This window comes from Lithobates pipiens, unplaced genomic scaffold, assembly GCF_037356315.1.
Source record: "Lithobates pipiens isolate NorthernLeopardFrog02 unplaced genomic scaffold, aLitPip1_a1.2 Scaffold_19, whole genome shotgun sequence".
NCBI lineage: Eukaryota > Metazoa > Chordata > Amphibia > Anura > Ranidae > Lithobates > Lithobates pipiens.
Window position 1 is genome coordinate 317,927,302 of NW_027507764.1, and position 288,358 is coordinate 318,215,659.

A 288,358-nucleotide genomic window follows, 5' to 3' on the forward strand; every position below is an offset into this window, starting at 1 on the left:
TTGCGGCTAAATTGTCGGGTCTCCGTAATACAGAGAACACTCAATGAGTGTTCTCTGTATTAGCCGACAATTCATTCATTCATTGATTAAAAAAAAAAAAAAAAAAAAGCGTGGAGGTTCCCCTAAATTCAATTACCAGGCCCTTCAAGTCTGACATGGATATTAAGGGGAACCCCGTGTCAAATTAAAAAAAAATTGACGTGGGGGTCCCCCCAAATATCCATACCAGACCCTTCAGGTCTGATATGGATATTAAGGGGAACCCCGCATCAAATGAAAAAAAAAAATTGACGTGGGGGTCCCCCTAAAAATCCATATCAGACCCTTTATCCGAGCACGCAACCTGGCAGGCCGCAGGAAAAGAGGGGGGGACGAGAGAGCGCCCCCCCTCCCTCCTGAACTGTACCAGGCCACATACCCTCAACATTGGGAGGATGCTTTGGGGGTCTGTGACCCCTCAAAGCACCTTGTCCCCATGTTGATAAGGACAAGGGCCTCATCCTCACAACCCTGGCCGTTGGTTGTGAGGGTCTGCGGGCGGGGGGCTTATCAGAATCTGGAAGCCCCCTTTAACAAGGGGACCCCCAGATCCCGCCCCCCCCCTGTTTGAAATGGTAAGGGGGTACAAAAGTACCCCTACCATTTCACAAAGAAAGTGTCAAAATGGTTAAATAAGACAAACACACTTTTGAAAAATCCCTTTATTAAAAATGAAAAAAATAAAAAAAAGATTCCAGCGGTGCTAATCCACTCTTGCTATCCAGCGACGGGTCTCCGGGGTCCAGCGATGGATGATCATATCCAGCGACGGGGGATCTCTCAGTCCAGCGCTGTCCATACATCCTTCTTCTGTCTCCACTCCGGAGACACTGCAGAGATCCCAGCGCTGACGTTTCTTATATTAGGAGGGCGGGGCCACCCGTCACCTGACCCTGCCCCCTCTGACGCTGGTGAAAGGAGCCAGGGGTTCCCCAGTGACGTGTGGGTGACCCCGCCCCCTCTGATGTAATGTAACAGAAACCTGCGTTACATCAGAGGGGGCGGGGTCACCCACACGTCACTGGGGAACCCCTGGCTTCCCTCTCCAGCGTCAGAGGGGCGGGGTCAGGTGACGGGTGGCCCCGCCCTCCTAATATAAGAAACGTTAGCGCTGGGCTCTCTGCAGTGTCTCCGGAGTGGAGACAGAAGAAGGATGTATGGACAGCGCTGGACTGAGAGATCCCCCGTCGCTGGATATGATCATCCATCGCTGGACCCCGGAGACCCGTCGCTGGATAGCAAGAGTGGATTAGCACCGCTGGAATCTTTTTTTTATTTTTTTCATTTTTAATAAAGGAATTTTTCAAAAGTGTGTTTGTCTTATTTAACCATTTTGACACTTTCTTTGTGAAATGGTAGGGGTAGTTTTGTACCCCCTTACCATTAAACAGGGAGGGGGGGCGGTATCTGGGGGTCCCCTTGTTAAAGGGGGCTTCCAGATTCTGATAAGCCCCCCGCCCGCAGACCCTCACAACCAACGGCCAGGGTTGTGAGGATGAGGCCCTTGTCCTTATCAACATGGGGACAAGGTGCTTTGAGGGGTCACAGACCCCCAAAGCATCCTCCCAATGTTGAGGGTATGTGGCCTGGTACGGTTCAGGAGGGAGGGGGGGCCGCTCTATCTCCCCCCCCCTCTTTTCCTGCGGCCTGCCAGGTTGCGTGCTCGGATAAAGGGTCTGATATGGATTTTTAGGGGGACCCCACGTAAATTTTTTTTTTAAATTTGATGCGGGGTTCCCCTTAATATCCATATCAGACCTGAAGGGTCTGGTTTGGATATTTGGGGGGACCCCCACGTCAATTTTTTTTTTAATTTGACACGGGGTTCCCCTTAATATCCATGTCAGACCTGAAGGGCCTGGTAATTGAATTTAGGGGAACCCCCACGCTTTTTTTTTTTTTTTTTAATCAATGAATGAATGAATTGTCGGCTAATACAGAGAACACTCATTGAGTGTTCTCTGTATTACGGAGACCCGACAATTTAGCCGCAAGTGATTTTAAAAGACTTTTTTTCCTGCACAAATGACACTTTGTGCAGGGACAGTTCTAAGCACCAGAAACATGCGCCCCTTCATAGGCATACTATAGATACCCCCCAGCTATGAAATTTAAAGGAATATTACACTTTTATTGTTTCACTTTAATCATTATTAAAAGCACTGCTCCTGAAAAAACGGCCGTTTTTAAAACTTCTTTTTGCATTGATCCATGTCCCCTGGGGCAGGACCCAGGTCCCCAAACACTTTTTAGGACAGTAACTTGCTTATTACCCTTTAAAATGAGCACTTTAGATTGTGAACGTTCGAGTTCCATAGACTTTAATAGGGTTCTAAAGTTCACACGAAGTTTAGGTCTGTTCGCAGGTTCTGGTGCGAACCGAACAGGGGGTGTTCGGCTCATCCCTAATGTCCACTCAGTTTATACAGAGCGGCCACGGATCAAGCCAACTCTGCTCTATGAACAGTCAGGTTTAAATGGATTCCACTGTCTGTTTACACCCAACTACCCTCCAATCTGCCTAGAGGAAGAGTGGATGGGGTTAGTTAGTTCTGATGTGTTTAGCTGGTGCTGGACTTCAAATCTTTCAGAGAAGGCTATGGCAGCAAAGCTAGTGCAGTGGGCTACCTTTGGCATTACTGATGCCCTGCATCACTGGGGAGTGGAGACCCTCATAATGAGCACAGCAGATGTACAGACCCAAGTACTCAGCACAGGGATTTTGGGAACCCCTCATAATGGGCACAGCAGGTGCACAGACATGGGAACTCAGCACAGGGATGCTGGGAACCCCTTATAATGGCAACATCAGGTGTACAGACCTGGGGAATCAGCACAGGGATGGTGGGGACCCCTCATAATGGACACAGCGGGTGTACAGTCCCGAGATCTCAGCATAGGGTCAGTGGGAACCCCTCATAATTGGCACAGCGGCCAGCAGGTGTATAGACCCAGGTACTCAGCACAGGGATGGTGGGAACCCCTCATAATAGGTATAGCTGGTATACAGTTCCAGGAACTCTGCACAGGGATGGAAAGAACCTCTCGTAATGGGCACAGTGGGTGCACAGGCCCAGGAACTCTGCACAGGAATGGTGGGAACCCCTCATAATGGGCATAGTGAGGCTGCAATTTATGGGCACAGTGATGCTGCATATGATGGGCATAGTTTTATCTAGCAGTAATGATACATAATCACCTAATAAACAGCTATTTCCAGCCCGGCATTACTAACCGTTTAATTTTTCAATTTGTTTAACCACTTCAGCCCCGGACCAATAAACACCTTAAGGACCAGAGGTCTTTTTCCAATTTCGCACTGCACTGCTTTAACTGGTAATTGCGCGGTCATGCAATATTGCACCCAAACGAAATTTGCGACCTTTTCTTCCCACAAATAGAGCTTTCTTTTGATGGTATTTGATTGCCTCTGCGATTTTTATTTTTTGCGATATAAATGGAAAAAGAGCGAAAATTTTGAAAAAAAAAGATATTTTCTTCTTTTTGTTATAAGAAAAATCGAATAAACTAAATTTTAGTCATACATTGAGGGCAAAATGTATTCAGCCACATGTCTTTAGTAAAAAAAAGTCAATAAGCGTATATTTTTTGGTTTGCGCAAAAGTTATAGCGTCTACAAACTAGAGTACATTTTCTGGAATTTACACAGCTTTTAATTTATGACTGCCTATCTCATTTCTTGAGGTGCTAAAATGGCAGGGCAGTACAAACCCCCCCCCCCCCAAATGACCCTATTTTGGAAAGTAAGCACCCCAAGGAAATTGCTGATGGGTATGTTGAGCCCATTGAATATTTATTTTTTTTGTCCTAAGGGATTGAATAATGACAAAAAAAAAAAAAAAAATTACAAAAAGTTGTCACTAAATGATATATTGCTCACACATGCCATGGTTATATGTGGAATTGCACCCCAAAATATATTCCGCTACTTCTCCTGAGTATGGGGATACCACATGTGTGGGACTTTTTGGGAGTCTAGTCGTGCACGGCACCCCCAAAACCAATCACCACCTTCAGGATTTCTAAGGGTGCAAATTTTTGATTTCACTCCTCACTACCTATCACAGTTTCGAGGCCATAAAAATGACAAAATAGCACAAAACCCCCCAAAATGACCCCATTTTGAAAAGTAGACACCCAAAGCTATTTACTGAGAGGCATGTTGAGTCCATGGAATATTTTATATTTTGCCACAAGTTGCGGGAATATTACAAACTTTTTTTTTTTGCACAAAGTTGTCACTAAATGATATATTGCTCACACATGCTATGGGCATAAGTCAAATTACACCACAAAATAAAACTAGCATCACCAGTGACACTTATACTGTGATCGCTGGTGAAAGGGTTAACTAGGGGCAATTAGGGGGTTAAAACCATTATTGGGTAGTATATGGGGGTACCTAACGCTATAAAAACCTGGCGGTGAACCTAAAAAAATAACTAGCTACCTAACGACACTAGTGACACTAATGCAGCGATCAGAAAAACGATCGCTTAGTGACACTGGCAAAAGGGGGTGAAAGGGTTAACTAGGGGCAATCAGGGGGTTAAAACCATTATTGGGTAGTATATTGGGGTACCTAGCGATATAAAAACCTGGCGGTGAACCTAAAAAAATAACTAGCTACCTAGCGACAGTAGCGACACTAATGTAGCAATCAGAAAAATGATCGCTTAATGACACTGGCAAAAGGGGGTGAAAGGGTTAACTAGGGGCAATTAGGGGGTTAAAACCATTATTGGGTAGTATATCGGGGTACCTAGCGATATAAAAACCTGGTGGTGAACCTAAAAAAATAACTAGCTACCTAGCGACAGTAGCGACACTAATGCAGCGATCAGAAAAATGATTGCTTAGTGACACTGGCAAAAGGGGGTGAAAGGGTTAACTCTAGGGGCAATCAGGGGGTTAAACCTTTATTGGGGGGTGATAGGGGGCTACCCTGGACCTAACACTAACTGCCCTGACAGTTTTTACTGTTACAACTGACACTGAATGCAGTGATCTGTAAATAAATGATCAATGCAATCAGTGACACTGTGACTGGGGGGGGATCGGGGGGCGATCGGGGGGGGGGGGGGGGGGTGGGGGGGTTTGTGTACCTATGTGTACCTATGTGTTAGAGTAGTGTTTTGGTGCACTTACTTTTTGTCTTCTCCTCGTAGTCCGGTCAAAAAGACCGCCCCGAGGAGAATGACATCACTTCCTCCTTCCTGTGTATACAATACACAGTGGGAGGAAGCTTCTCATTGGCCAGGAGCGATCCAGAGGGGGTGGCCAGAAACCAATGGCCATCCCCTCATCATGGATCGCTCCTGAAGCGAAAAGGACCACCGTATCCAGCGGGAGGGGGTCCGATCGGATCCCCCACCCACTGGAAGGCAGGCACGTACATGTACGTGCTTGTGCCTGCGTGTGCCATTGCGATGACGTACAATGGCAATACGGCGGTCCTTAAGTGGTTAAGACCACCAATAAAAATTTGGAGCACCAGCGGACACTGATATATATATATATATATATATATATATATATATATATATATATATATATATATATATATATATACATACACAGTATCTCACAAAAGTGAGTACAACCTTTTGTAAATATTTTATTATATCTTTTCATGCCACAACACTGAAGAATTGACACCTCGCTACAATGTAAAGTAGTGTGTGTAGCCTTTATAACAGGGTAAATTTGCTGTCTGCTAAAAATAACGCAACACACAGTCATTAATGTATAAACCGCTGACAACAAAAGTGAGTACACCCCTAAGTGAAAAATGTCCAAATTGGGCCCAAAGTGTCAATATTTTGTGTGGCCACCATTATTTTCCAGCACTGCCTTAACCCTCTTGGGCATGGAGTTCACCAGAGCTTCACAGGTTGCCACTGGGGTCCTCTTTCACTCCTCCACGACGACATCACAGAGATGGTGGATGTTAGAGACCTTTGCGCTCCTACACCCTGCATTTGAGGATGCCCCAAAGATGCTCAATAGGGTTTAGGTCTGGAGATATGCTTGGCCAGTCCATCACCTTTACCCTCAGCTTCTCTAGCAAGGCAGTGGTAGTTTTGGAGGTGTGCTTGGGGTCATTATAATGTTGGAATACTGCCCTGCGTCCCAGTCTCCAGTGGGAGGGGGATCATGCTCTGCTTCAGTATGTCACAGTACATGTTGGCATTCATGATTCCCTCAGTGAACAATACAATTCCCAGTGCCAACAGCACTCATGTAACCCTAGACCATGACACTCCCACCACCATGCTTGACTGTAGGCAATACACACTTGTCTTTGTACTCCTCACCTGGTTGCCATGACACACGCTTGACACCATCTGAACCAAATACATTTTATCTTGGTCTCATCAGACCAATATCCATTTCCTTAGTCTGCTTGTCTTCAGAAAACAGTTTGCAGGCTTTCTTGTGCATCAACGTTAGAAGAGGTTTCCTTCTGGGATGACAGCCATGCAAACCAATTTGATGCAGTGTGCGGCATATGGTCTGAGCACTGACATGCTGACCTCCCTACTCAACTTCTTTGATCGACCATGGCGAGGCCTGTTCTGAGTGGAACCTGTCCTGTTAAACCGCTGTATTGTCTTGGCCACCATGCTGCAGCTCAGTTTCAGGGTCTTGGCAATCTTCTTATAGCTTAGGCCATCTTTATGTAGAACAACAATTCTTTTTTTCATGTCCTCAGAGAGTTCTTTGCCATGAGATGCCATGTTGAACTTCCAGTGACCAGTATGAGAGAGTGATAACACCAAATTTAACACACCTGCTCCTCATTCACATCTGAGACCTTGTAACACTAACAAGTCACATTACACCAGGGAGGGAGAATGGCTAATTGGGCACAATTTGGACATTTTCACTTAGGGGTGTACTCAATTTTGTTGCCAGCGGTTTAGACAATAATGACTGTGTGTTGAGTTATTTTGAGAGGACAGCAAATGTATACTGTTATATAAGCTATACACTCACTACTTTACATTATAGCAAAGTGTAATTTCTTCAGTGTTGTTACATGAAAATATATAATAAAATATTTCCAAACATGTGAGGGGTGAGGTACTGTATACATCTATTTCCTGCTGTGTAGAAAATATAGTGTTTAGATGGCTATCTTAGTGTTATCAAATTACTTAAAATTTATAGCCGATTTTAACAAAAAGTATAATAGTGTTTCACGTGAATAAAAAAATCTGTGAAGCAGTCAGTCACAAATCAAAACAGCTCAGCTGTGTTCTTTTAGTGATGCCGACATCAACCACTAAATGGTAAGCAAAACTTACCAAAGGAAAGAGACCTTTTAATTACAGAAGGTCAGCAGCACTCAAGATAAAAACCTAGCAACCACTAGATGAATTGCTACCATCCAGATGTCCTCTTACAGTCTAGGGAGAATTAAAACGGTTCACAATCTACAGTAAGCACAGATAGATAACACAGAAGCAAATACTATAGTGCAACATTGTTTAATAAAAACATTATAGAAAAGCTAAAAAGACTCTTGCAATTTCACTGTAGCTATTTTGATACAGCTTACAAAAAAAATATATATGCCCACAAGTTCTGCTCCTTCAGCTGTGCTAGTACTGTGACTGCCCTATAACTCGCAGGCATCCCTGAGGAAGTCAAGGAAATGATTCATAATTTCTTGCAAATGTGAATCTTGGAGCCGTCTTTGGCTTCTGAACACTGTGAGTTAAACAGAGACTTTCAGAGTGCAACGTTTTTATTCTTTCTGGACTGTGAGAGATATAGATGGTCGTAATTCTTTAAATGATTGCCAGATTATTATTTTGAGTGCCGCTGACCTTCTATAACTAAATGATCTCTTTTCTCTGTGAGTTTTGCTTACCATTTAGTGGGGGATATTAGCATCACTAAAAGAACACCATGGCGCTGTGTTTTAAGTGTCTACATGAAGAAGGAACCCTATTTTGTTTTGGGACTGTTTTGGCTGCTGTTAGAAATTTTGGGGCCATATACAGCCCAACTGACAGCCCCTACCTCCAAATATCAAACAATATTTTCACAAAAAATACATTAACATTTTCATTAGCGAACACAGACACAGCATAACTTACAACATTTCTGCTAAATCTAATAGATAAAACTTAATTGAGCTGATAAATAAAGTTCTGTGTGTGAATAGGGTTCTAGGGCATTCAAATGCGTGCTGTGGCCTATAAAGTGGGAATCAGCTTTTTTTTAAATCTGTTTTATTATCTCCCTGACATTAGGAACAACAATTGTTTTCCATTTGAGCATTATTGCTGAGCGAGAGGCCATAATTATCTGCAAAGCTATAAATCTAACTGAAACACGGAAAGACATATTGATGGCTAGAATGGCTTGTTCAATGTTAGATTTTGTAAAGAAGCCCATGACCTTGCATATTAGTTAAAAAAATTTAGCCCAGAAGCTAAGAAGATGCAGGCAAGATTACACCATATGTGTAGTGCCACGTACACACAAACTGACTTTTCGGCAGACTAGGTCTGACGGACTTCCCGACAGACTTTCGGTGGAGTTCCGACGGACTTTCAGAATGAACATACTTGCCCACACATGGACTAAAGTCCATTCATTTTGAACGTGACTTCAGGTACGAAGGAGAAAGGGAAGTCAATCTTGCAGCTTTAATGGACGAGATTGACTCATTGTGAGCCCAGTCGCCTGGTAGGGATTTTAAGGGGAATCCCCATGCCAAAAAAGCCTTTGTGGGGGTCCCCCCAAAGTCCATACCAGACCCTTATCTGAGCACGCAGCCCGGCCGGTCAGGAAAGGGGGTGGGGACAAGCGAGCACCCCTCCCACCTGAAACATACCAGGCCGCATGCCCTCAACATGGGGGGGTGGGTACTTTAGGGAAGGGAGGGCACGCTGTAAAATGAGCATGCATTGAACATATTCAAGGTTTCACACACTGTAGCCAGGTAAGAAGCCAGTTGCGTTAGGGTGAGAATTATGTCATCCCCAATTTGAATACCTGAAATAGAGGTGTTGTCAGATTTTTTGAGCTAAAAGGTCCACCATTAAAGTGAAAATAATAGCGGAGAGGGGGCATCCTTGCCTTGTGCCATTCGTGACAGCAAAAACACTGTCTGAGAGTATTTGGACAGTGGGTGTAGAGTATAGGCTAGTATAGCTGAGAGGATGTTGTCTTGGAACACAGCTCATACGGCCACTCTGTCCCCATAGAGTAACAGATGGCTCCAGCCAATTTTAGATAGATAGATAGATAGATAGATAGATAGATAGATAGATAGATAGATAGATAGATAGATCTATCTAACAGTGCCTTGAAAAAGTATTTATACCCCTTGACATTTTCAACATTTTGTCATGTTACAATGAAAAATGTAAATGTATCTTATTGTAAGTGATAGACCAGCACGAAGTGGCACATAATTGTGAAATATAAGGAAATGATAAATGTTTTTCAAAATTGTTTACAAATAAATATCTGAAAAGTGTGGCATGCATTTGTGTTCAGCCCCCATGAGTCAATACTTTGTAGGACCATCTTTCTCTGCAATTACAGCTGCAAGTCTTCTTGGGGATTTCTCTACCAGCTTTGTTCATCTAGAGCAGGGGTGTCCAACCGTTTAAAGAGCAAGGGCCACTTAAACGACTTAGTAACCAGTCACGGGCCACAATAAGTGGAGCAACCGGATGACAGGTCCATGTCCACCCTGCATATGCAGAGCAGACACGGACATGGCTCACTCTACTCTATGGGCTTTCCAATCTGATCTGCCATGATGGAATGGGACAGGATCCCCCTTCTGTTTGTTTGTAGTGGACCGGATTGGAGTTAGGTGTGTGTATACGGCCACAAGTTCGTTTACATCTGTGGCTTAATAGAGGTGAATGGAGGGTCCGATTGGGTCGGACCGATCATGCCAAAGGGGCCTAATGCTGTTATCACACTGACGTGCTGTGGGCTACCTGTACTGCAAGTGCAGTGCAGTACACCTATGGCTTTCCTGTGGGTTAGCTGCACTTTACCTTAGACGTCTATTATATCCTGCAGGTGTGATGCACTTTCTGAAAGCTCCCCACCCCTACAGGTAATAACAGAAGTCTATGGCTCAGTGCAGGTAACCCACAGGTGTTCTGCGCTGCACCTGCGGATCAGTTTGAAAGCAGCCCAGCAACCAGTGCAGAAGAAGAGATATGCTCATATATACACTGTGATTTTAGTAATAAACTTACCTTTAATAACAGTCTTCCATTCAGGTATTGCCAGCTGTTGATGTCCCAGGCAGAGTGCATTTGGTATCACTCTGCCTGTACCAGGAGGCGGTGCTATATAGGAAGCATCAGTTTATGCAGCTCTGTAGCCACTTGCTTTCTCTACCACCGGCTCCATTAACAACACTGATGCTCTTGGATGGTGGGTCAGCAACCCACAATCTGGGCTTGCCAAGCAGCCATCAGAGAGCAGGAAGTCATAGGCCACATCAGAGGGCTCTGCGGGCCACTGGTTGGACACCCCTGATCTAGAGAGTGAAATGTTTGCCCATTCTTTTCAAAATAACTCAAGCTCTGTCAGATTGGATAGAGAAAATCTGTGAACAGCAATTTTCAAGTCGTGCCAAAGATGCTCAATTGGATTTAGATCTTGACCTTGACTGGGCCATTCTAACACATGAATATACTTTGATCTAAACCATTACATTGTAGCTCTCGCTGTTATGTTTAGGGTTGTTGTCCTGCTGGAAGGTGAACCTCCGCCCCAGTCTTTTGCGGACTCTAAAGCCCCATACACACTATCAGATTTTATGCAGATTTTTTCCTTCAGATTTACCAAAACCATATAATATGAGGTCAAACCTTAGGAGTTTCAATTTGTATGCAATCAGGCAGGCCCTTGCACTACATGGTTTTGGTAAATCTGAAGGAAAAAAATTAGCAGAAAATCTGATAGTGAGTATAGGGCTTTACAGGTTTTCTTTTAAAATAGCCCTGTATTTGACTCCATCCATCTTCCCATCAGCTCTGACCAGCTTCCTTGTCCCTGCTGAAGGGAAGCAACCCCACAACATGATTCTGCCAAAATCATGTTTAACAATGGGGATGGTGTGTTCAGGGTGATGTGCAGTTTTAGGTTTCTGCCACACATAGTGTTTTGCTTTTAGTTCAATTTTGGTTTCATCTGAGCAGAGCACCTTCTTCCACATGTTTACTGCGTCCCCCCACGTTGCTTCTCGCAAACTGCAAACAAGACTTCTTATGGCTTTCTTTCAATAATGACTTGCATAAAAGCGAGATTTGTGGAGTGCACGACTAATAGTTCTCCTGTGGACAAATTCTCCCACCTGAGCTGTGGATCTCTGGAGCTCCTCCAGAGTTACCATGGAACGCTTGGCTGCTTATCTGATTAATTCCTTGCACGGCCTGTCAGTTTAGGTGGATGGCCATGTCTTGGTAGGTTTGCAGTTGTGCCATACTCTCCATTTTTGAATGATGGATTAAACAGGGCTTTGTGAGATGTTAAATGCTTGGGATATTTTTTTTAAAACCTAACCCTTCTTTAAACTTCTCCACAACTTTATCCCTGACCTGTCTGAAGTATTTCTTGGCCTTCATGATGCTTTTTTTTCACTAAGGTTCTATAGCAAACCTCTGAGAGCTTCATAAAACAGCTGTATTTATACTGGAATTAAATTGCACACAGGTGTACTCTTTGTTTACTAATTAAGTGACTTCTGAAGGCAACTGGTTCCACTAGATTTTAGTTATGCCGCGTACACACGACCGGACTTTTTGACAGCAAAAGTCTGACGGAATGATTCCGTCTGACAATTCAATTGTGTGTGGGCTCCATCGGACCTTTGCTTGCCAAAAATCCAGCGGACTTTAGAAATAGAACATGTTTTACATTTTTCCACCGGAACTCCTCCGGACCGAGAAATTTGTTCGTGTGTGTGCTAGTCCGATGGACAAAAACCGACACTAGGGCAGCTACTGGCTACTGGCTATGAACTTCCTTATTCTAGTCCGGTCGTACGTCATCACGCTCAATCCGTCGGACTTTGGTGTGCTTGTGTGTGGCCAAGTCCGTTCATTCGGAAAGTCCTTAGGAACTCCGCCAAAAATCCGTCAGAAAGACCGTCGGACCTAGTCCCTCGAAAAGTCTGTGTGTACGCGGCATTAGTGGTATCAGAGTAAAGGGAGCTGAATACAAATGCACGCCACACTTTTCAGATATTTATTTTGAAAAAAAATTAAAGCCATTTATCATTTTCCTTCCATTTCACAATTATGTGTCACTTTGTGTTGATCTAACACATAAATTCCCAATAAAATACATTTACATTTTTTGGCTGTAACATGACTGATGAATGAACAGGAGGCATTCTATGCAGAGGTTCCTGTTCATTCACAAACTGAAGCATATAAAACACAGTCGGCAGTAGCTAGCGGTAGAGAGAGGAAGGAAGCCAGCAGCACTGCAGGGAAAGGGGCACACAGGAGGGTCCAGACAGCAGGGGGAATAGTGAATATGAGGGGGTAATTGATGCGACAGGAGGCAATTAAAGGAATCAAACCCCTGTATGGCTCTCCCTGCTGCAGATGAAAGCTGGTAGGAGGGAGAGGCGAAGAAGACAGATTTTTAGCTTCGGCAGGGAGAGCCATGCAGGGGATGTGTTCCCATAATTGCCCCCCCCCACCACACCTCTCACCCTCTCCTGTCCACTATTTTATTCCCCCTGCTGCCCATCCCATCCTGCTGAACTGATGGGGCCCAGGTCTCATACAGGAGGTTCAGTGGTACCCCCTAATCAGTTTTATCTTGGACTACATGTTTTCTTAGTGTCTATGTTGTAAAAATGAATAGAATAGGATGGTTTGAGTAGTTTAGCAAAACAACTAAGCAGGACTGACATCAGCCAGTCCACATAAATGTTGTGTTGACACCCCAAAACAGGATTTAGAATTTGAATACAGCTGTGTTCTCCCAGGCTGTCTGTTTCATTCCCCCTTGATTGGCTACAGGAGAGGGAGTTGGATCGTCTACCATTACCACCTGGATGGTGGTGATATTATTTGTTGAATAAATTGTTTTGGCTGATGGTTGGAGTTAATTTGCTACCTTATAAGATTGGGGACTGGAAGCCTTTTACATTTACCTTTGATTTTTGTTTTGTGCATCATATCTTTCTCCTTTCAGATTGTCTGAACTCTTTTATTACAGCCACAGGTTTATTTGAACTTTTTTTTTTCCACCATCATGACAACTCACTGGACAATGTATCCCCACCACACTCAAGTCACTAAATGATAGACCCTCATCTGCAAAAATGTAGACAAAATATCCCGTGTGAAGTCATTGACCATATCTGGTCATTACCAATTATGATAGATTATGTCACCAAAAGATCCTCAGGGCCGTGATTACATTATCACAGCACCTGGGGTAAGTCATTTAGTTATGGAAGTACAGCCAGAGAAACATCACAGTGAATGGCGTGTCCTCATGGCAGCTAAAAAATTGTATTCTTCAGAGGGCTATTTTGTTTTGCAATGGATTTATATCACTGGACAACATAACTGATGATGGATTTACATAAGGGGACACTGTTTGCATAATAAATGACATTTTTATGGTGTCTGTGTTTATTTTACCTTTGACTTTTCTTTTGGAATGAGATATAAGGGCTACAGATGTACCCTGTATCCATTACCTTGGGAAAGCTAGATATCTGGCAAGACCCCCATCCAATGTTTAAAGTAACATAATATAACTTTTAAAAAAGTCACAATGAAACAATCTCTGACACAGCGGTAATATTAAAAAAAATTAAATTGTATCTTGGATTATATTGTTGGTCAGTGGCTTTGCCTAGGGTGTTTGGCTACTTGGATTGGGGTATGCGTACTCACCAGTAATGGCCAGTTTTTTCAGTGGTTTCCCAACCATGAACAGACTTGGTTCAGATCAGTTTTCATTCTTAACTAACACCATTTAATGATAAAAATCTTGTTCAGTTTTTTCTAATATGGGAAGAAGGTCAAAGACCTTGGCAATCTCCCTGTGGCACCACAACCTTTTAATGACCTGCCAGTGATTTAGACAAAGAAAACACAATTTCAAATTACTATTGAAATCAGATACTTGGCATTAACCGAATTCACACAGGCAGATATATACAGAGACTATAACACATGAATCCTCACCACTCCACCTATCCAGATCAAAGTCTAATATTTATGAGACTTTTAATGGATAAAAGCACCAAAAGCCGCTAGCATCTTGTTGTGCTTTTATCTATGAAATTGTCTATTTTGGCCTTTTATCTTGGCATGTGGAGTGCAGAGGATTCATATGTTTCATTGTTACTTGAATGAGACCTGTCCACTGTTTTTCAGTAGTATGTTTGAATATTGGCAGGTGAGTTTTTTTTTTTTTCCTGCTTCAAACTACACATAGACATAGTCTCATCTATACAAAACAGATTTCAAAGATAAAACAAATTCTGTGAAGTTGACACTACTATAACAAAATATACTGAATAGAAAATACAATATATACATGCTGTATATTAGAAAAAGATTAAAAAATATCTAATAGCCGGTACTATTTATATGGTGTATCGTCTTCTCAATGAGTTAGATCTTCCTGCAAAGTCTCAATGCTTGGTTGGGAGACAGAAACAGGCCTGGAAATAGCTCCAGATGTGTGGTTGGATATGATATTAAATATGAGAAAATGCACAAAATCCCTGGAAGTTAGGGAAACTGTTATAAAACTCCACACTAGGTGGTATTATACCCCCTCAAGATTGAACAAATGTAATCCTTTGATCCCGGGGGCTGTTTCCGGGGGTGTCTGGATGGGGGTACCCTCCTCCATACTTTTTGGAGTTTTGGAGTTGCAGGGTCCTCCTGCCCATATGGCAAAAAGTAGCTGATAAATTGGCCCAAATCACGGAATACAAGAAACAATTACCCACCAGATGGGCCTTCTGTTTGCGGACCTCCGGGGGTGGCCCCCGACTCAGAAGTTGGCCTATAAGCTCTTCAGTGCGGTGCACTGGAAAATTGCCCTGCACTGGTGATCACCGACGGTCCCTTGGGACCAGATAATTAGACACATGGAGGCGATCAGGCTTATGGAGAGAATACACCACACCTTAATGGATACTATGCCAATATTTGAAAGGAAATGGGCCTCCTGGTCATCCTTTGATCAGTAAGACCCAAGGTCAAATGGCTGTTTATATAAATAGCACCCACCCGTTGCTGCGCCAGAGCACACCCTGATTCACCCCTCTTATCCCTTTTCTCTCTTTTTTTATCTGTTGTTTTCCCCTTCTTAGTTAGGTGTGTAGCATCAAGTTAGAGATGCCCCTAAAGATATTCTTAATTCAGTTATGATGGAAGGTTTGATTTCAGACTTTTGGGCAGTCAAATTAACACTGATAATGTCATTTTTACTAACTGTAACCATTTACGCTTGATATATATGTATTACTGGACTATATCACAATGGTGTATATTTACAATGTCTATGACTTTGCATTGTAACTTGATGGTTTTCATTTTTATATTCAATAAAATCGTTGGTAAATAAAAACAAAAAATATCTAATAGCAAGCTGGACTCTAGTACGAATACTTTTAAAGCAAAAAATAATGGTACTTAGGCCACAGGAAACAGTATTTCAGAATGGTTTTATAAAATAATAGACAGCCAGGTATACCACAAATAAGTAAAATTAAGCAGTGAACAATAATTAGTGTTTAATTGCATTTTAAAGCCTTTATACTTTTATTGCTAAGGCTCACATATATGCATATGTCAGCATTTAAAGTAGTTCTAAAGCTTTAAGGTTTTTCACCTTAATGCATTAAGGTGTAAAACCTTCTCTGCTGCAGCTGCCCCCTCAGAACTCCCCTTTTCCTAACCTGAGCCCATCCGATCCAGAGATGTGCATGAGCCCAGTGGCTCCCTCAGCTGTCTCTCTCCTCATTGGACAGATTTATAGCAGTGGGAGTGATTGACTCCTGCTGTTAATCAAACAGTGCCCCAGGGAAATTAAGGGTTTAAAAAAAACATGAAGCTTTACAACCACTTTAAAGTTGTGTTAACTGAGGTCTACATGGCAGTCTTCTCTCCCTGGCCACAGCAACTGGTTTAGGCCAATGGCCCACAACAACTTTCATAAGGACATCATTTTCTGAAAGTTACCATGTTAACCCTTTCATTCTCAGATCTCATTATTGCCTAAATGTAAAAAAAAAAAAAAAAAAAATCCATGTCTTTACTTTTATGTATTTATTTATTTATTTTTAAAATGCTGTTATACAAATACAGCATTAACCACTTTAAGACTGGCCTGTTAAACCTCCTATTTGCCCAGGCCATTTTTTAGTTTTCAGCACTATCACAGTTTAAGTGACAATTACTCATGCAACACTATACCCACATTAATTTTATATTATGACAGGTAAAGCTTCCTTTTGTTTGTTTTTTCAGCCATATAAAGGAAAAATTACTTAAAGTATTGAAAAAAAAAACTTAGTTTTTGTTATAAAACTTTGCAAATAAAATGTTTTTTTTTTTTTTCATAAATTTAGGTCAAAATGCATTTTTCTACGTTTTCTGCAAGATGAAGCCTTTGTTTAAAAGCATGATTTCATTGGCCCTAAAATGTTGCTCTATATAAAGATGGCCTAGTCTTTGGATTGCCAAGACCGTAAAACTAAGCTGCAGCACAGAGACCAAGACCATACAGTGGTTTAATAGGACAGTTTCCACTCAGAACAGGCCTTGTAATGGTCAACCAAAGAAGTTGAGTGCATGTGCTCAGCATCATATCCAGAGGTTGTCTTTGGGAAATAAACGTATGAGTGCTGCCAGCATTGCTGCAGAGGTTTAAGGAGTGGGAGGTCAGCCTGTCAGTGCTCAGACCACACTAGCACACTGCGTCAAATTGGTCTGCATGGCTGTCGTCCCAGAAGGAAGCCTCTTCTAAAGATGATGCACAAGAAAGCCTGCAAACCTGCAAACACTTTGCTGTAGACAAGCAGACTGAGAACATGGATTACTGAAACCATGGCCTGTGGTCTGATGAGACCAATGTAAACTTATTAGGTTCAGATGGTGTCAAGCGTGTGGCGGCAACCAGGTGAGGAGTACAAAGAGTGTCTTGCCTACAGTCAAGCATGGTGGTGGGTCTATCATGGTTGTCATAAATGCCAACATGTACTGTGACATACTGAAGCAGAGCATGATCCCCCTCATTTAGGAGACTGGGCCGCAGGGCAGTATTCCAACATGATAATGACCCCAAAAACACCTCCAAGATGACCACTGCCTTGCTAAATAAGCTAAAGGTAAAGGTGATGGACTGGACAAGCATGTCTCCAGACCTAAACCCTATTGATCATCTGTGGGGCATCCTCAAACAGAAGGTGGAGGAGCGCAAGGTCTCTAACATCCACCAGCTCCGTGATGTCATCATGGAGGAGTGGAAGAGGACTCCCGTGGCAACCTGTGGTGAACTATTTTAAAATAAGCAAAAACACTGCGCTATCCAAACAGAAAAAAAAGCAGCAAACACACTAAATTGGATAAATTCAGTTCAACAAATCAGTGTACAAAAAGTGTTGCGCTAAAAAATATAATGTGAAGGTGTGTTAATGATAACTAGATATCACACTCATTTATATTTAGGAATAATAAACATCTAGAACAATGCTTTTTAAAAATAAACTATAAACAAAAAGAGAAAAAACAAGAAAGTCCTTTTGCTAAAAAATCATGGTTGTGCTCGCCCTTGGTGCAGACAAAAAAATGTGAAAATGTTCATTTCATCCGTGGTATGTTTAATCCAAAGAAAACATCCTGGTGCTGACACCACCACACACAGAAGAAAGATGTGAGCTTACCGACTCCCAATGACCCCTACGAGCGTACACTCCAGGGGTCAAAAACGCTTTTCAATTATATCGATAGGAGATCCTCAGGTCAGGAAAGATGAACTTTAAATATTGATGGTAACTTATCTCTCATTCAAGCTGAGTTGGACACGGAGACAATACTCCCAGAAAGATCGCACCCTCATTCACGGAACCATATGGGACAAGAAAAATTGGGCCATACAATAAACAAATTTATTAAAGTAAAATCACACTTACATTAAAGCAGTGAAACAAGCGCTTTGCAAATAAAAAGGCAGCAGTAGAGTCCTTCCGACGCGTTTCATCTCATTAGACATCGTCTGGGGTGTCACTCTACTGCTGCACCACTTACTTTTATAGTCATGATGATTGAAATCCCCCTCCCGGTGTCACTACAGGCCACTTCTGGTTTCGATCCTAAAATGGCCGCCCCGCGTGTGTTTCAAGCCTCATATTCAACTCCAGGAAGTAAATAGCTCAGATGGTAAAAAAATCTAATCATGGGCTCAAACGTAAAGTGAAAAAAAAAAAGGAAAGAGAGGGCCATTGATAGTTGTGTGACTTATATGTTGTGAGGGTCACATAGCGCCATTCATCTTCTAAATAGTACATTAGCTTACTGTACGAAGTGAGGAACAAAAAAATATTTACATTGCTGTTGCTAAAATGACCCGGAAGTGACGCGGGCAATAGTCCATCGTCACTTCCGTTTGGTACAATCAGAGAGTACCAGCATGCTGCAATGTAAACACATGTGTGTGCAGCATCACAGCGTCATTTCCGCTTCTGGTTTCTTGGAGCGCAAACAGTCCGCCGTGAAACGCGACATGACCCAGGAAGTAGAACTTCAACAAGATCAAAAAAAGAAAAAGAAGGAAACATCTTATGGGCGTATTGGCATCGTTTCCGCTCAGCGTTCGCCTGAAGCGCAACCATGTAACCCGGGCAGGCAAAATTAAACCAACCCGCGTCACCTCATCTCTAATCATGGGATACAACACACAATACATAGTCAGAGATGTGGCCATGCATTGTGGGATAGAATTGTGGGATTTCCATGTGGGATGAAAAGTGGGAGTATATATGCTCACACACATCCACATATACATATGAACATGAGACTTCCCACAACTATATCAATTTGAGATAGGGATAAATCATATCTCAAATTTCAATGCACCCAAATAGAAAAAGTTTGTAAAAATTATAAAAATTATAAAAGATCCACCCGATCTTTATTCATAAAATCGCATAAACGGCAACTTAAAAATCGCACCTATATTGGTGTTATATATATATAACCATTCTTTTAAAAACGAAAAAAGAAACCTGTGGTGAACTCCATGCTCAAGAGGGTTAAGGCAGTGCTGGAAAAGAATGGTGGTCACACAAAATATTGACACTTTGGACCCAATTTGGACATTTTCACTTAGGGGTGTACTTACTTTTGTTGCCAGCAGTTTAGACATTTATGGCTGTGTGTAGAGTTATTTTGAGAGGACAGAAAATTTACACTGTTATACAAGCTGTACACTAACTACTTTACATTGTAGCAAAGTGTAATTTCTCCAGTGTTGTCACATGAAAAGATATAATAAAATATTTACAAAAATGTGAGTGCTGTACTCTATGTACTATATGTACTATATATAGTAGCAGGGTGGCACCCTGCTAGGGTCTAATTAAAGATTATAACACACAATTCTCAACCAAGTAGGTTGAGGAGTACCAGGGGGTTTACTTAATGCAGAGAAAACTGGCTTTTCAGTTTCCTCAGTGTTTTCTAAAGTCTGTGGTTGCGTTGTTCCTTTTTTCTTTTATTATTTATTTATTTATTTATTTATTTTTACAGACAAAATAGCTTTGAGATGCAGGGAAATAGATTGGGGAGGAAGGGGTTGGACAATAAGTATGAAGGCACTGGAAGAAAAGAAAATGATGAGGGGAAAAAAAGAGCTTCTTAAAGTAGTTTGGGTTCTTTGCAGCACAAGGTTAATGAGAAATCATTTTGGTTATATATTTTTGATATTTTATTTTTAGGTATCTTGGATAAGTGAAGCAGTATCTGTTTATTCCTGGAATGTGAGGGGGCTGGGGGATCAGCTAAGAAAATCTCTATATATCTCTATATCTAAGACTGTCTCCAGTTTCTGTGCCTGCAGGTGATGCACCATATTAAGGAAACAGTGACAAGATTGAAGCATAAGGGATTTCCCTGTCAGTATCACTCAGCATTCACATCTTACTCTCGAGGAACGACCATTTCAGTACACAGGTTGGTGCCATTCTCCTGTAGATAGGTTAGGATTGATAGTGGAGGACGGTGTATATTTATATATTGTTTATTAGCAGGTACTCCATCCATGATGTATATATTAATTCCCCTTTTTAAGATGGAGGTAATTAGATGTATAGTAGAATTTATAGTGGACAAGCCGAGATTTCCAGTCCTGGTGGTAGGGGATTTTAACATGGTGATGGATGTACAGTTGGATAAATTCTCTCTGGGGAAGAGAGTTGGACAGGAGATGCATACCCCATTACATAAAGTACTTATAGAGGCAGGGCTGAGGAATATGTGACGTGAACAAAATCCAGTAGATCACATTTTTTCATGTTACTCTGGTACTCACTCTACAAACTCTGGAATAGACCTGGCACTGGGGAATGAAAGTCGTATACCCTTATTAAAGGATATATCGTATATGGCTAGGGGGTTGCCAGATCATTTTCCCCTTGTCCTGACAATGGGGTTGGAGAGGGAGCCAACAACAAGGGGAGTGGAAGGTGAATGCTAGTTGGTTACAGTTGATAATGGCAGCCAAGGCCTACTTCAGGGGATTTATAATTCAACCAATTTCTAAATTTAAAAATCTACTAAGGACTGGGAGTTGTCAGTAAGGAAAAGGGTGACTGAGGCTGAAAAAACTATATAGATGATCTATTCCAAAGAAACTTAGCTAGGTGGACCAATATGCAGCAGATATACTGTACAGTAACCCTGACAAAGGCTGAAAAAAAATAATAATTTTATGAAGCAGTGTTGGAAGGAGGAGGGGGAAAGAATGAGACAGATGCTGGCCCTCCTGGCTAGGACTCAAATGAACTTGCGTCCAATAAAACATCTATAGTGTCTGGAGTTGGAAGGGTCACTATGGGGGTTATTTACAAAAGGCAAATCCACTTTGCACTACAAGTGCACTGCAAGTGCACTTGAAAGTGCACTTGCAGTGCACTTGGAAGTGCAGTCACTGTAAATCTGAGGGGTAGATCTGAAACAAGGGTAAGCTCTGCCTATTTTATCATCCAATCATGTGCAAGCCAAAATGCTGTTTTTTTATTTCCCTTGCATGTCCCCCTCAGATTTACAGCGACTGCACTTCCAAATGCACCTTCAGTGCACTTTCCATTGCTGTTGCAGTGCACTTGTATTGCAAAGTGGATTTGCCTTTCGTAAATAACCCCCTATATGTCACGCTGAGATAATAGATGTTTTTTAAAAATATTGTTCAGACTTGTATTTCTAAAATAGGGGATGTGAAGAGGGAAATTAGAAACCTTTTTCATGGGTTGGTAATCCCATGTCTCTCAGAGTAGGACAGGGATATTTTAGAAGCACCCATTACTATTAAAGCACTTTGGTGCACAGTAAAACCCTTTGCCAATTATACAGCACCAGGACAAGATGGGTTTCCAACTGAAATATACAAACGTTATTTTATATATATAATGTATATAAGAAAGTGAACCAGTAATAAATCACGTGTCCTCTTTCCCTCAGCGCTCTTGAGAAAGTGACCAAAGAAGGTAGAAGATGCTTAACTGTGATATCTTTTGTCTACAGGAGACACACTTTGCCTCCCAAAATCCTCCTACTTTTAAACACAAAACCTTTCCTCATATATTCCAAGCTAGTGCATCTTCAAAAAAGAGAGGAGTATTAACATCAGTTAAATATTTGGTTGCTTTCACCTATATCTCAAATACACAAATCTGACATGCAGGGGAAATACTTAGTCCTGGTATGCAAGATAAATAATGTTACCCATTATTAACATATTATAGGTATTGAACAGGAGTATCCACTGACTCAACTATTAGTGTGCATGCACCTGTCCCCAGCGCTCATGTATGTGACCAAAATTCCCACCTGGGGTAAATGCTCAATAATTCAGCAGCTATTATTAAAATAAAAACTATATCATATGAATCAATGTGGTTGACCTGATAGCATCAAGGCAAACACTAACAGCGCTTGTACTGCTTACTGGTGGAACTACCAGTCTCCTGTTCCCACCATGCAGTTTAATTAGGTTAAATAAAATATTATTTTCCAAATAATCATTAATAACCAATATAAAAACTTTAAGAACTTGCAAGCATATAAAGGAAAAAATATATATAGATGAAACACAGTCCCATAATGATAAGTCCAACACCAAACAGTGACGGAGTCCTTTGCACCTTTCTGCGTGATTGCAGCACATATCATAGAGTCTGTCTTCCCATGTGTGTGGATATACGTAAGAGGAATCCTACACCTTCACCAGATTTTCACCTCTATGTGCGTCCACTCAAATGGCCGCTTACCAGACGTTAGTAGTTTTTGAGCCTATCTCTGCTGCATAGGATCCCGCTGTGTGTTCCTGTGTCCTCCGTTTAAATCACACTCATTGTATGCGGACATGTAAGAAATGCAAGGGGTCTAATATAGCGTAGTATCCTTTATTAGTAATACCCGTCTTCCCCCTTACAAAATGCGCTAACTTTAAAATTTCAATTAAAAGCATGTACAACATGGAAGTCAGCTATACTGGACAATCTTCTCACCACGAGGCTGGTACCCTCGTCCGTCGCAGCCTGTGTGTAGAGACCCGGGTCCTCATTCGTTGCTGTTCACCCTCACTACTCGCGTGACCACACCCTGACGCGTTTCGTGATTACATCTGACGCCCTCTGAAGACCACAATTACCAAAGCGCTCAAGAACCATAGGATCAACTACAGATGGGGGTTCCCTACAAAAATCACAATTACCAAAGAAGGTCATACTTTCATCATAGAGTCCCTGGAAAAAGGTCTGTCGCTGCTTAAGGAATGGCAGATACATCCAGAGACTGACAGCTGGCCTGGCTCCCCTGGGAGGGTTCCCCATGCAGATTCTGGATGGCAAAAGGTTACAGCTAAAAATGCTAAAAGGCACTGACTACCTGGAAAGCTAATACGCATTATTCTTTGTCTTTGATAATACTTGAGCAGGTTTGAGATATCCATACTTGAATCACATTGTTCACTTGAAAAGTTCAAACATGTTATTCGAAGTTCAAGTTTCTATGTTTACAGTCGGTTTTATCTTTCTTCTTGTTATATTTTCCCACCACAGTCAGAACTTACAGCTTATTTACAGTTCTCAGAGGGTGCCTCTACTGTTTCTTCCAGATCAACACCTCCAAAGAGACTTCACCAGCACAGCCGGTCAAGAAAGATCCCTGCACTTCTAACTGTGAGTACAACAAATCTCTGGTCTGCACTAGTACCTAACAAAAGAACATATACCAGCTCTGACCACTTGATGGCACTCTCCACCCATAAAAGAATATATATGAACACAAAATTTCAAGCATTTAAATCCACTTTATCCACATGGGGGTGACATTTTTTTCTATAAATACCAAAGAACTTAACCATCCTGTCAAACGTAAGTCATTATGGAAGGAAGCTCAACGATTTAAAAGCGATCTCCTGTGTGCTCAGGAAACACACTTTAATAGTCTGCCCCCCCCCCCCCCCCCAATGCACAAATAAGCAGTTTCCTCATATCTTTACTGCTAATGCAGATTCAAAAAAATGAGGAGTCCTTATTGCAATAAGGGACACTGTCTCATTTCAACTCCATGAAATGACTGCAGACCCACAAGCACGGTTCATAATATTAGTTTGCGATATCAACTCCTCAACATACACTATTGTGAACCTTTATGCCAAGAATACCTACCAAATATGCTTTCTTAACAGAAGATTTTTCTTCGGAAGATAAGGGCCCACCAAAAGGGAGCTCTAGTGATCTGTGGAGACTTCAACCTTATCCCAGACTCACAACTCGATTCCACTTCTACCCCCACTAGGAGAACCCAAACGCAAAATGTATTCAATGCCTGGAGATGCCTTCACGCAGGGGAAAAAGACTTAACCTTTTTTTCTTCACCACATAGGTCATACTCACAAATTGATCTATTCCTAGTACACCAATGGACCTTGTCTAGAACTGTAGCAACATCCATAAATGATATTACTTGGTCAGATCAAGCATCTGTGATGCTGACAATCAGTGGCTCATTCTCCTCAAACCCTGTTCCCATCTGGAAAGCTAACCCACTTATTTTACAGGAAAAAAACATACTAAAACTATATTGGAACAACATTTAATGCAATATTTTATCGATAATGTAAATTCTGTGGATGATTAGTTTACATTGTGGAATACCCATAAGGTGTTCATGAGGAGTATTTTTATTAAACTGGGGCAAGGAGGAAGAGGCAGCACCAACAGAAAATACAAGATCTCAAAAACAAAATTCACAGCTTAGAAATCAGCAACAAACAAAAATCTACACCCTCAATTTCTAAACAATTACCCCAATACTATTATGAGCTTCGATTGCTGTCATTAGGGAAATTTGAAAAGTCTACCAGATGTATAAATATGAACTATTATGTAAACGGTAACAGGGCAGGAAACCTCCTAGCACAACCCTTATGGGGCTACAGGTACAAAACCAAGATACAGCACATCCAACATCTGATTAGTAAAGAAAGATAAGCACCAATACCCACAAAAAATTGTCGACACATTTAGCCATTATTATGGATCTCTATACAACTTAATAGATGATTCAAATACCATTCAACCAACTCCTGAGGCTATAGAGGCCTCTGAGGAAAGTGTCTCTTCCACAATTAACTCCAACACAACTACAGCACCTTAATTCCCCCTTCACAATCCAGGAAATATCTCAAGCTATAGATACACTACCACTAAACAAGTCCCCAGATACATAGCAGAATACTTCAAAACATTCAAGAACATCCTCTCACCCCACCTAACCAATATTTTCAACGCTGCAGCTGCCTCTTCCTTCTTCACATCAGAAATGTTGAGGGCACTTGTAATCACCTTGCCTAAACCAGGGAAGGAACCATCTCTTCCACAGAATTTTAGGCCAATATCATTACTTAATAACGACCTGAAACTTTATGGCAAACTGATTGCACTAAGACTGATTAATATACTTCCACAGCAAATACATATGGACCAATGTGGATTTACAAAAGGACATCAAAGCACAAGACGCTTAATTAATATTATCCACCATGCAAATTTGAAGGGAACGCCTTCACTGCTCCTAGCCTTGGATGCACAGAAGGCCTTTGATCGGATACATTGGGGTTCTCTTGCCAAAGTGTTGGAGAAGTTTGGATTCCAAGGCACTATATTTTCTGCAATCATGGCATTATATTCCAGGCCCTCTGCCCAGGTTTACACATCAGGGGCACTCGCCCCTCCATTTAACATTACAAATGGTACTCGCCCTGTTTCACCATTAATTTTTAACCTTCTTATGGAACCCCTGGTGGGTTATATACACAACCACCCTCAAATCACAGGACATAGATTTAGCAACTCAACACAACACACACCATCAGTTTATTTGCTGACGATGTTATACTCATGATCACAGACATAGAGACCTCATTAGCCCCAATACATCAAACACTTAAAATGTTTAACAGTATATCCTCCTACAAAGTAAATGACACTAAGTCACACATCCTCGGCATTAATATACCTCCTAAAACTAAATACAGAATGGAACAATTATACTCATACACGTGGACGGACTCCACTGGTATAAATTATTTAGGCATCATCTTAACACCAAGACAGAAGATCTGTTCAAAGCAAATTATTCCATATTTTTGGACAAACTACGCTCCAAACTCCAAGATCAAACAAAAACAGAATTATCCTGGTCCGGGAGACTTGCAGCCTTTAAAATGGTACTGCTATCACAATTTTTATAAATTGTTAGAACCATCCCTATCCCAGTACCTAACATCTTCTTTATTAAAGCCCAATCTATGATTAACAGATATCTCTGGCACTGAAGGAGGGCGAGGTGTGCATTCTCCAAACTAATCAATACTAGGAGGGCAGGGGGAGTGGGATTGGTGGTGATTAAAGACTACTACATTGCCTCAATACTGGAGCAACTTAAAACATGGTTCCCCCAAAGCTCTAATACCAGATGGAAAGAATTGGAAAATATACAACTTAAAGGTGGCAATATTTATCATTTTCTTCTTACTAGCCAACAATACACCCCTAGATATGCATCACTTTCTCCCACCATCACAGCTTCACTTTATGCTTGGAGAGCTTTGTTAAATACTCCATCTCAGGGCTCCATGACCTCCACACTATCTATGCCCTCCTATAGCCTAACACACATAATACCTGACTTAAACATCTCAAGCTGGGTGGAAAAAGGGATAAAAAAATTGAAGATATAATGAATAGTCCTACTCCAAAAACCTTCAGGTCTTTACAGATAGAATACAACCTAGCTAATTCAGAATATTACACATATCATAGAATCACACATCTATTATGCTCTAACCTTAAAACAAATATTGAGACGCCATGGAGAGTATTACAATACTATACAAACCCTACCACTAAGATTAAGGGTATATCGTTGTTCTATAACCACTTTCAGACCGGACCATTTTGCTGGTAAATGACCAGAGGTCTTTTTACACTTTGGCACTGCGCTGCTTTAACTGGTAATTGCACGGTCATGCAATGTTGTACCCAAACAAAATTTACGTCCTTTTCTTCCCACAAATAGAGCTTTCTTTTGATGGTATTTGATTGCCTCTGCGATTTTTATTTTTTGCGATATAAACGTAAAAAGACCGCAAATTTTGAAAAAAAATGATATTTTCTACTTTTTGTTATTAGAAAAATCCAATAAACTCAATTTTAGTCATACATTTAGGCCAAAATGTATTCAGCCACATGTCTTTGGTAAAAAAAAAGTCAATAATTGTATATTTATTGGTTTGCGCAAAAGTTGTCACATCTACAAACTAAGGTAAGTTTTCTGGAATTTACGCAGCTTTAAGTTTACGACTGCCTATCTCATTTCTTGAGGTGCTAAAATGGCAGGGCAGTACAAAACCCCCCCAAATAACCCCATTTTGGAAAGTAGACCCCCTAAGGAAATTGATAAGAGGCATGTTGAGCCCATTGAATATTTTATTTTTTTGCCTCAAGCGATTGAATAATGACAAAAAAAAAATTTTTTTTTTTTTTTACACAAAGTTGTCACTAAATGATATATTGCTCACACATGCTATGGGCATATGTGAAATGACACCCCAAAATAAATTCTGCTGCTTCTCCTGAGTACGGGGATACCACATATGTGGGACTTTTTGGGAGTCTAGTCGCGTACGGGGCCCCGAAAACCAAGCACCGCCTTCAGGCTTTCTAAGGGCGTAAATTTTTGAGTTCACTTCTCACTACCTATTACAGTTTTGAAGGCCATAAAATGCCAAGATGGCACAAAACCCCCACAAATGACCCCATTTTAGAAAGTAGACACCCCAAGCTATTTGCTGAGAGGCATGTTGAGTTCATGGAATATTTTATATTTTGCCACAAGTTGCGGGAAAATTACAAACTTTTTTTTTTTTTTCACAAAGTTGTCACTAAATGATATATTGCTCATGCATGCCATGGGCATATGTGAAATGACACCCCAAAATAAATTCTGCTGCTTCTCCTGAGTACGGGGATACCACATATGTGGGACTTTTTGGGAGCCTAGCCGCGTACGGGGCCCCGAAAACCAAGCACCGCCTTCAGGCTTTCTAAGGGCGTAAATTTTTGAGTTCACTTCTCACTACCTATTACAGTTTTGAAGGCCATAAAATGCCAAGATGGCACAAAACCCCCACAAATGACCCCATTTTAGAAAGTAGACACCCCAAGCTATTTGCTGAGAGGCATGTTGAGTCCATGGAATATTTTATATTTTGCCACAAGTTGCGGGAAAATTACAAACTTTTTTTTTTTTTTCACAAAGTTGTCACTAAATGATATATTGCTCACGCATGCCATGGGCATATGTGAAATGACACCCCAAAATAAATTCTGCTGCTTCTCCTGAGTACGGGGATACCACATATGTGGGACTTTTTGGGAGCCTAGCCGCGTACGGGGCCCCGAAAACCAAGCACCGCCTTCAGGCTTTCTAAGGGCGTTACAGTTTTGAAGGCCATAAAATGCCAAGATGGCACAAACCCCCCCCAAATGACCCCATTTTGGAAAGTAGACACCCCTAAATTTAGGTGTACACTAGTGAGACTAGGTAATAAATGGCGGGTGCCCTGAAACTATAAAAAAATAACTAACCAACCAGCGTCACCTGTAACAGTTATATGGTGATCACTGGTGAAAGGGTTAACTAGGGGGCAATCAGGGGGCTTTATGCGGTAGTATATGGGGGTCCCTGGCGCTATAAAAAGCTGCGGCGAACCTAAATACCTACCTGCCTAACTAGCGTCACCTGTGACACTAATACAGCGATCAGAAAAACGATCGCTTATTAGGCTGGGTTCACACTGGAGCGATGCGGGAACGCCACGAATGCGCGGCGGGTTCCCGCATCGCATGCCTCCCGGCGGCAGTTCACACTGCCCTATGCGAACTGCTGGGAGTGTCAGTGAAATGTTAATGACACCCCCAGATCAGTTCGCATATCGCAGTGCGATCTGCAAACTTGGATCGCATGGTGTGAACACCCATGCGATCCGATTCTGCTGCGGACCAAAAAAAGGGTCCCGTGCGAGTTTGCGGCGGGTGCGGCGGGTGCGACACGAATTCAGCCATACTATCTGTATAGCTGAACTCGAATCGCACAGAGATCGGATGTGATTTGCACTGCAGTGCGGTGCGAATCACATCCGTTCCATAAACCGCTGCAATGTGAACCCAGCCTTAGTGACACTGGCGACGGGGGGTGATCACGGGGTTAAACCTTTATTGGGGGGTTAGGGGGGTACCTTAGAACTAAAGGGGGCTAACCCTAACTGCCCTAACAGTTATTAGTCACAAATGACACCCGCCGGGTGATCAGGGGGTTAAACCTTTATTAGGTAATAAATGGCGGGTGCCCTGAAACTATAAAAAAATAACTAACCAACCAGCGTCACCTGTAACAGTTATATGGTGATCACTGGTGAAAGGGTTAACTAGGGGGCAATCAGGGGGCTTTATGCGGTAGTATATGGGGGTCCCTGGCGCTATAAAAAGCTGCGGCGAACCTAAATACCTACCTGCCTAATTAGCGTCACCTGTGACACTAATACGGCGATCAGAAAAATGATCGCTTATTAGGCTGGATTCACACTGGAGCGATGCGGAAACGCCGCGAATCCGCGGCGGGTTCCCGCATCGCATGCCTCCCGGCGGCAGTTCACACTGCCCTATGCGGACTGCTGGGAGTGTCAGTGAAATGTTACTGACACCCCCAGATCAGTTCGCATATTGCAGTGCGATCTGCAAACTCGGATCGCATGGTGTGAACACCCATGCGATCCGATTCTGCTGCGGGCCAAAAAAAGGGTCCCGTGCGAGTTTGCGGTGGGTGCGGCGGGTGCGACACGAATTCAGCCATACTATCTGTATAGCTGAACTCGAATCGCACAGAGATCGGATGTGATTTGCACTGCAGTGCGGTGCGAATCACATCCGTTCTCATAAACCGCTGCAATGTGAACCCAGCCTTAGTGACCCTGGCGACGGGGGGTGATCACGGGGTTAAACCTTTATTGGGGGGGTTAGGGGGGTACCTTAGAACTAAAGGGGGCTAACCCTAACTGCCCTAACAGTTATTAGTCACAAATGACACCCGCCGGGTGATCAGGGGGTTAAACCTTTATTAGGTAATAAATGGCGGGTGCCCTGAAACTATAAAAAAATAACTAACCAACCAGCGTCACCTGTAACAGTTATATGGTGATCACTGGTGAAAGGGTTAACTAGGGGGCAATCAGGGGGCTTTATGCGGTAGTATATGGGGGTCCCTGGCGCTATAAAAAGCTGCGGCGAACCTAAATACCTACCTGCCTAACTAGCGTCACCTGTGACACTAATACGGCGATCAGAAAAATGATCGCTTATTAGGCTGGATTCACACTGGAGCGATGCGGAAACGCCGCGAATCCGCGGCGGGTTCCCGCATCGCATGCCTCCCGGCGGCAGTTCACACTGCCCTATGCGAACTGCTGGGAGTGTCAGTGAAATGTTACTGACACCCCCAGATCAGTTCGCATATCGCAGTGCGATCTGCAAACTCGGATCGCATGGTGTGAACACCCATGCGATCCGATTCTGCTGCGGGCCAAAAAAAGGGTCCCGTGCGAATTTGCGGCGGGTGCGGCGAATGGCTGAACTCGAATCGCACAGAGATCGGATGTGATTTGCACTGCAGTGCGGTGCGAATCACATTCGTTCTCATAAACCGCTGCAATGTGAACCCAGCCTTAGTGACACTGGCGACGGGGGGTGATCACGGGGTTAAACCTTTATTGGGGGGTTAGGGGGGTACATTAGAACTAAAGGGGGCTAACCCTAACTGCCCTAACAGTTATTACAGTCACAAATGACACCAATGCAAAAAATAAAAAAAAATGACATTGGTGTCACTGTGACTGGGGGGCAGGGGTAATTGGGGGTGTGATCGGGGGGGTGTGAGTGTGCCTGGCATGTTCTACTGTGTGTGTAGAGTGTTGGTGCAACTCACCGATCCGCTCTCCTCCGTGTCGGAACGAAAAATACCGACACGGAGGAGAGAATACATCACTTCCTCTCCTGTGTTTACATTACAGGAGAGGAAGTGATGTCACGGGGGATTCCTATTCGTCGGGAGCGATCGCGAGGGGGTGGCCATGAATGAATGGCCGCCCCCTCGTCCCGGATCGCTCCCGGACGAAAACCGACCGCCGCAGGCACCGGGCGGGGGCCCGATCGGGCCCCCGACCCGCGGGAGGCAAGGGACGTACATGTACGCCCATATGCCTGCCCGTGCCATGCTGTCGACGTACATCGTCGTGCGGCGGTCGGCAACTGGATAATATACAAAAAAATAAGGATATACCCTTGAAAATAACTCATATGATTGCTTGGGAGAAGGACTTAGATACCTTACTCCCTGGAGCAATGGAGAAAGGTACTACACATAACATACGCTGCAGCAAAGACTGTAAACTTATGGGAATTATCACAGCAAATTCTCCTCAGATGGTATCTGTCACCCCATAGAATAGCTAAATTCTCACCACAAAGTTCTAATACTTGCTGGAGGAACTGTGGTGCTGTGGGAACATTGTACCATATACTCTGGTCTTGCCCCACTATTATCTCCTTTTGGAAAGGAGTATATGAAATAATCTTACAAGTATTAAATATTAAAGTATCCATGTCACCAGGAAATGCAATTTTATCCTTAATAGACTTAATTCTACCAGAATATAGGACCATAGCCGTGTACATTCTTTTAAGTGCACGTTTAATGATAATGCGTCATTGGAGAGATCAACAAACCACGTCTCTTCATGAAGTAATAAATACAACTAACACTCATGCAATGTATGAGATGTTATATGCATCAACTCAAAACAACTAAAATAAATCCCCAAAAATATGGGAAAAAGGGGTAAACTGGTACACAATGAAATATAAGACTTAAATGTATCACTCAGAAACCATACTGTATTACAAAAAGGAAGCAACTATCAGACTGTTTTTCTTTTCCCCTTTTCTTTCCCTCTAAATGTATTCTATATTATTTCATAAATTCATGCTTTATATTTCTTATTCTTTTCTTTTTTAAATCCAATGTTTATCTCATATATTATGTAGTCCAACACTAGACATTACATAACAGCCAAAACAATGTAACAACCCTCAAAAGGGGTTGGGGGTCGCTTTTCCCCTCCTGGGTGCAGCATGTTCCCAGTTGGGGCGCCTGGGCAGGGGAGTGGTGTCCCTCATTCTTGATCTAGCAAGATATACTTTATATGTCACTTTTTTGTTTTACCTTGGTCTACATGTCTATTGTATACAAACTTTGTTATAGTATAATCCTCAAAACTGTATCATAAGAAGAAAAAGTATATATCTGAGCGAATATTCTTCTACTTGTCTTTTTCTAAATGTTTTTCACTTATGTTCTGTGAAATATTCAATAAAAACATATTGATTTGAAAAAAGGTACCAAGATTTGTAAACTCCCTAATGGCAGGTCGGCTAGTCCCAAGAAAGATAGGCACATGGTGTTTTTGGAAGCACACACGTTAGGCATAGGGGTGTCCAAATGAGTGTAGCAAGGGGGACACAGGGAAAGTAACCTGATAAGGCTGGGAGTAGAGTTATCCTTTCAAAATGATGTCAGTCAGGAATGGGGCAATATGTAGGTGATGTTTGGAAAAGGGATGCCAAGTTGAGTTTAAAGAGGAGGGCCAGTTTAAAAAAAAAAAAAAAAAGTCAGCAGCTGCAAACACTGCAGCTGCTGACTTAATAAAATCACTTACCTGTCCAGGGCGCCCGCGATGTCGGCCGCCCGAGCCCGAGCCGTCCCTCGGCTCTCGGGTCCCGGCGCCGCCATTCCCTGTAAGGGAAACAGGCAGCGGAGCCTTACGGCTTCACTGCCCGTTTCCTACTGCGCATGCGCGAGTCCCGGAACTACTGCGCATGCGCGAGTCCCGCAGCGCTTTCTGAATGGGACGCGCTGTGTTCTGGAACACACAGTTCCCAGAACACAGCGAGACCCATTACCCAGAAGACGCCGCGACGAAGACAGAAGACAGAAGATCTCCGCGGAGGAGGAAGAGGAAGATTAGGATAAAGTGCCTAGCAACAGGCATTTCTGGTAAGTAAAAAAAAAAAATGGCCCTCCACTTTAAGCTTGTGTGTTCCACCCCCTCCTGGGTCTAAACGGGGGGGGGGGGGGGGGGGGTATGTAGCAGGGTGGTACCCTACCAGAGTCTAAATGAAGGTTGTAACCTAGAATTCTCAATTAGGCAGGTTGAGGGGCTCCAGGGGGTTTGCTTAATACAGAGGAAACTGGCTTTTCCATTTCCTCAGTGTTCTCTAAACACATTTTGGAACCTGGAGCCTGGAGATTTCTAAGTGATCTGGGTGAGATGAAATTTCCACTCCTGGGTCCAGGTTGTGTGAACAGTCAGCACACTAATTGGTCAGGTGGGTCCTGGGCTTTTAGTAGTAAATTGACCATGGTTCTGGGCTCTACCCTGGCAGAGGAGAGGTCAGTGCCCAGGATTTAGATGGGCTCCACCTAGGAGAAAGGTGGTAGCTAGTGCAGCAAGGGGCTTATAGCTGTGTGCACAGAGTTGTGTATGAAGATTGTCTGTGGGGGATAGACAAAGGCCTAAAGGGTAAGGCAAGAGCATGAGTGGTGCATGTATAAGCCTGGAGGCTGAATGTTCATTTTTTTTGATAGAAGAAAAATGCTGTTTTGCCCATGTACTAGGAAGCATACTTTTGGGCATATCCAAGTGTGCATTTCAGTATTCTCTGTATTGTTGAACAGGAATTAAACATGAGTTAAACAGGAATTAAGCCCTGAACAATGTTTATTCTAAAGGCCAAACTTTTTTATGATAGTTCAGGATGATAATTTCCACATATATACTGATCAATTTAAATGTTTTTATTTATTTTTATTTTTAAACCTGAAGGAAGACATAAGCCTTTCATGACCCTGTACTATGAAGCAAATGTTAGTACAGTGATCTCCCCAGTGAGCTATTGTCTATTCTGACAGGGTGTCAGACAGCGCAGTGGCTGAGAGCACAAATTGAATGCAGATTGGCAGACTTTTTTCGGTCATACCCCTTCGGCAGAAGACGGATGTTCTGTCAGGCTGGCTCCCTTACACATGGGCCGAATTTTGGATGGTTTCTATTGAGTCTGCCGATACCACCCGGTATTTGACCCATGTGTACAGGGTTTTATCATCAGTTATTTTTTTACAATAAAGTACATGTATGATGACAAAACTGTAAGTGTAACACTTATGCCGCATACACATGACCAGATTTTCCAGCAGAAAAGGTCCAACGGTCTTCCCGATGGACTTTTGACGGAGTTACGATGGACTTCCGAATGGACTAAAGTCCGTTTGAAAGTTTGTTCATTTTGAATGTGATGACATATGATGGGACTAGAAAAGCAAGTTCGATAGCCAGTAGCCAATAGCTGTCGTTGCGTCGTATTTGGTCCATCGGACCAGCATACAAACGAACGGTTTTCCCCATAGGAATTGAGTCCGTCAGACAGATTTGAAACATGTTCTATTTCTAGGTAAATTCTAGGTAAATGAAAAACAATCGGACTATCCCACGCACGATCGGACTATTCGACAGAATGATTCCGTTGGACCTAGTCTACCGGAAAGTCCGGTCGTGTGTACACGGCATTACAGATATGTATTACCTCTTACATCGATCACAGTATACTCACACAATGCTTTTACTTGCTTTGATTTCCAGAATGATATAGTCATCTTAGTACAGGCATTATCTAGGGTCAGCATCCAATTTATAACTGAGATGCTGGCTCAGAGTTGACAGTATTGTAAATCTATGTGTATGTGCAGTTCTTGACAAAGAGCAGCCTCATTTCACTTTGTGACTTGCTCCAAAATTACAATGTTGCAGTATAACCAATAGGTGAGAGGAGATCAAAATTCACTTTCTCCTTCCTTCAGCACTGATGACATTTCTCAGCTGAAGCATATCTGCTTTGTACAAAAAAAAAAAAATTGGAGCTGTTTCACCTATTATCTTGTTGCAATATAGTGTGCCATGTTAAGAATGTATTCATGCAGACTTGTAAGGCTATTTAAAGGTCCATTTTAGTAAGACAAGGATTGGTAGAGCTTCATTTTATTGATCAGAACTGCTGATAACACCTCTTATCATATCCCCCAAATAACTGTTGTGCAGTATCTGGGCTGTTTATAAGTAGTGATGGACGAACGTTTCGCCCGGCGGTCGTTTCGCGGCGAATTTCCGACTTTCGCCGTCCGCGGGTTCGAACGCCTTTTTCCGTCGTTCGCCCCGGCGGACTTACGTGTTTAATGTATACAAGAACTTTAACCTTTCGTGACACGTTTATCATGTGTTACAGGACAACCAATTGAGACATGACAGCTCATGGACACTTGGACATTCCCCCTAACCTATAAATACACCCGATCCGGTGGCCATTTTACATTCTTTCTTCTGTCACTGTAGGGAAAGGATCCTGTGTGGAGTAGGGACAGAGAAAACGCTAGCTATTTGGTACACAAAAGTTCTTTTCAGGACTGGTATAGGTGTTAGGTCAGCAGCCTGAGTTTCTTTTGTCAGTTTAGATAAAGGGACAGAGCGCTGTATGCTGCTATTTTAGGGACAGCTCAGCCAGATTAGTCTTTCTTCATCATCATCATCATCATCATCATTAGCTGTTACTATCAGGTCCACAAAAGAGCTATTCCAGCTAATCGTTCCAGCCTACTCTTTTTTGCCAATTTGTATAGGGACAGGCAGGAAGCAGTGTGTCAGGCAGTGAGGATAATTTTAAAGACTTGCTGTTACTATTAGTTCCACAAAGGTTCTTTTCAGGACTGGTATCAGTGGTACGGTAATAGGCTTGTACACGTATAATATTCTTTCTTCCAAATATAGAAAGAATATTATACTTGACTGCTGCCCTTCTGCTGCAGTCTGCTAATCATTCACAACTCACTTGTTCCACAAAGCTCTTTATCAGGACTGGTAACTTGGTCTGTCTAGGGTGCTACGGTACATAGGCTTGGGTGCGGTACAGTCTGCTGTTCTGTAAGGACCGCTATCGGTCCACAATACATAGGGTTGCCGTGCACTACTGCTGACCGCTGCCCTATACTGCAGCAGTCCTTCAGCGGTATAGGGACTGACGCACAGTCTGCTAAACACTAATACACAACCTGCTTGGTCCACAAAAGTTCTTATAAGGACTGGTAACTTGGTATAGGGTGCTACGGTACATAGGCCTGAGTGCGTTACAGTCTGCTGTTCTGTAAGGACCGCTATCGGTCCACAATACATAGGGTTGCCGTGCACTACTGCTGACCGCTGCCCTATACTGCAGCAGTCCTTCATTGGTATAGGGACTGACGTACAGTCTGCTAATCACTAACACACAACCTGCTTGGTCCACAAAAGTTCTTATAAGGACTGGTAACTTGGTATAGGGTGCTACGGTACATAGGCCTGAGTGCGTTACAGTCTGCTGTTCTGTAAGGACCGCTATCGGTCCACAATACATAGGGTTGCCGTGCACTACTGCTGACCGCTGCCCTATACTGCAGCAGTCCTTCAGCGGTATAGGGACTGACGCACAGTCTGCTAAACACTAACACACAACCTGCTTGGTCCACAAAAGTTTTTATAAGGACTGGTAACTTGGTATAGGGTGCTACGGTACATAGGCCTGAGTGCGTTACAGTCTGCTGTTCTGTAAGGACCGCTATCGGTCCACAATACATAGGGTTGCCGTGCACTACTGCTGACCGCTGCCCTATACTGCAGCAGTCCTTCAGCGGTATAGGGACTGACGCACAGTCTGCTAAACACTAATACACAACCTGCTTGGTCCACAAAAGTTCTTATAAGGACTGGTAACTTGGTATAGGGTGCTACGGTACATAGGCCTGAGTGCGTTACAGTCTGCTGTTCTGTAAGGACCGCTATCGGTCCACAATACATAGGGTTGCCGTGCACTACTGCTGACCGCTGCCCTATACTGCAGCAGTCCTTCATTGGTATAGGGACTGACGTACAGTCTGCTAATCACTAACACACAACCTGCTTGGTCCACAAAAGTTCTTATAAGGACTGGTAACTTGGTATAGGGTGCTACGGTACATAGGCCTGAGTGCAGTACAGTCTGCTGTTCTGTAAGGACCGCTATCGGTCCACAATACATAGGGTTGCCGTGCACTACTGCTGACCGCTGCCCTATACTGCAGCAGTCCTTCATTGGTATAGGGACTGACGTACAGTCTGCTAATCACTAACACACAACCTGCTTGGTCCACAAAAGTTCTTATAAGGACTGGTAACTTGGTATAGGGTGCTACGGTACATAGGCCTGAGTGCGTTACAGTCTGCTGTTCTGTAAGGACCGCTATCGGTCCACAATACATAGGGTTGCCGTGCACTACTGCTGACCGCTGCCCTATACTGCAGCAGTCCTTCAGCGGTATAGGGACTGACGCACAGTCTGCTAAACACTAACACACAACCTGCTTGGTCCACAAAAGTTTTTATAAGGACTGGTAACTTGGTATAGGGTGCTACGGTACATAGGCCTGAGTGCGTTACAGTCTGCTGTTCTGTAAGGACCGCTATCGGTCCACAATACATAGGGTTGCCGTGCACTACTGCTGACCGCTGCCCTATACTGCAGCAGTCCTTCAGCGGTATAGGGACTGACGCACAGTCTGCTAAACACTAATACACAACCTGCTTGGTCCACAAAAGTTCTTATAAGGACTGGTAACTTGGTATAGGGTGCTACGGTACATAGGCCTGAGTGCGTTACAGTCTGCTGTTCTGTAAGGACCGCTATCGGTCCACAATACATAGGGTTGCCGTGCACTACTGCTGACCGCTGCCCTATACTGCAGCAGTCCTTCATTGGTATAGGGACTGACGTACAGTCTGCTAATCACTAACACACAACCTGCTTGGTCCACAAAAGTTCTTATAAGGACTGGTAACTTGGTATAGGGTGCTACGGTACATAGGCCTGAGTGCAGTACAGTCTGCTGTTCTGTAAGGACCGCTATCGGTCCACAATACATAGGGTTGCCGTGCACTACTGCTGACCGCTGCCCTATACTGCAGCAGTCCTTCATTGGTATAGGGACTGACGTACAGTCTGCTAATCACTAACACACAACCTGCTTGGTCCACAAAAGTTCTTATAAGGACTGGTAACTTGGTATAGGGTGCTACGGTACATAGGCCTGAGTGCGTTACAGTCTGCTGTTCTGTAAGGACCGCTATCGGTCCACAATACATAGGGTTGCCGTGCACTACTGCTGACCGCTGCCCTATACTGCAGCAGTCCTTCAGCGGTATAGGGACTGACGCACAGTCTGCTAAACACTAACACACAACCTGCTTGGTCCACAAAAGTTTTTATAAGGACTGGTAACTTGGTATAGGGTGCTACGGTACATAGGCCTGAGTGCAGTACAGTCTGCTGTTCTGTAAGGACCGCTATCGGTCCACAATACATAGGGTTGACGTGCACTACTGCTGACCGCTGCCCTATACTGCAGCAGTCCTTCAGCGGTATAGGGACTAAGAGTTTTGTCACAGGGTGATTTAAAAAATGACAGGCAGAGGAAGAGGCAGGCCCTTCCGCAGGGGTGGTAGGGGTAGGGCAGGAGCAACAGCCTTGAGCCAAAGTGGGAAGTTGCAGAAGGTGCGTTCAATTACTTTAAAGGACGCACCAGACTTGGTTGAGTGGCTCACTCAGCCTTATTCTTCTGCACCCTCCTCATCCTCTCGATCTGCACCCTCTTCTTCACTCTCTGCTATGTGCACCCCCAAAGACACTACCACCAACAACACCACCACCACCACATACCTTCCGCTTGAGTGCAAATGGGGGCCTTCATGCTCCAGTGTTTTAATAGGGACCCCCGTATAAAAAGCATGAGGGTCAAGGGCCAGTACTGGGTGGCAACGTACTTAGATCCCCGGTACAAACACAAAATGGCGGAAATGTTACCGCCGTCGCAGAGGGCTGTCAGAATGCAGCACTTCCAGGCCTTGCTTCGAGAAATGCTGCATTCTGCTTTTGCGTGCGCTGGCAGAGGAGCAATTCCCACTCCCAGAGAAGGAGTTGCGGGTACCAATCCAACAGCGCCTGCAAGAAGAGGCCGGTTTGAAGATGTGTTGGTGACTTCGGATATGAGGTCATTCTTTCAGCCGACCCATCGACAGGTGTCATCCGGATCCAGCATCAGGGAACGCCTAGACCGTCAGGTGTCCGACTACATTGGGTTAACGGCCGATGTGGACGCTCTGAGGAGTGATGAACCCCTAGACTACTGGGTGGGCAGGCTTGACCTCTGGCCAGAGCTTGCCCAATTTGCAATCGAACTGTTGGCTTGCCCCTCATCCAGTGTCCTGTCCGAAAGGACGTTCAGCGCAGCAGGGGGGATTGTGACCGATAAGCGTACTCGCCTAGCTCACGACAGTGTTAACTACCTCACATTTCTAAAAATGAATGAGGCATGGATCTCGGAGGAATTCAACACATGTGATCAGTAGACCATGTATATGTCTATAAACAATTTTTGGAATCAAGCACACAGACCTTCTTAATTCATTTGGCTCACTTCCCTGACCCAAAAAAGCACACCGTACTATATGCCCCTACCCTCCTCTTTGAAGAGGTTGAGCGGTGTCATATTTCTACTGGGGCTGCTTATTATGAGGGGTTCCCACCATCCCTGTGCTGTGCTGACTTCCTCCTGGGGGTTCTTATTATGAGGGGATCACACCATCCCTGTGCTGTGCTGACTTCCTCCTGGGGCTGCTTACGGTGCTGCTGTCAGCGCTGTATGTCACGGAGCTGCTGTCAGCGCTGTATGTCACGGAGCTGCTGTCAGCGCTGTATGTCACGGAGCTGCTGTCAGCGCTGTATGTCACGGAGCTGCTGTCAGCGCTGTATGTCACGGAGCTGCTGTCAGCGCTGTATGTCACGGAGCTGCTGTCAGCGCTGTATGTCACGGAGCTGCTGTCAGCGCTGTATGTCACGGAGCTGCTGTCAGCGCTGTATGTCACGGTGCTGCTGTCAGCGCTGTATGTCACGGAGCTGCTGTCAGCGCTGTATGTCACGGAGCTGCTGTCAGTGCTGTATGTCACGGAGCTGCTGTCAGCGCTGTATGTCACGGAGCTGCTGTCAGCGCTGTATGTCACGGAGCTGCTGTCAGCGCTGTATGTCACGGTGCTGCTGTCAGCGCTGTATGTCACGGAGCTGCTGTCAGCGCTGTATGTCACGGAGCTGCTGTCAGCGCTGTATGTCACGGAGCTGCTGTCAGCGCTGTATGTCACGGAGCTGCTGTCAGCGCTGTATGTCACGGAGCTGCTGTCAGCGCTGTATGTCACGGTGCTGATGTCAGTGCTCTGTATTACGGTGCTGCTGTCAGTGCTCTGTATCTCCTGCACCCTCTTGTTTGCCTACCCTGGTCCCTGACCTTCCCTCTCCTCCATTGCCTTCATTAGCTCCATAGTCCTGAATTGTCAGAACAATTTCCCAAATAAAAAAAAAATGCTTGTAGTTATCGATCCCAAATTCACCTCATACATGTATTATGCTATTGTCCAGGTGGTGGGACTACGTGCTACCCCCTAATAATTACCCCGTGGCCGCAAATTCGACCTAAAGGTTTGCGAAATTCGCCTCCCATTGAAGTCAATGGAGCCCGCGGCGAACGGTCGTTTTCGCGAACGTTTGTGTCCGTTCGCGTTTCGCGTTCGCGAAACGTCCCGTCGGAAGTTCGTCCATCACTATTTATAAGTCTCTGGTCTGGTCTTAATGGTGAATTCAAAAACAAATCGTATTAAGAGTTATTATTATTCTTTTGTTTGTTGCCCTTGTGCATGTTTTGACCGATTCAATTACACTTTTAATCACTTTACCAGATGTTTTACTATGTGTACAAGATAAAAAGAGGCCAACATTTTTAGATCCCCTATGTTGTCGCTAATTCCTAGACATATTTCACAAGTAAACACTCAGATACAATAAAACATAAAATACATATGGTTTATTATAATTAATGTTGTTGTTTGGCAATTTTAATGAAATAAATGACATTTTGCAATAAAATAATAATAATAAAAAAAAAAATGAAAAAGAACAATAGTTAATAATTTCGTTATTTTTATCAAAAGCCACCCCATGGTTAATAACTGGGGAGCACAAGTCAACGAAAGATATGATGTTTGGAATATATTAATATACAAATATACTTTTGGATAACTATGTTTCTTTACATCTCACGTTTTGGTTTGTTATAATTGGTTTTGTCATATATTGATATTAAATGATATTTTGCATATAAAGATAAACAAGTCACTTTAATTAATTTAATAATATTTTATTGATTTTTATCAAAAGCCCCTGTTTATAATGTTCTTTATTCATGGTAATTAATGGAGGAACACAGGAGCAAAAAGATATGATGTACTGTACATAGGAATATCATTTATGATAGCTTTCTTTATCAAGCATCTCATGTATTTTAACATTCTTACAGGACCCAGTCTGAGAGATTATAAATCCTGCACCTTACTACTATTCATTTATTTGGATAGAGGTTAAGCAGTTCCCATTTGCGCTATAGCTGAATGACAGCTACAGCGTGGACCTATATTGCCGGGGGTACGTCAGCTATTAATGGGCTTCCCCACTTACAGCTGAAAAAAAACAAAAAAATATTGCTGACAATTAAAAAGTGAGAAGAAAAAATGGCGTGGGGTTCCCCAGTCCATACCAGGCCCTTTGGGTCTGGTATGGATTTTAAGGGGAACTCCACATCAAAATAAAAAATAAAAAATGATGTGGGGTCCCTCCCAAAATCCATACCAGACCCTTTATCTGAGCATGCAGCCTGGAAGGCCAGAAAAGGGGGAGGATGAGCAAGTGCTCTTCCTCCTGTACCATACCAGGCCACATGCCCTGAATATGGCTCTCCCCCCCACCCCAAAACACCTTGTCCCCATGTTGATGGAGACAAGGGTCTTATCTCCAAACCCCTGGGCTGTGATTGTGGGGGTATGCGGACAGGGGCCTTATCAGAATCTGAAAGTCGCCTTTAACAAGGGGGTCCCAGATCCGGTCCCCCATGTGAATGAGTATGGGGTACATAGTACGCCTACACATTCACCAAAGAAGTGTCAAAAAGTAATAAAAACAAATAGACAGTTTTTGATAATTCCTCCGGACCCAAAAAAGAGAGAAAAAAATGGCTCCTCTGTCAACTAAGGCAAACTGCCGAATGCCTGACTTGCCATTTGACAGTTCTTATATAGGTAAGTGGCAGAGCCACCTAGCATCCTCACCTGGTGGCACTGTCCCCTTGTGACATCACGGACAGGTGCATGATGGCCGGTGACATTACAAGTTGGCAGTGTCACCGGGTGATGATGCCAGGTGGCCCTGCCTTTACCTACAGTATCTCACAAAAGTGAGTACACCACTCACATTTTTGTAAATATTTTATTATATCTTTTCATGTGACAACACTGAAGAAATTACACTTTCCTACAATGTAAAGTAGTGAGTGTACAGCTTGTATAACAGTGTAAATTTGCTGTCCCCTCAAAATAACTCAACACACAGCTATCAATGTCAAAACCAATGGCAACAAAAGTGAGTACACATCTAATTGAAAATGTTCAAATTGGGCACAAAGTGTCAACATTTGGTGTGGCCACAATTATTTGCCAGCACTGCCTTAACCCTCTTGGGCATGGAATTCACCAGAGCTTCACAGGTTGCCACTAGAGTGCTCTTCCACTCCTCCATGACGACATCCTGAAGCTGCTGGATGTTAGAGACCTTGCGCTCCTTCAACTTCCATTTGAGGATGCCCCACAGATGCTCAATAGGGTTTAGGTCCAGAGACATTTGAGGCCGTTATTATCTTGGAATACTGCCCTGCTGCCCAGTTTCTGAAGGGATCATGCTCTGCTTCAGTATGTCACAGTACATGTTGGCATTCATGGTTCCCTCAGTAAACTGTAGCTCCCCAGTGCTGCCAGCATTCATGCAGCACCAGACCATGACACTCCCACCACCATGCTTGACTGTAGGCAAGACACACTTGTCTTTGTACTCCTCACCTGGTTGGCACCACACACACTTGACACCATCTGAACCAAATAAGTTTATCTTGGTCTCATCAGACCACAGGACATGGTTCCAGTAATCCATGTCCTTTGTCTGCTTATCTTCAGCAAACTATTTACAGGCTTTCTTGTGCATCATCTTTAGAAGATCCTTCTGGGACGAAAGCCAGGCAGACCAATTTGATGCAGTGTGTGGTGTATGGTCTGAGCACTGACAGGCTGACCCCTCACCCCTTCAACCTCTGCAGCAATGCTGGCAGAACTCATAAGTCTATTTCCCAAAGACAACCTCTGAATATGCAGCTGAGAACTTGCACTCAGCTTCTTTGGTGGACCATGGCGAGGCCTTTTCTGAGTGGAACCTGTAATGTTAAACCGCTGTATGGTCTTGGGCACCATGCTGCAGCTCAGTTTCAGGGTCTTGGCAATCTTCTTATAGCCTAGGCTATCTTTATGTGGAACAACAATTATTTTTTTCATGTCCTCAGAGAGTTCTTTGCCATGAGGTACCATGTTGTGACTCCAGTGACCAGTATGAGAGAGTAAGGGCAATAACACCAAATTTAACACACCTGATCCCCATTCACACCTGAGACCTTGTAACGCTAACTAATAACCTGAGACCGGGGAGGGAAATTGGCTAATTGGGCCCAATTTGGACATTTTCACTTAGGGGTGTACTCACTTTTGTTGCCAGCGGTTTAGACATAAATGGCTCTGTGGTGAGTTATTTTGAGGGGACAGAAAATTTACACATTTACACTCACTACTTTACATTGTAGCAAAGTGTAATTTCTTCAGTGTTGTCACATGAAAAGATATAATAAAATATTTCCAAAAATGTGAGGGGTGTATTCACTTTTGTGAGATACTGTATATAGGAACTGTCAAATGGCAGGCCAGGCCTTCGGCATTTGCCATAGTTGACAGCGGAGCATTTTTTTTCCTTTTTCTATATCAGGGGCCTTGTGATTGATGGTGTATTTAAATCGGGGGATACAGTTTTTTGATTTTTTAATAAAGGAATTGGAAAAAACTGTCTCTGTGTTTTTATTACTATTTTTGGTGAATGGGTAGAGGTACTATGTCCCCCATACTCATTAACATAGGGGGGATCTGGGGGCTGAGGCCCTTCTCCCTATCAGCATTTGGGATTCCCCAAACCACCCACCTCCATGTTGAAGGCATGTGTCCTGATATGATTTACGAGGGGGAGCATTCGCTCCTCCCACCCCCTTTCCTGGCCTGCCAGGCTGCATACTCGGATAAGGGTATGGTATGGATTTTGGGGTGACCACCAAGCTATTTTTTGTTTTTTTTCATTCTTCTATTGCCAGTAATGTTTCCATTTGCATTCAGCTGTCAGCAAGGAAGCCCATTGACAACTGATGACTCATCTATTGTTATGGATGCAGCGGCCGGCTTCCCGGAAGGCTCCACAAGAGCCAGCTATACACTGTGACCTGATTTGGAAAGCCTTGCATCTGATCGCTTGTCATTGCTTCAGCCAATCAGGGCTTAGAATGCACTGTGCAGCATGCAGTGCATTGTGGGGCACTGGGTGAGCGAATAGCCCGCTGAACCCCCTGCAAATTTGTGTGTTCATCAAATGGGTGAACAAGTGAGATTCAGTCCGAACTAATGCCCACCCCACACTACTTATGCCCACCCCACATCAGCCTTGCTGTAGTGATTCTCTCCTGGGGGGGGGGGATGATATATTTTTCTGTGTGTTTGATGTGAATATGTTCCATGGTTTCTCAGAATATTGGCCCTAGCATTAGTTTTGCTTCCCCCAGCCCTGGCAAGGTTGGGACCATTTGAGCATAGCTTTGGTCCTCCCACACTTTTTTTTCCTTTTAATTTCTGTCTATATCCTCTACCAGAACCCATGTAAACATGTTGGACACCTTCACTAAATGTGGATTGCTATGACCAATACTGTTGTTCTTTTATTGACTTCTCTCATCCGTCAGGTGGAGCTGTCACATTGTTAGAGACAGGCTCCTCTACATCATCATGCCTAGGCCACATAACATTTTCAAGCGCTTCATGGTTGACCTGGGTGTCATTCACATGGGGGGATCTGGGGGCCCCCGTTTTAAAGGGGGCTTCCAGATTCCAAAAAGAGACCCTTGTCACCATCAACATGGAGACAAGTTGCTTTGGGACAGGAGAGCAGAGCCCCAACCCCTCATGTTAAGGGCACGTGGCCTGGTATGGTTGAGAGGGGGGGGGCTCACTCATTCCCCCTTTCCTGGCCTGCTACTCTGCATGCTCAGATAAGGGTCTGGTATGGATTTAGTTGACATGGTCATAGATACTTGGCTGGCAAATGAATGAATAGGGCAGCGTTGTGTCACTTGCTAAGAACACACTGGGTGTGTTTACAGTGGAAGAATGGAAATGTCGAATGTTGAAGTAGTAGTAGGGGAAAAAAACTGCTGATGTATATGACGTTTGGCTCCTACCGAATAGGCTGTAAGACAAAAATATTGGATAGAGTAGGAAATGTTTAAGATGCCTGGCAGTTTTTTCTTATGTCTGTGTCTCTTTGGGGGGATGTACCCTTATTTTCTGTCCCACGGATGCAGCAACAAGTAAATAAAATTCTCTCTAAAGTAATGGACAACCCTCTTAGACAATTGTCACCAAAACAAGAGTCACCTCTCATCTTTCTGTGTCAACTCAAAAAGTTTTGAATTCCAAACACTTTCTGTATCAAAGACAGAGGCCATTATAGCCAATAGTGAGGGTTATCTACTCAGCAGGAACACATACAACAAGATAAACCAAACAGAGTTGCTAACAAAAGATTGTTTTTACATCATTTTAGTCTCCTTATATATTGCCTTCCCTTGTTCCCTCTCTTTGCCTCTCATTGACATACCAATACATTTTTTTAAATAAAATCTTTGTGTTTTAGATCGCTAGATCTCTGTACCTCTGTGTGCAATGTAGACAGATCCTAGCAGGGTGTTGTGAATAGTTTCCTAAAAACACACAGCATCCTGTCATAGTACTTATATCAGAAGTCTTGAGCTCTAATATAAGCAGTTGGTTGGTTCTTGAGAGGAAACTAATAAAAAGCAAGGTGCTAGCACATATACAGTAATTACATATAATCAAACAGTGAATAATAATCCAGATAGGCTTGAAAATCCAAAATAGTGAAAACATTTGAAAAAAAAAAAAATTAAATAATATCACAGTCAAGAAAAATATATATTCCTAAATCTTTGCTGGGGAAAAAAAACTCCAATTGCTGTGCTCCTGCTTGTAAGAGTGTCTCAAATACAAAAGGTGTTCCACCCCAATGTGTGCAAAATGCAGGCTTACCAAAACAGCTATAATATGCACCCTTTGGTGTCTTAGGGTACTACCCTTTGACATATTGTATTCACAGAAGCCATCCTTGTAGTGATATATGGGAAATTGCCAACACATTTTCTCCTCAGGCATACTTGGCCGAGACCCAGCGAAAAACAAATAATATTCTAGGATAATGTAATAAAGTTTTATTAAAAGCCAAACAAGGATAAAATAGAGATTTTCCACTTACATTTAATAGTGCTATAGTCAGCACCAGCACAAACAGCCGGGTTATGTTGTCCTGCACACCACTCTTTCTGAGCTAGAGTGCATTCTAAACAGCCAAATGTCTTAACCAGATCAAGCTGGAAGTGATGTCACGTATGGCAGATGTGCAGCCTCATTGCATTTCGCTTTTCAGTATCGTCAGGAAGCTCACTATCCATTTTTTTGTAGCCTAATATACCCTATTCATATATTCCTTTGGATAGAGCGACACCTGGATGTAAAATCCCACCTCGCAATAATTAGCCCAAAAGCAATTACTCTGGGAACAGACTGAATGTATTGGAGGCAGTCAAATGGAATAGTCAATCTACATTACATAATTCAGAAGAGATTCTTAGCAATAATGTAAAATCAGTACACTCATATGATACATATAATGATAAAAAGCATGTATATACAATAACACATAATACAATAAAAAATATATACATGTAATACATAATAAAATATATATCAAAATTTCCTTTATTCATTTGGGAACTGATAACTTCCTCTAATGGTATATCAGTCAATAATGGCTGAACAGCCTAAAACCATGTGTAATAATTAATACTCCCCCTCCCAGTGGTAAAATTCTATATTCTCAGCCCTTCAATATATGATAAAAGATGGGCAAAGGACTAGCGGTGGCCATGATGGTCATAATGATCAATTAAAAACCTTAAAAATGCTAGAAATCTGAAATAAAGTAATGTAAATCTATTTCTATGTCAAGGCCCGATTGATATAAAGAAGAGAGTTCATATATACACCTGGTCTCGTTCTGCGAGATCTGCCTACACAAATCACTCCCCCTCTAGTGTTCATAAACACTATCAATTGCAATGAAACTAAGGCCAGATGGATCTCCATTGTGTTCTTTCTTAACCACTTAAGCCTCAGACCATTTTGCTGGCGCTTTAACTGACAATTGCGCAGTCGTGCGGCGTTGCTCCCAAACAAAATTGATGTCCTTTTTTTCCCACAAATAGAGCTTTCTTTTGGTGGTATTTGATCACCTCTGCAGTTTTTATTTTTTGCGCTATAAACAAAAAAATAGCAACAATTTTGAAAAACAAATACATTATTTTTTACTTTTTGCTATAATAACTATCCCCCAAAAAAATATATAAAAAAAACATTTTTTTCCTCTGTTTAGGCCGATACGTATTTATAAGGGAATACTTATTAAGGTTACCAAAAGATTTACTAGGTTAAAGGTCTAAGATAATATGCTTAGGCGTGCATTTCACTAAGTTCAGAATTAAGATGCAAGATGTTGACATATTAGGAAGCATCTGTCTGCGGTAAGAGGTACAAAGCTAAGATAGGACTGGTTACGCAAGAATATGGTCAGTCAGCAGATGTTGAAATGACGAAATAACTATCAGAAGACTGTATTTCACCTTTGACTTAGATAATGTCATGAGTTTAAGAAAAATGTCGATGTATGTATGAATTACCTGATTGGCTAAACCACAGGGCTGTCCTTTAGCTCAAACTAAATAAAACTGCTGTGTGTGCTTCAATATACACATTCATTATTCACGTACAATCGTGTGTATGTGTGATGTTTTGTCCACCGGTGAAAGGGACCTCCGCTCTTCCATCCTAGCCTAGGCTACCAGGGGTTACTTACAGAAGACGAGCAACCTAACAGTTTTGGTACCAGCAAAGTGGGGTTCGTCTCGTCTTGCGACAGGTAAGTCACTTTACTCTTTTTACCTGATTGGTGAATGGTGTAAACACTTACTCTGTCCGGGCGGCCGCTACGAACTTAGTTTAAAATTAAAAGAAGTAACTGTGCCTTCGCGGTGGACTAGGCTGGTCCCTCGGAAGGTTAAAAGGGCTCGCAAGGAATTTATAGGTTTAGGGGAGTCCGACTAGGTTGGTCTGACTTAAAACTATTGGTAATAGTATTTTTAACACGGGAAGTAGTAGATTACGCCCGTGACAAAGGGATTGGTGGAGTGGACGCCCATTTGAATTTTTTTTTTTAAAAAAAAGTGCACTATAAATTGATAAATGTATTGCAATACGGTTATGTCATGTCTTAAAGTATATTAAGAATATGTCTGTTTCTCTCTAGGTACACGTGTAAGTATATAGAGTATAAGTTTTAATATAGAGTATAAGGAAAATAATTGTTGTTGTTTAAATAAGTGCAGAATATGAGGAGCCCTCTTGTAGTGACATAGCATCCGCCTGCCCCCATTGCACGTTAGGTCTACTCTTCCTAAGAATAGATGACAAGTGGATTTTACTGACCACCAGACCAGGGGGGTTCTCTTGCAGACTTGGTGTAAGAGGGGTATATCCCGCCACCAGGAAAAATTTACCCTTTATCGTATATTAAGGGTGAATCTTCATAGTTTTATATAAGTCCATCTGCCCCAAAAAAGATCAGGGATCCTACTCCCAGACCAGAGACCGGATTGTTGGACAAACCGGGTGTTATCACCTGTGTCCTGCCACTAGACACACACTGCCCAGACTACTAGATGGGGAATTCTGCAGCAACCCAAGCCATGGCCACCCCATCACCCTATGAATTTGTCAGTAATATGATCCCTGGCCCCCAGGTAGAACCATTTTGGACACAAGTCCGAGAAAGGTGTCAGCAATTGGGGATACATGACCCAGGGCCATATGGTCCTTGTACTGAGGAAGACTGGCAGGAAGTAAGTAAAATATGCCAAATCCACAAAAATTCGTACCCTCCAGGGAAGTGGGAAAATATTCAATATATAAAAGATTGTTACCATGCATGGGATAAATGTCTACACAAATATAAAAAGAAGCATATTAATAAAACTACAAAGCTTACTTCAAACATAGGACCCAGTGCTGTGGCTGAAGCCCCTGCACCCCCCTCACCTCCCCCTCCCCCGCCTCAATGTCCACCCCCACCTTATGTTATGGTAAAAAACGAGGATGGGACGCCAGGTCCATACCTTCAATTATATCCTTCACTGGATCCTGTAGTCCTAGCCGCCATAACACACACCACAGCAACATCACAACAAGTGGCCCAATGGGAACAAATAAGTAGGGGCAGAGAGGAAGAGGGGAGACAGGAAGAAGTTACAGGACAAGAAGAAGTGGGTAGTCCCGAAATGCAGGAATTAGAGGCAAAAATAAAAGAGTTTGAAGAGAAGAAAAAGGAGGAAGAAGAGAGAATAGGGAAAAGGAGAACTGAGTTAGAAACACTTATGGAAGGCCTAACACAAAAAGAAATAGTCCTCAATGAGGCAGAAAAGGTACAAGTGGATAGGAAAATAGAGTTAGAAATGTATCAGAAAAACTTGGAAGTAAGGGAGAAGGAATTTCAGGAGGGAAGAGAGAGAGAGGTACATAGGATGGAGGACTTACAAAAGGAACTAGAAAAGTTAAGAAAGCAATTAGGGAAGAAGGAGGAAATGTTGAAAGAAGCGCAGGATAGGATTATAGCGCTGCCCCCCACCACTACAAGAAGCCATACAAAAGAGACACCTATTCCCAAAACTGAGGAGTCAGGTCCAATTAGTAAAACAGGGACATTATCCATAGAAGAGGAAACTGAGAGAGAAGCAGTAGGGGCTTCACTCAAAGCACCTTTGATGACCATGGGGAACACCGAGGTGCATATACCATTACCTTTGGGTACACTCTCCAAAATAAAAGAACTATGTCCCAATCCCAAGAAGTATCCACGAGATGCAGGTACCTTTCTGGCAAAATATAGTGCAGGCACAGGGCTTGACAAAGATGACATAAAAAGTATTCTTAGCATTGTAGACCCAGACAGCCCAGAAGTAGCCCCTGTAGACGACCTATGGACAACCCATATTCAGACCAATAAGGATTGGATATCCTTTTGGAAAGGCATGGGAGGTCATTGGTCCAAATTATACAAAGGATCATCTGCACTCCAAGAACTGATCCTAGCCAAGCAGGGACCTAAAGAGAAATTCTATGATTACTGTAACAGAGTATACTCCCTATGGAAAGCTGTAGATGGGGCCACACCACAATTATTTACTACTACCATCATGTCGGGAGGCGATCCCAAAGTGACGCACTTGCTCAAATTCACAAACCCCAAATGGGCAGAGCAAGCACCAGATGAATTCATGAAGGACGCTAGGTCCAGAGAGACTTCAGGAGTCTTTGAACTAAAAGGGGGAATTTTCCCCTCCTTGACACAAACACAAACCCTAGTCACACCTGAAACCTCATCCTCACCACCGCACCTCATGACCATGCAGCCCTACCCACCTGACCAAGGATGTTTTAATTGTGGGGAACAGGGACATTGGAAATCACAGTGCCCATATAGACAGAGGGCGAGCTATCCAAGGGGCAGAGGAAGGGGGTACAATGCTACTAATCGCCCCCCCCCCCTCACACTACAAGGTACCCCCAATATCCGCCACCTCCCCAAACACCATCTCAAAACCATGCGCTTGCACAGCCACCCTACACCCCAACCTCTAACAGACCTCCCCCTCGAATCCCTATGCAGTGGCCGTCTACCCGACAAACACACCCCCAATAGAGATGCCTAGAGTATGTTCCTTCCCTCAGTCTGGTGTGCCACAACCTATCATGGAAGAGTCTACCACAAGTTATATTACGCGTAGACAACCACATAGTGTGTTTCCTGCTTGATTCAGGTGCCACTTTTAGCTCATTAAATGATGAGAGGTATGACACACCACTGTGTACTGAGGGACACTCTATTGGAATAAATGGGACATCGGTCACTCATTCCGTCACCCCGCCTTTACCAGTCTCTACCCCGGATGGACTAGAGCTATGTATGCAGAGTTTCGCTGTCCTGACTTCCTGTCCAGTGTCCCTCATGGGCAGAGATTTACTATCCCAGTTGAACATTACCATTAAGTTTGACAAAGACTGCAAGTTCCCTCACTGCAAGTTCCCCTCTTTGTGACTTACACAGCCCAAAAAGACATGCACACAGGAGTTTCTTTCTGATGATACCTTCCTCCCTTGACCATCATACAATTTGGGCAGAAAACAAAGGTAGTGTGGGCTTTATTAATTGCACACCATATGCACCCCAAATGCGATCAGATGCAGGGATACAATATCAAAAACAGTATCCCCTACCCCCAGAGAAAGTCAAAGGCATCTCCCCTCAAATTAATGATTACATATCAAAAGGTATCCTGAGACCAATCATCAGTCCCTGGAACACGCCCATTTACCCCGTAAAAAAGGCCAGTGGGGAGTGGAGACTTGTACAAGACCTCAGAGCAGTAAACAAACAAGTGATTCCCCTCCCACCCCTAGTCTCAGACATCACTTTTATTTTCTCATGCATACCGGCAGACTCTCTATGCTACACAGTAATTGATTTAGCGAATGCTTTCTTTAGCATTTCCATTGCAGAGGAAGCCCAACCTATGTTTGCTTTCTCCTGGGCCGGGGGCCAGTTAACCTGGACGCGTTTAGTGCAAGGGTATGTAGACAGCCCAGCCGCCTTCTCAATGGTGCTCAATGAGACTGTCAAGTCTTGGACATCTGAGCGAGGGTCGGTACTGATACAGTATGTGGACGACTTGCTCCTGTGCAGTCGAACTGCTGAAGAATGTGCGGTCGATTCAACATCACTGTTGGGACACCTAGCCCGAGCTGGACACCTCGCCTCCAGGAAGAAGGTGCAATGGTGCCAGTCCCAGGTTGAATACTTAGGTTGTATCCTTAGAGAAGGAACAAGGCTGGTGTCACCTAAACGTGCCGCAGCCCTACAAGCTCTCAGTCCGCCAAAAGACAAGGCCGCCCTACTCTCATTTTTGGGTGCAATTGTATATTGCCGCCAATGGATCCCTGACTGTTCTCACTATGATGGTATCCTACGAGAGGCTACTGGGTCAACCGCCCCTAAATTGATAGACTGGACAGAGGACAGACTAAAAGCTTTTAAAGCCTTACTACACAGTTTGTCATGTGCACCCGCCCTGGGGTTGGTAGACTATGGTAAAGCTTTTCAACTATACTGTGTAGTCTCGGGGACTTCTTTTGCTGCGGTTTTGACACAACAGCATGGAACAGGCTACCGCCCTGTCTCCTACCTATCTAAAAAACTCCCCCTTCAGGTTCAAGGCATGCCATCATGCCTTCAGAATTTAGCCGCCTGTGCTATGGCCGTACAAGATGCCAACAAGATGGTCTTGGGACACCCGATGACACTTTACACCACACATTCTGTCACCCACCTCATACAGAACATGAACACCCAACACATGACCTCCCAAAGACTCAGTGGATATGAGATTTCCCTCATGAACACAGACAATCTGTCTCTCAAATATGTTCCCGCCAACAACCCTGCCGTCCGTCTCTTGCACTCCATGTTACGCCTACCACAAGACCCAGACCAGTTTCATGACTGTATAACACGAGTGGAGTCTATCACATCACCAAGACCAGACCTCACCGACGTACCGATTACCAATGCAGACGATGTTTTTGTGGACGGTAGTTGCTCCCGTCCCTCTGATTCCACCTTCCAAACAGGATATGCAATAGTCCAGTTGCCAAACAAGGTATTAGAAGCCAAACCACTGCCCCCCTCTTCGGCTCAGGTGGCTGAACTAGAAGCCCTCACCAGGGCCTGCATTTTATTTACAGATAAGAAGGTGAACATTTACACTGACAGTAGATATGCATTTGGGGTGGTGCATGACTTCGGAGTAATATGGGCTAAAAGAGGTTTTAAAACAGCGGATAATAAACCTATTTCCAATGCTACCCAGATTGAGGCACTTCTTCGGGCTATTTTGCTCCCAAAAGAGGTGGCAATAATTAAAGTAAAAGCACATTCTTCAGATAATAGCAAACTTTCCAAGGGAAATGCTTTAGCTGACCGAGAAGCGAGAAAGGCAGCCCAGTCCTCCACCCAGGAGCCCACCCCCACGTCCATGTACTTTAAGGATCATTTCACCTGTCCTAACTTTAAATCTGTAGTGGCACAAATGCAATCATTAGCCACTGAGGAAGATGTCTTGTATTGGGTGAAGGCTGGCTTGACCAAAGACCCAGAGGGTCTGTGGTCAAAAGAGGGGAAGATATTGGGAATACCTGAGGCAAGCAGTATTCTAATTCTCTCCTACCTTCATGGTCCAGGACACATAGGTGCCGTCCCTTTAGCCACTATGTACACCAAATCTTTTTGCACAAACGCCTTGAACAAACAAGTCAAACTCCTGACCACAAGTTGCCTTACCTGTGCTCAAAACAATGTGCAGGGCAAACGGCATGGCCTACATGGTCATCTACCCCCACCAATGGGTCCCCTTACAGATTTACAAGTAGACTTCACACACATGCCAAAACAAAAGGGGAACTTAAGATACCTGTGCGTTGTCATAGATAAATTTTCAGGCTGGGTTGAAGCCACTCCCTGTGCAGGTGAGACAACCAATATAGCAGCAAAATGCTTGCTGAATAACTGGATTTGTAGGTTTGGCATACCAACATCTATTTGGTCAGATAGGGGACCTGCATTCAGCTCCTCCGTTACCCAGGCTGTGGCTAAATTGTTAGGGCTGCAATGGAAACTACACATCCCCTATCACCCTCAAAGCGCAGGGGTAGTGGAAAGAATGAATAGAAATATAAAGGATAAATTGAAAAAGGCCACAGGGGGCACAATGAAGGGATGGCTTGATCACCTCCCTTCTGTGCTATTCCAGATTAGAACGGCACCCCACGCCAGAACGAAACTTTCACCTTTTGAAATTTTGATGGGAGTCCCCGCAAACATAGAATTACCCCCATTAGACCAAGACACTGATATTGACATTTATTCCCAACAGGAAATGTACGTGAAAAACCTGGTAAGTATGCTTCATGAAATGAACGAACAAGTTTCTGTCACCTTTTCTCCTCTTTCCACAGAGCCAACACACCCCTTCATCCCAGGAGATCAAGTGCTAGTCAAGCAACTGGCCCACAAAAAGAGGATCGGACCAATCTACTCTGGACCTTGGAAGGTTGAAAAGGTGTCCAGAACTGCGGTCCTGACTGACCAAGGAAACACCTGGATCCACGCCAGCAGGCTGAAAAAGTGCCCACCGCTTCCCACAACCCCCGACCCCCCACCTATTGAAGGAGAACCCGACCCACCCGAACAGCGACCGGAACTGCAGGAGATTCAGGAAGGCATTGGACAATTAACCCTTGAAACCCTACATGATAGCGAAGAAGAAGGACAAGCATAAGAACTTGTAGAAATGTTTTTACCTTCAGTGTCAGGGAAGGCTGTATGCCTTTGGGGTAGTCTGGTACTATTTGTATTCCTGCCCACATGGTTTATAGCCAACTGTATATATCATCCAGAAGATTTAGGTCTATTAAAAGGGATATGTGGACCACCTAAGATGAATAATACCCCCGGCCAAAGACATAGTAGAAGTATTGTACCCGTTAATGAGTCACCTAAGGGACTGACTAACAAGATGTTACTACTAAAATTCAAATATAGCTATGCTCAAAAATCTGGTTTTGAGAAATGCTGGATTTGCAGCAAGCTACATCCCAGTACAGCTAGAATCCCTCTCATGGCAGTCCCCTTGAATTTTACCCCCCTCCTTAATGGAACACCCCCTATCGTCCTAACGAATGTTACTAGGACCCTTCCAAATAAAACCCTCACTTTCCAAATTATAGGTAGAAGCCACTTCCCAGACTGGTGTTTCCGACTGGGAAACACCACAGATGGAGCCGAGGTTTGCAAACAAGCAAAACTTAACATTTCAATGACATCATTTAACAGTCCTTCTTTCTTCCATACTTCAGATCCCACCCTAAATGCCACCTTTTTAGACTTTCTTAGCTCCAGTACCAAGACTACAATACACCAATTAATGTCAATTCTGGTGCTCTCTGGCCTTTCTGATACTCTTAGGAACGTGTTCCATAAACGACCCCTAGCTCTAGGAAATACCATATATATATGCTGCGGCAAACTCTGTCACCCCTGGATCCCAACCAAACCCCAGGGGTGGTGTTACCTTGCAGCCCTGGTTCCTATCATGGGGGTATTAGGGGATAACAAGGGAAGTCACCTCCTTGAAGCCAGCATGCATCCTAGATATCCCCTTAGACACCGTAATAAACGAGAATTGTTTTTAGAAAAAGATATGGCCTGGGCATGGTTCCCTTCCTGGACAGGGTGGGGAATTGACCTAATGAAAAGATTAAATAATTACACTGGCATAATTGATGAGATTCTGGAGGAAAATTCTGATGACATAACCAAACTAAATCTAGAAACTAGGGCAATTAGGAAGCAACTAGAACTACATGAGTTGGCTATAGAAAGTATGAGTGCAGCCCTTACTGGCCTCTGTGAGACTACTGAGGATTATGAGTGCTGTACCTGGATTCATAATACCAGCATCGAAGTCCCAGACTACTATGACGTTATTGCCCAACACAGGGAAGAGGTAAATAAACTACAGAAAGAGGCAAGGAACATAGGAAAAAACTGGGATCCCTTCTCGAGCAGTTTTAGTTTTGGGGGATTAATATCTTGGCTCCGAAATGCTGCCATGACAATTGTCACTGTGATTCTCTTCATTCTATTTTTATATGCCTGTTATAAGATAATCAAATGTTTATGTAAAAAGGGAAACACGGTCGCTCCGAAGGATCTGAAACTCACTTCCATTGTTAAGGATCCAACGGTATGGTATAGAAACCAAGAGCACAAGGGTTCGGAGTATGAAGCCTGTGCTATTAAATTAGAAAAGGAATGATCATTATGTAAATCACAGAATGATCAAAGGAAGGATTATAAGGGAATACTTATTAAGGTTACCAAAAGATATACTAGGTTAAAGGTCTAAGATAATATGCTTAGGCGTGCATTTCACTAAGTTCAGAATTAAGATGCAAGATGTTGACATATTAGGAAGCATCTGTCTGCGGTAAGAGGTACAAAGCTAAGATAGGACTGGTTACGCAAGAATATGGTCAGTCAGCAGATGTTGAAATGACGAAATAACTATCAGAAGACTGTATTTCACCTTTGACTTAGATAATGTCATGAGTTTAACCACTTTCAGACCGGACCATTTTGCTGGTAAATGACCAGAGGTCTTTTTACACTTTGGCACTGCGCTGCTTTAACTGGTAATTGCGCGGTCATGCAATGTTGTACCCAAACAAAATTTGCGTCCTTTTCTTCCCACAAATAGAGCTTTCTTTTGATGGTATTTGATTGCCTCTGCGATTTTTATTTTTTGCGATATAAACGTAAAAAGACCGCAAATTTTGAAAAAAAATGATATTTTCTACTTTTTGTTATTAGAAAAATCCAATAAACTCAATTTTAGTCATACATTTAGGCCAAAATGTATTCAGCCACATGTCTTTGGTAAAAAAAAAGTCAATAATTGTATATTTATTGGTTTGCGCAAAAGTTGTCACATCTACAAACTAAGGTACGTTTTCTGCAATTTACGCAGCTTTTAGTTTACGACTGCCTATCTCATTTCTTGAGGTGCTAAAATGGCAGGGCAGTACAAAACCCCCCCAAATGACCCCATTTTGGAAAGTAGACCCCCTAAGGAAATTGATAAGAGGCATGTTGAGCCCATTGAATATTTTATTTTTTTGCCTCAAGCGATTGAATAATGACAAAAAAAAAATTTTTTTTTTTTTTTTACACAAAGTTGTCACTAAATGATATATTGCTCACACATGCTATGGGCGTATGTGAAATAACACCCCAAAATAAATTCTGCTGCTTCTCCTGAGTACGGGGATACCACATATGTGGGACTTTTTGGGAGCCTAGCCGCGTACGGGGCCCCGAAAACCAAGCACCGCCTTCAGGCTTTCTAAGGGCGTAAATTTTTGAGTTCACTTCTCACTACCTATTACAGTTTTGAAGGCCATAAAATGCCAAGATGGCACAAAACCCCCACAAATGACCCCATTTTTGAAAGTAGACACCCCAAGCTATTTGCTGAGAGGCATGTTGAGTTCATGGAATATTTTATATTTTGCCACAAGTTGCGGGAAAATTACAAACTTTTTTTTTTTTTTTTTTCACAAAGTTGTCACTAAATGATATATTGCTCACACATGCCATGGGCATATGTGAAATGACACCCCAAAATAAATTCTGCTGCTTCTCCTGAGTACGGGGATACCACATATGTGGGACTTTTTGGGAGCCTAGCCGCGTACGGGGCCCCCAAAACCAAGCACCGCCTTCAGGCTTTCTAAGGGCGTAAATTTTTGAGTTCACTTCTCACTACCTATTACAGTTTTGAAGGCCATAAAATGCCAAGATGGCACAAAACCCCCACAAATGACCCCATTTTAGAAAGTAGACACCCCAAGCTATTTGCTGAGAGGCATGTTGAGTCCATGGAATATTTTATATTTTGCCACAAGTTGCGGGAAAATTACAAACTTTTTTTTTTTTTTTTTTTTTTCACAAAGTTGTCACTAAATGATATATTGCTCACGCATGCCATGGGCATATGTGAAATGACACCCCAAAATAAATTCTGCTGCTTCTCCTGAGTACGGGGATACCACATATGTGGGACTTTTTGGGAGCCTAGCCGCGTACGGGGCCCCGAAAACCAAGCACCGCCTTCAGGCTTTCTAAGGGCGTTACAGTTTTGAAGGCCATAAAATGCCAAGATGGCACAAACCCCCCCCAAATGACCCCATTTTGGAAAGTAGACACCCCTAAATTTAGGGGTACACTAGTGAGACTAGGTAATAAATGGCGGGTGCCCTGAAACTATAAAAAAATAACTAACCAACCAGCGTCACCTGTAACAGTTATATGGTGATCACTGGTGAAAGGGTTAACTAGGGGGCAATCAGGGGGCTTTATGCGGTAGTATATGGGGGTCCCTGGCGCTATAAAAAGCTGCGGCGAACCTAAATACCTACCTGCCTAACTAGCGTCACCTGTGACACTAATACAGCGATCAGAAAAACGATCGCTTATTAGGCTGGGTTCACACTGGAGCGATGCGGGAACGCCACGAATGCGCGGCGGGTTCCCGCATCGCATGCCTCCCGGCGGCAGTTCACACTGCCCTATGCGAACTGCTGGGAGTGTCAGTGAAATGTTACTGACACCCCCAGATCAGTTCGCATATCGCAGTGCGATCTGCAAACTCGGATCGCATGGTGTGAACACCCATGCGATCCGATTCTGCTGCGGGCCAAAAAAAGGGTCCCGTGCGAATTTGCGGCGGGTGCGGCGGGTGTGGCGGGTGCGGCGAATGGCTGAACTCGAATCGCACAGAGATCGGATGTGATTTGCACTGCAGTGCGGTGCGAATCACATCCGTTCTCATAAACCGCTGCAATGTGAACCCAGCCTTAGTGACACTGGCGACGGGGGGTGATCACGGGGTTAAACCTTTATTGGGGGGGTTAGGGGGGTACCTTAGAACTAAAGGGGGCTAACCCTAACTGCCCTAACAGTTATTAGTCACAAATGACACCCGCCGGGTGATCAGGGGGTTAAACCTTTATTAGGTAATAAATGGCGGGTGCCCTGAAACTATAAAAAATAACTAACCAACCAGCGTCACCTGTAACAGTTATATGGTGATCACTGGTGAAAGGGTTAACTAGGGGGCAATCAGGGGGCTTTATGCGGTAGTATATGGGGGTCCCTGGCGCTATAAAAAGCTGCGGCGAACCTAAATACCTACCTGCCTAACTAGCGTCACCTGTGACACTAATACGGCGATCAGAAAAATGATCGCTTATTAGGCTGGGTTCACACTGGAGCGATGCGGAAACGCCGCAAATCCGCGGCGGGTTCCCGCATCGCATGCCTCCCGGCGGCAGTTCACACTGCCCTATGCGAACTGCTGGGAGTGTCAGTGAAATGTTACTGACACCCCCAGATCAGTTCGCATATCGCAGTGCGATCTGCAAACTCGGATCGCATGGTGTGAACACCCATGCGATCCGATTCTGCTGCGGGCCAAAAAAAGGGTCCTGTGCGAATTTGCGGTGGGTGCGGCGGGTGTGGCGGGTGCGGCGGGTGCGGCGAATGGCTGAACTCGAATCGCACAGAGATCGGATGTGATTTGCACTGCAGTGCGGTGCGAATCACATTCGTTCTCATAAACCGCTGCAATGTGAACCCAGCCTTAGTGACACTGGCGACGGGGGGTGATCACGGGGTTAAACCTTTATTGGGGGGGTTAGGGGGGTACATTAGAACTAAAGGGGGCTAACTCTAACTGCCCTAACAGTTATTACAGTCACAAATGACACCAATGCAAAAAAAAAAAAAAAGTAGAGTGTTGGTGCAACTCACCGATCCGCTCTCCTCCGTGTCGGAACGAAAAATACCGACACGGAGGAGAGAATACATCACTTCCTCTCCTGTGTTTACATTACAGGAGAGGAAGTGATGTCACGGGGGATTCCTATTCGTCGGGAGCGATCGCGAGGGGGTGGCCATGAACGAATGGCCGTCCCCTCGTCCGGGATCGCTCCCGCACGAATACCGACCGCCGCAGGCACCGGGCGGGGGCCCGATCGGGCCCCCGACCCGCGGGAGGCAAGGGACGTACATGTACGCCAATATGCCTGCCCGTGCCATGCTATCGACGTACATCGTCGTGCGGCGGTCGGCAACTGGTTAAGAAAAATGTCGATGTATGTATGAATTACCTGATTGGCTAAACCACAGGGCTGTCCTTTAGCTCAAACTAAATAAAACTGCTGTGTGTGCTTCAATATACACATTCATTATTCACGTACAATCGTGTGTATGTGTGATGTTTTGTCCACCGGTGAAAGGGACCTCCGCTCTTCCATCCTAGCCTAGGCTACCAGGGGTTACTTACAGAAGACGAGCAACCTAACAGTTTTCTTTTACATATTTTTGGTAAAAAAAATCACAATAAGCAATTATTGACTGATTGGCACAAAAGTTATAGAGTTTACAAAATAGGGGATTGTTTTATGGCATTTTTATTAATATTTTTTTTTTTACTAGTAATGGCGGCGATCAATGATTTTTATTGTGACTGTGACATTATGGCAGACACATCGGACATTTCTGACCCATTTTTGGGATCATTGTCATTTATACAGCAATAAATGCTATACAAATGCACTGATTCCTGTGTAAATGACACTGGCTGTGAAGGGATTAACCAGGAGGTGGCAGTGTAGGGGTTAAGTGTGTCCTAGGGGAGTGTTTATAACTGTGGTGGGTCATGGCTGTGATTTCACTGATCTCTTTTCCAATCACAGGGAGCAGAGATCAGTGTCACTTGTTGCTAGGCAGAACGGGGGGATGCTGTTTACATCTCCCCGTTCTCCCTCCCCGTGAGACGATTGCGGGTATACCCGCAGCGATCGAGTTCACGGGACCCGCGGTCAGACTCACGGGGGTCCCGACCAGCATGCGCGTGCGCCGCCGCCGGTGAGCACGTGATGGCACGGGGGCAATTTTAAATGGATGTATCTGTACGCCAATTTGCCTGCCTGTGCCATTCTGCTGACGTACATCGTCATGCACCGGTCAGGAAGCAGTTAAAATGGTTTGACAGGCTATGTTTGATAACATGCTTTTTTATATTGTTCACATGCTCGTTAATACATTTGTAAAGGGGTCTAGTGGTTCTCCCCACATAATTAAGGCCACATGGACAGGTAAGAAGGTAATTAATATGTTTTGTGTTGCATGTAAAAAATGTGTCAATAATGTATTCTCTCCCTCCTGAGGAAAAAGCATATACCCTTTTCCTCTTATTTTTAGTGGTCCTACATGAGATACACCTTCCACACCTTTCAAGAAATGTAACCTTACAACCTTATAGTCTTACATACATCTGTATTGAATGTGGAAACCTTTAATGAATGTCATATCCATTTTTTTATATTTCTTAATTTTAGGTGGTAGGAGTTCCATCCTTTCCATTTTTTCTGCCTCATCACGGGTCTTGAGAAGTTCCTTTCTCTTATAACCCTTCTCACAGAACCTATCTATAAGCCTTTCTGATTATGAGAGGTAGTCCTCTAACCTTTCACAATGTCTTCTTACCCAGAAGAACAGCCTTTTAAGGATAGCCTTGATCAATTTAGGATGATGGCAACTCCTTGTCAAGACATAGCCCTTTCTATCCACCTCCTTGAAATGTGTCTGTGTGGCCAAGCTTTTCTATCTTGTAAATCTCCAAGTCCAAAAAATACAGAGGAGCTTTGAAAAACAACAAGATGCCTTAATGAGTAGAAGCCAGTGGACTCAAGGTAACATACATGTGTGATGCTTAACCTCCATGATTGAAAGACCTGAAATCCAATGAATGAAGAGGGCCAATCTGGGGGAGTCAGTAGAGGAAAGATAAGGGCTAGATGATGCTGAATGCCCTGCAACAAGGAAATAGAGTAGGCTATATCTGACTTGCTGCCACTTCTAATGAACACTGTGAGGCGCTTACAGAGTGCAGTAAAACCATAGCAAACTATTTCAGTAAGGGAGAGGAACCCATACAACTGTGAAAGGTACAACCGGTAGGAATGAAGTGCAGCTTTAAGGAAAGAAAGATCATAATAAGCAATATGTGAACACCACATTACATTTGGATGACTTATTTAAGTTTTGTGGAAAGTGTGAGGCCGCGTACACACGGGCGGACTGTTCGCCCAACTTTGTCCGCTGAACAGTGTTTGGGCGGACAATCCGCTCGTGTGTGGGCTTTCAGCGGACAGTTTCAGCGGACAGTTTGACGGACAAGGTTTTTCGGAAATTCCGTAAAACTGTCCGCTGAAACCTTGTTTCAGCAAACAGTCCGCTCGTGTGTAGGCTTGTTCGTCAAACAAAGTTGCGCGCATGCTCAGAAAGGATTTTCACGCCGAAAGTTATAATGCAGTGTATAGGACGTCGTATTTTTCGTCCCGTCGTACGTGCCGTTCACGTCATCGCGCACGGTTTCAGCAAACTGTTCGTTCGTCGTGTGTGGCCATGTCCGTCCATGCTAATTTTGAGCGGACTGTTTGCCGAAACTGTTTGACGGACAAAGTTGGGCGAACAGTCCGCGCGTGTGTACGCGGCCTGAGTCAGTTAACGTTAGACATGTGCACTGCCAAAAAATGTGTTAGTTTTTATTTTCGTTTCATTCGTTTTTGTTTTTTGTTTTTTCATTTTTCGAGTCATTCGTTATGATCCCAATTCGGAAATTTGGAAATCCAAAAATAAGAAAGAAAATTTGAAAGAATAACTAACTAACTAACAAATAATAACTATTAAATTATAGGTATTGGAATTTCCTTTAAAATGTGGTTAGTGAATGTAACTAATACAATTTTATCCAAAGTTAAAAATTATCCAAAATAATGAATGCTGCATCTAAACAAATGGAACTGAACAAATTAATAATAAATAATAATAATACAAAGGTTTTATTATTATTATTTATTATTATTAATTTGTTATTTGTTATTCCGTTTGTTTAGATGGGTACAGAGCGTGTCGGCCAGATATACCATGCTTTTTATCGATTATTCGGCCTATGCATAATTTCTCTTGATGGCTTGTACCTTCATGAATTATGTTTTTTATCATTTAACATTTTTTTTTTTTTAATTTGTACTGGAGTGATATACTCTATGTGGAGGTATTTTTTATTTTTTTTTCTCATTATACCTACCTTCATGATTGCACTTTCGGGGAGGTCGAGACACAGACAACCTGCATTGGATATCTCGATCGATAGACGGGAGTTTGATTGTTCCTTTTGGAGGATCATTTGTGGTGGATTCACTTTGATGCACGATTGACCCACCAATAACCTTTGTACACACGGTCGGACATTCTGACAACCAAATCCGTTGGATTTTGTCCGACGGATTTTGTCCTACGGATTTAGTCCGAAACTGTTGCATACACAAGGTCGGACCAAGTTGTCGGAATTTGCGGTTGCCAAGAACGCGGTGACGTAAGCCGTGTACGGCGGGACTAGAAAAGGGAAGTTCAGCACCACGTCCAGCACCCTTTGGTCTCCTTCTGCTGATCTCGTGTTAGTAGAAGTTTGGTGAGAGACGATTCGCGCTTTTCAGATTAGTGATTCAGATCACTACTGCTCTTCGGTTTGTGCTTGTCTTTGCGTATCTGATAATCAGTGCGTGCAGTCATTAAGTATTTGTTTCTCATTGTGGACTATATCTTGGTATAGTACGCTTTGAAAGGCATTTTTTATTGTCTGATTGCTTCTTCTATTCAGGTCGTTCTTTCAGGCCTTGCTGTTTATCGGTGCTTTCTGTTGTCCGTTCTGACCAGCCGACCGTTTTGAAACCATGTTTCGTCTACGTACTCGTCGTAGAGTTTGTGCTGTGCAGGGGCTTCCTGTTGGGGTTTTTACTTTGACACAAGCCCGGTCCATGAACAGGGAGGGGAGGCGTTTGTGGACCAAGAATTGGTTGCGCCAGCGTGACCAGTTCTCGCACATGCCTTTGCTCCGTGAGATCCACGAGAATAATCCTGATGATTTCAGGAATTATCTCCGGATGACGGACCCCGTTTTTCACCGTCTGCTGGCTTTGCTGACCCCTTATATCACCAGGCAGGATACCTGCATGCGGCAAGCCATCAATCGCCACGTTGCACTACTTGGCGACAGGGAGGAGCCTTCAGGACCTCAAGTTCTCTACAGGCATCTCCCCCCAGGCTCTGGGGATCATTATTTCAGAGACCTGTTCTGCCATCATTCAGGTCCTGCAGAAGGACTATATGAAGCTAAGTTTTCTCCTTAAACATCACATTCTATGTATTTCATGATTGCTAATGTCTTGCATTTCTTTCCTCATTCCCTAATTACCATCATTGCAATATGCTCTAATTCATATGCTCTGCCCCTTTGTCCTCATGCATATTTGCCTCCCGAACTTCCCCACCATGCTCTTCTTGGCCCATAAAACTATAGTCTAGTCACTTACCAATGTCTTTTGTCAGCTCCATAGTATTGCTTTTCCCTAAACACCCCCTAAAATGTCTACAAATGTGATGTGTGTGCTTCAATTCATGCAGAGTGACATTTTTTTTAATTTTTGGGGTTGTGCCAAACTCATTAGTAACCCCCCTCCCCCAACTGCTAGCTCAGCTGATAGCAATCCTCTATCTGATGACTTTACCAAACCCAATACACACTATACCTACCTTTTTAATGATCACATTTATGGATGAATTCACCTAAGCATGTAGTGCAAGGGCCTGCCTCAATACTTTCAAATGCTATTTTTTAATTTTTTTTTTAACCTATTATATTTATCTTGATATGTATTAGCAGAATGTCAAAATGTGCTTCCATTTTGTTTTCTTTTTGGTATTATGACACTTCTTACCTGTCCGGTGGGCTGCCAATAGTGTAACTAAGGAGGGGCTTCCCAAAGTATCACACATTATTTAGGCATTCAGCTCTCAATCAAGTGGAGAGGGTTACCTGTCCTAAACATCCCCCCTCATTTTTTAGCAAGGGCCCATCAGATGGGGGGGGGGGGTGGGGGGGTGATGACTCTCATAAAGGGACCTTATACTTTAGGCTTTAAATACTCAGTTCCCAAAATGTTATACTAATTTTGTCAAAAAATATTGGTGTCTAATCTGCTTGCAATGTTGATCTGTCAAATTACTAATTTTTGTTCTTGTTTCACTACACGGTGTCCTTCAACACCACAGGAATGGCAGGCTGTGGCCTCCCACTTTGCCAGTTTTTTTCAAGTTGTGCCTTTTTTACCAACAGTGCAAACCCAAGTTCAGAGTGAGATGAGGGGACAGTCTCTTCTTCAGATTATGTTATTATGTTGTGGGTCTGCTACGCACACACTTTGTTTTTGTAACTAATGTATGTAGTGCATTACTGACCAAAATCGTGCTCATTTTCTGCACCATGGCAGGAAAATGGCATGATTGTCCAAATTTACACCTCACTGTGGGTGTTTTTTTACTAAAGGCACATCCACTATGCACTACAAGTGCACTGCAAAAGTACACCTGAAACTGCACTTGGAGTGTAAAGTGGAGTTGCCTTTAGTAAATCATACTCCTTCTCAGCACAAACTAAAATTTTACTCCAAATAAATTTTTGGCGCAATGAAAAAGGAAGCCACACATTGTTGATAATTAAACTTTTTAATACAAGCACATTCACATGTTCATTTCGAAAAGGTTTTTACAACAAACCAAGAAATTGTGTGTATCAAAAACAGAGTTTAATCAAAATTTTGTTTACTTGGTGTTTTTGTGTAAACAGGCATGTTTCAAACCGTAAAATAAAGAACACAGGAACTTACAAAGTTCAACTTTGAAAAGTGAAGACAATATCAGACATGAGTATGTACAAATTGGGCGGATATTGCCTTCATCACATGGGGTGTGACCCCTGAAAAATCCAAATTTGGAAGATGCACACAGTGTGTCAACATGTGCTATCTCCCATCATGGGGGATCAATGTACATGCTTTGGGGCTGCAACCCCTTCATCTCAGACACTTTACACAAAACACGTACATTGATCCCCCATGATGGGAGATAGCGCATGTTTACACACTCTGTGCATCTTCCAAATTTGTAATTTCGATAAATACAAAATTTTTTGTTTAAAATATCAAAAATAAAACCCTATCTAGTTTTGCGTGTTTCACACTCTCCCCAAAACATCAATGATGTTCCTCATTTTATTTTTAACATCATTGATGTTTTGCTGTATATTTTCCAAATCACGATTGCACACCATTATCTCCCCAATCAGGATCTGGGCACTTTCACTGGTAAAACGGGAATCTTCTTCCACATCACCTACAAAACAAAGCAAAAAAACACAGCATGTAATAAAAATATTGTGACATACATTGATGAGCTTACCGGAAGCTGTGTTCTCCGACACTCACCTGTTGTGGTGACAATTTGCCCAACCTCCACGATCTCTCCTTCCTCCTCCTCCTGCTCCTGCTCCTCTGTTTCTGCTTTTGGAAGTTGCCCTTCATTGTGAGGGGTGTGGTCCCTGGTGTCCTCATACTTGCCGAGTCTTCTCTCCCCTATGGGAATGTAAACAAAGAATAATTAGCACACAGAGGGCAGAAATAGGAATCTGAAACATTGCTTGGAAGTGTTGTACAATTGTGTTTTTTGGCTGAGTTCCAAGGTGAGAACATTATTGGGGACACTTTGTTAAGCTGGAATACTTCCCTGCAGAACAATGTTTCTTACGAACAAATGAAACCATGAACTTGAAAGTGGCCATTTTAAAATGCACAACATGAAATCAAAGCACATGGAGCAGTATGCAAGCAAGAATAATCATACGAACACACGACAACTACTTAATTTTTTTAAGAACACGCTTGATCCTTAGGTACTGCTCGTGCTCCCTCAGTTTCAGGTCTGACCAGCGTTTTCTCAGTTGATCCTTGGATCGTCGTACCCCAAAATTCTTATGAAGACTCTTCACAACTTTAGACATGATCTTGGCCTTTCTGATATTTGGTAAGGGTCATACTTCCCATCATAGTCGGTCCTGTTCAATATGTCGACCATCTCCAACATCTCTCCAAAAGACATATCTGAGGCCTTAAATCTTCTCTTCCTGGATCGGGACGTTTCAGGCTGCGGGCTTTCCTCACCCTCCTCCTCGTTAGTGGAACTATTATTAGTGCGCACCTGCGTTCTCGGGGCGGGGGGAATAGTCTAGAAAGAACGTCAGGGGCGGGCGGAGTTTCACGCATGCGCACTGTATATAAAACGCAACATGCGGGTATCGTCCGTACGATCTGGGAAGAGAGTGAGGCGTGGACGCGACGATCGTGCAAACGAAGGTAAACTTTTTAACTTGGTGCATCACTAGACTAGACTGTCTATCTAGGCCGATGTTGGGACAAGATTAAGAGGGTTTTTAATGGCATTATTAGTATTTGAGGGTTTGTCTTGTGTTGTGTCTTGCAGACAATATGGATCCATTCAAAAACCCAAATTTTATAGGTCTATTCCTCGAACTCTACAAGGAGATGCCCTGCCTGTGGCAGTTCCACAATGATTTTTATGACGACATAACAAAGAGGAACGCAGTGCTGGAGAAACGTCTTTCTTTGGTGCGGATCATGGTCCCCATGGCAGACATGGCCTATCTGAATAGGAAAATTGGGGCCATGAAGATTACATATCTCAGGGAGAGAAAGAAACACCTGGAGTCCTTGAGAGCAGGAGATACAGATGCCGTTTATTACCCCAGGATGGTTTACTTTGACAGGCTATATTTTCTGGTAGACCAGGGGGTACCCAGGCCACCACTCAGGCCACCACTCTCCAGTCTTCCTTCAAGGCATCCTTCACCCCCAGCTGAGGCTTCCAATGTCCAACCTGGGCCTTGCAGGCAGCAACATGTGGTGGGGCCCAGCTTGAGACAGGTATTGCATTGTTGAATATATTTCTTGTGTTACATTTAATGATGTTAACTAGATGTTCTTATTGATCAGTAAGTTGTGATTTATCAACGTGGTTTACATATCAAGAGACAGTAGTGACCAAAAATGATTGGGATGGGAAAGAAAAATGCTGGGCTCAGAATGATAGTCTGTTCTATTTGGTAACATTCAATTTGCAAAAGCCAGGAGCACAAAAAGGTGTGATTGATGATCAAAAAACTAAAACTATGTCCCCTTTTCATACACAGGAAGACCTCAGTCGGGGGGAGGCTGTGGCAAGTGGCAGCCAGGAGGTCGACAAACGCTCTCCTTCTCCTCCTCCTGCCCCAACTACAAGAGCCGAGCCACAGCCTGGAAGGATGCCTGGAGGGAAGTGCCTAAGGAAGATGAGTGAGTGGTGGCCTGGGTTCAGTCTGGTCTGCCAGAAGATGAAGCCTCTTGAAGAACAACATCCTGGGGACATAAATGGCATCTGAATTTCCTGTTCTCTAGGACTTCTGGACCAGACTTCTCTCCCTGAGATATGTACTCCTCAGGCCACCAATTTTTCTTATTCTAATTTGTTCATGTCTGCCCTGGGGGCCAAAGGCTGCACCAAAGTAACAAGTTTCTCCAGCGCTGCGTTCCTCTTTTTATTTTATTGTGACCAAAATAAAGATTTTTTTTGTTTGATGAAATACTTGTGTATGTGTTTTCCTTCCAAAAGGCCAGTTTATTTGTGAGCAGGCAGGTACATTTCAAAAATACAAAGTGAAATGAATAACAAGGGGTACCAACACTATACAACCTCCTGTAGATTAAAAACCAAAAACCAAAGATAAAAAATAAAATAATGTTGTTGTGGTAAGTTTACACACAAAAAACACCCCAAAAAATGGAGAAATTAGCAAACTGTCTTTAAAGGAGATTTTTAGGAATTAAAAAAAAACTCAAATGGCTCTTTGGACATTACCACAGAAGCCATAGCAGGCCATTTTCATGCATACTACTCCAATCTTTACAACCTTCCACAACAACATAGACAACCAGACATGTTAGGCGACAGAACCCAGATTATTACAGACTTTCTTGCTAAGAGCGGTCTCCCCTCCCTTGATAGCTTAGATGCTGATTCTCTAGAACAACCGATAGGGGTGCTGGAGATCAGACAGGCGATCAAAGCACTGAAACTGGGCAAGAGTCCGGGCCCTGACGGGTACACAGCGATTTACTACAAGACTTTTCTTGACCTTTTAGATGGACCTCTCGGGAGGGCCTTGAACTCCTTGCCCCAGTCTGCAAAGGCGTCACCAGACTGGCTCGCGGCCTTTATAACGGTCCTACCGAAGCAAGGGAAGGACCCCTCGGAGTGTGCGAGCTACCGGCCAATCTCGCTTTTAAATCTAGATTTGAAAATCTTCGCTAAAATTCTGGCGGAAAGATTAAAACCATTTCTGGCTAAATTGATAGGCCCGGAACAGGTGGGCTTTATGCCGGGGAGGGAAGCCAAGGACAATGTTATCAAGTCCTTGCTGCTGATCCACGCGGTGGAACAGGGCCATGTCGAGGGCCTTCTCCTGTCTACGGACGCGGAGAAGGCCTTCGACAGGGTGGCGTGGGACTACATGATGGCCACGTGCAGGCATGTGGGCTTGGGCACAAACATGTTAGCTTGGATCTCGACTCTATACCGGGATCCCACGGCGCAACTGAAAATAAATGGCACACTATCCGAGAGGGTCCGTATCACAAATGGCACGAGACAGGGGTGTCCGCTGTCCCCACTATTATTCATCTTAACTCTGGAGCCATTTATCAGGCTGATCAATTTGGATCCCTCCATAAGCGGTTTTCGGGTGGCGGGCGGGGAGTTCAAGGTGGCAGCCTATGCTGACGACTTGCTTTTTTTTCTGACCTCCCCACACACGTCTCTCCCTAACTTGACGAAAGCTTTTAAACAATACGGATACATATCCAACCTAAAAATAAATTACACTAAATCTGAGGCCATGAACGTGACATTACCGACCCAGACGTTTATCTTGACGAAAGCCAATTCACCCTTTAGATGGGAATCCCATTCCCTGAATTACTTAGGAATTAGATTTCCTCCACGGGTCTCCCAGGCCTATGATCAAAACTTTACACCCATACTTAAGTCCATTGAACAAGACCTTACGAGATGGCACACAGGAAACTTCTCATGGTTTGGTCGTTAAAATGACAATTCTTCCCAGGCTTCTTTATTTGTTCCGCACACTCCCCATCAAGAGGCAATGGTTTCATGCTCTCCGCTCATTGATCATGAAGTTCATCTGGGCGCATAAAAAGCCAAGAATTAAGTACGAATCTTTAATTAGGTCAAAGGAACATGGAGGACTGGGAATACCTGACTTTCACAACTACTATGTGGCCGCACATGTAGCGAGAATTATAGACTGGCACTGCCATGGCGACACTAAGGATTGGGTTGCGCTGGAAATGTCAATCATCTCAATACCGCTGACTTTCTCACTCTGGATCCCCTGGGCGGCATATCCAGATGACTTGAAACGACACCCGCTAACCGGGACGACACTTAAACTGATACAGGACCTCCCCCAACAGACCGAAATTACTTCAGGCAGAGGACTCTTGTCACCACTTCACAACAACCCGGACTTTCTACCGGGGTTAGGCAACCCACAGCTTCAGACCACCAATGGAGATAGACCTTTACTAGCCAAGGACTGTTACACACACAACGAGTTGAAAGGTCTCCCCGAAATGAAAAGGGAATTAGGTCGGCCCAGGCTAACTTTCTGGACTTATCTCCAAGTACGGAGCTATCTCCAGAAACACGGGAAGCTAGGCACGTTCACTAGGCGCTTGACAGGCTTTGAGTCGGTGTGTCTCTCTGGTACACAAATTAACAAGGCTACTTCGATAGCATATGAGTGGTTGCAGGAGGCTAAACAGCCAGCGGGTGACGGGCCCAGGAGGCGATGGTCGGAGGATCTACAGGTAACAATCAGTGTGAAGCAGTGGAGGAATGCTTGTGTGTTAGCTCATAAGTGCTCAATCAGCACTAAAATTCAGGAATCGGCCTTTAAATTACTGACACAATGGTACCTGACACCCCAAAAGTTACATAAATGGAATCCGCAGGTCCCCGAAACTTGCTGGAGGTGTCAGAGAGAGGTGGGTTCCTTACTGCACATCTGGTGGCACTGTCCGCTGATTATTCCCTTTTGGGATGCAGTGAGGAAGCACATCAGAGCTATGACAGGAACCACTTTGACCCTGGATGCCGCTGGCTGCTTGTTGCACATATCCAGCTGGTCTCTGAAGAAGAACAAGCACTCCCTCACCATACACCTACTGAATGCAGCAAAGTCCCTAATCCCAGTGCACTGGAAGTCCTCCTTGGTCCCTTCCGTAAAAGATTGGCTACACAGAGTTGTAGACACTTACGAAATGGAAAACACAAGGGCTCAAGCAGATGAAAAAGTGGAGAGTTTCCTGGGAACTTGGCAACCATGGATTATCTTCAGGCACTCTGCGACATTCGCAGAGATTGTCTCAGGTTGAGGCGGGGCAGTACACTGCCCTAAGGACCGATCCACATCTCCCAAAGCTACATGGTGGTGAACCCTCTGGTTCTAGGGGTTGACCCTTACTTTCTCATTTCATTTCTCATATTCGCTTTGTCTTATTTTTCTTTTTCTCTCCCCCCCAAGGCCCCTATCCTCCCCCCTTCCCAAGCTTTTCTCTGCTATTCTCTGCCAACTATTCTTTCTGTAATTCTCTTCTGAGGCTTCCTGACTCTCCCAATCTCTGTCAAACACAATGGAAACATGTTTTCTGGTTACATCTGCACGAGGTATTCAAATTCTGTTTGCTAACTCTATTTAATAGCATTGTTATAGTATTTTGGATTCTCGCTTGAAGTGGAACTATTTGGCTGAGTTGATAGCTATCATATTTTACTACTTTGGTGCCAGCTCCTGGTACGTTGTATTATGGTTCTATAGATAATCTTTAGTTTATCTGATTGTATAACCGTGGATCACATTGTGTTTCTTGCTTCTATTGTATTATTATTGGCCTCAATAAACTCTTTAATGAAAAAAAAAAACATCCAAAAAATCTAAAATTGTGTAGATGTGACGCAAAATAAAATTGTATTTCCGAAATGTTTAAAAAAAGAGTAATGAAATAGGTTCGGGAGAAGTGTGTGTGACTATTTGCATCAAAAGAAGTTCGTTCTTGCAGCATTATAAAGAACAAGAGAATGCGCTTCGTGAAATAATTTTTAACATTGCAGCGTGACGAATGTGCTATATCGCTTACGAGCAGTAGTTTTACCTGAACAAGCGCTTCCGTGTCGGAATTTGAATGTGAGCATTTGTGGCACTTTGTCCATCGGAGTAGGCTACACATGATCGGAGTATGTCCGATCGGACCAGTTTGTCGGAAAATTTTTCCAGCAAGTTGGAAAATTTGGTCCGACGGATATTTCGACGGAAACAGTCCGATGCATACCACACACAGTCAGATTATCCGACAAAATGGTCCGATAGGACACATTCCGACGGATTCTCCGACCGTGTGTACAAGGGCTAACAGTGTGTGGGTCCACACCTTAGGGTAAGAGTACCCATTATTGTTCTATGATAAGTGCACCTGCTATCTTATTAGAAGTTTGCTATTGGTAGAATTCGGACGTCAAGTATCACATTTCCACACTACCGCATATATTTGAAGTCCCCTGTATAAGAATTGGTTGGGGTTACATGAAGGACTGATTCATTGATGTTGTAGTGTCTTGACCTCTCACAAGGATTTTTTTTGTTGTGCATAGCATTTTCCCATGCTCTGCAATTTTCTATGAACTGCACAGATTATTTTTTTATAATTTAATGTTATGCATTTTCGATTTGATATTCATTTGCTTTTTATTACTACTTATCAGTTTCACTACTATTGTTGTGGATCACTATTTTCAGTGAGTTTACTCTCACAGATTTTTTATCACAATTTTTTTTATATATTTGTCTGGTGTATTGTCACTAGTATCTCACATTATTTAGCGTTGCTATTTTTGTTTTGTTTTTGTTTATTTAGATATGACATTCATTATTTCGGATAATTCGTAACTTTGGATAAATCGTATTAGTTATGTTCACTAACAGCCAAATTTGAAACAAAATTCCAATACCTATAATTTAATAGTTAGTAATAGTTAAGTTATTATTAGTTCGTTATTATTTCTGATTTTCAAATTTTCTGTTTTTCTAATTTACGAACGTTCTGAAAATTTTTGGAAACAAAACAAATTGCCCATGTCTAGTTAAAGTATTGTTGAAAAAAAGAAAGCAAACGGATATCTATGGTTTTGCCATCTGTGTAACATACTACAGGAAAATGCTTGAATAGGTCAGCAAAGGTGCACATCTATTAAAGCACAAATGGCTAATACTGATGAATGCTTGACTCCCATTGAGAAAAAGAAAGGTTACAACCCTTTTGAAAGAAATCAAAGGGTTCGCTTCTGCTTGCAGCAGAATTAATTCTCCCACACACATTTCTAGTTGTAAACTCATACCAGTAAACGTGCTCAGAGAATATTTGTTGACCAATATTGATCTTGCTTATTGACACTGATAGTGACAAATCAGATGGTCTTAAACTCTGGTGCTCAGGGTTTATATATACTTTTACAAAGCGTTACATAAATTGTTGTCTCTTATGTACAATACATTATCTTTGGTTGTTAATAAACATTAATTATCCACTTTTTATTTCTCTCTATACAGCTAAGAAATTTTCCATCCATTACCTCATAATCTATGTTTACAGTGTATCTGTTAACTTCAGTGTCCTGCTGGTGTTCTGATATTGCCATTCATTCTCAATTAATTGTATAACTACAAACCATGAAGAATACATAAAATACCTTATAACGTACTATAGCCTTTTAGTGGAAGGTACAACATAATAATGCATTTTTCCATTAGCTTGGCAAAGCTGCCAGACATCACATATTCCTCTCCCTTGTCTTGGGCACCATTCACACAAGTCTTTATACATGCTGTGAATTCTAGTGGCAACAATCTGTATTTCTATGGATAGAACTGACAGGTATGTGCCAATAACCATTGTCCAACATGATCGATGCAGGCATTTGCTGGCTGCGCTATCGGTCATGAATAACTGTAACTGTAGCATCTGTCAATCAGCAGATTCTTGCCAATAAAATTTTCAGCATGTAAACACTCATGCAAACAGAGCCTTACTGTATGTGGTGCAAAAAACAATATATCATCACTTAAGAAAGAAAGAAAGAGAAAATTATTTACAGGTTAGGATTTTTTTCTTCTTTTTCCAAATACATTCCTCATCAGTTGTGCATTATGTTTAAACTGTAGTATTATGAAGAGCAATATATAACAAGCATCTCTCGTCCTCCCATCTCTATCTCTGCTGGCTTATAATGTGTTAAATTGATTTATTCTTTTTTCTGCATTTATTTAATATACCAGCCTCTTTAAATATGCCCATTTACTTTACCTATTGACTTTAAAGGGTAGCCAGTTGAGCTGGCATGCCTATACTGCCCACAGAGCAGCACTGTCTGAAAGGGCTGAAAAATTATCCATAAACATGTCAAGTCAGTTATGATGACATAAGAAAGGTAATTTAAAGGAGAGAAGAAAAGTGGTGCAAGCAGACACGTCTAGAGCCACTATTTTTGATTGAAAAAAAAAAACAATGATTTGGCAGTTTTTACAAACTCTCTAGTCAATTCAACTTCAAAGGTGTCTTACATTTATTAAACAGATCCCTAACTCTAGTAAACAAAAGCCATCAATGGTTTCTTGAAATCCAAGGCTGATGAGTACAAAAGTGAATCAACGGATATTTTTATTCTCTACTATGGTAATCTAGTAAACAACAAACAAAAAAGTAACATTGTCCTTGCTACATGCCAGAAAAAAAAAACAATCAGCAGTGTGAAAAAAATGGGCAAATGATGATTGATGAGTATATAAATATAGTCTAAAGTATTTAGTAAGAACTAAAGCAAAGTATTCTGCAGCTGTCCTTGATTACACAATGCACATGGGAATGTGCTGGATTTAAGTAAAAGACAATCGAGAAAAAACAGAGATGTGCACAATTTGCACCATGTTTTGGGGACAGACCACCCTTTTCCAAGTCTTTCTTGCAAACCTTGTCAGATAGGCTTGAGAAAGGGGAAAACACCCCCAAAACATGAAGCCACATTCACCTGACAGAAGGAGCGACCTGTGTGAGCCCAGTAACAGAATACTCCGACATGCAACTGAGCCCAGTGTGAGCTGAATTGCTTATCTCCCTTAAGCATGTACTGAGAAATTTAGACTTCATTCTGAGTAACCACCAGACATCATTGATCGTGATCTGTGTGATTCTACAGCTTCAGCAAGATGGGGCTGCATTTATAGAGCTTGTAATCTATGGCGCATGGGGGAGGAAATTATGATATTCCGTTTCTCTTACTTATGTCCACACAAAGTCCATGTCTACATATTCTGTTCATAGTAACCAATGGCTGATGTTCCTCATGACTGAGGCTGAATTTACAACACTGGATTTTTTCTTCTAAATAGGAAAAAAACCTGGGCATGTGTTTATTTCCAACTAACATATTTTTGTTAATTAGTAGGTGTACTAAATAACCCATACTCATTCACAGATATCTGTGGCTCCCTTATATTAAAGGAGACTTCCAGTTTCTGATATGTTCCCCCTCCACACACATTCACTCCTATTCATCAACTTGCCCCCCCCATGTAGCCTGGTACAGTGAAGGAAGGGGGGGGGGTGGGGGCAGTACGGCTACAACACTTTTCAGGGCTGCCAAACTGTGTGCTTGGATTAGGGTCCAGTATGGATTTTGGAAGAACTTCACACAATTTGTTGTACGATGTTTTCCCTTAAAATCTTTACTAACCCAGATAGTCTGGTATGGATTTTGGAGGGACCCTACATCATTTTATTTTGTTTTTTAGCAAAAGGTTTCCCCTAAAATTCATACCAGATCCAAAGGAACCCCATGCATTTTTTTTTGTTTGTTTTTATTTTGTTTGATTATTTCACTTTTCCCTGAAAGCTCCTCTATTTTGTTAATAATTCAATGAATACACCCCCTCCCCCCCAAATACATACCAGACCCTCATCCTCCTTGATGATATTCTGGTATGTATTTTGGGATCTGTATATAAATTTTTACAATATAAAGGAAACTTTTATAGATTTGTGAATTAGCAACATTTTAAAGTCTCATGCATTCTTAGCCCCAGTGAATTAGGTCCTCATGTTTAGTTGGGCGTAGAAGTTGCAGGCACATCATCCAGCTCCTCTGCCAGAAGCCTGTAAAACTCTATGAAGGACTGACAGCTGCTGCAGTTGGATTGGGCTGAATGGACACAGAGCAGTACTTATGTTTAATGCAGTGTGCACCCAGGGATCAATGCCTGGAACAAAGGCAGTTTGCATTTTGAGCATTCGTCCTTGGGTGTATACTGCACTTACTGTAGGTACTGCTTACTGCACTATCAAGACAAAGCATCTCTCAGCCTTCTATAGAGTTTGACAGGCCAACATTAGGGGTAGGTGGTGTGCCTGTACCTTCCGCCTGCACCTAAACATGGAGTTTTACTACTTTTTGTTTACATGGTAGAGATTTGACACTTCAAAGACAGGTTTAGGGGACCCAAAGCAGATTTTTTCTCATTTTTTTATTGATTTTTCATGGGTTTAACATTCAAATTCAAACAAGTAGATACACACATTACACATCAGTATATTATATGACACAACATGTGACTGTCTGTTCAGATACAACAGTAAATATGATGCCGCGTACACACGATCAAACAATCGGGTGGAAAAGTCCGGCAAACTCAAGTCCGCCGGACAGTCCCCCCGTGTGTAGTCTGCGGCATACTTTTTTGACCCGAAAGTACGGCGGACTTAGAAAGTAGTTTTGCACTCCAATCTTCCCGCCGGACTCGCATTTCGGTGGACAATCCAGCCGTGTGTATGCCAGTCCGCCGTACTTTTGAAATGAATGGACTTTTCCCGCCCGGAGAAAAGTCCGCTCATTTCGAGCGGGTCTCCAGGTAGGCGGGGCCCGCGAAGGAGACGTCGCTAGCCCCGCCACCTGGTATGGACTTAAAGGGGAACCCCAACGCCGAAAAAATCGGCGTGGGGGTCCCCCCAGGTCCACATCAGACCCTTGTCCGAGCACACTACCCGGCCGGCCAGTAAAGGGGGGAACGAGCGAGCGCCCCCCCCCTCCGAGCTGTAACAGGCCGTGCCGCGAACAAGACGTCGCTGGCCCCGCCTACCTGGAGATGCGCAGAAAATGAGTGGACTTTCCTCCACGTGTGTGGACGAGTCCGTTCATTTCAAAAGTAGGGTGGATAGTACGGCGGACTTAGTACGCCGTATTAGTCCGCTGAAAAAGTGCCGTGTGTGGGCAAGTAGCCCGTTCGGAAAGTCCGACGGACAGTCTGGCGGGATTGGGTACACATTTATACGTGAGTACGAGCAGTATCTATGTGAAAAAAAAGTTTAGTTCCTCTCATTGACATGGAGGCATCCCCATGCATTGAACAGTTCTTCTTTGTGTAGTAATGTGTGGAAGGATGTGGTGCCATTTTGTTTGCTTGTGTTAGTGTCCCAGAGATCAGGTTAAAGTCTTTGCATATTATGAGGTTTCCATACTTTACAGCATTGGTTTTTTTGATCACTCTCCTTAACCACTTCCTGGCCAGCCGTCATTTTTCTACAGCCTATAGCAAAATGATGGCCGGACAGGAAGTGGTGGTTAAGTAATCCTTGATATATGACATCTTTCAGGATAACTGCTGGAGCACGCCCATGGGCTGACACACCACAACACCGATATTGGTGAAGAGCCTCTGATGGAGGCTCTTTATCACTTGATCAGCCGTGTCCAATCACGAGTGATCACGATGTAAACAGGAAGAACCATTTATCGGCTTTTCCTCACTCGCGTCTGACAAGCGCGAGTAGAGGAGAGCCAATCAGCGGCTCTCCTGACAAGGGGGTTTGTGATGATTGTTTATCAGCGCAGCCCCCCCATGGATGCCTGCCCAGGACCACCAGGGATGACACCAGGACCACCAGGCATGATCACCACACAGGACCAACAGGTATGCCACCCTAGACCACCAGGGATATGCCAATCAGTGCCCAGGCAGCTGCCAATCAGTGCCCATAAAAAATAACTGCCAGTGCCATCTGTGATACCTATCAGTGCAATGTATCAGTGCCAGCCATCAGTGCCCATCACTGCCACCCATCAGTGCCCAGCAGTGCCGCCTATTAGTGCCACCCATAAGTACTAATCAGTGAAGCATTCCAGTGCCCATCAGTGTTGGCTATCAGTGCCCATCAGTGCCCACCAGTGCCACCTATGAGTGCCCATCAGTGCTGCCTATCAATGCCCATCAGCGCTGAATATCAGTGCCACTCATCAGTGCTGCCTTTCAGTGCTGCCTATCAGTGCCAATCATCAGTGCCCATCAGTGCCACCTCATGAGTGCCATCTCATTGATGCAACCTTATCAGTGCCCATAAATGCAGCTTCTAAGTGCCCATCAGTGAAGGAGAAAACATACTTTTTTACAACATTTTATAACAGAAACAAAGAGCCATTTTTTTCTAAATTTTCAGTCTTTTTTTATTTGTTCAGCAAAAAAAAAAATAGAGGTGATCAAATATCACCAAAAGAAAGCTCTATTTGTGTGAACAAAATTAAAAAATTGTTGTTTGGGTACAGTGTAGCATGACTGCGCAATTGTCATTTAAAAAGTGACAGCGCTGAAAGCTTAACATTGGCTTGGGCAGGAAGGGGTGTGTGTGCCTGGTATTGCAGTGGGTAAAAAGTTGGTGGGCATTCGGTGCATATAGATAAAAAAGTGATCAGCGCAATTCTATATAAACTATAATAATAAATAAATATATAAATAACTCCTGTATAAATAAATAGCTATCTCCTGTGCAAATATGCAAATATTTTCCTGTGTGAATAAACGTAACAATGGCATATAACTACAGCAAAGTGTATAAAGTGCAAAAACTTCTGTGCAAAATATATCAAATGTGCAATATAAAATAGTTAAATTGTGCAAAAACATCAAAATATAAAAAGTCCCAAATTGTCCTAGTAACATAAAACACCAACACAATAAATTGTGATGTGATGATGAAAAATAGTTCACTCAATAATCAATAATGGACCAATGGAAAAAGTGCTGAATGTGCATCAAACGTGATCATCAATAGTGAATCTTTGTGTGTACCACTTAATGCTCTCTGGACTCTTACCTCAATTTAAAGTATATGTCGCTAAAGATATAAACACAGCTAGGAAACATCCATGGATCCAATGATAGCAAATGGTGTCTCCCCAGCAAATGATAGCTTTTGGATTCTGCAATAGTTCACAGAAAACGGACATATAAAGGGGATAAAAAGAATCTCCCATAGTGGAAAACTGTATGAACTAACTGCACACGAAGATTCACTATTGAAGATCACGTTTTATGCACATTCAGCACTTTACCAATAATGGACCAATGAAAAGAGTGAACTATGTTACTAGGACCATTGGGGACTCTTTCATTTGCATTCATTTGCAAGGCTGATATATTTTTGAGATTGAGATTAGATTTATTCACGTGATAGCGCGAGGGACCACACTTTCACATGTTCGGTGCATATAATGTTACAGGCATGTATGATTTGGAGTTGATGTCCCCAGTTACAATGAGGTATCTGTCTATAAATGTCTCTTTAGGTTGGAAGGACAGTGAGTTTCTCACGGCTAGTAGCACCACTCCTTTTTTGTGGTTAGGTGTGCATGCCTTCAATACATGGGGGTAGGCTCTGCATGAGCAGTTTTGGGTTTTTCTTGCCTGGAAGTGGGTTTATTGTATGCAAAGGATGTCCGCTTTGTGTTTGCAGTCTTCTTTCCACATTGAAATATTTTTGTGGCGTAGTTTAGGCCCCGAGCATTAATTTATAAGCATGTGATAGTCATTTGTGGTGATGTGTAGTAATGTGGTTTAGGTAATAACTGTGTCCAAGGGGTCTGTACTTGGGTGGTTCCATGCTCTGTAGTTGGGTTAAGTGGGGCTTATCTTCTTTGGCAGTTGGATATACCTTGCATTGAATATTGCTGTGTGTATAAAACCAGGGAAAAAAATGTATAAAGTTATAATATAGTATAACGTATAAATATAAATATATAGTATAAAGTATATATATATATATATATATATATATATATATATATATATATATATATATATATATAGTATAAATGTATAAAGTTATAATATAGAATCATCAAAAAATGGATTGTTCAACAAATCGGTTTGCAGATGTAGCTACTGTGGGTGGTAGAGGGGGTAAAAGGAGAAGGAACCGTAGACTGTGTGACATCACTTTCCATTCATTGTGGATTGTTTGTGGTTGTGAGGCAGATGCTGAGTGTAAGGCCTGGTCAAGGAGTATATCCCGCTGGCGTAAGGCTGTGATTCCTTCCTCCATTGTTTTGATTAACTTTGTGGTCCCAATATGAGTAATAGCGAGCATTGCAAGGTATCTCCATTTGTGTGGGACTTTGTGGTTTCTTAGGGCCTGGTGATTAGTGCCGGGTTGCGACATCGTTGTAGTGTGTGCCTAGAGAGGTCTGGAAGTATTTGTATAGTGGCATATTGTGGAGGGATGTTGTCAGGTCTGCGTGATGCCTGCAGGATTTGTTCCTTCACGTGATTTAATTGAACTCTCAGTAGTATATCTCTTGGTGTTTCTTCTGGAAGGAAAGAGGGTATGGGATTCTATGTATTCCGTCCACTATGAAGTCCGGTGCTGTTAGTGCAGGTACCAGAGTAGAGAACAAGGCTAGGGGATACTGCAGGAGCTGGGTGGCTGGAACAGATTCTGGGACACCTCTCAGTTTAATATTTTTCCTTCTAAACCTGTCCTCCAGGTCTGCGACTTTATCTTTCAGCCATGCTATTTGCTCTCCTCTGGCTGTGTGGGCATAATTAAGGGGAATGGTTAATTAGTCACAGGTGCTTGAGGCGTATATAACTTTCTGTAGAACTAATTGTGAGCCTGCTCATCTTTGAGCTTGCTGGAACTTAGACCAAGTGGAACTGGACTAAGTGGCGAGTTAAAAAAAAACAGAGTTGAAAACAAGAGGTTATAACAGGGGTCAAGTACCTGTGTAGGGTGAGTGTGTACCTGTGTATTGTAATTGCATAAGTGCTGCGAGTGCACATTGGTCTGTGAGTGCAAGTTGGTCTGCATGTGCACGTTGGTCTATGAGTGCACGTTGGTCTATGAGTGCACATTGGTCATCAAGTGCACATTGGTCAGCGAGTGCACGTGGGTCTGCGAGTGCACGTTGGTGTGCGAGTGCGCTTTGGTCAGCGAGTGCACGTTGGTCAGCGAGTGCACATTTGTCAGCGAGTGCATGTTGGTCAGCAAATACCTGTGTATTGTCTTGTTGAGTATTAGTGTCAGGAAGCTAGTTGTTAGGTAACTTGGACAGGGTATAATCCCCAATCCTCATTAAATTAGTAGGTACGATGCCTGGTGGGTGTGAAGATGTGACTCAGTTTACATCTTGAGGCATGTATGAGTTCCTTGATCATCCGTTCGAGGGTGAATACTGCTGTGCAAAATGTAAGCACATTGTTTAACTGGAAGCCCAGGTTCTGAATCTGGGGAAGCAACTGTCAGCACTGAGAAGACCCTCCATACTAAAGGAGAGCCAGGAGGTACATGGCAGGTGTCGGCAGGGGCCAGCACAGAGGTGGGTGGAGACAAAGATGTGCAGGCATTAGGAAAGAGTAGATGGTGACAGTCAGGAAGGATAGAGGGCGAAGTGCCAGGGAGGCTGATCCAGGGCTGGAGCATCCAAACAAATATGCTCCATTGAGTGACATTCGTGAAACTAGTCAGGGACCAACACTGCTGGAACTGAGGGACATTCCTAGCTGCTGGGGGAAGAACTCCTCCAGCTCCTCCAGCCTGGCAGACAAGATGGGTGAACTAGAAATATTGTTGTACGAAGAGAATTTGGATTTTTTTGGGAATTGCAGTGACCTGGTTCAACAGCTCTCATGATTGGCTGGCAACAATTCAAGGGTATACCCTTAACCTCCCTAGCGGTATCCCCGAGCGTGACTCGGGTTTGTTTTTTTCTTGTACTATCGGTAACCCCAAGTCACGCTCGGGGTAACATTGCAGAGCAGCGTGCGGAGATCTTACCTTCTCCCGGCGCTCCAGCGATGTTCTCCGCTGTCCTCCGTGTCCTCCCCTGTGATCGCCGACGCGATTGCCGCCGAGGTCACGCCATCCTGACTTCCTGGTTCCGTTCTCTGCGAGCAGCAGTGGTGCACGGGAGCGGAACTGGGCGGGAATTTCAAAAAGTGAACACAACACAAACACATAAATAGAGGTGATACATTGTAATCTGAGAGGATTACACTGTATCATCTCTATCTGACTGATAAACCATACAGTGCCTCTTGCCTCCAATAAAATAAAATATAACATGACATCAAAAAAGCGCCAATTCGCTACAAAATCGCCATTGGACCAGCTGAGTGACAGCGATAGTGACACGGAGTTGCTCTCAGAAATTAGCGATAGCGAGTCGTGGGGAGATTTGTCGTCTGACACTGACACGGATCTGACAAGTGACAGCAGTGATGATCCTGCACCTGACCTTAACGATGTGCGCAATTGGTGCCCTATCGACTGCGATACAGACCAGGTAGCGCCGCCAAGATTCCCCTTCACTGGATCACCTGGGATGAAGGTAGATGTCGAACGTGACAATCCTCTGGCATACCTGCAATTATTTCTCACTGAGGATGTAATTGAAAAAATTGTCACAGAGACAAATCGCTACCAGGTACAGCAATCCGCTACGCTGCATGCCAGGTTTTCCTGAAGCAGAAAGTGGGAACCAGTGACCACAGAGGACATCTGGCAGTTCCTGGGACTCATTATTCTTCAGGGGGTGGTGGGGAAACCGCTCCAAAAATGGTACTGGACCACCAATAAATTACTGGCCACTCCGTTTTTTGGCACCGTGATGTCCGAATACCGTTTTTCAATCATCATGAAATATTTCCATTTCACGAACAATGAGGAGTTTGATGAGGCCACGCATCCTGCACCCAAACTCAAAAAAATCTGAAGAGCGAGATTTGGCATAAAGTCCTACATGCTCTGCGAATCATCCACCGGGTACATATGGAATTCAGTCATTTACACCAGTAAAGGCACGAAGTTCAACCCCAGGTACAGCGGCTATGGGATGGCCACATCATCAGTCCTCACACTGCTGGAGTCATTGCTGAACCAGGGATATTGTGTCACCATGGACAACTTCTATACGTCTCCGGAACTTTTTGATGTTTTGCTAAAAAACAAGACCGATGCGTATGGTACTGTTAGGCCCAATCGACGTGACATGCCATCTCTGTTCTCCCGGAAAAATCTAAAAACCGGAGAAATGGTTGCCTGGCAGAAGGGTAAGATGATGGCAATGCGATGGCGAGACAAGAAGGACGTGTGTCTCATGAGTACCGTGCACAATACCGCCACTGCCATGGTCCACACCAAACGTGGGAAAGATGTGCTGAAGCCGCAAGTCGTCATAGACTATAATTGCACTATGGGAGGCGTGGACAGAGCCGATCAGGCAATGACATTTTATCCGGATATGCGCAAGCAGCAAAAAAAATATTATAAAAAGATTTTCCGGCATCTTCTGGAGCAATGCCTTTGGAACGCATATGTCCTATACAGAGCGCAGAGTCGCAAGCCTCTTATTCATGCCGATTTTACCTGGAAGGTGTCTGAGCAGATTTTCCTCCAACACCAGACACCATCAGGATCTGCGATCAGACCTGGACGACATGCTGTTGACGTTGTCAACCCAGAACGCCTAACAGGCAGCACCTACCAGGATGTGCGTGGTTTGCTGCTCAAAGAGAGATAGCAGTGGAAAAAAAGTCAGAAAAGAAAGCCGGTTCTATTGTCCGGATTGTGATGTTGGACTGTGTGCTGTACCTTGCTTCAAAATGTATCACACTCAGGATGTTTATTGAATTTTCTTTGTTTGACAAATTTCATTATTTCACATTACATTATTGAATAAAATTATATTATTTATAAGATTATAATTCATGATTTTGTGTTTCAAACTTTATCACATCTGGGATGTCTACTAGAGCCTTGTTTGGTCAGGTTTTAGTAAGTAATTACTAAGAATTGCAGGCCTATGATACATAACACCAAATTTTCATGCAAAAGAATTGTACCGCTTTTGGAATAGAATTCCTGACAGAATCATACCGCCAGGGAGGTTAATTTTAGGAATAGAGAGGGTAAAAAAGGGGGAGTGGTATGCCTATATATCAAGAATTAATGTACAAGTTAATGTGAGAGCTAGGGAGGAGGTGGAATTCTTATGGGTAGAGCTTCAAAGGGATGATACTGAGAGTATGCTATAGGCCCCTTAACCTGAGGGAGGAAGGGGAGATGGATCTCCTATCACAAGTTGGATTAGCAACAAAGATGTTATTATAATGTGGGATTTTATTATCCAGACATAGACTGGGTGGAGGGGACTAGTGATGGACGAACGTTTCGCCCGGCGGTCGTTTCGCGGCGAATTTCTGACATTCGCGGTCCGCACGTTCGAACGCCTTTTTCCGTCGTTCGCCGCGGCGGACTTACGTGTTTAATGTATACAAGAACTTTAACCTTTGGTGACACGTTTATCATGTGATACAGGACAGCCAATTGAGACATGACAGCACATGGACACTTGGACATTCCCCCTAACCTATAAATACACCCGATCCGGTGGCCATTTTACATTCTTTCTTCTGTTACGATAGGGACAGGTTCCTGTGTGGAGTAGGGAGAGATAAACCACTAGCTATTTGGTACACAAAAGTTCTTTTCAGGACTGGTATAGGTGTTAGGTGTTGATAGGTTTGCTGTGCTGCTGATTCTTGCAGCAGCCTGAGTGTCTTTTGTTAGTTTAGAGAAAGGGAAAGGACGGTGTATGCTACAGGGACAGCCAGATTAGTCTTTCATCATCATCATCATCATCATCATCATTAGCTGTTACTATCAAGGTCCACAAAAGAGCTGTTCCAGTAACCACTAATCGTTCTCTTTTTTTGCCAATTTGTATAGGGACAGGAAGGAAGCAGTGTTGTCAGGCAGTGAGGGTAATTTTAAAGACTTGCTGTTATTATTAGTTCCACAAAGGTTCTTTTCAGGACTGGTATCAGTGGTACAGTAATAGGCTTGTACATGTATAATATTCTTTCTTCCAAATATAGAAAGGATATTATACTTGACTGCTGCCCTTCTGCTGCAGTCTGCTAAACATTCACAACTCACTTGTTCCACAAAAGTTCTTATAAGGACTGGTAACTTGGTATAGGGTGCTACGGTACATAGGCTTGAGTGCGGTACAGTCTGCTGTTCTGTAAGGACCGCTATCGGTCCACAATAGATAGGGTTGACGTGCACCACTGCTGACCGCTGCCCTATACTGCAGCAGTCCTTCAGCGGTATAGGGACTGACGTACAGTCTGCTAATCACTAACACACAACCTGCTTGTTCCACAAAAGTTCTTATAAGGACTGGTAACTTGGTATAGGGTGCTACGGTACATAGGCTTGAGTGCGGTACAGTCTGCTGTTCTGTAAGGACCGCTATCGGTCCACAATAGATAGGGTTGACGTGCACCACTGCTGACCGCTGCCCTATACTGCAGCAGTCCTTCAGCGGTATAGGGACTGACGTACAGTCTGCTAAACACTAATACACAACCTGCTTGGTCCACAAAAGTTCTTATAAGGACTGGTAACTTGGTATAGGGTGCTACGGTACATAGGCTTGAGTGCGGTACAGTCTGCTGTTCTGTAAGGACCGCTATAGGTCCACAATAGATAGGGTTGACGTGCACCACTGCTGACCGCTCACCTATACTGCAGCAGTCCTTCAGCGGTATAGGGACTGACGTACAGTCTGCTAATCACTAACACACAACCTGCTTGTTCCACAAAAGTTCTTATAAGGACTGGTAACTTGGTATAGGGTGCTACGGTACATAGGCTTGAGTGCGGTACAGTCTGCTGTTCTGTAAGGACCGCTATCGGTCCACAATAGATAGGGTTGACGTGCACCACTGCTGACCGCTGCCCTATACTGCAGCAGTCCTTCAGCGGTATAGGGACTGACGTACAGTCTGCTAAACACTAATACACAACCTGCTTGGTCCACAAAAGTTCTTATAAGGACTGGTAACTTGGTATAGGGTGCTACGGTACATAGGCTTGAGTGCGGTACAGTCTGCTGTTCTGTAAGGACCGCTATCGGTCCACAATAGATAGGGTTGACGTGCACCACTGCTGACCGCTCACCTATACTGCAGCAGTCCTTCAGCGGTATAGGGACTGACGTACAGTCTGCTAATCACTAACACACAACCTGCTTGTTCCACAAAAGTTCTTATAAGGACTGGTAACTTGGTATAGGGTGCTACGGTACATAGGCTTGAGTGCGGTACAGTCTGCTGTTCTGTAAGGACCGCTATCGGTCCACAATAGATAGGGTTGACGTGCACCACTGCTGACCGCTGCCCTATACTGCAGCAGTCCTTCAGCGGTATAGGGACTGACGTACAGTCTGCTAAACACTAATACACAACCTGCTTGGTCCACAAAAGTTCTTATAAGGACTGGTAACTTGGTATAGGGTGCTACGGTACATAGGCTTGAGTGCGGTACAGTCTGCTGTTCTGTAAGGACCGCTATCGGTCCACAATAGATAGGGTTGACGTGCACCACTGCTGACCGCTGCCCTATACTGCAGCAGTCCTTCAGCGGTATAGGGACTGACGTACAGTCTGCTAAACACTAATACACAACCTGCTTGGTCCACAAAAGTTCTTATAAGGACTGGTAACTTGGTATAGGGTGCTACGGTACATAGGCTTGAGTGCGGTACAGTCTGCTGTTCTGTAAGGACCGCTATAGGTCCACAATAGATAGGGTTGACGTGCACCACTGCTGACCGCTCACCTATACTGCAGCAGTCCTTCAGCGGTATAGGGACTGACGTACAGTCTGCTAATCACTAACACACAACCTGCTTGTTCCACAAAAGTTCTTATAAGGACTGGTAACTTGGTATAGGGTGCTACGGTACATAGGCTTGAGTGCGGTACAGTCTGCTGTTCTGTAAGGACCGCTATCGGTCCACAATAGATAGGGTTGACGTGCACCACTGCTGACCGCTGCCCTATACTGCAGCAGTCCTTCAGCGGTATAGGGACTGACGTACAGTCTGCTAAACACTAATACACAACCTGCTTGGTCCACAAAAGTTCTTATAAGGACTGGTAACTTGGTATAGGGTGCTACGGTACATAGGCTTGAGTGCGGTACAGTCTGCTGTTCTGTAAGGACCGCTATCGGTCCACAATAGATAGGGTTGACGTGCACCACTGCTGACCGCTGCCCTATACTGCAGCAGTCCTTCAGCGGTATAGGGACTGACGTACAGTCTGCTAAACACTAATACACAACCTGCTTGGTCCACAAAAGTTCTTATAAGGACTGGTAACTTGGTATAGGGTGCTACGGTACATAGGCTTGAGTGCGGTACAGTCTGCTGTTCTGTAAGGACCGCTATAGGTCCACAATAGATAGGGTTGACGTGCACCACTGCTGACCGCTCACCTATACTGCAGCAGTCCTTCAGCGGTATAGGGACTGACGTACAGTCTGCTAATCACTAACACACAACCTGCTTGTTCCACAAAAGTTCTTATAAGGACTGGTAACTTGGTATAGGGTGCTACGGTACATAGGCTTGAGTGCGGTACAGTCTGCTGTTCTGTAAGGACCGCTATCGGTCCACAATAGATAGGGTTGACGTGCACCACTGCTGACCGCTGCCCTATACTGCAGCAGTCCTTCAGCGGTATAGGGACTGACGTACAGTCTGCTAAACACTAATACACAACCTGCTTGGTCCACAAAAGTTCTTATAAGGACTGGTAACTTGGTATAGGGTGCTACGGTACATAGGCTTGAGTGCGGTACAGTCTGCTGTTCTGTAAGGACCGCTATCGGTCCACAATAGATAGGGTTGACGTGCACCACTGCTGACCGCTGCCCTATACTGCAGCAGTCCTTCAGCGGTATAGGGACTGACGTACAGTCTGCTAAACACTAATACACAACCTGCTTGGTCCACAAAAGTTCTTATAAGGACTGGTAACTTGGTATAGGGTGCTACGGTACATAGGCTTGAGTGCGGTACAGTCTGCTGTTCTGTAAGGACCGCTATCGGTCCACAATAGATAGGGTTGACGTGCACCACTGCTGACCGCTGCCCTATACTGCAGCAGTCCTTCAGCGGTATAGGGACTGACGTACAGTCTGCTAAACACTAATACACAACCTGCTTGGTCCACAAAAGTTCTTATAAGGACTGGTAACTTGGTATAGGGTGCTACGGTACATAGGCTTGAGTGCGGTACAGTCTGCTGTTCTGTAAGGACCGCTATAGGTCCACAATAGATAGGGTTGACGTGCACCACTGCTGACCGCTCACCTATACTGCAGCAGTCCTTCAGCGGTATAGGGACTAAGAGTTTTGTCACAGGGTCATTTAAAAAATGACAGGCAGAGGAAGAGGCAGGCCCTTCCGCAGGGGTGGTAGGGGTAGGGCAGGAGCAACAGGCTTGAGCCAAAGTGGGAAGTTGCAGAAGGTGCGTTCAATTACTTTAAAGGATGCACCAGACTTGGTTGAGTGGCTCGCTCAGCCTTACTCTTCTGCACCCTCCTCATCCTCTCGATCTGCACCCTCTTCTTCACTCTCTGCTATGTGCACCCCCAAAGACACTACCACCAACAACACGACCACCACCACCACCACCACATACCTTCCGCTTGAGTCACTGGAATTATTTTCCGATCCATATCAAGAGGACATTTCTGATGCGCAGCCACTCTTGGTATTGGATCAGGAAGAGGAGGTAGCAACAAGCGCTACTCAGCAGTCTGACGCCAGTACCCAGATCAGCCCAAGGAGGAGGTTGGTCCCCGGTGTTGCTGCCTACTCCGAGATCTCTACTTATAGCGGTGGGGAAGGTGACGTTGATGATGACGTGTCTAGTGATGTCACGTGGGTGCCCACAAGAGAGGAAGAGGAGGGGAGTTCAGAGGGAGATATGGACCAGCAGATAGGGAGGAGAAGCAGCAATGACTTACATTGCACAGCAGGGACAAAGCAGACTGCAAATGTATCAGGAGCGAGTCATCGACCATGTACGGTCACATCTGGCGCTCCCAGGACACCGGCACATGGCTCCGCAGTGTGGGCTTTTTTTAACGTGTCCGCTGCTGACAATAGCGTTGCCATCTGCAATCTTTGCAGTCAACGCGTTAGTCGCGGTAAGCCCAATACTCACCTAGGGACGACCGCCTTAAGAAGGCACATGAGCAGCCATCACCGAGCCCAGTGGGAGCAACGGAACACACAAAGCCACACTGCAGGCTCTCACCGTCCAGCCTCGTCTTCTACTTCTCCTTCTCCTCTCTCCTCACAATTGTCCTCCACTCCACCTTCCATCACGCCAAGCTCACATTTTTCTGCAAAAAGGCAGGCTTCCGTGGGCCTAATGTTTGAGCGTAAAAAAATGATGATGCCGGATAACCCTCTTGCCCAACGGTTGGCGGCTGGCTTGTCAGAACTCATAGCCCGCCAACTACTGCCATATAAACTGGTGGACTCGGAGGCCTTTCGCAAATTTGTGGCCATTGGAACACCACAATGGAAGGTCCCAGGAAGGAAGTATTTCTCAGAGAAGGGCATCCCAGAGCTATATGGCCATGTTCAGCGGCAAGTGAATGTATCTCTGGCACACAGTGTCGGTGCCAAGATACATCTGACCACAGACACGTGGTCTAGCAAACACGGGCAGGGAAGGTATATCAGTTTTACTGCCCACTGGGTGAACCTTCTGACGGCCGTCAAGCATGTAACCCGTGGCACCCGTGTAGATTTGGTTTTACCGCCACGGATTGCATGCAGGCCTGACTCTTCTTCTCCTCCTCCTACTCCATCCTCCTCCCTCTCCTCCTCAGCTGCCTCCTCCTTTTCCGCTGCTAGCGTCTCTTCCACTGCACCGCCCAAGCTCCCCAGAACCTATTCCACATGCCAGGTGAGACGTTGCCATGCCGTGCTGCGTCTGTTGTGCCTGGAAGCAAAGAGCCACACTGGCCCGGCACTCCTTTCAGCTTTGCGTTCACAGGCAGATGAGTGGCTAACACCGCTCAATTTGACAGTTGGTAAAGTGGTGTGTGACAACGGTGCCAATCTGCTTAGCGCATTGAAACAGGGCAAAATCACGCACGTGCCGTGCATGGCACACGTCTTAAACTTGGTCGTGCAGCGATTCCTTGTCAAATACCCTGGGGTCCAGGACATCTTGCGGCAGGCAAGGAAAATCTCGGCCCATTTCAGAAGATCTTACACGGCCATGGCTCGCCTTGCTGACATTCAGCGGCGACACCATCTGCCGGTCAGACGTCTTATTTGCGATTGCCCGACGCGATGGAACTCAACCTTCTATATGCTTGATAGGCTGCTCCAGCAGAAACGTGCAGTTAACGTCTACCTGTATGAACTCTGCGAAAGAAACGGTTCTGGGGAGCTGGGTTTTTTTTCACCGCGCCAGTGGCTGCTCATGCGCGACACATGCAGACTTCTGCGGCCATTTGAGGAGATCACCAAACTGGTCAGTCGCAGCCATGGCGCCATCAGTGACATGGTACCTTATGCCTTCTTTCTGGAGCGTGCATTGCGTCGTGTCATTGATCAGGCTGTGGAGGAGCAGGAGCGGGAAGATGAGGAAGTCGCAATGCTGGATGAATTCCCAGGGGGGGCTACTCTATCTGAGACAAGTCAACAACAGGAGTCTGATGAGGAGTCAGAGGAGGATGGTGCCGGGGCGGATGAGCAGGAGCAAGAAGAGCATGCTTTAAACCTTTCTGGGATCCCTGTTGTGCGAGGATGGGGAGAGGAGAATGAAGAGGACGACATTATCCTGGATGATGAGCAGGAGCCAGGCCACCACACCGCTTCCACTTTAGTGCAAATGGGGGCCTTCATGCTCCAGTGTTTTAATAGGGACCCCCGTATAAAAAGCATGAGGGTCAAGGACCAGTACTGGGTGGCAACGTACTTAGACCCCCGGTACAAACACAAAATGGCGGAAATGTTACCGCCGTCGCAGAGGGCTGTCAGAATGCAGCACTTCCAGGCCTTGCTTCGAGAAATGCTGCATTCTGCTTTTGCGTGCGCTGGCAGAGGAGCAATTCCCACTCCCAGAGAAGGATTTGCGGGTACCAATCCAACAGCGCCTGCAAGAAGAGGCCGGTTTGAAGATGTGTTGGTGACTTCGGATATGAGGTCATTCTTTCAGCCGACCCATCGACAGGTGTCATCCGGATCCAGCATCAGGGAACGCCTAGACCGTCAGGTGTCCGACTACATTGGGTTAACGGCCGATGTGGACGCTCTGAGGAGTGATGAACCCCTAGACTACTGGGTGGGCAGGCTTGACCTCTGGCCAGAGCTTGCCCAATTTGCAATCGAACTGTTGGCTTGCCCCTCATCCAGTGTCCTGTCCGAAAGGACGTTCAGCGCAGCAGGGGGGATTGTGACCGATAAGCGTACTCGCCTAGCTCACCACAGTGTTAACTACCTCACATTTCTAAAAATGAATGAGGCATGGATCTCGGAGGAATTCAACACATGTGACCAGTAGACCATGTATATGTCTATAAACTATTTTTTTAATCAAGCACACAGACCTTCTTAATTCATTTGGCTCACTTCCTTGACCCAAAAAAGCACACCGTACTATATGCCCCTACCCTCCTCTTTGAAGAGGTTGAGCGGTGTCATATTTCTACTGGGGCTGCTTATGATATCCCTGTGCTGTGCTGACTTCCTCCTGGGGGTTCTTATTATGAAGGGATCACACTATCCCTGTGCTGTGCTGACTTCCTCCTGGGGGTTCTTATTATGAGGGGATCACACCATCCCTGTGCTGTGCTGACTTCCTCCTGGGGCTGCTTACGGTGCTGCTGTCAGTGCTGTATGTCACGGTGCTGCTGTCAGCGCTGTATGTCACAGTGCTGCTGTCAGCGCTGTATGTCACGGTGCTGCTGTCAGCGCTGTATGTCACGGTGCTGCTGTCAGCGCTGTATGTCACGGTGCTGCTGTCAGCGCTGTATGTCACGGTGCTGCTGTCAGCGCTGTATGTCACGGTGCTGCTGTCAGCGCTGTATGTCACGGTGCTGCTGTCAGCGCTGTATGTCACGGTGCTGCTGTCAGCGCTGTATGTCACGGTGCTGCTGTCAGCGCTGTATGTCACGGTGCTGCTGTCAGCGCTGTATGTCACGGTGCTGCTGTCAGCGCTGTATGTCACGGTGCTGCTGTCAGCGCTGTATGTCACGGTGCTGCTGTCAGTGCTCTGTATTACGGTGCTGCTGTCAGATGCCTCTATCACGGTGCATGTGTCATTCCGGTATGTCACGCTGCTGGTGATCATCTCCTGCACCCTCTTCTTTGCCTACCCTGGTCCCTGACCTTCCCTCTCCTCCATTGCCTTCATTAGCTCCATAGTCCTGAATTGTTAGAACAATTTCCCAAATAAAATAAAAATGCTTGTAGTTATCGATCCCAAATTCACCTCATACATGTATTATGTCATTGTCCAGATGGTGGGACTACGTTTTACCCCCTAATAATTACCACGTGGCCGCAAATTCGACATGAAGGTTTGCAAAGTTCGCCTCCCATTGAAGTCAATGGGGCCCGCGGCGAACGTTCGGTTTCGCGAACGTTTGGGTCCGTTCGCATTTCGCTTTCGCGAAACGTCCCGTCGGAAGTTCGTCCATCACTAGAGGGGACCACGTATTCGTCTAAGGCTCGCCAGTTCCTAAATGTCTTGTAGGACAATTTCATGGTTTAGATGGTAGACACACCAACTAGAAAAAAAGAGTTATTGGATCTACTGATTTACAACAATACAGACCTGATCACGGATGTGGAAATACGGGGCAATTTAGGAAACAGCGATCATAGGTCAATTGGCTTCAGTATATTCATACAAATAGAAAACATAAGGGGAACACAAAGACACTGAATTTCAAAAGAGCCAACTTCCCTAAACTATGGACCTTGCTAGAAGGCATGAATTGGGATAAAATCTTAGGAACAAAGAGGTTAAGAGCATATTAAATAAGGGCATTAGCCAATGCATCCCATTGGGTAATACATTTAAAACATTTAAAAGAGCGAGCAAAAGTCCTGGATGGCTTATGCATATGCATATAAAAGCAAAGGAGAAGGCCATCAAAAAATACAAGGTTGAGGGATCATCATCAGCATTCAGACTTTATAAAGAATGCAACAAGAAATGTAAGGGTGCAATTAGGGAGGCTAAGATAGAACACGAAAGGCACATAGCGGAGGAGAGCAAAAAAATCCCAAGAAATTCTTTAAGTATGTAAACAGTAAAAATGGAGGAGAGACCATATTGGCCCCATAAAGAATGAGGAAGGACATCTGGTTACAAAGGGTGGGGAGATGGTGAAGGTTTTGAATTTATTCTTCTCAGTCTTCACAAGGGAATCGGGTGGGCTTCAGTAACCAAAACTGCAGTGTTTATCCTTATGACACATCACAGGAAGAACCTCCATGGTTAACAGAGAACAGAATTAAAATTAGACTTGGGAAAATTAACATTAATAAATCACCGGGACCAGATGGCTTGCATCCAAGGGTACATCCAAGGGTACTTAGGGAACTCAGTCAAGTATTTGCCAGACCATTGTTCCTAATTTTTAATGACAGTCTACTGACTGGAATGGTACCAGCCGACTGGAGAAAAGCCAATGTAGCACCAATATTTATAAAAAACCTAAAATACATCCCTGAGAATTTCAGACCAGTTAGCCTAACATCAATAGTATGCAAGCTCTTTGAGGGGATCATAAGGGACAATATACAAGATTTTACGAATGAGAACAGTATATCATTAGCAGTAATTAGCATGGATTGATGAGGAATCTTTCTTGCCGAACCAATCTATTAACCTTTTATGGGGAGGGGAGTTGCCGTCTAGCTAAAGAAAGGCCCATAGATGTGGTGTATCTGGATTTTGCAAAAGCATTTGACACTGTTCCCCATAAACCTTTACTGTACAAAATAAGGTCAGTTGACATGGACCATAGAGTGAGTACATGGATTGACAACTGGCTACAAGGGTGAGTTCAAAGTGTGGTGATAAATGGACAGTACTCAGAATGGCCAGGTGTGGGTAGTGGGATCCCCCAGGTTTATGTACTGGGACCAATCCTATTTATTGCATTCATAAATGACCTGGGGGGAGGGGTAATAGTTCAATCTCTGTATTTGTGAACTATACTAAGCTAAGCAGGGCAATAACTTCTCTGCATGATGTGCAAACCTTGCAAAAATATCTGAACAAATAATGGGATGGGCAACTACTATGCATTTCGGTGGCAAAAATACGAATGCAATCTATACACTGGGGGGAGAACCTCTGGGGGAATCTAGGATGGAAAAGGACCTGGGGGTCCTAGTAGATTTTAGGCTCAGCAATGCCATGTAATGCCAACCTGCTGCTAACAAAGCAAACAGAATATTGACATGCATTAAAAAGGGGATCAACTCCAATTCTCTTACTCTACAAGACTCTGGTCCGGCCTCACCTAGAGTATGCTGTCCAGTTCTGGGCACCAGTCCTCAGGAAGGATGTAATGGAAATGGAGCAAGTACGAAGTAGGGCAACAAAGCTAATAAAGGGTCTAGAGGATATTAGTTATGAGGAAAGGTTGCGAGCACTGAATCTATTCTCTCTGGAGCAGAGATGCTTGATAGGGGATATGATTTCAATTTATAAATACCGTACTGGTGACCCCACAATAGAGATAAAACATTTTCGCGGAAGGGAGTCTAACAAGACACGTGGCCACTCATTAAAATTAGAACAAAAGAGGTTTAACCTTAAACTATGTTCTTTACTGTAAGAGAGGCAAGGGGACCTCCATGCAGGTTTCCGTTACATCAGAGGGGGGCAGGGTCACCCACACCTCATTGGGGAAGTCGGACTTTCCCCTTGCATCAGAGGGGGAGGGGTCAGGTGATGGATGGCCCCGCCCTCCTCATATAGGAAGTGTCAGACTGCCGGGATCCCCGCAGTGTCTCCGCCGGGGATGCATGCGTTGCGCTGGATGGATCACCCATCGCTGGATCAGATCAGCCATCGCTACCACGGAGAGATGATCATCCATCACTGGATAGCAAGAGTGGATTACCTCCGCTGGAATCTTTTTAAATTTTTTTTTAATTTTTCATAAAGGACTTTTGCAACGGTGTGTGTGTCTTTTTTTAACTATTTTTTACACTTTCTTTGTGAAATGGTAGGAGTACTGGGGGTCCCCTTGTTAAAGGGGGCTTCCAGATTCTGATAAGCCCCCCACCCGCAGACCCCTACAACCACCGGCCAGGGTTGTAGGGATGAGGCCCCTGTCCTCATCACATGGGGACATGGTGCTTTGGGGGGGACCCCAAAGCATACTCCCAATGTTGAGGTCATGTGGTCTGGTAAGGTTCGAGAGAGAGGGGGAGCGCTCTCTCATCCCCCCTCTTTTCCTGCGGCCTACCAGGTTGTATGCTCAGATAAAGGATCTGGTATGGATATTTGGGGGGAACCCCACATCATTTTTTTTAATTGACACGGGGTTCCCCTTAATATCCATACCAGACCTGAAGGGCCTGGTAATTGAATTTGGGGGAACCCCACGCTTTTTTTTTTATCAATGACTTTCAATGACTGTTCTCTTTATTACGGGGAGCCGGCAGAAATGACACCTTGTGCAGGGACAGTTCTAAGCATTGGAAACATGCGCCCCTTTACAGGCATACTATACACACCCCCCAGGTATGAAATTTAAAGAAATATTATACTTTTATTGTTTCACGTTAAGCATTATTAAAATCACTGCTCCCGAAAAAACATCTGTTTTTAAAACTTTTTTTGCATTGATACATGTCCCCTGGGGCAGGACCCAGGTCCCTAAACACTTTTTATGACAATAACTTGCATATAAGCCTTTAAAATTAGTAGTTTCGATTTCTCCCATAGACTTGTACAGGGTGTTCCGCAGGTTTTCGAATTTGCTGCGAACACCCCAAAAAGGCAATGTTTGAGTTGAACATGAGTTCGACTCGAACTCAAAGCTCATCCCTAGCAGGGAGCATTGAATAGTTTAATAAAACTATTAGATAAGCACCTGAATGACCACAACATACAGGGATACATAATGTAATACTGACATATAATCACACACATAGGTTGGACTTGATGAATGTCTTTTTTCAACCTTACCTATGTATGTTACTATGTAACTATGTAACAAGCAGTGAATGGCAGTGTGTAGTCATCAGACATAAAAGTGGTACAGGAGAAAAAGGAGACAAGAGATCATGTTAAAGCGGAGGTCCACCCTAAAGTGGAGCTTCTGCTCATTGAAACCCTCCCCCCCTCCGGCGCCACAATTGGCACCTTTCAGGGGGGAGGGGGGTGCAGGTACCTGTACAGTACAGGTATCTGCACCCACTTCCGCCGTAGATTCTGCAGAAGGTACGCCCCTTTCGGCAGAATCTACGCCCCTTTCTGAAGGTCCCCCGCTGCCTGCTGGGAAATACACGGATCCCAGAGACAGCAGGGACCATCCTTATTGTGCAGTGCGACTCGCACATGCGCAGTAGGGAACTGGGAAATGAAGCCGCAAGGCTCCACTTCCTGATTCCCATACCCAAGATGGCGGCGGCAGCACCCGAGAGACGATCGAGAGTCTGGCTTCGGGTGACGACATCGCGGGCGCGCTGGGCGGGTAAGTGTCACTATTTTAAAAGTCAGCAGCTGCAGTATTTGTAGCTGCTGGCTTTTAAAAAAAAATAAAAAATGGCGGACTCCCGCTTTAACTCATCATGACACATCTTTCAGTACTAAAAGCATAAATCATTTAAGAGCAGAGATGACTCCAACTGCCTTGGGTTTGGCTCAAGTGGGGTTTGATGAACTTCAAAGAAGCTTCAAAAATTTTGAATGCTGAACCCAAACTCCACTGAAATCAATGGGAGTTTAATCTGATCGATCAAAAATGCCCATGTTCTGTGCTAATAGGCAAAGGGTTATCAAAAAAAGGCTGGCGTGGATATGCCCTGGGGAACATGTACCACTGCAAAAAAAGTTTTTCAAAAATTAAATTTGGCTGGGAGCAGTGATTTTTTTTTAAGTACTAATATTTACAAAGAAAAACTTTTTTTTAATTGTTAACACATGATATTTCTCTTTTAGCTTCATTAAAAAAAATGGCACAAAGACCCCTCAAAAGGTCCTCATGTAAAAAACAAAAACAAAAAAAAAAAACACACGAGGTCACCCAATTAATCCATATTAGATCTTCACAGTTTGGCATTGATTTTAAGAAGGGATCCACATGCAAAAAAAAAAAAAAAAAGCAAGAGGTCCCCTTAACATTTTTTACTAAATCCTTAATCTTACCAAGCAGCCTAACTGGCCATGAAAGGGGAGTGAGCATGCAGGCTCCTCCTGAACCATGCCAGAACACATGACCTTTTTTGGTCCAGTGGTTGTGGGGGTCTGTGGGAAGGTGCCTGGTTGAAATCTGAAAACCCTCTTCAATAATTAGCAGGCCCAGATACCCAGATATGCATGATTAAGAGGTACTCATTCACAAAAAAAAGGAATGAAACCTAAAAATAAAAACACTCAAACATTTGACAAATCCTTTATTAAAGAGAAATAAAATGGCAAAAAAAATGTGTCCCTCATTGTAAATCTATCATCAGTCATGATGCCTGCCACCTGCTGACTCATTGAAATTGAAAACCATCAGACACAGTGCACATGACTAATCCTGGCAGTGCTGCTTGCCGAATTACTGGCTGTCATCTGGTATATGAGCGAAGAAGCTGAGATAGTAGTAACATAATTTCCCAAATATGTCCATTTATTATGTATTTACTATTATATATGGCCCTTTTTTAATGCAGGACACTGCTAAAAGAATGGTTTGTGTACAACAACTCTTTTGATACCTATTATCATTATCACAATGCATTTCATCACGGTCATTATATTTTTTAAAAGCATCACAGTTGATTCAATGCTTTGCTTATTTAACCCCTTCCCGCCGAGCGTACGCAGATATGCGTACTCGGCTTACGGGGGGTATACCGGGATGATGCCCGCACCTGCAGGCATCATCCCGGTACCGTCTTTTACAGCGGGCGATTGGCTATCCAGCCATAACAACCGATGCGGCTAAAAGCCGCTCGGCTGTTATGCCGGAGGAGCGGGAGGGGACGTCCCCCCCTCCCGCCGCCTCCCGCCGCTGTTACCGGTGCTCCCGCTCGATCGGGAGCACCGATTGCATGTCCGATGGCTCCGGCCGCTGGGGAGGAACTGGAACAAAGCCGTAATCGGCTTTGTTCCAGTCTCCTCATAGTAAACACGGAAGCGACGTCATGACGTCACTTCCCGTTTACTCGGCTGCCAATGGCGCCGGTTTAAAAAAAATATCCGGTATTCAGAATCGCCGTTTTCGGCGATCTGAATACACTGAAGTGTAAAGGAGGGGTGGGGGGTCTTTTAGACCCCCGATCCCTCCATAAAGAGTACCTGTCACCACCTATTACTGTCACAAGGGATGTTTACATTCCTTGTGACAGCAATAAAAGTGATCAAAATTATTATTATTTTTTTTAAACAATTTAGTAATTTTTAAATAAATAAAATAAATAAAAAAATAAAAAAATTTTTTTTAAAGCGCCCGCCGTCCCCGCGAGCTCGCAAAGCAAAGAAAACGCATACGGAAGTCGCGCCCGCGTATGTAAACGGTGTCCAAATCACACATGTGAGGTATCGCCGCGATCGTCAGAGCGAGAGCAATCATTCTAGCACTAGACCTCCTCTGTAACGCTAACCTGGTAACCGTAAAAAATGTTTAAAGCGTCGCCTATTGAGATTTTTAGGTACCGTACTTTGTCGTCAATCCACAAGTGCGTGCAATTATAAAGTGTGACATGTTTGGTATCTATTTACTCGGCGTAACATTATCTTTCACATTATGCAAAAAAAATGGGATAATTTTACTGTTTTGTTTTTTTTAAATTAATGAAAGTGTACATTTTCCCAAAAAGTTGCATTTAAAACACCGCTGCGCAAATACCGTGTGACATAAAATATTGCAACAATCGCCGTTTTATTCTCTAGACTCTCTGTTAAAAAAATATATATAATGTTTGGGGGTTCCAAGTAATTTTCTAGTAGAAAATATGGATTTTAACTTGTAAACACCAAATTCCAAAAACAGGCTTAGTCATGAAAGGGTTAATACATAATTTTTTTGCAGGCATTATTTTAGAAAAATCATGTTTTTTCTAATATTTTTAAATTATTTATACCTCTTAGATGAAGAGTTTGAATCAAACAGAGTAAGTAAACAAACAAGACCTATTAGTCATTGACTGAAAGGGTTTGAATGTAAATGAATGACCTTCCAAATCAGGAATCAAACTTGAATTATTAAATATTACATTTAAACACACATTCAATTACAAAGCCACTCCTGACAAAAGATGGGTATTAATATTCTGCCTATTCATATCTGTTCCAAATATATTGCATCACATAATTTTAAGTTATTAAATTCTTGGAGCATGCAACACAGAAAATGTAATAGAAGTTATGCAGATTTTAATGTAACAAAATTAGAGCAGATGGTACTCATCAAAACACATTTTTCCTCTTCTGAGTCTACAGGTTTTGTTTAAATTAAACCAAAATATGCACATTGCTGTAATTGTAATTGTTTTAATTTATACCTAAAGCTACATATTGTTTCCAAATGTACAGTAAGTGTCTTCGGGGGCTGACAGTCTTTAGCAGTTCAGTTATTCTGATGGTTAAATTGCTTAATGCCCTGTTTAAGTTGGTGTAAAATAACCATTAAAATATAATGATTAGTTCTGTTTTTTTAGAAAATACATTTCCTAGGAATGGCAGTATATTCATAATTACCAAAAGCTTGTCTCTTTCAGTTTTTATTATGTAATGTTTAATGACCAGGCCAAGTTTAAATCTTTGTAAAATTTTCATGTAAATTAACTATATTAGATGTTATATGTTAGTTTTGTTATGTTTTCACAAAGTTTGCTACCATGTGCTTCTAAGATACATATACATTTAATACCAAGTTTCTGCAATTGTGATATTTATTGTATTTGATTTATTAAACAGTGAGAGAAAAACAGCATAATATTCCCACTAAAAAATATTATAGTGATTGTACCTGCAGCAGCAAAAAAATGTCATTTAAATAACATATGTAACATTTTACAGGTCAGATGTAATTACAGTGAGTATAATCTATACAGCTATAGAATATGTTAATCCAACCCCTGACCTTAAGTAGGGATGAGCAAATCAACCTGGGTTTGATTTGCATTCAGTTTTGCAAAATGTCTTCAAACTTCAATAAATTCAAACTTTTCCCTGAACCTTATATAAATCTGTAAGGGTGTGAATTTAATAAACAAGCTACAGTATTGCTAAAATAGGCATAGAAAGCCAGTCACTGCCATGACATTTACTAATGGCTAAAAACAAATACTTTTAAAAAATACAAGTGTGGGAGAACTTTATCATGCAGCCTTAAAGACAATATTTAAGATACAAAAATCTTTTAAATGACAGGTTTGGGAGATGTGGTAAAGTAATATGTGGTGTTATGAAACAATATTATTTTTATGGACAGCTTCAACTACATAATATTTGGTCAGTGCATATTTGGCAGTGTAATTAAAGTGGTTCTAAATTAAGGTAACAATATTCTGTGCCAGATTATCACCTCACGCTCCTCCTTATACTTATCTGAGCCCATTTTTTTAATCTGGCAATGTACACTCTCCTCTGCTCTCACCCTCCTCACTGGACAGATTGATAAATTCTGTGACAAGACAGTGGGTGTGGGGCCGAGCCTACACTGTGTCTATAGATGCAGACAGGATGATTTAGGAGCCCACACAAATGCCCCCATAGAAAGCCACTTTCTATGATGGATACTTACCAAAGAGGAAGAGCCAGAAGCACCAGCAAGGGACCGCAGAAGGAGAGGATTGGGCTGTTCTGTGTGAAACCATTGTTTTTAGGGATGCAGGTGTAACTGAGGACAATGTTGTCCTCCAACTACTCTTTCCACCCATGTACACAAACCAAAGTTTTGCAAAGGTTGAAAAGTCCTGAAACCTGACCACCTTCCTCCTCCTTCTCTACAGCTCCAATTCACATTCTCCTGAAACCTTACTAATGGTGGCATCTGAAGTCACTGGCACACGTGCATAATCATTTTTTTTAAAACAATAAAGGATTTTTATTGAGCAAAATTAGGCGACATATGAAGTGATGTAGCTGTTAACAAAATAAAATCACATTGGGTCAGCTAGTTCAAGCATGAAATAACATATGCAACAAACGTTCCAGTTATGCTTGAGCATTAGATATCTTTGTTAACTATGATGAAGTCTGTCACTTCCGAGAAGTATCATAAAGATCACAGTACATCATTAGGAACATAAAGAAAATAAAATAGAAAAATAGACACTACTGTATGGGATCTAAATAATAGAAGAAGAAAAAAAAAAAGTATACAAGTAAGGGTCAAGAATACCCCGTGGGGATGTTACAGGTACAGTTACATTCCATGAATGGTGGGTCATAGACAACAGATATAGGTTGATAAAACTCCCAATAGGTATAATCGTTGTTCATAAATGCATTCACCCTGTTGTCAGACTATCAAATGCTACAGAATACTTGAACTGTAACCAGGCAGACCATTTTTTGTGGAACTTATCGGAAGTTTGATTTGCTATAGCGAGTGCTTTCCATTCTCTTAGTGAGGACGCTGTTGACAGTTTTTTGCATCGATCAGAAGGTGTTTGGTCAGGGTTTGTCTATATCTGCCCAAAGGGACGTTAGAAATATGTAGACAACATACAGGTGTGAGTATAATTGTAGTATCTGAAATGTGGAGGATCACTTTGCAGATTGTGCTCCAGTAAGAGGCTATTTTAGGGCAATCCCAGCCTGGCAAATAGATTCAATGGGTGTAAGATCCCTGGTCAAATAGCCTTTCTTATCAGGTGAGAGAAGGTATTGGCACAGGTGTAAATAATTCCAATGTGCAAAGGCCAAAGGTGAGAGGTCACACAGCAACTTTTCATATGTTAAAATCTTGCCTGTGGCTACACATTGCAAGGCTAGTAGGGGAGTAGCATCTTTTGTGATAAAGATTTTCAAACTTATACCTAGGGCAAAATCTGGATTTTTGAAAAGTGGTGTAAATGGCCCTGGAGATGTGGCAATATGGTGCGTTAGGGCAAGTTTGTAAAAGATTTTTAGGGTTTCTCCAATTAATGTATGTTGTTTGTGATCTGGAGGGTATTTAGACTAGGGAATCCAAGTTGAGAATTTTAACCACTTGACAACTGGCACTTAAACACCCCTCGTGACAAGACCAATTTTCAGCTTTCGGTGCTCTCACACTTTGAATGACAATTACTCAGTGATGTAACACTGTACCCAAATTAATTTTTTTGTCCTTTTTTTCCCACAAATAGAGCTTTCTTTTGGTGGTATTTGATCACCTCTGGGTTTTTTATTTTTTGCGCTATAAATGAAAAAAGACCAAAAATTTTGAAAAAAAAACACATTTTCTTTGTTTCTGTGATAAAAATTTTCAATTTTTTTTTTTTTTCAAATTTTGGCCACAATTTATACTGATAGATATCTTTGGTAAAAAGAATACAAATTAATGGATATTATTTGGTCTTTGTGAAAGTTAGAGATTCTACAAGCTATGGTGCGAATCATACAAAATTGATCACATCTGATGTACTGGTGGCCTATCTCATTTCTTGTGACCCGAACAAGCCAGGAAAGTACAAATACCCCCTAAATTACCCCTTTTTTGAAAGTGGACATTCCAAGGTATTTAGTAAGATGCATGGTGAGGTTTTTGGTGTTGTCATTTTTTCCCACAATTCTTTGCAAAATGAAGATTTTTATTTTATTTATTTTTTTCACAAAATTGTCATTGTAATGGGTTATTTCTCTCACATGGCTTGTGTATACCACAAATAATGCACCACAATAAATTCTGCTACTCATCCTGAGTATTATGATACCACATGTGTGGGACTTTTCCACAGCCTGGCCACATAGAGAGGCCCAACATGCAGGGGAGCGCCGCCACGTGTTCTAGGAGCATAAATTACGCATCTAAATTGTTGACTACCTATTACACTTTTAAAGGCCCTGGAGCACCAGGACAATGACACTGATGTGGCACTGATGACAGATGGCACTGATACGTGGCACTGATGACACGTGAAACTGATGTGGCACTGATGACATGTGGCACTGATGACAGATACCACTAATACGTGGCACTGATGACACCTGGCACTAATACGTGGCACTGCCAGATGGCACTAATATGTGGCACTGATGAAAGATGGCACTAATACGTGGCACTGATGACACGTAGCACTAATACATGGCACTGGCAGATGGCACTAATATGTGGCACTGATGACAGATTGCACTAATACGTGGCACTGATGACAGATTGCACTAATACGTGGCACTGATGACAGATGGCACTAATACGTGGCATTGACACTAACAGATGGCACCTGACACTGACAGGTGGCACTTATGACAGATGGCACTGATACGTGGCACTGATGACAGATGGCACTAATATGTGGCACTGATGACACGTGACAGTGATACGGCACTGATGACAAATGCCAGGGGGACACGGCCAGCACAGAACCTCCCGATGCGTGCTCCCGGGAGCGCTCATTGCGGAAGTAAACAGGAGGACGTCCAGGGACGGCCTCCCGGCAATTGGGGTCCACTCTGCAGCCGTCTTTCGGCTATAGAGCGGACGCCTAGTGGTTAAATGGACTTCTGTGGAACTCTCTTACAGAGACATCCAGTCTTTATTGGCACCATGGCAGTGCCAGTCTACAATTCTAGCCAAATTTCCAGCAAAGTAGTATAGCCTAAAATTTGGAAAGCCCAGGCCTCCAAGGGCCTTAGGTTTTATGAGTAAGCATCAATTGATGCGTGGTTTCTTGTGTGTCCAAAGAAATTTCTACAATACAGTTTGTAACTGTTTAAAAAAGCCAGCTGGTATGACAATTGGTAGCGTTTGGAAAAGATATACTGTGGAAGTATGGTCGTTTTGACAATGGCAGCTCTGCCGAACCAGGAAAAGTGTTAAATGACCATTTAGAAAGATCCTGTTCAACCTGCCGAAAAATCAATTTGAAGTTATATGTGAAAATATTGTTTAGCATGGGTGTGAGCCAAACCCCTAGGTATTTGAGTGCATGTGCTACCCATTTAAATGAGTTGTTCTGTTGTGCCCTTACAACTGTGTTCAGAGAAAGGGTGAGATTCATGGCCTCTGATTTGCTGTAGTTTATTTTAAGGTTGGAAAGGTAACTATAATTAGTGAAAGCTTGCAGTAAATTAGGGATAGATATGTGCGGTTGCGTTAAAAAAAACAAAAGGTCGTCTGCCTATGCAGCCATTTTATAGATTTTCGTGTCTATCACAAAACCCCTAATTGAGTTGGTCATGTTGACTGTGCGGAGAAATGGCTCTAAAGATAATGCAAATAGCAGAGGTGACAGAGGGAAACCTTGTCTAGTGCCATTTTTTCCCATAAAGATTTTTATTCAAGATAAAAGGAAGCATGTAAATAAATCACAACAAATGTCACAATAAAGCATCTAACAAGCAGGGTATAAAAGAACAAAATACAGGATAGATCTTGCATAAGCCACAGTAATAAAATAACTGGGAGCTAATCAGGTACATAAATTGTGGTAAAGGTGGGGTGGAGGATCACTTTTCATTCCCCCCAGTGATGAACACTCGACCAACGAAAGGAGGTGGATGGCTTGGCTGGTCCCAGTCAAGGCATCATGAGTGAGGTATTCTAGAGGGTAAATAGTTAGAGCGTTTGGCGAGTTGTGATTGTCAAGGTCAGCCATCAAGTAGGGAACCAATTAAGGGGGAGTAAAGACAGAGGGTGGGAAGAAAAAAGGGGAAGAGAAAGCATGCTAGGAGATGCAGAAGGGGGAAGAAGAGGGAAGAAAAAGCGAAAGGGAGCAGAAGGGAGGAGTGAGGGGAAGGGGTCAAGGAGGGAAAAGGACAAGTAGGTGTCTCACTAGACACCTATCAGTGGGCCCACTCCCCACCCCCCCCCCCCACTGTCCGAGGAGAGTCCATGAAAATAGCTGTTGACCATCTGCCATCTTTTACAAGACGTACTGGCGACAGCAATCGGTGGTTGTAAAGTGGGCCCAGCACGCCAAAGTGGATGAGAATTTGTGCGTTCTTTCCTGGGATATATAATTTCTTTTATTTTGGATAATCACGAACCATTCTCTGATCGTTGGAGTGTGTGTGGAGTGCCAATGTATCGAGATGCAGAGTCTATCTGAATTCATCATATGCATGGCCAATGATTTGTAATAGTAATTTTTGGTCAGAGACATGTGGTGTAAAATAAATTGCACAGGAGTGTAATCCAGAGTAAATGCGGTGGCATGTGAAATTACCTCATTGACATCTTTCCAAAAGGGTTGAAGACATTCGCAGTCCCACCATACGTGAAGCACGGTTCCTTCCTGTTTTTCACATCTATGTTGAGAATGGAAAGGGAAAATGTATGGAGCCGAGAGGGGTCATATACCACCTTTTGTAGCCATTTTCTTGGATGGCTACATTTAGAGAGCATTTATGGACATATTCATAGATGGTATCCCAAGCTTCTTCAGGTAGAGGCATTTGTAAGTCCCTGTCCCAGGAAACCTGTGAAGAGTCCAAAGAAGGGGTCAGCGTGGCTGAAAGAAGGGCATATAGAAAGGATATCAAATGTTTTTGCAATGTTTTGCAGTGACACAGGGTTTTGAAAGAAGCGTGTTGCCTGGTCCGGCTAGACTGGTGTGAACGGGTCGAGAGAAAGTGTAGAATTTGCCTATATGACCAAAAAGAAAATGAAGCAGTCTTAGAGATGTTCACCAGGTTCTCAAAGGGGAGAGGGGATCCTTTTGAGAAAAAGTGGAGGTCTAGGACGTCATCGCGTGGCCATTCGTGGAGCACAAGAAGGAGTGGGAATCACATGGAGGAAAGGCTGGGTTTTCTCTTAATGTGGTCAAGGGTCCCAGGGCCAAAGCAGATAACCCAGACCTAGTCGCTCCACCAAAAGCCAAAAGGGAGGGGTAAATGAGTGGGTGTGAGGAGATAGCCTGTGGCCAGTGTTTGGGGGGTAGCCAGGGGAGTAGATGTAGTGGGCCCAATGTGAGTGTTTTTTTCCAGGGAGGTCTTTCTAGTTGTATGTTCTAATCTGCTATCCTAGTCAGGTGACTTGCCAAATAGTACTTTTATAAATCTGGAAGACTGATGCCCCCACTTTTTTTATGTAATGTAAGGCAGGAAAATTTTATACAAGGTGGGAAATTTCTCCAGATGAAGGCAGAGCAAGCTTTCTAGTATTGTTAAAAGAAAACTGTACTATTTTATAAAGGACCAAGCTGTAACTCAAGGTGTTATACAACGCCAAACAGAAATAAAAAACAAGATGCAGCTGTGCTAAGGATACATGATGAAACACAAACCAATGAAATTGGGCCAATGCATTTACCAATAGCAAATGGTAAAGGCAACTCTGTGGTGAGGAGGCAAATAAACCCCAATACTAATACCATATGAATATAAACACACAAGTAAATTGACAAAAATCAAATAATCCACATAAAACAATGAGTATAATAAATATGAAAAATAGTGAATCCCGATGATAAAAAAAAAGAAAAAAAAGTGAGCCCATATGACATATAATATCCAATGAAAAAAAACAACAAAATAGTCCATGCACAATGTGTAAAACAATCAAAACAAACCACCACAGAATCATGAAGGGAATAGGAAAGATGCCTCCACCTACAGACACACTGCCGCTTACCAGAACTATATGGTCCCTTATGACAGGGGACCCAGGAGCGCAAGTGGCTAATAACCCAACCTGGGGTCTCAATGCCAGACATACAACTCCTCACTTCCAGCAGCGGTAATCTCAATGCAGTCAGATGTGATATCCCCATAGAAACAAAAGAATGCTTGCATAGTGTAAAACCTTACAAAATGTATTAATAAAAAGGATGAATGGACACTTACAAGATCATAGATGAAATGGGCAAACAGAGAACAATTGAGCTGGCCGGCTCTCGACAACCACCCGTTACTTCTGGGACTGGCACAGAACGCAGTGACGTCAGCATGACGCTCCTTCCTGCGCATTTCGTCACTACAAAGGACGTTGTCACAGGGTACGGGCAACTACAAAGGACGTTATCACAGGGTACGGGCAGTGTCCTGACACACCGCTTATATACCAAAACAGACTTAACCAAGCCTCGGTCTGAGCCCTGTATCGTCGTCAGAAGGTGCCATCTTGGCTATGGGAAAGGCTAAATGTGCATATATGAATGCCAATATAGTAAGGGAAAAAAAGAAGACTAGGCATCCACTTACAAAAAGAAAAAAGAAAAAACTCAAATAAATGAGGCAGATACAAACATACTTTCGAAAAACAACAATAAAAATAAAGTTGGTAAAAATAAATAAAAGTGTATTGGGCCAATAGTCAGAGGCAAAAAAACAAACAAACGTGTAAACCAAGACGGAGTAAAATGGCCCTATAGGAAGGATTATTAATACTTAAGCTGCAGGATGAATTGCGGTATTAATAAACATCAATTATTATCATATAACAGTTCCAAGGAAGGCATAATAGATGTCTAACATTAATAGAAACCCAACACTTCCTAGGCATAAATATGAAATAAACAAAAATAGGAAACTTAAAGGATAGTCAATCTGCCGGGGTGGTGACACGCGACTTTCCGGGACTCAGTTTGAATTAACATATTAGTAACAAGGAAAAAATACAAAAAGAATGATAAAACACAATCATATATACTCAGGTGATAAAAAATAATAAAGGAAAATCTAATTAATGTAAATATTGATAAAAAGATAAAATAAAAATGAAATTATAACTAAAATAAAACTAAAGTCACTAGGAATTATCAATAAAGGAATTAACATTCTCCTCAATGTTTAAATCTAAAGGGGTAGAAAATTTCAACTTATGAACCCATTTCATCTCTAACCTGGAGATACTCTTAACTAAACAGCTACCCCTCCAATGGGGCCTATATTTGTCAATACCCAAGAATATAGTGTTAGAATGGACCCTATTGTGTGCTGTGAGATAATACTTCAATACCGAATGTTTGGTAAAACCTTTACGTATGTTATTAATATGTTCATTCAGGCATACCTGCAATGGTCGCTTAGTTCGGCCTACATACTGCAGGCCGCATGGACATTGAAGCATATACACAACTCCCACAGTGGAGCAAGTAATGAAAATCTCAGTCTTCAGTACAACTGAAACTGAACCCAGTAGTCCTTCTAGTCCTACATCCATTGATAGCACAGACCTGACACTTTCTGCATTGGTAATAGCCAGTGAGTTCTGCAAAAAAGGCAGGTCTTGTAATGGGAGGGTTCAAAATATTAGGAGCCAACTTTTCCTTCACAGAGGGTGCATCCCTAAAAACCACCTGAGGCCTGTCAAGTAAAATTGACTTGAGAACTGAGTAATTTTTAAGAATGTGCCAATGCTTATTTACTATATGTTTGATATTGGAGTGTTGGCAAGAATAATTAGTAATGAATGGATTACGGAAAGATACATTCACATGACCTCCCATATTCTCTTTCAACAAATCTGCTCTATCAGCACACTCAACCTGCTCCAAAGTGTCGGCAAGGGACAAGGTGAGTAACCCTCATCTACAAATCTTTGGGTCAGGACTTGAGCTTGTGCCAAGAACAAGCTGTGCTCAGTGCAATTGAGCCACAGTCTCAAATATTGACTTTTTGGCACTGACTTGAGCCAGGAGGCATGATGACCACTGTTGTTAGGAATAAATGAATTTCTGTCAGTGGGCTTGAAATAAGTGGAGGTGACAAACCGCTCTCCATTGACAGAAATCATGAGGTCCAAAAAATAGATTGTCTCAGGACTGGCCTCATAGTTGAGGTGAAATCCCCTCATTGGCATTAAGTGAATCCATGAAAGTTAAAAGGTCAGACTCACTGCCATCCCATAGGAGGAGGATGTCGTCTATATAACGAGCCCATAAGGTCAATTCAGGCCTTGGCTGGGCATAGATGACATCTTCCTCCCACTGGGCCATGAACAGGTTCACCAAACTTGGGACATACTTAACCACCATTGCAACACCCTGTCCTGACGATAGAAATGGCCATCAAACCAAAAGAAATTATGGGTGGCTGCATATTCCAATAACGTCATAAAAAAATCAATCTGGTCATGAGGTAAGTTGGAAGCTCGACTCAAAAACAGAGACACACCGCTTCTAGGCCCAAATGACGGGAAATAACGGTGTAGAGTGAAGTGACTTCAGCAGTCATGAGCCAAGTCCCCATACAGGGCTTGTGATTGGCAAGGAGATTGATGACATGCTGTATGTCCTTAACATAAGATGGCCTCGTACTCACCAAAGGTTGCAAAATAAGTCTATATGCTTGCCCATCCGGGAAGTCATGGAATCTATATCACTTACAATAGGATGTCCCAGGGGGCAAGTAAGACTCTTATGCACCTTTGGTAGGTTTTATATATATATATATATATATAATGGGAAACCTTGGTGCTTTAGGAAGCAAAAATAACCTTTCTTTCTTATTCAAAATATTCAGAATTAAAGCCCTAGTGACAATAGTTTCAAGTGTACTCCTATAATTATCATTTGGATTGGATGACAAAAGGGCGTAGGTAGCATCATCTCCCAAGACACAATACATATTTTGCACATAGTCCTCTTTATTCAAGAAGACTATGCCACCCCCTTTGTCCGCCGGACAGATTACCACATTTTTATTGGCACAAAGAGAATCAATGCCTGCCTCAATATCCCTTTTGTTCCTAGCCATTTTAAATTGTATATCATCAATATCTTTAAGAGCCAAATCTCTAAAGACTCTCAATGAGGGAGAGAGATGCCCCGGAGGGTTAAACAAAGGTGCATTTGACAAACCGGAATGAGAGTAACCTAAGGAAGCTGTCCTTGGGTTTGAAGCCAAGTACCTCTGGACATTCAATTTCCTAACATATTTATGAATGCCCATATATGTCTGGAACTTACTAATATTACGGGGCAGGGCGAATTTTAGACCCTTATCAAGAACTCTTATTTCAGAATCTGTCAGGGTCTGAGAGCTCAGATTGAATATATCCGTATCAACTACATCCTTGGTATTTTTGGACTGAGTACGCCCCCCCTCGAGTTCCTCTCTTAACTCTACCACCCTTTTTGTTCCTTGACTGAGCCTGGGAAAACCCAAATTCTGTTGTCCATGGTTCTCAACATGGTTAGTGTCACCATAGTCACCATGGTTAGAACCATACTATCCCTCAACACTACCTCCTTGGTTCCAGACTCTCTGCGGTGGTTGATACACCCCTTCAGTAGGGTCACCCAAATCTCACAAAGGTAGAAAATTATTCTGAGTAGGGACATTAAATTCAGACTCATAATTTGTGTCATAGTGTATCACCTGCTGGTCACTATGTGGGAATGATTGACTGTACCCCTCATTACGTGGGTACAATTGAGGATTGTTCGGAAAACGGTTGGTAGGATGTCCTTGTTTTGGGTTAGACAGGTCCATGTGTGATGTAATGTTCTTGGCCTCGCCCATAAGAACGAGATGGAGAATTTGCGTATTGGGAACCACCACCTCCTCTTCCCATGTTACCATGGTTAGGGTAAAAAGGATGTTTCGTGGGGGGCGTGGCCTAGCGATGCACTAGAGCAGACGTGCTTCGCGGGAGCTCCGGCATCGGCGCGGATAATTGATCTTTTTTGACTAGATCCCCCTCACTACTGCTTGCCCCAGGCATGGGGAGGAAAACGGGCAAGTCCCTGCCCAAGAAGGGCTCAGCTTCTGGCAACATCAAACGTTTTTTGGCCGCGGAGTCCGAGGAGGTCCCGGACCATGACGGCCTAGGCCGCACGCCGCACAGCACGCTGCCGATACTCACCCCCGCCTCTTCAGCTAGGCCGGAGAGTAGATCCCGCTCGCCCGATACCTCGGCCGAATCGGAGGATGAGAGAGAATTGGCCGGCCCTGCCGAGATAGCTACCAGGGTGAGTGATCTCCCGACTAAGGCCGACCTCGCCTCGATGCTATTGAACCTTGAACGAGCGATTCGGAAGGAAGTGTCGGCGGTCCGTTCGGACTTATCACAGGTACTGGTACGTGTGGAAGAGACGGAACAACGACTGGATAGACACGCGTCTGCTATTCGTTCGCTTCAGACGACTACCCGTCAACTTACGATCGCCCACCGTACGGCTCTATATAAAATCGAGGACCAGGAAAACAGAAACCGACGCAACAACGTTCGGATCCGTGGCCTTCCGGAGGCGACCGGAGACGACGACCTCTTGCCTTCAGTCAGGGGCATTTTTAACAGCCTTCTCGGCAAGGCCCCCGACACGCCGTTGAAGATTGATCGAGTCCATAGGGCCCTCCGACCTCGCTCCATGACTGCGGAGGTTCCACGAGATATCATCTGTAGACTTCATCACTACCCGGATAAAGAACTAATTATGAAGAAGGCCCGGGATGCCACGCCATTTGATTTCCATGGCGCCTCTCTCACCTTATATCCGGACCTGGCCAAAGAGACTTTGGATAGGCGTAGAGCCTTGCGCCCCCTCACGGAGCTTCTACAGTCTGCCTCTATCAGGTACCGGTGGGGCTTCCCTGCTGCTTTAATCGCCTCGGTCAACGGCAAGACCTCTGTCCTAAGGTTTCCTGAAGACTTACCACGCTTCTGTGCTGACCTGAACCTTGAAGTACCTGAGTTACCGGGTTGGACTGATGTCCTCCCGCCACCACCGAAGCTCCCTGACCGTCAATGGCACAGAGCGGGCCGGAGGCCTCTGGCTGCGGATCTGGCTTCCCAGGGGCACCCCTGACCGGCGTAATGTGTGGTTATCCCTGTGTCCTTTCTTCCTCCGGTCCTCACAGACACCTTGGATCCTGCAATCGGGAAGCTGATTCCCTAGTACTTGCCACTGACTTGGTTTTCCTTTATTGGCCTCTGGATTACCTTCCTTGCTGCTCGTGTTTTGCCACAGCGGGACGCTGTTCTTCTCTGTTTTCCCAAGTTCTTGCTGTTTCCTTTTTGCTAGTTTTTGCAGTCCCGGATACCCATCAAGGCTTGATCTCTGGGGCCTTCCCCGGTTCTACACCGCCAGCTGTCTGAGCTTTTGCCGGGCTGTGCGACATATCTGTGACCCCCTGTGGTCTCTGGCCCTGAAACTGATCGCTTGCCTCTTGGCTCCGTACTCAGTTCCTGATTGGACTTGAACCCTGTTTGCCGACCCTGTTTGGATCACTGTAATTTACATTTTGCCGTTGTTTCCCCCATTAACTGTTTTTCATTGGAAATGTTTATGTATATGTAGTGAGTTTATTTGCGGCGCCGGTGCCGGACTGCCGTGGCGTGACCCTGGCCCTCGATGGCGTGGTTTGTCCTCGGTGGCCTGGTTTCCGCCGTCCCCCCTCTTGGTGGATGCCGCCTTGCCCGGGGTCCCGGTGCCCTTGCCCCGCTTTGCGGGGGGGGGTGCGGGGTTCGCGGGCTGGGTGCGCGACCCGCCGATGCACTGCAGTTTTCTGCGTGCAGTTAGTTCTGCTACTATGCTGCTTTCTTTGCTGCTACTATTCTGTTTCTTTCCCTGTCGCTCTCCCTACTCTCTTTTCTCTCCTTTGGTTTTCCTTCTTGTCCCCGTCCCTCCCCTGCCCAACCCTTTCCCTCGGGTGTGGGGGGCCCTATCTGCCTTGGTTGTTTCGCTGTTGGGGGGTGTGGGAGGTGGGTGCCCCCTTTCTGTGACCCGATGGCTGCGGTGAATTTTATCTCGTTTAATGTTAGAGGCCTTCATGCCCCTGGGAAGAGACATCAATTGTTCCGGGAACTGAATCGCCTCCGGGGGGATGTGGTCTTTCTACAGGAGACCCATCTCACCCACACCACTTCCGTCAAATTGTATTCTCCCAAATACCCTACCTGGTATTATGGTCTCTCGGATATTGCTAAGGCCAAGGGCGTAGCCATCGGGTTTCGGAGGGGTACCGCGTTTAAGTTGGATGATATGTTATGTGATCCGGCTGGCCGTTATTTGTTTCTCCGGGGCACTCTGGGCAGCATGTCATGCACTTTAGCTACTCTTTACTCCCCCAATAGACACCAGGCTTCCTTTGTCGCCTCGACACTTTCTAAACTAGGAGACTTCGCGAGGGGTTGTGTGGTCCTGGCGGGTGACTTCAATGCGGCTCTGGAACCTTCTCTGGACACTTCCAGGGGGAGTTCGCCTTTGTCCTATAAACAGCTGAAATGCATACGTACAAAACTGCATGAGCTGCAGTTGATGGACACCTGGAGGATCGCACACCCCCGCGAACGTGATTTTACCTTTTTCTCCCCGGTGCATCATACCTACTCGAGAATTGACCTCTGTTTTCTCGATCACCAGCACCTGCCACTCTTAGTTAAATCGGCCATTGAAACATCTCCCCTGTCGGACCACGCTCCGACTTCGTTTACCCTTAAGGTTGAATCTTTGCCGCCCAAGGCTGCTACTTGGCGGTTGAACGAGACCCTTTTATCCGAGGAGGCGGACAGGAAAGTTTTGGGTGAGGAACTAGATTTCTACTTTCAGACTAATATGTGTAGCGAGATCTCCCCGGGCGTGCTATGGGAAGCGCACAAGGCCTTTATTAGGGGCAAACTTATTGAACTGGGGGCCAGGAAAAAGAAGGAACGGGTGGCACAGCAGCTTCAGTTAGTTGCGGAGATTAGGAGCCTAGAGAAGATTCATAAACGGAGCCTCTCAGTCCCCATTCTGCACACCCTTACAGCGAAGCGAGAAACTCTGAAGTCCCTCCTGCACTTGGACCAGAAGTCTAGATCGAGGCTGGTAGCCCAGCGCTTCTATGAATGGGGGGATAGACCTAGTAGGCTGTTAGCGGCTTCCATTAGGCGACGGAGAGCCGATGCGTTTATACCTAAAATTAGAACCTCGGGGGGGTCCATGGCCTACGAAACTCCTCGGATTGCTAAGGAATTTCAGGATTTCTACCAGCAGCTGTATCATGTTCGTCGCATAGACTCAGACGGGGAAGCTCGGCGGCGGCTCATTCGGGAATACCTAGACCGGGCTGCCCTCCCTCAGCTCTCCGCTGAGGCCCTGGCTGCTCTGGAAGGGGAATTTTCGTCGACGGAATTATTGCGAGCACTCCGAGCTATGGCGAAGGGCAAAGCACCCGGCCCGGACGGCCTTTCAGTAGCATATTATCGCTTATATGCGGATAAATTGCTCCCCCACCTTTCTAATTACGCTAATGTGACCTTGTCCGGGGGGGTTCTCCGCCCGGAGACTATTCATGCCCATGTTACGGTCATACCGAAGGACGGGAAAGACCCGGCCGATTGTGCAAGCTATCGCCCTATCTCGCTGCTCAACATCGACGCCAAAATTTACGCCAAGGCTATTGCGAATAGATTATTGCCTCTGGTCCCACAATGGATTACGCGGGATCAAACCGGTTTTATACCAGGGAGAGAGGCTCGCGACAATTCTCTGCGCACCATCACACTGATGTCGCTTGTACGGCGTCGGTCCCAGCCCACCCTGCTGCTTTCTACGGATGCTGAGAAGGCTTTTGACAGGGTGGACTGGGAGTTTCTTATGGCGACGTTGTCCCGTCTCGGGGTCGGCCCTTCCCTCAGATCGCAAATTTTAGCTCTTTACAGTCATCCCACGGCCCAGTTGAGGGTTAACGGTACTCTCAGTGACCCTTTTACTCTATATAACGGTACGCGCCAGGGTTGCCCGCTTTCGCCCATACTTTTCGCAATATCGCTGGAACCTTTCCTGTCTATTATCCGTCGTAACCCGAACATACACGGGGTTGTAGTGGGTGGGACGGAACACAAATATGCGGCCTATGCCGATGATATTTTATTTTATGTGCAACAGCCTCTGATTTCTCTCCCTAACCTCGTAGCCGAATTTACAGCTTTTGGCAGGGTTTCGAATTTCAAAATAAATATGTCTAAATCCGAAATTCTAAATCTCACGGTCCCTCCCCTTGTAGCCACGTCTCTCAAGCAATCCTTCCCCTTTACTTGGCAGACACGGCGCCTAAAATATTTAGGTATTTACCTGACGCCCAATCCACTTGCTCTTTTCCAAACCAATTTTCTCCCGCTTCTTAATACGCTAAGGTCAGACCTACAGAGATGGTCCCAGGTGGGTCACTCTTGGATGGGTAGGATTGGGGTGGTGAAGATGAACCTGCTGCCCAGGGTGCTCTTCTTGCTGCAAATGATCCCCTTTGGGGTGCCGGTGGGGTTCTTCACTATATTACATTCAATGGTTTACAGGTATATCTGGAATAGGAGGAAACCCCGACTGCCACGGTCCCTGCTTATGCGTCCGCGGAGCGCGGGGGGCCTGGCGGTGCCGGATTTTCGACTCTATTTCCGGGCTATTGTGCTAGCCAGGCTCTCGGACTGGAAATATGGTATGAATACTAAATTGTGGGTCGAGCTGGAAACGCTGTTGGGTGGGACTGACCTTTCTAACCTTATGTGGCTTCCAAAGCATTATAGGACTCTGTCTGCTGATTCTTCACCTCTAACGACCTCTTCTTTGGCAGTGTGGGACTCTTTGTACAAAAAAAGCTCCGGGCTCTATAACTCACCTTTACTGTCTTTGTCAGGCCACAACTATTTTCCGCCCGGTAATGTGGGGCCTAACTCACGTGTCCCTTGGAGCCTCGGGGACAAGACTTTCCTTTACCAGCTTACCGGACCCTCCGGGGTTCTTCCTCTCCCCACCATTTTGGGGGAATCGCCTATTTCACCTATGGATCAGTGGAAATACTACCAACTGTCGGCATTTGTTCGATCTCTTCCTAAACCGCTACGTTCCGTATCCGAGCTTACACCACTGGAGTCTGCTTTCTCAGGTGACCTACCTGTGGAGAGACCTGTCTCCTATTTTTACCACCTGTTACTATCCCTAGAATCTCACAGGACACCTACTTTTATCCGCAACTGGGAGCTGGATTTGGATGAGACACTCACTCCTGCCCAAGTGTCTACTATTCTTCACAGGGCACACGCCACTTCGGGGTCGGCCAAAACAGCTGAGATGTCCTACAAGCTTCTGACCAGATGGCACTACACGCCTGTAACGCTACACCGGTTTTTCCCCCAGACCTCACCGCTCTGCTGGAGAGAGTGCGGTGAGCGAGCCTCCCACGCCCACATCTGGTGGTATTGCCCACGTATACGCCCGTTTTGGCTCGCAGTTCTGCATTGGATCCAGCAGATTCAGGGTCAGGAGGTTCCTAATGATCCATGGCATGTGCTATTCCACTGTTCGGAACAGCCGGCAGGCTCATATAAACGCTCTATTACGCCCCATCTTCTCAATGCGGCAAAGACTCTTATCCCGAGATATTGGAAACAGAGGAAGATTCCCACGCTCCGTTGCTGGCTGCTCAAAGTTGATCATATATATTACATGGAAGATATGACACTCTCCCTGAGAGGCAAGTCAGACCTTGCAAAAAAGATTTGGGCCTGCTGGGTCGCCTTTAAGTACACACCCCCGTATGCAGCTATGGTATCCAGTCCTGTGTAATGTAATATGCTGTAGCCATGTTTGGTTTTTGTTTTGATGTATTTCGATGAGCTATGTATATCATGTTTTAGCCTCTGAAATTTCAGTCTGGCGGTTGGGCCCCCCCCCCCCCCCCCTGCTTTCTTCCTTCTAGTTGGACTTTCCTTTCTTCTTTTTCCTCTTCTGGTTACAAATTGAAGGGAGTCATGTACATTTTTTGAGCTACCCATGTTGGAGTCTAAGTAGTTCGTTGGGTGATTGTTGCTTACTGGTTGTATTGCTCCTCTGATGTTATGTCTGCGATGACTTGTATGTACTCCTTCTCTTTAATAAAAACTAATTTAAAAAAAAAAAAAAAGGATGTTTCGTCCCCCCCTGATCTGGGTCTGACCCCCCTTCACAGGTGAGTGGACTCAACCTGTTCCTGGGTGGACATACAGATTCTGCACACTAAATGGCCTTACCCCAGATTGACTGGCAGCCTGCGGAATGGTATCCATGGCTGTATTGTAAATGGCGGCTTGTTCGGCTAAGAGCTTCTTTTGCCACTCAAAAACTGTCTAAGACTCATAATCTGCGATATCTCTATTATATTTATTTTTGTTTTTGATTTTTTTGTACTCCGCCTTCTCCTCCTAAGTTATTAGCTACATGTGCTCCTGGGTCCCCTGTCATAAGGATGATTTGATTTGATTATTTTTTTTCACCGTGATCAAGTTTACACATTGTGCATGTACTATTTTGTTGTTTTTTTCCACTGGATATTATATGTCATATGGACTCACTTTTTGTTTTTTTATCACTATTTTTCATATTTATCAAGCTTTCCAGTGGGTCGAGAAAAATGCTGGGGGGAGGTGGATAGGGATGGTTTGCATTAGATAAAGTAGTCTTGGCAGGATGATCATTTTAATCAGTGCAGAACAACCCTAAAACATTCAGACCCATCCAGTCTTTGAAATGGTTTTGAACCTTAGTTAGGACTATGAGAAAATTAGATGTAAAGAGGTCTGACAGTCAGGTGGTAATGCTAATTCCCATTTATGTGATTGATTCCTTCTCACACCGAAAAGGGAAGCACTTCCTGAATGGGAAGAGTTATATTCAGGGCATGGAATTTTGAGTGATTGATCTTTAGGTTGGAAAGGCTACCAAAGAATTCAAGGTCTTTAAGCAAGTTGGGCAGGAAGGTGCGTGGCGATTTCAGGGATAATAGAATGTCCTCCTCAAAAGCTGCAACCTTGAATTCCCTATCTCCTATAGTCAGTTCCCGGATGTCAAGATTGGTTCTTAGTCTATTGAGGAGGGGCTCAAGGGTCAAAATGTAAGTTAAAGGGGACAATGTGCCTCCCTGGCGTGTACCATTACTGACGGAGAAGGCATTTGAAAGGTGGCCATTTACTCTTACATTTTCGGATGGGTTTGAATATAGGGTTATTATATGTGAAAGCATACAAGGTGCAAGACCGACAGCTAAGCGTACCTCCCACATGTAGTCCCAGGCCACTCTCTCAAATGCCTTCTTGGCATCAAGGAAGAGGAAAAATCATTTGAATTTAGAAGATGTGAGCCAGTGGTGGAGGTTCAAAGTATAGTGTTGTCCCTAGCCTCCCTACCCAGGACAAATCCCACCTGGTCTAAGGAGATGAGATCAGGAATGTCTAGTGCCATTTTTAATGAAAACCAGTTCTAACAGGGTGCCATTGATCTTCAGTCTGGCCATTGGGTTTTGATACAATGAAGAAATACATGTAAGCATATGCGATTTCAAGCCTATATGGGAGCAAGTAGCCAATAAAAAGTCCCATGACACCCTGTTGAAAGCCTTTTCTGCATCAGTTGACAGGAGAAAGCCTTCAAAACTAGCTCGGAGGCAGCAATGAATCAAATTATGGGTCTTAACTACGACATCCCTTGCCTCCCTCCCCGGCATGAACCCAACTTATTCAGGGCCTATTAATTGTGGAAGAAATGTGCGTAAATGGTTGGCAACAATTTTAGTTAATAATTTAAGATCGAGATTGAGCAAGGATATGGGTCTGTAACTGGAGCATTTGGTTGGGTCTTTGCCTGATATGGGAAGCACTGTCACATGCACCATTAAAAATGTACATGTGTTTGTCAAGGATCCATTAAAAAGTTTAGCCTACGTAGTAGTGGGGGTTACAGAATGTTGCTGAACATCTCGTAGTAATGAGCCGTAAGACCATCTGGTCCTGGGCTCTTTCCAGGTTTAAGGATTTTTATTGCAGACAATAATTCCTCCGAGGATATTGGATTTTCCAAGGACTCTGCATCTTCGGAGGTAAAGGATAGGCATGCTGCTTTGTATCAAATAATCTTTAATTACTTGTTTCCTATTTATATGTAAAAAGAGTGGAACACTAAACAATAAAATGCATTCCTGTGAATACCAACAATTTTCAAAATATAGGAATGTGAAGATAATCAACAGTATTTAAACAATAATAACTGTGAATCCAGTTTGAAGACACATATGCTAAATTACATCACGTGAATAAAGTGCAATCGTGCAAACAAAAAGTTAATATAAAGCTGGATTCCATCAAAGAACGTCTCATGGAAGAACAGAGTGGGAATGACAATCATACACCTTAAAGTGGAGGGCCACCCTAAAAAAAATACATTAATATTCAAAAAAAAAATTGAAAAAAAAAAATTACTCACCAGAAACCCCTGTTGCTAGGCAGTCTTCCTAATTCTTCCTCTTCGAGCAATGGCCCCATTGTCTTCTGGGACATGTGTGTGTCCCAGGAAACAATGAGGCCATTCACAAAGTGCTACGTGGCTCGCGCATGTGCAGTAGGAAATGGGCAGTGAAGCCGCAAGGCTCCACTGCCTGTTTCCCTTAGTTAGGATGGCGGCGCTGGCTGACATCGTGGGCTCGCTGGACAGGTAAGTGTTCGTATGAAATATCAGCAGCTACAGTGTTTTTAGCCGCTGACTTTATTTTTTTTTAAACGGCCGGAACACTCCTTGAAGGCGTGACACCCATCACCCTAACAAAAATGGAGGTTTACCGGAAAGCCAGCAACCCCTCTTAGCCCTTGTACACACGGTCGGAGATTCCGACGGAATGTGTCGGATAATCCGACTGTGTGTGGTCTCCATCGGATTGTTTCCGTCTGTTTACAACTTCTCTGTAAAATTTTCTGACAAAATGCTCCGATCGGACACACTCCGATCATGTGTAGCCTACTCCGACGGACAAAGTACCACGCATGCTCAGATCAAATTCCTAGACCATAGCTATTGGCTACTAGCCTGAACGTAGTCCCGTCGTAACAAAATAACGTCTACACGTTATGTACAATCGGATTTTCCGACAACTTTGTCCGACCATGTGTATGCAACAGTTTCGGACAAAATCCGTCGGACAAAATCCGTCGGACAATTTCCGACCGTGTGTACAAGGGCTTACTCAGAGATTTAATCGCCAAAATGTTAGACGCTAAGGAAACTTCTTTTAGGGCTCTATCCAAGTATTTTCCCCCTTTATCCCCATGTTTATAATAGATTTTCTTGAGGAAAAGAGGAAAAGGGAGTGTTTGGTGTTAAGGTCCAGTAAATCTTGAAGGCTTTGGCAAGCCTCCAGGAGTTCCACCTCAGATTGCTTCCCCAAGGAGAGTTTGTGGTGTCTCCAATTTGGCTATCTTGGATGCCAAGTTGACAAGCTGTTGTTCTGAATTTTGATTGCCTTGGGCCCCTATTTTAATCAAATCTCCTTGGAGGACACACTTATGTGCTTCCCAAATTTTTATAGGGGAGAGGTCTTCCATGCATTTTTCAGAGAAATAATTACGTAGTGTTTCAGTAAATTTTTTGAAGTGAATCAGGATCTGTTAATATAGATCAGATTAGTCTCCACATACAAAGTTTAGTATGAGATTCAGGAGGGGTCAGAGTAAGTGAGGTAGGTGCATGGTCTGAGTATGTTTGTATGCCGGTTTGGGCATCAAGCAAGGTCAGGAGGTCTTTCTGCATAATGAAAACATAATCAATGCAGGTATACTTCTCATGGGGTGTGGAATAGTAAGTATAATCCTTGCCTGTCTGGTTCACCGTGCTCCAGGAATCTATAAGGGTCAAGGATTAGAGTAATGCTTTGATATGTTTCAGGATGCGATATGGTAAGCTAGAAAACCCTGATGAAGTGTCCTGTAGGGGATTCAAAGAAACATTGAAACCCCCCCGCAAGGACAATACATCCTGAGACAAAGCTTTTTAACTCTTCAATGAGATGCCTGCAAAAAGAAACATGAGCCTTTTTGGGAAAATAGACATTAGCCAGAGTTAAAGATATTGATCCCACAGGTACCCTTGAGGTATAGGCATCTGGCCTCTGGATCAGCCAGTTGCTGAGGGACCTCAAACCCCACTGATTTGCTAATAAGAATTGACACTCCTTTGGTTTTGGCTGTAGAGTTTGTTGCATGATATGCTTTAGGGAAATACTTGCAATGTAGGTTTGGAATTTTCTCAGACTGGAAATGTGTTTCCTATAAGAAAACGAAAAAAAGGGTTTCACTTTATTAAGTTCCCTTAGGAGGGAAGTCCATTTCCCCGGAAGAGTTCAGCCCCCCGAACATTATAAGATGTCAAGGTGGGGCCCTGGCCTAGGGAAGAGTAAGCCATAGTTTCAATGTGCAACTATATCTGTGTGACAAAAAAGGGGGGGGGGGGGAGAGGTTAAGAGAGAAAAGTAGAAAGTTATTATGTTCAGAGTACCCCTGAAGGGGCTAGAGTTGTAAAGACAAAGTAGAGTATTTACCTACAGCAACTAGTGCTGCAAGCTCTTTTTCAAATGTGGGCAGTAACTGTGCACAGCACTACCCACTGGTGGGGGTACGTGTGAGGAACTAACTAAAGAGATTGCAAGTCAATATTTATCGCTTCATAGTTTTCAATAAGCAGAGATATAACTTAACATATAAAGAGAGCTGGTCACGAGAAACCGGCACTCTAATGTTTAATTGTATTTTAATATGTATGATTCATTTTAAATATAACCCCTGGCTAGCGTGCACTAATTGTGATATATGAATGGGCAAACTATGCAGCTAGAACAGGCAAACTATGCAGCCATAAACCAAGGAATGTCATGTAACACCTAGAGCATCTTTATCCATTGGGCTTACCGAAGAACAGAGTTACACTCTGTAGAGTCCATGTAGCTGGTCAGCACAGATTAGATAATAAAGGCCTAATGGGAAGGGGCTACATTTTGAAACAGTGTCCTACAGTTAAGTTAGTCAATTGGCTCAAAGAGTACCTTAATAGCCTGAGAGATTATGGCAGAAGTAGTTCCTTGAAATACATGGGCTGCCAGTTCCCTGAAGTGTCGTGACCAAATTGCGATATGATGTACAGTCTGGTTGTTTGGTTTTTACTCAGGACTGCTGAAAGAAAGGTAAACTTCCAGAGCAACTTTGTCCGCGTGATAGGTCTAAATTGGTGTGCAGCACCTATAACCCATGTTTGGTTGTAGCACTTGGGGAAGGACGGAGACCTGTAACTGTACAGTTTCCACATACACAGTGAGGTTTGAAATTTTGGAATAAAAATGTAATTTTCCTTTGCTGGAACATCAAGGCCTATAAGAATGAACAAGAATGATATGAATGAGAACGTATGATATGAATAGACTCAGGAACCCCCGCACTCGAATATTGTTCCTGCGTCCTCTATTGTCGAGATCTTCCAAGTGTCTATTGATCTTGATTAAGTGGGCAGAGTGAGCTGTTGTGGTGAGGTATAGCCCTATCTCTCCTGCTGTCTGCTTTCTCCTACATGGCCATTTTTTCTGTTAGTGACAATAAATCTGCATTCAGGTCAGTGATGGCAGAAAAAAAGGTGTTTTTTATATCAGCAGCAATGGTATTCATGTCTGCCAGTTGAAGAGGGTGTTTCAAGTCCCTGTCCTCCCTTACTAGATCTTCCGTGGCAGATTGTGAGTCTTCATTGTACTCATCCTCTCCTCCAGCCTGCAGCATCTAGCTCAGTGTGCTGTGGCCCTAACATGACTTTGTTTTGAAGATGTCCTGTATACTGTGGGTGATGGAAGCCGCGATGATCAGCGCAAATGTGTCCCTGGTGTGTGCCTCAGCAGTCTGCTCATTCTGTGGAGCTGGAATAGCCAGAGGAGTGCTACATGGCTGCGGGTCTCCCGGAGCTCTGTCTTCAAGGAGCCATAGCCGTCACACGCCAAGCCACGCCCCTACATATACCAATGTAGCTGGTCAGCACAACTAGGCAGTATAAGCCTTTTTCAGCGCTTTTGCTACCTACAGTACACGTGTGGTCATCAGACTCTCCCTGAAAGCTGATAAGCATCTCTTTCATTTTATACCCTCCTTTTAAAATGGTGAATGAAATGCATAGTTTTACTGAAACAATAGCAAAAGGGAATAAATGTCTAGTTTGTCTGTTGCTATCAGACAGTGTACTGCATACAAGGGCACCCTAGTAGCTGTTCAACAGCAAGTGAATGATGGACACTCCAAACTTAAATTATAAATAAAGGTTTTTCTTTTGAGTTTTGGATAAAGTGGATGCCTCATTAGGGAGATTCACCTATGTGTCCTGTATACCATTAACATTGAAAGTGAATGTAAAAGAAAATTTCAAATTTTGGGTTGTCACCAGAAAAGTAATAGAGTGGAGATCTTCCAATGGGAACACTAGTTTTGGTGACCTGGGTGGCCCCAAGGGATTATGTTAATTTGCAGGGATTTCCACTCACTTCCTGTTTTGTCTATTGGACAGGATGGTTAATCTCCCCACTGAGACACAAATGGCAAAAAAAAAAAAACTGATAGGGATTACTCTATCAGTTACTCCCTTACTCTATCCAAAAATGTAAAAAAAAAGTTGTGCCTATAGTGTCTAAAGTAGAAGAGCAGCACTGGGCACAAAGATCTTTAATCGGTGGAAAATGTTCAGAAGCTGAGTCTGATAATGGTGTTTGAACATTCTCTATTAAACAGGGGACTTCTCAGAGGTCTTTCAAATTGAGAAATCCACATACAGTATATGAAAAAAAGGGGAGCACTCACATTGCCACATCCGTAAATTAGAGAGGAAAAAAAACAAGGTAATGTAGAGAGGTCTCTACCTTTGTAAGACGTTTATATGCCCGTATTTGAGCAGCATTCTAACTTTGCTGCGAATAGAATTAGCTGCTTGGGTATCTTTTCGCAACCTTTTGAAAATAGTCTACATATTGGATATTATTGGTGAAAACCGTCCGGATATTTGTACATGAGGCTCAGTCGATCAACAAGATAGTGAGACTAGTTCTCTCTTTTTGTCACCTTTCTGAACCTTCATTGTGTCCTGAAGAAGCCTGATAGTGAAACACGTAGACACACAAGAGTTCACTGTACAAACTGAATCATTTTACATGATTTTTAACACTTGTGAATACTCTGATTTTATTATTTACTTTTTTCAATAAATATTGTTATTTTTTCTACTTCTCCATTGTTTCTATGCCTTTAAAGTCAGACCCATGGTTACTCTTCGAGTACCCTTTTTTTGTTTCCACATAGAGTATACTAGATTAAAAGGGGCACAAATAACACCCTAGAAGTCCAAAGTCTTTTAATGATTGCACAAGAAAGCAACAGACAAAGCGTCTCAGAGGACATTTAATCTCTCATCAGGGTTCTAAGAAATACAGAAATTGATATAACAACTATGAGAAGCATTGATAAGCATAGATCAATAATAATCAATAAAAATATGAATATTAGTTGAAAGTGGAAAAATAACCACTGAAAGTAATAAGGATTAGATTTAACCTACATAAAACTAACACATTAAACTATACAAAAATAATGAAAACATAGCTGAGGGACAAAGGGTGTTAAGAGATTTAATGTAAATCATTAAAGTAATAAAATGATTAGATAAAGAAAACCATGACCATAAACACACACACACACACACACACACACACACACACACACACACACACACACACACACACACACACACACACACACACACAGAATACTGTACTGTGAATGTATTGATGACTTATGTAAATGGCTAGAATGGTATATGCCATCTGGGACAGAAATTGAATGTAAAGTGGGATTATATAGGCAAAAATTTATAGGTTAACACTTCAACATAATTTAAACATTGTAGGACACTATTCGGCAGATGCCTACTTCCTTGGATTTCTGTTACTTTGTTTTCTACATACCATACATAGGGATGAGCCGAACACCCCCAGTGTACAATATGCAAACAGGCTAAAAAATGTTTAGCGAACACTAGAAAAGTAGTAGCAACTGCACTAGGGGTGCACGGTATTATGTACACCACCAGAAGTCTAAGCCCTTGTACACACGGTCAGATATTCTGGCGGAAAATGTCCGATCGGACCGCGTTGCCGGATAATCCGACCGTGTGTGGGCTCCATCGGACTGTTTCCGTTGGAATATAAAATTTTCCAACAACATGATCCAATCAGACTTTGTCCGATCATTTGTAGAGAATTCTGATCAGACAAAGTGCCATGCATGCTCAGATCAAATTCCTAGACCAAAGCTATTAGCTACTAGCCTGAATGTAGTCCCGTCGTAAGGAAATAACGTCATCACGTTCTGAAAGATAGGATTTTCCGACAACTTTGTCTGACTGTGTGTATGCAACAGTTTCGGACAAAATCCGTCGGATTGTCAGAATGTCCGACCGTGTGTACAAGGGCTAATAGCAACTACGGGTGCACTGTATGTATTGTGTACTGTTTACACCATCAGAAAAATAGTAGCAACTGCACTGGGTGCACGGTACTGTGTAAACCAACAGAAGTGTAATAACAACTATGGGTGCACTGTATGTATTGTGTACATGACCAGAAAAGTAGTAGCAACTGCACTAGGGGTGAATGGTATTCTGTACACCCCCATAAGTCTAATAGCAACTATATATATAAATAAATATATATAAATATATATATATATATCTTAAATACACTGCAGTTAACTGAATAACCTGCCTACCTGCCTGCTCAATCTAAATGACATTCTCTCTCTGTCCACGCCAACAACACACTATATGGGGCTAACGTTCAGGCAGCTTTATATAGTGTGGGGCATGGACTTAGTCCCCCTGAGCCATGATTGGCCAAAGGTAACCTACCTTTGTCCAATTATGGCTCTCTTAGCTGAGGGTGCAGGTATTGGACAAAGCATGCAGGTCATGGTGCATGCTTTGGCCAATCATCATACAGCAATGCACTGCGCTCCCACGGCACTCGAATTTGGTGAACAGGCGAACAGCCAATGTTTGAGTCAAACTCATGTTCAACCCGAACATAAAGCCATCAACCCTAATCATACACATAATGAGCATCTACCCATTCTTTACTGATACATACACATGCACTAAAATGAAATTGCTTTACCAATGGTGATTTAAACCTAAAAGAAAGTAATTTCTGTGTAGCTTGTTCAATGTTTTTCAGACTTTTCTGATTTCTATAATTGATAAATTAATGGGTGGTTTTAGTGTGCACCAATGTTTATTGATGAAAAATATCTTAGAAGTCATAAACAATATGAAAGCAGCAGCTTTACTATGAGATATTCTTCACAGTTAATAGTAGTCTTCAGTGTCCTGAACTGTGCTAAAAGCCTCCTACCACAACCACATGTGAATATGTGCATATAACATATGTATAAATAGAGAAAAATAAAATAAAAATGAAATAAAAAGAAATAGCTCAGGTGTCAGAAAGTCCTCTTTATCAAGAATCAATATTAAGACATAGCATCAGAGCTGACTGTTCACCACCATTAAATTAGGTAAGTCTTTATATCAAAGGCCACCACCCCAATGGTATAAATATATGCTTACCAGCTATATATTACCAAAAAGGTCACAAATAGTGCTTTTAAATAGAAATGCACTTACATCAAAAACTGTTAAAATTGAGCAATACAATCCTCTTGCCCCAGAAAACAGTCTAAAGCATCTACACTTTCGGGAACATATGATGACATCACGCAGCTCCACCCTATGAATTTCATCATAGGTGACGTCCTCTGTGGCAGTTTTTGATGTAATCATCTTGCCCTGGGAAACAGTCTTAAGCATCCGCACTTACGGGAATGTAGAAGCATGATGACATCAGCACGCAGCTCTGCCCTACGAATTTCATCATAGATGACGTTTTCTGGGGCAGTTTTTGATGTAAGTACATTTCTATTTAAATACATTTTGGATAATACAGTTTTACACTATGCAGAGTGTTTACTTCCATACCTTATATGTATGCTCCTGCAATGGTGAGGTCCAGAATATCCTTATAAGGATCTTGGCAATCCTAAGGATTATGCCAAAGGAAGTGTGGTGTCCCCAATGCAATTTGAATGGGCCCTTTGTGACCTCTTGGTCATTAAAGCCGGTAAGTGCATATTTATACCACTGGGGTGGTGGCCTTTGATATACTTTCCTAATGCAATGGTGGTGAAGAATCAGCTCTGACATTGTGTCTTAATATTGATTCTTGATAACTAGGACTTTCTGACATGTGAACTATTTCTTTTTTTTTTTTTTTTGATTTTTCCATTTTTGTTTATTTATACATATGTTATATGCAAATATTCACACGTGGTTGTAGTAGGATATTGTTTAGCTCTTGCGAGATGTACCATTACGTCCTATCTTTGTTGGACTTTGGTAAAAGAAAATTAAACATCTTTGGCTTTAACTTATGGAATATCTTACCACAAAAAAAAAGAAATAACAATATCAACACCTCAATTTTAAAAGATTAGATTTTCCTTAAAGTAATGTATCAAAAAGTTTAATTGTTAAAGTGACAGTAAGCTCTGGTTTAAAAAAAAATCCTATGATGTATTCCTAACTCAAAAAATGTATCTTCTTTTGCTTTCAGCCTGCCAGAAAACAACTACTGTACATGTGTTGCCGATGGCATGTGGAATAGTTGGATAAATCTGTTTTTGTAATGCAGAGCTCAGTGATGATGTACATTCTTTTGGGGGCAGGTCCCCTTCATCAGAAATGCATCAATATGAGACATGCCAATGTCAGGTTAATTGTGATCTTCTTCTTTTGCAGTGTTTATACAGTATATTGCAATGCTTTGCATTGGACCAAAGAATGATAAGCATGTTGTTCATAAACAATTGAGTGTGGTTTTAACCATCTTCATAACATAATCGTTTTTTTGTAATCTTTTAATAACAAAATAGATTCATTTGCTCCTTAGGACCAGCTCACTTTGGTATTTGTTTATGATTTTGCATAAATCATCTATCTAGTCCCCAAGCAGCAGACGGTGGGGAAGCTACTGTATATCCCTATCAGAAAAGCACAAAGCTGTCCTGATTACATAATTTTTTTCTAAAATGGAGTGCTGTGCACCAGTAGTATCATTATTTATATGCCTGCATGACTGTTGTAATGATAATAAAAATACCATCTGGACCTATGTGAATGCTTTTTTTTCAAATAACTTTTTTATTCGTTTAGTACAATGCAATACACTTCATGCGCTTCAATTCAGAATTAGAATAACAAGAGAAGGAAAAGTAGCAAATAGTCAATGCATAGCGACCTACGGATTACAGCCACCTGGAGCAGGTATGGACCAGGTCAGGTAAGCTCATCCGCAGACGTTAGTGGTCTGAGGACTTGCATTCCGATTTTCAGTGAAGACCCTATGTCCAGTGACAGAGCCCATGCTGAGGTAGCAGGTATTAACTTACATTACTGTATGCACGTACAAAATGTTATCAAAAATACTCTCAGGAAAAAAGGGAGATAAAGGGAAAGAGAAAAGAGAAAGAGAGAGGGAAAAGAAAAAAAAAAAGAAAGAAGAGAGGGGAAGAGAGGGGGGGGGGAAAGAGATAGGGGTGGGTAGTCACCATGAGTGTTCTATGCGCCTGTTCATGTCCGATCCTCCCGGAGGTTCCAGGGACTCCACACCACATTGTGCGCTTCCAACCGATCCTGGATCCTTGCGGTCATCTTTTCCATCAGTTCCACATCTCTGATTCTAGCGTGAAGAGCACCAGGGGTAGGAGGTTGTGTCTTTTTCCAATGCAGGGCAAGAAGGCACTGCGCTGCCATCAGGATGTGTCGGGAGAGTTTCTTTTGGGCTTTAAAAAATTTAGGAAAAGGGATGCCGAGCGGGAAGGTTTTAGGGGTCAGAGTCAGCTGCTGGTCTAGGATACAAGCCAGAAGGTGCTGAACCTCTTTTCAAAAAGGAACTATGCGGGGGCACTGCCAAAAAATGTGTAAGAGGGCACCCTTGAACTCCAAACACCGCCAGCATCTGTCAGGTGTTGAGGGGTAGATGGCGTGGAAAACGTCCGGGGTCATATACCAAAAAAAAATAAAAATGTATATGCATTTTTCCTGTAAAGTGTACATATGGAGCTTTTGGAGGCCTGCGACCATCTCACACGCCACTGTTCCTCCGTAATTTCCTCACCCAGTGCTTCTTCCCATTTGAGCATATATGCTTATTTGCCTTTAGAACCCATAGGGAACGCATTAATTATTTTATAGATATCAGAGATCATTCCTCTTTGGTCCATGCCTGCTAGAATTACATTTTCAAATGAGGAAGGCGGAGAGAAACGTAGGTCAGAGGATATGGTCTGAGTGAAATGTTGTATTTGCAAGTAACTGTAAAATCCCTGACTAGGGAGGTCGAATTTAGATTGGAGGTCAGCGTAAGACAGCAGTCTCCGCGATCTGGGGTCCACCAGGGTCCCCAGATGGAAGAGGTTCAGAGAAGACCAGGGATGTGACATCTGGTAAGTTAAACTATCTGGCACCTTGGGGTTGCAAATTAAAGAGGTCAGGAGCGACTTATCCTAGGACAATGCATACAGCTTAGAGAGCTTGCGCCAGTTTTTTATTTTTAAGTACTGATTAATATATTTATGTTATATAACATTAGAAATAAAAGCTTAGAGATTCCTTAGAATGGGGTAGCGATGCTGTGGAATAATCATTGTAAATCATAAAACTGTTTTTTAAATGAGTTAACTTAAAGTGATTTAAAAGTATTTGAATAACATTGTTTGTTAAAGGCAAAGGGGGTCATTTACTATAGCTCTGCGGTGCTAATTAGCGCCAATTTCTGCGAATTAGCACTAATTCGTGCTCATTGAGCTAATTAGCACCAATTAGTGCTAAAACAGTATTCACTATAGCGCTGGTGAGCAAATACTCCCAAAATCAAATTTAAATTTACTATAGTTCCCTGAAATCAAATTTACTATAGTTCCCTGACACTGGCAAAAGGGGGTGAACGGGTTAACTCTAGGGGCAATCAGGGGGTTAAACCTTTATGGGGGGTAGGGGGCTACCCTGGACCTAACACTAACTGCCCTGACAGTTTTTACTGTCACAACTGACACTAAATGCAGTGATCAGTAAATAAATGTTCACTGCAATCAGTGACACTGTGACTGGGAGGGGGGGATCGGGGGGCGATCGGGGGGGGGGGATTTGTGTGCCTATGTGTACCTATATGTCAGTGTAGTGTTGGTGCACTTACTATTGTGTTCTCCTCGCAGTCTGGTCAAAAAGACCGCCCGAGGAGAATGGCATCACTTTCTCCCTGCCTGTGTTTACTATACACAGCGGGGGAAGCTTCTCATTCGCCAGGAGCGATCGAGAGGGGATGGCCAGAAACCAATGGACATCCCCTCATCCCTGATCGCTCCTGAAGCTAAATGGACCGCTGCAGCCAGCTAGAGGGGGTCCGATCAGACCCCCCACCCGCTGGAAGGCAAGCACGTGCCTGTCGGTGCCATTCTGCCGACGTATATTGCCATGCGGCGGTCCTTAAGTGGTTAAGGTGTGCATGACAGGTGGCAAATCAGAGTACATGCACACTAGAGGCTGGAAAGACGGTGAGTAAATCTAAACACCACCTCCTCCCTAGACAATTACACTAATGCCCCCTTCTGCTGCTCTGATTGATGGGCACCAATGAGGCTGCACTGATGGGCACTGATGAGACTGTGCTGATGGGAACTGATGAGGCTGCACTTATGGGCACTGGTGAGGCTGCATTGATGGGCACTGATGAGGCCGCACTGGTGAGGCTGCTTTGATGGGCACTGGTATGGCTGCATTAATAGGCACTGATGAGGCTGCTTTGATGGGCACTGATGAGGCTGCTATGATGGACACTGGTGAGGCTGCTCTGATTGGCGCTGGTGGGGCTGCTTTGATGGAAACTGATGAGGTGGCACTGGTGAGGCTGCTTTGTGGGCACTGCTGAGGCTGCACTGATGGGCACTGCTGAGGCTGCTTTGATGGACACTGATGAGGCGGCACTGGTGAGGCTGCTTTGATGGGCACCGGCGAGGCTGCATTGATGGGCACTGATCATGCTGCACTGATGGGCACTGGTGAGGCTGCTTTGATGGGCACTAATGAGGCTACTTTGCTGGGCACTGGTGAGGCTGCCTTGATGGGCACTGGTGAGGCTGCATTGATGGGCATTGATGAGGCTGCACTTGGTACTCACTTTAACTCCTAGTTCACATTGGCCGGTTTGGCCCGGTTTTCCAGACGGAATAAACTCTGAAGGTTTTTTTTGACGGCGTTCCGACAGAGTTCCGCTGAAACTGTCGTGTGTACACACGATCACAGAAAAGTCCAATTGTTAAGAACGCAGTGATGTACAGCACATACGATGGGACTAGAAAAAGGAAGTTCAAGATCAGTGTACCACCCTTTGGGCTCCTTCTGCTGATCTTGTGTTAGTAGAAGTTCGGTTAGAGACAATTTATACTTTTCAGACTCCAGCTTATTCCAATCATTTTACTGCTGTTCAGTTTGTGCTTGTGGGTTTGTATCTGTTTTTCAGTGTGTGTAGTCAGTTCATATCTGTTTTTCCATGCGTTCTGGTCTGTTCGTTACTGATTTTCAGCTCACTTTTCACAGACCTTGCTGTCCTTCAGTGCGTTCTGTTAAGTTTGTTCCAACAGCCGACCATTTTGAAACCATGGTGCTGGTATGTACTCATTGTATAGTTTGTTCTGTGGGGGGGCTTGGTGTTGAGGTTCATACTTTTACCCAAGCCCAGTCCATGAACAGGGCGAGAAAGAGTTAATGGACCACGAACTGGTTACTCCAGCGTGACCAATTCTCGCACATGCCTTTGCTTCCTGAGATCCAGGAGAATAATCCAAATGATTTCAGAAATTATGTCAGGATGACGGACCCCGTGTTTCACTGTCTGTTGGCTTTGCTGACCCCTTATATAAGCAGGCAGGATACCTGCATGTGGCAAGCCATCACTCCGGAGCAGAGGCTAGTCACCATCTTGCAGTACTTGGTGACTGGGAGAAACCTGCAGGACCTCAAGTTCTCAACAGGCATCTCCCCCCAGGCTCTGGGGATCATTATTCCAGAGACCTGTTCTGCCATCATTTAGGTCCTGCAGAAGGACTATATTAGGGTAATTTAACATCACAATTTATGCATTTAATGCTTAGTAATGTATTGTATGTATTTCATCATCCCTAATTACCATGATTGGACTATGCTGCGAATGTCCCCTTTATCCTCATGCATGCTGGAAGCTTTTTATTTATACTCCTTTTTTGGCCTACATGCATATTTGCCTTCACTAACCTCCCTAGCATGCTATCCTGGGCCCATATACACCTATAGCCTAGTCCCTTTAACAATGTATATTGTCAGCTTCATTGTTCTGCTTTCCCGAAACAACCCCTAAAATGTGTCCAAATGTTATGTGTGTCCTTAATTTCATTTATAACCCTCCCCCACCCCCTAAAATGTGTCCAAATGTTATGTGTGTCCTTAAATTCAGGCAGAGTGCTGGAGGCTTTTTTTTTACTCTGAAAGCCACCTCAAACCCTTCCCCCCCATACAATTTTATCAATGGTCCATCAGAGGGGGTGAGGAACCTGATAAGTGGGCCTTATATTTTTGTCTTTTTAAATACTCCTTAAAATAAATGTTATACTGATGTTGTGCAAGAATGTTTTTGTGTAATCTGCTTGCAATGTTATGTGCAAAAGTACTTATATTTTTTTTCTTGTTTGACTCCACAGTTTCCTTTAACGCCACAGGAATGGCAGACTGTGGCCTCCAATTTTGCTGACATTTGGGACTTTCCGAACTGTGGAGGGACTATAGATGGGAAGCATGTCCACATTGTGCCACCACCCCATTCAGGGTCTTACTATTATAACTATAAGGGGTTTAATAGTTTAATAGGGATTTTAAATTGTTAATGGCAGAGGTGTCGGCAGTGTATGAGTTCCTCTATGTGGATGTGGGGAAGAATGGCCGGATGGAGGAGTCTTTGGCCAGATGGAGTTTTACCAGCATCTCCAGACTGGTGGCCTGGCATTGTCACCTGATGGGGATAACGTGGAAGGACTCCCCCTCATCTTTATTGTAAATGAAGCCTTCGGTCTGGACAAGCACCTGATGAGGCCATTCCCCCAAAAGACCCTTACCCTGGAGAGGAGGGTTTTTAACTACCGGCTGGCCAGAGTGAAAAAAGTCATTGAGAATACCTTCGGGATAATGGCCGCCTGTTTCTGACAGAAATCCATATGGCGGACTACAAAATCAACCATATCATCCTATGCTGTTGCATCCTACACAATTATTTAACCACTTGCCGCCCGCCCTATAGGCAATTGACGGTGGCAAAGTGGTTGCATAATCCTGATCGGACGTTATATGACGTGATCAGGATTATGAGCCGCTGCGCGCCCCCGGGGGCGGGCATCGCGGCGATCGTTGTTGCGGGGTGTCAGTCTGTCGGAGACTCTTTACCACGTGATCAGCCGTGTCCAATCACAGCTGATCACAGTGTAAATAGGAAGAGCCGGTGATCGGCTTTACCTTACTCGCGTCTGTCAGACGCGAGTAGAGGAGAGCCGATCGGCTGCTCCTCTGACAGGGGGGGTCTGTGCTGATCGATTATCAGCACAGCCCCCCCCCCCCCCGAGGATGCCCACACTGGACCACCAGGGACGCCACCAGACCACCAGGGATGCCCAGCAAAAGGTAATCCTCCCTAGACCACCAGGGATGCCAGTCAGTGCCACAATGGATGCCAATCAGTGCCCATAATGGATGTCAATCAGTGCCCACAATGGGCATCACTGATTGGCATGCATTATTGTTTGGCACTGATTGGCATCCATTAGTACAGTATAACAATACAATGCCTCCTATGAGTGCCCACCTGTGCCGTCTATCAGTGCCCACCTGTGCCACCTATCAGTGCCCATCCATGCCACCTATCAGTGCCCACACATGCCCATCTGTGCCGCCTATCCATGCCCATCTGTGCCGCCTATCCATGTCCATCTGTGCCACCTATCCATGCCCATCTGTGCCGCCCATCCATGCCAATCCATGCCAGCTATCAGTGCCAATTTGTGCCACCTATCAATGCCCATCAGTGTCGCCCATCGGTGCCACCCATCAGTGCCGCCTGTCAGTGCCCATCAGTGCCACCTATCAGTGCCACATATCAGTGTCCATCAATGCCACCTCATCATTGCCACTTCATTGGTGCCACATCATTGGTGCCCATCAGTGCCGCCTTATCAGTGCCCATCAGTGTAGCCCCATCAGTGAAGGAGAAAACGTACTTATTTACAAAGTTTTGAAACTGAAACAAAAAAAACATATATATTTTTTTAAAATACAGTATTTTTTTATTTGTAGCGCAAAAAATAAAAACCGTAGAGGTGATCAAAGCTCTATTTGTGGAAAAAAAATGATAAAAATTTCATTTGGGTACCGTGTAGCATGACCGCGCAATTGTCATTCAAAGTGCGACAGCGCTGAAAGCTCAAAATTGGTCTGGGCAGGAAGGTGTTTAAGTGCCTGGTATTGAAGTGGTTAAGAAAAAAATCCCTGAATTATCTAGCCTCAGTTGGGCCTGAAGCCTGACGGGCCTGGATACTGGGAGTACTAGCTTGGCACCCCAAAGTGCCTGTGAAGTTCGGGAGAAATATGTTAATTATTTTATGGGTAGGGGGGCCATTGCAATTATAGACAATGTCTAAAAATTTTAGTAATAAGAAAAAATAATGAGATAAAATCTAGAATTTTCTTTATTGCTTGCTTTTCTTTTTGGCTGTCTCCTAGGTTCTCCTACTGCACTTTTAGTACCAAATGGATTTTCCTTTAGAAAATAAGGCCCATTGTCACTGTAAACACAAAATTACTTACATAACTGGTATTGAGCATTGAAAGAAGAAGCTACACATTGATGTATTTCAAAATATTTACTCTGTGTACATTCGCACATGTGTGTTTAGAACATTTGTTAATTTTTTTCTTAATCATTTTTTTTTTTGAATTTTTCCTCAATATAAACAAGTAAATAAATATATATATATATATATTTATGGTGTAGAGCCCTCTGACCGATACGGATAAGGATGACAGACAAGGATAACATAAACTTGCTTACTTGAAATGGACCTGAAAGTGTGCCTTGGTCTAACGTACGGTATACCAAAATAAGGGGGCATACCTTAAAATGAAATAAATATGAAATGGGTGAAATGAGTACTCATATGAGGAGTGTGCTAGAGTAAAGGCCTGATAAAAGGGGCGGGTGGGCGGGTATCGCGCACTGGAACCGACGAGGAAGGATGGGCGAACGGCTGCTTAAATACCACCGGGCTCCACCCATAATTTCAGGCCACCATACTGGCCTTTCTATTTATGGTGTAGAGCCCTCTGACCGATACGGATAAGGATGACAGACAAGGATAACATAAACTTGCTTACTTGAAATGGACCTGAAAGTGTGCCTTGGTCTAACGTACGGTATACCAAAATAAGGGGGCAAAACACTCAGGTAGGGGAAGCATTTTATTGAACACAGACTGTTACTGGGTAAGCTTGACAAAGGCCTGGGCCATCTCAATCTGCGGATTGGGTACGTAACGTGCAAAACAGGAGGACTTCCATCTGCCCAACTTTTTTATAACATGGACCGGGACCCCTTGGCGGGAGGCCGTTGAAGCTGCCCCGATGCGAAACGAATGTCCTGAGTAGTGCGCAGAATTGAGGTGAAGGATGCCCAGGAGTATCCTGACATGCTCCATGAACTGGGCTGCGTTGAGAGGTTTTGAGTGAAAGGGTAGAAGTGGGCCAGTCCCTGGTTGATCGGCCAAAAGGGTCAACAAGCGGGAGAGGACAGTAACCGGACACCAGCGGTTGTAGGTCTTATAGAAATGTATGTCCGTCCCTGGGCCAAGCTGCTGTGTCTTGGAAACCGCTAAGTGCAAGATGAAGTGGTCCTCGAACCTGACTAGATGGTGCTTGCACAGCATACGTGCCGAGGCGCTACTGCAGGTAAACTCGCCTGGGTGCAGGAAGCCGTAGAAGGCCAGATGTATGGCTGCTTGCAGGACGACATTGACATGGAGACCGAAAGGTGAAGAGGCCAAAATGTCTGACATGTCCCTGAACACTTCGCCTGTGATGGGCAGCCGTTTGACGCTGGAAACTGGCCGACGTTTCTGAATGCCGCGCATGAGAGCCCGGACGGCGTGACAGGTAAATAAGGAGGGCTTGGTAGGGTCCTGGAGGGACGTGAAGTGTTGTATCCCGGCCAAGTACAAGCGGATTGTGTTAAAGGATAATGCCAAGTCCGAATGGCAGTAGGAAAGGAAGGCAAGGACTTGTTTGACCCGGGAGGACTCTGTATTGTGAGATGATGTGAAGCGACTAAAGGCCCTCCAGGCCGACTGATAGGCCTTGCGGGTATTGTCTGAGAGGGAGTGATCGATGAGTTGCGTTGCTGCTGACAAGTGTGGGGCTAATCCAAGATCAGTTGAGACCAGTCCGGGATAGCTGCTGATGTTGGTTCGGCTCCGGGTACCTGATTAAAAAATGAAACAAAGTTAAAGCGGGAGAGAGCATCCGCCGCCTGATTAAATTTGCCGGGAACAAAGGAACAATGAAGGTTGAACTGAAACAATAATGAGAGCTGGGTCAGTCGCCGCAGGAAGGACATAATCTGTAGAGACCTGGACCTGCCTTTATTAACAATCTCCGCAGTGGCCAGGTTATCTGTAGAAAAGACCACCGTCTGGCCCGACCAGCTGCGGCCCCAGGTGTGTGCAGCGGCTACAATGGGATATAGCTCAAACAGGGAGGACGTTTCAGTGAAGCCAGGAATAGCCAGTATCTGTGGAGGCCAGGGGGCTGCGAGCCAGAGGTTGCCAAAGATCGCCGCAAAGCCAGTGGAGGCCGCCGCGTCGGTCACCACCCGAGGTGAAAGGGCGGACACGGAGGGGACGAACAGGGACACTCCGTTCCAAGAAGATAAGAATTCCTCCCACATGGCTAGGTCTGCCATAGCCGCGGAATCCAGGCTGAGTACTTGCTCCGGGTCCTGGGAGTGGGATAACAAGGCTAACAGGCGTGACACGAACGAGCGCCCCTGGGGGATGATGCGCATAGCAAAATTAAGCATACCAAGAAGGGACTGAAGTTGTCTCTTGGTACAAGTTCTGGCATGAGTGAAGTCCCTCATGACCGTCCTGATGCGGGTCAGTTTATCCGGGGGAAGGCTGGCCTGCATAGTGTTGGTGTCTAGGCTGACCCCGAGGAAGGTGATAGCCTGCGACGGACCCTCCACCTTGTGCTCGGCGATGGGGACATTAAGATTGTTGAAGACTACCCTCAACTTACCCAGATCTCGTGGAGGAGAGCCGGGTGGCTCTATCAGCAGGAAGTCATCCAGATAATGAATGACTTCCTGACACTGGGCTACGTGTAACAGGATCCAAGCAAGAGCCTGCGCGAAGGTGTCGAAGAGCCAAGGACTACTTTTGGACCCGAACGTGAGTTTAGTGGCAAAGTAGTACCGCTGCCTCCACTTGATTCCATGCCAGCACCAGAGGGACGGATGGATGGGAAGAAGTTTAAAAGCGTTTGAGATGTCGGCTTTGGAAAGCCAGGTACCTGTGCCTGTTTTAAGAATGGCCTGGATGGCCATGTCTACTGATGCATATTTAAGGGAGAATTCCTCAGAGGGAATAAGGGAATTGAGGCTGGGAACCATGGAGGAATGAGGCGCTGACAAATCATAAACCAATCTGAGTTTATTAGAGAACTTGCCCTTGACAAGCCCAATAGGGCTGACTCGCCAGGTGCTGAAAGGGGGCTGTTCAAAAGGGCCGATGACAAAGTCCTGATCTAGCTCCGATTGCAGCAGTTGGTCGATGGCTAGTTCATCCGTGGCTGCTGACCGTAGGTTCTGGCATTCATGCGTGCAGTGAGGGAGGGAGACAAGTCCAGTGTGAAAACCTTCTGTGAAGCCCTGGACGAGGAAGGTGGACAGTGAGGGGGTAGGATGACTGGAAAGGTAGACGCTAAGCCATGCGACATTGAGTCGGCTCAGTCAGGACCTTTTGAGCTGCTTGACCTCACACATGAGCCGGGGGTGAGCTCTATGGCACTGGGTGCACACATGGAGCAGCCTACACTGACTGAAGTTACACGACCCGCTGTTGTAGTTGTTGCAGATCGGAGCACCGCCCATGGTCTTAACTGGGCGCCCTAGCTTATCGGTCTGTGGCGGGCGAGCTGGTGCTTGCAGGCCCTGAGCGGTACCCGAGGTAGATGGACCGTCGAAGGGAGAGGCTGCCACTGAGGTAGCGCACCAGGCCGCAGTATGTGTTGCTGACTGGCATATTGCACACAGAGGGGACCGTAGCCCCGCGAAGTAGCGGCAAAACAGTTCGGTGTCCATGGTGCTCCAGTCCGTAGGGGTCTGGAACTGGGAGAGCCTGGCAGCTGCTCTAGCGGAGAAGGAGCGGTGATAGTCATAGAATGAAAACCCGCCGTACTTGTACCCCAGGTCAACTACCACATGGAGGTACCGATCTAGCTCCTCCCTTCTGCCAGGGGAGGCTGAGCAAATGATGTCCCTCATCATGCCGAAGGCCAGGGAAAACTCGGTGATAGAGAGTTTCCTGTCTAGTCTGGGATCCTTGGCCTTGAGGACCACTGATACGTCCCCCCAAGTATACGCCTTATTCTCTGCCAGCTCGTGAATCGAGATCAGAAGAGAAGCCAAGTTGACGTCCTTGCCCTCTAATATATCTTTTCTGATGTTTGCTGACACCAAATGAGATGGGTACACTATTGGTGCACCTCCGGAGATACCTGCGGGAAGACTAACAGCTGGCTGGGATGCTGGCTCTGGCGGAGAAACAGAGGGGTGGGTCTCGAGGAGGGCCACTCGGCCCTGTAGATCAGACATCGAGGTAGTGAGGGACGACACCAGGGTGTGGAGCTGCGAGATAGAGGAGGCGATGGAGCCCAATGAGGCCTGCTGAGCCGAAGCCTCCACCACCGCGGGGGGAGGAAACAGGAGCCGGAAAAGCTCTGCCTTTCTGGCTGTTGCTGGAAAGGGGACGCCCCTGCGTCTCAGCTCGGCTGTCAGCCTGGGAATGGTCCATGCTCTGAATGCCCTTTGACTGCCATTTTCTGAAACGGATGGGGATAATGGAGCCGTGAGGTCCTCGCTGTCAGCCTGGGACATGGTAACGGAACGTGGGTCTGATGAGGCTACGCCCTGTGATCCGGGTTTTCTCCTAATATGGACCTACAAGGGGTGACATGGATTATAACTGGTTGGAGACTCCTACAGAAATACCTGTTTTAAGGAAGGATGCTTTTGCTGAAGGGCGTTTTCCCCCTAGATGATTTATGCTTACCGAAGGAGGCACCGTCCGACCAGGTGCAGGCTGGACCTACTGAACTCGACTGACCTGAGGAGATGAAGGTGAAGTTTTGTTTGAGACTCGCACCTGATGAAGGCTAGCTAACAGTGGAGGTGAGACTTCAGACATGAGATGACACCAATGAAAGAAAACAGATGAAATTTCTCTTCTCTTCCCCCCTACCCCCTTTATTATATATATATTTTCCCCCCTCTTTTTTTTTTTTTTTTGAAATGAGGCTGACGAGCAAGGGCCCCCCGATAGGAATCCAACATTGAAGAATCAACTGGACTCGAAGCGGGAAGCGATACGTGACCGTGAAATGAGTAAATCTGCCATGACAGAGATCCGAATCGCCATGCCACAGACTTGCGACCGAGCACGAAACGGAAACTGGAGCATGTACTGAAATGAGGCCAATCCTGGGGCACGCCGGGACGAATTGGATCGTAAATGTGATTAATTCGTACCGGAACGTGATAGGTGAAAATGAAATGAAACCCATGACAAAGACTGGAATCAGAAGACGAGCCCATGCACCTAACAGATGAATCCTGTCTTTGGAGCATGTACTGAAATGAGGCGTAGCAGCTGGGCACACCGGGACGAATCGGTGCATCCAATAAATGCAACAAGATTCGAATCGGAGCGTAATAAGTGACAGAAATGATATCCCATGACAGAGACAGGAATCAACGACTGGACTGATGGTAGCAACAAAGAATCCGTCTCTGGCGCATGTACTGAAATGAGGCGTAGCAGCTGGGCACACCAGAATGAATCGGTGCATAACAATATGCGACAGGATTCAAATTGGAGTGTAATAAGTGACAGAAATGATGTCCCATGACAGAGACAGGATTCAAGGACTGATCTGTAGGTTTACAAGAGAATCCGTCTCTGGGGCATGTACCGAAATGAGGCGTAGCAGCTGGGCGCACCAGGACGAATCAGTGCATAGAGAAATGCGACAAGACTCGATTTGGAGCGTAATAAGTGACAGAAATGGTATGCCATGACAAAGACAAGAATCGGGGACCGTGCGTGATCCTGCGAGTGATTCAGTCTCTGGAGCATGTACAGAAATGAGGCCGAACCCTGGGGCACTTCAAAGCGAATCGGTGCACGGGAGGTGCGACAGGATTCGCGCCGGAGCGCGACTAGTGACAGAAATGATTTTGAGACAGTAGAAATGACTGGGACTGAAATGAATGAAACGAGATGACAAATGAGACACATAACACAATTGCATAAATGAAGAGACATATTCGAACTGGAGTGGACCAAGCGAAACGTGCGGACTGTTTGCCTTGTCGTAACAAGCAGTCGGCTGTGAGTCGAACGATTCGACCGCTACAAATAGAAATGCTCGGGCAGTCGAACGATTTCGACTGCCGTACCTGCGAATGAATCGCCTGACGTGGCAAAATCGAACGTGTCGAATGATGATAACGACTACATCGAAAGTAGAACATAGTGACATGCGTACGAGGCCACCGAAAACATTCGATATGAAAGGACCGAGCGGCTCGTGAGTATAAGCATGATGACGGTACATCGAAAACATAATGAAAAAGAGGGTGCCGAAGCCCTACCTGCGACAGCCGGCCCGAGGCGTAGCGACAAATTCGACGGGTACAACGACACTCCGACGGCGAAAACCTACGGGTGCTGATGGATGAGAGACGGTTTGTCAAAATTGGAGACGAATAACGCGGGAGCTGACGAACAGGCTCACTGCGTCTGGTCTGGATAGTCGGCCCTTGATATCTGACGTATCAGATATCGCGCACTGGAACCGACGAGGAAGGATGGGCGAACGGCTGCTTAAATACCACCGGGCTCCACCCATAATTTCAGGCCACCATACTGGCCTTTCTATATATATATATATATATATATATATATATATATATATATATATATATATATATACTTTTATTACTTATATTTTTCTCAATTTTTTTTTTTATAAACACGCATGTTTTAAAACATAACATACACAACTCTGGAACTTACAAAGTTCAACGTATAAAAACTGAAGGCAATATCAGACATTATAGTGTCAAAAATGTCTTGTGCAGTAAATCTCATGGGGTGATGTCACCCCTGTAAAAGCCAAATTTTGAAGATGCACACAAACTGGGAGTCCAAATGGGTAATGTCAACATGTGCTATCTCCCATCATGGGGGATCAATGGATGTGTTTTGGGGGTGCAACCCCTCCATCTCACCTACTAGAGTTATGAGGAAGTGGTTGCACCTACAAAACACATACATTGAGATCCCCTGATGGCAGATAGCACATGTTGACACACTGTGTGCATCTTAAAAATGTGGCTTTTAAAATGTACAATATCGACATTTTTGGGAGAATATTGAAACAAAAATAAAACAGGTTGTGATTCTAGGGGCAAAGTGATTAGATTCTCCCCAAAACATCTATCATGCTCTTCACTTGCTGTTCCATAATGTTTAGTCTATTTCTCATCATGTCAATTTCCCCATTCCAGGTCATAGCTTCCTCTTCTACAACCAGCACATCCCCTAAAATTGTTTAAAAAACATGTATTTAGAAATATGAAGGCATACATAGATTACCTGAAGCTGGGGTGTCAGACACTCACCTGGTGGGGTGCCCATCTCGCCGACTTCCTCCACCTCTCCTTCCTCAAGATCCTCGGGGGGCTTGGGCTAATTTGCCAATCAGGTTGGTGATGTCGGGGGGTCCCTGGTATCCTCTGACTGCTGTCTGAGTCTTTTCTCCCCTATGAGTATGAAACAAAAGGTATACTTAGCACACAGCTATTTGAATCCAGAAAGAGGAATATGAAACATTGCTTTGAAGTTGTGTACAATTGTCTGTTTGGGAAGAGATCTAAGTTGAAGACATGATTAAAATTCCCTTTTAACCAAGCTGGAATACTTACCTTTTTTGGCCAAGTTTCACAGATGGAGACACCCCAAGTATCCACTGGAGCACCTGTGTGGGTTACCCTACAAAATGTGCACTGATGTCCCACACTAGTGCTCCTGAGTCCAGATGTGTAAACAGCTGCTGGGTGTCCTTACATTCCACTGAATCAAGTTTGCAATTCATTCAAATTTCAAAGACATCTAGACAACAATGTCCTAAACTTCTTTTAATAAGACAAATTAGCATGACCAAAATATAGTTATATCAGCTAAATACATTGTATTCATTGGCAAATGAACGATGTTTCCTATGAACGATTACTGTGCCCACGAACATGAAAGTAGCCATTTAAAACTGTACAACAGTAAAGAAAAGCACATGGAGCAGCAGGCAAGTTAATAATCATAATAGGAACACACGCGACAAGTACTTACTTTTTTTAAGCACTTTCTTTATTTTGCGATACTGATCTAGCTCCTTCAGTTTTATGTCAGACCAGCACTTTCTTAATTGGTATTTGGACTGTCAAACCCAAACTTGTGCTCCAGAGTGTTCACAACAGTTGTCATAATTTGGTCCTTTTGCAAATTGGGATGGGTGTACTGACCATGTTTCCCATAATAATCCTCCTTGCACAAGATCTCCACCATCTTCACCATTTCATCAAAGGCCATGTTGATGGCCTTAAATCTCCTCCTCCTGAATCCGGACGTTTGGGGTTCGGGACTTTCCTCCTCACTAGATGACAAATTGGCAAACACTTGTGTCTCCACCATGTTGCTCCTACTGCATACCGAAGAGAGAAGGGGCGGGGAATATTTATGAAAAAAGAACATCAGGGGCGGGTGACACGGGCAGAGTTTTACACATGTGCAGTGTATATAAAGCTAAAACGCATCTGTCGTACATACAATCTGTGTGTGTGGGATGAACGAACGGAAGTGGCGAGTGTGCTAAACAAAGGTAAAATTTTAACTTGGCCCATCACAGTGGCCTATACTGCTTCAAGATTGAGGCCTATATTGGGATAAGATAATGAGAGTTTAGGCTGACATTAGTGTTTTTGTCTTGTGTATTGTCTTACAGTAAAGATGAATCAGTTTAAGGATCCAGAATTCATGGGCAGTTTCATAGACAGATACAGGGTGATGATGAATTTATGGGAGGTGTAACACAGCTTATATTATAATATACAAGCTAGGAGGTCATCGTTGGAGAAACTTCTGGAATTTGTCATTTGACTCGGGTCCCCGAAGCAAACATGAAGTTTTTGGAAAATAAAATTGGGATCTTAAGGAACATGTATAAGAAGGAGCATAATAAGATCCAGAAATGACTCTGATCATGAGCATCAGCAGAGAATTTTTATGTCCACAGGCTGTGGTACTTCAACAAACTGCGGTTTCTGGACAACCAGACTGAAGCCAGGGAATCTCTTTTGATGCTTCCCTGCAGCCTTCCCTCCCCTGTTCCCTCAATCCCAGCAGAGGCTGACGAGGAACAACCTGGGCCTTCCATCCTGGAAGAAGTGGATGTGCCCAGCTGGAGCCAGGTATATTATTTTTTTTACATATTTATTGTCGTAATATTAATGATGTTAACTAAATGTTGTAATTGATTACAAATCAATGATTTTACCTAAAAAATTATGTATACATATCACTAGACAGTAGTGGGCAAAAATGTTTGGGACCAGCTTGAAATGAATGATAGTCTTTTCTATTTATTAACATTCAATTTGCAAGTCATGAGTTGAAAATTGTGTGTGATTGATGAAGCAAAAACTACAACTATGTCACTTTTTTATACACAGGATGAGCTCAGCCAGGAGGAGGGTCTGGAAAGCATCAGCCAGGAGGATACCGTGCCAAGCATCAGCCAGGAGGAGGCCATGCTCAGTGTCAGCCTGGAGGAGGCCATGCCCAGTGTCAGCCAGGAGGAGGCCGTGCCCAGTGTCAGCCAGGAGGAGGCCGTGCCCAGTGTCAGCCAGGAGGAGGCCATGGCCAGTGTCAGCCAGGAGGTGGCTGGGCCCAGTAGGAGCCTCACCCAATCCCAGGTGCCTCCCCTCTGCCTTACCACCAAAAGGCCCAGGAAGGGGATAATGACGGAGGAGGCAGCACTGGGCCTCATTATGGAAGCCAGCCATTTCCTCAGGTGCCCTCCAACGCTGAAGAGTCCTATGGCTGCTATCTAGCCACCAGGTTTCTGGAATTGGAGAAGGACCAACGCCTCCTCTGTGAGGGATTTTTTTCTGATGCCCTTCAGAAGGGGTTGAGGGGCCAGTTGACTGAGAACAGCCACATATGTGAGGTCGCCCATTCTCCTCCTCCTCCTCTTCCTCCTGCCACAAGTCCACCACCAGAGCCACAGCCTCCAAGGAAGGCTGCATGGAAGAGAAGAAAGTGATGGCCTGGGTTCACTCTGGACAGAAGACGCAGGCTGATGTAGTACCACAAACTGGGGACATATGTCATCTACTGCTGGTCCTGATTTCTGGGATTCCTGGTCCAGATTGTGCTCCCTATTATATGGACTCCTCAAGCTACCAATTTTCTTTTCCATAGACTTGTTGATGTGTGCCCTGGGGACCAAAAGGCTTTGCAAAATTCGCAAATTACAAAGGTTTGTCCAGTGTTGACTTCCTCTTTATTTTATTACCCAGAATAAATGGGTATTTTCTTTTCACAAAATACTTTCCTATGTGTTTTTATTCAAAAAGGACAGTTTGTTTGTGTGTAGGCAGATACATTTAAAAAAAGACAATGTCAAATTAACAAGGGACAACAACCTCCTTGAGGTTAATAAAACATATAAGATAATAGGGGGCGTGGCTTGGCCGCTGACCGGAATGGCCGCATAAGTGCTGAGCTCCTCTCATCCACTCAGCTACACACAGCATCCAGCGCCATCTGCCACCGCGATTCCTTCCACGGAGCTCCAGGGATCACCCCGCACCTCCGGGGACATGACCCGAGGCAGATCCGCCGTCCACGGGGCGAAGAAGCTCACAGACTTCTACATGAAGCCGGCCGGCGCGCAGGCCCAAGATGGCGCCATTCGGGACGAAGGCCTCACTCCTCAGCAGAAACCAGCGGCCTCGGCAGCACCTGCACCCACGGAGGATCATCTCTCTGACATGGAGGACTCTGGAGAGCGGCAGCGTTCGCCCTCCATGTCACCGGCTGACAGAGGTAAGAGAGCAGCAATCTCCCCAGCACACTCTCCCTCTAAGCCTCCATTAATGAAGAAGCAATATGGCGCTGGCACTTGTAGTCCCACAGCAGCACTGACTGACACTAGCTCCTCACTGGCCGCTTACAGCACATCAGATAGCCCTGCATCTGAACATACATTGAAAGCCATGCTTCTTTCCCTACAAGCTGACATGCAGAAGGAGCTCAGATCCTCCATTAACCATTTGATGGACAGAATGGAAGACATGGAAGAGCGCATAGAGCATATAGAGCACCATCTCTCTGCTGCTACTAGCTCTCACAACACTGTAGTTGACATTCAGGACGAACATACCTCTGCGATTCACCAACTGCGTCTTAAAGTCGCAGACCTCGAAGACCGCTCAAGGCGGAATAATATCAAGATCAGGGGAGTCCCAGAGACTGTGTCACCCCCCGATATTGTCCCCTACCTGCACCAGCTGTTTCACAAGCTTATACCGGCTCTTACACCGCAGGAACTCTTTATTGACAGAGCACACAGAATCCATAAGCCGCAGCACCTCCCAGACACAGTACCCAGAGATATCCTGGCTAGGATACACTTCTTTAACACTAAGGAGCAGATTATGAGGGCCGCAAGAACCATACGCAACCTCCCTGATCCCTTCGCTAAGATTCAGCTATACAATGATATCTCAGCCGCCACCTCACAGGCACGCAAGGCCTTCTCTCAAATCACTGCGATACTTATAGAACATAAAATCGCATACAAATGGGGTTTCCCCACCAAGCTTCTTGTAAACTACCAGCAACAACAAGTCGCATTTCTGACCCCCAAGGACGGTTTCAAACAACTACACAACTGGGGCATTGACCCTCATGCTCCCCCGGCTCCGCCTCTGAACACTAGACCTGCAAAGATCCCCTATAGATGAGATACGAAACCTAAATCCTGAACCTCCAAACATAGGGGGCCGCCCCCCTGGGCAACCCCCTCTTTTGGCAAGGCACTTGATTTCTCAGGTTAAAGTGGATGACTGTTTCTCTCTCCTCTTTTGAACCCCCACACGCTGAACTGCCACTGTGTGCTAAGCACACGGCATTATTCTCTTCCCATATCTACCTGCGTACCTTATCCAAAGCCACCTTCTGTTCCTTCAGGAACCAATTGGATCCTTAGCTCACGTCTCTATATCTCCCGGTCATAGATATAGGCACATTACTACTGTTTGTTTGATTTATTGCAACTTCGTTTTTGTATTTTTTTTTTCCTTTTTTAAAGTTACTGTTTGGTTACTTGTACACCTTGACTTACAATCAACGGTTGTTGTGTTCACTCTCTGCTCGCAGAGTTAGTATTTGTACTTAGTTCTGTTGTAAAGGTCCGTCAATTCCAGTACCATTTTGACAACTGACCCTATCTGCTAATGTCCCTTACAATCACGTCCCTTAATGTTAAGGGACTGAATAGTCCTTTCAAGCGCTCCCTCTTATGGAGGGAAGCTGTGACTTCTCATGCTGATATCTTATGCGTACAGGAGACCCATCTCTCTTCCCGGAACCCACCACAATGTTCCAATAAACGCTACCCACATATCTTTCATTCCCGCACAGATAAAAAAGTTAGAGGTGTTCTGATTGCAGTGCGCTCTACGGTCGCACTTACAGTTTCCAATGTAGAGCAAGACCCCGAAGGGAGGTTCTTGATCCTTTCCGCTTCCTTTAATAACAAACCCATGGTGATTGTGAACATCTATGCTCCCAACACTCACCTAAAGCCCTTTCTTAAGTCCATTCTTGCCAAAATACAACACTACCCGAAAGATCAAATCATTTTATGTGGAGACTTCAATGCGGTACCAGATCACGCATTGGACTCCTCATCCCCCCCAAAGGAGAAGGTCCTCTACCCTCTCCTCCTTTTTACATCTGGAAGAATTTTATGACCCCTGGAGGTGTCAACATGGTACTGAAAGAGACTATATGTTTTATTCAACTGCTCAGAGGTCATATTCCAGGATTGACCTGTTCCTGACATCCAAAGTGCTACTGCAAGCAGTTGCATCCACTAAAATTGGTGTAATATCGTGGTCTGATCATGCCCCCGTCTCTATGGTTCTCAATCTCTCCCCTCCTTCCTCCCCATTTACAATTTGGCGACTAAATCCCAACTTGATCAGCACCAAGGACATTAGGGAACAGGTCAAGACTGCCATAAAAGATTATTTCGATGTAAACCAGCACTCTGTCCCCAAGCCCACCACGTGCTGGAACGCACACAAAGCAGTTCTACGGGGAATTTTGCTACGACTAGAGGCTCAGGAGAAGAAAAAGCGCACAGCGACCCTTAACACTTATCTAGATAAGATAAAATCTCTAGAGAAGGTTAATATGAAATCCCCCTCTGCCTCCACGCATGCAGAACTCAGCAAACTGAGATCTGAATTGAGTACTTATCTTCAGAATAAACATGAATTCTATCTCCGAAAACTTAAACTAACTTGGTACTCTCAGGGTAACAAATCAGGGAAAGCTCTAGCCCAACAATACAAACACAGGACTGCCCGATCCACAATCTCCCACCTAATAGACTCTAAAGGCAACAGACTGACTAATCCTAGAGACATAGCCAACTGCTTTTGCGCATTTTATCAACAATTGTATAACTTAAAAGACTCCACGACGGACACGCAGCCCACGACAGAGAATATCCAGACATTTCTCTCCAACGTTACCCTCCCTTCCCTCTCCCCTTCTCAAGCTGCTGACCTAGCCTTACCTTTCTCACAGCTGGAAATTAAAAACGCAATTAAAAGTCTCCCCCTACATAAAGCCCCGGGTCCAGACGGTTTTGGAAACGAATATTATAAGACGTTTGTAGATGAACTGACCAAGCATTTATGCAACTCCTTTAATCACATGCTGGCCACAGGGGAGATCCCCTCGGAATCCCTAGAAGCAACCATCTTCACCAAACATAAACCAGGGAAGGCCTCGTATGACCCGGCTAACTATCGCCCTATCTCACTACTTAACACCGATCTAAAAATGTATGCCAAGCTTCTTGCCACCAGACTTTCACAACACATGACTTCCCTCATACACCCGGACCAGGTGGGCTTTATTCCCCGCCGCCAAGCCTCAGATGGCACCCGCAGGTTTGTAGACCTTATCCACTGGGCAGAGCACAGTCGAACGCCTTCTCTGCTGATATCACTGGATGCAGAGAAGGCGTTCGACAGAGTCCATTGGGGTTATCTTGAGGCAGTTCTCCGGAAATTTGCATAGAGGGCGAGTTCTTAAAAGCTATTCTAGGGCTATACACCTCACCTACTGCGAGGGTCCGCACTTCCGGCATTCTCTCAAATCCCTTTAGAATCACTAATGGTACACGCCAGGGCTGCCCACTCTCACCTTTGATTTTCGCGTTAGTCATGGAGCCTCTGGCGCAGTCCATCCGTGCGCACCCCCATATACATGGTATTAATGTGAAAGATACCTGTCATAAGATAGGTCTTTATGCAGACGATGTTATCATTGCTGTCTCTGATCCAGTGAAATCCCTTCCTACCCTGACTGACGTCCTCCATAAATTTAGTGAAGCTTCCCTTTACAAATTAAACCACTCAAAATCAGCCATGCTTGGCATAGAGATATCGCCAGCGCTCAAAGCAGAAATGACTAAAATAGCACCCTTCTCCTGGGCCCCCGGCTCATCCCTGCAATATCTAGGCATTCAACTGGTCTCTCCCTCCTCTGGTTTGTTACGAAGTAATCCTGTCTCTTTATTCACGAAACTGAACAATTTATCCTCAAATATGACCTCCTTGAAAGCTTCATGGGCTGGTAGGATAGCCCTAACCAAAATGTTTCTCCTTCCACATGTTCTTTATTTCTTTCGGACCCTCCCGCTTCCGATTCTCTCAGCAGACCTAGCTAAACTACAGCGTACCTTAGACTCGTTCATTTGGGCAGGACGTAAACCCCGCTTGAAATCTTCTGTTCTAAGCACTCCCTCCACCTCAGGAGGGATGGGCTCGCCGGACGTTAAAAAGTACTACAAAGCTATCATTCTAGACCAGGGGAGACAACTTTGGTCGCAAGACCCCAACACGAGATGGCACCAAATCGAAGCAGCAACTCTCCCAGCTGACCCACAACTGACCCTAGCAGCAATCTGGTTGTCTCTTCCGATCACACGATCCATCCTTCCCACAGTAAAGGCCTGCCTATCTCAATGGAGTGCAATACGCAAAGATCATCTGGGCATACACAGAGCTGCGTTGAACAATCTCCCCTTACTAGCGCTACAACTTCTCTCTCCGGACCTATCAATTAAGCACTGGCATGAAGCCGGAATCACCACCATTGGAGCCCTGTTTCTTGGTCCAGATCTAAAAAGCTTTCAACAACTGATTTCGGAATTTAGTCTCTCACATAAGGACTTTTATATCTACTTAAGGCTTCGACATATCATCTCTCAAAGCTTGACGACTCCAGACCCCACCTCCAAGGAGCTTCTCCATTTCTATAACCGCCCTCTTACTGTTTTAAAGGGCATATCCTTCATCTACAAACTCCTCTCCAGACCCACCTCATCCTCAAAATCTTCGAGCATACTCTACTGGGAATCCCTGCTACATTGCTCTTTCCCTATGGAAGATTGGCATCGAGTACTTCGCACCCCACTAGTCATCTCCAAAAACATTACACATTGGGAAGCGGTCATGAAACTGTTTCATAGGTGGTACTATACACCGCAAAAGTTAGCGACCATCTTCCCCACCCACTCCCCACAGTGCTGGAGAAATTGCAACTCCACCGGGGACTTATTTCACATCTGGTGGAGCTGCCCGGCTATTGGATCCTTTTGGCTACAAGTCTCCTCTCTGGTTCAGACCTTAACCAACTCTCCCCAACAGCTGACCTCGCGAATGGCTCTTTTTGGTCTGGATTCCCAATATTGGCCCTCCTCCTGTCTACCCGTGGTACACCACGTCTTAATCTCAGCGCGCCTGCTCATAGCTCGTGCGTGGAAAAACCCCCTCCCTCCAACCCTAACTGAGCTTATTAACACACTTAATGTTCATTGTCGCATGGAATTTATTTTCTCCAGAGTACACATGACAGAATCTAGATTCAACAAACAATGGTCTTCCTGGTTATCACACCCAAAATGTATTAAGCTTGTCTAACTAGTAATCCATCATCTCCAGACCAAGTAGAGCCGGCAGCGAAAGTCACTGGTTCAGTGTACTATTTCTCATACAGTATTTGTAAGTTAGCTCTGATTATCCTGCAGCTCAGGTTTTTCGATTCAAGCATTTCCATCAATTTCCTCCTCTATCTTACCTGTTTCTCTTCCCTTCTCTTCTTCCTGATTCTTTTTACAACCGCATTGGGACTAAATTGCACTCTCACTCTACCTTACCTTACACTGTTTTATCTGGCGTGGCGTCCCCACTCGACACAGCCCACTGAGGTGTCGAGAGGGGACGGGATGCCCCCGGACCTACCGGACCTAGCGATTAGGAATGTATAGTATACAGCAACTGGGCCCCAGGCCCATAGGCCTTTTCCTTTTTCCTTCTCTTTCCTCTGTTAGTAACGCATGTTTTTTAATTTATCCGGGCACTTCCTGTTTGTCTTATTTTTCTTTGGCCCGTCAACTCTCTGTATCTCATATACAATGGTTGTTATCAATATCTGTTATTGTATTATTCTACAATAAAATCTTTTGAAAATAAAAAAATATATAAGATAATAATGTTATTGTGGTAACTTGACACTCCAAAAAAATAATTATAGGCAGATCACTAGAAAATGTTTTTTAAGTAATCGTAAAATGAAAAAAATTATAAAAGATGAGTATAAAAAATAATTGTAAACATTATTATCATGAGATGAGGATAAATAATGAAGAAAGAAGTTTGTGAGATCTCTGTGTAAATATGAGCAGCAAAACAACTTCATTCTTCCAGCACTCTAAAGAAGAAAAGAATGTGCTGCATTAAAAGTTCAAAGATTTAGCAGGAATATGAACACTAGTTTTACCACAACGAGCGCTTCCGTCTAATACTTACTTCAGAGCATGCGTCATTTTTGGTCCATCAGAACTGCATACAGACAAATGGTTTTCCCGATAGAAATTGGTTCCATCAGAAAGATTTAAAACACGTTCTATTTCTAGGTCAGCCAGAATTTTCGTTAAAAAAAAAGTCAGATGAGGCATTCACACGATCGGAATAGAGGAAAAGGTGGAGCCTAAATAGGATGGGGTGTGGTTTAAAAATGACAGGGCAGGTCTTAAGTGGGAAGGGGTGTGGTATTGACAGGAAAGGGTGGGTCATATTTAAATTAGGAGGTGCACGAGTTTAGCCAGGCCTAGGGAAGCACAAAACCTAAATACACCACTGGTGGTGATTTGGGAAGCTGCTTGAGCTAACCCCTTTGAGAGCATCTTAGAGAAAGTGTTCATCATAGCTGTCAAATCCCTGGAGTTTACTGGGAGGTCTGTCCCATAATGGTAAACACAGCAGGGCTTGCTTTCAGGTCCCTTAATAGGGTAAACAACAGCTCATCCAATGTCCTCTCAAGGAGAGATTCAGTTGAGGCTGGAGACAGTACAGTGTGGAGATGAGCATTCACAGGAGTGGTGACCTGTTCCAATGTTGGCTACAGAGCTGGGTCTGAGCTCTCCTCCTTATCCTCTCCCCTATCCTCTGGAGCCTGCTGTGGGTCGGGTGCCATCTTAGATTCTCCATGGGCCACCAATCTGAAGTCAGGCTGTAGTGAGAGGTCCCTCCAGACCAACCCTGATGACATGGGGGGTGATTCCTGGAGTTCTGGCTATTGTTTTGTACCTAGGGAACCCATGTGCAGCGTTTCTGCTCACGGCTTTTTGAAAATGTACTCATTTCTCTAGATGGAGGGCCAGACGTCCCCCCCCATCTAGAGAAATTAGTACATTTTCAAAAAGAGTTAAATGTTAAAAGAAAAACACATAGGGGTTTATTTACTAAAGGAAAATCCACGTTGCACTGCAAGTGCCCTTGAAAGTGCACTGAAAGTGCACTTGGAAGTAAAGTCGCTGTAGATCCGAGGGGGGCCAGCAAGGAAAATAAAAAACAGCATTTTAGCTTACACATGTTTGGATGATAAAATCTGTAGAGCTTCCACTCATTTCGGATCTACCCCTTAGATTTAGAGAGACTGCACTTTCAAGTGCACTTGCAGTGCAAAGTGGGTTTGCCTTTCATAAATAACCCCCATAGAGTACTTCACAAAGCCCTTTTTTTTAAAGAAAATACATACACCTAGAAAATATTTTCATTAATGCCACTTGTTATAAAAGCAAATAAAAATCAATCACGTCATTCAGCACTGTAATCCGCATCAATCACAATGACTCACTGATCTTTACAAGATGCAGCCTTCCAATAAATGACATTGCAGGAATGTAAACACAGCATGGGGCACCCTGTGTGATATGATATAATTGACCATATCTGGTCCCATAAGCATCAATGTTATTCAGATTTAGCTCATTTCTACTGTAAATGGATGTGTCAGATATATTAACTAAAGAAAGTGTATTCCAACAAATGTGGGATATTGTCAGTATTTCACAAGTATCATCAAGTATTACACCATACATAAACCTACTGTGCGTGAAAAAACGTAAGAGCTCATACACAATTACATAGTGAACAATTGAAAGTCTGAGAAATATTCATCAGTGTGATTTAAAAAGCAACCAGGTGTCTTTTTTCAGTGTGTTCTTACTGAGAATCCATAATCTCTAACAAAAGTGATCAATGTCACTAGCATAGTAGGCCATTGAGAAGGTAACACACTATGGCATGTATTGATACTCCGATCACATACTACATTAATGATGACCAGCCCACAAGAACAAAAGATCAAGCATAAGACTTTGATCCGCTTTACAAAGTCCTCAGAGATGCCATGGCAGAAAGAAGCATGCCAAATAGCATACACCTACAATTACTGCAATGTACTAGGATTAGGGACACTACTATACTGTTCTTAACCACTTCCCACCCGGCCAATGCATATATACGGCCGGGTGGGAGCCGTCTACTCCTGATAGGCCGTTCAGGAACGTCCTTCAGGAGTAGCGGGATCGCGCGCGCGCTCGCGCGCGCTCGCGCAGCGGCGCGATCCCGATGTGCTCGTGTCACCCGGACACGGCACATCTCAGATCGGCAGGAGGGCTCTGTGATTGGCCCTCCTGATCACATGACGGCCGTGTCCAATCACGGCCGTCATGTGATGTAAACAAACAGCCGGTTGCTAGGCAATCGGCTCTCCTCTCCTCACACGGAAGTCACCGCTGAGGAGAGGAGAGCAGAACGCTGCAGCCGGCTGATGATCAGTGAGTATGGGCTGCTTTTTACAGCTTTTTACTCACTGATCATCAGTGTAGTGTAAACACACAACACACCACACAGTACAAACACAGTCCCCACATATGTCCCCAAAACACACATGTCCCCAAAACATACATGTCCCCAAATAATAAAAACACATGTCCCTAATAATAAAAACATGTCCCCCACATATGTCCCACTAAAATCACATGTCCCAATGATTATCTGCACACATATGTACGTGATCACCTGCACACATATGTACATGATCATTTGCGTACATATGTCCGTGATCACACAAACCAATTATTATACACTTAACGGAATTTTTTTTACCAAAAACATGTAGCAGAATACATTTTGACTTAAATTTATGACAAAATTTGATTTTATTGGATTTCTTTTCAAATAGAAAAAAGAAAATATTGTTTTTTTTCCAAATTTCCGCTATTTCTGCGCTTATATCGCAAAAAAAAAAACGGAGTCGTGAATAAATAACACCAAAATAAAGCTCTATTTGTGCGAACAAAATGATAACAATTTCATTTGGGTACAGTGTAGCATGACCGCGCAATTGTCACTGAAAGCGCTAGAGCGCTGAAAGCTGAAAATTGGGCTGGGAAGGAAGGGGGTGAAAGTGCCCTGTATTGTAGTGGTTAATAAAGCGTGCAGTAATTGTGGTTTTATACTATGTGGTGTGCCTTTGTCCTTCCATAGGATCTCTCTATGGTAATATTCTTGGATGGTCAATAAGAGGCTGTGATTTTTGTAATATGGAACACTAGAGGAAGACACCTGCTTGCTTTTTAAATCACACTGAGGAATATTTATCACAGACTTCTTATAATTGCATTGTTCGCTATATATTTTTGTATGAACACTTATGTCACCTTTTCATGCAGAATAGCTTTATCTATGGTATAATTGATGATGATATTTGTGAATTAATGACATATATTTGTTGGAAACACACGTATCCCTTTTCTCTAGTTTAGAGTTCTGTCTTGTGTTCAGATACTTAGAGTTGAGCATCCCGGGAATTTTTGTTGAATTTTCACCAAGCACAGAAAGATTTTTACATATTATCAATTTGAAGAATTGTTCACCAATCATGGAGAGACAAGTCTTGGAAGTGCATGTGTTTAAACCAGTCCCTTTAATAAATGTACACAAACTAAACCATGCATGAGATAAAGGTTTATCACAAACAACGTGTTTTTTTAGAACAGCTGGAGATATTTCACACACACTGTTTGGTGACTACTATTGCCCAATAGGTGAAAATATATAAGCTTCTACATCAGTGGTTCTCAACCTGGGGGTCAAATGATGATTTGCAATGGGTCACCAAATCCTGAGATTTTCCTGAAGCCCATACCGCTCTCCCAGCCACCCAGCTGTGCTGTTCCTGGAGCCCACGGCCGCTCACTCAGCCTCTTCACAGCCTCCCATTCAGTTCACCGCATGGCTGGGGGGCAGAAACTAGAGGTCAGCTGACTGGGGAGGAATGCAAAATGGGAGGGGCTGGAGTACACCCTATCTCCTGATTTCAGTATAGGTGTTACTGCTATGAGACACCACAAAGTCGGAGACACAGTGAGTAACACTACATGTGATTATAGTTGCCATTAAAAGTCCCCACTAAAGTTCTCAGATCAGCAGATGACCTTGATCAGGAGCACCTAAGTTGGCTGATCAGAACTTCCCCCAGCATTGCCACTCATTCCAACTCCCCGTCAGCACTGCCACTCATCCCATTCCCCCCACAAAGGAGTAAGAGAAGGAATAAAAATAGAGAATACTTAGAAGGGAAATGAAAGAGGGGGAGGAACAAAGAAAAAGGGAGGGAAAGAATAAGAGAAAGAACAAGAAAGATGGCTAGAGAGAGGGATGGGGGAAAAAACAAGAAATTAGGATAGAGAGTGATCAAAGGGAAAGAAAGGAGAACAAAGAGAAAGAGTGGTACATTCTAAAATGTACCATAAGGGGTATTAATACTGTATGAGTAAAAGGAACTTAGGAAGCGCTAAATGTCCAGGGGTTAGGGGCGCAAATTACTTGTCTTGCCTTGGGTGCTGACAACCCATGCTACGAAAATAATTTTACTGTTAGGAGTCCCCACAAATTTTATCAAGGGGTCTCGGCACTAGAGAGGTTGAGAACCGCTGTTCTACATTTACAATTAGCCAGTGTCTCATTGCATCAGCTATATTTTTTTTTCTTTAACCCAGAGGTTCTCTATCATGTAAGCTGTGAGAAACTAGAACATCCTTCTACTGGATCTATGTCCTGAAAACTCACTACATCATTTAAACGGGATTGCATGCATTTTTAACCGCTTCCCGCCCGCTCTATAGCCGAATGACGGCCTTAGAGCAGGTGGGTTCCTTCGCCTGGCCGTCCCTGGACGGCCTTGTGTTTACTTCCGCAATGCGCGCCGCCGGGGGCGCGCATCACAGAAGTATTGTGTTCGCCGTGTCTCCCGGAGACAGGCAAATACAGATCGCCGTGAACGGCCAATCAAAGCGGCCGTTCACAGCGCGATCGCAGCTGCCAATGGGAAATGATCTCATATGTAAACATATGAGATCATCTCCCATTGCCGTGTCTCTCCCTCCTCATACAGAGACAGCATGTGAGGAGGGAGAGCGATCTGTGTGTCAGCCCCAGTGCCTTGTGTCAGCCCCAATGCCTTGTGTCAGCCCCAGTGCCATGTGTCAGCCCCAGTGCCATCTGTCAGCCCCAGTGCCAGTGCCATCTGTCAGCCCAGTGCCATCTGTCAGCCCCAGTGCCATCTGTCAGTGCCAGTGCCATCTGTCAGCCCAGTGCCATCTGTCAGCCCAGTGCCATCTGCCAGTAGTGCCAGTGCTGCCAGCGCCAGCACCAGTGCCTGCCATCAGCCCCAGTGCCGTCAGCCCCAGTGCCGTCAGCCCCAGTGCCGCCAGCGCCAGTGCCAGCGCCAGTGCCACCTGCCAGCCCCAGTGCCATCCGTCAGCCCCAGTGCCATCCGTCAGCCCCAGTGCCATCCGCCAGCCCCAGTGCCATCCGCCAGCCCCAGTGCCGTCAGTGCCGTCAGCCCCAGTGCCACCTGCCAGCACCAGTGCCACCTGCCAGCGCCAGTGCCATCCATCAGCCCCAGTGCCGTCAGCCCCAGTGCCGTCAGCCCCAGTGCCGTCAGTGCCGCCAGTGCCAGTGCCACCTGCCAGCACCAGTGCCACCTGCCAGCGCCAGTGTCATCCGTCAGCCCCAGTGCCGCCAGTGCCAGTGCCACCTGCCAGTGCCACCTGCCACCACCAGTGCCGCCAGTGCCACCTGCCAGTGCCACCTGCCAGCGCCAGTGCCACCTGCCAGCGCCAGTGCCACCTGCCAGCGCCAGTGCCATCCGTCAGCCCCAGTGCCGCCAGCCCCAGTGCCGCCAGCCCCAGTGCCGCCAGTGCCACGTGCCAGTGCCACCTGCCAGTGCCACCTGCCAGCGCCAGTGCCACCTGCCAGTGCCACCTGCCAGTGCCACCTGCCAGCACCAGTGCCATCCGTCAGCCCCAGTGCCGTCAGCCCCAGTGCCGCCAGTGCCAGTGCCACCTGCCAGTGCCACCTGCCAGTGCCACCTGCCAGCGCCACCTGCCAGCGCCAGTGCCATCTGCCAGCCGCAGTGCCATCTGCCAGCCCCATTTGCCAGAGCAATTAGCCAGAGCAAATAGCCAGCACCATCTGCCAGTGCCATCTGCCAGTGCCAGCCCCAGTGCCAGCCCCAGTGCCAGCCCCAGTGCCATCTGTCAGCGACATCTGCCAGCGACATCTGTCAGCGACATCTGCCAGCCCCATCTGTCAGCCCCATCTGTCAGCCCCATCTGCCTCCAGTGCCATCTGCCTCCAGTGCCATCTGCCTCCAGTGCCATCTGTCAGTGCCACGTGTCATCAGTGCCATGTGTTGTCAGTGCCACGTGGGGTCACTTTGTGGGCATTTCCATTGTCCTGGTGCTCCAGGGCCTTCAAAACTGTAATAGGTGGTTGAGAAATACGATGTGCAATTTATGCTCCTAGAACGCCTGATGGTGCTATTTCAATATTGGGCCTCTGTATGTGGTCAGGCTGTGTAAAAGTCTCACACATTTGGTATCGTTATACTCAGGAGGAGTAGTAGAATGTATTTTGGGGTGTCATTTTTGCTATGTACATGCTATGTGTTGGAAATATCTTATAAACGGACAACTTTGCGTAAAAAAAATGTGTTTTCATTTTTTTTCCACATTTTCCCAAAACTTCTGGAAAAAAAATGAACCATTCAAACGACTCATTATGCCTCATAGATTATACGTTGGGGTCACTTTGTGGGCATTTCCATTGTTCTGGTGCTCCAGGGCCTTCAAAAATGTAATAGGTGGTTGAGAAATGAAATGTGTAATTTATGCTCCTAGAACGCCTGATGGTGCTATTTCAATATTGGGCCTCTGTATGTGGCCAGGCTGTGTAAAAGTCTCACACATTTGGTATCGTAATACTCAGAAGGAGTAGCAGAACATATTTTGGGGTGTCATTTGTGGTATACACATGCCATGTGAGAGAAATAACCTATTACATTGAAAATTTTGTGAGAAAAAAAAATCTTCATTTTGCAAAGAATTGTGGGAAAAAGATGACAACATCAAAAACCTCACCAGCCTCTTACTAAATACCTTGGAATGTCTACTTTCAAAAAAGGGGTCATTTGGGGGGTATTTGTACTTTCCTGACTTGTTCGGGTCGCAAGAAATGAGATAGGCCACCAGTACATCAGGTGTGATCAATTTTGTGCGATTCGCACCACAGCTTGTAGACTCCCTAACTTTCACAAAGACCAAATAATATCCACTAATTTGGGTTATTTGTACCAAAGATATGTAGCAGTATAAATTGTGGCCAACATTTATGAAAAAAAATTATAATTTGCAAAATTTTATCACAGAAACAAAGAAATATGATTTTTTTTCAAAATTTTCGGTCTTTTTTCATTTATAGCGCAAAAAATAAAAACCCCAGAGGTGATCAAATACCACCAAAAGAAAGCTCTATTTGTGGGAAAATAAGGACACAAAATTCATTTGGGTACAATGTTGCATGACTGAGTAATTGTCATTCAAAGTGTGAGAGCACCAAAAGCTGAAAATTGGTCTGGTCAGGAAGGGTGTTTAAGTGCCCAGTAAGCAAGTGGTTAAAATGAAAAAATCTACAGTATATGATTTTTATCTATATCAGTGGATGCTTATCAAAGGAGTAAGGCTTGAAAAAGGAAGCGCTAGTTCAATGAAAAATTGATCTTTTCATAACAGGAGCAAGAACAAGGGGACTATAGTAATTTTTGGAAGAGGAAGATATTATAAGAGAACAACACAGTTAGCACAAATTTCTGAGCCATAACTGAAACTAAGATGCCAACAGAATAATTGTACGTTGTACTACCTACCCATTGTATGTACAGAATGAGAGCCTGCAGTTAATGATTGGAGATCTATTATGTCAGTAGTAAGTACCTTTGGACATCACCCAGTTATACAATACATACTTTTTCCTTCTTTTGATTTAATGGAGGAGGACGTGGACATTTATCTACCAATATGTAAACTAGTATGTGGAACTCATTCTGTGCCAACTCTGAAATTACCCCTCATACCACTTAACCACTTGACCACTAGGCACTTAAACACCCTTAATAGCCAGACCAATTTTCAGCTTTCGGTGCTCTCACATTTTGAATGACAATTACTCAGTCATGCAACACTGGACCTATATGAAATTGTTGTCCTTATTTTCACACAAATGGAGCTTTCTTTTGGTGGTATTTAATCAGCGCTGGGTTTTTTATTTTTTGTGCTATAAAAGAAAAAATACAGAAAATTCAGTAAAAAAATGAATTTTTCTTTTAGCAGATTAGTATTTTTTTCTTCATACATTTTTGACAAAATTTATACTACTACATATCTTTGGTAAAAATAAGTACAAATTGGTGGATATTATATGGTCTTTGTGAAAGTTATAGAGTCCACAAGCTATGGTGCCAATATCTGAAAATTGATCACACCTGAAGTACTGATGGCCTATTTCAATTCTTGAGACCCTAACATGCCATAAAAGTACAAATACCCCCCAAATGACCCCTTTTTGGAAAGAAGACATTCCAAGGTATTTAGTAAGAGGCATGATGAGTTTTTTGAAGTTGTCATTTTTTCCCACAATTCTTTGCAAAATCAAGATTTTTTTTACTTTTTTCTTTTTTCACAAAATTGTCATATTATCAGTTTATTTCTCACACACAGCATATGCATACCACAAATGACACCCCAAAACACATTCTGCTATTACTCCCGAGTACAGCGATACCACATGTGTGAGACTTTTACACAGTGTGGCCACATACAGAGGCCTAACATGCAGGGAGCGCCATCAGGCGTTCTGGAGCACTCAGGACAATTCTGACATTTCTATCCTACATGTAAAAATCCTCATTTATTTGCTAGAAAATTACATAGAATCCCAAAACATTATATATATATGTTTTTTTAGCAAACACCCTGGAGAATACAATGGTGGTCGTTGCAAATTTTTATCTTGCACGGTATTTGCGCAGCAATTTTTCAAATGCTTTTTTTTGGAAAGAAAACTGTTTTGTGGTTAAAAAAAAAAAAAAGAAACACAGTAAAGTTAGCCCAATTTTTGCATAATGTGAAAGATGAAGTTACGCTGAGTAAATATATACCTAACATGTCACTCTTCAAAATTTCACACGCTCGTGGAATGGCGCCAAACGACGCTACTTAAAAATCCCCAAAGGCGACGATTTAATTTTTTTTAACTGGTTATATGTTTTGAGTTGCAGAGGAGGTCTAGGGCTAGAATTATTGCTCTCGCTCTAACGTTCGCAGCGATACCTCACATGTGTGGTTTGAACACCGTTTTCATATGTGGGCGGGACTTACGTATGCGTTCGCTTCTGCATGCGAGCACATGGGGACGGGGGCGCTTTAAAATGTATTTATTTTTTATTGTTCATTTTACTTTATTTATTTTAGTTTGACATTTTTTTCCCCAAAAATAAATTTTTTGATCACTTTTATTCCTATTACAAGGAATGTAAACATCCCTTGTAATTGGAATATGGCATGACAGGTCCTCTTGTACATAACGTGATGACGTTATTTTGTTACGATGGGACTACGTTCAGGCTACTAGCCAATAGCTTTGGTCTAGGAATTTGATCTGAGCATGCGTGGCACTTTGTCCGTCGGAGTAGGCTACACATGATCAGAGTATTTTGTCGAAAAATTTTACCGGCAATTTGGAAAAGTTGGTCCGTCGGATATTCAGACGGAAACAGTCCGATGGAGACTGCACACAGTCGGAATATCCGACAAAACGGTCCGATAGGACACATTTCGTCAGACCGATGTTTGCATCCTTTTTGCATAACACTCCAGCTGCTCCCATTGGTGGAGAGGAGGTGGTCATTCCCCACACAGCTTATTTCGGTTATGGCAGCAAGTGATCTCTTTTGACCTTTTTCTAACCATTAAGGGCAACACCTTCTGGTAAGAAGACATCCATTCTAGAGCTCATTTGGGTGTTCAGTGCAGCTGGTGGAGGTTGTCTGTTCGTAAAGTGGAAGCAACATTTTTGCATATGTTCATGGACACCTTGGATTTGAATTTGCACAGAGAATTTTTCTTTCAGGATTGGAGAAAGTTTACGTTCAGGACTTTTTAAATATCTATGACTGGATTTTATTTATTGTTATAAGCATTATATTATGTTTAGGTTTGGAGATATTGGGTGATTCTAATTCATTTCCACTTTTATAACAAATCTTTTTGGTAGTTGTGAGCAAATAAGTCACCGCTGATATTTATCACTGAGTAGTGGCAATATATATTTATTCAATTAGCTCCCCTTACCACATTTATCACACTTACACTAGAACCTTCAATATAGCACGAGGGATAGAAGCTATAGTCGTATTATATTTTTTTTGCATGCACATTAACACACTATTTTTTTTTTTGAGGCGCAAGGTTTGTATCAATTTTTCACTGAGTGAACTAGTGTTTAGGAGGAGTGGAGGAGGCAGCCACACCCCCAGCTCCACTCACCAATTTGGGCTGCCTCGGGATCTATTGAAGATCCCAGAGGGACAGTCTATCAGGATTAAATGAGAGGGAGTATTACAGGCAGAGGCAGCCTCCCCCGCACCGCTGATGCTCCTGCTGACCCAATCGACTTGAAAGCAGTACATGTTTACAAAGCTGAAAGGGGACAGGGAAAGTGAAGGGACCCTCCATGCCACTGGGGCCTCTGGGTAGTGCCCAGGGGTGCCCGCTCATTAAGCTGACCCAGTTTGTCAGAGCAAACCAGATATTTAGATTAACTCAAATTGGAGGTTTTCAAACCATGTTGGGAATTGGTTGTGAAAGGTTATGGCAAATTATAACCTGAAAGCTGAATATATCAGGATATAATTTACACATGAGTATTATTCTAAATTGATCAGATCAGGTGTTAGTCTAGTTTCACATCTGTGAGGGCAACTGTTCCTGCATCCACAACCCACTCACAAAGCAAAACAGGTTGGATGCATGCACGTGCCATTAATCCTAATGGAACACCGCATTTATTGGAAATCACATGCATACTGGGAACCGCTCTGCACTTGTAGTCTCCGTAAAGGCTGAAATTCCAAAAATGCTACAGGGGCCTTTACCTGTGTTTCAGGATATACAGCAGATACCATGCACACACAAAATGAAGCTCGCAGAGCTACATTAATATGAACCTAACCTTAACTTTAAATATATTACTTACTATAATGGGTAGTAAAGAGTTAAAGCATTTGGACTTTGTAGACATATATATCATCTCACATTAATTCCCAAAGCTGCTAACTAAAAGTGGTTGCAGGAACAGAAGATTTTTTTACCTTAATGCATTCTCTTCATTAAGGTTAACAAAAACTTCTGTGATCATGCCCCCCTAGATACTTACCTGAGCCCAATCTCCATCCAGTGCTGTGCCCAAGCACATCAGTGCCTCTCTCTGACCTCACTGGACATGGAGGCAGCAATACAAGTCATGGGCTCCTGATTCTGTCAATCAAATAAGTTACAATGCTCACTGCCAGGCCCTCTATTATAGCCTGGTTTAGCACACTGTTTTATTCTTTTCTAAAAACAAGGCTTGTAAATAACTGTTTAACGTGATCTCCAGGCCAGTCACATGACTCTTGGCCAGTTTCCAGGGCTATTGCAAGAGGGGCTGAGAGGCCATGTGACCTTCCCAGCTGATGTCAGAGGGAGATCTCAGTCCCTCCTGCAGTATCCATATATTGGAGCTATACAGCGGCCACGAGTCATGTGAAAGGCCTGAAGACATCTCTAAACAGGTATTTGGAAGGCTAATTTTTATAAAAGACTAGCACAGTGGGGTATTCCAGGCTCTAATAGAGGGTCTGGCATAGACTTATTGAATGGGTTTACACACACTTTAATATTTAGCACTTACTATTTATATGGATGGCTATTTTTAAGGGGGAGATATAGTATATACCAAGGGACTATTTTAACAAATTCTATCACACACTTTAAAGAAGTGCTGGAAGGGGAAGGTGTTTTTTTTTTAGTTCCACATATTGTTTACACTTTGCTCAAGAGGGAGGTATTTATAGTCTATTTATTTCACATACAGACAAAAGTTATCTATAAATGGATACACTGAATAGGGGTGAGGTACATTATAGACCTCTAGGAAATACCAGTTCTAGGCAACACCATACCAATTACCACTTATGACATGTTTATTATTCGATTTTTTATTGAAATATTTGATTTACCATAGTTCTATACATATGAGGAAAATCATGAAAATAATTTAAATATTGGTAAGCATCCATACTTATCAATTTACATTTAAAAAAAGTTCCTTTTTAAAGTGGTAGTAAAGTCTCTATAACAAACTAAAAAAGTGCCCCCCTGCAGGTTTAAGCTATAATGTACTAGTATGCACCGCATACTAGTACATTATGTGAGACTTACTTACAAACAGAGCCCTTCCAGCGCTGGGCTGTTATGGCTCACTCTAGTCCCCAATGCTTCCATGTTAACCCAGTCTTCCTTCCAGGTTGCAAATCACCAGCAGCTTGATTGCCTGGGCTGCAGTGACATCACTATTGTGCATGCACACATGAGTCACATTGCATCGGCACACAGAGTGGAAGTGAATTTGGTCTGAGCTGCTCCTGCATGATTTAGATTGCATTACCCACTAACAGGCAGGGGGGCATTTATGAAAGAAGAGGCTAATATCTCTTATGTTATAATATCCCTCTTCTTAAATAAGAGCGTTTACTACCACTTTAAAGTGGAGTTCCACCTAAAAGTGGAACTTCCACTCATTTGTCTCCTCTCCCCCTCCAGTGCCACAATTGCCACCTTTCGGGGGGAGGGGGGACAGGATACCTGTCTTTGACAGGTATCCCGTTCCCACAACCGGGAGTCCGTGCTGAGGCCCATGATGTCACCGCAGGGCTCCTTCCTCCTTCCCCTGTTGCCGGGCCAGTAGGAGAGAGGAGCGGGGCCTCGCAAATGCACAGTAGGGTTCCCAGGTGAAGCAATGCCAACATTGCTGGACTCCAGGACAGGTAAGTGTCCAATTATTAAAAGCCAGCAGCTGCAGTATGTTTTTTTTTTTTTTTTTGAGCGGACCTCTGCTTTAAGTAGCTTAATACATGTAGCATAATGCAGATAGAGTTATATACAAAAAGGGTTAAATTGTGCTTCAGTTTTATCCTATGAGTGTTTTCATGTGAATTTTACATTTCTGTTATTATTTTTGTAAATTCATCACTATAGACAAAACAAGGAAAATTATAATGTGTATGTTAAAAAAAAACACAATCATTTAAATATTATTTTATTATTAAATCATTTTTAAAAAATACTTTTTTTTTTAATTTGCAGAATAGTTTTAAAATATATATTTTTTTAATTTCAAATATGTTACTTTACACAGTCTTTCAAAATGCAAGAGACAAAAGTTTTTTTTTTTTTCCTGCTGCATTCAGTTTGAATACTGAATACTGATTATGAATATGTTCTATAGATTTGATGAATCACTTTCATCAGCCAAGAGGTCTTGACTCACTTGACAGGAGGTGCTTTGCATAGATCAGCATTCTGAAATGAGAAATAGTTGGAAAATGGCAATGTTATATAATGCACACATTCACCTATGTTATGTTTTTACATTCGGGGACCTTTCAAAGATAAATCACCATTTAATCTGGTTATATTCAGGATAGATTAAACCACATAAGCCCAGTATTAACATTTTTTGATCCATATAAATGGAAAGAGCTTTTGTCTTTTAATGCCATAAAAGTAATTGTGATTTGACCATGTCATCAAGGATGCACAGACTAAGCAATTCAATGACATTGAAAAGAAACTCAGACACCATTACTTTTATTTTAACCTTTGTGGCCTTTTGGTCTCTGATCATTTACATAGTTTTATATTGTAATTTCTGACAGTTACATTAATTGTATTTTAAGAAAGTGTATTACTGTAATGACTTTATACTATATTGGAATATCAGTTTTGGCTGCATTATCCTTTCTGTTCAAGACCAAATGTATGCATTACCCTTCAAAGTAAAATTAGAGCACAAAAAGTGATACTACTCCTCTATGCAATTCAGCTTTATGCTGAAACTGTATAAAGTATAACTGTTGAAATTTTGAAACATATACAGCATAACTGTCTTGATAGGGAAAGACATCCTTATCAAAGCCAAAAATTGCAATTCAACAAATATGGGGATGAGTAAAGTTTATGAATCCTAAGGACAGTGGCAGCTGGTGGGTTTTTAATTTGGGGGGGGGGGGGTGGCAATGACAGCACCCTCCTTTCCGTGGCCCTGTCACTTACTCGATCGTGGTGGCTGTGATCTCTCCTCTCCTCCTTCACCCAGAGGTGCAGGGAGCAGCGGCATGAATAGATGAAGGGAGTAGCCCATAGATGAGGGGAGCAGCATCCATAGGTGTGGGGAGCAGTCCGATCCTCCTCACAGTGTACTGTAGGCCCAGACTGTGATCTTCGCTCCTTCTCCTGGAGGTTCTGGGTGCTGTGGCTCCGGTGTCCACTCCTCCATCTCCTACAGTGTACTGTGCCTCTTCCACCTAAACGCCAGGCATCCAATAAGATTGCCTGACACTTTGGCCAATCTGGAGACAGATCTCACTGACCTGCCCCCTGATTGGCACGAAGAAACATTAATGTGAAAATTTTGAAAATGAATTTGCTACTATCACAAAACAGATGCAGTGCTCTGCATCCCGAGCCCAGCCATATTTGAAGCCTATTCGATTTCTGGCTCTAATCACATACTTCAAAAATCCACAACCCCCCATTGGAATCCATGCACCCGGCACCCTGGTATATAGATCAGGGGGCCAGACGCACGGATGGGGGCAGTGCCCATGTGCCCCTAGTGAACAGGCTGCCACTGCCTAAGGAATGTCTGAAAATTGCTGCATTAATATTATCCAAAAATGAAATCATATGTTTATCTTACCAAAGATGAATACAATATTTATAACTAATATAACAAATGTCTATCAGCACAAATAATAACCTTAATCACTAAACAGTGATATATGTGGTAGGTGATATATCAAAAAAGACCCACAATAAAAAATAAATAAAAATACCCCCCACCTGGCTCCTGCACACAAAGAAAATGTGTTCACTTCACATATAAAATATACATAACAAAACAGTGTTGTGCTTCCTAAATAACTCCCAATAAGTCATTATATAAAAATATGTGATTAACTTGCAATATAGGAAGATACTGAGTGCACAATCAAATATTCATGTTCCCTCAGTGGGAATAGTGAACAATAAACAAAGAGATAAAGTCCAGACACTTAAAAAATAAATAGAATACAAATAAGAGTCCAAATTCACGAAAATAATCCTCAGAATCTTCTGCACAAAAAATGCACAACACACCACCAATGCATAAACATTGGAAATACAAGCGTTCTCCTTCACCTCAATATCCTAGCTGCTCACCTCACGTTCTGACCCCTGTTTCACCAGAAGGTCAGAAAAAGCAGGTTCCCTCTCTGGGATACAAACATCAGCTGGTCATGGACCTCCTATTCCTTTTGTGCTGTCTCCGGCTGATTGGATGGATACAAGCTAGTACAAATTTCCTCAATGGGGTCCGGTAGACATGGGAATAGAAAAGGCAAAATCTAGTGCTCTCTATATATCAAAATGGTTTATTTCTCATTAAAACATTAAAATGTTACTCATAAACGCAGTACTTAACCACTTCAGGACCGCCGTATTGCCAATGTACGTCAGCACAATGGCACAGGCAGGCACAATCACGTAGATGTACGTGATTGCCTTCCAGCGGGTGGGGGGTCCAATCGGACCCCCTCCCGTTGGATACGACGGTCCGGTTCCCTCCAGGAGTGCTCCGTGATGAGGGGATGGCCGTTCGTTTTCGGCCACCCCCTCTGGATCGCTCCTGGCCAATGAGAAGCTTCCTCCCCTGTGTATTGTTTACACAGGAAGGAGGAAGTGATGTCATTCTCCTCGGGGCGGTCTTTTTGACCGGACTACGAGGAGAAGACTAATAGTAAGTGTGCACCAACACTACACTGACATGTAGGTACACACAGGCACACAAACCCCCCCCGATCGCTGCATGTGTCGCTAGGTAGCTAGTTATTTTTTTAGGTTCACCGCCAGGTTTTTATAGCGCTAGGTACCCCGATATACTACCCAATAATGGTTTTAACCCCCTGATTGCCGCTAGTTAACCCTTTCACCCCCTTTTGCCATTGTCACTAAGCGATCATTTTTCTGATCGCTGCATGTGTCGCTAGGTAGCTAGTTATTTTTTTAGGTTCACCGCCAGGTTTTTATAGCGCTAGGTACCCCGATATACTACCCAATAATGGTTTTAACCCCCTGATTGCCGCTAGTTAACCCTTTCACCCCCTTTTGCCAGTGTCACTAAGCGATCATTTTTCTGATCGCTGCATCAGTGTCGCTAGTGTCGCTAGGTAGCTAGTTATTTTTTTAGGTTCACCGCCAGGTTTTTATAGCGCTAGGTACCCCGATATACTACCCAATAATGGTTTTAACCCCCTGATTGCTGCTAGTTAACCCTTTCACCCCCTTTCACCAGCGATCACAGTATAAGTGTCACTGGTGACGCTGGTTAGCCAGTTAGTTATTTAGGTTCCCCGTCAGGTTTTTATATAGCGCCAGGGACCCCCATATACTACCTAATAAAAATTTGAACCCCCTGATTGCCCCTAGTTAACCCTTTCACCACTGATCACCGTATAAGTGTTACGGGTGACTCTGGTTAGTTTGTTTTTTATAGCATCAGGGCACCCACCATTTATTACCCAATAAAGGTTTAACCCCCTGATCACCCGGCGGGTGATATCAACAAGGTTTTAGGGTCAGGGTCTGCGTCGCCCCAGGCAGCGCTAGGTTAGTGCCAGTACCGCTAACACCCACACGCAAAGCATACACCTCCCGTAGTGCTATAGAATCTGAACAGATCAATATCTGATCTGATCAGATCTATACTAGCGTCCCCAGCAGTTTAGGGTTCCAAAAAAATGCATTGTTAGCGGGATCAGCCCAGATACCTGCTAGCACCTGCGTTTTGCCCCTCTGCCCAGCCCACCCAAGTGCAGTATCGATCGATCACTGTCACTTACAAAACACTAAACACATAACTGCAGCGATCGCAGAGTCAGGCCTGATCCCTGCCATCGCTAACAGGTTTTTTGGTAGCATTTTATATTTAAATCCGGAAGGCAGTGCTTGGTTTTCGGGGTCCCGTACGTGGCTAGGCTCCCAAAAAGTCCCCCACATGTGGTATCCCCGTACTCGGGAGAAGCAGCAGAATTTATTTTGGGGTGTAATTTGACTTCTGCCCATAGCATGTGTGAGCAATATATCATTTAGTGACAACTTTGTGCAAAAAAAAAAAAGTTTGTAATCTTCCCGCAACTTTTGGCAAAATATAAAATATTCCATGGACTCAACATGCCTCTCAGTAAATAGCTTGGGGTGTCTACTTTCCAAAATGGGGTCATTTGGGGGGGTTTTGTGCTATTTTGGCATTTTATGGCCTTCGAAACTGTGATAGGTAGTGAGGAGTTAAATCAAAAATTTGCACCCTTAGAAATCCTGAAGGTGGTGATTGGTTTTCGGGGTGCCGTGCGCGACTAGACTCCCAAAAAGTCCCACACATGTGGTATCCCCGTACTCAGGAGAAGCAGCAGAATGTATTTTGAGGTGTCATTTCACATATGCCCATAGCATGTGTGAGCAATATATCATTTAGTGACAACTTTGTGCAAAAAAAAAAAAGTTTGTAATATTCCCGCAACTTGTGGCAAAATATAAAATATTCCATGGACTCAACATGCCTCTCAGTAAATAGCTTGGGGTGTCTACTTTCCAAAATGGGGTCATTTTGGGGGGTTTTGTGCTATTTTGGCATTTTATGGCCTTCGAAACTGTGATAGGTAGTGAGGAGTTAAATCAAAAATTTGCACCCTTAGAAATCCTGAAGGTGGTGATTGGTTTTCGGGGTGCCGTGCGCGACTAGACTCCCAAAAAGTCCCACATATGTGGTATCCCCATACTCAGGAGAAGTAGCGGAATATATTTTGGGGTGCAATTCCACATATAACTATGGCATGTGTGAGCAATATATCATTTAGTGACAACTTTTTGTAAAAAATTTTTTTTTTTTTTTTTTTGTCATTATTCAATCCCTTAGGACAAAAAAAATAAATATTCAATGGGCTCAACATACCCATCAGCAATTTCCTTGGGGTGTCTACTTTCCAAAATGGGGTCATTTGGGGGGGATTTGTACTGCCCTGCCATTTTAGCACCTCAAGAAATGAGATCGGCAGTCATAAATTAAAAGCTGTGTAAATTCCAGAAAATGTACTCTAGTTTGTAGACGCTATAACTTTTGCGCAAACCAAAAAATATACGCTTATTGACATTTTTTTTACTAAAGACATGTGGCTGAATAAATTTTGCCCTCAATGTATGACTAAAATTTAGTTTATTCGATTTTTCTTATAACAAAAAGAAGAAAATATCTTTTTTTTTCAAAATTTTCGCTCTTTTTCCATTTATATCGCAAAAAAAAAAAATCGCAGAGGCAATCAAATACCATCAAAAGAAAGCTCTATTTGTGGGAAGAAAAGGACGCAAATTTCGTTTGGGTGCAATATTGCATGACCGCGCAATTACCAGTTAAAGCAGCGCAGTGCGAAATTGGAAAAAGACCTCTGGTCCTTAAGGTGTTTATTGGTCCGGGGCTGAAGTGGTTAAGCAGTGCGGGCTCAGGATGCATAGAAACAAGATGTTAGCGGGATGACGCTGCCACTGTGACTCCTTATATTTATATTTATAACTAACTTAACAACACAGAGAACATTTTATATTGTTTCTTTAAATAAAACCCTTCCTGGCCAAAATCAGCATATTACTAGGGATGGGCAAACGGTTCGGCCCGAGCATAAGTTTGTACTGAACTTTGGTTGTTTGGACTTTCGGCGAACACCGAACAATAGGTGGTGATCGTGGCAAATTCAAAAGCCGTGGAACACTGTTAAAGTCTATGGGACATGAACATGAAAAATCAAAGGTGCTCATTTTAATGGCTTATATGCAAGTTATTTTCATGAAAAAGTGTTTGGGGACCTGAGTCCTGCCCCAGGGGACATGTATCAATGCATAAAAAAGTTTAAAAATGGCAGTTTTTTTCGGGAGAAGTAATTTTAATAATGCTTAAAGTGAAATAATAAAAATGAAATATTCCTTTAAATATCATGCCTAGGGGGTGTCTATAGTATGCCTGTAAAGTGGACAGTTTTCCTGTGTTTAGAACAATACCACAGCAAAATGATATTTCTAAAGGAAAAAAGTAATTTAAAACTGATCGCAGCTGTAATGAATTATGGGGTCTCGGCAATATAGATAAAACTCATTGAAAAAAATGCCATGGGTCCCCCACCCCCCAGTTCATTACCAGGCCCTTTAGGTCTAGTATGAATATTAAGGGGAACCCCGAACCAAAATGAAAACATTTTGTTTGGGTCCCCACAAAATCCATACCAGGCCCTTCAGGCCTCATCCCCACAATCCTAGCCCGGTGGTTGTGGTGGTATGCAGGTGGGGGGCTTATGACCCAGCCTTCCTTTGACATCATGATGCATCAGAGGGGGTGGGGTCACCCGTTTATGTTACCAGGTGGCACCGTCCCATTTTTTTTATTTTTTAGGTTCGTCGGGCAGCGTGATAAAAGATGAATGGACATTGCAGGACATTTTTTATTTTTTAATAAAAGACTTGTCCAAAGTGTCTCCTGTCTTTTTTTTTGACACTTTTGTTTGTGAAATGGTAGGGGTACAATGTACGCTTTACCAATTCACATGAGGGGGCTGGTATCTGGGGATCCCCTTGTTAATGGGGGCTTTCAGATTCCAATAAGCATCCCACCCACATACCCCCAAAACCACCGGGCAAGGGTTGTGTTTGGATGAGGCCCTTGTCCCCATCAACATGGGGACAAGGTGCTTTGGGGGGGCTACTCCAAAGCACCCTCCCCATGTTGAGGGCATGTGGCCTCGTACGGTTCAGGAGAGGGCACTCTCTCATACTCCCTCTTTTCTTGTGGCCTGCCAGGTCGCATGCTTGGATAAGGGTCTGGTATGGATTATCCAAGAATACATAACATTGCAATAAGGACTTCTGGGTTAAACAAAGAGCTGTGAACACAGGAAGAGGGGAAAGGAGGGGGCAAACAAGGCCCCATCACTGAAATGTACAGAAGTAAATCAAAGTGGCTGTAATCTCTTCCTATTCAGTTTGCTAGCTCTCCCTATCCATTTTCAACAGCTGTAGCACTGAGTCCTTCTTTTTATAATGGGGGAGTGGTTTATCCAAAAACTCCCTTACTTGCCCTCCTAAGCCTTATGGTTTTTAAATACAATCCTTGGCTAAAACTCTCCAGAACTGAATTTTGAAACAGAATTTGCCACTAAACCAAAGTCAAAGAGAACCCAAAGCTTATTTAACATGATTTATTTTACACCTTAAAATATTTTGGATATTTTGGGATAGCAAAATAAATATTTATACAATGGTTTTCTTTGGCATTTTGATCAAGGAATTTTATTTTGATCAAATAATTTTATTTTCTTGCCTGTAATGAGAATCTGCTTAATAGGCATTTTCATGTAGTGTATAGCAGTTCGGTTGGCATTTTTTTGTCATGAACGAACAACTAAAACAAAGTAAGCATGCTTAGATTTTTTTTCTATTTTTCTCTCTGTGTATAATTATTTCTTCACTTACACACTATTTCTGAAACTGCCTTCAACTCCTGTATGTGCCTTTACGTTGATCAGCAAATTCTGTCCAATTAAAAATTATACAATTATCCAAAAATGTTTGCCAGGAGAAAACTATAGAGTTTATTTGTGTATGAATGCACTAATGCCATAAGCAGACCTATACACTTGTGAAGCTCTTTTAGGCAGAATTAAACTTTTATTTTTTGTGTCTCAGTGCTTTGTTTTTTTCTCCCTGCATAATAAAATGGCAACTAGATTAAAAGGGTGGGAGTGTATGATGCCCTTTGCCCAAGTATATAACTCAAATTAGGCAATTTTAATAGTACAAATGGAACACAGCAAGGGTGTCCATTTTCTTCATTGATATTTTCCCTCGTGATTGAACCTCTAGTGATGGCTATTAGGATAAATCCATCTATTTCTGGAATTTAAGTTGATTATTTCTACAAGATAGGATTTTTCGCTAACAATGTTATACTTACTTTAACTAAGATGGCTCCTTCCCTGCGTGCTTTGCAAGCTCTCATTACATTCTTATTACAAAGTGAATGTAACTAAATCATCAGTGCTGCCTATAGATATAGACTGTACTACTCTTTGCCATTTGAAATCTGAGTTTTCTTATGTATGGGATTGTAAGAATGTTTCCTAGTTGGGCGCACAATTTACTTGGCCCTCATCTCGGATGTCTGATGTTACAGTAATTACACTAAATTGTTACAGACAATTAAACATGATCTATTACAGTTCAGTAAATATGCAGTATCTTGGGTGGGATGAGTAGCGTCACTCAGCTGTTTTCACATGTAATTACATATATGTCCTTGAACGGGAGCAGTGATATCCTGGTCATCATTGCAGCTGCAGCTGCATTTTCCTGCAAGGTAAAAGTGATCCAAAAAGCTATGGAGTCTATAAATCACTTTTACAGGCAGTGGAAGAGGGTCTTCCCCATCCTGCCACCACCAAGGCTGCTTGTGGACCAGAACAGATCCAAGGCAGCTCATAAGAGCGTTTTAATAAAAATGATATATTTTATTTGATACAAAGTGATAAAATAACGCTTATTAAAAATTCAGCACCATCTCTATACATGCCATTAACTAAATGTATGAGGATCCCACTGAGGAAGCACTGATTTCCGAAAAGTGTTGGTTAGTTTTATATTTTAACAAATGATTTTATGATTTTAATTGTGTGTTAATAAAGTTTTAATTTTTATGAATAAGAGGTCGTTTTGGTGCCCATAAAGTCCATGAACTGCAATCCAAAAAAGCTTTGATTGCATTTATTGAGTCAATATTGGGACGTGGCACATTTGGACGGTTAGGTTTAACAAGCGCCTACATTACCACCCAGTGGCCTCTTGTTAAAAATGTGTATATATATCATTTGATTTATTTTAAGTTTATTTGGTATATTTTAACACAGATAGTAAGGCTACTTTCACACTGGGGAAGGTGGGTGTCGGCAGTAAAGCGGCACTTTTTTTAGCATTGCTTTACCGTCGTTTTAGTGGCACTATTCAGCCACTAGCGGGGCAGTTTTAACCCCCGCTAGTGGCCAAAAAAGGGTTAAAATTTCCCATTGATTTCAAGGGGCAGGGGCACTACAAAGATGCTGCTTGCAGAGCTTTTACCATCCTGCAAGCGCACTGCTCCAGTGTGAAAGCACTCTGTCTTTCACACTGGAGAGTAGGGATGAGACGAACACCCCCCGATTCGGTTTGCAGCAGAACGGACCGAAAATTCGTACAAACTTTAGAACCCCAATAAAGTCTATGGGACTCGAACGTTCGAAATCAAAAGTGTTCATTTTAATGGCTAATATGCAAGATATTGTCCTAAAAAGGGTTTGGGGACCCAGCTCCCAGGGGACATGGATCAATGGCATTTTTTTTAAATGGACGTTTTTTCGGGGGCACTGATTTTAATGACGATTAAAGTGAAAAAAAAGTGAAATATTCCTTTAAATATCATGCCTGGGGGGGTGTCTATAGTATGCCTGTGAAGTGGCATGTGTTTGCCATGTTTAGAACAGTCCCTGCACAAAATGACATTTAACTGAAAAAAAGTAATTTACAACTGCTTGCGGTTTTAATGTCATGTCTGGTTCTGGCAGTGCGAATGAAAATCATTGAGAAAAATGGCATGGGTAGCCCCCCTGCCCACTACCAGCCCCTTTGGATCTTGTACGGATATTAAGGGGAACTCCGTACCCAAATTAAAAAAAGTAAAGGTGTGGGGCCCCCAGGCCTTATATACTCAGAACAGCAGTATACAGGCGGTGCAAACAAGACAGGGACTGTGTAGGTTTGTTGTGCTAAGTAGAATCTGTTTGTGTTTTTGAACCGGTACATTTTTAAAGTGTAGCTCCAGTCAAAAAATCTATTTTTAAGCTTTTTGGAAAACATAGGGAAGGGTTATCACCCCTGTATAATTGTTTTTGCCGTCCATCTTTTTTCATCTCCCTTCCTATTGTCTCCTTCCGTTTGCAAGTAGGAGACGTTTGTAAGTTCGATGTTTGAAAGTAAGGGCCTGCCCTATATGCTCTGCAGAAATGTTGGCCTAAGGTGTTGCCACAACACTGTAAGCACTCAAAGTGACTCTTGGTGGGCGCTGGGGCGCCCTGCTGTGAATGGTTATATCAAGAATTGTAATTATATGCCATTGTTGAACAGTAGTAGAAAAATTGGGCCTTTGGTGGTTGTGGTGGTGGTGGTGCTGGTGCCACAACACTATGTCCTCACAGTTACTCTTGGTGAGCGCAGGAACGGGCCTTGCTGTGAAATATTATATCAAGAATTGTAATTACATGCCCCTGTTAAACAGGGGCTGAAAAATTGGGCCTTAGGCACTGGTGCTGGTGCCACGATACTGCAACCTCTCCCAGATCCTCTAGTTGGAGTGCCAGAATGAGCCCTGCTGCAAAGAATTTTATCAAAAATTGTAATTACATGCCCCTGTTAAATAGGGGCTAAAAAATTGGGCCTTAGGCACTGTTTGCTGTTGCCACAACACTGCAACCTCTCCCAACGCTCTCTCCGGCCACAATAGGGACAAGGGGCGGTGTCACATGGCTTTATGTCACATGGGTTGGTCACATGGGTTGATGTCACATGGGGACTGTGACATCGTAAGGGGGCGGGGTCACCATGTGACACCAACCCATGTGACATAAAGCCATGTGACACCGCCCCATTGTCCCTATATAAGTGGCCGCGCAGCGCGTCCCTGGCATTGTGGCCGGAGAGAGCGTCGAGTCAACATCTCCAGGAGAAGAAGGAGAAGAAGAAGAAGAACGGAAGGCGGCGGCGGCGACAGAAGACCGGGCCACCGCCTGTGAAAGAGCTATAAGAAGGAGCGGTGGCCCGGCAGAAGAACCGAAGAGGGCGACAAGACCCCTGAAGTCCGGAGAAGAGGCCGGCGGCGAGGAAGAAAGCCGGACTCCTCCGCTAGCAAAAGAGCTACAAGAAGATAGCGGAGGAGTCCGGCGAGAAGACCCCCGAAGACGGAAGACCCCCGGAGCTGTGCAATAAAGTATTTTATCTCATGTGTTGTGTTTTTTTTTGTACTTTTATTTTACAGGTGAATGGGTAGGGGTACATTGTACCCCATACTCATTCACATAGGGTGGGGGGCCGGTATTCGGGGGCCCCCTTATTAAAGGGGGCTCCTGGATTCCAATAAGCCCCCCGCCCGCAGACCCCGACAACCAACGGCCAGGGTTGTCGGGAAGAGGCCCTTGTCCTCATCAACATGGGGACAAGGTGCTTTGGGGTGGGGGGGCCGCGCGGCCCCCCCTTCCCCAAGGCACCCCCCATGTTGAGGGCACGCGGCCTGGTACGGCTAAGGAGGGGTGGGGCGCTCGCTCGCCCCCCTTTCCTGGCCGGCCGGGTAGCGTGCTCGGACAAGGGTCTGTTGTGGACTTGGGGGGGACCCCCACGCCGATTTTTTCGGCATTGGGGTTCCCCTTTAAGTCCATACCAGGCGGCGGGGCCAGTGACGTCTCCTTCGCGGGCCCCGCCTACCTGGAGACGCGCTCGAAATGAGCGGACTTTCCTCCGCGTGTGTGGGCGAGTCCGTTCATTTCAAAAGTACGGCGGACTTAGTACGGCGGACTTAGTACGCCGTATTAGTCCGCTGAAAAAGTGCCGTGTGTGGGCAAGTAGCCCGTTCGAAAATTCCGACGGACAGTTTGGCGGACGTCCGCCAGACTAAGTACGTCGGACAGACGGCTACGTGTGTACGCGGCTTTAGCCACTCATGGCGCCACCCAGAACAAAAAATGTTCTTCCAAGCTATCAGCAGGATCATTGAGAAGGAAGAAGATAGTCAGTCAACATAACAGGACAGTCACTCAGCATCAGCATAGGCAGTCTTGAAGGGATGTGACATTTCAAAAAAGAATATTCAGTTACATCAGCTTCAGGTGCTTGGTGGCTGATGGTAGCTGGTGGGGATCCAAGACTGATCTTTTTATGAAGGTCATCTTTATCAACTGTCGAACAACTGAGTCGGTGGACAGGTGCACCCTGTGATTGGTTACAAAGCCTCCAGCAGCACTAAATGTGCGTTCCGAAAGAACGCTGGATGCAGGACAGGCCAGTAGCTCAATTGCATACTGTGCAAGCTCTGGCCAGTGTTCCATCCTCAAGACCCAGTAAGCCAGAGGATTTTCGGTGGGAAAGGTGTCCAAGTCTAACCTTGTCCCTAGGTATTCCTGCACGATGTAAATCAGACGCTGGCGATGGTTGCTGGAACCGATCATACCTTGGGACTGTGGACTAAAAAATTGTCTGAACGCATCGATCAGACTTTCCACCGCTCCTTCTGCGACTGAGTGAAGCCTCAGCAACTAGTTGTCCAAGACCAGGAGTTTGTAACCTCCCAGTATCTGGGAATACATTGCACAGACCTTTCTGTAAGGCCTGTCTCGTCCTCTTCTCCCTCTGCGATGGCAAGATAAGGTCTGCAACCTTACCCTTGTAACGTGGATCAAGGAGAGTGGTCAGCCAGTAATGGTCCCTCTCCTTGATCAGAAGAATACGAGGATCCTTCCGCAGGCTTTGCAGGATCAGGGAAGCCATGCAGCGTAGGTTAGCTGAAGCATTCGGTCCGGAGTCCTCTGGGTCACTAAGGACAACATGATCTGCAGCCACCTCCTCCCAGCCATGTACAAGTCCACGGGTATCTTGGGACTGTAAATCATCCCTAAAAGACTGCTGCTGTTGATGCTGAGTGCCAGGCTCCACCTCCAAGTTGACACAATCCTCCTCCTCCTCCTCTTCCTGTGTGATGGGTGGGACAGCAGGAACACTGTCTGGATAAAGGGGGCCTTGAGAGGCAAAGAAGTCCTCCTCTTCCTGACTCTGTTCTGCCTCAAGTGCCCTGTCCATTATTCCATGCAGCTTATGCTCCAACAGGTAAACAAGAGGTACTGTCTCACTGATAGATGCACTGTCACTGCTCACCATCCTCGTGGCCTCCTCAAATGGTGACAGGACAGTGCATGCATCCCTGATCATGCCCCAGTGGCGTGGTGAAAAAAAAACGAGCTCCCCTGACCCTGTCCTGGTGCCGTGGTTGCACAGGTACTCATTGATGGCCATGCAGCATTGCCAACATTGCGTTCCACCTAGTGGGCATGTCACATATAAGGCGGTTCTTTGGCAGGTTCCACTCCTTTTGGAGCTCAGCCAGCCGAGCACTGGCATTATATGATCGGCAGAAATGCACACAGACTTTCCTGGCCTGCCTCAGGACATCCTGCAAGCCCGGGTACCTGCCCAAGAACTGCTGCACCACCAGGTTAAGGATGTGAGCCACACAGGGCACATGGGTCAGTTGTCCCTGTCGGAGGGCATAGAGGAGGTTTGTGCCACTGTCGCAAACCACCATTCTTGGCTTAAGCTGGCATGGCGTCAACTACCTCTTGGCCTGCCCCTGCAGAGCTGACAAAATATCTGCCCCAGTGTGGCTCCTGTCCCCCAAACAAACCAGCGCAAGCACGGCATGACATAGTTTTGCCTGTGTACTTGCATAGCCCCTTGAACGCCTACGGAGCACCGCTGGTTCTGAGGACAGAGCACTGGAAGAGGCCATGGAGGAAGAAGAAGAGGAGGGGGTGGAGGAGGTGTGTCTCAACCAGTAGTAGCATTTTGGAGGCATGGTGGCGGAAAAACCTCCAACACTGCACCTTGTCCTGCATCCTTCCCAGCTGCCAGAGGAGTGACCCAATGGGCCGTGAAAGACAGGTAACGTCCCTGTCCATGCCTGCTGGACCATAAGTCAGCTGTAATATACACCTTACCGCTGACCGCCCTGTCCAGCGAAGGCATGGACATTGCCTTCTACATGCCGGTAGAGAGCCGGAATCGCCTTCCGTGAGAAAAAGTGGCATTTGAGAACCTGCCACTGAGGAACCGCACATTGCACAAACTCACAGAAGGGGGCCGAGTCTACCAACTGAGAAGGCAGCAGTTGAAGTGCTAGCAATTTAGCCAAGCTAGCATTCAACCACTGGGCATGTGAATGGCTGGGAGTTAACTTCTTTCAACAGTCCAGCAGCTGGGGCAGGGAAATTTGCCTGCTACAATCAGACATTGTGTACTGCTAGCAGAGTGCCTGCAAGTACTTGGCTGTGACACACCTAATTCTACACCTTCATTCCTCTCAGTGCAGGTTTCAGAGAGGAATGAAGGTCTAGTGTGGTTGGAGATCCCAGCTGATGAGGAGCAAGGTGAGGTCCGCTTTGTTCTTTGGTGTGGGTCTTTAAGGTACACTTGCCAACGAGCTCAACATAGTCAACATATGTCTGGTCAAGCATATGGTGCCCAAGCGGCTGATGTTTTGGCCATGTGAGATACGCTTGAGACATACAGTATGTTGCAAATAGCAGTGGTGTGATCTGATGCACTCATCTCAAAAAAGGCCCAGACCAAAGAACTTTTGGAATAACTCGCAGAGACAGCCCCCTGCACATGCGGAGTTCTGCGGTGTGAATTAGTTGGTGTGCTGTCCTTAAGCTGGCCCCCGGGGGGCATCCTGCCTCCTTGCCTCCTCCTCCTCTCTCCTATCAGGCACCCACATGGAGTCAGTGACCTCATCATCCTTGCCCTCTTCATCACTGGAGCAAACCTGGCAGTATGCTGCAGCTGATGGAACATGACTGCCAGATTGCTCTCCTTCTTGAGTATCCCCTATCTCTGCGCTCACGCTACTGCCTTCCTCTAGATGGGTATCATCATTAGAGCCTTCACAATGCTGGGCATCCTCCTGGAGCATGTACCCAACACTGTGCTCAAACAGTTCGGGGGACTCCTCAGGAGGACATGGTGGGTCTAGGAAAGGAGTGACTGATGACATTGAGATGAGGGAAGAGGACAGGTGGGCAACTGCTTTGCTAGTACAATGAGCCTGGGTGAGAGACGATAAGGAGGATGAGGAGGGGTTGGTCATCCATTCTACCAAGTCTTGAGCATTATGCGACTCAACACATCCAGCTGCTGAAAATAAGGACAAGTATGTCCCATGGTCACGTGCTGGCGATGATGCATCGTGTCCACGACTAGCACCGTTGTCTCTAGACACAGAGCCTGCTTGCCCTCTTTTATTGGCTCGTGATTGTCTGCCTCTCCTTGTTGGCCTTCCAGACATAGTAATGGCCTGCAGGGAGTTGGGAAAACCAGCAATTGGGTAGCTATAGGTGCACACTGAGCAGATGACACAGTACACCGACTGTAATTTCTGCAGCTGCCTGCCTGTGTTAGGGAAACAGAACAACACCAGTAATAAAGGGTAGCTTCAGATGTATACTGTGCAGGAGGCATACAACACCCACTCTAACTTCTGCAGATGCCTGTATTACAGAAACAGAACACCAGTAATAAAGGGTAGCTTCAGATGTATACTGTGCAGGAGGCACAGAATACCCACTTTAACTGCTGCAGATGCCTGTATTACAGAAAAAGAACACCAGTAATAAAGGGTAGCTTCATGTGTATACTGTGCAGGAGGCACACAACACCCATTGAACAAGCACTAGGTTCCCAAGCAGTAAAGACACTGTCCCTGCCTATCGTGCTCTTTGACTGACCGTTGCAACACACTACACAAGGCCGCCACGCTGGTGGCCTTATATAGTGTGGGGCATGTACTAAACCCCCCTGAGCTAGAATTGGCCACAGGCATCTCCTGCCTGTGGTCAATTATGGCTCTCCTCGCTGACGGTGCTGTGATTGACCAAGCATGCGGGTTCACAGTGCATGCTTGGCCAATCATGAGCCAGCAATGCACTGACGCAGTGCATTGTGGGCCATGAGCGCTACATGAATTTGGCGCGAACAGCCCACAGAGTTCTGGCTTCGCTGAACAGGTGAACAGCCAGTGTTCGAGTTGAACATGCATTCGACTCAAACACCGAGCTCATCCCTACTGGATAGACAGGAGAGGCTCTTTACAGGGGCTATGCAGTGACTATTTTTAGAGCTGTAGTACCTGTAAAGTACCTCAGTGTGTAAGTAGCCTAAGACATCAGTGGTCTGTTTATAAATGGTTTTGATGGTATAGTGCTGTACTTTTCCCACTTGCATTGCATTTGTGGGCTAGTTCAGTCCAAATAATTGTGTTCAGCTCCTGACCATATAGTTGATTCTCTCCATAAGCATAGGGATAAAAAGAACATAATACTAAATGCTGGCGCCAATGCAGTCAGGTGGGACACCTTTTTTTATATTCTATGGGAATTGTAGAAGTCTTAATAGTTTCTGGAGGTCAGTGTTATCCCTCATTCTACATATCACAGGGATCCTTACAACTACTTCTCTGCAACTGCTATTGTTTGGTATAACAATGGATAAATACCCAAAGCAGCAGACATATAACCTTGCCTTGTACATATTTAGATATGAGCATATTGCAATGGTGTCATGCTGTACTGTATATATAAAGCATTGTACATCTGAGACATTTGTAACTGAGTGAATTCTAATGAAACTTTTGAGGAATAAAAAAGTAGACAATGTTCACTTATGGATGTATTTATCAATTCAATAGACAATTCACCTGACATTTACCAAAAATTATTTGGTGAACATTCATCCAGTGTATCAAGCCAAATTAGTTCCTTTATAGTGACAGGTTTTACTACAAAATATGCTCGATCCAAGAAAAAAAAATGTTACCTTCCCTACACATTCTTCTGGAATACCCTCCATTTACCTTTTACTAAACTCTCTGGTGTGAACTGCCAAATTATTAAATTTTCTTTTAAAACTTGCAATTCCAATGTACTGTATTTCCCCACAATTGTGTACACATGTTTTTAATATTTAATATCCATGTTTTTTGGTTATTTTAAGTTTATGTTTAACTTCCTATTTTTGTTTTGTTATTTGCTATACCATGAGGTAAATCCATATCATTTATGGATTTTGTACAAGAATAACGCAGTTTTTTGCAAGGGTTGAGTGTGCAGCCATCCTATCTTTTGTGTTCCTATGTATGAAGAGGGTTGAGCCTATGCTTCTTTGTATATATTTATTTTTTGTTAGTTTCAAGATACATACAAAGTGAGATAGTGTTACACTTGGTAATGCAGTACAAAAGTCAATAGTAGAAATACAGTATACATATTAAAAAGGTTCTACATTGCATGAGAAAAGAACATTAAGCCTTTCCTCATTCAGAGCATAAAAACATAAAAGAAGAGAAAAATAACTCACAAAAGTCCAATGCAGTAAACAAATAAGCTGAGCTATTTTATACAGAATAAATGTGTTCCAATAGCTTTGAAACAGCAAGGTGGTTTAGTAAAGTCATTTTCTAAATTAGGTCCAAGCTTCCCTTTTATTAAAAATTAAGTATGTAAGCATTATGGGTGATCATTTATTTGTAAGTGACCTGTACAGTATGTCCATTTTTGTAATAGGACACTCAGATTTACACTTTGTGGTTCTTTCCATTAACTAGTTATGAAAAGTTTTTTCACCATTAAAACATAGACAAACTAAGAGGGCGCATGCATGGTGCTCCGTGAAAAATGGCCACTTGAGTGCGGAGCTCTGTCCCGCTCTGCACCATCAATGCTCCCAGCAGCAGGCACATACTTATTAACAGCTCTGCACAGGTCGCAGAACACTCGGGACTCCCTGGGGGAAAAGTTACACGCCAGGGGGGTCCATAAAACTGAATATACGGCACGATTCCCTACGCTGACAGGTACTGCTAAGGAATCCAAGATGGTGGCGGACCGGCTGCCTCATGAGACAGCTCACACAGGGATCCCAGTCTCGTCTCCCTGGAGAGATGCACTACACGAGGTATGTGGAGGGGCCTCCATGCTGCCATCAGTGGAGGGCCCAATATCAACAACTACTACAGTGTCCCTCCTGAATCAGACCCTGGACAACACGTTAATGTCACTCTCAGCTGCACCCTCATCTAGGCTTGACTTGAACTTTCAGGATGGGGGTCAGTGCTTCCCCCAGCAACAGGACTTATCCATGCTGTTCACCAAATTCGCAGAAATGCTGGACTGGGGCCTTTCCCAGACTGCGGGCAGGAATTACACGATCAATTAGAGGTGGTCATGGCTAAAATCAATAACCTGGAAAAATAGGTCAAGAAGACTTAACATCAGGATCAGAGGTCTGCCAGAGACCATCACAGACATGCCTAATGCAGTTCACGCACGCATTAAACACCTCATCCCAGACACCCGAGCCCACAAACTGGAACTTGACCAGGCTCACAGGGCCCTGGGCCCCCCTCGATCTGACGGACTAATGCATGACATTGTGGTAAAACCAGGCTATTACAACGTCAAAGAAGCAGTCATGAGGAGAGCTCGCTCCACCCCACAAATTCAGATTATGGAACACCCAGTACAAATCTTCACTGATATCTCCCCATTCACCATTCAGAAGAGGCGAACACTCAAACCCCTGCTGACGGTACTGACGCAGAAGAATATAAAATATTGGTGGCTCTTCTCCATGAGCCTAAAGTTCAAATTCAATGGTAAACCTTTCAGATTTTCGACACTCAAGGAAGGTGAACTCCTGCTGTGAAAGCTGGGCCTGCCAGACCCACCCTCTCCAATGTAATCATCATCCTCCAGCTTGACCAAACGACCTCCTCCTTTGAGCCCACTCACCTGCACATGGCAGAAACTGAAACATAAGAAAACCAAGGAAGGAAAAACCACCTGAAATGGAAGACTGGCTAGTTCTTTTTCTCTGTTTCCCTTTCCTGCGCCCGGACTCACATGACCCCTTCGGCATTAGTGCCCAACAGGACTCGTCCTCTGTTTACTCCCATGGAACTTATGTTTAGGGATGAGCCGAACACCCCCCCCGGTTCGGTTTGCACCAAAACCTGCAAACGGACCGAAAATTTGCGCAAACAGAACCCCATTAAAGTCTATGGGACTCGAATGTTCAAAATCAAAAGTGCTAATTTTAAAGGCTAATATGCATGTTATTGTCCTAAAAAGTGTTTGGGGACCCAGGTCCTGCCCCAGGGGACATGTATCAGTGCAAAAAAAACAGCAGTTTTTTCAGTGATTTTAATGATGCTTAAAGTGAAAAAAAGTGAAATATTCCTTTAAATATCGTGCCTGGGGGTTATCTATAGTATGCCTGTAAAATGGTACATGTTTCCCCTGCTTAGAACAGTCCCGGCACAAAATGACATTTTTAAAGAAATAAAAGTAATTTAAAACTGCTTGCGGCTTTAGGCTGGATTCACACCTATGCAGCTTCAGTGCTTTTGGAATTTTGCAGATTTGCAATACAGAACATGTTCCATAGGAAACTATGTTAAATTGACTGTAGTTCAAATCCGCAAAATGCAAATGGTTGCTGGAACCAATCATACCTTGGGGTTGCGTACTAAAAAAATTGTCTGAACGCATTGGTCAGATGGCCACCTTCTTCACCACTCCTTCTGTGACTGACGAAGCCTCAGCAATACATTATCAAAGACCAGGAATTTGTAACCTTCAAGTCTCTGGGAACGCTTTGTACAGACCTTTCTGCAAGGCCTCCTGAAGATGTTTCATCCTCTGCTCCATCTGCGACAACAAGATAATGTTCGCAACCTTACCCTTGTAACGTGGATCAAGGAGGCTTGCCAGCCAATAATGATCCTTCTCCTTGATCTGATGAATACAAGGATCCTTCTGCAGGCTTTGCAGGATCAGGGCGGCCATGCAGTGTAGGTTAGCTGAAGCATTCAGGCCGGAGTTCTCTTGGTCACTAAGGATGACATGATACGCAGCCACCTCCTCCCAGCCAGGTACAAGTCCACGGGTTTCTTGGGACTGTAAATGATCCCTAAAAGACTGCTGCTGATGCAGAGTGCCAGGCTCCACCTTCATGCGGACACAATCCTCCTCCTCCTCATCCTCTTCCTGTGTGATCGGCAGGCCAGCAGGAACACTGTCCGGATAAAGGGGCCTTAAGAGTTAAGGAAGTCCTCCTTTTCCTGCCTCTGTTCTGCCTCAAGTGCCATGTCCATTATTCCACACAGTGTGTGCTCCAACAGGTGGACAAGAGGTACAGTGTCACTGATGCATGCACTGTCACTGCTCACCATCCTCGTGACCTCCTCAAATGGTGACAGGACAGTGCATGCATCCCTGATCATGGCGCACTGGCGTGGGAAAAAAACAAGCTGCCCTGACCCTGTCCTGGTGCCGCAGTCACACATGTACTCATTGATAGCCCTCTGCTGTGTGTGCAGCCACTGCAGCATGGCCAACGTTGAGTTCCACCTGGTGGGCATGTCACAGATTAGGTGGTTCTTGGGCAGGTTAAATTCCTTTTGGAAGTCAGCCAGCCGAGCACTGCCATTATATGACCAGCAGAAATGCACACAGACTTTCCTGGCCTGCCTCAGGACATCATGTAAGCCCGGGTACCTTCCCAAGAACCACTGCACCACCAAGTTAAGGACATGAGCCACACAGGGCACATGAGTCTGTTGTCCCTGTCGGAGGGCAGAGAGGAGGTTGGTGCCATTGTCACAAATCACTATTCCTAGCTTAAGCTGGTGTGGCGTCAACCACCTCTCAGCCTGCCCCTGCAGAGCTGACAGAATCTCTGTCCCAGTGTGGCTCCTGTCCCCCAAGCACAACAGTGAAAGCACGGCATGGCATCTTTTTGCCTGCGTACTTGCTTAGCACCTTGCACGCCTACGGAGCATTGCTGGTTCCAAGGACAAAGCACAGGAAAAGGCCATGGAGGAAGAAGAAGAGGAGGGGGTGGAGGAGAGAGGTGTGTCACAATTGCCAGCAGTAGCATTTTGGAGGTGTGGTGGCTGAACAACCTCCAACACTACTGCACCTTGTCTTGCATCCTTCCCAGCTGCCAGAAGAGTTACACAAAGATAGGTGTAATGTCCCTGTCCATGCCTTCCACATGCCAGTAGAGAGCAGTGCAAAAAAGTGGCGTTTGAGAACCTGCCACTGAGGAACCGCACATTCCACAAACTCACGGAAGGGGGCCGAGTCTACCAACTGAAAAGGCAGCAGTTGAAGTGCTAGCAATTTAGCCAAGCTAGCATTGAACTGCTGGGCATGTGGATGGCTGGGAGTGAACTTCTTTCGATGGTGCAGCAGCCGAGGCAAGGAAATTTGCCTGGTACAATCGGACGTCGGTGTACCAATATCAGATTGCCCGCAAATACTTGGCTGTGAAACACTTAATTCTATACCTTCATTCCTCTCAGTGCAGGTTTCAGAGAGGACTGAAGGTCTAGTGCGGTTGGAGATCCCAGCTGATGAGGAGCAAGGAGAGGTCCGCTTTGTTCTTTGGTGTGGGTCTTTAAGGTACACTTGCCAATGAGCTCAACATAGTTAACATATGTCTGGTCAAGCATGTGGTGCCCAAGCGGCTGATGTTTTGGCCACGCGAGATACGCTTGAGACATATGTTGCAAATAGCAGTGTCGTCTCAAAGAAGGCCCACACCAAAGAACTTTTGGAATAAATCGCAGAGGCAGCGCAGAAAAAGTGGCGTTTGGGGACCTGCCACTGAGGAACCGCACATTGCACAAACTCACGGAAGGGGGTCGAGTCTACCAACTGAAAAGGCAGCAGTTGAAGTGCTAGCAATTTAGCCAAGCTAACATTCAACCACTGGGCATGTGGATGGCTGGGAGTGAACTTCTTTCTACAGTCCAGCAGCTGGGGCAGGGAAATTTGCCTGCTACAATTGGACGTGGGTGTACTGCTAGCAGAGTGCCTTCAAGCACTTGGCTGTGACACACCTAATTCTACACCTTCATTCCTCTCCGTGCAGATTTCAGAGAGGACTGAAGGTATTGAGGGGTCGGAGATCCCAGCTGATGAGGAGCAAGGAGAGATCCTCTTTATTTTTTTGGTGTGGGTCTTTTAGGTACGCTTGCCCACGAACTGCATCGAAGGTCGACATATGTCTGGTCAAGCATGTGGTGCCCAAGCGCTGATGTTTTGGCCACGCGAGATACGCTTGAGACATATGTTGCAAATAGCAGCGGTGCGATCTGATGTACTCATCTCAAAAAAGGCCCACACCAAAGAACTTTTGGAATAAAATGCAGAGGCAGCGCCCTGCACATGCGTAGTTCTACAGTGTGATGTAGTCGGTGTGCTGCCCTTAAGTTGACCCCTGGAGGGCATCCTGTTTTGTTGGAGATGTGACTCCTCCTCCTTCCTCCTCCTCTCTCCTATCAGGCACCCACGTGGAGTCAGTGACCTCATCATCCCCTCCCTCCTCATTACTGGAGCAAACCTGGCAGTATGCTACAACTTGGGTAACATAACTGCCAGATTGCTGTCCTTGGGCATCTCCTCTCTCTGGGCTCACTTTACTGCCTTTCTCTAGCTGGGTATCATCATCAGAGCCTTCAAAACACTGGGCATACTCATAGAGCATGTACCCAACACTGTTCTCAAACAGTTCAGGGGACTCCTCAGGAGGACATGGTGGAGCTAGGGAAGGAGTGACTGATGCCATTGAGCTGAGGGAAGGGGCCGCGTTGGCAGCTGCTTTGCCAGTACCCTGAGCCTGGGTGAGAGAGGATGAGGAGGATGAGGACGGCTTGGTCATCCACTCTACCAAGTCTTCGTCATGTTTCGGCTCAACACGTCCAGCTGCCGAAAATAAGGACAAGCATGTCCCATGGCCACGTGACTGTCTGCCTCTCCTTGTTGGCCTTCCAGACAAGCTTAGCTTTATGTGCACACTGTGCAGATGACACAATACATGACGGTAAGTACTGCAGCTTCCTGCCTGTGGTATAGGATCAGAAGAACACTAGCAATTGGGGTAGCTTTAAGTGCACACTGTGCAGATGACACAGTACACCGACTGTAATTGCTACAGCTACCTACGGATAGAATCAGCAATACATCAGCAATTGGGGTAGCTTTAGATGTATAAAAAGAAGGTGAGGTAACAGCACTAATAACATAAAAGGAAAAAAAAAGGACTAGCAGCTGACACAGTTCATTGATAATCAAACTTAAAAAATATATAGTCCAAGGTGCAGCGCTTATATATGTTCCATCATTGAAGAAACCAAAGTATGAAATAGATGATGAGGAGACCTCCACCTTTTACAAGAAGTACAGGAAAAAAAATCACACAACATCAATGTGTATCGAATCTGCTTACCAGACTGTAAAACAGAATGGAGCATCACAATTTATTTCTGGCACCACAGCTTCTATTTTCTCTCAGATAAAAAGATAATCATTGGGATGTGGTATATTCAAATTGATGTCAATCCTCCTCAGTCATCGTACATTAAGCTACAAAAAACAGTTCAGACTCCAGCGTTCTAAACAGTTTACACATATCATGCAAGGCAAGAGGTGAAGTGACAAAACATAGTGAAGCTGGCTTGTAAAAATGTATAAAACTTTAATCTAGTACACTTACAAGAACGAAGTTTCACACGGGTGTAAAAAAGGCAATACAAATCGTCAGAATTTCATATCCAGCATGCATGCAGCCTTACATGTTTCATCCTAAGGGATATGCCTCTGACGATATTTACCAATGACAGGTGAGGTCTTTGGATCCTATTTTGATTCCATCGATGCATGTATTAAATCTTATAAGTTCTGCCAGTGGCTCGATGACCAAAGAGAAGATCATTGGGGATAGTGGGCATGCCTGATTCCGTTTGTCAGATTGAAAGGGTCAGACAGCATTCCTGAGGTGTATAATTTGGTCGTGGGGTTGGAATAGAGTGACATTATTGCTAAGTGAATAAAGCTACTCAGTACAAATTTGGTAAGGGGTTTGGATAGATACAGCCAGTGTACTCGGTCAAAGGCCTTTTCCACGTCTAGGGCAAAGAAAACACTGGAGGTATGCATAATTCTTATTAGGTTTATCATTCATCTGGTTCCATCCGGGGCCTGCCTACCTTTTACAAATCCCACCTGGTCTAGCCCTACAAGGATAGGTGAAATTTCAATCAGTCTGTTAGCCAATACTTTAGCATAGATTTTGAGGTATGAATTTAATAAAGAGATGGGTCTGAAGTTTTGGGGGTGGGAAGGGTCTTTTCCTGGCTTTGGTATGCTTACAATTATGGCTTGAAGCATTTCATTGGGGAAAGTTCCTGTTATGGTGGCATCATTGTTAGGGATGAGCCGAACACCCCCCGGTTCGGTTCGCACCAGAACTTGCGAACGACCCCCGCGTTCGGTACGAACGTTAGAACCCCATTGAAGTCTATGGGACTCGAACGTTCGAATTGGAAAGTGCTCATTTTAACGGCTAATATGCAAGATAGTGTCCTAAAAAGGGTTTGGCGACCTGCCTCCTGCCTCAGGGGACATGGGTCACTGCAAAAAAAAGTTTTAAAAACTACCGTTTTGGCGGGAGCACTGATTTTAATGACGATTAAAGTGAAAAAAAAAAAGTGAAATATTCCTTTAAATATGGTGCCTGCGGGGTGTCTGTAGTATGCCTGTGAAGTGCCACGTGTTTCCCGTGTTTAGAACAGTCCCTGCACAAAATGACATTAAACGGAAATAACACCATTTAAAACTGCTTGCGGTTTTAATGTTATATCTGGTTCCTGCAATATGGTTGAAAATCATTGAGAAACATGGCATGGGTAGCCCTCCCTGCCCATTACCAGCCTATTTGGGTCTTGTACGCATATTAAGGGGAACCCCGTACCCATATTAAAAAAAGGAAATGCGTGTGGCCCCCAGGCCCTATATACTCAGAACAGCAGTATACAGGCGGTGCAAACAAGACAGGGACTGTGTAGGTTTGTTGTGTTAAGTTGAATCTGTTTGTCATTTTCAACCGGTACATTTTTAAAGTGTAGCTCCAGTCAAAAAAACTATCTTTAAGCTTTTTGGAAAACATAGGGAAGGGTTATCACCCCTGTATAATTTGTTTTGTCGTCCATCTTTTTTCATCTCACTTGCTGCTGTCTCCTTGCGTTTGCAAGTAGGAGATGTTTGTAAGTTGGATGTTTGAAAGTAGGGGCCTGCCCTATATTATAGCGGTATGTACTGGGTACAGAGCACGCAGACAGCATGCACTATCTCCTAACACTACTGACTGCAAGCTCTATTATTAACCACTTGTTAGCCCAATGTTTGCATAAAGTGAAAGATGAAGTTATGCTGAGTAAATAGATATCAAACATGTCACTCTTCAAAATTGCACATGCCCGTGGAATGGCGCCAAACGTCGCTACTTAAAAAATCCCCATAGGCGACGCTTTAAATATTTTTTTACTGGTTACATGTTTTGAGTTGCAGAGGAGGTCTAGGACTAGAATTATTGCTCTCGCTCTAACATTCTCGGCGATACCTCACATGTGTGGCACATGCGAGCACATGGGGACATGGGCGCTTTAATTTTTATTTTATTTTTTTATTGTTCATTTTACTTTATTTATTTTAGTTTGACATTTTTTTTCCCAAAAATATATTTTTGATCACTTTTATTCCTATTACAAGAAATGTAAACATCCCTTGTAATAGGAATATGGGGTGACAGGTCCTCTTTACAGTGAAATCTGGGGGGTCAATATGACCCCACATCTCACCTCTAGGCTGGGAAGCCTGAAATAAAAAATAAAAAAAAGATTCTGGCTTTGATCGTACTGGCGAGTTGGTAGAAGCACCGGAGGGCGGTGAGGGGTGGGGGGCGTCTATGGCTGGGTATTTCAGGGTATCACCGAGTATGGCTGGGTATCTCTGAGTATGGCTGGGTATGGCAATTTATGGCAGGGTATTACAGAGTATTGGCGGGGTATTGGCGGGGTACTACAGAGTAATAGCAGGGTACTGCAGATTATTGGGGGTACTGCAGAGTAATGGCGGGTACTGCAGAGTATTGGGGGGTACTGCAGAGTAATGGGGGTTACTGCAGAGTAATGGGGGGTACTGCAGAGTAATGGCAGGGTACTGCACTGCAGAGTAATGGCGGGGTACTGCACTGCAGAGTAATGGCGGGGTACTGCAGAGTAATGGCAGGGTACTGCACTGCAGAGTAATGGCAGGGTACTGCACTGCAGAGTAATGGCGGGGTACTGCACTGCAGAGTAATGGCGGGGTACTGCAGAGTAATGGCGGGGTACTGCAGAGTAATGGCAGGGTACTGCAGAGTATGCACTGGTATTGCAGAGTATTGGCAGGGAATTGAGGGGTTAAATTCGGTGAGCAGTGATGTGGGCACTGCAGATGCAGCCCACATCGCTGCTGACACCGATCTCTTTCCCCTCCGCTGTACCGATCGGTACAGAAAGGGGAGGGAGGAACAGGCGTCATAACATGACGCCGGTTTGTTTCCAAGTGATCACTCCGTCATTTGATGGAGCAATCACGTGGTAAACGGCCGCTATGAGCGCCCGTTTACCGTGATGCGCCGGGTCCTATGGACCCGGCGGTCACGGATGCTCTCGAGTGCGCACACCTCGGGGCACGCGAGAGAAGAATTCTGGGAGGCCGTTAATTAACGGCCTCTGTGAGTTAAACAACCGCCCTGAAGCCGTTAATCGGCAATGGGCAGTTGTTAAGTGGTTAAAGCTAGATCACTAGCTATATAGGTGAGGTGAATATAGTGGTGTATACTGCAGTCAGGGCACAGACAACAACCACTACACAGCAGCAAGATAGGAAATCAGCCAAAAACGATTGGTGTGTACTGTGTTGAAGGTACACAGAACACCCACTGCTTCAGATGCAAAGTAACACACTACAGGAGGCCGCCTTAAAGGCGGCCTTATATAGTGTGGGGCGTGCACTACACAGCCTGAGCTATGATTGGCCACAGGCAGGATGCCTGTGGCCAATCATGGCTCTCCTCGCTGCCGGCGCTGCGATTGGCCAAGCATGCAGGGTCACAGTGCATGCTTGGCCAATCATCGGGCAGCAATGCACTGCGCCAACGCAGTGCATTGTGGTCCGCGCGCGCGTCACTCGAATTTTGACGCGAACGGCCAAAACGTTCGGAATTCGCCGAACGGCCGAACAGCCAATGTTCGAGTCGAACGTACGTTCGACTCGAACATGAAGCTCATCCCTAATCATTGTAGACCTCAACTAGTTTAGAGGTGAGAATGGGTGAGAATCCCTGATAGTAGTCAGCTGAGAAGCCATATGCTCCAGGGGATTTATGATTTGGTAGTGATGTAATTACTTCAGTAACTTCATCAGCAGTAAATGGTCTATTTAGTTGCTAAAGTGAGTTGAATTCTCATCTAGTGAGGAAAGGTTAATCTTCTAGAGAAATTTGTTAGTTTCCGAGTCTGTGGGTTGGTGTTCGGGTCTTGGTTCAGATTATATAAGGATTCGTAAATATCTTTAAAAGCATTAGCTATATCTGAGATTTCTAAATGTACAATTAGATGTATGGTGTTTAATCATTGTTAGATTGGTTCTGGCCTGTCACTTTTTAAGCTGTAATGCTAATAGTTTACCTGCTCTATTACTCTGGGAGTAGTAGGAAAGTTTAAGTCGCTTGAAGTAGAGATCATGTCATATCTTGCTTGTTTTAGTTCCTCACGACAGGCATTAAGATGATTTAGGAGTGTATTATCATTTGTCAGTTTATGTTTAGCTTCCATTTCAGCAATGCGATTGTATAGTTGTGATATGTGCTGTGTTTTGTTTTTTATTTTTTCTCTTGCTGCTGTCTGTATTAAGGCACCTCTAGAAAAGGCCTTGTGAGTGCAACAAACTGTGGTAGGGTGATGCTTAGCATTCTCATTTAAACGTAAAGTTCTCCTCAAGTTTTTTTCTGAATTTTCTCTCTAATTTGGAGGTGAGAGAGAAGATAAGTGTTATCACACCATAGCGGTGCATGTTGTGTTTTTTTGCATATCCACAATATCAATTGTAATAGGAGCATTGTCTGATCAAGTGATATTGTGGATATTCGGTTTGCTCACCTTCTGCAGAGCATATTTATCAGTGAGAAAAAAGTCTATTGTGGAATAACTTATGTGTACCATTGAGAAATAAGAATAGTTCCTCTCAGTGGTGTGGAGGCATCGCCATGGGTCATATAGATCTTCTCTTAGGCAGTAAGGGCCTACCTATGGCCATTTCCTCTGCCCCACTGAGGAGGAGTCCATCTCATCATTTAGGAGCACATTAAAATTCCTACATATTAGAAAATTACCCTTCTGCAATTTTTGTTGCCTTTTGAATGGTTTTGCGGATACATTTCACTGGCCTCTCATTGGGAGCATATAAATTTACCAAGGTATAAAGGCTGTTATTAAATTCCGCTATTAGGATTATAAACCTACCATGATCATCAATACACTTGTCTAGTACCTTAAATGTGATAGAGTCCTTAATAGCTATTAGAACACCATTGTGTGTGGTCTGCATCGGACTGTTTACGTCAAAATATCCGTCGGACCAACTTTTCCAACTTGCCGGAAATATTTTCCGACAAAATGCTCTGATCGGACATACTCCGATCATGTGTAGCCTACTCCGACAGACAAGGTGCCACGCATGCTCACAATCAAATTCCGAGACGGAAGCGCTCGCTCAGGTAAAACTACTGCTCGTAATTGATATAGCACATTCATCACGCTGCAATGTTAAAAATTATTTCATGAAGCGCATTCTCTTGTTCTTTACAATGCTGCAAGAAGGAACTTCTTTTAATGCTCATAGTCACACACACTTCTCCCGAACGTATTTCCTGACTCTTTTTTACTCATTTCGGCAATACAATTTTTAAATTCGTCACATCTACACAATTTTATATTTTGTTTATTCTTTTTTGGCTGTATTTCTTTTTTTTTCCTAAACATCTCCTTTTTTACAGTTTGCTCATCTTTCCATTTTTTGTGGTGTGTTTTGGGTTTCAACTTACCACATCAACATTATTATATTTTTTATATTTTCTTTTTCTTTTTTAATCTACAGGAGGTTGTTTAGTGTTGTTACCCCTTGTTATTCATTTCACTTTGTATTTTTGAAATGTACCTGCCTGCTCACAAATAAACTGGCCTTTTGGAAGGAAAACACATACGCAAGTATTTCTTCAAACAAAAAAAACCTTTATTTAGGTCTCAATAAACTAAAAAGAGGAAGGCAGCGCTGGAGAAACGTGTTACTTTGGTGCAGCCTTTGGCCCCCAGGGCAGACATGAACTAATTAAAAAAAAGAAAAATTGGTGGCCTGAGGAGTACATATCTCAGGGAGAGAAGTCTGGTCCAGAAGTCCTAGAGATCAGGAAAATCAGATGCCATCTATGTCCCCAGGATGTGGTTCTTCAAGAGGCTGCATCTTCTGTCAAACCAGACTGAACCCAGGCCATCACTCTCTCGTCTTCCTTAGGCACTTCCCTCCAGGCATCCTTCGAGGCTGTGGCTGGGCTCCTGTAGTTGTGGAAGGAGGAGGAGAAGGAGGGCGTTGGTTGACCTCCTGGCTTCCACTTGCCACAGCCTCCCCCCGACTGAGGTCTTCCTGTGTATGAAAATGGTACATAGTTTTAGTTTTTTGCTCATCAATCACACCATTTTTAGCTCATGACTTTTGTAAATTGAATGTTACCGAATAGAACAGACTATCATTCTGAGCCCAGCATTTTTCATTCTCGTCCCAATCATGTTTGGTCACTACTGTCTATTGATATGTAAACCACTTTGTTAAATCACAACTTCCTGATCAATAATAACATATAGTTAACATTATTAAATGTAACACAAGAAATATGTTCAACAATGCTATACCTGTCTCAAGCTGGGCCCCACCACATGTTGCTGCCTGGAAGGCCCAGGTTGGACGTTGGAAGCCTCAGCTGGGGGTGAAGGAAGCCTTGAAGTAAGACTGGAGAGTGGTGGCCTGGGTACCCCCTGGTCTACCAGAAAATGCAGCCTCTGAAAGTAAACCATCCTGGGGTAATAAACGGCATCTGGATCTCCTGATCTCAAGGACTCCAGGTGCTTCTTTCTCTCCCTGAGATATGTACTCTTCATTACACCAAGTTTCTCCAGCGCTGCGTTCCTCTTTCTTCTGTCGTAATAAAACTGGTTGTTGATCTGCCACAGGCAGGGCATCTCCCTGTACAGTTCCAGGAATAGACCCATAAAATTGGGGGTTTTAAATGGATCCATCTTCTCTGCAAGACACAACACAAGACAAACCCTAAAATACTAATAATGCCATGAAAAACCCTCCTAATCTTGTCCCAACATCGGCCTAGATAGAAGCAGTCTAGTCTAGTGATGTACCAAGTTCAAAATGTTACCTTCGTTTGCACGATCGTCGCGTCAGCTCCTCACTCTGTTCCCATATCGTACGGACGACACACGCGTGTTGTGTTTTATATAAAGTGCGCATGCGTGAAACTCCGCCCGCCCCTGGCGTTCTTTCTAGACTATTCCCCGCCCCTTCGCTTTCGGCGCAGTGGAGAGAGCACATGGCGGAGAGAACGCAGGTGCGCAATCACAGTTCCACTAACGAGGAGGAGGGTGAGGAAAGCCCAGAGCCTGAAACGTCCCGATCCAGGAAGAGAAGATTTAAGGCCTCAAATATGTCTTTTGGAGAGATGTTGGAGATGGTCGACATATTGAACAGGACCGAATATGATGGGAAGTATGGACCTTACCCAAACCCAAATATCAGAAAGGCCAAGATCATGACTAAAATTGTGAAGAGTCTTCATAAGAATTTTGGGGTACGCCGATCCAAGGATCAACTGAGAAAACACTGGTCAGACCTGAAACTGAGGGAGCACGATCAGTACAGAAGGATCAAGCGTGTTCTTCAAAAAAGTAAGTAGTTGTCGTGTGTTCATATGATTATTCTTGCTTGCATACTGCTCCATGTGCTTTGATTTCATTTTGTGCATTTTCAAATGGCCACTTTCAAGTTCATGGTTTCATTCGTTCATAAGAAACATCGTTCTGCAGGTAAGTATTCCAGCTTAACAAAGTGTCCACAATAATGTTCTCACCTTGGAGCTCGGCCAAAAAAAACAATTGTACAACACTTCCAAGCAATTTTTCATATTCCTAATTCTGCCCTCTGTGTCCTAATTATTCTTTTTTTACATTCTCATAGGGGAGAGAAGACTCGGCAAGTATGAGGACACCAGGGACCACACCCCTCCCAAAGAAGGCAAAATTCAAAAACCAGAAGCAGAGGAGCAGGAGGAGCAGGAGGAGGAAGGATAGATCGTTGAAGTTGGACAAATTGTCACCACAACAGGTGAGTGTCAGAGAACACAGCTTCCGGTAAGCTCATCAATGTATATCACCATATTTTTAATACATGGTGTGTTTTTTTGCTTTGTTTTGTAGGTGATGTGGAAGAAGAATCCCATTTTACCAGTGAAAGTGCCCAGATCCTGATTGGGGAGATAATGGGGTGCAATCGGGATTTAGAAAATATACAGCAAAACATCAATGATGTTAAAAATAAAATGAAGAACATCATTGATGTTTTGGGGAGAGTGTGAAACAGCCCAAACTAGCTAGGGTTTTATTTTTTGGATTTTAAACCACAACTTTTGTATTTTTAGAAAATTCAAATTTGGAAGATGCACAGTGTGTAAACATGCACTATCTCCCATCATGGGGGATCAATGTACGTGTTTTGTGGAAAGTGGCTGAGATGAAGGGGTTGAAGCCCCAAAACATGTACATTGATCCCCCATGATGGGAGATAGCACATGTTGACACACTGTGTGCATCTTCCAAATTTGGATTTTCCAGGGGTGACACCCCATGTGATGAAGGCAATATCAGCCCAGTTTGTACATACTCATGTCTGATATTGTCTTCACTTTTCAAAGTTTAACTTTGTAAGTTCCTGTGTTCTGTATGTTACGCTTTGATACATGCCTGTTTACACAAAAACACAAAGTGTAAAAAAATTACCTGAAAGACTGTTTTTGATACACACAATTTGTTGGTTTGTTGTAAAACCCTTTTCTAAATGCACATGTGAATGTGCTTGGATTAAAAAGTTAAATTATCAACAATGTGTGGCTTCCTTTTTCATTGCGCAAAAGATGTATTTGGAGTAAAATGTTTGTTTGCGGTGAGAATGGGTGTTATTTACTAAAGGTAACTCCACTTTGCACTCCAAGTGCAGTTTCAAGTGTACTTTTTGCAGTGCACTTGTAGTGCATAGTGGAAGTGCCTTTAGTAAAAAAACACCCACAGTGATGTGTTAATTTTTTTTTTTTCACAATATTTTTTATTGAAAAGGATTTTAGTTAACAGAACAAGAATAGTACATACATCAGAAAATGATTTGACAAGAAAAAAAGAAAAAGAAAAATATACAACATGTAGCAGTCGACTGCGGAATTGGACAAGTAACTCAGCATCAGCATTGTTAACAGTAGCATTAAAGTAGAATGGAACATTATCTAGTATAAATACACTACAACATTATATACTTAGGAGTGTGGAGATTCCAACATATGCAATAAGGGGAGAGAGGGAGGACAGGACGAGGGGAAACAGAAGGAAGAGAGAGAAGGGTAAGCAAAGGAGGATGGAGAAGATTGGTAGATAGTTGTTTGGGTAAGTATCGGATGGACCCTTTTTCTAAATAGGCATGTCACAAAGGGATCAATCAGTAACATACATTGCATCGAAAGGGAAAATTATTAAATTATAATAAATAGTCTTCAAATTAGTTATGCAGGGAGATTCATGTAGGGAACTGTTCCAACCAAAGTTTCCAAAGCCGTATGGCCTTTCCCTCCGACCCCCGCTTCCGGGCGAGGAGGATTTCATATGTGGAAGTAGTTTGAAGAACATGGTATAAATCGGATATATTTGACGCTACAGTGCTTTTCCACTGTTTTGTTATAAGTGATTTAGCAGCCAAGAGTATATGGATAACCACGGTGCGGAGATCGGGAGGGAAAAGCTCTATACCCAAGTTTAGAAGAGCAAGACTTATATTAGGGGGGGTGAGAATCCCAGTGGTTGAGGAGATCAAACGAAACACTGAATTCCAGTAACTATTCAGATTTTTGCAAGACCATAAGATGTGCTTAAGGTTACCTATTTCGCCACAACCTCTCCAACATTGTTGTGAGTGATCGTGGGAGAACTTGCTCAAGCGGTAAGGTGTCAGATACCATCTCAGGACAATTTTTTGGTGGAGTTCCCAGTGAGTGATACATCTGGTAGCTTTATACAGGGTTCTAAATGCGGACTGCCACTGTTGATTGGTATAAGTGGTTGCCAGGTATCTCTCCCATTTAATATGAGATGCTGTTTTAGCAAATACTGTTTTTTGTTGAAAAAGCAAGTAAAATATAGATATTCCCTTCTTTTGAGTCTGTGTTGAAGTAAGATAATTCCACGCTGGTTCGTGGATAGTGATGGCCGAACGGTTCGCCCGGCGGTCGTTTCGCGGCGAATTTCCGACTTTCGCCGTCCGCGGGTTCGAACGCCTTTTTCCGTCGTTCGCCCCGGCGGACTTACGTGTTTAATGTATACAAGAACTTTAACCTTTCGTGACACGTTTATCATGTGTTACAGGACAACCAATTGAGACATGACAGCTCATGGACACTTGGACATTCCCCCTAACCTATAAATACACCCGATCCGGTGGCCATTTTACATTCTTTCTTCTGTCACTGTAGGGAAAGGATCCTGTGTGGAGTAGGGACAGAGAAAACGCTAGCTATTTGGTACACAAAAGTTCTTTTCAGGACTGGTATAGGTGTTAGGTCAGCAGCCTGAGTTTCTTTTGTCAGTTTAGATAAAGGGACAGAGCGCTGTATGCTGCTATTTTAGGGACAGCTCAGCCAGATTAGTCTTTCTTCATCATCATCATCATCATCATCATTAGCTGTTACTATCAGGTCCACAAAAGAGCTGTTCCAGCTAATCGTTCCAGCCTACTCTTTTTTGCCAATTTGTATAGGGACAGGCAGGAAGCAGTGTGTCAGGCAGTGAGGATAATTTTAAAGACTTGCTGTTACTATTAGTTCCACAAAGGTTCTTTTCAGGACTGGTATCAGTGGTACGGTAATAGGCTTGTACACGTATAATATTCTTTCTTCCAAATATAGAAAGAATATTATACTTGACTGCTGCCCTTCTGCTGCAGTCTGCTAATCATTCACAACTCACTTGTTCCACAAAGCTCTTTATCAGGACTGGTAACTTGGTCTGTCTAGGGTGCTACGGTACATAGGCTTGGGTGCGGTACAGTCTGCTGTTCTGTAAGGACCGCTATCGGTCCACAATACATAGGGTTGCCGTGCACTACTGCTGACCGCTGCCCTATACTGCAGCAGTCCTTCATTGGTATAGGGACTGACGTACAGTCTGCTAATCACTAACACACAACCTGCTTGGTCCACAAAAGTTCTTATAAGGACTGGTAACTTGGTATAGGGTGCTACGGTACATAGGCCTGAGTGCGTTACAGTCTGCTGTTCTGTAAGGACCGCTATCGGTCCACAATACATAGGGTTGCCGTGCACTACTGCTGACCGCTGCCCTATACTGCAGCAGTCCTTCAGCGGTATAGGGACTGACGCACAGTCTGCTAAACACTAACACACAACCTGCTTGGTCCACAAAAGTTTTTATAAGGACTGGTAACTTGGTATAGGGTGCTACGGTACATAGGCCTGAGTGCAGTACAGTCTGCTGTTCTGTAAGGACCGCTATCGGTCCACAATACATAGGGTTGCCGTGCACTACTGCTGACCGCTGCCCTATACTGCAGCAGTCCTTCATTGGTATAGGGACTGACGTACAGTCTGCTAATCACTAACACACAACCTGCTTGGTCCACAAAAGTTCTTATAAGGACTGGTAACTTGGTATAGGGTGCTACGGTACATAGGCCTGAGTGCGTTACAGTCTGCTGTTCTGTAAGGACCGCTATCGGTCCACAATACATAGGGTTGCCGTGCACTACTGCTGACCGCTGCCCTATACTGCAGCAGTCCTTCATTGGTATAGGGACTGACGTACAGTCTGCTAATCACTAACACACAACCTGCTTGTTCCACAAAAGTTCTTATAAGGACTGGTAACTTGGTATAGGGTGCTACGGTACATAGGCCTGAGTGCGTTACAGTCTGCTGTTCTGTAAGGACCGCTATCGGTCCACAATACATAGGGTTGCCGTGCACTACTGCTGACCGCTGCCCTATACTGCAGCAGTCCTTCATTGGTATAGGGACTGACGTACAGTCTGCTAATCACTAACACACAACCTGCTTGGTCCACAAAAGTTCTTATAAGGACTGGTAACTTGGTATAGGGTGCTACGGTACATAGGCCTGAGTGCGTTACAGTCTGCTGTTCTGTAAGGACCGCTATCGGTCCACAATACATAGGGTTGCCGTGCACTACTGCTGACCGCTGCCCTATACTGCAGCAGTCCTTCAGCGGTATAGGGACTGACGCACAGTCTGCTAAACACTAACACACAACCTGCTTGGTCCACAAAAGTTTTTATAAGGACTGGTAACTTGGTATAGGGTGCTACGGTACATAGGCCTGAGTGCGTTACAGTCTGCTGTTCTGTAAGGACCGCTATCGGTCCACAATACATAGGGTTGCCGTGCACTACTGCTGACCGCTGCCCTATACTGCAGCAGTCCTTCATTGGTATAGGGACTGACGTACAGTCTGCTAATCACTAACACACAACCTGCTTGGTCCACAAAAGTTCTTATAAGGACTGGTAACTTGGTATAGGGTGCTACGGTACATAGGCCTGAGTGCGTTACAGTCTGCTGTTCTGTAAGGACCGCTATCGGTCCACAATACATAGGGTTGCCGTGCACTACTGCTGACCGCTGCCCTATACTGCAGCAGTCCTTCAGCGGTATAGGGACTGACGCACAGTCTGCTAAACACTAACACACAACCTGCTTGGTCCACAAAAGTTCTTATAAGGACTGGTAACTTGGTATAGGGTGCTACGGTACATAGGCCTGAGTGCAGTACAGTCTGCTGTTCTGTAAGGACCGCTATCGGTCCACAATACATAGGGTTGCCGTGCACTACTGCTGACCGCTGCCCTATACTGCAGCAGTCCTTCATTGGTATAGGGACTGACGTACAGTCTGCTAATCACTAACACACAACCTGCTTGGTCCACAAAAGTTCTTATAAGGACTGGTAACTTGGTATAGGGTGCTACGGTACATAGGCCTGAGTGCGTTACAGTCTGCTGTTCTGTAAGGACCGCTATCGGTCCACAATACATAGGGTTGCCGTGCACTACTGCTGACCGCTGCCCTATACTGCAGCAGTCCTTCATTGGTATAGGGACTGACGTACAGTCTGCTAATCACTAACACACAACCTGCTTGTTCCACAAAAGTTCTTATAAGGACTGGTAACTTGGTATAGGGTGCTACGGTACATAGGCCTGAGTGCGTTACAGTCTGCTGTTCTGTAAGGACCGCTATCGGTCCACAATACATAGGGTTGCCGTGCACTACTGCTGACCGCTGCCCTATACTGCAGCAGTCCTTCATTGGTATAGGGACTGACGTACAGTCTGCTAATCACTAACACACAACCTGCTTGGTCCACAAAAGTTCTTATAAGGACTGGTAACTTGGTATAGGGTGCTACGGTACATAGGCCTGAGTGCGTTACAGTCTGCTGTTCTGTAAGGACCGCTATCGGTCCACAATACATAGGGTTGCCGTGCACTACTGCTGACCGCTGCCCTATACTGCAGCAGTCCTTCAGCGGTATAGGGACTGACGCACAGTCTGCTAAACACTAACACACAACCTGCTTGGTCCACAAAAGTTTTTATAAGGACTGGTAACTTGGTATAGGGTGCTACGGTACATAGGCCTGAGTGCAGTACAGTCTGCTGTTCTGTAAGGACCGCTATCGGTCCACAATACATAGGGTTGCCGTGCACTACTGCTGACCGCTGCCCTATACTGCAGCAGTCCTTCATTGGTATAGGGACTGACGTACAGTCTGCTAATCACTAACACACAACCTGCTTGTTCCACAAAAGTTCTTATAAGGACTGGTAACTTGGTATAGGGTGCTACGGTACATAGGCTTGAGTGCGGTACAGTCTGCTGTTCTGTAAGGACCGCTATCGGTCCACAATAGATAGGGTTGACGTGCACCACTGCTGACCGCTGCCCTATACTGCAGCAGTCCTTCAGCGGTATAGGGACTGACGTACAGTCTGCTAAACACTAATACACAACCTGCTTGGTCCACAAAAGTTCTTATAAGGACTGGTAACTTGGTATAGGGTGCTACGGTACATAGGCTTGAGTGCGGTACAGTCTGCTGTTCTGTAAGGACCGCTATCGGTCCACAATAGATAGGGTTGACGTGCACCACTGCTGACCGCTGCCCTATACTGCAGCAGTCCTTCAGCGGTATAGGGACTGACGCACAGTCTGCTAAACACTAACACACAACCTGCTTGGTCCACAAAAGTTTTTATAAGGACTGGTAACTTGGTATAGGGTGCTACGGTACATAGGCCTGAGTGCGTTACAGTCTGCTGTTCTGTAAGGACCGCTATCGGTCCACAATACATAGGGTTGCCGTGCACTACTGCTGACCGCTGCCCTATACTGCAGCAGTCCTTCATTGGTATAGGGACTGACGTACAGTCTGCTAATCACTAACACACAACCTGCTTGGTCCACAAAAGTTCTTATAAGGACTGGTAACTTGGTATAGGGTGCTACGGTACATAGGCCTGAGTGCGTTACAGTCTGCTGTTCTGTAAGGACCGCTATCGGTCCACAATACATAGGGTTGCCGTGCACTACTGCTGACCGCTGCCCTATACTGCAGCAGTCCTTCAGCGGTATAGGGACTGACGCACAGTCTGCTAAACACTAACACACAACCTGCTTGGTCCACAAAAGTTCTTATAAGGACTGGTAACTTGGTATAGGGTGCTACGGTACATAGGCTTGAGTGCGGTACAGTCTGCTGTTCTGTAAGGACCGCTATCGGTCCACAATAGATAGGGTTGACGTGCACCACTGCTGACCGCTGCCCTATACTGCAGCAGTCCTTCAGCGGTATAGGGACTGACGTACAGTCTGCTAAACACTAATACACAACCTGCTTGGTCCACAAAAGTTCTTATAAGGACTGGTAACTTGGTATAGGGTGCTACGGTACATAGGCTTGAGTGCGGTACAGTCTGCTGTTCTGTAAGGACCGCTATAGGTCCACAATAGATAGGGTTGACGTGCACCACTGCTGACCGCTCACCTATACTGCAGCAGTCCTTCAGCGGTATAGGGACTAAGAGTTTTGTCACAGGGTCATTTAAAAAATGACATGCAGAGGAAGAGGCAGGCCCTTCCGCAGGGGTGGTAGGGGTAGGGCAGGAGCAACAGGCTTGAGCCAAAGTGGGAAGTTGCAGAAGGTGCGTTCAATTACTTTAAAGGATGCACCAGACTTGGTTGAGTGGCTCGCTCAGCCTTACTCTTCTGCACCCTCCTCATCCTCTCGATCTGCACCCTCTTCTTCACTCTCTGCTATGTGCACCCCCAAAGACACTACCACCAACAACACGACCACCACCACCACCACCACATACCTTCCGCTTGAGTCACTGGAATTATTTTCCGATCCATATCAAGAGGACATTTCTGATGCGCAGCCACTCTTGGTATTGGATCAGGAAGAGGAGGTAGCAACAAGCGCTACTCAGCAGTCTGACGCCAGTACCCAGATCAGCCCAAGGAGGAGGTTGGTCCCCGGTGTTGCTGCCTACTCTACTTATAGCGGTGGGGAAGGTGACGTTGATGATGACGTGTCTAGTGATGTCACGTGGGTGCCCACAAGAGAGGAAGAGGAGGGGAGTTCAGAGGGAGATATGGACCAGCAGATAGGGAGGAGAAGCAGCAATGACTTACATTGCACAGCAGGGACAAAGCAGACTGCAAATGTATCAGGAGCGAGTCATCGACCATGTACGGTCACATCTGGCGCTCCCAGGACACCGGCACATGGCTCCGCAGTGTGGGCTTTTTTTAACGTGTCCGCTGCTGACAATAGCGTTGCCATCTGCAATCTTTGCAGTCAACGCGTTAGTCGCGGTAAGCCCAATACTCACCTAGGGACGACCGCCTTAAGAAGGCACATGAGCAGCCATCACCGAGCCCAGTGGGAGCAACGGAACACACAAAGCCACACTGCAGGCTCTCACCGTCCAGCCTCGTCTTCTACTTCTCCTTCTCCTCTCTCCTCACAATTGTCCTCCACTCCACCTTCCATCACGCCAAGCTCACATTTTTCTGCAAAAAGGCAGGCTTCCGTGGGCCTAATGTTTGAGCGTAAAAAAATGATGACGCCGGATAACCCTCTTGCCCAACGGTTGGCGGCTGGCTTGTCAGAACTCATAGCCCGCCAACTACTGCCATATAAACTGGTGGACTCGGAGGCCTTTCGCAAATTTGTGGCCATTGGAACACCACAATGGAAGGTCCCAGGAAGGAAGTATTTCTCAGAGAAGGGCATCCCAGAGCTATATGGCCATGTTCAGCGGCAAGTGAATGTATCTCTGGCACACAGTGTCGGTGCCAAGATACATCTGACCACAGACACGTGGTCTAGCAAACACGGGCAGGGAAGGTATATCAGTTTTACTGCCCACTGGGTGAACCTTCTGACGGCCGTCAAGCATGTAACCCGTGGCACCCGTGTAGATTTGGTTTTACCGCCACGGATTGCATGCAGGCCTGACTCTTCTTCTCCTCCTCCTACTCCATCCTCCTCCCTCTCCTCCTCAGCTGCCTCCTCCTTTTCCGCTGCTAGCGTCTCTTCCACTGCACCGCCCAAGCTCCCCAGAACCTATTCCACATGCCAGGTGAGACGTTGCCATGCCGTGCTGCGTCTGTTGTGCCTGGAAGCAAAGAGCCACACTGGCCCGGCACTCCTTTCAGCTTTGCGTTCACAGGCAGATGAGTGGCTAACACCGCTCAATTTGACAGTTGGTAAAGTGGTGTGTGACAACGGTGCCAATCTGCTTAGCGCATTGAAACAGGGCAAAATCACGCACGTGCCGTGCATGGCACACGTCTTAAACTTGGTCGTGCAGCGATTCCTTGTCAAATACCCTGGGGTCCAGGACATCTTGCGGCAGGCAAGGAAAATCTCGGCCCATTTCAGAAGATCTTACACGGCCATGGCTCGCCTTGCTGACATTCAGCGGCGACACCATCTGCCGGTCAGACGTCTTATTTGCGATTGCCCGACGCGATGGAACTCAACCTTCTATATGCTTGATAGGCTGCTCCAGCAGAAACGTGCAGTTAACGTCTACCTGTATGAACTCTGCGAAAGAAACGGTTCTGGGGAGCTGGGTTTTTTTTCACCGCGCCAGTGGCTGCTCATGCGCGACACATGCAGACTTCTGCGGCCATTTGAGGAGATCACCAAACTGGTCAGTCGCAGCCATGGTGCCATCAGTGACATGGTACCTTATGCCTTCTTTCTGGAGCGTGCATTGCGTCGTGTCATTGATCAGGCTGTGGAGGAGCAGGAGCGGGAAGATGAGGAAGTCGCAATGCTGGATGAATTCCCAGGGGGGGCTACTCTATCTGAGACAAGTCAACAACAGGAGTCTGATGAGGAGTCAGAGGAGGATGGTGCCGGGGCGGATGAGCAGGAGCAAGAAGAGCATGCTTTAAACCTTTCTGGGATCCCTGTTGTGCGAGGATGGGGAGAGGAGAATGAAGAGGACGACATTATCCTGGATGATGAGCAGGAGCCAGGCCACCACACCGCTTCCACTTTAGTGCAAATGGGGGCCTTCATGCTCCAGTGTTTTAATAGGGACCCCCGTATAAAAAGCATGAGGGTCAAGGACCAGTACTGGGTGGCAACGTACTTAGACCCCCGGTACAAACACAAAATGGCGGAAATGTTACCGCCGTCGCAGAGGGCTGTCAGAATGCAGCACTTCCAGGCCTTGCTTCGAGAAATGCTGCATTCTGCTTTTGCGTGCGCTGGCAGAGGAGCAATTCCCACTCCCAGAGAAGGATTTGCGGGTACCAATCCAACAGCGCCTGCAAGAAGAGGCCGGTTTGAAGATGTGTTGGTGACTTCGGATATGAGGTCATTCTTTCAGCCGACCCATCGACAGGTGTCATCCGGATCCAGCATCAGGGAACGCCTAGACCGTCAGGTGTCCGACTACATTGGGTTAACGGCCGATGTGGACGCTCTGAGGAGTGATGAACCCCTAGACTACTGGGTGGGCAGGCTTGACCTCTGGCCAGAGCTTGCCCAATTTGCAATCGAACTGTTGGCTTGCCCCTCATCCAGTGTCCTGTCCGAAAGGACGTTCAGCGCAGCAGGGGGGATTGTGACCGATAAGCGTACTCGCCTAGCTCACCACAGTGTTAACTACCTCACATTTCTAAAAATGAATGAGGCATGGATCTCGGAGGAATTCAACACATGTGATCAGTAGACCATGTATATGTCTATAAACAATTTTTGGAATCAAGCACACAGACCTTCTTAATTCATTTGGCTCACTTCCCTGACCCAAAAAAGCACACCGTACTATATGCCCCTACCCTCCTCTTTGAAGAGGTTGAGCGGTGTCATATTTCTACTGGGGCTGCTTATTATGAGGGGTTCCCACCATCCCTGTGCTGTGCTGACTTCCTCCTGGGTGTTCTTATTATGAGGGGCTCCCACCATCCCTGTGCTGTGCTGACTTCCTCCTGGGGGTTCTTATTATGAGGGGATCACACCATCCCTGTGCTGTGCTGACTTCCTCCTGGGGCTGCTTACGGTGCTGCTGTCAGCGCTGTATGTCACGGAGCTGCTGTCAGCGCTGTATGTCACGGAGCTGCTGTCAGCGCTGTATGTCACGGAGCTGCTGTCAGCGCTGTATGTCACGGAGCTGCTGTCAGCGCTGTATGTCACGGAGCTGCTGTCAGCGCTGTATGTCACGGAGCTGCTGTCAGCGCTGTATGTCACGGAGCTGCTGTCAGCGCTGTATGTCACGGAGCTGCTGTCAGCGCTGTATGTCACGGAGCTGCTGTCAGCGCTGTATGTCACGGAGCTGCTGTCAGCGCTGTATGTCACGGTGCTGCTGTCAGCGCTGTATGTCACGGAGCTGCTGTCAGCGCTGTATGTCACGGAGCTGCTGTCAGTGCTGTATGTCACGGAGCTGCTGTCAGCGCTGTATGTCACGGAGCTGCTGTCAGCGCTGTATGTCACGGAGCTGCTGTCAGCGCTGTATGTCACGGTGCTGCTGTCAGCGCTGTATGTCACGGAGCTGCTGTCAGCGCTGTATGTCACGGAGCTGCTGTCAGCGCTGTATGTCACGGAGCTGCTGTCAGCGCTGTATGTCACGGAGCTGCTGTCAGCGCTGTATGTCACGGAGCTGCTGTCAGCGCTGTATGTCACGGTGCTGATGTCAGTGCTCTGTATTACGGTGCTGCTGTCAGTGCTCTGTATCTCCTGCACCCTCTTGTTTGCCTACCCTGGTCCCTGACCTTCCCTCTCCTCCATTGCCTTCATTAGCTCCATAGTCCTGAATTGTCAGAACAATTTCCCAAATAAAAAAAAAATGCTTGTAGTTATCGATCCCAAATTCACCTCATACATGTATTATGCTATTGTCCAGGTGGTGGGACTACGTGCTACCCCCTAATAATTACCCCGTGGCCGCAAATTCGACCTAAAGGTTTGCGAAATTCGCCTCCCATTGAAGTCAATGGAGCCCGCGGCGAACGGTCGTTTTCGCGAACGTTTGTGTCCGTTCGCGTTTCGCGTTCGCGAAACGTCCCGTCGGAAGTTCGTCCATCACTATTCGTGGATATATAATTTATGGGATGGGAGCGACCTAAAGAAGTGGGAAACTTGACTATAAGAATAGTTGTCTTGGATTTGGAACTCATATTGTTTGACGAGATCATTGAAAGATTTTATAGAGTTATCATGGAATAAGTCAGCAACCGTCTCAATCCTCTTATCCCTCCATCTTTTAGTGGGTATATTAGGAATAATATCTGCCAGTATAGGGACGGGGATATTAATGAAGTTATCGCCTGACGAAGGGGCCGCACAGAGAGCTCTCCAAGCTAGCAAGGAGGCCTGTACAGTCAGAGGGAGCTTCTTAAGTGGAAATGGTTTCCACATGTCTATCAAGAGCATGGCTATCAGCGTACTAGTAGGGCTTATTGTTTGTTCAATAGATCCCCATGGCGAGGACTTTGTATCCCGAAACCAGTGTCTAAGTTGGACAAGTAATGAAGCCCTATAGTAATCTAGGAGTATTGGATAACCTACCCCACCTGCATTCCTGTGTTTCAGTGGTGAGCTTTCGAGCATCAGGGTCTTTTGGATTGCCAGACATATTTGGTAATTATGGCGTCTAGTTTCTTTAAGTGTGTATGAGAAAGAGGTACAGGTAATGTACGAAAAACATACAGGATTTGCGGCAGGAGGAGCATTTTAAAGGATGCCAGTCTCCCCGACCAGGAGAGTTCCACTTTGGATATTCGGGTAGTTTCTGTAAGCAAATGGTCAGAGAGCTGGCGGTAATTGATGTCAGCCAACTCAGTTGGGTCAGCAACTATCCGGAGACCCAAGTAAGTTATGCCTACCTCACTCCAGGTGTAGGGGAACAAGGCTTGTAAGGTGTCTCTGAGATTGGTAGGAACATTGATTGGTAAGATTAGAGATTTGGAAAAATGTATTTTATAATATGAAATTTGGCTAAAACTTTGTAAAATAGAGTGAGCAGAGGGTAAAGACCTTGCGGGGGGCATTTAAAAATAAGATGACATCGTCTGCAAACAGGTTGATCTTATGGGAAGTGTTTTGAAAGGTGAAACCAACTATATCCGGGTGTGCTCTGATTTCTGCGAGGGGTTCAATAAGTAAATTAAAGATGGAAGGAGAGAGGGGGCACCCCTGTCTCGTGCCATTCATGATTTTAAAAATCTGGGACAATGTGCTTGAAGTATACACCTGGGCAGATGGTGACGAGTAAAGGGCGAGAATAGCTGATAATATGGGTCCAGTGAACCCAAATTTTTTAAGGACCTGAACCATATACCCCCAGTGTATCCTGTCGAACGCCTTCTCGCATCCAAAGAGAGGAGCAGAGAAGGCGTCCGACAGGATTTCGCGTGTTGGAGCAAGTCGATAACTCTCCGGGTCGCGTCCGAGGGCTGTCTACCAGTTGTAAATCCCGACTGGTCAGGGTTGATCAGGGAAGGCAGAATGTCCAAAAGTCTTAAGGCTAGTATTTTTGCATACAGTTTGACATCAGTATTTAGGAGAGTTATAGGGCGGAAATTTGAAGGGGTATCTGGAGTTTTACCAGGCTTGGGGATAGTAACTACATAAGCTCTAAGCATTTCTGGAGGGAAAGAGGCGTTCAAAATTGCTTTGGAAAAAACGTCTTGTAATGTCGGAGATAGCACTGTTTTGAATACTTTATAGTAGTCATTCGGGAGGCCGTCAGGGCCAGGTGACTTGTCTAGGGGTAACGTATGTATGGCTGTTTGTATTTCTTTCACAGATATAGGGGCGTTAAGAGATGTTAACTGTGAATGGGACAAGGTTGGGAGATTAAGGGTCTGCAAGAAGGCTTGAATATCATCTTCCAAGGGTTGAACTGTGTCAGGGTCTTTGTCTATATTGTAGAGAGAGGAGTAATACTTGGCAAAAGCATCTGCTATACCTCTAGGGTCTGAAATTTTAGTACCGTTAGAAGCATGTCTGATAAAGGGGATTCTACTACGGGTTTTATGTTCTTTTAATTTGTTAGCGAGTAATTTCCCAGCCCTATTGCCATGAGCGTAGTGATTAAGCTGCAGAGCTTTGATATATTTGTCATGAGAATTCAAAAGTAAACCCCTCAGTTCATAACGGAGGGCCGTCAACTTGCCCGCCAGGGGAGCCCCAGGAGTGACCTTATTTTGAGCCTCAATGTTTTTAATTTCTTGAAGCAGAGAGTCTAATTTGCTTGATCTCTGTTTTTTAAGCTTGGAGCTGAGTTGTAACAAAATACCCCTCATATATGCCTTATGGGCGCACCACAGGGTCATAGGATCAGAGACAGAATTTTTGTTGATGTCAAAGAATTCCTGTAGTGTATTTGTTAAAGAGGTCACATATCTGGGTATCCGAAGCAGACTCGAGTCAGCCCCCCACACAAAATCTCCCAATGGGACATCCCTCTCCGCCACCACTACCGAGACCGGCGCATGGTCCGACCAAGATATATCATGGATAGCGGAGGAGGATGTTGCCCGTAACAAGCTTCTATCTCCAACAATCATATCTATACGGGAATAAGTATTATGCCTGGCTGAATGAAATGAAAAATCTTTTTCACCAGGATGTTGGCATCTCCAGATATCATATAGTTCTTCGGAGTGCAGAGTGGATTGGAGTGTAGGTAAAGGCCTTTTGGATTTAGATGTAGTGTCAATAGTGTAGTCCGTGGTGATGTTGAAATCGCCCCCAATTAGTAAAGTACCTTGTTTCACTTCATTAACTTTTTTCAATAGCCGTTTCAGAAATCTCAGCTGATGAGAGTTTGGAGCATAGAGGCTGACTATTGTATAGAGTTTGTTGTTAATGTCTCCAATGACAATGACATAGCGACCTTCCGGATCGGTGATAAAAGACTTGAGAGTGAAGATTACAGAAGCACCGATGACAATAGCAACTCCTTTATGTTTATGTGACACCGAAGCCTGGAAAATATGGGGGAATCTTTTATGATTAAGTCTATGCTGGTCCTGCAGTGTGAGATGCGATTCTTGTATACATAGGATGTCGGCCCTCAGTTTACCGGCCTCCTTCCAGAGGGCAGCTCTTTTAGCCGGGTGGTTAAGCCCATGTGCATTAAAGGAAACTATTTTTACCATTGGCAACAATTATAGGGAAGAGATAATAGTAAGCATACCAAAGTATTCCTGGGCAGACAGATGTCATCGAATGTCCTGTTGTGGAAGCGGTCTTCACCAATAAGACGGAGAATCCGAGAAGTATGGCGAGTCCATCCTGTGAAGAAGTGGGGGAGGGAGTAGAGTGGAAAAGGGGAAAAACAGCAAACAGGGGGAAACAAAACCAACATAGCTGCATACAGAAAAGAGAAAAAAAATAAAATAAAGGGAAGGAACTCAGAGCTATAGCATGCTCCAGATTAAGAAAAGGGCCCTTTTCAGGAGCCCGTGGCAGAAATTCTGCACCAAATGTCATGGGGTGTAGAGACACTCAGAGGCATACGTGCTAGGAGAGCCGGGTATTCATAGTTGTGTTGGTAGCATATAATGGAGAGATCAAGTGTGTCTCCTAGAGGAGGCATTTTTGTGTTTCCTGGATACAACCTGCCAGGTGTTACTGACATCCATTGAAGCTGGTGGAGAAGCGTGAGGTTCTGATTGAGCTGGAAGGATGTCCCAGGCGCGGAGAAGCTTTAGTCCTTCTTCCAGCGAATTTACCACAGACACCTGCTCATCTTTGGTAATGTGTAATTTAGCCGGGTATCCCCAGCGGTACAAGATTGCATGGTTACGCAGGGCTTTAGTAATGGATAGCAGGGCTTTACGTTTCTGCATGGTGTACTGGGACAAATCCGCAAAAAGCTGGATGTGTGCATAGCATTCAGGCGGTTGCTTATTTTTGCGGTAAGCAGACATGAAATTTTCCTTAATGTGGTAAAAATGTACCCGCATAAGAACATCTCTAGGAATGTTGTCTGGTAGATGGGACGGCTTAGGGATCCGATGGATCCTATCAATCACTAAATCAGAGTCAGTGGCGTCCGGCAAAAAGGATCTCATCATAGCTTGAGCATATTGCAATAATTGACCTGGGGTGATCACTTCAGGGACCCCCCTAATTTTAAGGTTGTTGCGGCGGGATCTGTCCTCGAGGTCAGCGACCTTTGATCTAAGCCAGGACACTTCGTCAGCCTGTTCATTATGGGCATCGACCAGTGAGTTATACGAGGTAGCGTAATCACCCATTTTCTCCTCCACATGTGACACTCTGTCGCCTAGCTCCCCTATGCCTGCCTTAAAACTTCTCATGCAGTCCATCAGGTCCGCGTGGAGGGAGCTGCAAAGGGACACTAACATGTCTTTCAGCGTGGTGTCAGACACCGGCTGGTTAGTAGTGGGAAAGGATTGGAGTGTTTTGGCTAGTTCCCTGGTGTCATCCAGGCCCTCATGGTCCCCGCTCACCTTGTCGGCGGTCGTGTCCTCCGTCAGACGGGGTTTAGATTTCGCCGGGCTCCGGGATAGCGGAGAGGAGACATCCGGAGGATCTCGGCACGCGGATGCGCTGGGTCTTGGGCTAGGCGAGGATGTTGAGGATCCGCTGGAGGCAGGCGGCGAGGCGTCTCCGGCGCCATCTTGGATTAGGCCGCGGTCTTTTTGCGGGAAGAAATGTTGGAGTTTATGGAGCTGTGAGACTCCTTTCCTCTTTTTGGCCATGTCGAGGGAGTGAGGGATGATTCCCACGCAGGTAGTGTTAAATTGGAGTTGAAATGCTCTCCGTAAAGTGTCGTTTCCCGGTCTCCAGCACGGAGCTAACTGCTTACACGTCCATGCAGTAGCTCGGTAGCCACGCCCCCCGTGATGTGTTAATTTTGACAATCATGCCATTTTCCTGCCATGGTGCTGAAAATGAGCAAGATTATGGTCAGTAATGCACTACATACATTAGTTACCAAAAACAAGGTGTGTGTGTAGCAGACACACAACATAATAAGCTTATCTGAAGAAGAGACTGTCCCCTCATCTCGCTAAGAACTTCGGTTTGCACTGTTGGTGAAAAAGGCACAACAAGAAAAAACATAAATTTACATAGGAGACACCTAAAAGAAAGCCAAGCAGTAAATGAAGGCGTTTCAAAGAAAAATGTATTCTGAAAATGCCGCTCAGAAATAGTCTGGCATATCAATGGCCCCCCTACCCACAAAGTAGTCCATGTATTGGGTTCTAACCTCACGGGCGCTTGGGGGGAGCAAGCCAGGATGAGCAGGTTCAAGGCCCATGAGGTTCTCATTTTCCAGCAAGTCTGCTTCTTGCCGGACAACCGAGACCGCATAGTTCGCAGAATGTCTTTTTAGTGAAGAACACAGCAGGCCAGCACTATGTGATTTAGTTTGTATTCCGCCATGTGGATAGGCATTAAAAAAAAGGCGGAACCCGCTGGCCAGTATTCCAAATGTGTTCTCCAACACTCTTCGGCTCTGGACAGGCGGAAATTAAAAATCCTCTGGTCTGGGGTGAGGGTCCCCATTGGGAAAGGCCACATCAGATGGTTCGCCAGGGCAAACGCCTCATCTGCGACGAAGACGAACGGGAGTCCTTCCTGATTCTCCTCTGGGGGTGGCAAGCCCAGACTGCCACTCTGGAGACGCCAGTAGAACTCAGTCCGGGAGAACACTCCACCATCCGGCATCCGTCCATTTTGCCCCACGTCCACATACAAAAACTCATAGGTTGCAGACACCACCGCCAACATCACGATACTATGAAACCCCTTATAATTATAATAGTACGACCCCGAGTTGGGTGGTGGGATGATACGGACGTGCGTCCCATCAATTGCTCCTCCACAATTGGGAAAGTCCCAATGACTGGCAAAGTGGGAGGCCACAGTCTGCCATTCCTGTGGCGTTGAAGGAAACTGTGGAGTGAAACAAGACCAAAAATTTGTAATTTTAAAAATCAACATTGCAAGCAGATTAGACACAAATATTTTTGGCCAAGATTAGTATAACATTTTGGGAACTGAGTATTTAAAGCCTAAAGTATAAGGTCCCCTTATCAGAGTCATCACCCCCCACCCCCCCATCTGATGGGCCCTTGCTAAAAAATGAGGGGGGGGATGTTTTTGACATGTAACCCTCTCCACTTGATTGAGAGGTGAATGTGTGATACTTTGGGAAGCGCCTCCTTACTTACACTATTGGCAGCCCACCGGACAGGTAATAAGTGTCATAATACCAAAAAGAAAACAAAATGGAAGCACATTTTCACATTCTGCTACTACATATCAAGATAATAATAGGGGGAAAAAAATATATAGCATTTGAAAGTATTGAGGCAGGCCCTTGCACTACATGCTTTGGTGAATTCATCAATAAATGTGAGCATCAAAAAGGTAGATATAGTGTGTATTGTATTTGGTAAAGTCAGCAGACAGAGGATTGCTGTCAGCTGAGCTAGCAGTTGGGGGGAGGGGGGTTACTAATGAGTTTGGCACAACCAAAAAAAAAATGTCACTCTGCATGAATTGAAGCACACACATAACATTTGTAGACATTTTAGGGGTGTTTAGGGGAAAGCAATACTATGGAGCTGACAAAAGACATTGGTAAGTGACTAGACTATAGTTTTATGGGCCAAGAAGAGCATTGTGGGGAAGTTCGTGAGGCAAATATGCATGAGGACAAAGGGGCAGAGCATATGAATTAGAGCATATTGCAATGATGGTAATTAAGGAACGAGGAAAGAAACGCAAGACATTTGCAATCATGAAATACATAAAATGTGATGTTAAAGGATAAAACTTACCTTCATATAGTCCTTCTGCAGGACCTGAATGATGGCAGAACAGGTCTCTGGAATAATGATCCCCAGAGCCTGGGGGGAGATGCCTGTAGAGAACTTGAGGTTCTGAAGGCTTCTCCCTGTCGCCAAGTAGCGCAACATGGCGATGAGCCTCTGCTCCGGAGTGATGGCTTGCCACATGCAGGCATCCTGCCTGGTGATATAAGGGGTCAGCAAAGCCAGTAGACTGTGAAAATCGGGGTCCGTCATCCGGAGATAATTCCTGAAATCATCAGGATTATTCTCGTGGATCTCACGGAGCAAAGGCATGTGCGAGAACTGGTCACGCTGGCGCAACCAATTCTTGGTCCACAAACGCCTCCCCTCCCTGTTCATGGACCGGGCTTGTGTCAAAGTAAAAACCCCAACACGAAGCCCCTGCACAGCACAAACTCTATAACGAGTATGTAGACGAAACATGGTTTGAAAACGGTCAGCTGGTCAGAACGGACAACAGAAAGCACCGATAAACAGCAATGCCTGAAAGAACAAACTGAATAGCAGAAGCAAGCAGACAATAAGAAATGCAAATCAAAGCGTACTATACCAAGATATAGTCCACAATGAGAAACAAATACTTACTGACTGCATGCACTGATTATCAGATATGCAAAGACAAGCAGAAACTGAAGAGCAGTAGCGATCTGAATCACTAATCTGAAAAACGCGAATCGTCTCTCACCAAACTTCTACTAACACGCGATACACACAAGATCAGCAGAAGGAGCCAAAAGGGTGCTGGACGTGGTGCTGAACTTCCCTTTTCTAGTCCCGCCGTACGCGCCTTATGTCACCGCGTTCTTGGCAACCGGAAATTCCGACAACTTGGTCTGACCTTGTGTATGCAACATCACTTCCGGACCTCGTCCGGAATTAATCCGTCGGAATAACTCCGACGGATTTGGTCATCGGAATCTCCGATCGTGTGTACAAGGGTTTATATTTAGAGCGACTGCATTTCCAAGTGCACTTGTAGTGCAAAGTGCATTTACCTTTGTAAATAGCCCCCATTGTGTTTTTTTTTTTCAAAATTGTTGGTCTTCTTTTGTTTATAGCACAAAAAGTAAAAACCGCAGAGTTGATCAAATACCACCAAAAAAAAAGTTCTATTTGTGGGAAAAAAAGACCTAAATTTAGTTTGGGTACAGTTTTGCATGACTGCACAATCATCAGTTAAATTGCTGCAGTGCCTTATCGTGAAAAAATGGCCTGGTCATTGGCCAGCCAAATCTTTCGGGGTGAAGTGGTTAAGCTGAAAAAGTGTGTCTACTGTATACATAACACAGTGCAGCTTTTTTCCAGCGTTGTTTTCCACATTGTCCTGTGTTTGTATTAATGGGAACAGAGGGGCGCCAGACTGAGTGCAGTATAAATCATATATTTAATAAAAACAAGTAGTAACTCACAGGTTAAATTAGATGAGTTCAGTATGTGGTGAAAATCGCCAGTCATGGAGTCTCATAAAAGTCTTCCCTTTGCAGCCTGGGGCACTGGTGTGATCTTACAGGGATCCAGAGAATACTGGGAACCAGGAGGCAGGAAACAAGAAACAGCTGGTCGTGACTTCACAGGAACAGGAAATGTGATTATTCCTGTGAAGTCACGACCAGCTGCTTCTTGTTTCCTGCCTCTTGGTTCCCAGTATTCTCTGGATCCCTGTAAGATCACACCAGTGCCCCAGGCTGCAAAGGGAAGACTTTTATGAGACTCCAGGACTGGCGATTTTCACCACATACTGAATTTATCTAATTTAACCTGTGAGTTACTACTTGTTTTTATTAAATATATGATTTATACTGCACTCAGTCTGGCGCCCCTCTGTTCCCATTTCTACACAGAGCTCATCGCTTCACTCTAAGGGAGCTGCCTCCAGGTGATAATCATACAAGATCTCGGATCATTTATGGACATTATGTTTTAACAAATGTTTTAATATTATGTGTGCTTATTCACACACATTTTATGTATACCTATATTCCAGTTGCTATATAATTTTATGTTATCACCATATCTAGCGCTGCTGTTCACCCCTGTGTTTCCTGTGTTTGTATTGGCTGTTTAGGACTCTAGAGTTGAGAGACATCAGTTTAAGAAATGTTTGTTTGGTTAGCAGGGCTGTAGAGCCATCTAGTGGTAGTATCAAGTAGGTGTGCAGAAATTATCTTAATTTCCATTGCAATGGTATGAACAGGTTTGCTTTGTGTATTGGCTAACATAACGTTCTAGTAGTATGGAGGAACAAAAAAGAAACACATAGTAACTTGCAATAAGTAGAATAGAACTGTCACCAATTGGGTGAATTTAGGATAATCCCGCAAACAAGAGTTGGGAACATTTTTTTTCCGGTTCAGCCGAACATCAGGTGCTTTTTGTTCTGACAAAGGTAAGCGTGTTAACAATTAAGGCACCGGGAGGCAGTTTTTTTTAAAAGGTACAGGGAGATAATCCTTTATATTAGTGACATAAGGTAAGTATCAGGAATATTATTCCATGTCATTATGGCAAGACTTAGGCCCTCTCTGGATTTCCAGAGTTCTTATGAATGGGGAGAAGTCCCCACTTACGCATCAGCTCCAATCCTTTTTCCAGAGATGATATGATGTGAAATTCATTGTTCCTTTCCAGCAGGAGTTTGGCTGGAAATCCCCATCTACATAGGATTTTATGGTTTCACAGCATTTTGGTTATAGGGTTCAGGTTATTTCTGGCTGACATAGTGGCTTGTGAAAGGTTGGCATATAGGGTAATGCCCGCATAGGGATCAGAAGAGCATTATCTTGTCTGGAGAATCTCATTAGTTGATCCTCCTTAATGTGGTAGAAATGATTTCTAGCAATGACATCTCTGGAGATTCTCTCAGGCAAGTGAGATGGTTTGGGCAGCCTGTGGGCACTATCAATGATGACATCTGCAGGTGTGAGGGAAAAGAGAGTTTCACCATGAGCTGTTGGAGGAAGGTGCATAGGTCTGCTGGTTTTATTGATTCAGAGATCCCCTAAATTGAATGTTATTCCCTCACGATCTGTTCTTGAGGTCTGCGCCTTTTAGTCTGAGGGATTTAAACTCATCCTCCACTTCAAGGTGTGCATCCACAAGCTCATTGTGGGCTGATGAAATATTCTATTTCCCATATCAGTCATATCCCTGGTTGTGGAACATAGCGTTAGTTATATCTTGCTGAATAGCTCCTCTGAGGGTAAGGAAGGATCATATCTTTCATAGTAATGTCTGTCATGGGCAGCCCTGAGGTAGGAACTGCATGCAGTTTCTGGCTGTATTTAGAGGTTTGCTTCATGTCATCTTCCAATGGGCTGTTCTCAATAGAGCTGTCATCTGGGGAGTTTAGTCACCATTTTTGTTTTATAGGGCTGTTGGAGGCTGAGGGTGGGGATGTGTGTGTATTGCCTGTTTCAGGCGACTCACCAGCTCCAGTACAGAGAGTGTTGTGTGGAGACAGTGAAGCATGGCTCCCAGCAACATCTTGGATCAGCCTGCACAGGACTGAGGTAAAGAATTCCATTGGTTTCCATTGCCCCTCTCTCTCCTTTCTCTTTGACATAGTTGTGGTGAATTTCTCCCCAGTTTCCGCCATAAGTCTGGCCACAATTAGGCTGTGTCAAGCTGCTGTGAAAAGCTGAAAAGCACCCGGTGTGTCAGAGCTCTCCTCTCACAGCACCATTCGCTCTGCCTGCCAGCTCTGCCCCCGGCGGGGTGTTTTTTTAATGAGCAAAATAAGGGTATTTATCTGTGATAAAGTGGGTCTCTTGCACACAAAGGAAGACATATTAATATTTTTGCCTAAGTGTAGCCAAAATCAAAGAGAAAAATCAGCACAAGGGACTTAACTCACAGTCAGTAGGATGTGTGCTTTGTGTTGACTCTGCTGTCAGTTGCAATCCTCCTCTTTCCTTCCTCCAAACCTCCACCAATGTAATCCTCATGTGTGATAGAGTTTATAGAACTAAGGATCTGTTAAAGGCTCTCCATAAGAGATCTAAAAAAACAACCAAAACTACTTGTGTCATGGAAGGACTTGTCTAAAGCTGGTGCTGTGTTTACTAACCCTTTGAACCCTTTTTGTTAAATGAGCAGGGGTGTATGTACCCCTACATTCAGCTGTCAGTGAGTAAGTTCACTGACAGATGATGATATATCAGCAATTCTTCACACGGAATACAACATGGTCAATTGTTTTTTGACTGATCCAAATTCCAATCATTCCAAGAATGTCTAATTCCTTAGAAATTGAATAAATTAACCAAAACAAAATGAAAGGAATGAACTAAACAATGAAACAAAGTTAGTAACATAATGAATCTATCCAAAAAGAAACAAAATACATTTTTTTCCATTCTGCACATGTCTAATGGTAAATGTTTCGCTGTGCATGTGCTTGCTTGAGCAAACAAAAAGGCTCCAAATGTGTGATGTGCCACACTCTCCCCTTAAAGGTATTGACTCACCAGAGATATTGTGACCCTCTATCTAATTTGGGTCAGATTGTGCTCAATTACATGGAACATAGGCTTTCTGTAATATTCCACCGCTCTGCCAGTCCAGCACTCTACTCCAGGTGCTTCCTCACCAGAGCCACTTACAAAAGATCATTGTGCATCACACTTTATTAATAGAAAAAAGATTTCTCAGTTTGAAAACATTTAGATGTAAACTTCCATGAAATAGTGCGTAAAAACAGGCACAGTCTAGCATGCACTCCAAACACAGGAAATTATGTCATAGGATGTGATGTCAATGTAGGGTCCCACCTCAATGCATTTCACCCAATCAGGGAATCCTCAGGAAGCTGGGGGACGCCATAATGGCTACTGTATGTATACTGGAGCTAATCCGTATCTCAGTCAGTGCCATATCAAATGTAAGCCATGCTGCTGGAGTCACCATTACATATAAGCAGACATACACATTTATATAAGATATATCTAAAAACCAAAAACAAATATAAAATCCAATTAGTTGCGTTTGATGCTAAGACTCTTTTCCCATTCATTATATTGTAATTACTATATAACTAGAGACATCTTGTGGTGAAATATGGGAACTACAGCCTTTACAAGCTGATCTACAAGATAATTAAAATGAGTATACATTTGAATATAATTGTAAAAAAAAATTGTGGATCAATTTTGAATAAAAACTCTCATCAAGAGAGCCTGAATTTCCCCATCCTTTCTGTCCAGCGGGTCTCATCATAGAAGCCATACTACGGCTTTTATAAATGAAACACAATCTGTGCATTGAGACGGGAGAGTTATAAATCATTCACCCATCCTACATTCTTAGATCCTGCTCCAATCATAGAAGCTGTAGTACAGCAAACCTGGGCAGAAAGGGCAGGAATAGTAGGCTTCTTTTGATGAGAGCCATTAACAGACTGTTAGTTGTATTAATCCCCACTGCATCATAATGGTGGTAGGAGTGGAGAGGGGCACGGCAGGAGCGGATTAGTGCTACCAGAAGAGGAATCAGCAGAAAGGACACATGTAAGTTATGTCCCTTGAGCTAATTTGTGATCTTCTGTTAGAAGACAATATTTTGATGGGGACTTTTTTTTTTAATCCCACTAGCTTAACGGAAAAAAAAATATATCCTTTACCCCCAGTTTTAGTTGCTTATACCTGCAAATCTATTTAGAAGCCACACTGCCTCATTGGGGCCTATCTTTATAGTGTTGACTCAAATCTAACAGAACTCCCATCCTGGAACATACACAGCAATAAATAGATTAAATAGATTAGATTAAAAGCAGGTAACTAATAGTAATTAGGTACCTCCAGGCATACCTGTCCTTAAAGTGGTTATAAACCTCAGACATAAAATATGAAGCATATCCCACCTATAGTGTGTATGCAGCACATGTTTGGAGCAAAGGAACACTGTGGATGTATCCTTGTTGGGCCTTTTGATGAACTTATATTTTGTTGTCAGTCTGAGTCTATTCTAGAATACACTGTTAGGAAAGAGGCATACAGCTCCTATTTGGAAGCTTAAACACTGTGATTATATTTCTTCATCATACACATTTGTAGGATAATGCTACAACCCCATTTGGGCATTTTCAGGAGGTTGATTCAAGTATTGATTTTGCTCTTTCTGGTGCCCACCCTGCCAACCCCCATTGCTGGATTTGATGCTTCCCTTTCTGCTCGCCTTACCTAAACAAACAGGATTCTAATTAACTTGTTTATTACATACATGATAGCCAATATATGTCTCACACTCCTGAAGAAGGAATTAGCAAAACATGTAGAGCCAAAAGGCATTTATATAGCTTTATCTGATAATTTTACATGTCTTTATTTGTTCTTGAGAGTCAACATCTGTTCACTCTTTTTAATATTTCATATCAATAAAATATTTTTATTTAAAAAAATAATAATAATTGCGTACACTTGTGGCACCATTAAAATCCCCTTCTCCAGTTTTCCCTTAGTTCTCTATAGTGCCTAGTTGTTTTAATCTAGAGCACTGTTATTTCTGCCTGCTGTCTCATTCCTCTGCTATTAGCATGAGCCACTTTTGACAAGTTTTTTTGACACCAAGAGAAAAATAGAGATGGGGAGGAAGCTCCAGCTGATTGTCAGTAGGGGTTGAGCCGAACCCCACCAGAACATACGAACAGGTAAAAAATGTGTGCAAATATGCAAACACTGTTAAAGTCTATGGGACGCGAACGTGAAAAATCAAAAGTGTTAATTTTAAAGGCTTATATGCAAGTTATTGCCTTTAAAAGTGTTTGTGGACCCGGGCACTTCCCCATGGGACATGTATCAATGCAAAAAATGTTTTTAAAACAGCGGTTTTTTCAAGAGTAGTGATTGTAATAAAGTTTAAAGTGAAACAATAAACATTAAATATTCCTTCAAATATCTTTGCAAGCAGCCTGGCAGGGGACAACGTCATATGATGTTGTTCCACTCTCGCCGCGCTTGCGGGCCTGCAGGGGTGGGCAGTGCAGTGATCGGTGGCATGATGTGTCTCTGAGACATGGTGCATCCCTGATCTCGGTAAAGAGTCAATGACACCGTTGTTTAACCATGTGATCAGCTGTGTCCAATCACAGCTGATTACATGTAAACAAGGAAATGCCGGTTATCGGTTTCATCTCCTCACAGTGGCACAAAAGAGTTTCCTCTCAGGAGAGACCTGTACAGATAATCAGGGCACTGATTAGCAGTGCAGCCTAGCAGTGATGTCAGTCAGTGCCCAGTAGGGATGAGCTGAACACCCCCCAGTTTGGTTCACATGAACATACGAACATGCAAAAAAAAAATTTCGCACACGTGAACACAGTGAAAGTCTATGGGACACGAACATGAAAAATCAAAAGTGCTAATTTTAAAGGCTCATTGCACGTTTTGCACGTTTTTCCCATAAAAGGTGCTTGGGGACCTGGCTCCTGCCCCAAGGGATATGTATCAATGCAAAAAAACGTTTTAAAAACTGACTTTTTTTGGGAGCAGGGATTTTAAGAATGCTGAAAGTGAAATAATAATTAAATATTCCTTTAAATATCATGCCTGGAGGGTGTCTATAGTATACCTGTAAAGTGGCACAGTTTTCCAGTGTTTAGACCAATACCACAGCAAAATTACATTACTAGGAGGAAAAAAGGAAAAAAAGTTATTTAAAATTGTTTGCAGCTGTTATTTATTGTTGGGTCCCAGCAATATAGATGAAAATCATTGAGAAAAAAAGCATGCCCCTCTCCCCCCCCCCCCCCCCCCAGCCCATTACAAGGCTCTTTGGGTCTGGTATGGATATTAAGGGAAACCCAGCACCCAAATGTTAAAAAAAATGGCGTGGGGGGGGCAGGCACTATATACTCTGAACAGAAGTGTATATACTATACGGCCTGCCCAATATACTCTGCAGAAAATTGGGCCTTAGGTGTTGTCGGTGCCAGAAAACTGTAATCCCTCACAGTTACTCTTGTTGGGTGCAGGAACAGGCCCTACTGTTAAATATTATTAAAAAAAATTGTAATTACATGCCTGTGTTAACCACTTTCAGACCGGACCATTTTGCTGGTAAATGACCAGAGGTCTTTTTACACTTTGGCACTGCGCTGCTTTAACTGGTAATTGCGTGGTCATGCAATGTTGTACCCAAACTAAATTTGCGTCCTTTTCTTCCCACAAATAGAGCTTTCTTTTAAAGGTATTTGACTGACTCTGCGATTTTTATTTTTTGCGATATAAACGTAAAAATACCGCAAATTTTGAAAAAAAATGATATTTTCTACTTTTTGTTATTAGAAAAATCCAATAAACTCAATTTTAGTCATACATTTAGGCCAAAATGTATTCAGCCACATGTCTTTGGTAAAAAAAAGTCAATAACTGTATATTTATTGGTTTGCGCAAAAGTTGTCACATCTACAAACTAAGGTACGTTTTCTGGAATTTACGCAGCTTTTAGTTTACGACTGCCTATCTCATTTCTTGAGGTGCTAAAATGGCAGGGCAGTACAAAACCCCCCCAAATGACCCCATTTTGGAAAGTAGACCCCCTAAGGAAATTGATAAGTGGCATGTTGAGCCCATTGAATATTTTATTTTTTTGCCTCAAGCGATTGAATAATGACAAAAAAAAAAAATTTTTTTTTTTTACACAAAGTTGTCACTAAATGATATATTGCTCACACATGATATGGGCATATGTGAAATGACACCCCAAAATAAATTCTGCTGCTTCTCCTGAGTACGGGGATACCACATATGTGGGACTTTTTGGGAGCCTAGCCGCGTACGGGGCCCTGAAAACCAAGCACCGCCTTCAGGCTTTCTAAGGGCGTAAATTTTTGATTTCACTTCTCACTACCTATTACAGTTTTGAAGGCCATAAAATGCCAAGATGGCACAAAATCCCCACAAATGACCCCATTTTAGAAAGAAGACACCCCAAGCTATTTGCTGCGAGGCATGTTGAGTCCATGGAATATTTTATATTTTGCCACAAGTTGCGAGAAAATTACAAACTTTAATTTATTTTAATTTTTTTTTCACAAAGTTGTCACTAAATGATATATTGCTCACGCATGCCATGGGCATATGTGAAATGACACCCCAAAGTAAATTCTGCTGCTTCTCCTGAGTACGGGGATACCACATGTGTGGGATTTTTTGGGAGCCTAGCCGCGTACGGGGCCCCGAAAGCCAAGAACCGCCTTCAGGTTTTCTAAGGGCGTAAATATTTGACTTCACTCCTCACTACCTATTACAGTTTTGAAGGCCATAAAATGCCAAGATGGCACAAAACCCCCACAAATGACCCCATTTTAGAAAGTAGACACCCCAAGCTATTTGCTGAGAGGCATGTTGAGTCCATGGAATATTTTATATTTTGCCACAAGTTGCGGGAAAATTACAAACTTTTTTTTTTTTTCACAAAGTTGTCACTAAATGATATATTGCTCACGCATGCCATGGGCATATGTGAAATGACACCCCAAAATAAATTCTGCTGCTTCTCCTGAGTACGGGGATACCACATATGTGGGACTTTTTGGGAGCCTAGCCGCGTACGGGGCCCCGAAAACCAAGCACCGCCTTCAGGCTTTCTAAGGGCGTTACAGTTTTGAAGGCCATAAAATGCCAAGATGGCACAAACCCCCCCCCCCCCCAAATGACCCCATTTTGGAAAGTAGACACCCCTAAATTTAGGGGTACACTAGTGAGACTAGGTAATAAATGGCGGGTGCCCTGAAACTATAACAAAATAACTAACCAACCAGCGTCACCTGTAACAGTTATATGGTGATCACTGGTGAAAGGGTTAACTAGGGGGCAATCAGGGGGCTTTATGCGGTAGTATATGGGGGTCCCTGGCGCTATAAAAAGCTGCGGCGAACCTAAATACCTACCTGCCTAACTAGCGTCACCTGTGACACTAATACAGCGATCAGAAAAACGATCGCTTATTAGGCTGGGTTCACACTGGAGCGATGCGGGAACGCCACGAATCCGCGGCGGGTTCCCGCATCGCATGCCTCCCGGCGGCAGTTCACACTGCCCTATGCGAACTGCTGGGAGTGTCAGTGAAATGTTAATGACACCCCCAGATCAGTTCGCATATCGCACTGCGATCTGCAAACTCGGATCGCATGGTGTGAACACCCATGCGATCCGATTCTGCTGCGGACCAAAAAAAGGGTCCCGTGCGAGTTTGCGGCGTGTGCGGCGGGTGCAACGCGAATTCAGCCATACTATCTGTATGGCTGAACTCGAATCGCACAGAGATCGGATGTGATTTGCACTGCAGTGCGGTGCGAATCACATCCGTTCTCATAAACCGCTGCAATGTGAACCCAGCCTTAGTGACACTGGCGACGGGGGGTGATCTCGGGGTTAAACCTTTATTGGGGGGGTTAGGGGGGTACCTTAGAACTAAAGGGGGCTAACCCTAACTGCCCTAACAGTTATTACAGTCACAAATGACACCCGCCGGGTGATCAGGGGGTTAAACCTTTATTAGGTAATAAATGGCGGGTGCCCTGAAACTATAAAAAAATAACTAACCAACCAGCGTCACCTGTAACAGTTATATGGTGATCACTGGTGAAAGGGTTAACTAGGGGGCAATCAGGGGGCTTTATGCGGTAGTATATGGGAGTCCCTGGCGCTATAAAAAGCTGCGGCGAACCTAAATACCTACCTGCCTAACTAGCGTCACCTGTGACACTAATACAGCGATCAGAAAAACGATCGCTTATTAGGCTGGGTTCACACTGGAGCGATGCGGGAACGCCACGAATCCGCGGTGGGTTCCCGCATCGCATGCCTCCCGGCGGCAATTCACACTGCCCTATGCGAACTGCTGGGAGTGTCAGTGAAATGTTAATGACACCCCCAGATCAGTTCGCATATCGCAGTGCGATCTGCAAACTCGGATCGCATGGTGTGAACACCCATGCGATCCGATTCTGCTGCGGACCAAAAAAAGGGTCCCGTGCGAATTTGCGGCGGGTGCGGCGAATGGCTGAACTCGAATCGCAGAGATCGGATGTGATTTGCACTGCAGTGCGGTGCGAATCACATCCGTTCTCATAAACCGCTGCAATGTGAACCCAGTCTTAGTGACACTGGCGACGGGGGGTGATCACGGGGTTAAACCTTTATTGGGGGGGGGTTGGGGGGTACATTAGAACTAAAGGGGGCTAACCCTAACTGCCCTAACAGTTATTACAGTCACAAATGACACCAATGCAAAAAAAAATAAAAATGCATTGGTGTCACTGTGACTGGGGGGGCAGGGGTAATTGGGGGGGTGATCGGGGGGTAAAGGGGGGTGTGAGTGTGCCTGGTATGTTCTACTGTGAAGTGTCGTGTTGGTGCAACTCACTCTGATGTAATCTCTCCTCCGTGTCGGTATTTTTCGTTCCGACACCGAGGAGAGATTACATCACTTCCTCTCCTGTGTTTACATTACAGGAGAGGAAGTGATGTCACGAAGGATTTCCATTCGTCGGGAGCGATCGCGAGGGGGTGGCCATGAATGAATGGCCGCCCCCTCATCCCGGATCGCTCCCGAACGAATACCGACCGCCGCAGGCACCGGGGGGGGGGGGGGGCGATCGGGCCCCCCCCCCGCGGGAAGGCAGGGACGTACAGGTACGCCCATATGCCTGCCCGTGCCATTCTGTGGACGTACATCGTCGTGCGGCGGTCGGCAAGTGGTTAAACAGGGACAGAAAAATGTGGCCTTGGGTGGTGATGCCACAACACTGTAACCTCTCACAGTTACTCTTGGTGGGTGCAGGAATGTGCCCTGCTGTGAAATATTTTACCAAAATTTGTAATTAGATGCCCCTGTTAAACAGGGGAAGAAAAATTGGGCCTTAGGCAGTGGTGGTAGTGCCCTAAACCAAAAATATTTTTGGAAGCTAGCATCATCAAGATTAAGGAGGAATAGTATAGTCACTCAGCATAGGCAGTCTTCAATGGATCCCACATCCATAGAAAAATCAAGCCTGTGGACAGGCACACTCTATGGTCCATTACAAGCCCTCCAGCAGCACTGAACGTGCGTTCAGAAAGAATGCTGGATGCAGGACAGTCCAGTAGCTCAATAGCATATTAAGCAAGTTCTGGCCAGTGGTCCATCCTCAAGACCCAGTAACCCAGTGGATGGTCTGTTGGAAAGGTCTCCAAGTCTGCTCTTGCCCCAAGATATTCATGCACCATGTAATGCAGACGCTGGCGATGGTACCTTGGCGCTGAGGACTGAAACATTTTCTAAAGGCATAGGTCAGCTGGCCACCTTCTCCATCGCTCTTCCTCTGACAGAACAAAGCCTCAGCAACACGTTGTCCAGCACCAGGAAATTGTAACCTCACAGGGTCTGGAAACACATGGACAATCTTTTCTGCATTGCCTCCTGAAGATGTTTCAACCTCTTCTATGGATTTCATGTGTATTCTTTTTATGAATCTATATATCTTTGTGCATAGGTGTGTTTGTGTGTGTGTGTGTGTGTGTGTGTGAGTAAGATTACTCCTTCTCACATCCTTCTAACTCTAACACAAAACATTTTAAATAATATCATTAGTAGCAAACCATCAACCTATTAAGGCTTTTTAAGGTTTTTATGCTATAATGTTTCATTCTTTGCTAATACATTTTTATTATTTCAAAATGTAACTATGTATAATTTTAATTATCATATCAATTAGAATTGATACTCCTACTATACGTCTCCAGTCTATACTGTGTAGCATAAACTTTCTATGTGCTCTGTATTATACATATATGTGATCTCTATTTCATTTAGAGCACTGCATTGTGGACTGGTATAGAGCTAAGGAGAACTAACTACTCATCACATGATATATCTCCCAACTAGCCACTCCTTTCCATGTTGTTTTATGTTTGTCTACCGGTTTACACAGATTCTGTTCCTATTCCTAAGGCTCTGATGAAGAGGTTATCCTCGAAATGCGTCGGCCTCATTTTAAGTATTTGCCTTTGTATGGGCATGCCCTACTTTTAATCTTTTAAGTGTATATTTTTAAACTATCTTTTATGTCACGTAGTATATATATATATATATATATATATATATATATATATATATATATATTTTTTTTTTTTTATGTATGTATTCCATTATACATGAATAAACTGTATGATTTTGATGCAAGTGGTTGATCACGCACCTTCTATCCACTCTTCCCACACAACCTTAGCCTTGTAACGTGGATCAAGAAGGGTTGCCAGCCAGTAATGATCCCTCTCCTTGATACCACAAATCCTAGGGTCCTTTCAAGGACAAGGAGACGGTGGAATAGGCTGCTTTGGCAGCTGCATTGGAAGGCATTGGAAGGCAAATTACCTAGAGGACAGAGGATGAGGACGGCTTTGTTATTTACTCCACCAACTCGTCTGCATGTTCTGGCTCAATAACATGGCCAGCAACAGACAAAAAGCGTCCCCTGCGCCCGCCTGAAGAGTATGCACCATGTCCACAACCAGCACTGTTGACTGTAGACACAGAGCCTGCTTGCCCTCTTTTAGTGGCCTGTGAGCGTCTACTGCTCCTTGGTGGTCTTCTGGACATGATGTATATTTTATTTTGCAACACCAAACTGCACTGTATTGTGTACATCACCAGATGTGTAGAAGCAACTGTGCTATGGCTGCACTGTATTGTATAATGTGTACACCACCAGAAAAGTAGTAGCAACTGAACTACGGTTGCACTGTATTGTGTACTGTGTACACCACCAAAAGTGTAGTAGCAACTGCACTACGGCTGCACTGTATTGTGTAATGTGTAAATCACAAAAGAAGTAGAAGAAAAGAAGAAAAAAATCCTGTGAAAAAGGGGCGTGGTTTACGCAAAATAGCAGGCGTGACTTAAATGGGCATGGCTCAAATGGGGTGTGGATAGAGTCTGAGATGAATGAGGGATGGAGAAAGAAAGGGGGACACCACCAGAAAAGTAGTGGCAACTGCCCTACGGCTGCACTATATTGTGTAATGTGTACAACACCAGAAAAGTAGTAGCAACTGCACTACAGTTGCACTATATTGTGCGCTGTGTACACCAACAGAAAAGTAGTAGCGACTGTAATACAGTTGCATTGTATTGTGTAGAAAGTAGTAGCAACTGCACTATGGCTGCACTGTATTGTGTAATGTATACACCACCAGAAAAGTAATAGCACCCGCACTACCGCTGCACTGTATTGTGTACTACTGTGTACACCACCAGAAAAGTAGTAGAAACAGTACACCATAGATGGCACTGTAGATATAGGCTACACTGGAAGCTGCAGAGTATACTGTATATATATATATATATATATATATATATATATACATATACATACGCACACACACATACACAATATATATATATCAAATACACCCCCTGAAGTAGATTAGAAGTAATACACTACGGGATGCACTGTAGAATGTAAATCTAGGCTACAATGACATATATATATGAGACTGAGTGTATATACATATATATATATATATATATATATATATATATATATATACATTAAATACACTGCAGCCAACAACACTACACAGGTCCGCTGTGTAGGCAGCCTTATATAGTGTGGGGCGTCCCCCTGAGCCACGATTAGCCAAAGGCACCTTGCCTTTGGCCAATTATGGCTCTCTTAGCAAAGGGTACTTGGATTGGCCAAGGCATGAATGTCTGGTGCATGCTTTGGCCAATCATCATACAGCAATGCACTTCAATCTCGCAGTGCATTATGGGGCATTCAGCGGGTGCTCCAATTTCCCGTTAACGCCCCATGTTTGTTCTTCAGCGATCTCCCAATGTTGGAGTCAAACTCATGTTTGACCCGAACATCGAGCTCATCCTTAGTGCCCAGTAATGAAAGTCAGTGCCCAGCAGTGGTGCCAATTAGTGTTCACTTTCAATTCCCATCATGTCTGCTCATCAGTGCTGCCAATAAATGCCCATCAGTGCTGCCTATCCATGCTGCCCACCTATCCGTGCTCATCAGTGCTGCATAGCAGTGCCTATAGTGATGCATATTAATGTCTCCTCACCAGTGCCACCTCATTGGTACAGCCTATCAGAGCCCATCAGTGCTGCATATTAACACCTCCTCATCAGTGCCACCTATCAGTGCCCTTCAGTGCTGTCTCATCTGTGCAGCCTTATCAGCGTACATCAGTGAAGGAGAAGAATTACCTATTTACAAAATTTTATAACAGAAACTAAGAAAAAAACTTTTTTTGTTTTCAAAATCTAGCAAAACGTGAAAAAAAGCCAATGGTGAAAAAATACCACTAAAAGAAAGCTCTATCTATCTATCTCAAAAAAAATATAACAATTTAATTTGGGTACAGCCTTGCATGACCACGCAATTGTCATTTAAAGTGTAAAAGCACTGAAAGCTGAAAATTGGCCTGGGCAGGAAGGGGGTTAAAGTGCCCAGTATTGAAGTGGTTAATGATTTCTGAAACCCACTGGAGGTTTTCAGCTTTCTTTAGGCTCTGCTGTTCTGGTGTTTCTTTGCATCTTTAAGGAGGAATCGAATTGGATACCTTCAGGCATACCTATATTTAATGTAGAGTCAGAACCAAAGCTAAATAAGATACTAGTCCCAAAGTCTATTGAATATATCAAATAAAGTGCATGCACCTTTCATTTATTTATTGCTTTGTATGTCCTAGAATAAGAGCTATGTTGAAGTCGATTTTGGACCACACTATATGGAGGGGCTTTGATGGGGCAATGTGGTTTTCATATAAATTTGCAAATGTATACAACAAACACCTCTGTTGTTAATACATTGTGTTTAAGAATTGTTGGCTGTTTCTTTCATTTGGATTTAGATTCTGCCACCTTTAGCTGTGAACCCTTCTCTACTGACTGTGTGTGAAAGTACTAACAGCATGTTAAATGTTGGACTGTGACCAGCACCCCAAAATATTCATGCTACCCACTCTTAGGACATTCATACACAGTTCTTAATTTGTGTTGCTTACTGGCTGGTAATTATGCTGGAAGAGCTAATTGATTGCCAAAACACACACTGGAGGGCTACCTCTTCACTCTGCTGGGCCTATGCATCTTTAAGGAGGAATGCTTCCTGCATATCTGCCTTTAATCTATTTATTATTGCATATATGTCTCAGCATAGGAGAGCTGTTAGATTAACAATAGGGACTACACTGTACAGAGAGAATTAACAAAAATAAAAGGAAATTCCGTCCTGCAAATCAATGTGACCATAAAGAAAGAAACCTCAAAAATAATATCCGTGTGTAAAACACACAATACAAAAACTGCCCAGTGAGACCAAACAAATATTTAAAAATATTACAAATACTGCAGCCGGGGGTTAAATATGCTGCAAACCATTGTATGTGATACTGTATGTGCAATAATGTTGTCACCCTCTATGAATACTATAGAGATATACAGCCTGAATGTGTAGCAAAAACCCTAACACACAGTAGTGTGCACAAAAATGAAATAAAACAATAATGGTATCACCCTCTGCAAAATTTTGAAGTCAACTATAAAACGCAATGAAAAAATGCAAACCAAAACACATACAAGTATTACAGTATTATGAATGAAAACCTTCTAAATACAAACATGTATAAGCATATGTTGGTATTGCAAAAATTGTATGACAATATAAGTGACAACCTTCTAGAGGTTAGCATAACTCAAATATAAAAAATGTCCATACATATATTCTGTAAATCTGTGCAACAGTTCACAAACATTAAGCGTGTGCTTGATACAGTGCACTTCTCCTTTAACCTCTTGCTGCCCACGCTATAGCCAAATGACAGCTACAGTGTGGTTGGCTAGTTCTGGGAGGGTATCTATTGATGTCTTCAATTCTCGTGCGCCCCCTAGGACACGCAGCTGGGAGTTTCCATGATGACTGGGTCCTGGATTTGGAGTGCCCACAGTGCTCATCGGAGCCTCATCCATGCCACATCAGTGCTCATCCATGCCTCATCCCTGCCACATCAGTGCTCATCCATGCCTCATCCCTACCACATTAGTGCTCATCCCTACCACATCAGTGCTCATATATGCCTCATCAGTGCTCATCCTTGCCTCATCCATGCCACATCAGTGCTCATCCATGTCTCATTTGTGCCACATCAGTGCTGCCCTATGCCACATCAGTGCCATCACAGTGTACATCCGCACCACATCAGTGCTAATCGTGCCACATTAGTCCCATCACAGTGTTCATCCGTGCAACAGCATTGATCATCTGTGCCACACCAGTGCTTATCCATGCCTCATCCATACCACACCAGTGCTCATCCGTGTCCATCAGTTCTCATCCATGGCACATCAGTGCCATCACAGTGCTCATTCTTGCCACATCATCGCCATCACTGTGCTCATCTGTGTCACATCAGTACTATCACAGTGCTCATCCATGCCACATCAGTTGATCACAGTGCTCATCCGTGCCACATCAGTACCATCACAATACTCATCCGTGTCACATCAGTGCCATCACATTGCTCATTCGTGCCACATCAGTGTTCATCTGTCCCACATTGGTGCCATCACAGTGCTCATCAGTGTCACATCAGTGCAATGCATTTTCATTTTCTTTCCAAATTTTCCAAAAACATTGGGGAAAAAATTACATGTTCAAATATGGAAAATTGTTACCATAATTTTCCTTTCCTGGGAGCTCATCATGTCAGCCTATGAATGGGTCAGCTCCTCCCCCCTGACCCCACAGGACAACCCCCTGCTCAAATAAATGGAGGGATTTCCCATACCCCAGCGTTCCTAAAACAACCTTGTGACAGAACACCAGGGCAGGAAACCCTAGGCTGATATGATGAGCTCCCAGGAAAGGAAGATTACGGTAAGTATGGTAACAATTTTCCATATTCCTGGGGCTAAGCATGTCAGCCTACGAATGGGATATAGCTAGCATGAAAAGAAAGGGCGGGACTATGCAGACTGAATGCAAAAGAATTGTATCAAAATCACACAGAAAGTGCAGAAACAAGCACCAAGGTGCCCAAAGCCCGGAAGGGCAATCCATCACATCCAAACAGTAATAGTAGGTGGAAGCATTAGGGGACTTTCAGCTGGCAGCCTTACAGCATTTTCACTGGATTCCTGGCATGACTTGCACACAAAGCCAATGTTGCCAATGCCATTGTGGAATGTGCATGAACTCCCTCTGGAGGGGAAAGACCCAAAGCTCCCTATGTCCATCTGATGGTTTGGACTAGCCAAGAAGAAAAGGATTATAGGTGGGGCCATTTGTCCCATTTTAATACTTAATGATAGATGAACCAGTTATCAGCCAGCCTGAACTTCTGTGTTCTCTGCAGAAGAAAAAAAAAATACCTACAAATTGCGTACATCCTTTGACCAATCTTCCTGTCCCGAAACTGCAGACAATAAAGATTGCACCACTTCCCAACTTATATGAAAACGTCCAACCTTTCAAAGAAAAAGAGAGAACTAGATTAAGAGCCATTCTGTCTTGAAACAGCTCCCAATATGAAGACTTGGCTGAGAAAGCTTGGATTTTTTTTCAAGTTTTGACTGGTTGTTGATTTAGTTATAAGATTGCTCGCATGAAACGTGCCACCAAACGGATCTTCCACGCAACGAACAGTAATGCCTCGTACACACGATCAGATTGTTGGCCAACAAAACTGTGGAATTTTGTCCAAAGGGTGTTGGCTCAAACGTGTCTTGCATACACATGGTCACACAAATGTTGGCCAACAATTACGAACGTAGTGATGTACTAGACGAACTATGTGGTTTTTCAGCTCTTTAGCAGCACCCTTTGGGCTCCTTCTGCTAATTTTGTGTGTTAGTAGAAGTTTTGTTGAATGTTGATTCAGGTTTTTCATTTAGCACTTTTCAGTTCATACTTTTCATTTCGTGCTTTCAGTTCATTTTTGAACAGGTGTTCCTGAACTAGACATGTTGCGGAATCAGGGGAGATAACATGTTATTTATTATTGGCCTTGGAGTTATTGCTTTGACATAATTTTTTTGGGTTGAATAATGATTTGATTTATTTTCTATATTTTTGGATACATAGAATGCACTTTTTGGTTAAGTTCTATTAGCAGATAGCATGTCTATTTTTTTTTTTTTTTATGTACAAAAAAATTGTGGAGAATAATACTTGGCTATGTGTTTTACTTTGAATGACAGTTTGGGATTAGGCAGTTACATTTTAAAAAATACATTGTAAAATTGACAAGGGACACCAACATAGTTGTATCTTTGATCTTAAAAATTGGATAATGGTGTTGTGGTAACTTGCAAAAATAAAAAAATAAAAATAAAATAATATTCTTCTTAATATCTCTAGAAAAAAAAGCCTTTGAAAATTTGTTTGCAATAACTCCATCAGTATCACCAGCAAAGAAGCTCCATTAGTATCCCATTAACCACTTAAGCCCTGGACCATTTTGCAGGCCAAAGACCAGAGAACTTTTTGCGATTCAGCATTGTGTCGCTTTAACTGACAATTGTGCGGTCGTGTGACGTGGCTCCCAAACAAAATTTACATCCTTTTTTCCCACAAACAGGGCTTTCTTTTGGTGGTATTTGATCACCCCTGTGTTTTATTTTTTAGTTTTAATTTTTTGCGCTATAAACAAAAAAAGAGCAACAATTTTGAAAAAAATTATTATTTACATTTTTTACATTATTTTTTACATTTTGCTATAATAAATATCCCCCAAAAATATATAAAAAAAATGTTTTTCTGCAGTTTAGGCCGAACTGAAAAAACGGTAAAAAAATTGCAATAAGAGATTGAGTGGTTTGCGCAAAAGATATATATATATTTTTTTTACTAGTAATGGCGTCAATCAGCAATTTTGTTCATGACTGCGAAATTATGGCTGACACATCGGACCTTTTTGACAAATTTTTGGGACCATTGTCATTTATACAGCAATCAGTGCTATACAAATGCACTGATTCCTGTGTAAATGACACTGGCAGTGAAGGGGTTAACCAATAGGTGGCAGCGTAGGGGTTAAGTGACCCCTGGGGAGTGTTTATAACTGTGGGGGGGCGTGGCTGTGTATGACATGTCACTGATCTCTACTCTGATCACACAGAGCAGAGATCAGTGACACTGTCACTAGGCAGAACGGGGAGATGCTTGTTTACATTAGCATCTCCCCATTCTTCCTTCCCGTGAGGCGATCGCGGTTAAGTCTGCGGGACCCACGATCGGACTCATGGAGGTTCTGACCGCCACGCATGATGGCACAGTGGCAAATTTAAAGGGACGTACCTGTACGCCCATTTGCCTGTCCGTGCCATTCTGCCAACATACATCGGCATGCGCCAGTCGGCAAGTGGTTAAAGAAGAAGAGAATTGTGCACCTCATTTGGAGATTTTATAATTTGCCACATCACGAATGTTAATTCTCCATTACAAACACTAGTTTACAAGACTGACCACTTCTGCTTCCGAGCATGCGTATTTGTACTTTGGACTTTTGTCCGGCGGACTTGTGTACACATGATCTGAAAATCTGACAACACACATTTGTTGGTGGAAAATTTGAAGACATGCTAGCCAACAGTTTATTGAATATACTTTCAAATAATTTCACCCCCACAAATCAATAGCCTCATTCAAAGTCCCACCTTTCTTTTTCTCATACCTGAACCAGGGGTGAGGGGTCACTTATCTCCTGGGTATTAATGTACCAAACACTGAGTCCATACACCCATGGCACCATTGACATGCATTTCTATGGCACACTTTGCATTTTATGTGCTGTTCCCTTTTTGTCTTTTGTCTGGGAGCTGCGATTTGGGGTTCTGGCGCCTTCCCCCTCTCCCTATTTGTGCATTGGGTGATGCTGGGGATCGGGCAGGCTTGTCTTTACCGCAAATCGACATCACACTTCCATGCCATGTGTGCAATGTCCCCATAGGGCTTCCTGGTACTGCCATGTCAGAATTTTTCCATCTGGTGTCACCATATGGAGGAAGGCGTCTCCAGCCTCCATGGGCGGTGGCTGCTGCTCAAGCGTAGATGCCTCTCTTCCTCTCTTGATGAACCTGTGTGATGTTGGGAGGAGCCTGTGGGATGTGCCAAGTGTATTTAACATCCTCACTCTGTGCTAGCCAGTCCTCATGGCAGCACCTCTCTGTGCACGCTGCATGGTATTTACTTTTTTAGATCCTAAACAGGTAATTGCATGGTTTATCTTTTCCTGTTTACTCTCACACATGCTCACTTTAGTTTTTGCCATCTATACATGTTTTATGGTCTTCTTTTCTTTTCTCTCCTTTTTTCCCTTTTCTCTTTTTTTTCCCCTTTTTTTTTCTTTTTTTCTCTTTCTTTTTCTTTCTCTTCCTTTTCCCCTTTCTTTTCCCTTTTCCTTCTTTCTTTGTTTCCTCCTTTTTTCTCCTTTTTTTTGTTTTTATCTCCTGATCTGTTTTTCTTTCTTTACACACTTCTTCCTTTCATATTCACTTGTCCACCTGCACTTTGGCATTGAGCTCTAGCTACTTTTCACAATATAGAGTATTTATAGTACACCCAATATCTATCTATCTATCTATCTATCTATCTATCTATCTATCTATCTATCTATCTATCTATCTATCTATCTATCTATCTATCTATCGACATGAAGCCTACTCACACCACTACCTGGATTTCTGCTTTTTGTTTTACTTGGGGATGATATTTTGTGCACCCGGTCCCTCACCTGCAGGTCCCCTCCACAGCTACCGGTACAGACAATTTGGACAGCCTCTGATTCCTCATCCTCCATTTTCCAGACTTATCATGATGTAAGTATGCAGAGGGATGAGTAACTCTCTCCCTTTTCTCTTGTACACATCCTCCCCATTGAGGGGTATAACGTTTGATCATACTGGTCTACTCATGTGTTTTTTTTTGTTTTGTTTTTATAGAATTGCATGCATCTGCCCCTGAAAAGTGGTATTATCCATGAAAGGCATTAGTCTTTTAGGAAGCATTGCCTTGACTACCGATAGGAACCTAATTAGACTCATCATCTATAACCAAATGATCATACTGTCTTTCTTACCATTGACTACACTGCATAGTGCCATTTAGATGATGTGTACATATATGAATTTGCAATAATTAATTTTATCCGTATTAAATCTCTTGTAAATTTGATATGCGTTTCATTTAAAATGTATATAATGTATTTATGAGGTCTACACCATGTATGTGTGTGTGTGTATACATATTAAACCTTTTCTACTATGTGCATCATTGTTATGTATTGTCAGACTCAATATGCTAATTGAATATACTTTCAAATTATTTCACCCACAAATCAATATCCTCAGTCAAAGTCCCACCTTCCTTTTTCTTATATCAGTATGAAAGGAAGACTCAGGATTTAATCAAAATTTCACTGCCACCACAAAGTTCTTTTCCACATGCTATAGTATGAAGCTCAACAAATGGTACCTTCAAAAGGGTACCTATGAGCAACAAGGGAAGAAAAAGGGACTATTTCGGTACCAAAAAGGTAAAATGACTTTGGAAAGAGTATTTTAAAAAACATATAGTTATTTATTAAGATTATTTAACAATGACATCACAGAAGAGGGAGGCAATTACAGAAAAAAACACATATTGAAAGACATTATATTTTTAAAATACTCTTTCCAAAGTCATTTTACCTTTTTGGTACCGAAATAGTCCCTTTTTCTTCCCTTGTTGCTCATAGGTACCCTTTTGAAGGCACCATTTGTTGAGCTTCATATTTTTCTATTGAAACTTTCATGGGATGATGGTACCGTCTATATATATATTTCTATAAGGCGATACCATTTTTCAAATGCTATAGTATGTAGCATTCAAGGATATCTTCCAAGATTTGAGCAGAATTCACTGAACCTCTTCTGTTATGCCCACCTGGACTAGCCTGCTTCTTACAAATAACCAGGGTGTTCAATTGAGCCATATTGGGATGAGGCATGCTGCCAGAGTATCAAAAGATCTCTGAAGTGCCATCAACGGAGCGATCAACAACTGCCACAACAGCAGAAGCCATGAACGGATCATGTTCAGGATAAGAGAAGGTTGAGGAAATATGTATACAGGCCAGAAAATCCATTGCTGGGACAGAGCATCCTGACCCCTGGCTCCCAGATGGAAGAACCAGGAGAATAACACTGGCAGCTGAGCACTGTCAGGAGATGCCAGTAAATCCACTTGCGGGGTGCCCCACTGAGCAAACAGTTGTAGGAAACATCCATTTCTTTAGATCCAAAAAGCATGTGCTCAAAAAGTGTCTGCTCTCATATTTTCCAACCCAGGAAGGTAAGAGACTGACGGGAATAACAGATTCCACTCTGGCAACCGAAAGATGTGTGCCGCAATCTGCCCAAGGCTGCTTATTCTTCCCTGATTCGACACATATGCCACTGTTGTCTGTCTGATGCCCTCATGATGGTCCTGAAGCAGTAGTGCAAAGGCTAGTAACGCCTCCTGTGCTGCCATAAACTCTAGAATGAGGAATCACTCCCTTCGATCTTCCTTGAGCAAACTGGTTTTGACAGTGAGCTTGACCCATTGCTGGAGTAAAGCAAATTAAGGTGTTTGAGATGCCATCAAGCCCAGGCCACTGTGGGGACTGCTACGTTCATCAATACCCTCATATGTTTTGCTGATATCAAATGACTCTGCTTCAGAGCGGGGACCATCAATATAAAGAGGAGTATCTTCTTTTGTGGAAGGAACACCTTCCCTACTACTGTCGATTGAGACACCCAGATACTATAACCTCTGGGAGAGAACTAGCTGGCTCTTGCTGAAGATGATCAACCAATCAAAGCTCTGTAGGGTCCCCAGGGCTCTCACCTGATGATTCAGAAGCCCTTTAAATTACATCCACTGCTTTCCATCTAAAGGTATCTCACCAGCATTAGAAAAGGAGGAATTAAAAAGCAGACATAGGTCATCCTTCTACATATATTCTTTTTTGGAAAAGTCAAAAGAAGGTTGGTCAGCCTGAGAAAGCTTTTGAGTCCAGTTACTAGCTTCAGAAGGAAAATTGGACCTTGCACATGGAGAGTTCAAACAGCTCTTTTAGAGTGTCTTGACCTCATGCTTAATGAATTGTGACAATTGTGTCTAGCGTTATCTTAATCCCGACTGCCTGAGCACAGCAAGATTCAAAAAGTCTTGTTCATGCACATCTTGACAGAGCCTAACGAGGGTTGCTTTTCCTGGGAAGCAGATGGGCACTGTCCCCTACCTTCTTTAGTAGCACTGGTCTTTATTTAGGTTTGGCGTTTGCTTTTCTGCAGAAAATTAAGGCACATAAAAACATTGAGCTTGTTCAATGTCTATTAAACAGCAGTGCAGTGCCTCTACCATAAAGGAAGCTCAGCAACCCAGTAAAAAGGAAAATGTCCACTTCATCCATATTCTCCATTGAGAATGATCTACACTTATATGCCACTCCAGAGACCAGCAGAGGGGCTCCCTAATATATGATGCATTTAGCATGTGAACACAGGGACCATATCCCAGAGGAACCGGATGGACAGCGCAAAGTTTATTCAGGCTAGGTAGGAGACATGTGCCAATTTCCTGGACCCGGTCTCTTTTCAGAGGGTGAGTGAAAACAACTCCTTTAGAGTGTATTGATCACATGTTTACTGAATGCGACAACATGTTAGGCGTCGTCATCTTGTCTTTTGCTGCTTGAACCAATATGATTCACATAGTCCTATTCCATCTGCATCTTCTCTTGGAAGAGTCTGGAGCAAGTTGATTTGCCCACAGAGTGAGTGGAAACCATAACTTTAGAGTGTATTGCTCACATGTTTAATGAATGTGACAACCTTTTCGGTGTTGACATATTTGACCTTGGCTGCTTGAAGCAGCAGGATTCATACAGTCATGTTCATTGGTATCTTCTCTTGGATGACGCAGATTGTTGGCCAGGGCAGCCCCTGAGACTGCACATTGCCACAATAGGCAACCCCTCACTGGGCCAGTGGAAAAATTCCTTTAGAGTGTATCGACCACATGCTTAACGAATGTCACAATCTGTTAGCTGCTGTCATCTTTTATCTTTGGTTGCTTGAACAAAGCAGTATTCTTGCAGTCATGCTCATCCTTAATTTCTCTTAGAAAGTGTCTTAATAGGATTGCTCGCCTGGAAAGGCTTTGAGACTGTTCATAGTCGGAAACAGGTAGCTCCTTCACAGAGTGAGTGGAAAACACTCCTATAGAGTATATTGAACATGTGCTGAAATGAATGTGACAGTATGTTAAGCGTTGCCATCCTTATCCTTGTCTGCTTGAATCAACAGGATTCATACCATCACATTCATGTGTATACTCTCTTGGAAGAGTCTGGAGAGAGTTGATTCTCCCACAGTGTGAGTGAAAATCATCCCTTTAGGCTCTGTCTCATCTAGTGTGACTTGTCATGTGACTTTGGAAACAAAGTTGCGTGACAGGTCACAGCCCATTGATCTCAATGGCCCCCGTTCCTATCTATGCGACATTGAGAATCGGTGGCTTTGAAAAGGTGCCTGCACTACTTTGGAAACGCAGCCCACACATTTATATTACTCACATGTTAAATGACTGTGACAACCCTATAGGTGTCATCAAGATACATGCAGGGCTTTGCCTGCCAAGGCATGAGTGGCACAGAACCAATTTAAAGTGATTGTAAACCTTTGTTTTTTTGTTTTTGTTTTTTTAAATAACAAACATATTATACTTGCCTCCACTGTGCAGTTTGTTTTTCACAGTGTGGCCCCAAACCTCATCTTCTGGGGTCCCCAGGTGGCACTCATGGCTCCTCCTTGCAACGGTAAACCCCCTGGTAGAAGCGCTTTCCCTGGGTGTTACCTTTTGCAGGTGCTCTCCCGAGTCCAGTATTTGCATGCATAGACACAAAATGCTGGACTCGGCCCCACCTCTGGCGACCACATCATTGGATTTGATTGATAGCAGCGGGCGCCAATGGATGCTCTGCTATAAATCTATCCAATCAAGAGCCAAGAACCCCAGGCAGAGAAGGTGAGCATTTCTCCACCGAGGGAACAAATGGGCTCAAGTGAGCAAAACGGGCAGGGCTGGGGGGGGCGGTCAGTGTCAGAAGTTTTTTTCACCTTAATGCATAGGATGCATTAAGTTCTTGACTTTACTTATGTCTCTGTAAAAAATCAAATCCTTGATAAACTGGATACTAAGCAAGAGTCATTTTGTAATGTAATATACCAAAGTTACCCATCTACTTCAAATGATAGCCCTGCAGATTAATAGAGCTGTTCAAAACAAATTCAATGCAATCGGAATTGAATTAGCTTGTTTGACAATAATCCTCTAAGGGTTAACCACAGCTAAAAGGAGGCTGATACAGCAGCTTCCCAAACCAGAGTCCGGACATTAGCACCAGGTGATTATTGAAACAAACAGAGCTATGCCAGAAGCAGGGCAAGGATAAAAAAGCTTGTTCAGTACAGAAACAAAGAGCAGGATCACAATAATATTCTGCAATGGACGCATAGCTAGTACAGATCTAATTTTGTTCCCCTCAAAACGAGAGTGAGGCTGTCCATACACTACACAACTCTCCAACCCCCCCCCCCCCCCCGATCCAGCTTCCACCATGTAGTGCAAGGGTGTGCCTGATTGCACACAGTTAAGTGGGTTTATGTTTGATCTCACACTACATGGTTTTGGTAAACCTGAAGGAAAGCCAAACAAGAACTGGACAGTGTATAGCCACTCCCCCACCCCAATAGCCAACATGCAGCCCCATTCGTAGAGCTGACCCATCCATAGGCTGACAAGATTAGCCCCAGGAAAGACTCATTATGCCTCCTCCATAATGTGTTGGGGTGTTTACTTTCCAAAATGGAGTCAATGTGTGGGTGTTTCCATTGTCTGGGTGCTCCAGAGGCTTCAAAAGTGTAAATTTTCATTTTCTTTCCACATTTTCTAAAAACGTGTGGAAAAAACAAAATGTCTAAGACTCATTATGCCTCCTAGATTATGTGTTGGAGTGTTTTCTTTCCAAAATAGGGTAATTTTGTGGGCATCTGCTTTGTCCTGGTGCTCCAGGGTCTTCAAAAATGTAATAGGTAGTAAGGAAATTAGATGTGTAATTTAAAAAACAAAGTAATGCAGCACTGTGTGATTGCATCCTCAATACCATATATATATCAAGACCACTATATTGGTGAATATAAAGTGCTATGGTGCCAAAGATAAATAAATATAACTAAACAAACAAAAATCATATGCAAACAATCAACAATTAAAAGGATATGTGAATAACAGTATTACACAGTGCTCCAAGCAAATTCCAAGTGAACATTATTTAAGAAAAAATCCTATGATAAGCTAGTCCACAGTGAAAGTAATTGATATTGAAGTTCTGTGATCGATAATGTGACTTTGTGGTGGTGCTCCAAAAAATTGTACAGTGACTTCAAACACGTACTCCCCCCTGTGTGATTGTGCTCACCTCAGTGTATGTGACTGCACAATTCTAGAAAAGCAGCTGAACCACCTCTGAGCTCTAAGTGCTCTGTGGGATCCCCAGGTAAATCCAATGATGCTTTCCTCTAATTCAAATTAAGAGCATTTTGTTGTAGGCCCACACAGCTGATGCTCTGTGATGTATAATCCAACAGGGGCCATTAAACTGAAGCCGCAATTTGCGCCATTTTGTTGTAGGCTTTCACAGCACCTACAGCAATGCTAAACGGAGGTGGAATATCTAATACTTATCCCTTATGTAAACAAAAAAAAAACAGGACATGGAAAGAAACAAGATTTAAGTCCATTGGAAAGGATAAACAATAGACAATACACCAGGACATATTTAATGTATCTAATAATGCTATATGATCACTAAAGATGCTTCACTTGATAATAGTGTAGCGCCCATAACCCTTTGCAGGGAAACCTTAACTTTTTGGGCTTACTGGTTACCTCCACTTGGCTTGTTCTTCCACGTCTAGGGGTTCCCAGGGTTGATACCCAACAACTTTGGACACTGACACCAATAAAGTCCTTTTGAAAGGTTTTTATTTGCAGGGGTAACATTCAACAACACAGTCTCGTATGGGAACAGAGGGCAAGGGTGAAGAAACTCAGGCACCTTTAACTGCAGATATAACGAAGTGCCCAGCTGTGAGTGGCTACTGTCTGGGTGGTACTAGAGACTTTAAGGCTGAACATATCTCTAGCCAGAGATTATGGCAATCAGCGCTGTGACTAAGAACTTGTGAAATCTCTGACCTTGAACAAGTTGTAACTGAAAGTGAACAGGAACCTTTTTCCTCAGTACCTGGAACGTTCTGTCTCCTTGGTAGTACTGGAAAAAGCATGAATTCATTAGTGTCCTTCACAATTCAGCAACCAGGCACTTCTCAGGATGGCAGCTTGTTGGCCTTCCTCCGAAGAGTCCTCCCCCGGTCACTTATACGAGCTGCGGTGCCCCTCCAAGCGGAGAGCACACCCGGACACCTTGAATTATCCCTCAGTTACTGGGCTTTGGAGCAGCCAGTTCCGAGACTCAGGAACAGATGGATCCTTACCCCAGACTAGGCGGGTCTATAGGGGTTAACCAACCGAAGCATGTTGCGGAGCGACGAACATTCCTATGACCGGGACCCCTCACAGGGCTACCCCGGTCCAGAAACAGGAACAGACCGCTAGGGTTTCATGAACAAACCACCCGTAACTCGTGACCTCAACATCTTAAGTACCCCTCCCCAGACTCCTCGGTGGGGCCCGGCACACTCACTGATTGGCTCAGAGGAAGCTGATACCCAAAACATCTAACCAGGTGTGATTCTGGCCTGTCATGTGCACCTCACTGTGCACATGACCAGGCAGAACTCTAAGCCCTTGTACACACGGTCAGAGATTCCGACAACCAAATCCGTCTGAGTTATTCCGACGGATTAATTCCGGACGAGGTCCGGAAGTGATGTTGCATACACGCGGTCGGACCAAGGTGTCGGAATTTCAGGTTGCCAAGAACACAGTGACGTAAGCCGCCTACGGCAGGACTAGAAAAGGGAAGTTCAGCACCACCTCCGGCACCCTTTGGGCTCCTTCTGCTGATCTCGTGTGCATCGCGTGTTAGTAGAAGTTTGGTGAGAGACGATTCGCGCTTTTCAGATTTGTGCTTCAGTTCGGTATTGCTCTTCAGTTTCTGCTTGTCTTTGCGTATCTGATAATCAGTGCGTGTAACCAGTAAGTATTTGTTTCTCATTGTGGACAATATCTTGGTATAGTATGCTTTGATTTGCATTGCTTATTGTCTGCTTGCTTCTGCTATTCAGGTCGTTCTTTCAGGCATTGCTGTTTATTGGTGCTTTCTGTTTTTGACCAGCCGACCGTTTTCAAACCATGTTTCGTCTACGTACTCGTCGTAGAGTTTGTGCTGTGCAGGGGCTTCGTGTTGGGGTTCTTACTTTGACACAAGCCCGGTCCAAGAACAGGGAGGGGAGGCGTTTGTGGACTTGGTTGCGCCAGCGTGACCAGTTCTCGCACATGCCTTTGCTCCGTGAGATCTGGGAGAATAATCCTGATGATTTCAGTATTTATCTACAGATGACGGACCCCGTTTTTCACCGTCTGCTGACTTTGCTGACCCCTTATATCAGCAGGCAGGATACCTGCATGCGGCAAGCCATCACTCCGGAGCAGAGGCTCATCGCCACGTTGCGCTACTTGGCGACAGGGAGAAGCCTTTAGGACCTCAAGTTCTCTACAGGCATCTCCCCCAGGCTCTGGGGATCATTATTCCAGAGACCTGTTCTGCCATCATTCAGGTCCTGCAGAAGGACTATATGAAGGTAAGTTTTATCCTTTAACATCACATTCTATGTACCCTGTTTCCCCTAAAATAAGACCTAGCGTGATTGTCGGTGTTGGCTGCAATATAAGCCCTACCACCCAAATAAGCCGTACTCTGTTTCCTAAAAAATAAGCCCTACCCTGAAAAGAAGACCTACAAGGACTTTAACTAGGGCTTATTTGGGGGGTAGGGATTTTATTGCAGCTATCACCGACAATCACACTAGGTCTTATTTTAGTGGAAACAGGGTATTTCATGATTGCTAATGTCTTGCATTTCTTTCCTCATTCCCTAATTACCATCATTGCAATATGCTCTAATTCATATGCTCTGCCCCTTTGTCCTCATGCATATTTGCCTCACTAACTTCCCCACCATGCTCTTCTTGGCCCATAAAACTATAGTCTAGTCACTTACCACTTACCAGTCTTTTGTCAGCTCCATAGTATTGCTTGACCCTAAACGCCCCTTAAAATGTCTACAAATGTGATGTGTGTGCTTCAATTCCTGCAGAGTGAAATTTTTTTTTTGGTTGTACCAAACTCATTAGGAACCCCCTTCCCCTCAACTGCTAGCAATCCTCTATCTGCTGACTTTACCAAACCCAATACACACTATATCTTTTTGATGGTCACATTTATGGATAAATTCACCAAAGCATGTAGTGCAAGGGCCTGCCTTAATAATTTCGAATGCTATCATTTTTTTTTCCCCTATTATCTTGATATGTAATAGCAGAATGTGAAAATGTGCTTCCATTTTGTTTTATTTTTGTTATTATGACACTTATTACCTGTCCAGTGGGCTGACAATAGTGTAAGTAAGGAGGGGCTTCCCAAAGTATCACACATTATTTAGGCATTCAGCTCTCAATCAAGTGGAGAGGGTTACCTGTCCAAAACATCCCTCCCTCTCATTTTTTAGCAAGGGCCCATCAGATGGGGGTGATGGGGGGGGGGGGGTGATGACTCTGATAAGGGGACCTTATACTTTAAATACTCAGTTCCCAAAATGTTATACTGATCTTGGCCAAAAATGTTTGTGTCTAATCTGCTTGCAATGTGGATTTGCAAAATTACTAATTTTTTCTCTTGTTTCACTCCACAGTCCACCTCAACGCCACAGGAATGGCAGACTGTGGCCTCCCACTTTCCCAGTCGTTGGGACTTTCCCAATTGTGGAGGTGCAATTGATGGGAAGCACGTCCGCATCGTCCCACCACCCAACTCGGGGTTGTACTATTTTAACTACAAGGGGTTTAATAGTATCGTGATGTTGGCGGTGGTGTCTGCAACCTATGAGTTTTTGTATGTGGATGTGGGGCAAAATGGACGGATGTTGGATGGTGGAGTGTTTGCACGGACGGAGTTCTACTGGCGTCTCTAGAGTGGCAGTCTGGGCTTGCCACCCCAGAGGAGAATCAGGAAGGACTCCCGTTCGTCTTCGTTGCGGAAGAGGCATTTGCCCTGGCAAACCATCTGATGCGGCCTTTCCCGATGAGGACCCTCACCCCGGACCAGAGGATTTTTAATTTACGCCTGTCCAGAGCCCGAGTGGTGCAGAACACCTTTGGAATACTGGCCAGCCGGTTCCGCCTTTTTTAACGCCTATCCACATGGCGGAATACAAAATCAATCACATTGTGCTGGCGTGCTGTGTTCTTCACAATTTACTAAAAAGACATTCTGCAAACTATGCGTCTCAGCTGTCCAAGAAGCAGGCTTGCTGAAAAATGAGAACCTCACGGGCCTTGAAGCTGCTCGTCCTGGCTTGCCCCCCCAAAGCGCCTGTGATGTTAGAACCAATACATGGACTTCTTTGTAGGTAGGGGGCCATTGATATGCCAGACAATATCTGAGAGTTATTTTTGGTAATACATTTTTTATAGAAACTGCAATCTTTGTTTTCATTTACTGCTTGGCTTGGTTTTAGGTGTCTCCTAGGTAAATTTATGTTTTTTCTTGTTGTGCCTTTTTTAACAACAGTGCAAACCCAAGTTCTGAGCGAGATGAGGGGACAGTCTCTTCTTCAGATAATCTTATTATGTTGTGGGTCTGCTACACACACACCTTGTTTTTATTAACTAATGTATGTAGTGCATTACTGACCAATATCTTGATCATTTTCAGCACCATGGCAGGAAAATGGCATGATTGTGAAAATTAACACATCACTGTGGGTGTTAATTACTAAAGGCACATCCACTATGCACTACAAGTGCACTGCAAAAGTGCACCTGAAACTGCACTTTGAGTGCAAAGTGGAGTTACCTTTAGTAAATAACACCCATTGTCACCGAAAACAACAATTTTACTCTAAATACATCTTTTGCGCAATGAAAAAGGAAGCCATACATTGTTGATAATTTAAAGTGGTTGTATACTCTTTTTTGTAACTTTAACCTACAGGAAAGCCTATAATAAGGCTTACCTGTAGGTAAAAAAATATCTCCTAAACCTGTACGGTTTAGGAGATATTCCCCTCGGTATGCGCCGCTGACTGCAGCGGCGCATGCGCACGAGGGGATTCTCGGCCTGAAAATCCGGCAGTGGCCGGCGGCCGGAAAGAAATCTCCCGCGCGCATGCGCGGGAGTGACGCTATCGCGGCTCCGGCCACTCACAGCGCCGGAGCCGCGATACCCAGAAGAAACGCAGAGGGAGCAGGTCAGCTCCCTCGGCGTGGATTGTGCCAGATGCCGGGGCCTCGTTCTAAGGTAAGTATTTCATAATGAGCTAGTATGCGGTGCATACTAGTTCATTATGCCTTTTGCTTTGCAGGTGTTAAAAAAAAAATAGCGGGTTTACTACCGCTTTAACTTTTTAATCAAAGCACATTCACATGTGCGTTTAGAAAAGGGTTTTACAACAAACCAACAAATTGGGTGTATCTAAAACATTATTTCAGGAATTTTTTTTTTTTACTTGGTGTTTTTGTGTAAACAGGCATGTATCAAAGTGTAACATACAGAACACAGGAACTTACAAAGTTCAACTTTTAAAAGTGAAGACAATATCAGACATGAGTATGTACAAACTGGGCAGATATTGCCTTCATCACATGGGATGTCACCCCTGGAAAATCCAAATTTGGAAGATGCACACAGTATGTCAACATGTGCTATCTCCCATCATGGGTGATCAATGTACATGTTTTGGGGCTGCAACCCCTTCATCTCAGCCACTTTCCACAAAACACGTACATTGATCCCCCATGATGGGAGATAGCACATGCTGACACACTTTGTTCATCTTCCAAATTTGGATTTTTAGAAAATACAAAAGTTGTGGTTTAAAAGCCCAAAAATAAAACCCTAGCTAGTTTGGGCTGTTTCACACTCTCCCCAAAACATCAATGATGTTCTTAATTTTATTTTTAACATCATTGATGTTTTGCTGTATATTTTCTAAATCACAATTGCACCCCATTATCTCCCCAATCAGGATCTGGGCACTTTCACTGGTAAAATGGGATTCTTCTTCCACATCACCTACAAAACAAAGCAAAAAAACACACCATGTATTATAAATATGGTGACATACATTGATGACGAGCTTACCCGAAGCTGTGTTCTCTGACACTCACCTGTTCTGAATGTAAAAAGGAATAATTAGCACACAGAGGGCAGAAATAGGAATATGAAACATTGCTTGAAAGTGTTGTACAATTGTTTTTTTTTTGGCCGAGTTCAAAGGTGAGAACATTATTGTGGACTACTTTGTTAAGCTGCAATACTTACCTGCAGAACGATGTTTCTTACGAACGAATGAAACCATGAATTTGAAATTGGCCATTTTAAAATGCACAACATGAAATCAAAGCACATGGAGCAGTATGCAAGCAAGAATAATCATATGAACACACGAGAACTACTTACTTTTTTCAAGAACACACTTGATCCTTCTGTACTGATCGTGCTCCCTCAGTTTCAGGTCTGACCAGCGTTTTCTCAGTTGATCCATGGATCGGCATACCCCAAAATTCTTCTGAAGACTCTTCACAACTTTAGTCATGATCTTGGCCTTTCTGATATTTGGGTTTGGGTAAGGTCCATACTTCCCATCATAGTCGGTCCTGTTCAATATGTCCAACATCTCTACAAAAGACATATTTGAGGCCTTAAATCTTCTCTTCCTGGATCGGGACGTTTCAGGCTCCGGGCTTTCCTCGCCATCCTCCTCGTTAGTGGAACTCTGATTGCGCACCTGCCTTCTCTCCGCCATGTGCTCTCCCCACTGTGCCAAAAGCGAAGGGGCTGGGAATAGCCTAGAAAGAAAGTCAGGGGCAGGCGGAGTTTCACACATGCGCACTGTATATAAAACGCAACACACGTGTGTCGTCCGTATGATCTGTGAAGAGAGGGAGAAGCTGACGCGACAATCGTGCAAACGAAGGTACATTTTTGAACTTGGTACATCACTAGGCTATACTGCTTCTAGATTGAGGTCTGCATTAGTGGAGTTTAGCCTCACATTAGGGTTTGTCTTGTGTTGTGTCTTGCAGACATTATGGACGGTTTCAATGATCATAGCTTCCTCCCTCTGTTCATCGATAAATACAGGGAGCTGCCCTGCCTGTGGCAAGAGACGCACCCTCATTATAGTAACAGACAAAACAGGCAGGCAGCAATGGAGAAACTGGTTGAGTTTGTGAAGCTGGTGGTCCCCAAGGCAGACATCCACTATTTAAAAGTGAAGATCGGTGGCCTGAGAAGGTGCTGCAGTCCATGCAATCTGGTGCTTCAGCAGATGACGTTTATGTCCCCAGGCTGTGGTATTATAACAGAATGCAGTTTCTGTCAGACCAGGCCGAGACTAGGGAATCCCTCTCTACTCTTTCTTCCACGCGTCCTATGCTACATTCCACACCCGCTGAGTCTTCCGACGCCCAACCTGGGCCTTCCACTCAGGAAGAACTGGGGGAGCCCAGCTTGAGCCAGGCCATGAACCAAAAACTAACACTATGTCCCTTTTTCATACACAGGAAGACATCAGCCAGGAGGAGGGTGTGGAATGCAGCAGCCTGGAGGTGGCTGTGGAAAGTGGCAGCCAGGAGGAGGCAGGAGTAAGCGGCAGCCAGGCGGTGGGCGGGCAAATGGGCCTGACAGAATGCCAGGTCCCTCCCCTCCACCTTCCATGCAAAAGGGCGAGAAAGGGGTGGAATGTGGAGGAGTCGGCTCTGAGGCTGATTGGGGAGGCTTCAGTGGCCCTCCAATCCAAACCCACCTATCAAGAAGCCTTTGCCGCCTTGGCTGCGTGCAAACTGGAGAAAATGGAGGAGGGGCAACAGCTCTTGTGTGAGGAGATAATTATACACACCCTCAACAAGGGTCTGTTGGGCCAAATGACACAAACAACACACTTGTGTGATTTGGCCCATGCCCCTCCTCCTCCTCCTCCTTCTGCCACACCTCCAGCACCACAGCCTGGAAGGAAGACCAGAGTGTGAGGACCTGGGTTCAGTCTGGTCTGACATAAGATGCAGCCTCTTGTAGTACCACAGCCTGGGAATATAGATGTAATCTGCTGCTGTTCCAGGTTTATTGGACTTTAGGACCAGACTTCTCTCCCTCAGATATGTACTCCTCAGGCCACCAAGTTTTGCATTTAAATAGTTGATGTGTGCCCTGGGGGCCAAAGGCTTCGCTAATCTCCCATTTCTCCATCGCTGCCTCCCACTTTATCTGTTACTGACACCTAAATAAAGGTTTTTTTTGTTTGAAGAAATACTTGCGTATGTGTTTTACTTCCAAAAGGACAGTTTATTTGTGAGCAGGCAGGTACATTTCAAAAATACAAAGTGACATAAATAACAAGGGGTACCAACACTAAACAACCTCCTGTAGATTAAAAAAGAAAATATAAAAAAGATAATAATGTTGTTGTGGTAAGTTGACACACAAAATACACCCCAAAAAATGGAAAGATGAGCAAACTGTCAAAAAAGGAGATGTTTATGAAAAAAAACCCACAAAATTCAACCAAAAAACAATAAAAAAAAAAAAAATTGTGTAGATGTGACGATTTCTAAAATTGTATTGCTGAAATGAGTAAAAAAAGAGTCAGGAAATACGTTCGGGAGAAGTGTGTGTGACTATGAGCATCAAAAGAAGTTCCTTCTTGCAGCATTGTAAAGAACAAGAGAATGCGCTTCATGAAATCATTTTTAACATTGCAACGCGACGAATGTGATATATCGACTACGAGCAGTAGTTTTACCTGAGCGAGCGCTTCCGTGTCCGAATTTGATTGAGCATGCGTGGCACCTTGTCCATCGGAGTAGGCTACACATGATCGGAGTATGTCCGATCGGAGCATTTTGTCGGAAAATTTTACCGGCAAGTTGGAAAAATTGGTCCGACGCATATTCCGACGGAAACAGTCCGATGCAGACCACACACAGTCAGAATATCCGACAAAACGCTCCAATCGGAAACATTCCATCAGAATCTCCGACCGTGTGTACAAGGGCTTACACAGCCCAGCCAAACTGATGTCAAAGTTAACCTACATAATTAACCTTCAGAACCCCATTACCGTTCTGAGGCAAAAAACTAAATTTGCACATGAATGACACTTTGTCCAAAATGTCATACGCTACAATAGCTCTACATTTGACCTAAAAAAAAATTATTAAAATAGCTAATATATAATATCTATATATCTCTAGCAACTAATGTCAATTAGATTATAAAATCATCAAATAGTTAATAACAAAATCATTGTCAATGAATTAAACTCATAAAATTACACAATATAATATTATGACGAATTAACTAAAATTGATTACCATTACAATTTGTGAAAAAAATCTTTATTTTGCAAGGAATTTTTGGGAAAAAAATACAACTTCAAATAACTCACTATGCCTCTTACCTTTGAATGTCTACTTTCCAAAAAAGGGACATTTGGGGGGTATTTATACTTTCCTGGCTTGTTAGTGTCTCAAGAAATGAGATAGGCCACCAGGACATCTGGTGTGATTAATTTTCAATGATTGGCACCATAGCTTGTAGACTCTATAACTAGTGATGGCCGAACGGTTCGCCCGGCGGTCGTTTCGCGGCGAATTTCCGACATTCGCGGTCCGCACGTTCGAACGCCTTTTTCCGTCGTTCGCCGCGGCGGACTTACGTGTTTAATGTATACAAGAACTTTAACCTTTGGTGACACGTTTATCATGTGATACAGGACAGCCAATTGAGACATGACAGCACATGGACACTTGTACATTCCCCCTAACCTATAAATACACCGATCCGGTGGCCATTTTACATTCTTTCTTCTGTTACGATAGGGACAGGTTCCTGTGTGGAGTAGGGAGAGATAAACCACTAGCTATTTGGTACACAAAAGTTCTTTTCAGGACTGGTATAGGTGTTAGGTGTTGATAGGTTTGCTGTGCTGCTGATTCTTGCAGCAGCCTGAGTGTCTTTTGTTAGTTTAGAGAAAGGGAAAGGACGGTGTATGCTACAGGGACAGCCAGATTAGTCTTTCATCATCATCATCATCATCATCATCATTAGCTGTTACTATCAAGGTCCACAAAAGAGCTGTTCCAGTAACCACTAATCGTTCTCTTTTTTTGCCAATTTGTATAGGGACAGGAAGGAAGCAGTGTTGTCAGGCAGTGAGGGTAATTTTAAAGACTTGCTGTTATTATTAGTTCCACAAAGGTTCTTTTCAGGACTGGTATCAGTGGTACAGTAATAGGCTTGTACATGTATAATATTCTTTCTTCCAAATATAGAAAGGATATTATACTTGACTGCTGCCCTTCTGCTGCAGTCTGCTAAACATTCACAACTCACTTGTTCCACAAAAGTTCTTATAAGGACTGGTAACTTGGTATAGGGTGCTACGGTACATAGGCTTGAGTGCGGTACAGTCTGCTGTTCTGTAAGGACCGCTATCGGTCCACAATAGATAGGGTTGACGTGCACCACTGCTGACCGCTGCCCTATACTGCAGCAGTCCTTCAGCGGTATAGGGACTGACGTACAGTCTGCTAATCACTAACACACAACCTGCTTGTTCCACAAAAGTTCTTATAAGGACTGGTAACTTGGTATAGGGTGCTACGGTACATAGGCTTGAGTGCGGTACAGTCTGCTGTTCTGTAAGGACCGCTATCGGTCCACAATAGATAGGGTTGACGTGCACCACTGCTGACCGCTGCCCTATACTGCAGCAGTCCTTCAGCGGTATAGGGACTGACGTACAGTCTGCTAAACACTAATACACAACCTGCTTGGTCCACAAAAGTTCTTATAAGGACTGGTAACTTGGTATAGGGTGCTACGGTACATAGGCTTGAGTGCGGTACAGTCTGCTGTTCTGTAAGGACCGCTATCGGTCCACAATAGATAGGGTTGACGTGCACCACTGCTGACCGCTCACCTATACTGCAGCAGTCCTTCAGCGGTATAGGGACTGACGTACAGTCTGCTAATCACTAACACACAACCTGCTTGTTCCACAAAAGTTCTTATAAGGACTGGTAACTTGGTATAGGGTGCTACGGTACATAGGCTTGAGTGCGGTACAGTCTGCTGTTCTGTAAGGACCGCTATCGGTCCACAATAGATAGGGTTGACGTGCACCACTGCTGACCGCTGCCCTATACTGCAGCAGTCCTTCAGCGGTATAGGGACTGACGTACAGTCTGCTAAACACTAATACACAACCTGCTTGGTCCACAAAAGTTCTTATAAGGACTGGTAACTTGGTATAGGGTGCTACGGTACATAGGCTTGAGTGCGGTACAGTCTGCTGTTCTGTAAGGACCGCTATCGGTCCACAATAGATAGGGTTGACGTGCACCACTGCTGACCGCTGCCCTATACTGCAGCAGTCCTTCATCGGTATAGGGACTAAGAGTTTTGTCACAGGGTCATTTAAAAAATGACAGGCAGAGGAAGAGGCAGGCCCTTCCGCAGGGGTGGTAGGGGTAGGGCAGGAGCAACAGGCTTGAGCCAAAGTGGGAAGTTGCAGAAGGTGCGTTCAATTACTTTAAAGGATGCACCAGACTTGGTTGAGTGGCTCGCTCAGCCTTACTCTTCTGCACCCTCCTCATCCTCTCGATCTGCACCCTCTTCTTCACTCTCTGCTATGTGCACCCCCAAAGACACTACCACCAACAACACGACCACCACCACCACCACCACATACCTTCCGCTTGAGTCACTGGAATTATTTTCCGATCCATATCAAGAGGACATTTCTGATGCGCAGCCACTCTTGGTATTGGATCAGGAAGAGGAGGTAGCAACAAGCGCTACTCAGCAGTCTGACGCCAGTACCCAGATCAGCCCAAGGAGGAGGTTGGTCCCCGGTGTTGCTGCCTACTCCGAGATCTCTACTTATAGCGGTGGGGAAGGTGACGTTGATGATGACGTGTCTAGTGATGTCACGTGGGTGCCCACAAGAGAGGAAGAGGAGGGGAGTTCAGAGGGAGATATGGACCAGCAGATAGGGAGGAGAAGCAGCAATGACTTACATTGCACAGCAGGGACAAAGCAGACTGCAAATGTATCAGGAGCGAGTCATCGACCATGTACGGTCACATCTGGCGCTCCCAGGACACCGGCACATGGCTCCGCAGTGTGGGCTTTTTTTAACGTGTCCGCTGCTGACAATAGCGTTGCCATCTGCAATCTTTGCAGTCAACGCGTTAGTCGCGGTAAGCCCAATACTCACCTAGGGACGACCGCCTTAAGAAGGCACATGAGCAGCCATCACCGAGCCCAGTGGGAGCAACGGAACACACAAAGCCACACTGCAGGCTCTCACCGTCCAGCCTCGTCTTCTACTTCTCCTTCTCCTCTCTCCTCACAATTGTCCTCCACTCCACCTTCCATCACGCCAAGCTCACATTTTTCTGCAAAAAGGCAGGCTTCCGTGGGCCTAATGTTTGAGCGTAAAAAAATGATGACGCCGGATAACCCTCTTGCCCAACGGTTGGCGGCTGGCTTGTCAGAACTCATAGCCCGCCAACTACTGCCATATAAACTGGTGGACTCGGAGGCCTTTCGCAAATTTGTGGCCATTGGAACACCACAATGGAAGGTCCCAGGAAGGAAGTATTTCTCAGAGAAGGGCATCCCAGAGCTATATGGCCATGTTCAGCGGCAAGTGAATGTATCTCTGGCACACAGTGTCGGTGCCAAGATACATCTGACCACAGACACGTGGTCTAGCAAACACGGGCAGGGAAGGTATATCAGTTTTACTGCCCACTGGGTGAACCTTCTGACGGCCGTCAAGCATGTAACCCGTGGCACCCGTGTAGATTTGGTTTTACCGCCACGGATTGCATGCAGGCCTGACTCTTCTTCTCCTCCTCCTACTCCATCCTCCTCCCTCTCCTCCTCAGCTGCCTCCTCCTTTTCCGCTGCTAGCGTCTCTTCCACTGCACCGCCCAAGCTCCCCAGAACCTATTCCACATGCCAGGTGAGACGTTGCCATGCCGTGCTGCGTCTGTTGTGCCTGGAAGCAAAGAGCCACACTGGCCCGGCACTCCTTTCAGCTTTGCGTTCACAGGCAGATGAGTGGCTAACACCGCTCAATTTGACAGTTGGTAAAGTGGTGTGTGACAACGGTGCCAATCTGCTTAGCGCATTGAAACAGGGCAAAATCACGCACGTGCCGTGCATGGCACACGTCTTAAACTTGGTCGTGCAGCGATTCCTTGTCAAATACCCTGGGGTCCAGGACATCTTGCGGCAGGCAAGGAAAATCTCGGCCCATTTCAGAAGATCTTACACGGCCATGGCTCGCCTTGCTGACATTCAGCGGCGACACCATCTGCCGGTCAGACGTCTTATTTGCGATTGCCCGACGCGATGGAACTCAACCTTCTATATGCTTGATAGGCTGCTCCAGCAGAAACGTGCAGTTAACGTCTACCTGTATGAACTCTGCGAAAGAAACGGTTCTGGGGAGCTGGGTTTTTTTTCACCGCGCCAGTGGCTGCTCATGCGCGACACATGCAGACTTCTGCGGCCATTTGAGGAGATCACCAAACTGGTCAGTCGCAGCCATGGCGCCATCAGTGACATGGTACCTTATGCCTTCTTTCTGGAGCGTGCATTGCGTCGTGTCATTGATCAGGCTGTGGAGGAGCAGGAGCGGGAAGATGAGGAAGTCGCAATGCTGGATGAATTCCCAGGGGGGGCTACTCTATCTGAGACAAGTCAACAACAGGAGTCTGATGAGGAGTCAGAGGAGGATGGTGCCGGGGCGGATGAGCAGGAGCAAGAAGAGCATGCTTTAAACCTTTCTGGGATCCCTGTTGTGCGAGGATGGGGAGAGGAGAATGAAGAGGACGACATTATCCTGGATGATGAGCAGGAGCCAGGCCACCACACCGCTTCCACTTTAGTGCAAATGGGGGCCTTCATGCTCCAGTGTTTTAATAGGGACCCCCGTATAAAAAGCATGAGGGTCAAGGACCAGTACTGGGTGGCAACGTACTTAGACCCCCGGTACAAACACAAAATGGCGGAAATGTTACCGCCGTCGCAGAGGGCTGTCAGAATGCAGCACTTCCAGGCCTTGCTTCGAGAAATGCTGCATTCTGCTTTTGCGTGCGCTGGCAGAGGAGCAATTCCCACTCCCAGAGAAGGATTTGCGGGTACCAATCCAACAGCGCCTGCAAGAAGAGGCCGGTTTGAAGATGTGTTGGTGACTTCGGATATGAGGTCATTCTTTCAGCCGACCCATCGACAGGTGTCATCCGGATCCAGCATCAGGGAACGCCTAGACCGTCAGGTGTCCGACTACATTGGGTTAACGGCCGATGTGGACGCTCTGAGGAGTGATGAACCCCTAGACTACTGGGTGGGCAGGCTTGACCTCTGGCCAGAGCTTGCCCAATTTGCAATCGAACTGTTGGCTTGCCCCTCATCCAGTGTCCTGTCCGAAAGGACGTTCAGCGCAGCAGGGGGGATTGTGACCGATAAGCGTACTCGCCTAGCTCACCACAGTGTTAACTACCTCACATTTCTAAAAATGAATGAGGCATGGATCTCGGAGGAATTCAACACATGTGACCAGTAGACCATGTATATGTCTATAAACTATTTTTTTAATCAAGCACACAGACCTTCTTAATTCATTTGGCTCACTTCCTTGACCCAAAAAAGCACACCGTACTATATGCCCCTACCCTCCTCTTTGAAGAGGTTGAGCGGTGTCATATTTCTACTGGGGCTGCTTATGATATCCCTGTGCTGTGCTGACTTCCTCCTGGGGGTTCTTATTATGAAGGGATCACACTATCCCTGTGCTGTGCTGACTTCCTCCTGGGGGTTCTTATTATGAGGGGATCACACCATCCCTGTGCTGTGCTGACTTCCTCCTGGGGCTGCTTACGGTGCTGCTGTCAGTGCTGTATGTCACGGTGCTGCTGTCAGCGCTGTATGTCACGGTGCTGCTGTCAGCGCTGTATGTCACGGTGCTGCTGTCAGCGCTGTATGTCACGGTGCTGCTGTCAGCGCTGTATGTCACGGTGCTGCTGTCAGCGCTGTATGTCACGGTGCTGCTGTCAGCGCTGTATGTCACGGTGCTGCTGTCAGCGCTGTATGTCACGGTGCTGCTGTCAGCGCTGTATGTCACGGTGCTGCTGTCAGCGCTGTATGTCACGGTGCTGCTGTCAGCGCTGTATGTCACGGTGCTGCTGTCAGCGCTGTATGTCACGGTGCTGCTGTCAGCGCTGTATGTCACGGTGCTGCTGTCAGCGCTGTATGTCACGGTGCTGCTGTCAGTGCTCTGTATTACGGTGCTGCTGTCAGATGCCTCTATCACGGTGCATGTGTCATTCCGGTATGTCACGCTGCTGGTGATCATCTCCTGCACCCTCTTCTTTGCCTACCCTGGTCCCTGACCTTCCCTCTCCTCCATTGCCTTCATTAGCTCCATAGTCCTGAATTGTTAGAACAATTTCCCAAATAAAATAAAAATGCTTGTAGTTATCGATCCCAAATTCACCTCATACATGTATTATGTCATTGTCCAGATGGTGGGACTACGTTTTACCCCCTAATAATTACCACGTGGCCGCAAATTCGACATGAAGGTTTGCAAAGTTCGCCTCCCATTGAAGTCAATGGGGCCCGCGGCGAACGTTCGGTTTCGCGAACGTTTGGGTCCGTTCGCATTTCGCTTTCGCGAAACGTCCCGTCGGAAGTTCGTCCATCACTATCTATAACCTTCACAAAGACCAAATAGCATATACTGGTTTGGGTTATTTTTTACCAAAGATATATAGCAGTATAACTTTTGGTCAAAATGTATGAAGAAAAATTACTCTCTTACACAAAAAAAAACACAATTTTCATATGGATACAGTGTTGCACGACTTAATTGAGTAATTGTCATTCAAATTGTGAGAGCACTAAAAGCTGAAACTTGGCCTGGTTAGGAAGGGGGTATAAGTGCCTAGTGGGCAAGTGGTTGCAGTGACTGGATGTTGTTTATAACACCACGTGAATCCTTCACCAGCAAGGATGGAAGCTTACCTCAAAGATTGGATATAATAGATCCAAATCTAATGTGCACCATCCTTTTTGAGTTGGGGCCAAGTAATCCTGATATTCCTCCACTGGTTAAGTCACTAGGATGTGACTTGAAAAGTCAGCTGGTGTGTATAAATCCACTCCTGAAAGGTTGATGTGTTACATGTGCCCAAAGGAACAAGAAAGGAACCATCATTGCACAAGACAACCATAACAAATTGCAAAAGCTTTATTAAAAGCTTATTTTTTTTTTGTAAATCTTTTTTATTGAAAGGCTTAACCAATACAATTATCAGTAATCCGTTGAAACATACATCAACAAAAAATTCTCAAGGAGCATTAACTGTCAATTTCACAATCATAATTTACGTACCTATCCTCTGTACAGCGGAGGATTATCAAGCCTCATATATTATATACCTTAACCAAATTCAACTTAATGTAAATTTTCAAAAAGCAGCATAACAAAAAGAATACGTAGTGCATGCGTTCATACAATTTCCCTGGTATCGATCCAAGGTGCCCACTGTGCATATAGACGTGATGACTTCCCTTCCATTGTAGCCAGTATCTGCTCATATTTAAAAGTTCCGTCTACTTTTTTAGTAATCTCACTAATGTTTGGGGGGCTGGAGGTTTTCCATTTCCTAGCGATTAATAATCTGTCACCATCAAGATCTGGACTACTATCATTCTGAGAGTTGGCGGGTACTGGTCTATATGTATATTTAGTATAGCTAATTCTGGAGTACCTTTCCTGATGATGCCAGTAGTTTTAGAAATCAGAGAGAATACCCCTCCCCAGAAACTCCTGAGATGAGGGCACTCCAAAACCATGTGTAACAGGGTGCCGACTTTACCACAACCTCGCCAGCATTCATTGGTGCTGCCCTGTGAAAATTTTGCTGTCATATAGGGGGTATAGTACCACCTAAGAAGTATTTCTGGGCTGTTTCCCAATGCGTTACAGATCTAATATAACGGCAATTACATTGAATGGCTTTTTTCCACTGGTCATCTGTAAATGATACGGTGAGATCTCTCTCCCACTTATGAAGTGGAGATATTTTACAGAATTGGCTCTTTTGTTGTAACAAATTGTAAAAAAGAGAGATTACTCCTTTAAGTTTTGTCATGTCTGACCAGAATGCCCAAGCTTGGTGTGGTATTTTAACAGATGTGCCATGGTGTTGTTTTAGGAATGATATAACTCTTAAGTATGTAAAATAGTCTGTTACGGGGAGAGAGTACTTGTGGGCTAGGACATTGAAGGGGATTAACCTACCCCTCTCTATCAAGTCTGAGACCAAAGAAATACCTTTTTGTTCTCAAGACGACAGGTCCAGATCATCAATATATGTGCACATGGAGGATAGAGGAGTTAGTACCTCAGTTAAAGTTTGGTACAGTTCCACATTTTGGTGAAAGTTCCTCCATGTGTCCATTACTAATTGAATAATAGGGTGTTCAGACTTAAAAGTCGTGTTGGCAAAGGAGGTTGCCAGCAATGTGGATCGTAAGGAGTTAGGCTCTAACCATGAACTCTCAATCGCAGCCCATTGTTTCACTTCATGAGGGTGAAGCCAGTACTTCAGTTGATCTAACAAGCTCGCTAAGTAGTAGTCCCTTAGAATTGGTAAGCCCATTCCTCCAAATTCCCTTCTCCTGGACAAGGAAGACTGGGAGCACCTAGGCTTCTTATCAGCCCATACAAATTTATTAAGTTGTGCCTGAGCTGATTTGAAAAATGTTGCAGGAATGGGAATCGGCAGGGCTCTAAAAAAATATAAAAGTTTTGGAAGAATTGTCATTTTATATTTGTTGCCAGTCTTCCCATCCAGGACAGGTAGAACTTCTTTAATCTAGTTAACTCTTGTTGCAGGGAGGTAAGAAGAGGTAGAAAGTTTATTTTGAATAAGCAGGAACTAGGTGACGTTATTAGAATGCCCAAGTACTGAATAGGCTTGTTTGCCCAGGGATAAGGGAATCGTGTAGCCAGTGCCGATTGTGTTTTCCCCTTTATATTAATCGCTAACAAGTTTGATTTTGTGGCGTTGATTTTATAGTAAGAGATCCTATTAAAGTATTCTAACGTATCATGTACAGCTGGTAGGGAAGTGTTAGGGTGTGTTAAAGTTAAGATTACATCGTCCGCAAATAATGTAATAGAGTGGGTATGTTTGAATGTTGAGATGCCAGAGATATTTGGATGTGCTCGAATTGTTTCAGCTAGGGGCTCCATTAAAAGGGCAAATATTAAGGGTGATAACGGGTACCCTTGCCATGTTCCATTCGTAATATGGAAACTATCAGAGAACATGCCTTCCGTGTAAACCATAGCCGAGGGATTGGTGTATAACGCCGAAATAGCCGAGTTCATTCTACCAACTACTCCGAATTTGTGGAGCACTTAGCTCAAATACCCCCAGTGGACCCTATCGAAGGCCTTCTCTGCATCTAATGTGAGAAGCAGAGAAGGAACCCCCGAGATCTCCACCGCATGGATCAAGTTAATAATCCTTCTAGTTGCATCTGGCGCCTGACGCCCTGGGACAAAACCCACCTGATCATTTTTAATCAATGTTGGTAAAATGCCAGACAATCTATTGGCCAATATTTTAGCAAAGATCTTCAGATCTACGTTCAATAAAGAAATAGGTCTGAAGTTCTGTGGCTTGTCTGGTGATTTCCCGGGTTTAGGTAGCGTTATAATTGTGGCAGCTAGCATTTCCGGAGGGAAGGAAGAAACTGAGGTAGCTTTCTCAAACGTTTTCAATAAGTGCAGACCTAGTATGGGGTAGAATGCACAGTAGTATTCAGATGAAAATCCACCTGGACCAGGAGATTTATTTAGTGGCAGGGCTAAAATTGTCTTATGTAGTTCACTTAACGTTATGGGGGCATTTAAAATATTTAGCTGGGCCTGCTTTACTCCAGGAAGCGAAATTTTGTCGAGGAACCCTTGGATCAATTCTGGAGTTGGTTGTGGGATCGAGGTATCTTCCTTTAGATTGTACAGGGTGCTATAATAATCCCTAAATGGCTATATCCTTTGGATTGGACAACTTGATGCCACTAGTTGGAGGATATATAAAGGGGATTTTCTGCTTAATTATTTTCTCCTTAATCTGCCTAGCCAAGAGTTTCCCTGCAGGATTCCCTTGATAATAGAATCAGGCTCTCCACTTCTTAAGTGAATGATCATGTTGCGAGATCAGTAACAGTCTGAGCTCGTGCCTAAGACCATCAAGTTGGGAGCTGTTAGCTGGGTTTGGGGCCTTTTTATTCAGGGATTCCAAATTGTCAATTTGAGAAATGAGACCTTGAATTTTCTGGGTTCTCTGTTTTTTGGCCATGCTACTCATTTTTTATGAAAACCCCTCTCATAAATGCCTTATGGCAATTCCAAAGGGTGAAGGGCTCCGACACAGACCGGGCATTAATCCCAAAGAACTCCCGAAGCTCAGAAGTAATTTTTTTGTTGAACTTTGGATGCATAAAGAGAGAGGTGTAATTTTTTCACCTGTTAGCCATGGTTTCCGTGCGCTACCCCTCCACCACAATGGACACCGGGGCATGGTCTGACCATGTGATGTTATGTATGGATGACATACTGACTTTTTGTAGTAAAAATGTATCCACCAAAAACAGGTTGATTCTGGAATATGAGCTGTGCACACATCATATAAGTTTTCTGAGGCCATGAAATGCGAAAGGGTAATCCTGTCCCTGGCTTTAGGAGATCTCGATGACACATCCAATGATTGGTTAGGTATGGCATTAAAATCGCCACATAGTATCAGATAACCTTTGCGCATTGCATCCACCTTTTTCCAATCTTTATGCAGAAAAGACAATTGCTTTACATTAGGCAAGTAAACATTCACTATAGTGTAAACCGTGTTGTCTATCTCCCCCACCAGAATAATATACCTGCCCACTTTGTCAAGTTCAACATAAGTACATTTAAAGGAGATTGTGTCTCTAATAAGAATGGCCACACCTCTGTTTTTCTTCTGGGAGTTTGAGCAGAATACTGTTGGAAAATACCTGTTCTGCAAATGTGGAGGTTTAGAGCCTAAGAAATGTGTTTCTTGGAGACACAGAATGTCACTTTGCAGCTTCTTTGCCTCTTTCCAAAGCAAACTTCTTTTATGAGGGCTGTTCAGTCCTCTAACATTAAACGAGGTGACTTTGAACCTCATGATGTAGAGTAGAAGGGCTAGACTATATCTGTATCCTTAGAGCTATACCAGTAACCAAATAAACAGTCATGCACAAATCTGCCTTAGTACTAAGCAGAAAAATGAGAAAAAAATGAGAAAAAAAAGAGAAGTAAAAAACTGTTGATAAGATTGCAAACGTGCACTGTTCCTGAAGGCGTGCAGCCTTTTTCCTGCAGTACAACAGCCAGCAATAAGTGCAACTTTTGATGATTAGGAGGTTAAAAAAGAAAGGTGATTCAGTTGAATCAGTAGGGATGTAATCCCTTAACCATCAAGGGACGAAAAGAGAACTGAGCAGAGTTCCACAGGTTCAACGGAGCTATAAGTCCAAAGTTAGTAATTATTACCTGAGCGGTCAGTCTGTTATTGCCCTTGGCCAGGCGGGAGACCGGGGTCGTGGCGAAGAAGCCACTGAATGGGAGTCTTCTTCCATTTCAAGGATGCGCCACTCACGTAGGAGGTGAATTCCTTCCTCCACCGTCTTGATAGCAAATGTTTTCCCATCTCTTGTTATCAGTAGTTTTGCTGGGTATGCCCATTTGTACGGTATGCGGTGGTTCCTCAGGGGCTTGGTAATAGTAGCCTTATTCCTTCTTCTTTGCATTGTGAAAGCCGATAGATCTGGAAAAAAGGATAGGCCTTGCGCGGACGGTGGCATATTGTCCAGGTTTCTCACACACAGAAGAAATCTCTCTTTGGTTTGAAAGAAATGGATCCTTGCGATGGTATCTCTCGGCAAATGTTCTGGTAAGTGTTTGGGTTTAGGTAACCTATGGATCCTGTCTATAGCAAGTTCTGTCAGAGAGGCATCTGGCAATGCTTCCTGAAAGATTTTCTGAACATGAGCATGCAGGTCTGGTGTTTTAACCGTTTCGGGTATCCCACGGATCTTGATATTGTTTCTTCTCGAACGGTCTTCGAGGTCGGCCAATTTCTCCTTCATTAGTGACAGCTCATCCTCCCTCTCATTGTGACCGTCAATAACCTAATTTATGGTTCCTGCAAACTCACTCATCTTATGCTCTATGTGAGAAACCCTGTTGTCCACTGCTTTAACTTCTTCTTTAAAGTGGTTAGTGAGGGACATAATGTCAGCATGTAATGTACTACAGAGCGATACCAGCATGTCCTTCAGGTTGGTATCAATCACAGGCTGATTTTTAGTAGGGAATTCAAGTATGGAGTCCTGGAGTTCCCTAGTGTCATTGAGAGAGGTATTACCAGTCTCTTCCTCCTCCATCCCCTGCATGTGTGGCTGTTTAGCTTTAACTGGGCTGGAAGTAGAGGATGAGCTCTCTGTCCTCCTGCATACCGGCGCCATCTTGGGCCTGAGTGCTGTGGGGATGGCGGTAGAAGTCCGTCATTCTGCTCAGCCTTTTCCTCCACCGGGACATGTTCCCCACGTGTGCCCGTCCTCGGGGGTGTAAAAACCGCCGTTTATCTTCTCTCAGGATCGCTGTAAAAAGCTCCGGTGTAGCTGCAGTGGACGGTGCTCTCTCACTACACGCTCATAGTCCTCGGCTGCCGGCCACACCCCCCTATTAAAAGCTTCTTAAAATACACTCACATTTAAGTGTGCATAAAATGGTTCACACAGATAAAAGCATGTGCAGGTGGACTCTGGCCCCTTAACCTCCCTGGCAGTAATCCCGAGTCTGGCTCGGGTTGGGATTTTACTATCATAAGCGGTAAACACGGAGAAGTTACTTACCTTGTCCCCTGGATCCAGCAATGTCCTCCATGCTGTGTGAACGAGCTGTCCTCCACTCGATTCACACAGTGCCGAATGCCGCCGAGCTCCGTTCCCTGCAACATTACGCCGCACGGGAGTGGAGATCGGCGACAAATTCAAAAAAGTAAAAGTACACAAAACACACACAGTACTGTAATCTTACAGATTACAGTACTGTATACAAAAAAATGACACACACCCTTTGTCCCTAGTGGTCTGTTCAGTGCCCTGCGTGCACTTTTATATTATAAATACTGTTTTTTTCTGCCTGGAATTTGGAAATTGTCCATAGCAACCAGAAAGTGTCCTTTTTTCAGTGTTTTAGGATTTGATTACATTATTGAATAATTTTTATTATTATTTATTATATTATAAACTTTATCATACCCGGGATGTCTGCTAGACTCTGGTTTGAACAGATTTAAGAGTTATTAAGAATTACAGGACTACAATATAAAACGCCAAATTTCCATGCAAAATAGCTGTACCGCTTTCAGCACCTAAAACCAGAATGAATCATACTGCCAGGGAGGTTAAGGAGCATAAAACATCGGCATACACTTCCTGGATTGTGGATGATGTAATTGGATCCACCCAACATATATTGTCATCTAATGTTATCAAGGGATCCTTCAATAATTTTATATAGGATGTTTTGCACTAATACTTTATGGCCACTTTATCAGAGTAGCAGCACATTGCCTTTGATTTTTTAATCAGTTTGATGTGGGGACACATGTTTATGCTGGCAGCCACTCATTAGAGATCACAATAGGGTTTTCTGTACAGTGGTTGTTTAGTTGTAGTTGTTTATACTGTATAGAGCAAACTTGACAAGGCAGTTGGACGCCTTATAAATTTTGCGAAAATTTGCAATCAAGAGCTATTTTTATGTTTATGTTTTAATACATAATGCTTAAGTGCTGGCTATTTATTTAATTTAGGTTGTTTTAACCAACATTGTATGCAAATGCAAGCTCTTCTGTTTGATCCACAGATGAATAAAACATAGTAGATACAAAAGTAAAAAACGTAATGTTGCATGTTATTTATCTCACATTTGAACAGTGTTTATGAACACTTTGCCATGTCAGGTGGTCCATTTTTCAACAGCAGAATTTATTTTAACTGCTGCATTAAATCTTCAGATGATCATTTTGTCAGTTGGGAATCTCTATCAGGTGTGGGGGGAGAAGACAGAATGTATGCAATATACCCTTCCTATGTATTTGATGATGAATTTTTTTTTAAGTGTGTAGTACAGCCAGTATCTTCAACTGGTTGTATAGTTTTTCTTATTTATAAATATACTTTATGTACATTTTAGTATAGTTTACTTTAAGTATTGAATATTGATTAAAATTAAAAATGAATTTACTTTATATTAACAATTATGGAAAGGCCAGTATAAAAATAGATAATTTAAAATGAAATAAATCAGTTTTTACAGGAGGACATTTTAACTTGCTCATGTTCTTCTTTTTCAGTTTTTAGATGCATTGACTTTGGTTTTTAACAGAAACACAAATTCTCAAATTTAATGTACCTTTGCTTTTTTGTATTATTGAAATGAATATCTCAACTGTAGGGAATATTAATACTTCTATATTTTCAATATATTCCACATCACTCATTTTTACATTGGCAAATTGTTCATATTCATGAATATTTAAGGAAAATATCTTTCATATGTTGCTAACGAGGTAATCATAGCATTGCAGACACAACTTCACCTTTTTTCAAGGACGGGTTTTGAATTGGCAAAAATGTTCACTATATTCTACGCATTAATTTAGCTGAAAAATTAAAATATTTAGTCAGTCAATTTTTTTTTTATGTGTGAGCTAAAGATGCAGGAGATGAAAATAATGGATAAATCAATCTTATCAAACTATGATTATCCTTATTTGGTGGAGGAAAAAAAAAATCACAATGTTTTGTAGCTTTGAGCTGAATATTAGTTGTGGATTAAAAGGGCATTGTTAAATAGATCCTGTGCACAGCATACTCTGCATACATATGGTGCAGTCCTTGTACCTACAAAATACTCCTCAGGTACTGTGCCACAAACAAGATTTTAAAAGACACACATAAACTTCAACACAATGGGTTATTTAGAAAACAAAGTCTTCAATTATGACAAATCATTTTGAATAGCCTGGCAATGCAGCATAATACCCTCAAAATACACATTACCTCTTTATCCAATGCAGCATGCTGCAATATACAGCATATGTGATATGCTTCCTTGGTGCATAAAACCCTATTATATACTGCACGGGGGGTGCCATTAATATTAAATGGTGACATATAATCAGCTGTGAAGTGATCCATGTCCTGAACCACCTCCCTTGCACTGTATAATTAATCCATAAAAAATAGATTGATCCACAAACATTGTCACATGGCAGAATCAAGCTCCCAATTCCGGTCCCAAAGGGGCCATTTGTAATCCAGGGTAAGAAAACACATCAGGTCCCATAGAGCATCACTGTCCTTTAGTGAGTGGAAAAATCTTCTCTAGCAGGATCTGCCAGTCCTTAGGTGTCAATGTAAATGAGAGAATGGCCCTTCAGGTCTGGTATGGATATTAAGGGGAACCCTGCGTCCAATTTTTTTAAAAAATTGACGTGGGGGTCCCCCTGAAAAAAACCCATACCAGACCCTTTATCTGAGCACGCAACCTGGCAGGCTGCAGGAAAAGAGGGGTGATGAGAGAGCGCCCCCCCTCCTGAACTGTACCAGGCCACATGCCCTCAACATTGGGAGGATGCTTTGGGGGTCTGTGACCCCTCAAAGCACCATGTCCCCATGCTGATGGGGACAAGGGCCTCATCTCCACAACCCTGGCCGGTGGTTGTGGGGGTCTGCGGGTGGGGGCCTTATCAGAATCTGGAAGCCCCCTTTAACAAGGGGACACCCAGTTCCTGCCCCCCATTTAAAATGGTAAGGGGGTACAAAAACATCCTACCATTTCACAAAGAAAGTGTAAAAAAATAGTTAAATAAGACAACACACACTTTTGAAAAATTCCTTTATTAAAAATAAAAAATAAAGATTTCAGCGGTGGTAATCCACTCTTGCTATCCAGCGATGGATGATCATCTCTCCGGGGTCCATCGACGGCTGATCTGATCCAGCGATGGGTGATTTTCAGTCCGCGGGGATCCCAGCGCCTGACGTTTGTTATATTAGGAGGTCGGGGCCACCCGTCATCTGACCCCACCCCCTCTGACGCTAGTGAGGGAAGCTAGGGCTTCCCCAATGACGTATGGGTGACCCTGCTCCCCTCTGATGTAATGCAGGTTTCCGTTACATCAGAGGGGGGTGGGGTCACCCATACGACATGGGGGAAGCCCTGGCTTCCCTCACTAGCATCAGAGGGGGCGGGTCAGGTGATGGGTGGCCCCGCCCTCCTAATATAAGAAACGTCAGAGCTGGGATCCCGCAGTGTCTCCGACAGTGGAGACAGAAGATGGATGCATGGATGGACTGCGCTGGACTGAAAATCACCCGTCGCTGGATCAGATCAGCCATCACTGAACCCCGGAGAGATGATCATCCAGTGCTGGATAGCAAGAGTGGATTACCACCGCTGGAATCTTTTATTATTATTATTATTTTTTTTAATAAAGGAATTTTTCAAAAGTGTGTTTGACTTATTTAACTATTTTTTTACACTTTCTTTGTGAAATGGTAGGGGAACTTTTGTACTCCCTTACCATTTCAAACAGGGGGGGCAGGATCTGGGGGTCCCCTTGTTAAAGGGGCTTCCAGATTCTGATAAGCCCCCCACCTGCAGACCCCCATAACCACTGGCCAGGGTTGTGGGGATGAGGCCCTTGTCCCCATCAACAAGGGGACATGGTGCTTTGAGGGGTCACAGACCCCCAAAGCATCCTCCTAATGTTGAGGGCATGTGGCCTGGTACAGTTCAGGAGGGGGGAGCTCTCTCGTCCCCCCCTCTTTTCCTGTGGCCTGCCAGGTTGCGTGCTCAGATAAAGGGTCTGGTATGGATATTTCGGGGGAACCCCGTGTCAATTTTTTGGGGAATTTGACGCGGGGTTCCCCTTAATATCCATACCAGACCTGAAGGTCCTGGTAATTGAAATTTTACTGCACATATGTCCAACATAGGCAAAAAACATTCACATCTTTGCAGGGCATTAACAAATGCGTATCATGTTGTATGTTAATGTGAGTTATGTTAAGGTAGCCTCTTCAAAATGAATGGGATGCCAACGTACCCTAGTGTGCTTAAAAGTGCATATGACCTTTTTATTTTTATTTTTTTAACGCTTTAACCTGGGCAGGAACGGGATAAAAGTGCCCTGTATTAATTTTCAGCTTTCAGCACTGTCACAATTTGAATGACAATTGCGCGGTCATGCAACTTTTTTCTTTTTTCTACTTACCTACACACTAGCATAGTGCCGCTAAAGTCTCATGTTGAGGTGTTTATATATATATATATATATATATATATATATATATATATATATATATATATAGTTCACAAAGACATCACTACCCACGCAGGGGGGTTCCACCATTACTTTATCTTGTACACCCAATACTTTAGCCTCCTGGCTTACATTCTTCCCATACGGATGATTCAGGCCTTTAGCCTAGGCCTTAGGTCTGCTCCTCAGACCCAAAAGAGTTTCCTAGAGATAAGCTCTCTCCTAGCTCACTCCTGATCAGTGTCTTGCTGCTCTGTCACTAAGTACGTCTGCCTCCTGCAGACATGCAGCCTCTGAATCTCATGCACAGACTTCCTGTCTGTTGGGTGGAACACTGAACCATAGCCAGGTCAAAACTAAATAGCCCAGCACACAGCTGTGCAATCAGCGTGCCTGTCTCTCCAAAATCTGGTGTAAACCAGGTAGCACCGCCACAAAATTATATATATATATATATATATATATATATATATATATATATATATATATATATATATATATATATATAAAAGCAGTGGTTTGGATTAATTTCTGTGACCTCATTTTTGACACCTTGGATCTTCCCATGTGTGCAATTTGACTCCCTGTAATAAGGGTCAATTTAGTCTGGTGAGTGCATTGTGTATCTGCGTGCGAGTGGAGAGGAACCTTTCCTATACTCACTGAGGACATTTATCCATGTTTGGGATCTACAGGTTGACTTCACAATTTTCATGTATTTTTTTATAATTCAAATGAAAATGTATTGGTTTATTCACTATGGTGACTTATGATATATGTCATTTTTTTATATAAGTGTGTGGTTCCTCTGTTTCTTTTTCATATTATAGGTGTTTTTTACACTTTACAACATGCAGCTCTTTATGGTAGTTTATTTGTTTTTTGGTCATTGATTTGCTTAGGTTTGGAACCTGTGTCATAATGTGTGCAGTCCCCCTAAAAATCCATACCAGGATGAGCATGCACCCCTGCTCCTGAACTATACCTGGCCACATGCCTTCAAACTATAGGTGCCTTGCTGGGGAGACCCTCCTGGCAAAGCATCTTGCCCATATGTTGATGAGGACAAAGGCCTCTCCCTACAACACACTTTTGCCCAATGATGATGGGTGTCTATGGGTGGGGCGTATAGAGATCCTGTAGATAGACCACTTGACTAAAAAGATGTCCCTCAGATGCTTGCCTTCCTATATGAATGAGTCCAGTACCCCTACTTTTTCACAAAAAAACATTTGCTTTTGATAAGTCCTAAATTTAGAAAATAAAAATCCACAAAAAATGTCTTTCATTGTAAATCCATTAGCAATCAAAATGTTCACTTCTATTAACTCACAAATTTCAGAACAGCCAGTGTTCGGTCCAGAATTATGTTCGGACAGAAAACTGAGATCATCCTTAATTTTAAATAGATGCATTTAACTACATAAATAAATAAGTGTTTACATACTGCTCCCGAAGGCTTTGTTTAATCAACTAACAATTCGCCATAGCTTTACATCTTCTATTATCTGTCAATAATCCAGGAACATAAAGCTATATACTGTAACAAAATGTAAAATGTAAGCGCAAAGTAACCCCATGTTCCTCCGAAGAGGAGACTTTGGGGAATGGCGATTTTGAAGTGCTCAAAATACATAAAAGACAAAATGGGAAGTTAAAATAAAAACCTATTTATATTTACGTATATTATATAAAAACATTGAATCCAAGCTACAAATACAATGCAACAATATATACTCCAACAAGCAAGAAAGCAAAGAGCAAATGGAGTGACACGTGCCGCCGAAAGAGAGCTTCCTCAGGGTGCACTACATTTTTACATTTTTGTATAAGTGTAGCTGATGAACAATGCAAACAATAAGCCCCCGTTCACACAGGGGCGACGTGACTTGCAGCGCGTCTCACAGACGCGACCTGCACACGATTTCAGCGGCGACTTGCAAAATGACTTCTGTATAGAAGTCAATGCAAGTCGCCTGAAGTCGCCCCGAAAATACTACAGGAACCTTTTTCTAAGTCGGAGCGACTTGAGTCGCTCCTATTAGAACGGTTCCGTAGTACAGAACGGAGCGCGACTTGTCAGGCGGCTAAGTCGCCTGACAAGTCGCGGTAGTGTGAACCGGCACTAAATGATTCCATCATTAAAGTACAAATGTTACATCAAATATGTTCATACCATACAAAAAACATCTACATTTATTGAGTATCTATGAGGTTTCTGGAGGGGGGCTTTCCGTGACATACAACACTGCACACACAACAAACATAAAGCTGACGTGAATCCTGAAGAAGAGACAAGGTCAGCAGGGAACAGTCACTCATAATATAGACTGCTCAAAAAAAATGTAAGAGACACTTTGAAAACACATCAGATCTCAATGGGAAAAAAATATCATACTGGATATCTATATTAATATGGACTGGGTAATGTGTTAGGCTTCATGCACAAAGGGCATTTTTACAGCCAATTTTAGGAGTGTTAGGCATTTTGAGCACCCTCTCATGGCCTAATGCGCACACACAGGCTTTTAGGAGCTGTAAGGAGCATAGGCATTTTTAAGCTGCAAAAAAACAAAAAAACAGGAGCAGCGTGTTCTGAGAACCAGAGTTACAGCTGTAAAAATGGCAGACACGGCTAAACGTGCCTAAACGCGGCTTAACGCTGTATACAGCATTAAGCTGCCTTTGGCCGTATCAGGCGTTTTTAAGCTGTAAATATGTGATTGGTCACTGTAATGTGAGGAGAACCATGAAATTCCTGTCTGTACATTACTCAAGAGTCCTTTACTCAGTGGTGTAGTTGTGTGAGGACAGGAAGAAGACAGGGACGATGGCTATCACAAGCAAAACTCATATCAGCACTGGAGCCCCAACCAGAGCTATGGGATTTGTCACATGACTTTCACAGCAACCAGCTAAAGAAAGGCAATACACGAATGGACATTAGTTCTGTACTGACACGGGCTAGGACCGTATGAGCAATGGAGCAAAAAAATACAGACGTAAGTTTATGTTTATTGAATCCATGATACAGTATGTTTGCTGTGTAACATTAATAAAGCATGCATATTAACCATTCTTTTCCACTTTTCTTCAGGCAAAATATTTCAGCAACGCTGGAAGTCACTCCGTGTGAGGAGGGATTTGATGGAGAAGGAGATGCCTGAGAGAAGTGGAGCACTAGCTCCTCCAAAAAAACAAACATGTTTACAACAACCATCTGAAAAGCAATGGTCAATAGAAATAGAGTCCGTTTTTATTTATTTTTTTCTCATAGATTTCCCTTTGTGAATTGTTCTAATGTTCCCAGTTGGGTGTCAGCACTGAACTGATGTCCATACTTTTTGTGGAACCTTTCATTATACAGGCCATGAGAAACATCCAATAGCTCTGCATGGACCTCCATCGCTAATAGTTCTGTTATAAAGACCTTGGCAGTCATAGTTTTCCTGCTAAAAATCTGAAAAAGTTACCAATTCTCCAGATGTTTTTAAGTTAGGGATATTGCTTAACTTTTTTTTCTCTTCAGGACAACATCCAATATTGTGGAAGAAAGGGTGCATAACAGGGAGGCAGTGGAATTAGACGTTAGATGCCACCAGTGCCATGGACAGCACTGGCCTTGCATCCCCCAATCAAGCAAGTGTGGCAAGTGTGACAGATGATTCCACATGTCAAATAACTCTTTGTCCCTCATGTCTGTCTGTCTACCTTTTTGTCTGTCTATGTGTCAATCTGAACATTTTCTTTTTTTGGCAGAAATCCAGGGACCTGGTTATGGCTTTAGGCAGCCAAGGATGTTGCAAGGTGCGTCCTTTGTGAAAATGACGTCCGAAGGCCGACTCATGAAATATGCGGGCATCACCCTACGATCCAACATCCACAGCAATGAATCGTAGATGGGCATCAGCCAGTGCACCTTACAACATCCTTGGTTGCAGCATACTTGCAGCCAAGGATGTTGCAAGGTGCGTGTCTGTGGAAGTTACAGTGTGTGTGGCTGTGTCCGCAATCAGCATGGAGTGGGGGGCTGTTTCAGTATTGAAACAGAGGACAGGGTGCTAGCATTGCTGCAGGAAGTGCAGCAGGAGAGGCACAGTGTGGATGCTTTCTTAGATCCCAGCAACCAACTGACCAGCTTCAGCCACACTTTATATCATATCTTGGAGGACATTGGGGGAGACCAGGAGACGCATTGTATAGATCGAATGTATGGTATTGCAATTGAAATGCAATACCGACATGCTAATTTAAGTGGTCGGCCACCACCAAGCAATCCATACAATGCTTTTCAGGATCCCCCAATGGTCCCCAAGACCTCAGAATTGCTAGCACCCCCCTCTCAACATCAGCCCCTTCCTCAACGGCAGCACCCACCTACCCAGTTCCAGACCTTCTTTTACCCCCCACTCTTCTGTTAAATTTACACCTCCTTCTCAACGTCTAATTTATTCCCACTTCTATCCATATCCCACACATCCCTCATTTCCAGGATCCCCTTAACACCATGATTTTTGTCATGAACGCAAGACCCAAGATACCCGCTCCCACCCTGAATCAAATTTCCCCCATCACCAATCCCCACAGGCAAGCCATGGTGACAAATAAACTTATTCAAATTATATGTTGTAGTTTTCCATTTGATTTGTTTGGTATGATACATGACACAATATTCTATGTGTGCTTAAAATAACGTACATCCGCCTGCACATCAGTATGTGTAATGTGCATTATCTCACGCAGAAGTAAGATAGGAAAAGGACACATTTTCCTTTGCCTGGGGCACAGCTCAAAAAGGGTTAGCATACGCTTGCCTCACGCACACAAAGGACACATTTTCCACTGCCTGGGGCTAAAGTATGCACAGCCCAAAAAGGGGTAACATACACTTGCCTCACATACAGGAAAGGACATTTGAACAATAGAGGGACAATAGACACCAAAACAGCTGACATGGATTTGAAATGCTTTATTCAAAGAAAAAAAATGTTTTTTTTTTACAAGACAGAAAGCAGAGGTGATCAAGGAAAGATCCACATTTTTTGCACACATATTGATTTTGCCATGACACTGCTCCATCAGGTGATACGAAAAAAATTCTGCAGAATGATTCCAGATGGTCATGACCCATCACGTTGATTGCAAGTCCATAAATTGCACTCACTGACTTTGGTTACAGGGCTCTGATTCTACGGTGCTTTTCTCCTTGTTCCGCAGAAGGTTGTGAAGGACGCAGCATGGCAGAACCACTTTGATTGCATTCTCCACATCAAGCTTCATACAAGACAGAAAAACATTACATTTTGCCGTGCAGCCACCTAAAGCACATTCTACAATGTGACATGCACGGCTGAGGTGATAATTTAAATTTTTGATCAGTGAGACCATAGCCACTGCATGGCCTCATGAGATTTTCAACCAGTCCAAAGGCCTCATCTGCTACCATAACCAATGGCAAGCTGGGATCCTCAATAAAGGGTAGAAGCCTGCTGGGTGGAATGTTGAGCCGTCCTTTGTGAAGATGACATCTGAAGGCTGACTCATGAAATGTGTGGGCATCACCTTGGTTGCCGTATGAACCAACATCCACAGCAATGAATCGTAGATTGGCATCAGCCAGTGCCAGGAGGACCACCGAGAAATATATTTTGTAATTGAAATAAGACGATCCTATATATGGAGACTTTCTTTACCCTGATGTGTTTGCCATCAAGAGCACCTATAAAATTATGGAACTGAGTTTTGTCATAAAACTCATTTACAGCTGCTTCCCAGAGGTCTTCTGTAGGCTCCGGCATTACCATTTCCTTTAACTCCTCCCATATTGCCACACAGGTTTCTCTTGTTACCTTGGCCACCATGGAGATGCCAAAGAGGAAGTAATGATTTAAGGACACAAAGGTTTGTCCTGTAGCAAGAAACCTAAAATAACTTAAACATTTAATACATTTAAAAAATCATCATTGATATAACAAGTTTCCTAACCTTTTGACCTCTCTAGCCACATCTCATAACCTTTGACCTTCAATCAAAAAAACCCTAACTCTAAAACCAAACCCAACACCTAACTCTTAGTCCTAACCCTAGCCCCTATAAGCCCCAACCCCAAACCCTAACCCTAATGCCTAGCCTAAGTCCTAACACTAACTCTAAGCCCTTACCCCTAACCCTAGTTCATAACCCGTAACCCTAGGTCCTAACCCTAACACCTAACTCTAAGTCCTAACACCAACCCCAAACCCTAACCTATATATTTCTTATCAAAACAAGTCACTTACCTGAGTGTCCATTTCTCCAGTGACACACTGCTCCGCATCAAGGTGTCCATCCTTGCCAGCCTTGGCCTGAGCCTCTCCAACAGGTCATAAAAGACCAGCACAGACATCCATGTAAAATTATGAAATTTGCCCAGATGTATGTGAAGTTTTGCATACAATTTATTAATATACCCCAAGAGAGATGCTGGGATAATAGCAGATGCGTCCAGAACCGATGACGCCTGTCTCCTCCTCCAACTGTCTCCTTCTTTGCAGCCTCCCCAAGACAATTAGCAAGATTGCCTCATCTATCGTCTGAACAACGGAATCCATAATCAAAACCTCAGAAAAACTCCACGAAACTATGAAAAACTCCAACAAACTCACAGCTACTCTCAAATGCTCTCTCCTCTCTCTCTCTCTCCAACCAAAATGGCACTGACACATGCTTTTTAACATATTTATTTTATTTGGCATTGTGGGTAATTTGGGAGTGGAAAATAGAATAGGGATGTTTTAAAAAAAACAAAACCTGCTAATCGCTAATGCAGCTAAACGCACATTGACGCCAATGCAAAACATTGCTAGAAGCGCGTTTTTAGTGTTGAATATATTTTTTATTGAAACATTTCAAGTAAAGACAATAAACAGTAACCATCATGAGGCAAATGCAGACAGGAACAGTAACAGGAGTACATTTACGGGAGGCCGGCTAATGACTATTGGCCACAGCCGGTCCCCGACGGGAAGCTTGGAAAGTAGAGAAGACGGCCTGCTCACCGATCCACGAGGCCACAGTAGTAAGAAATACTCATGGGTTACTACATGAGGCAATATTTAAACAATAACATAGAAAGATAGAAAGAAAGAGAGAAGAGAGAGGAGCAAAGTAAAAAGGAGCAAGGCGGTATAGGGGAAAGCTAAAAAGCGAGAGGGGAGGAGAGGAAAGTGGGAGGGAGGGGGGAGGGGGAAGGAATATGGGCAGGGGACGGGGAAGGGTAAGGAAGAGCCCACAGTGACCTCATGAGTTCAAGATATGGTTCATTAAAGTGTCAGAGGAAGAGAAGCGGAGCCAGATCGACCATTGAGAAAGAGATTTGGCCAGTGCCAACATCTCCTCCATTCTCATAGTGTCATTCATAATCGACACCCACCGTGACAATGGGGGAGTGGTTGTCGTCTTCCAATAAGCGGGTATCAGCTGTCTAGCAGAGGACATAAAGAAACGGAGCAATCTTTGTCTCTGTGATTTAATAGACCCGGGCAGTATAGAGAGAAATGCAATTTTTGGAGAAATAGGAACCGGAATATCAGCTAAAAGATTATAACATTCAAAAACCTGCGTCCAAAAGGGGCGGATCCTCTCACAGTCCCACCAGACATGCATGTAAGTTCCGACTGAAGCTTCACAGTGCCAGCAGGTGGCAGGTGTAGACGGGAAAATCCTGTGTAAGGTAGCAGGGTCCCTGTACCACCTTGATAATAGTTTGTAGTTCTTTTCTTGGGAGTAGCAGGAGATTGTTGACTTATGTGTGAAATGAAAAGAGGTATGCCATTCCGGCACAGAGATGTCTTCACCCAAATCCGCAGACCACAGCCTGGTGTAATGTGGGAGTTGATCATGTGCTAAAGTCTGCAGTAGGTTATATAAGGAGGATAGTAAGTGTTTGGGAGTTTCTGGAAGCGAGCACAGTTCCTCTAAGTCGGAAAGCTTGCGATGTATTTGAGAGGAGGAGTGTAGGCGTTTGGCAAATGTGGACACATGTAGGGCCGTGAGCCAATCTCTGGAATCTGTCACGGAGACCGGGGTCCCCCGAGAGGGATGCACAAATGTACGGGCTTGCGGCCATTCTGTACGCTTAAAGGGTCCTAGGGAGGCTGCCCCCGTACTTTGTGGTAAAGCAGGATGGTCAAAGAGGGACGTTAGGGGGCCCGGATCCGAGGAGAGAGTGGTGTTTAGCCCCGTCCTGTACCACATCGTCAGGGAGGCCAAAGTCAGTGGGGACAAGGAAGTCATACGAGAGTAGTCCTGTTTATAACCCCATGGAAGAGCTCGGAGATCCACAGGAGAAAGGTCCTGTTCGACAGACACCGAGGCCTTGCAGGAAGGGCGAGAGAACCATTCTATGATGCGAGTCAGGTGAGCGGCCTTATGATAAGTCTCAAAGTCAGGGAGGCCTGTTCCCCCCATAGTCTTCGGGATCGTTAGTAGTTTAAATTTAACCCTGGGGAGGCCCCTGTTCCACATGAATCTAATTGCCAACGAGCGTAGGGAGATAAAAAATGATTTGGGGACGTGGATGGGGATTGTTTGGGACAAATACAGGAACTTGGGTAGAGTGTCCATCTTTAGGGTATTAATCCGTCCGAACCAGGGTAAGGGAGATCCCCCCCACTCCTCAAGGTCCTTCCGTATACAGTTAAGCAGGGGGATATAATTCAGGGAAAACAAATCATCTAGGTTGGAGGGTATAATGACCCCTAGGTAAGAGATCCCTTTGGCCTGCCATTTAAATGAGAAGTTGGATTTCAGAAGGGACAGCGTGGAGGGGGTAAGGGATATGTTAAGGGCTTCTGTCTTAGAGATGTTGAGCTTAAAGTTACTATAGACACCAAAACGTTGAAATTCACTGAGTAGGGCTGGTAAGGAGATGTGAGGATTCTGAATATACACAAGGAGGTCATCAGCATACAGAGAAAGTTTGTGATGTGCAGATGGAGTTTGAATACCAAGAATGGAGGGGTTTTGTCGTAGTGCACATGCCAAATGCTCAATGATGATGACAAAGAGGAGGGGGTATAGAGGGCAGCCCTGTCGAGTACCGTTTGCAATGTCAAAGGGAGCCGATGTGGTACCATTGACCAGGACCGTAGCTGAGGGGCGGGAGTAAAGGGACATAACTTTAGAAATGAAGGGAGCTCCAAGGCCGAGTTGTGCTAGAGACAGTTGTAGAAACCTCCAACTGACCCTATCGAAGGCTTTTTCAGCGTCGAAGGATAAGAGGCAAGCTCTCAGACCTTTACATTGGATCAGGGAAATGAGATGTATCGTCTTGGTGGTGTTGTCCCTTGCCTCCCTGCCAGGGACAAACCCCACCTGATCATTATGAATAATTTTAGGTAATAGAGGGGACAGACGGGTGGCTAGGACTTTTGCAAATAGCTTAATATCTATGTTGAGCAGGGAGATGGTTCGATAGCTGCTGCATTGGGATGGGTCCTTGCCTGTTTCAGGGATAATAGAGATGTTAGCAGATAAAGATTCCTTGGACGGGAGGTTAGAACTGTCCACCGAGTTAAAGGCTTTCGACAGAAGGGGAGCGAGCTGGGGGGCAAAAGTTTTGTAAAACCGGGGTGTAAAGCCGTCAGGGCCCAGGCATTTTCCCACTTTAAGGACTTTAATAGCCTGTAGAAAGTCAAAGGTAGTCAGGGGCTCGTCCAAGGTCGCTGCGTCCACAGCGTCCACAGGAGGAAGAGCGGTCTCCAGAATATAAGCCTGCGTGGGGTCAGAAGACGGAGGGGACCTAACTGGGGGGGTTGCATGCGGAAGGTTATAGAGCTGTGAGTAGTATTGCCTGAAGGATGCGGAAATCCCAGAGGTGTTAAACGTTTTCGTATGGTCTGATCTAGCGATGAATGGGATAGAATGTCGTGGGGGTCTAGGATGAATAATCCTAGCCAGGTGCTTACCACACTTGTTTGCCAGAGAGTAGAAGTGGTTCCGCGCTTTATCCCTGGCGATCAGGGAGTGCGCGTCTAGTAACTGAAGTAGGTCCCTGCGGGCATTGGAAAGCTGAACAAAAACAGCAGGGTCCAAATCCTTTTTGTGGAGGGGTTCGAGGTCCGCAATGATAGTGAGGAGTCTGCGTATGTCATGAGCTCGGGCCTTTTTAAGTAGATGCACGTTTTTAACGTGGCTTTCTCCTGGTATCAGAACTGGCTTTGGAGCAAATTTTTCCTAATGCCCTGTGTACATGTTTGATAGAAATTAAAATTATCAACCTATAGATAGCTGAATTCAAAGACACCCAGAAAATCAAAGTTAAAAAATGATGCAGCAGGCTATTCCATTTTGCTGAAATCTCATTGCAGCAACTCAAAATGGTACTCAGTATTTTGTATGGCCCCCACATGCTTGTATGCGTGCCTGACAACATTGGGGCATACTCCTAATGAGATGATAGATGGTGCCTGGGGTATGTCCTCCAAGATCTGGACCAGGGAATCACTGAACTCCTGAACAGAGTAAGGTGCCATCTGGTGGCGTTGGATGGACCAAAACATAATGTTCCAGAGGTGTTCTATTGGATATAGGTGAAGTGAGCATGGGGGCCATTCAATATTATCAATTCCTTGCTGCATACTCTTGCCACATGAGGCCAGGCATTGTTGTGCACCAAGAGGAACCCAGGACCCACAGCACCAGCGTAGGGTCTGACAATGGGCCCAAGAAATTAATCCCAATACCTAATGGCAGTCAGGATGCCATTGTCTAGCTTTTAGAGGTCTGTGCATCCCTCCATGGATATGTCTCCCCAAACCACCACTGACCCACCATCAAACCAGTCATGGTGAATGATGTTACAGGCAGCATAACATTCTCTACTGTTTCTCCAGACCCTTTTACATCTGTCACATGTGCTCAGGCTGAACCTTCTCTCATCTGTAAAAAGCACAGGGTGCCACAGGTGGGCCTGCCAATTCTGGTGTTCAATATCAAATGCCAATCAAGCTCCATGGTGCCAGGCAGTGAGCACAGAGCCCAATAGAGGATGTTGGGCCCTCAGACCACCCTCATGAAGTCTGTTTCTGATTATTTGGTCAAAGACATTCACACCTGTGACCTGCTGGAGGCCATTTTGTAGGGCTCTGGCAGTGCTCACCCTATTCCTCCTTGCACAAATGAGCAGATACCAGTCCTGCTGATAAGTTAAGGAACTTCTACCGTCCAGCTCTCCTAGAGTAACTGCTTGTCTCCTGGAATCTCCTCCATGCTCTTGAGACTGTGCTGGGAGACACAGCAGACCTTCTGGCAATTACATGTATTGGTGTACGATCCTGGAAGAATTGTACTGCCTGGGCAACCTCTATAGGGTCTGAGTATCACCTCATGCTACAAGTAGTGACACTGACTCTAGCCAAACGCAAAACTGGTGAAAAAAGGTCAGAAAAGATGAATATTTTCAGGGTGTCTTTGAATTCAGCCCCCTATTAAACAAAATGACATCCTTTCATTCCAAACACATTACCCAGTCCATATTAGTATAGATATCCAGCGTGTTATTTTCCCTCATTGAGATCTGATGTGTTTTTAAAGTGTTCCTTTTATTTATTTATATAGATTATATATATTATATATAGATATAAAAATACTAAACAAGAGATAGAAGTGCTAAACAGCCAATAACCCAAGGATACACAAACTACATAGCTAGCTTACCTAGACTCAAGAAGAAAATATAATATTCCTAGACTGGTATACCATCATGTCGAACAAAAGTCATAAAATGGTGATGCCATATGTAAATGGTGAAGGTCCACCTTTTAAAATCATGGGTGGTTACGCCTTTGCCTGCCCACGTCTAGCCAAACAGTTGCTAATGGGAAATGCAATCTACATATGTCAGGATGTTCCCCAATAGTCATAATGCACTTCCGGTAACAACCAGACGTGATGTCAACACCCCATCACACGCCCAACCTGGAACCATCAGAAAGCCACTGGAACACAAAGCATTCCATAATGGCAGACAATTGCACAGGGCATCAGGCCCCTAGGGGATATCTGAACCATCAAGGACACACATCAAAAATACAGAGTAAATAAAAATTATCTGAATATGTAAAAACTTTCTCGAACACTGAAAGACTGCTGAAGCCAATGTCCTATTGAAGAGGTGTCATTCAAATGTAATGATGGATAGAATGTTGACAATAGCACTGCCACGGATCAATCCAGAAACCAAAATGTAAAACATCAATGAAAAATTACCATGAACGAAGACAAAGAAAAGGGCAACACCCCCGATCACAAAATCATCACAGAAAAACACATTATTAAGATAAATAACAATATGCAAAAATCAATAAAACAAGTTTCCCAGAGGAACAACCTATAGGGATACCAAGATGGCTATATTGTTAGAAATGACTGCTCAGAATTTTGAGGGTGATGTTCCACTGATCCTAGCCCAATCCAAGTCTATCAGATGTGTTTAGATAATCCTTGGTAGTGGTCCCTTTAAAGCTTCATCCACCATGCACAATCCATATATTAGGATAAAGCAAAGTAATCTCTCATAGTGTAGTAGTTAAAATAAATGTATCAAGTCCCCTGATGAAGTCAAGTGTTGTGCCGTAACACGTAGGGCATCTTAGACAGGAAGTGATGTTGGAGACTGGCATGCTACTTTATGTTTTAACATAAAAAAGTGTTTTGTATTCATTTAAATGTAAGAGTTATTATTTATTTAATAAATACATTGATTTTAACTACTACACTATGGGAGATTACTTTGCTTTACCCTGACATATGGATTATGCATGGTGGATGGAGTTTTAAAGGGACCATTATCAAGGATTATATAAATACATCTGGTAGACCTGGAACCAGGCTAGGATCAGTGGAGCATTGTAATCAAAAGGCTTTTTTGATTACCTTTTAAAGTGAGAGTTCTGAGGTGTCACAAGGATGCAAAAGCACACCATTTAATTTACATATATTCACACAAGAAGCAAGCACTTTATTTGGAAATTAGTGATTATAGTTGCGCCATCACTGCTGGAGAACTGTTATAGACTTTAATATACAGATGCACCTTTGAAATGCACTTCACTATTGTCATGTACTTTATATGTAGGGATGGGCTGAACATTTGCCTGTTCGGCTACTCACCGAACACTAGAATTTACAGGGTTTTCATTGGCTGTTTGCCCTGATGAACAACCTGCAATGCACTGCACGCTGCACAGTGCATTCTGCACCCTGATTGGGCAAAGCTTTGCCCAATTTGGGCACAGTAAGCTGATTGTTAAGGAGTGGGGCCAGGAAGCCGGCTGCAGCATCCTTAAAGCGGGAGTCCACCGGGACTCCGCGTTTTTTTTTTTTTTAAAAAGCCAGCAGCTACAAATACTGCAGCTGCTGACTTTTAAATAGTGACACTTACCTGTCCAGCGCGCCCGCGATGTCGGCACCCGAAGCCGATCGCTCGCTCGGCTGCCGGGTCCCGCCGCCATCTTGGGTATGGGAATCAGGAAATGGAGCCTTTCGGCTTCATTTCCCGGTTCCCTACTGCGCATGCGCGAGCCGCACGGCGCAATCCGGACGGTCCCCGCTGCCTCTGGGAGCTGTGTGTTTCCCAGCAGGCAGCGGGGCACTTGCTGAAGGGGGCGGGCGCTTGCGGAACGGGGGCGTAACCTACGCTCGTTCCGCAGAGAGCTAGCCCGGAAGTGGGTGCAGTTACCTGGATTATCCAGGTAACTGCACCCCCCTCCCCCCTGAAAGGTGCCGATTGTGGCGCCGGAGGGGGGGGGATTCCGATGAGCGGAGGTCCATTTTAGGGTGGACCTCCGCTTTAACTGTTGACTTAATGAGTCAACAGCTGTCAATGATTTTTCCTACTGACAGCTGAACAATAAAAAAAGTGAAAGTTAAAAAATAAAGAAAAAAAAAACGGCATGGAGTCCCTCAGTCCATACCACACCTATCCGGGCATATAGCCTGGCAGGTCATGAAAGGGGGGGGGGGGGGCGAATGAGCGCTCCCCCTCTTGAACATACCAGGTCACATGCCCTCAACATGGGGGGGTGGCACTATCACCCCACCCCAAAGCACCTTGTCCCCATGTTGATGGGGACAATGACCTCATCCACACAACCATGGTGGGTGGTTGGGGGGGTCTGCGGGCAGGGGGCTTATTGAAATTTGGAAGCACCCTTTAACAAGGGGTCCCCAGATCCTGCCCCCATGTGAATGGGTATCAGGTACATAGTACCTTTACCTATTCACTAAAAAAGTGTCAAAAAGTAGTAAGCACAAGAGACCAGTTTTTGACAATACCTTTATTCATGCCGCCCACAAACCCCAAAAAAGGATAAACACACTCCCGCCTCCTCTGAGGCCTCCTGCCGAATGCCAGCCCCAGCACTTTGACCTATCTTATATAGATAAGGGGCTAGGCCATCTGGCCACATCCCCCAGTGGCCCCGCCCCCTTGTGACATATGTCCCGCGTGCACCAGTTCATTAAGTCAGAAGAAAAAGGTGCCACCGGGTGACACAGCCAGATGGCACAGCCCCTTACTTATATAAGAAATGTCAAAGCGCAGAGCAGGCATTTGGCAGAAGGACACTTTTTTTATATTTTTTAATAAAGGAATTGTCAGAAACTTGTCTCTTGTGTTTATTACTTTTTGAGACTTTTTGGGTGAAGGGGTAGGGGTACGATGTACCTTCTACCCATTCAAATAGAGGTTGGGGACAAGATCTGGGGGCCCCCTTGTTAAAGATTGCAGATTCCGATATGCCCCCTACTCGCAGACCGCCACAACCACCAGCCACAGTTGCTGAGGATGAGGACTTAGTCCCCATCAACATGGGGACAAGGTGCTTTGGGGAGCCCCTCTTGAGCCAAAGCATCCACCCCCCCATGTTGAAGGCATGTGGCCTGGTATGGTTCAGGAGAGGGGGGCGCTCGCTCATCCCTCCCTTTCCTGACCTGCTAGGCTGCATACCCAGATAAGGGTCTGGTATGGATTTTGGGGGACCCCACAAACATTTTTTTTAAAACGTTGGGCATGGGGTTCCCCTCCAAATACATACCAGACCCGAATGGCCTGGTATGGACTGGGGAGGGGATCCCACACCATTTTTTTACTTTATTTTTTCAATAGCCAGGTGCCAGCAATTGTAACTGCAAGTCATTTTAAATGGGATTTTACTTGTTTTTCTTTAATTTTTGCTGCATGATGTTTTATTCATTCTACAGATGCACTTCTTTACAGACACATTAAGGCGACCCCCCAGGCACTATTTTTAAAGGAATTTTTTATTTTTATTGTTGCACTGCAAGCATAAGTAAAATGACTGCTCCTGACATAATTATTGTTTTCCATTTTTTTATTTTTTTTTATTGATACATTGCCCCCCCAGGGCAGTACCCAGATCCCCATACCCCTTTTATGGGCAATTACTTGCATATAAGCCTTAAAAATGGGCACTTTAGATTTTTTTCCTGTTCGGTTCTTACATATTTCGTGTTCAAAAATTTTATTGGTAACAAAAACAGAAAGTACAGAAATATCGACAGCTCAGCACATTCAAGATAACAGAAATGGGAACAACATGTGCTCCAAAGCAAAACAGGTTATGGCATAGTAGATCAGTATAGCAATACAGGGTGGGTTGTCCTTCAACCTGTCAGATAAAAGGTCCCCACACCACACCAGGCACCAAGAAAAGTGCCGTGCACGGCAGGGCAAGGGCTCTGGCACATTTAGTTAAGCAGGGTAAATGGCATGTCAGCATACGGGGAACATCATATTGGCTAAACTGTGGCTAGTATAGCCATATGTCACCTCAGTGGTTACCAAAAACAGCAAGAAAGTACAAAGAAAGAAAGAAGCAGTAAAGAGAAAAGTGGGGAAGCTGGGAAAAAAGGGGAAGGGGAAGAGAGAAAGAACCAGAGAAAAGGAGGGAGAGAACAGAGGGGAGGAGGAGGAAAAGGGAGAAGGGGGGAGGTCGGCCGGCTCACACTAGGTATTCAGGGACCAGCATCCAGTGGCTGTACAGGGGGATGTGTGTATCTATAGCTCCAGCAGGTGCCTGTCAAAGTTTTGTGGTAAGAAGTGGTCAACCCACGGTTGCCAGATTTTAGAGTGCCAGGGGATAGTGTCCTGAACAGTCGCTTCAATTCTGCTATGGATCATTGCTTGCGTGACCCTATTTTTTACTTCAGCGATATATAGGGTAAGGGTTTTCCAGGCTTTGGTGATTGTTTGTTTGGCAGCAGTAGTGATTTGCAGAGAAAGGCGTATCTGCGCTTTAGTGTAGAAATTTGGGTAGGAGTTTAGGAGGGCCATGGCTGGGTCAGGGTCTAGTGGTTCTTGGATCAGAGTAGATAACATTTGAAATATTGTTGCCCAGAAACATTGTACTACCGGACAGGTCCACCAGATATGCACATGGGTGCCCCTTTCTCCGCAGTTGTGGAAACAATTTGGCGAGTAGGACGGTAGAAACTTTGAGATCCTGTCCGGGACTAGGTACCATCGCATGAGAACTTTATAGCTCGCTTCGAGAGCAACAATATTTTGTGAGGAAATTCTAGTATGATGCCAAACACTAGACCAGTCATCCCCATCCAGGTTCAGGGATAAGTCGCTGGTCCAATGCTGTGCATAAGATGGGAGCGCCATGGGTTGGGAGGTAAGATGTGCGTAAAACTGGGATATGATACCCGGGGCGTGCGGATCAGAGTCACATACTTTTTCGAATTGTGAGAGTGTGTCTGAGTCCCCAACAGGGCCTATAACCCCTTGCACAAAATGAGAAATTTGGAGATAGCGGAAACATTACCTATTGGGGAGTTGAGCTTGAAGAGACAAAAAAGTTTTAACTGCACCACCTGCCACCAGATCGCAAATACGGGTTAAGCCTGCCTAAGTCCAGGCCCGAAATGAAGTGGGTGCAGTGTAGGCAGGATAAAACTCAGTGTGGCCCAGAAAGGAGAGAAGCGGAGAGTGCAGGAACATTAATTTGAATGGTCTTCGCAGCTTATCCCAGAGTTTCAAGGAGTTCAAAGTTAAAGGATTAGTTACGGGGCCACGTACAGTAGAAGGAAGCCAGAGGAGATTTGCTAGGGATGTAGGGTGGAGATCCACTGCCTCAAGACTTACCCATATCGGGGTTTCAAACTTGGCATGGTAAAGTGTCATTTGGGCCAGCTGGGCTGCGTGGTAGTAATGGTGAAAATTAGGCACCCCCAGTCCCCCAGCCCTGTGATGACAGAGTAAAACGGATCATGTTATCCTAGGTCTTGTGGTTCCCCATATGTATTTAAATACCTGGCCCTGGATGATACGGTGGAGGTAAGGGGGTACCGGTATAGGGAGAACCCTATAAAGATACAAAAGTTTAGGGAGGAGGGACATTTTAATAGCAGCGATATGCCCCATCCAGGAGATGCAGAGGGGATGCCAGTTGTGGAGTAAGGAGGAAAGATGTTTCAGCATCGGGAGATAGTTCATGCTAAACAGAGCTGTTGGGTCACTAGTTAATTTAATGCCTAAGTATGGGATGGAAGAGCTGGACCATTGAAATGGGAAATTTCTCTGGAGGAGTGCAACGGTATCTTCTGGCAGAGACACATTGAGGGCTCTGGATTTGGCCTGGTTGACTTCCAGGCCGGAGACCTGAGCAAACTTGTCAAGAAGACAAAGTAGATTAGGGATAGTGGTGTGTGGAGAGGTGATAAACAACAGAGCGTGATCTGCAAATAGACATAGCTTTGACCACCCACAAGCTATCTCCAGGCCCTGTATATCAGGGTTTCAATGCCGCCAGGGGTTTGATTCTCAAGGCAAAGAGCAGCGGTGACAGAGGGCATCCTTGCCGTGTCCCCCTCCATATTGGGAAGCTCTGGAAACAGAACCCAGAGTACTTAACCGAAGCCTGGGGGTCAGTATATAGCGATGTAATCCATTGGAGAAAATGAGGTCCAAAACCCAAAGCGCTTCAAGACAAAGTGCAGATAAGGCCAGGAGACAGTATCGAAAGCCTTTTTTATGTCTAAGGACAGGAGGTGCATGGGAATTGAACGTGATTTTGCTAGGTGCTGTAATAAGATGACACGGCGGATGTTTTCGCTAGCCTGCCTACCGGGAATAAACCCCACTTGATCTCTGTGGATTAGATTACCGATGAGTGGATTGAGTCACAGTGCGAGGACTTTGGATAGGATTTTTATATCTACGTTGAGCAGAGATATAGGGAGAAGATTAGACCACAGGGTGTTGTCAGCATTAGGTTTGGGGATAATGGCTATAGTAGCTGCTAGGGTGTCTCTGCCAAAGGCTTTCTGCCGCAGTAAAGCATTGAATGAACTAGCTAAAAGTGGGGCTAGTATGTCTGAAAATTTCTTGTAATAGTTACCAGGCAGACCGTCTGGGCCCAGGGCGCTTACGGGGTTTAAGGGTTTTTATGGCCATGAGTACTTCCTCAACCGTGATCAGGCTGTCAATAGACTCTCTGGCAGACTGTGATAGTTCAGGAATGGGCAGATCCTGAAAACAGGGACTCGCTTGCTGGGAGGAAAACTGGGTTTTATCTGTGTATAAGTCAGCCAACCTCTCACGGAATTCAGCCAGCACCTTAACGGGGTTGCTGGGGTGGGAGTTCTTAGCCAGCTTAAGTCGAATTGGTCTACAGATCCTGTCAGGTTGTCGGAGACGCAGTCATAAAGGTGTCCGGCTTGTTAGCTTTGGTGTAGAGTGTGTGGCTGGATCTGCGTAGAACCTTGTCCGCTGATTCAGTCAGCAGAAGGTCTAGTTCAAGTTTAGTTTTTTCAAGGATAAGTCTTTGAGATTCTGTGGGTGAATTTTGGAATTGGAGGAAGTGTAGGTGGTAATCTGCTTCTAGTTGTTTCTGCCTGAGTTGCCGGTCCCTTTTGAGATGTGTGGCAAGTGATATACAGCTACCCCGAATTACGGGTTTGTGTGCCTCCCAGAGAAGAACCGGGGAGATCTCAGGGGTGGTATTATGTTGCAAGTACTCCGTAAGAGCTTGGCGAATGTCAAAACAATGTGATCGGCTAGTAAGATGCACCTCATTTATGCACCAGGCACTATCCCTAGCCTGAGGGATCAACGAGGAGATAATAGTGAGCACCGCACAAGGGTCAGACCAGGGAACTGGGCATATGGTGGATGGAGCACGACTGGGAAGGAAGCTACTGGGGTTAAGATATGATCAATCCTGGAGAAGGATCTTTGCGGGTATGAATAAAAAGTATAGTTCCTTTTTAGGGGATTACACTCCCCTCTAAGTGTCAAGGAGGGATGCCGTCTGTAGCTGCTTACGAAACTGGGCCGAAAGGGAATGATGCTCTGGCGTATACGGTGATTTATACAGGTGATGGTGTAGGGTCCAATTAGAGTCACCGCAGACGAAGAGTGTACCTTTACAATGCGTTTTAATAACCTGCAGGAGGTGTGAGAAAAAAGGGTTGGGATTACCATTAGGGGCATAATAGGAAACTAGTGTGGTTTCAGTATCCTGGAGTAGGCCAACTAGGATGATATAACGACCTTCCGGGTCTTTTATTTCC